General features: G+C 41.6%; 1 protein-coding gene across 4 annotated transcripts; it reads right to left on the bottom strand.

Moving 5' to 3' along the window:
- Positions 1-65,870: 65,870 nt before the first annotated feature.
- Positions 65,871-172,843, bottom strand: EP300 (E1A binding protein p300). Of its 4 annotated transcripts, none has more exons than XM_073644154.1 (31): positions 171,907-172,843; positions 151,008-151,633; positions 149,513-149,683; positions 146,695-146,980; positions 145,956-146,069; positions 145,617-145,865; positions 141,564-141,651; positions 141,066-141,200; positions 134,788-134,905; positions 132,876-133,050; positions 127,205-127,282; positions 126,420-126,523; positions 125,646-125,825; positions 124,868-125,308; positions 123,457-123,639; positions 119,905-120,055; positions 116,536-116,654; positions 104,457-104,717; positions 104,146-104,234; positions 96,094-96,204; positions 94,822-94,878; positions 88,546-88,623; positions 87,899-87,966; positions 87,669-87,819; positions 83,719-83,865; positions 80,447-80,560; positions 80,198-80,363; positions 76,879-77,043; positions 71,635-71,796; positions 71,154-71,435; positions 65,871-69,540 (listed from the first exon to the last, which is right to left on the bottom strand). In XM_073644154.1, the coding sequence occupies exons 1-31, from the start codon at positions 171,992-171,994 to the stop codon at positions 67,366-67,368; spliced, it is 7,332 nt and encodes a 2,443-aa protein (XP_073500255.1). In that variant the 5' UTR covers positions 171,995-172,843; the 3' UTR covers positions 65,871-67,365. The 4 variants fall into 4 exon arrangements, with proteins under 4 accessions (XP_073500255.1, XP_073500257.1, XP_073500256.1 ...); XM_073644156.1 differs by having other exon boundaries at positions 96,094-96,174; XM_073644155.1 differs by having other exon boundaries at positions 104,457-104,696.
- Between the last annotated feature and the right edge of the window lie 115,515 nt (positions 172,844-288,358).

The following is a 288,358-nucleotide window of genomic DNA, read 5'->3' as shown; positions in this document are numbered from 1 at the left end:
TTACTTAATTGGTAGTTGGCTCTCAAGCCTATGCAGCTTGGAGTAGGACAACATGTATAAAAAATATCATGTGATCAAAATACTCATTTGCCTAATAATTCTGCACACGGTGTAGTATGTGGCAGGGTAAGAAGGTGTTATTTAATAAGGACTAATATTTGAAACAACACACTCTCCCTACCACACCTGTATGCTGCAGGTACAGTGTTGCTGGTTGTGATGTTCTGATGGTGTAGCATTGGCTACCTTTATTTGTTCCCTCACATCTGTACTTTACTCTCATCACTCCCATTCATTCAGGGCCTCCTAGGGTCATTGAGGCAAAGCCATCGAGGAGCGGGGGCGCAATTTGCGTTCAAGAGGGTGCCAACCTCCACTGACAGGCAGGAACAGGTCAAGGGTCAGCTCAGGGCATTGCCCCTTCCCCATTTATCTGTATCTAATTGGCTGAAATTTTTTGCTGACCTGTTTTTTTATTGCCATTTTTTTGCTTTTTTGAGGGTTTTTCTTGAACATTGGGAATTTTTTAATGATATCAATAAACTGTAAATTTTAGGTGTATTTTTCTGTGAAATTTGATTTATTATACACTCTTAGTACTGGTTGATCTGTGAATTGGAACTAGAAAGGGACGTTATCCTCTGTTTTCCGGTGCGGTCCTCGTCTCACTAGGACACACGGCTCTGCGAATGGCACTGGATAGAGATACAACACGTCCTTCCTCTTCTAGCTCTTACCTTCTTCTTCCCAAGATGGCCACGATCAGCTCTTTCCAATGATGCACTTCCTCCTAGTTTGCACCTCCTTTCGGCCGGGCTCCGTCTGTCCGTTTAACATGGCACAAGTCTCTGCCAACAGAGGAGTTGTTTTTACATCTCCTCACTGAACTCAGTATCTATAAGGCTTTGTGCCCACTACCAATTATTTTGCGTAAGCGCAGCGTTTTTGCCGCCATTGACTTGCATTGAATCGCTTAATATCCGCATGACTAAATGTGCACATGCGGATATTAAGCGATTCAATGTGCGGATGGTACCCGGGTCTGGAGAAGAGGAGACTCTCTTCCAGACCCGGGTACCATAGTACCTGTAAGAAAAAAAAGATTTTAAAATAAAAAACAAACATTATACTCAACTTCCGATGGCCCCCGGTCTCCTTAGCGATGCGTCCTGGCTCCCCGGCAGCTCGCGGTGGTCTAAAAGGACTTTCCATGATGTCATTTAGTCATGTGACTGATTTATATAGTGTGACCAAGTTGTCAAGCACTTTTCCAAGTGATGCTAAAATCGCTTGGAAAGCGCTTGACAACCCGCATGCGAAATTGCATGTGCAAAACGCGTGACAAACGCTTGTCCCTGGCTGAAAAAACGCATGTAAAATCCACATGTACAATCCGCATGCGTTTTTTTCTGCCAGGGAGATGCAGAAACGCTCAGGAAAAATCCGGAGCATTTCTGCATCGTGGGCACATAGCCTAAATATATATATCCTGTACACAAGTTCCAACAAGAGTCTATAGAGGAATAACAGGGGATATAGTGGCCCCCTGTGGCCGGTGGTTAGTTCTGCAGGCAACTAGTGTTCTCAATGTCCATGCCGAGCTCTGCCATATCCATTGTTATTGAAACAGCTCAGCAGCTGTAAATCGAATGTTAGCAGCATATTCCTTATCACCTCACATCTGTAGCTTGATGAATGAGGCAGGAAGACAATGGGAGTGTTAAAGGTGCATTTACACAAAAAATGATTGTGCATCAGAATGCGATAGCCTTTCAGTGTAAACATTTTGCCGATCACTTGATAAACAAGCTAAACACTCATTTATTGAGAGAATTTATCGTTTACACAGCACAAACGATCATAATTCTCATAAGTGCATTGTCCTGTGTAAACAAAACTCAGTGCCGAGGATAACGACAGTCTATGCGCACTGAGCAATCTATTGCATTTAATTTGGTCTAGCTATGTAAACAGCTATTAAATGACCGTCAATAGGTAAAAGTTTACCAATCGGCGGTCATTTAGTGCCGTTGGTTGATCGGTGTAATCGGACCCTTACTCTACTTCAAGTAAACATGAATGTTCAGTACCAACAAGGAGGCAAAAAAGAGCTGCTCTCCACAGAGTAGAGAATTAGTGAAGGTTGTAGGACTGACTCAGGGAAGTTTAGAGAAGGAAGAATAAATTGACCTAGCAAGAATAGTGTGGATTACTGTAAATTCAGAAATTCCTGTTGCTATCACATTGCTGTTCCAAGTGTGTGCCTTTGCCTAACAGTGTGCAACATGGCAGCCTGTGTACCGCCATCTGAAGCCATTATGCTTGGGCCACTCTGTAATTGCACAGCTCTTCTGTCTAAAAATGGCTGCTGGTGGAGGAGCATGTGACCAGACCTGTCCATCAGCATTCTCCAGGTGATAAACTCCTCACATGGAAACCTGTCTTGTCTCTACCAATGAGCCACAGCATAATGATACAAATAGGAGATTTTGGTAAGTGAACCCAGGAGCAGAGAGTACAAGTATATTGGATACAGCAGTGTTTTTCTTTATACCTGTATTCTGAGGTGAAAAAAGTCAGATATTTTGTAAAACGAATATTTTCATTATAAGCAATTACAAAAGTGTAATTTTTTTCTTTTTTTGTGAGAGCCACCCCCAGGTCTCAAACCCACAAACCTCAACATCCAAGACAGGAGCTGAACATACTGAGCCACAAGCTCTAGTGATGTCGTGAGGAGAATTTTGTGTACTTGATCTGTTATAGCAGGCTCTGGCATCAGTGGAATCTGTGGAAAAGATTTTTTTTCTTCCTATAAAATTACAAAAAATTAATGAAAAACACTTAAAATATTGTCATTTTTACTGCGCTTTTTAAAAAATAATAAACATCACAAATCAGCTGATAACACAGACATATTTCGTGTCCCTGTAATCATAACGACCTGCACAACACAGCGATCAGATTTTTTATGGGAATCGGTAAATGGTGTAAAAAAAATGGCATGATTGATAATTTTTCTCTATTAAACCCATAAAAAAAATATTAAAAATGTAATAAAACATGATGCTGAGGCCTGTTCACACGTAGTGTAACTGCTGCATTTTATCTACTGCTTTTTTTCTGCTCGTTTTCTGCAGGTGTCCACCCCACATGATGCAATGAAAATCTTCTTTGACTATGGCGTGTTTGCTGCGTTTCTTTTATGCGTTTTCCGCTTATTTGATGCATTTTTAGTGCAGATATGAAGCAGAGTTGTTGACACTTTTTTAATAGTACAGAAAAGTTTAGATTCTGTGTTTAAAAATGCAGCGGCGTTTTTTTCTTCATGTGTTTTTTTCATGAAGAAGCCTATAGAGAAAAAATGCACCAAAACCTCAGTTTCAGTTCAGCAGCGTCTTTAGACCACAGATGGCCACATATTAAATCACATCCACTTTGCTTGGACATTTAGGACGTGTTCACATGTAGCATAAATGCTGCATTTTTCCTGCTGATTTTTTTGCACAGAAATTCTGCTGTGTTTAACTGTCCAAGCCAAATGGATGTGATTTCATGAGAACTGCGCCCGCTGTGCGCTGAAGGCTGCTGTTGAACTGTGCGGTTTTGGTGCTTTTTTTTCTCGTCTTCTATTTGGAGCCAAAAAAAATGCATGTAAAAAACTGCAGATACTTTATTAAGTGCAGAATCAAAGCTTTTCTGTACTATAAAAACACATTAAAACACAGCTTCATATCTGCACCAGAAACGCATCAAATAAGGGGGAGAAGGCCTAAAAAAAGATGCAGCAATAATTAGAGAAGATTGTTACTGTGTAGTTTGGTGCAGACACCTGCAAAAAACAAAAAAACATAATATTTCTGCTACGTGTGAACACAGCCTTACAGACACAAAAAAGCCAGATGTCGTATATTGAAACAACATAAAGGTGAGAAAGTTCTGGCTGCTACGACTGTGAATGAAGGACAAAAAATAATCCACAGGTCCCAACTAGAGATGAGCAGGATGCATAGATGACGTCGCTCCAGCCCTGAATGATCAAAAGCTGCTCTGGGAACACCAGAAGCAGTAGCCTAACTACCGGGGAGGCAGAGGGTGCGGTTACCCCGGGCCCACCACGGGGCGCCCACCCGGGGCTACACTACTTTTAACTAAATCGGAGTGCACAGTGCTTCAATATGGTTAAGCCACGGCTGCACCGCATGTGTCTCGCTGCCGGCGGCCTTTTCCCTGTGCTCAGCTGTATTCACGTCTCTTAGATGTGAATAAGGTTGAGCAACACTGCAGCACTGGGAGGAGGGGAGCACTGGTTATCACTGCAGCACTGGGAGGAGGGGAGCACTGGTTATCACTGCAGCACTGGGAGGAGCGGAGCACTGGTTATCACTGCAGCACTGGGAGGAGGGGAGCACTGGTTATCACTGCAGCACTGGGAGGAGGGGAGCACTGGTTATCACTGCAGCACTAGGAGGAGGGGAGCACTGGTTATCACTGCAGCACTGGGAGGAGGGGAGCACTGGTTATCACTGCAGCACTGGGAGGAGGGGAGCACTGGTTATCACTGCAGCACTAGGAGGAGGGGAGCACTGGTTATCACTGCAGCACTGGGAGGAGGGGAGCACTGGTTATCACTGCAGCACTGGGAGGAGCGGAGCACTGGTTATCACTGCAGCACTGGGAGGAGGGGAGCACTGGTTATCACTGCAGTACTAGGAGGAGGGGAGCACTGGTTATCACTGCAGCACTGGGAGGAGGGGAGCACTGGTTATCACTGCAGCACTAGGAGGAGCGGAGCACTGGTTATCACTGCAGCACTGGGAGGAGGGGAGCACTGGTTATCACTGCAGCACTAGGAGGAGGGGAGCACTGGTTATCACTGCAGCACTGGGAGGAGGGGAGCACTGGTTATCACTGCAGCACTGGGAGGAGGGGAGCACTGGTTATCACTGCAGCACTGGGAGGAGGGGAGCACTGGTTATCACTGCAGCATTGGGAGGAGGGGAGTACTGGTTATCACTGCAGCACTGGGAGGAGGGGAGTACTGGTTTTCACAGCAGCACTAGGAGGAGGGGAGCACTGGTTATTGACTCGCCCCCTGGGCCTTGTGTGGACGTGTGTGGGATACCCGGAGCCGGGTCTCTGGGGGTTGTAGAATCCGTGGCGGTGACCCGGTCCCATGGCTCAGGGTGGTCAGGCCGATGGCGGTATTTTGTGGGGGTTTTAGGTTAATTGTCCGACTACGCCACCCGTGGATTGCGGTCAGCGTGGACCGCCGCTGCAAGGCAGACCGCTGGGGCTGATGGTGTGTGCAGCTGAGGTAGTGTGACTCCCCACGGGAAGAGTGGAGCCCCAGGGCAGTGTAGTTGATGGTGAGGGTGATAGTGCATGGGAGTCCCAGCACTAGTAGTGCTGGTGCGGCGATGAAGCAGGAACGACTCAGAGTCTTTGCAGTGCAGTTCAGGGTCTTTACTGGTGATATTAAGGCAGACCCTCCCGGGAGTACTGGCTAACATAAGGGGCCTGGTCATTCTGCGAGAAAACAGGAGTTCCCCTGGCCAGGTGGAGTTGTAGGCCTCCCCGTCTATCTGCACTCTTTCTGGCTACCTTGCTGTAAGCGGGTAGAAGTAGCCTACATCCCTGAGTATACCGTGTGGTGCTCACCCGTATGGCTGGTGACTTGGGGCCTTCTGTTAGCCTCCGCTCCTGGATGGCAGTGCTGGTCCCTTCCTTGTGACTGAGCCTCCGGGCTTCTATGGCCAGAGGACCTGGAATCCCCTGCCGGCTGGTTTCTGCTGCTGGGTGGATATCAGTCCCCACAGCCTCGGACTCCGGTGTCCGGTACTTGGTTTCTTCTTCCAGGGCGAGCTCTGCTCAGCTCCAGCCCCTGTCTTCAGCTACTGCTCCTACAGAGCTCCTGCTGTAACTCTCCCTGTGTCTGGAACTGTCTCCAGGCTCTGACTGAACTCTCTAATCCCGCCCCAGACCCAGTTTATAAGGGCAGATTCCTCCCCTCCCAGGTCTGGGCAGGAAGTGTTGCATGCTTAGGGCTCCTGACCAGAGAAACCTCCCACTTGCTCTCAGACGTAATATTTCTATTACTGTGGCAACCAGACCCCTGGGGTGCCACATTCCCCCCTAGTGAATTTTAGTACTCCGGGACTAAACACATTTTTAAGAAAACACAAATACAGGGTATAAACAATAATACAACAACATATATACAAGAAGCTTTAGTCTTTAGAGGTCACGGCGTGTCCGTGACCGGGTGTCCATACCACCCAACAAGGTGAAGTCTTGGCACAGAGTAGGGGACCTGTCCAAAGCAAACCCCAAGCGTTGGCCCTGGGCGTGGCTGCAAGGCTGAAGCTAGCTACTTTGGGCCACAAGGAGGCCACGCCAGACAGGTTTTCTCTTCCGCTGCCATCTTCGCAAGAGGCACCAAGGTGCAACTATGTACAATGTAGTTCCGGTTACTCAGCGTCCATAACCTGTCAGTCCAAATAAACCTGCAGGGTAACTAGAGAAACATAATTAGTAACCAGGTAACAAAAACATAAACCTTTTTCAACATTTGCAATTTACAGATTACATTTTAGATTCTCCAGTGATTGGGCATCTGTCCTCTAGTGCTCCTGGTGGACCTACGTAACCCACTATCTGGTTCTGCACTACAGGGTGTAGAAGGTGTTACGGGTAGGTCTGGCAGCTTCCTGCGTACTCTTTGGCTTACCAGGGGCACGGCAGGCTCACTACTAGCAGAGGGTTGATTCTCCTGGGCTGCTGGTATGGATTCTTCTGCCTCCTGGGCCGGCTGCTCTTCTGACACTACCTGTTCTTCTGTAGGTCCTTGAGGGGCTCGCTGGAGAAAGGTGAGGACGGGTACCACGACTGCGTTGTTGATTTGAGTCCAGGACCGGGGAAAGTCTCCGAGTATGGTAATGATCATTTCTTCCCTTTCCTCTGCGGGTTGAGGGTTTTCTTGATCTTCTTCAGGGCTTTGCAGCTACTCGGGACACTTCTTCAGGTGGTCTCTGGAGACAATGGCTGTGGTCTCTCCTCCATCCTTACTGATGATACATACTTTTGGGTTCTCATGACTTGAGGGCAGTACGGTGTACAGGTCCTTCTCCCACTGGTCATCCAACTTGTGGAGCCCTCTCTTTCTCTTCAAGACCTGCTCTCCAGGTACCAGGGGAACAGCGGGAGCATACTGGTTATAAGCCTTCTCTTGCCTTTCTCTTGCTTGAGACAGACTTCGCTCGACGCTTTCCTGTACTTTCTGATACTGCTGCTGCCGTTCTGTATCCCAGTCTGCCTCTGGCGAGGTGTCCTCAGGTGTCAGGACTCCCATATCCAGGTCAATAGGCAGCTTACCAGGTCTTGCTCTCATTAGGTAAGCCGGGGTACAGTTGGTGGAGCCTACGGGGATGTGATTGTACAAGTCCACCAAATCAGGCAGTTTTTCAGGCCACAGACTGCGTTCCTCCAGGGGCAACGTTTTTAGCAAGTCTATCACCACCTGGTTCATTTTCTCACATAGTCCGTTGGTCTGAGGGTGATAGGGCGTTGTTCTTATCTTCCTGCAGCCATACAGATTGCAGAACTCCTGGAAGACCTCCGCTTCGAAGGCTGGTCCTTGGTCCGTCAGCACTTGCTCCGGGTACCTGTGTGGATGGCAGAAGTGCAGCTGGAAGGCCCTGGCTGCTGTTTGGGCCGTTAAGTCCTTGACAGGGACCACCACTAGAAACCGGGAGTAGTGACCTACGATGGTGAGGGCGTAGACGTACCCAGATTTGCTTGAAGCCAGTTTCACATGGTCCAGGGCTACCAGTTCCAGTGGCTGCCTGGTGATGATGGGCTGCAGGGGACTCTTCTGGCTGGCACGGTCCTTTCTTCTTAGGTTGCACGGGCCACAGTCTCTGCACCACCTCTCGATGGCTCCTCTCATGCCTACCCAGTAGAACCGTTCACGCAACAGGAACTCCAGCTTTTTCCATCCGAAGTGTCCTGCTCCGTCGTGGTACCCCTCCAGAACCATAGCCGCGTCTCGTCTTGGGACCACTACCTGCCAGGTCAGCTCATGTGTTCTAGAGTTGACCATTCTCCGGCACAGCTTCTCCTTGTAAAGAAACAGCCTGCTTTTCTCCTTCCACAGTTGCTTGGTCTCCTCCGGAGCGTCTGGGTCAAGACGGGAATCAGCCTGTGTCAGCATTTCCTTCACCAGACGGACTGCGGGATCACTGTCTTGTGTCTCTGCCCAGCTGTAGTGGGGTAAGGGGTTGAACGTAGCAGAGCGCCTGTCCCTCACACGGTGGGAATACAGGGTAATCCCATGGCGTTTGAACGCAGGGAGTTCGATTTCTTCCAGTTCTTCCGGATCTTCCCCTACGTCCGGTAGGTTTGGCATTCTCGACAGGGCATCCGCGTTGGCATTTGAGCGTCCCGCCCGATATTTGATGGTGAATTCATAGTTGGACAGGCGGGCCATCCATCTCTGCTCCAGGGCACCAAGTCTTGCAGTGTCCAGGTGTGTCAACGGGTTGTTTTCCGTGTATACGGTGAACTTGGAAGAGGCAAGGTAATGCTTTAAACGTTCGGTCACTGCCCACACCACGGCCAGGAACTCTAGCTTGAATGAGCTATAATTCTCAGGGTTTCTCTCTGTGGGCCGTAGTTTTCGGCTGGCGTAAGCAATTACCCTTTCTTTCCCCTGCTGGATCTGGGACAGTACGGCTCCTAGCCCGATGTTGCTCGCGTCCGTGTGGAGGATAAAGGGCTGGCTGTAGTCAGGGTACGCCAGGATTTCATCCCCCGTGAGGGCCATCTTCAGCAGGCGGAAGGACTCTTCTTCCAGCTTTTCCCATCTGAAGGGCGGCTTCTGGTTTTTGGCCTTCCTGGATTGGCCTATCAGGAGGTCCTGCATAGGAGCTGCCATTTTGGTGAAACCGGGAATGAATCTTCGGTAGTAGCCTACCAACCTGAGAAACTGCCGCACTTCCTTTATGCTGGAGGGTCTTGGCCAGTCTTTAATCACGGTGATCTTATCGGGGTCGGGAGCCACTCCGTCAGCACTCACCACGTGTCCCAGGTACTGCACCTTTGGTTTCAGCAGGTGACACTTGGAGGGTTTCACCTTTAGGCCGTAGCTTGCCAGGGCATCAAACACTTCTGCCAGGTGTTTCAGATGGTCCTCGTAGGTTTTGGAATAGACGATGACATTGTCCAGGTATAACAGGACCGTCTCGAAATTCCGGTGTCCCAGACAGCATTCCATCAACCGTTGGAAGGTTCCTGGTGCGTTGCAGAGCCCGAACGGCATACAGTTGAATTCGCTGAGGCCCATCGGGGTGGTGAATGCAGTCTTCTCCTTGTCCGCCTCTGCTACAGGAACCTGCCAGTACCCGCTACTAAGATCCAAAGTGGAGAAGAAGTTAGCAGATTTTAATGCAGCTAAAGATTCTTCTATCCTAGGTAACGGGTACGCATCTTTGTGTGTGATACGGTTGACCTTTCTGTAGTCTACACACATTCTCATTGTGTTGTCCTTCTTTTTCACTAGAACTAGTGGAGCTGCCCAGGGGCTACAGCTGTCCCTGATTACCCCAGCCTCCTTCATGTCCCGCAACATCCCTTTTGCATGCTGATAGTGTGCAGGGGGTACAGGTCGGTATCTTTCCTTTATGGGCGGATGGTCTCCTGTGGGGATGTGATGTTCTACCCCCTTTACTCGCCCGAAGTCTAACGGGTGTTTACTAAAGACTCTTTCGTACTCCTGAACCACCCGGTAGACTCCCTGTTTTTGGTGTGAGGGAGTGGAGTCAGTACACAAATGCAGTTGCTGACACCAGTCCTCCATTTGTTTCTTAGAGCCGTTACCTTCCTCTGGTTGAGATGGAGGCAAGGGTTCCACGGCCCTTACAGAATTTTGGTTTATGGTGAACAATTTGGCTAGCGTGGCATACCGGGGCAGGTATACTTCTCTCTCCCCGATATTTATGATGCGGACGGGCACCCTCCCATGGCGTACATCGACCACCCCCCGTGCTGTCAAAATGGTGGGCCTACTGTCTGAGTAAACGGGTTCTACCATAGCTTGGTAGTCTCTACTTCTCAGACCAATAGCTGCCCGGCACCAGATCATCATCTCACTTTTCGGGGGCATGGCAATAGGGAACAGGTAACACATTCTCACACTACCTATCTCACCACCAGATAGTTCCACTTGTTGCCGCTTCATCAGTGCCCGGATCTCTTTTTGGAGCACACGCTGCTGGCTGGAACTGGCGTTCTTGGCAACCTGCTGTAAAATGAGAATCACCTTTGCAAGACAATTTTCAATCACGTTAGTTCCCAAGGTTATTCTAGGGTGATTCTCATGACGGTCAATGTCCACAATAATCAGTCCTTGTGCCGCCAGTTCGACTTTACTGACCTTAATGGTCACCTCTTTGAACCCCACCTGCGGCACGGGCTGACCATTGCTGGCGATGATACTCAGGTCGTCATCTGGGTAGCGGGTTATGTCCGAGTCCTTCCAGTACCGCTTAAAGAGCACGTACGGGATGGTAGTCACTTCTTACCCAGTGTCCAGTAGGGCACTCATAGGAATACCATCCAGTACCACAGGCAAGACCGGACGTCCCCCTACGTATTTATCATGCCAGTTCGATGGGCCTGATGATCTTATGCCTGGGGGTTGGCCCTCTACCCCAGGTTGTGCCCGTTTAAATGACAGTACCTTGCCATGTGTCCGGGTTGATTCCAACGGCGGCAGATGGGTTGTCCGTCCTCGTTGTATCTGTCGCTGGGTCTTCCTCTGGACATTGGGATCCTCCTCTGTCGGCGCCACGGGACGTCCTCCGGTCCGGATGCCAGCTGGATCTTTCCTGGAGGGGAAACCTGTAAAAACTGCACAGTTCTGGTTAGCGCGGCTACGCTTTTGGTTAACTCTTGGACCTGATGGTGCAGGTCTGTAGCCGGGTTGTTATCCAAAGCCTGCGCACCAGCTCCTACAGACTCTGTAGACAAGGGCGCCGCCTCCTGGTGATAGGTAATAGCAGGGCGCCGGTGGGTTACAGCGCTACCCGGTGCCGGTTCTCGGAGCACCCGGATGGCCCTGTCTTTGAACTTTGCAAAGTCTAAACCAGGGTTCTGCAAGGCCATTGCACGTAACTGGGTTCGGTGGGCGTTGGACAGCAGACCCTCAATGAATTGCTTAGTTAACAATTTATCTGCCTTCCGCACACTGTCAGGGTCTGCCTGTTTAATTGCTCCCAGGGCCTCTTGCAAATTCAAAGCATAGTTTCTTATACTGTTTTGGGCCCGCTGCTTGCACCCATAGAATTTCATTTTGATCTCTGCTGAGGTACGAGTATCAAAAGTGTCCCTCAGATGGGTTAAGATTTCTTTTACAGTCTCCTTGTCCTGGACTGACCAGGACTTTACTTCACGTTGGGCAGCCCCGGTTAGCTGGCCTACCAATATGCTCACTTTTTGTCCCTCTGTCAGGGGGTACACCTTAAACAGGCTGTACAGTCTCTCTTTGAAGTCGTTTAGGGTAAGCGACTCCCCTGAGTACTGGGGCAGCCAGGTCGCTCCGGGGATATAGGGCATTGTAAATGGCATTACTGCGGCAGCGGCCGCGCTGGTGGTAGAGGGTCCCTCCGTATCCGTCATCTTCCTCCCCCCTAGTTAAGTGTGGCCTACCTTCTATTGTTTCTTCTCCGTAGGCCGCAGCTCCGCAGACGATCGTCAGGGTGGAGGACCTTGCGTCGCGCTCTGGTGACGTCAGCGTCGCTCTCTCTCCCTTCCAGGACCTTGCGCAGCGTCGGTGCGTAGGGCGGAGCTTTGGGTCTCGCGCACTTTCGCCGTCCACACCCCTCTTCTTCCCGCGCGGCGTCCCGAAGATGGCGTCCGATGGCGGGAAAACGACTGCGGATGGCGGGAAAACAGCTGCGGATGTCGGGAACCGACTGAAGATGGCGGGAGACGGCTCCGAATGGCGGGAACCGACTGAAGATGGCGGGAGACGGCTCCGGATGGCGGGAACCTTCACCACGGCAGGTATGACTGTCTTTTGAAGGCGCGCAGTAGCCGGTGGTTGCGGGCACGAAATCCTGCCAACTACGCCAAAGCTCACTCGCTCCCTGGGCCTAGTGTGGACATGTGTGGGATACCCGGAGCCGGGTCTCTGGGGGTTGTAGAATCCGTGGCGGTGACCCGGTCCCGTGGCTCAGGGTGGTCAGGCCAATGGCGGTATTTTGTGGGGGTTTTAGGTTAATTGTCCGACTACGCCACCCGTGGATTGCGGTCAGAGCGGACCGCCGCTGCAAGGCAGACCGCTGGGGCTGATGGTGTGTGCAGCTGACGTAGTGTGACTCCCCACGGGAAGAGTGGAGCCCCAGGGCAGTGTAGTTGATGGTGAGGGTGATAGTGCACGGGAGTCACTAGTAGTGCTGGTGCGGCGATGAAGCAGGAACGACTCAGAGTCTTTGCAGTGCAGTTCAGGGTCTTTACTGGAGATATTAAGGCAGACCCTCCCGGGAGTACTGGCTAACATAAGGGGCCTGGTCAGTCAGCGAGCAAACAGGAGTTCCCCTGGCCAGGTGGAGTTGTAGGCCTCCCCGTCTATCTGCACTCTTTCTGGCTACCTTGCTGTAAGCGGGTAGAAGTAGCCCACATCTCTGAGTATACCGTGTGGTGCTCACCCGTATGGCTGGTGATTTGGGGCCTTCTGTTAGCCTCCTGGATGGCAGTGCTGGTCCCTTCCTTGTGACTGAGCCTCCGGGCTTCTATGGCCAGAGGACCTGGAATCCCCTGCCGGCTGGTTTCTGCTGCTGGGTGGATATCAGTCCCCACAGCCTCGGACTCCGGTGTCCGGTACTTGGTTTCTTCTGCCAGGGCGAGCTCTGCTCAGCTCCAGCCCCTGGTCTTCAGCTACTGCTCCTACAGAGCTCCTGCTGTAACTCTCCCTGTGTCTGGAACTGTCTCCAGGCTCTGACTGAACTCTCTAATCCCGCCCCAGACCCAGTTTATAAGGGCAGATTCCTCCTCTCCCAGGTCTGGGCAGGAAGTGTTGCATGCTTAGGGATCCTGACCAGAGAAACCTCCCACTTGCTCTCAGACGTAATATTTCTATTACCGTGGCAACCAGACCCCTGGGGTGCCACATTATCACTGCAGCACTAGGAGGAGGGGAGAACTGGTTATCACTGCAGCACTGGGAGGAGGGGAGCACTGGTTATCACTGCAGCACTGGGAGAAGGGGAGTACTGATTATCACTGCAGCACTAGGAGGAAGGGAGCACTGGTTATCACTGCAGCACTGGGAGGAGGGGAGCACTAGTTATCACTGCAGCACTGGGAGGAGGGGAGCACTTGTTATCACTGCAGCACTGGGAGGAGGGGAGCACTGGTTATCACTGCAGCACTGGGAGGAGGGGAGTACTGGTTATCACTGCAGCACTAGGAGGAGGGGAGCACTGGTTATCACTGCAGCACTAGGAGGAGGGGAGCATGGGTTATCACTGCAGCACTGGGAGGAGGGGAGCACTGGTTATCACTGCAGCACTGGGAGGAGGGGAGCACTGGTTATCACTGCAGCACTGGGAGGAGGGGAGTACTGGTTATCACTGCAGCACTAGGAGGAGGGGAGCACTGGTTATCACTGCAGCACTGGGAGGAGGGGAGCACTGGTTATCACTGCAGCACTAGGAGGAGGAGAGCACTGGTTATCACTGCAGCACTGGGAGGAGGGGAGCACTGGTTATCACTGCAGCACTGGGAGGAGGGGAGCACTGGTTATCACTGCAGCACTGGGAGGAGGGGAGCACTGGTTATCACTGCAGCACTGGGAGGAGGGGAGCACTGGTTATCACTGCAGCACTGGGAGGAGGGGAGCACTGGTTATCACTGCAGCACTGGGAGGAGAGGAGCACTGGTTATCTCCCTGTCCCGATGTGCAGTGGAGTGATGAGGTCGCACACTGCGTACCTCATCACTCTGCTTTTGTCATATCATTGAGTGAGCCGCAGAGCTCGGTACTTGTGATATTATGGAGCTGTGGGGAAAATTGTGAAAGGGAATAGTGTGGGGGTGGATGGATCATATGGAAAAGTTTTGGGACAGTATGGAGAGTAGTGAGCATGAGGGACAATATGGAGGAGTGGGGGGACCATTTGGAGAAGTGGGGGACATTAAGGAGAGGTGGGGGGCCGTATGGAGAAATGGGTGATCAATATGAAGAAGCGGGGGACAGTATGGAGAGATGAGAGCGTAGGGGACAATATGGGGAACAGGATGGAGAATTAGGAGCATCTGAGGATCATATGGAGAAGTGGGAGTGTAATGGATTGTATGGAGAAGTGGGGGCACAGTTTGGAAAAGTGGGGGACAATATGGAGGAGTGGAGGACAATATGGAGGAGTGGGGGACATTATGAAGATAAATGGGAGAGTTGGTGGATCGTATGGAGAAGTCGATGTACAATATGAAGAAGTGGGGCAGGGCGACAGTATAGAGAAGTGGGAGCATATGAAACATTATGGAGAAATGGGGGTACAGGATGGAGAACTAGGAGCGTGTGGGGACCATATGGAGAAGTGGGAGTGTGAGGGGATTGTATGGAGACGTGGGGAACAGATGTAGGGATGGGAGCATGGTGGGACAGTATGGAGAGGTGAGAGCTTTGGGGACAATATAGAGAATGGAGGGCATAGTATGTAGGGATGGGACTATGGGGGGACAGTATGGAGAGGTGACAGCGTGGGGGACAATATAGAGAAGTGGGGGCACAGTATATTAAGATGGAAGCATGGGAGGACAGTATAGAGAGGTGAGAGCTTTGGGGACAATATGGAGAAGTGTGGGCACAGTATGGAGAAGTTGGGTTTATGTACTGACAGTTGATCTGGTAATGGATTCATGTACTAACCGTGGTCCTGATCGTGTACAAATGTACCAATCCATAACTGATGAGAGTTCATCATCCAGCTGAGGCAGTCACCTTTCTGCCACTGGTTCCATACTGTTGCTGTCACCATGCTGCCTAAGTGGGAGAGGCCTTATAGAGCTTATAGGGACTTTTATTGTATATGTGGGATGCTAATGTAAAAGAACAGTATCTTGTGGGCAGTATGCAAAGGAGGAAAAGTGTGGTTCTATTGCTGTATTCATCTACGGAGTGTGGTTCTGGCATTGCATTAATTTACCAATAGTGGTTCTGGTGCTGCATTCATGTACTGACGGTGGTTCTGTGTAAATTGGAGCCGTGGGCCCACCATAGTGTGTATAGGGAAGCTGTGGGGCATTATATTGTGTATAGGGGAGCTATGGGCCCATCATACTGTATATAGCTATATATTGGGGACCCAGTGGACACTATTAAATGTCTAATAGTCACTTAAGAAGCATTATTGTTATATGGGCACTCAGAGTACTTTAACCATCAAAGGGGCAAAATATGTACACTTTTCTAGGGCATTTGCACAGTGCATTAATCTTTTCAAGGGAGCAATTTTACCATCTAGAGGGCACCAATGAGACATTATTACTTTTAAGGGGCACAGTGGTGACATTATTATGTGGGGAACTAAGAAGAGCGCTGTTTTTATACCAGACAGGAGGTGCAGTAACAGGGACACTGTACCTGAGACCAGTGAATCCATCCTCTCATCTCTAGTCCAAACTGTCCCGGATACAGTGGACAGTCTCGGATTTTGGTCAATGCCATGGTCTTGGGTGTCTGCTGAATGTCCCTCACTACCAGGGCTGCCACTAGGAATTTCGGGGCCCCATACACAGCAATAGATTTAAAGTGAACCTGCATCCGAGGACGCAGGTTCACTGAACAGGCAAAATGCTGCCACTCGGGCCCAGAGAGCAGAAGAAGCGGGCCCCATGGGGCCCTTTCTGCTCACCAGGCCCCATACACCAGTAAGGGTAGTAAAGCACTGATGGCGGCCCTGCTCACTACCACCACTCCCTCTGACATCTCCTCCTGCCAGGGTAGAAAGAAATGGTAAATGGGCTTGCATTGGGGTGTGGCCAGGGGCGTGACCAAAATTTGTGCGCCACAACATCTGTCCCTCTTTCTGCTTTTCAAAAGTTGGGAGGTATGCCCTACCCATCCTGGTTCCTATTAGAGACTTTTATTCATTGAAGTTTTAGTTTGTAAAATGTTTCTGGCAGGGTAAAATCAAGAGAATTCCTCCTTCAATTAACTTTGTTTTCCAAAACCCTCAGAGGGTTTGGAAGTATTGCACATAGTAAAATATTATCACACAGCTCAGTTGGCCCAATTGAGTTCAATTACTGATATACAGTACACTAATTGCCATTTGGGGTTTCAATGGAGTCTACAGCTGTCCCTGAGTTTAATTTTAAGCTGCTTCTGTGGTCTAGCCCAGTGGTCCCCAACCTTTTTTGCACCAGGGACCGGCTTGAAGCAAGATCATTTTTCCATGGCCCAGCAAGGAGGGGGTGGGGTGGGCGGGGCTTTGGTCATATGGGGGCGGGGTAATGGAGGGATTTGGAGTTTAGTGCATACTTATCATATAGTGTAGACCAGGTCCCCGCCAGGAGCTATGCCAGGAGCCCCACATAATGTGCTGTGCCAGGAGCCGCATCACTGAGGCCCCATCACGCCCTGCAGCAGGACAGGGCAGCTGTCCTGACAGCTGCTGTTCAGCTGCATTTACTTCATCCCAGGGGCGGACACAGACTGTAGTGGGCCCCTGTGCAAGAAATTTTTGGGGGCCCCCCCCGCCCTTCATAAGGCAACAAAGTTATGTAAACATAACCCCCCCATGTGCATCTCTCACCCCCCCATGTGCAGCTCACCCCCGTGCATCTCTCATCCCCCTCCGTGCATCTCTCATCCCCCTCCGTGCATCTCTCATCCACCCCCCGTGCATCTCTCACCCCCCCGTGCATCTCTCATCCACCCCCCGTGCATCTCTCATCCCCCTCCGTGCATCTCTCATCCCCCTCCGTGCATCTCTCATCCACCCCCCGTGCATCTCTCATCCCCCCCGTGCATCTCTCACCCCCCGTGCATCTCTCATCCACCCCCCGTGCATCTCTCATCCCCCCGTGCATCTCTCACCCCCCCGTGCATCTCACATCTCTCCCCTCCCTCCCATGTGCATCTCTCATCTCTCCCCTCCCTCCCATGTGGATCTCTCATCTCTCCCCTCCCCCATGTGCATCTCTCATCTCTCCCCTCCCCCCATGTGGATCTCTCATCTCTCCCCTCCCCCATGTGCATCTCTCATCTCTCCCCTCCCCCCCATGTGGATCTCTCATCTCTCCCCTCCCCCATGTGCATCTCTCATCTCTCCCCTCCCCCCATGTGCATCTCCCATTCCCCCCACTCCTAGTTAATTGTATTTAAAAAAAAATAAAACTTGTTATACTTACCCCCATGCGATCCCTGCAGAATCCTGGCGCTCGTCCAAATCGCTGACACCAGGTTCTCCTGACTTCCGGCCATGTGACGGCGCCGTCACATGACCGGAAGTCAGGGGAATCATGAAGGTGCTGCCGCAGCAGCGCAGCGCTACGATGTCCCGGACCCGGCGCTTAGCATGCGGCCGGGGGCCCCATGAGGAGAGAGACGCACAAGAGGGGGGCTCCGAGGGGGCTCCTACCGGCCGGGCCCCATACTGGAGTCAGGGCAGTCATGCCCTGATGGCGGCCCTGCTGGAGGCTGGAGGGGCCCCCTCTCCCCGCGGACCGGCTGAAAAACCCCAACGGCCTGGTCCTGGTCCGCGGACCGGCGGTTGGGGACCTCTGGTCTAGCCTCTCATCCCTGTCTGCAGGATTTTCACTCCCGTTATTGGCCTCTTACGTACTGTGGATTTTGCTGATCAATTAGGTATAAAATCCCAGGAATTCTTTTCCTCTATTTATGATATGCCCTCTTCTGTGTGTTCATTTTCAACAAATCCATGTTTTTTTTTTTTTGTTCTCAATCAAAAGAAATCTGGAGGTCTAAATGCTAAACCCATTTTTGAGCATAAATAAATTCCTTGCTGGGTTCAAATCCCACCAAGGACAACATCTGCAAGGAGTTTGTATGATTTCCACGTATTTGTGTGGGTTTCTTCCATACGCCAAACATATACTGACAGGGAATATACTGTCCCAACGTGGGGCAGTGATGAAACTGTCTATATAAGTGAATAAAATTAATAAATACATGTTCCTTGCACCAGAATCACTATAGCAAGAACTTGGAAATGTATATGGATATCCATGGATGAATTGCTGTGCTTGCTAGATACAGATGAATCTTACATGAGATATATAGTTTATTTATAGGGGCCATACCAGCTCTTTTCTTTGTAAATGCATACTGTCAGGAACATATTAATGTCAGGAAAATATTAACAGAATATTAGCCCCTTCTCTCATGCCTTCTCCTGTAGTGTTTGTCCAGAGATGACAATTATACAGTGTCTCGCCTGCAAATTATCACCCACAGCCAAAAGGCCTTACACAAACAAATGCCAGCAAAGAGGTGTCACCAAACTTTGTTAAGATGTGAACCTCTTGTCCTTGGAAGACGCAGGGGGCAATTACTGGCAGGATTGCACTAATTTGTGTGAAACTGGGAAAGCCTGCTTCAAAGAGAGTTTAACAGAAATTTCCAGCCGCTCCGACTCCGAAACGAAATCTGAAATATTGTGAGTTCTATACGTCCGTGACGAATATTTTTAGAGGTAAAATCAGCAAGGGAATGATAGGGATATTTTTTCTGCCGCTGAAAAACGCTACCTAGAGCTGTAGCACAAAAACACCAGAATAGCAAACTGCAGCTATGTGATGTGTGGTCTCTAAATGAAGATAAAATCATAAGGTAAAAAATGTCATAGTTTGCAAGCTTTTGTGATCAACGAGTGATAAGTCATTGCAGAAGTTAGCATTTTTAATAAAAATGTATAGGCTGGAGACCGGCCCACATGATATCACCACAAGGGGCGTGTGGCCAGATCTCCCCTTAGGTGTAACAGAACCCAAGGACAGCACAGACTCACTCATTGCCAGGGTGTTATGGATCCGGGTGGTGGAACCTCTGTGCTGCGGTGCAAGGAGGGACCAGAGGGGTGTAGCTAGGTATCAACTCGGACTGACCAAGCTCGCACGGCGGCTCAATCGACTCAGTGAACCAGGGAAGGACCGAGCAGAGGGACCAGGTGCTAATCTGGACCAGTCCTTGTATGAGAGCAGGTGACTCCCACGGGCTGACCGGTACAGAAGATGAGGACGGCAGGCAGGCTGACGGGTGATCCGGGAAGACGGACTGGCAGACACCACGGGTAACTGGCAGGAGCCTCCAGTTAGGCTGGCTGGTGGGCACAGCAGGTAACTGGTACATTCTCCGGGTAGGCAGGCAAGCCTGGCCCATAGACAGACTGGCGGGTTAGGACCGTAGGCAGACCGTCGGGCTGGAGAGTGTACTTGACTGGCAGACACAGGTAGACAGGCTGGCGGACTGGACTGGTAGTCAGGCTGGCGGACTGGACTGGTAGGCTGGTGGTCTGGGCTGGTAGACAGACTAGCAGCGGGACCTGAGGGCTGAAGCAGAGTTTAGAACACAGAGCTAAAACCTTGCACGGGCACCTCCATTTTGGAGGAGGTGCCTTTTATATGAGAGGTCCTCCGGCCATTGGCCGGGGACTCCTTAGGACGGTGCGCGCTGCCCCTTTAAGAGGGAGGTAGCGCGCGCGCTGACAGCATCAGCAGGAGGGCCGGAAGACGCCGGGCCAGAAGCGCGGCGGTAAGGGGGACGGCGTCTCTGCCTGTCAGGGGGCAGAGACGCTGGTGCTACTGTACCCCCCCCCCTTTACGCCTCCTCTTTTTTAGGCCCGAAAAAAAATTTTTAAGAAGAAGCGGGGCGTGGATGTTCTCCCTGGGTTCCCAAGTTCTCTCCTCTGGGCCAAAGACCTTCCAATCCACCAGCAAAAAGTTTTTTCCTCTTACCCTCTTGGTGGCCAGAATATTCTCTACCTCATAGACGTCCTCAGCGGAGACCGGAGCTGGGGAGGTACCTGGATCGTCGGAAAAAGAATTAAGAACAACCGGTTTGAGGAGAGCTACGTGGAAGGAGTTGGGAATCCGTAAGGTGCCCGGGAGTTTTAACTTGTAGGCCACTGGATTGATTTGCTTGAGGACTTCAAATGGACCGATGAACCGTGGACCCAACTTATAGGAGGGTATTTTGAGATGAACATGTTTGGAGGAGAGCCAAACCTTGTCTCCCGGACAGAATTGAGGTGGATCCAGACGTCTCTTATCAGCATGTCTTTTCATCCGCTCGGAGATGGTGGAAAATTTGCTGACCAGAGACTCCGCGGCAGGATTGTCCACTGAAGCGGAGACGTGAAACGGAATCCGGGGGTGTTGACTGTAGACCACAAAGAACGGGGACTTGGAAGAAGATTCGCTCACATGGTTATTATAGGAGAACTCGACCCATGGTAGGAGCTCTACCCAATCGGTATGGTGAGCGTTGACGAAGTGCTGGAGGAAGCTGGTAAGGATCTGATTGATACGTTCCACTTAGCCATTGGACTGAGGATGATAAGCAGAGGAGAAATCCAGAGAGACATCCAGCAGCTTACACGTAGCTCTCCAGAAGCGCGAAGTGAACTGGACCCATCGATCAGACACAATGTGGATGGGTAGGCCGTGGAGACGAAAGATGTGATGGATGAAGTCCTTAGCCAGCACCGATGCAGACGGGAGACCAGGCAGAGGGATAAAGTGGGCCATTTTAGAAAAGCGACCACCCAAATGACAGTACAACCGGCAGAAACAGGGAGATCAGTAATAAAGTCCATAGCAACGTGTTGCCACGGGGCAGCAGGTACGGGAAGAAGCAGAAGACGGCCGGCTGGAAGACGTCTGGGAACCTTGTTGCGGTTGAGGGTAAAGTTGAAACGGGCTAAGAACAAAGACCACCGGGCCTGACGCGGATTGAGTCTTTGGGCATTTTGTAGATATGCCAGGTTTTTGTGGTCAGTGTAGATGACCACCGGGTGCAGAGCCCCCTGTAGCAGGTAATGTCACTCCTCCAGCGCCAATTTGATGGCTAGCAGTTCTCGGTCTCCTATGGAATAGTTGCGCTCGGACGAGGAGAAGAGCTTGGAGAAGACGCCGCAGGTTACCACTCTCCCGGACGGAGATTTCTGGGTGAACACCGCTCAGGGCTCCGGAAGAGGAAGCATCAACCTCCAGAAAGAACTGTTTGTTGCAATCCAGACGGTGCAGCACTGGGGCAGAAGAGAAGGCTTGTTTTAAGGAGAGCAAGGACTCCTCCGCTTCGGACGTCCATTCCTTAGGATTAGCACCATTATGGGTGAGCGCAGAGATGGGTGCAGTCCGGGAAGAGAAATGCGGGATGAAGAGGCGGTAATAGTTAGCGAAGCCCAGGAATTGCTGAATCGCCTTCAACCCCTCCGGTCGGGGCCACTTTAAAATGGCAGAGACCTTCTCGGGGTCCATCCGTAGACCAGTCTTAGAGATAATATAGCCCAGGAACGTAAGAGAGGTCTGCTCGAAGAGGCATTTCTCAAATTTTGCGTATAGGTGATTCTGCCTGAGCCTAAGCAGGACCTGACGAACATCCCTCCGGTGTGTGGGTAGATCCGGAGAGAAGACCAAGATATCATCCAGGTACACCACCTCGCATGAATATAAGAGGTCACGGAAGATGTCGTTAACTAGTTCTTGGAAGACGGCTGGAGCATTACAGAGGCCGAAGGGCATCACACGTTATTCATAGTGGCCGTCCCGGGTATTGAACGGCGTCTTCCACTCCTCTCCTTGGCTGATCCTGACCAAGTTATACGCCCCACGAAGATCGAGCTTGGAGAAGATCTTCATTCCTTTAAGGCGGTCGAACAGCTCTGAAATGAGCGGCAGGGGGTATTTATTTTTTATAGTAATCTGGTTAAGTCCCCTATAATCGATACAGGGGCGTAGTGAACCGTCATTCTTTTTTACGAAGACGAATCCAGCTCCAGCCAGGGAGGTAGATTTCTGGATGAATCCCCTAGCCAGATTTTCTTCGATGTACTCCGACATGGCCCGGGTTTCGGCCAGCGACAAGGGTAGATACACCCACGGGGTGGAGTAGCACCGGGTACCAGGTCGATAGGGCAATCATATGGCCTTTGAGGTGGCAGTGTCTCTGCCTCCTTCTTTTCGAAGACATCTGCATAGGACCAGTAAGGTGCCGGTAGACCAGGTAAATTAGCCGGGGTAGACGGAGGTCGAACCGGGCGAACCGGAACCAGGCAGGTCTTATGGCAATCCTGCCCCCAACGGAGCACCTCACCGGATCGCCAATTCAGAACGGGTTCATGTCTCTGTAGCCAGGGTAGACCTAGCAAAAGAGAGTGAGAGAGTCTGGATAGCACATGGAAGGAGATCCTCTCCGAGTGCAACATTCCCACCTGAAGGGTTACAGGCTCTGTGACGAGCAAGATGGTCACCGGAAGGAGTCTTCCATCCATGGAAGCGACTGCCAATGGTTCAGCCAGAGGTTTGGTAGGAATGTGATACTTCTCTACAAGGGACTGAGAAATGAGATTCCCAGCGGCTCCGGAATCGAGGTGGGCGGTTTCAAAGAAGCGGGTCTCTCCACAGCAAACAGAAATGGATAGAGTCAAGAACGGAGAGGATTTACTCTTGCCTAGGACGACCTCTCCGAGTGGTCCTAGACACTGGAGTTTCCCAGCTTCTCTGGGCAGAAACCAATCAGATGCTCCTTACTACCACAATAGAAACAGCTCCCCTCGGCACGGTGTATTTCTTGGCGAGACTTGACCATCTTGGTCTGGTCGATCTGCATGGGTTCGGGCGAGCGTGCCCGGGGAATTGCAGGTTGGGAGGCAGTTTTCTGGAAAACAGGGGCAAGGTGAGGAAATCTTCTCTCCCGGGTAGTCTCCTTAGCTCATTCCAGGAAACGGATGTCAATCCTGGTAGCTAGAGACACCAGGTCATCCAGGGTGGTAGGAATGTCCCGGTCGGCTAGCTCGTTCTTGATCCATCCAGAAAGACCCTCCCAGAAGGTGGACACCAGGGCCTCGTTGTTCCAGGTAAGCTCAGAAGCGAGGGTACAGAACTGTATGGCATACTGGCCCACGGTGAGACTCCCTTGGCGGAGTCGGAGCAATAAGGAGGCAGTAGAAGTCCTTCGTCCGGGCTCATCGAAGACTTTCCGGAAGGCAGTGAGGAAAGCCGCAAGATCGGACACCAGGGGATCCCCTCTCTCCCATAGAGGGTTTAGCCATGCCAATGCTTCCCCGGTGAGGTGAGACATGATGAACGCCACCTTGGCCCGGTCGGAGGGAAACTGATGTGCCAGTAGTTCAAAGTGCAATGTGCACTGGTTCAGAAAACCCCGACATAAGACGGGGTCACCACCAAAACGAGGAGGCGCAGAGAGCCGGGGTCCTGTGCTGGATGCCGTGGCACTGGTAGGCAGAGGCACTGCCAGAGCGGGTGTCGCTCGGCTCGAGGCGGATACTGGTGGGACGGGTTAGGACCGTAGCCAGACCGTTGGGCTGGAGAGTGTACTTGACTGGCGGACACAGGTAGACAGGCTGGCAGACTGGACTGGTAGACAGGCTGGCGGACTGGACTGGTAGTCAGGCTGGTGGACTAGACTGGTAGTCAGGCTGGCGGACTCGACTGGTAGTCAGGCTGGTGGACTAGACTGGTTGACAGACTAGCAGTGGGACCTGAGGGCTGAAGCAGAGTTTAGAACACAGAGCTACAACCTTGCACGGGCACCTCCATTTTGGAGGAGGTGCCTTTTATATGAGAGGTCCTCTGGCCATTGGCTGGGGACTCCTTAGGACGGCGCGCGCGGCCCCTTTAAGAGAGAGGGAGCGCGCGTGCACCCTAAGCACAGTGCTCGGGAAGCTGCGCGCGCCGGCAGCAGCAGGAGGGCCGGAAGACGCCGGGCCAGGAGCGCGGCAGTAAGGGGCACGGCGTCTCTGCCTGTCAGGGGGCAGAGAAGCCGATGCTACACAGAGGGGTATAAGGATTATAAGCAACGGGTCGCATTCGATAATGCTCAAATCAACTGGGGAGCCCCTCCTCCACATATGCTGATTCGTCCCTGTGAACTGTATAGTGTAAGTTGTCTTCTTTTATCCTGTTTATTTTATGTAACTGCTTATGTATTTTAATGTCTTCTTTGTAACATCCTTGTATATATATTTTTTTCTAAACAGTCTCCCTTTTGGATTAAATATAAAATTTAATAGTTTTGTTTCTTTTGTCCTGTAATCGCTTAAGATATACACGCTACCAAAACGCAGGCATCCGGCTAGGCCTATATTATATTTCAAACTCGGCCGGCGGTGGCAGAGAATAATAATAATTGGGCTATTGTGAAGGTGACAGTGACAGTACGGAGGGCGTAAACATGGATTCCAGGCTTTGGAACCCAGAGGTGTGACACTATACTCTCACTGGTCGCTTGCCGATATCCATGTAGGATCTGGATCGCGTGCTCGCTATTCCGGACGAAATGCTGACAGCTTGACGGCACGGTGAGATATTGCGTGATCTCCCCGGTGTCGTCCCGCTCTGTGTATGGTGATCCCTGACAAATTGGTGACAGTGGTGGGATATTACAGAACATCAGTGGCTGGATTGAGCAATCATTCCTGTCACTGAAAACTTGCACGGTTCTTACGAGAATTCTGTGCAGAGTTTTAAGAAATCAGACTCAGTGTTTTAATATTTATTATCTGGGACATTACTGTACGTACAGCGGTTGCATTTCCTCCCTTCTCTTGTTTTTCTGTCCTATCTTTTATTTGGCAATGATGGCTACACGTGGAGAGCCCTGGTATCAACAGCAGACGAAGGCCACTCTCACTGCCCTCTGTGAACTGAGACAGATTGACCCCACAGACAAAAACAGGGCCCAAATGATTGCTCAACTGTTGCAAGGTGCTGCAGAGCCCGCCCTAGAGCAGAGCTCTGAAGATGGAGCGGCCAGCCAAGGCCCGGATGGCGCTGCTGCAGGAGTCCCACCTGTGACTGCCAGCCATACCCGCAGCCAGGGCAGTGTGGACCCGCACCTGCAGATGGCCTGGGAGCAGCTCGCCGCAGACAATCGTGATGGACGACTGCAGCTGATCCTGAAATTCCAGGGGCAAGCAGAGCGACAAGCTGAGCAGCAGTGACAGTACCAGCTGGAGCTAGCCCGAATCCAGCTGCAGACATCCTCCACACAGACCCGTGAGTCCAACAGTGCCAACTGTTTTAAACCCCGTCCTGAGCATTTCCCTGTGATGGAAAAGGATAGGGACTTGGACACATTTCTGCGAGGCTTTGAAAAGGCCTGCAGGCAGTATCAGCAGCCCACGGACCAGTGGGCAAGGTACTTAACTCCAGAGCTCAGAGGAAAAGCTCTGGAGGTGTTTTCTCCTCTCACTCGAGAACAAGATGGAGACTATGAGGCCGTCGAGCAGGCCCTGATAAGAAAGTGCCAACTGACTCTGAAGGTTTACCGGAAAAAGTTCAAAGCCCTCCAACGTAGACCCCATGATAGCTACAGTGATTTGGTGGATGGGCTCAGAACCAACTTTGAGCAGTGGGTCCAAGGACTGCCCTTTACCACCTTCGAGGACCAGAAGGATCTGATGGTGAAGGACCAGTTTCTTCATCTGTGCCCTGTGGAGGTGAGACAGTTTGTGCTGGACCGGGAGCCAAAGGAAGCCGCCAAAGCAGCGCAGATCGTGGATACTTATGAGGCCAACCACACAGCAGAGGTGCGGAAGTCAGCCGCTGCCAGCTGGAAAGGCGGTAAGCCTACAACCACCCCCAGTGTCCCAGCTAGCCGGCCCTCAGCGGGTCCTGCCCCATCTTCCAGCACCCGACCTGCATCTGATACACACTGGTGCTATACCTGTTACAAGACTGGTCACATCAGCCTTGCCTGCCCGCAGAGGCAGAAGAAGAGCCCCACACCTAAGGCCCAGGGGCCTATTGCAGCAGTTCTTTTTGTGGGTGGGTCGATTGGGGGGGTCTGTGACAATTTGCAATCAGTCACCGTGGGTGATAAAGTCACTATGGGGCTCAAGGACACCGGAGCCGAACGGACCCTCATCCGCCCTGAGTTGGTGTCCACTGAATACCTTATCCCTGGAAAAACCCTGACTGTCACCAGGATTGGGGGTGTTCACCGTCCTTTGCCCATGACCCAGGTTTTCCTAGACTGGAGTGCGGGGAGGGGGTTGCGGGAAGTGGGGGTGTCAGAGAACCTGCTGACCAATGTTTTATTGGGGACTGATCTGGGACAGTTGATTGCCCAATATGTTCCTGACAACCCTCCTAGATCTGATGTGTCATATAATGCCACAAATTATGTCTGTGATGAAAATGCCAATGATATGAACACTAATATGATGCATAATGACGATATATGTTGTGGTAATGGCCTACATAGCCGCTGTCACCCGGAGTATGAGTACCCAAAATGCATGCGATGCGCTGCCTTCTGGGTCCTCATCCCATGGTGGGACAACAGAACTGGCTGTGGACCCAGAGCCAGTCCCAGACAGTTCCAGCGAGGTGGGGGCCCTAACGTCACTTCTGGCTTCCTCCAGCCAGGAGTTCCAGGCGGCTCTGTGCACAGATGCCAGCCTAGCGGTGTTAAGGGACCTCGCAGAGATGCCTATCTCCGAATCCGATAAGGAGAGGGTATTCTGGGATCAGGGGAGGTTGAGATTCCACTAGCTGGACACTTGGGGGGCTGCAAAACCAAGGCCCAGCTGTCACACCATTTCTATTGGCCCCAAATGGGGACAGACATTGCCAACTACTGCCGCACCTGTATCACGTGCCAAAGAGTGGGGAAGTCGGGGCGTGCCCCTAAGGCTCCACTGATCCCTTTGCCAGTGATAGAGGAGCCATTCCAGAGGATTGCTGTGGACATCATTAGCCCACTTGCCATCTCCAGCAGCTCTGGAAAACAGTTCATCCTTACTGTGGTAGACTATGCTACCCGGTACCCAGAGGCAGTAGCTCTGTCTTCCATTCGAGCTGATAAGGTGGCGGATGCCCTGCTGGCCATTTTTTCACATGTAGGATTTCCCAGGGAGATGCTTACGGACCAGGGGACTCAGTTTTTGTCTCAGTTAATGAAAGCTCTCTGTAAGAAAATGCTGGTACAGCACCTGGTATCAAATTCGTATCACCCACAGACCAATGGTTTGTGTGAACGATTCAATGATACCCTTAAGCAGACAGATACTTAAGGTTGAGTCCCATGGGTGCGACTCGGAGCGGTACCTCCCACACCTGCTCTTTGCTTATAGAGAGGTACCACAGGTCTCAATGGAGTTTTTCCCCTTCGAGCTCCTGTATGGCAGACGAGTCCGAGGGCCCCTTGGTCTGGTAAGAGAATCCTGGGAAGGGAAACTGAACTCACCCAAAGTGTCCGTCATAGAGTATGTCATGCGGCTCCATGACAAAATGCAGGCAATAACGCAGCTGGTGCATGAGAATATGGTTCAGGCCCAGGCCTGCCAGAAGCTGTGGTACGAACGGAACGCCCGGGAACGGGTGTACGAAGTGGGTCAGAAGGTGTGGGTCCTAGTCCCCATGATCCAGAACAAGCTTCAGGCGGCCTGGGAAGGCCCATACCCCATATGCCAGCTCCTCAATGACGTGAACTACGTGGTCACCATTGACCATGCTAGGAAGAGGCAGAAGGTCTTCCACGTCAACATAATGAAAGCTCATCATGACCGGGAGGGATGTGCCCTTCGTGTATGTAGCGTCCCCGAAGAAGGCGAGACAGAGGTCCTGGTGGACAGAGGGTCTATTGAGGACGCAGAATTCAACCCACAGCTATCCACGAACCAGAAGTCCCAGCTGCGGCAGGTGTTCCGACCTTACTTGAGCCTCTTCATGGGTGTACCCGGAGGACGCAGCTAGCTGTCCACAAGGTGGACACAGGGAGTCACCCCCAAGTCTGTCAGCCCGCTTACCGGGCCTCCCTAGAGGTGCAGAAAGACATGAAGGCGGAGATGAATGAGATGTTGGGCCTAGGGGTGATCCAAAGGTCAAAAAGTGCATGGGCCTCGCCTGTAGTCCTGATCCCGAAAAAGGACTGGACCACCCGGTTCTGCGTGGACCACAGGAGGCTAAGTGCCATCACAGCTCCCGATGCGTACCCAATGCCACACATCAATCAGCTGCTGGATCGCTTAGCCGGGGCCTGGTATTTGACAATTATGGACCTGAGTCGAAGATACTGGCAGATTCCTCTGTCTCAGGAGGCCCAGGAGAGGTCTGCCTTCATTACACCGTTCGGGCTGTATGAATCCCTCGTCATGCCCTTTGGCATGAGGAATGCACCTGCCACTTTCCGGCGATTAGTCAACCAGCTGCTGGAGGGACTGGAGGGGTTCGCGGTTGCGTACCTGGATGACATTGCTGTCTTCAGTCCCACCTGGGAGGAACACCTGGCACACCTGGAGCAGGTGCTCAGGCGGGTCCAGGGTGCTGGGTTGACTATCAAGCCTGCAAAGTGTCAGGTAGGCATGACAGATGTGCAGTACCTCGGACATCGAGTGGGTGGCGGAATTCTGAAGCCCGAGCCCAGAAGGTTGACGCTATCAACTCCTGGCCCTCCCCAAAATCCAATAAGCAGGTGATGTCCTTCTTGGGTACGGCAGGGTACTAAAGGAAGTTTGTTCCCAACTATAGTGCCCTTGCTAAACCCCTGACGGTCCTCACGAAAAAGAAGCTACCGCAGACAGTCGAATGGACAGCAGACTGTGAGCGGTCCTTCACGGCGCTGAAGGCTGCCCTGGCCAGTTCCCCAGTTCTGCAGGCCCCGGACTTCACCCGGTGGTTTGTAGTCCAAACGGACTCCAGTTCGTTGGGCCTGGGTGCTGTGCTCAGCCATGTAAACTGGCAGAGGGAAGAGCATCCGGTTATGTTCCTCAGCCGCAAGCTCTTACCCCGGGAAGTGGCATATGCCACTGTGGAGAAGGAAGATAGTGTGGGCCCTGCGGAAGTTGTAGCCCTATCTATACGGGCGCAACTTCACCATAGTGACTGACCACAACCCCCTCAGCTGGCTGCATCGGGTGTCCGGTGACAATGGTAAGCTACTGCGGTGGAGCCTGGCTCTACAGCAGTACAATTTTACCATTCAGCACAAGAAGGGTAGTGAACATGGCAACGCTGACGGGCTGTTCCATCAAGGAGAGACCGAGGAGGTAGGCTTCAAGGGTGATCTGTAAATCACCCCGTATGCCACCTCAAAGAGGGGGAGATGTCAGGGACATATTAATGTCAGGAAAATATTAACAGAATATTAGCCCCTTCTCCCATGCCCTCTCCTGTAGTGTTTGTCCAGAGATGACAATTATACAGTGTCTTCCTGCAAACTGTCACCCACAGCCAAAAGTCCTTACACAAACAAATGCCAGCCAAGAGGTGTCATCAAACTTTGTTAAGATGGGAGCCTCTTGTCCTTGGAATACACAGGGGGCAATTACTGACAGGATTGCACTAATTTGTGTGAAACTGGGAAAGCCTGCTTCAAAGAGAGTTTAACAGAAATTTCCAGCCGCGCAAACTCTGAAGCAAAATCTGAAATATTGTGAGTTACATACGTCCGGCAATAACGGGACCCATATTTTTAGAGGTAAAATCAGCGAGGGAATGATAGGGATATTTTTTCTGCTGCTGAAAAACGCTACCTAGAGCTGTAGCACAAAAACACCAGAATAGCAGACTGCAGCTATGCGATGTGTGGTCTCTAAATGAAGATAAAATCATAAGGGAAAAAATGGCGTCGTTTGCAAGCTTTTGCGATCAACGAGCGTTAAGTTATTGCAGAAGTTAGCGTTTTTAATAAAAATGTACAGGCTGGAGACCGGCCCAGATGATGTCACCAAAAGGGGCATGTGGCCAGATCTCCCCTTAGGTATAAGAGAACCCATGGACAATACAGACTCACTCATTGCCAGGGGGGTATAAGGATTATAAGCAACGGGTCGCATTTGATAACGCTCAAATCAACTGGGGAGCCCCTCCTCCACCTATGCTGATTCGTCCCTGCGAACTGTATAGTGTAAGTTGTCTTCTTTTATCCTGTTTATTTTATGTAACTGCTTATGTATTTTAATGTCTCCTTTGTACCATTCTTGTATATATTTTTCCTAAACACTGTCTCCCTTTTGGAATAAATATAAAATTTTATAGTTCTGTTTCTTTCGTCCTGTAATTGTTCCCTTCCCCGAAGCCATACACGCTACCAAAACACAGGCGTCCGGCCAGGCCTGTATTATATTTCAAACTCGGCCGGTGGTGGCAGAGAATAATAATAATTGGGCTATCGTGAAGCTGACAGTGACAGTACTGAGGGCGTAAACACGGATTCCAGGCTTTGAAACCCAGAGGTGTGATGCCATACTCTCACCGGTCGCTTGCCGATATCCACATAGCGAGTAGTCTGGACCGCGTGCTTGCGATTCTGGACGAGATACTGACAGCGTGACGGCACGGTGAGATATCGCGTTATCTCCTCGGTGTTGTCCCGATCTGTGTGTGGTGATCCCTGACACATACATTAGCTTTTGACCACATATAGAGTATCACAAGAGAAATTGCATAATAAATTATATGGTCAATTTTTTCTTAATACCCCTCGTGAAAATTACAAATCTGATGCTAATCCAAATTTCTAAATGAAAAAAAAAACACATTTTTCTTTTTTACACCAAAATACTCTAAAGTTCAGTGAATCACCTGTGGGTTTAAAATGAGCAACAGACTCCTGGTTGAATTTTAGGGGTCTAGTTTTAAAAATGGGGTCACTTGTGGAGGGTTTCTGCTGTTTTGGCATGTCATGGGCTCTGCAAATGTAACATAACGCTCTCAATCTATTCCTGCTCAAAATGTGCTCCGAAAACCACATTGTGCTATTTCATTTCCAAGCCTTGCCTAGTGCCCAAACATTCATTTTTGACCACATGTATTTCGGAAGAAATTGCGTAACAGATTATGTGGTTAATTTTCTCCTAGTACCCTTTGTGAGAATTAGAAACTTTGGGTTACAGCAAAATTGTTATGTTTTCACGTCAAAATGTTGTAAACTCTGCATTAAACACCTGTGGTTTTAGAATGCTCAACACACCCCTAGATAAATTCCTTGAAAGGTGTAGTTTCCAAAATTGGGTCACTTGTGGGGGATTTCTGTTGTTCTGAAATCTCGGGGGCTCTTTAAATGCGACTTGGCATCCACAATCTATTCCTGTCAAATTTGCACTCCAGAAATAAACTCTTGCTCTTTTTTTTCCGAGTCCTGCCATGTGTCCAAACATTAGCTTTTGACCACATATCACTGCATTTGGGAGAAATTGCGTAACAAATTTTGAAGTCCATTTTTTCCTATGACTCCTTGTGAAAATCACAAATTTGGGGCTGAAACAACATTTTATTGTAAAAACTTTTTTTCTCCAAATTATCTTTATTGTTTTTTTTATTGGGGGGGAATACAATACACACGATGGGATTAAAAACATTGGAGGGACATAGGAAATAAATGTGAATTTACAGTAGGTCAACCGAACCATTTGTACTCTACTTAAAATCTGAACATAAGTCAAGGAAACCTTTATTTTCAGGAAAAGGTAAAAAAAAAGAAAAAGAGGTATCTGGTATTAGTATTACCTTGGAAAAGTCTTAGATCTTACCGGGACTCTTAGAGGAAAAATGAGTATGGAAAACCTTTTTTTTTATTTTCACATCTAAATGATGTAAAGTTCTGTGAAGCCCCATGTGGGACCAAAATGGTCAACACTCACCTAGATGAATTCTTTGAGGGGTCTAGCTTCCACAGTGGTGTCACCTGTGAGGGTTTCCACTGTTTTGGTACCCAATGGGCTCTGCAAATGTGAAATGCCATTCACAATCTATTCCAGAGAAATTTATGCCACAAATACAAAATAGTGCTTCTTCCCTTCTGAGCCTTCCTGTGTGCTCAAACAGCAATATTTGACTACATATTGGATACTGCCACATTCAGGAACAATTGGGTAATACAATTTGCGGTCCATTTTCTCCTATTACCCCTTGTGAAAATTAAAAACTGTAATAAAAAAAAGTTAAAAAAGCAATATTTTAGAGAAAAAAATCAAATTTTTCATTTTTTCCTTCCACTTACAGAACAGAAACTTTATTTTCAGACCAATGATGGCCTTCCTCACTTGTATTGACATGTTTTTGAAAAGTATAATGAGAGGGAATGTATTAATTTTTATGGCGTGAAAAAAAAGACACAACGTACGTCGCACGCTATGTTTTGCAAATTTTTTTAAAATTTTCTTCAGCTCAAAGCTGTGGTCTAAAAAGTGGACATAGCTTAATGGAATGGGGCTGTGCTATACATGGCCCATAAACTTACTATTATTCATGGCATAACGTGCCAGTAAGTTATAGTGTATTCTATGCCAGCTGGGGTACATTTGATCTTCTGGTGTATGATCAGCAAATGATGCTCTTAATTTATTAAAGGTGTTGTTCACTACTCAAACAACAAAAAGAAAAGTTTCCCAGGGGCTTGGATCTGTAAAGAATAAAACTAATTGATACTCACCTACTGGCTCCCACCTAGATCCAGTGCATGCCGCTCCATGGTCTACACCATACATGTCAAACTCTGGCCCGTGGGCCAAATCTGGCCCGCAAGGTGATTATATTTGGCCCGCGACATCAGAACCGGCGTCCATTATTCTGTATGGAGGACTATATGGGGCCTATTATTCTGTATGGACGACTATGTTGGGCCATTATTCTGTATGGGAGGTCTATGTGGGGCCCATTATACTGTATACTGGTTGGCCCGCGACTTTGTCCAAGTTTTTCATTTTGGACTTCTGTGGGTTAGCATTTGACATCCCTGGTCTACACTGAAACAAGAAGAGGAGACATCAGCATTCAACCACCAGCAAGACCACTGCCGCCTGTGACTAAGTGCAGCGGACAGGTGAATTGAGAAGCCATCCATCAGAAAAACAGCTGATGACGTTTTGCTTAAATCAAATGACTGCTGCATCCAATCACAGGCTGCAGCAGTCCTGTTGCTAGTGGAATGTCTCCTCTTCCTGTCTCATTGCAGATCATGGAGCAGCTTGCCTTGAATTAGAGTGGGTACCAAAAGGTATCAGTTTTTTTTTATTTTACATAGCGAAGACCCTGTGAAGCTTTTCTTTTTGCCTGGACAACCCCTTTAAAGTTCAATATCTACACATCAACATTTTGATTATGTTTTATTTTAAACCCATTGTAGTGGTGTTCAGGAAGGTGCAGGGCCGGCGTCACCACCTGGCGCTCCCGGGTAACTGCCGAGGCTCTGAGCAAGCGGGAGAGCCAACTCGCATTAAGGGATACCAGCACGCTGTGGCCCCCCCCCCCTCTATGCTTTAAACTGTTTGCAATACCTACCTCCCCTTGTTCGCCAATGCTCCGGTCTCTTCCACGTCGCCTGACTCTGTGACGTCTCAGGGCGAAGGGCGCGATGATGTCACAACAGCGCGCCCTCTGCGCTGAGGATTGCAGAATCAGAAGACGCTGAGCAGGAGACCAGAGCTACGGCCAGCACGGAACAAGGAGAGGCTCAGGTGAGTATTCAATTATTATTTTTTTATGTATGGAGTATTATATGGGGCTTATCCTGCATGGAGCATTACATGGGGCCCATCCTGCATGGAGCATTATATGTGGCCTATCCTGCATGGAGCATTATATGGGTTCCATTATTCTGTATGGAGCATTATATGGGGTCCATTCTGCATAGAATATTATATGGGGTCCATTATTCTGTATGGAGCATTATATGGGGACCATTATTCTGTATGAAGCATTATATGGGGTCCATTATTCTGTATGGAGCATTATATTGGGTCCATTATTCTGCATGGCGCATTATATGGGGTCCATTATTCTGCATGGATCATTATATAGGGTCCATTATTCTGCATGGAGCATTATATGGGGTCCATTATTCTGCATAGAGCATTGTATGGGGTCCATTATTCGGTATAGAGCATTATATGGGGTCCATTATTCTGTATGGAGCACTATATGGGGCTCATTATACTGTATGGAGTAATATGTGGGGCCCATTATACTGAATGGAAAAAGATGTGAGGCCCATTATATTGAAAGGAGCAACATTTGGTACCCATTATACTGTATGGAGGACTATGTGGTGCCCATAATACCATATGGAGGACTACTCTATGCCCATAATACGGTATGAAGAACTATACTGTCCAGTCTAAAATGAAAACTTTTGAATCTCCCCCAGGACACGCACTGTGCTCTGCGAGGATTCACCGATTTCTGAGCTATTGTAGAATTTAGAATAGATATCACTCATGTAATGTAAGAAGTGAAATCTTTGGCATTGTACTATACCTATATTTCTCTGCTGTATTTGTGCATCATGAATCGTGGTATGCATTAAAGGGGCCCACTGAGACTCTTTTGTCTGGGGCCCATGAAAATCTGGAGCCGGCCCTGGGAAGATGAATTAAAGATTGTGTCACCGCGCAAATGCATATGCAAAAACATAATCATAACCATATGGCCTTAAAAGATAAACAAGAATACCTATATAGAAATGTGCAAGGCTCAAAATCAATAAAAAATATATTCTTTATTAGATAAAATAATTAAATACATAAAAATAGACATACAGAAGTCAGACATATAAAATACGAAAGGTTGGTAAATGATAACAAAACTCTCTTGGGTGAATGTGTAAGGTGCCCCAGCGAGGTAGTCGTGGGTGAGCTGTGGCCCGTGCTCGCTCTGACACCCTACAGACAAGGTGTTTCCTCCCTCTGGTGTGCTGCAGTGTATGTGTGCTTTCCACTTACTTCAGACCAGCCGGTCGTGTCTGTCTCCAGGCATTTCTCCTCTGGAATCAGGGCAGCAATAAATTCAGAGGAGACGAGGTTCATAACCATAACTGGGACTTTACTTGGGGAAGAGGAATATGTACAATATTTACAGGCAGATATAACGGAAAAGGCCCAACGGGTTGCCGTCTTTCCCACAGGTACTTGATAAAACTTCAGCCCTGGTTCCCTCTTTAAGTGAAGCATCTCTGTTGCTCTATTACCTAGCCCTAGAGAATCTTCCTCACCAATGACAGTATATCCGGATCCTAGTTCTTTCCACGTTCTAGACTTGAGTCCTAGCTTCTTCTCCAGCCTGCAGACAGAATGTGCCCCGGTCCTCAATGACTCTGTTGAGTTTCTCTGGCCGGCTTAGTGGCTTTGTAGCGCCCCGAGGGTTCGGTTGCTACAGGGGTATTGCACATCAACCAGAGGTGTGATATTCCACTCCCAGGTAAGGATGGAGTGTGGACCAGGGCTCAGTTAGCTGCATACACACACACACCCCATTTCCGGGGGACAGCTCGACGGTGCTCCCATTTATGCAGGCACAACTGACCATGTCCCTGGCTGGAGTGGGGAGAGAACCCAGTGATGTAGGAGCAGAAGGGGACGGTTTCTGGAGCATAGGAAGGAGCTCATTTTGTGCAGGTCACCTGAGCTCAGACACAGAGGCAGATAAAAGGTGGGAGCCATCTTTAGTCAGTGTTCAGAGGGTCAGTAGAGAGTAGTTCAGCCAGAGAGAGCTGACAGGGAGCTGTGGCTCAGCCTGAGCTCAGCTCCACGAGGCAGGCCTGGGGAGAAGGCCAGAGACAGAGAGGAGAAGAGGAGAAGGAGAAGGAAGGAAAGAGGAGAGACAGAGGAGTAGAAAGGCTCCAGAAACAAGAAGGCAGAAGGGACCCTAAGAGAGCAGAACGGACAGCAACCGTTGCAAGCTCGCGTTATATCGGGTGAAGGGTCAGGCCGCAGAAGGGTACCAGATTCCCAAGTTGGTGGAGGTAAATTATCCCTCAGCCAAAAACCGGAGGTCATGATCATCTATTGGTGCGACCCCCTGCTACACCCGCTAGGAAGGCACCACATAGGGTCAGGGAAACTGGCGCCAAGTTTCACCAAGAGAAGGCCCGAGGCAGCTGGACAGAAGCGTGGTCACTGGTGGGGCACGAGAGGCCAGAGAAAGGATAGAAGGGAGTCCTGTGCCATACTCCTGAACTGCCTGGGGGTTGACCGAGCCCCTCACCTGGTGGACGCAGCACGGCTTGGGCAGTCATTGCTGACAGAAGTGACTTGGATTTCAACTGTGAGTAAAAGGCCTGAACTGCACCATTGAACTCTGTGTGATTTATGCTGCGTCTGCACCATCACCCCCAGCATCCACCTACACTGCCCTGAGGCTACACTTTTCCCGTGGGGAGTTATCCTATCCCTGTGCTGCACACTAACACCAGCCTCAGCGGTCTGCCTTGCAGCGGCGGTCATCCCTGACCGCAATTCACGGGTGGCGTAGTCGGACATTCATAACTCTACAAATAGACTGCCACAGCATTTGGTCTGACCACCCTGAGCCACGGGATCCGGTTGCCACTACTACCCCCATCATCGCATAGAAGCCCAGTCTCGGGTACCCCACGGCCTAGGGGGCGAGTCAGCTTCTTGTGGAGAGAATATTCGCTCTGGTGATCCTACTGTCTGGGGTATGGGGCTCACGTCTGCCCTAGCAGCCACTACACTGAGGCTGCCCGTACTGTCACAAGTACTACTCTCACACTACTCTTTCACTTCCTGATTCTGGAACCTAACCAGAGATTTTTCTAATGTGCCCACCCTCTATGGGCTGTCATCACACAATTAACCCCTTCACTGTCCTTCATGTCTGCAATACTACTGGCAAACTTAACCTGTTATCTGTACCCGGGACAGTGGCATCTTGTGGCTGCTTCTAAACATATTTAGAAACAAAGTCTTATTCACATTCTATGCTCAACCATAGCACTGGGTACCCCTTTTACTCTACTGGGCTGGATTATCACAGCTAACCCATTAACTGGATCTAACTGCAGCCCAGAGAGATCTAACTATCGGGAACATTCTGTTTAACCCTTTTAGTGCCAGTGGGAAGCTACCTCCTTCCCCACTACTACAAATGCTACAAATAAATACAGAGTTATATTATGAGCAATCACAGTATTGAGGACGGATACTCAAAAGGTACAAGCCATAATATCCAGTGCTGTATAACTTAGCCAAACACTGTGGGGAGAAAATTAACTTTCTTCTCTCCGGCAGCATTTGATTTCAGTCATTTGGGCGGGGCGGCGCCTGTTTAGTCATTGCTCTGAGTATAAAGAGCAGCCTCTGTAACCGCGTCCCTGGCCCTGACTGACAGACGGCCCCATTGCAGAGCGAGTGTAAGCCAGAGCTGGGGGCGCAGTTACAGTGGCTGCTCTCGTACTCAGAGCAATGACTGAACCCACGCCGCCCCTGTAACAAAAACAGAACGCTGCGGGGGGAGGAATAAAGTTAATTTTCTCCCTGCAGTGTTCAGCTGCGTGGAGGTGCCGGGCAGGTTAATAACGCTATTAACCTGCAGATTAACCCAATATCTCCAGGTTAATAGCATTTTTTCTGGTGACAGATTCCCTTTAAGGTACATACAGCTAAACAGGGAATGAGTAACATCACATAAAAGTTCACGTAATGATAGGTAAAGTGTACTCCATGCCAAAGTGGCATAACTATGATTATGTGAACTTTTATGTGATATTACTCTCTCCCTGTTTATCTTCATGTACCTTAAAAGGGCCTTAGCTTATACAGAACTGGCTATTTTGCTTCTACCTTTTGAGTATCCATCCTCAATACTGGGATTGCACACAATATAACTCTGTATTGATGTGTAGTATTCACACAAAAGAGTTTTGTTATCACTTACTAACGTTTAGTATTTTACATGTCTGACTTTTGTATGTCTATTTTTATGCGTTTAATTATATTGTTATACAATAAAGAATATATAGTTTTTATTATTGACTTTGAGCCTTGCATAATTCTATAAGAATTATATTCTTGAATTTATTAGTGCATTTTGGCCCTTTATATATTGCTCCTTATATTATCCATGTGGGTGTCGTAAAAGAGAAACAGTAAAATTTTAAGGTGGCTCAAAGTTGGATGACAAAATTAATAAATGGTAATTTAGAGGTTGGAGAAAAAAATACCCCACTTAGGTATACTTAGCCAGAGTTTTAGTATAGAGTCCTCAAAATAAAAGATCTGGATTTGAAAAAGATTGAATCCACTAAACCAAAAAGCACAGTGTATTTTTGGTTATTGACTAGCATATATGTTTAAAATGTACAGTGGGTACGGAAAGTATTCAGACCCCTTTAAATTTTTCACTCTTTGTTTCATTGCAGCCATTTGGTAAATTCTAAAAAGTTCATTTTTTTCTCATTAAAGTACACTCCATCTTGACTGATAAAAACATAAATGTAGAAATTTTTGCAAATTTATTAAAAAAGAAAAACTGAAATATCACCTGGTCATAAATATTCAGACCCTTTGCCCAGTATTGAGTAGAAGCACTCTTTTGAGCTAGTACAGCCATGAGTCTTCTTGGGAATAATGCAACAAGTTTTTCACACCTGGATTTGGGGATCCTCTACCATTCTTCCTTGCAGATCCTCTCCGGTTCCGTCAGGTTGGATGGTGAACGTTGGTGGACAGCCATTTTCCGGTCTCTCCAGAGATGCTCAATTGGGTTTAGGTCAGGGGTCTGGCTGGGCCAGTCAAGAATGGTCGCAGAGCTGTTCTAAAGCCACTCCTTTGTTATTTTAGCTGTGTGCTTAGGGTCATTGTCTTGTTGGAAGGTGAACCTTCGGTCAAGTCTGAGGTCCAGAGCACTCTGGAAGAGGTTTTCATCCAGAATATCTCTGTACTTGGCCGCATTCATGTTTCCTTCAATTGCAACCAGTCGTCCTGTCCCTGCAGCTGAAAAACACCCCCATAGCATGATGCTGCCACCACCATGTTTCACTGTTGGGATTGTATTGGGCAGGTGATGAGCAGTGCCTGGTTTTCTCCACACATACCGCTTAGAATTATCACCAAAAAGTTCTATCTTCATCTCATCAGACCAGAGAATCTTATTTCTCATAGTCTGGAAGTCCTTCATGTGTTTTTGAGCAAACTCTATGCGGGCTTTCATATGTCTTGCACTGAGGAGAGGCTTCCGTCGGGCCACTCTGCCATAAAGGCCCGACTGGTGGAGTGCTGCAGTGATAGTTGACTTTGTGGAACTTTCTCCTATCTCCCTACTGCATCTCTGGAGCTCAGCCACAGTGATCTTGGGGTTTTTCTTTACCTCTCTCACCAAGGCTCTTCTCCCACGATTGCTCAATTTGGCAGAACGGCCAGGTCTAGGAAGACTTCTGGTGGTCCCAAACTTCTTCCATTTAAGGATTATGGAGGCCACTGTGCTCTTAGGAACCTTGAGTAATGCAGAAATTCTTTTGTAACCTTGGCCAGATCTGTGCCTTGCCACAATTCTGTCTCTGAGCTCCTTGGGCAGTTCCTTTGAGCTCATGATTCTCATTTGGTTTGACATGCACTGTGAGGTCTTATATAGACAGGTGTGTGCCAAGTCCTATCAGTTTAATTAAACACAGCTGGACTCCAATGAAGGTGTAGAACCATCTCAAGGAGGATCACAAGGAAATGGACAGCATGTGACTTAAATATGAGTGTCTGAGCAAAGGGTCTGAATACTTATGACCATGTGATATTTCAGTTTTTCTTTTTTAATAAATTTTCAAAAATTTCTACATTTCTGTTTTTTTCAGTCAAGATGGGGTGCAGAGTGTACTTTAATGAGAAAAAAAAATGAACTTTTTAGAATTTACCAAATGGCTGCAATGAAACAAAGAGTGAAAAATTTAAAGGGGTCTGAATACTTTCCATATCCACTGTATAAGTCTGACAGTGGCCATAGTCTAGATCAGTGTTTCCCAAACCCCATCCTCACGGCCCCCCACAGGTCATATTTTCAGGATCTCCTTAGTATTACACAGGTGATTGAAGTATCATCAAGGCATCAGGAATTCTCTCACCTGTGCAACACTAAGGAGATCCTGAAAACATGACCTGTGGGGGGCCGTGAGGATGTGGTTTGGTAAACACTGGTCTAGATGAATGCCAAGGTGTCTGTCCATCATAGGTGTCCATTGCAAAAAATGTATATACAGCTCTGGCAAAAATTAAGAGACCACTGAACAGTTTTCTATTGGAAAGCATGGAAAGACTGGTGGAAAGCATGCCAAGAAGCATGAAAGCTGTGATTAAAAATCATGGTTAGTCCACCAAATATTGATTTCTGAACTGTTCCTGAATAATTTGAGGTCTGAAAGCACTGTTTATTTTTTAGTATTTTGACGCTTTATCATTTGCTGCAAATAAATACAAAATTTTTACCTTTGAATTTCGGAGACATGTTGTCAGTAGTTTATAGACTAAAACAACAATGTACATTTTATTCAAAAATACACCTATAAAGAGAAAAATCAGAGAAACTGAAAATTTTGCAGTGGTCTCTTAATTTTTGCCAGAGCTGTATTTGCAAGTTGCTCTCTGCATAGGAAAACATAGCCTGCCGTGTAACACGTTACAAAAATGGTATGCAGGCACCAACCGGCCACATGAAAGCCAAAAGGATTCATGTCTGGGCCTATGGCTATGTTGAGGTAGTGTGGATATAAAAAGTTTACACACCCATGTTAAATTGTCAGGTTTTTGTCAAGTAAGAAAATCATACCAAAGAATCAGTTCTATACTTTTTCCACCTTTAAGGTTAATCTGTACAATTGAATTGAAAAATTAACTTTTTTTCACCCAAAAATATTTAAAAGAACTAAGATAAAACTGGATACATAAATATGCACTCAAACTAATAATTAGACTCCTACCCAAAATAACTAAATGCGGTCATAAATTCAAAGGGTACTTCAACTATTAGCATGGCATATCTAGAATCGGCACTCTTCTTTGCAGTAGCTTCAAATCTGTCAGATTGTGAGGGCATTTCCTGTATACAGTGCCCTCTTTAGGTCAACCCACAAATTATTAATTGGATTCAGGTCTGGGCACTAGCTGAGGCTTTCTAAAATTTTGATCTTCTTGCAAAGTCCTTCATATGTTGATTTGGAGGTATGTTTACAGTTATTGCGCTGAAAGGTAAAATTCATCTTCAGCTTTTTAGCAAAAGCCTGAGGACTCTGATGTAAAATTGACTGATATTTGGAACTGTTCATAATTCTCTCCACATTGACTAAAGCCCCAGTTCCAGCTGCAAAAAAAAGCCCCAAAGTATAATGCTATCTCTACCATGCTTTACTGTGGATATGAAGTTCTTTTGGTGATGCACAGTGTTGGATTTGCGCAAAACATACCTTTTGGAATTATGGCCAAAAAGTTCAACCTTGATCTCATCAGAACACAACAGATTTTCCCACGTGATTTTGGGAGAGTTCATGTAGCTTTTGGCAACACATAGCCAGACTTAGATGTTTTTGTTTATAGAAAAGGAATTCCATCTTGCCATCCTACCCTACTGATTAGATATCTGAAGAATATCTATGAAGAACTTGGCACTCAATTGATTCACAGTGAACATGTTTCGGTCTCAGTTTAGACCTTTTTCAGATATACGGATTGCCATAGAAGAATATAGAACTCAACGCTGAAACTTAACCGGATACAGTGCGTCTGGAAAGTGGGAATACTACTAAAGGCATGGCTGTAAAAAAGGTCTAAACTGATACCGAAAGGTCATATGTTCACGTTGGATTGCAAATAAATAATATTTTTTCTACATCGAGTGCCAAGTTCTTCATAGATGATATACTATGGATTGGGCTCCTACTTGTGCACCTGCTGTCAGGATTGTTGTGCTCTATTACTAGACATCTGAAGAATGTGAGAGATTGTTGTCACATGCAGTACACAACTTCATGACGACTGCCTTCAGTGTTCATGATATATCTAGTGCCTTGGGAAAAAAAATTATACCCTTCTGCTCACTGATGAGATGCCTTTGCTGTCTTGTAAGCTGTTTACAGACACTGACTTTTGCTGTAAAATGCATGTAAGAAAGTATCAGGAAAATCCTACTAGAGCAGCTAAACTTTGTATGGAGATAATCAGAATCACTGTACACTATGGCAACTGCGTACTGTCTACTATGTAACATCAGTTTAAATGTGATTGGCTAATTCTCAACACAACCACATCCCCAATTATAAGAGGGTGCGCCCACTTATGCAACCACTATTTTAGTTTTGTTAGTTTTATTCTCCGCTTCAAAATAATTTCAGTTTCTCACTGGGTTTGTAAAGATTATGGGTGACATTAAAGGGGTTGCCGGTTTTGTGATGAAAGACTTCTGAATCCTTACATGTGCACCACATGCTGTCAAGATTCTCTGGTTTTATGGATGGGTTGAGAACGGACGGTCATGTTACTGCAAGTATGGAATTTGCACACTTCCGGCCACATTCTGACTAGACATTTGTGGCCTCGCTTGATTCACTTCGAGTGAATGAGGCAGAGCATGTCCAGTCGCACGTGACCACATGTATGCAAACTGCATACTTGTGGTCATGTGACCACCTGCAACGCCAGAGAAACATAACAGCATGCGGTGCACAATGATTCAGAAGTCTGCAGTCAAATAGAATGACAGCAGACTTTCACCACAAGAAGAAAACCTGTCATGTGAAAAGACTAAATTACTTACCAGAGCACCACCTGAGAGGGGATCTGCCCATGAAGGACAGGAATCCTACAGTACAGTGTCCATTTTAGGACATGATCAGATATAAAAATCAAACATCAGAATGATATCAGTTTGAGGATAAATACCCTGTCTGACAAGTGATCCTGACAAGTTATTTTGACAAATGATTTTGTCAAGTGATTCTGGCAAGTGACTTTGACAAGTGATTCTGACAAGTGAGTCTGACAAGTGATTCTGACAAGTGACTTATACAACTGTAATAATAATAAAAAAATATTCACTGTTCACTGATGGGACTTGAACCCAAAACTCTACATCTAGAAGCCAGTGCACTAACCACTGAGCTATAAACTTTGTTAAGAAAAGCTAAGCGTTCTATTTGGTTACAGTTATATGAAAAAGTTTGGGCACCCCTATTAATCTTAAGCTTAATGTTTTATAAAAATTGGTGTTTTTGCAACAGCTATTTCAGTTTGATATATGTAATAACTGTTGGACACAGTAATGTTTCTGCCTTGAAATGAGGTTTATTGTACTAACAGAAAATGTGCAATCTGCATTCAAACAAAATTTGACATGTGCATAAGTATGGGCACCTCACCAGAAAAGTGACATTAATATTTAGTAGATCCTCCTTTTGCAAAAATAACAGCCTCTAGTCGCTTCCTGTTGCTTTTAATGAGTTCCTGGATTCTGGATGAAGGTATTTTTGACCATTCCTCTTTACAAAACAATTCCAGTTCAGTTAAGTTTGATGGTCGCCGAGCATGGACAGCCCTCTTCAAATGATCCCACAGATGTTCAATGATATTCAGGTCTGGGGACTGGGATGGCCATTCCAGAACATTGTAATTGTTCCTCTGCATGAATGCCTGAGTAGATTTGGAGCGGTGTTTTGGATCATTGTCTTGCTGAAAGATCCATCCCCTGCGGAACTTCAACTTTATCACTGATTCTTGAACATTATTGTCAAGAATCTGCTGATACTGAGTGGAATCCATGCGTCCCTCAACTTTAACAAGATTCCCGGTGCCGGCATTGGCCACACAGCCCCAAAGCATGATGGAACCTCCACCAAATTTTACTGTGGGTAGCAAGTGTTTTTCTTTGAATGCTGTGTTTTTTGCCGCCATGCATAACGCCTTTTTGTATGATCAAACAACTCAATCTTGGTTTCATCAGTCCACAGGACCTTCTTCCAAAAAGAAATTGGCTTCTCCAAATGTGCTTTTGCATACCTCAGCCGACTCTGTTTGTGGCGTGCTTGCAGAAATGGCTTCTTTCGCATCACTCTCCCATACAGCTTCTCCTTGTGCAAAGTGCGTTGTATAGTTGACCGATGCACAGTGACACCATATGCAGCAAGTTGATGCTGCAGCTCTCTGGAGGTGGTCTGAGGATTGTCCTTGACTGATCTCACCATTCTTCTTCTCTGCCTTTCTGATGTTTTTCTTGGCCTGCCACATCTGGCCTTAACAAGAACTGTCCCTGTGTTCTTCCATTTCCTTACTATGTTCCTAACAGTGGAAACTGACAGGTTAAATCTCTGAGACAGCTTTTTGTATCCTTCCCCTGAACAACTATGTTGAATAATCTTTGTTTTCAGATCATTTGACAGTTGTTTTGAGGAGCCCATGATGCCACTCTTCAGAGGAGATTCAAACAGGAGAACAACTTGCAAGTGGCCACTTTAAGTAGCTTTTCTCATGATTGCATACACCTGGCTATGAAGTTCAAAGCTCAATGAGGTTACAAAACCAAAAAAAGTGCTTTAGTAAGTCAGTAAAAAGTAGGTAGGAGTATTTAAAATAAGAAAATGATAGGGGTGCCCATACTTATGCACCTGTCAAATTTTGTTTGAATGCAGATTGCACATTTTCTGTTAGTACAATAAACCTCATTTCAAGGCAGAAACATTACTGTGTCCAACAGTTATTACATATATCAAACTGAAATAGCTGTTGCAAAAACACCAATTTTTATAAAACATTAAGCTTAAGATTAATAGGGGTGCCCAAACTTTTTCATATAACTGTATATGATTTTCAGTGCAAACCTTGTCTGAAACTGATTGGGACTTTCAGAAATACCTCATCCAAGCCAAATTCAAATGATGTGTGATTTTGATGTGCGAGTGTGATGTGTGACTTTCTTCAAACATCAGAATCACAATGACTTTTAGTCACCCTGAGTATTTTCATGGTTGACCTCATAAGACAAGAAAAGCTCCCAGTCAGTATCTCTTGACTGGATAGCTTAATGGTAAACTGAAAACTGCAATGTCTGGGTTCAAATCTCATTGGGAATGATATTTTTTTTTGTAATTATGCCTATTTAGCACACAAACTACAGGGGTGTTTTACTTTTAATATCTATATCTAACATTCTGATTGTCATCCTGATGTGTTAAGAGTTTCAGACACGCTGTCTATTTGTATGGTAAATTACATAGCCAAAGTAAATTGGAAGTTTGCAGCTAGTTCCTGGGTGGATGGAAAGAAAAATTTACAATAAAGAAATTTTATCATTAGACCCCTTTAAGAAATTATGCAAATGTACAGTCACTTGGAAATAGATATTTAGTAAATTATTGCCTCCCAATTTACTTTGGCTATGTAATTTACCATGCAAATAGAAAGCGTGTCTGAAACTCTTAACACATCAGGATGACAATCAGAATGTCAGATATTAAAAGTGAAACACCCCTGTAGTTTGTGTGCTAAATAGGCATAATTACAAAAAAAAAATAACATTCCTATTGGGATTTGAACCGAGCCATTGTAGCTTTAGAGGCTGATGCCTTACCATTGAGCTATCCATTTAATAGGTACTGAGCTTTTCTTGTCTTATGAGATCAACCATGAAAATATTCAGGGTGACTAAAAGTCATTGTGATTGTGATTCTGATTCTGATGTTTGAAGAAAGTCACATATCAGACTCACACATCAAAATCAAACATCATTTGAATTTGGCTTGGATGAGGTATTTCTGAAAGTCCCAATCAGTTTCAGACAAGGTTTGCACTGAAAATCATATAACCAAATAGAACACTTAGCTCTTCTAGATGTAGAGTTTTGGGTTCAAGTCCCATCAGCGAACAGTGAATTTTTTTTATTATTATTACAGTTGTAAAAGTCACTTGTCAGGATCACTTGTCAGAATCACTTATCAAAATCAGTTCTCAGACAGGGTATATAGCCTCAAACTGATATCATTCTGATGTTTGATTTTGATGTCTGATCATGTCCTAAAATGGACACTGTACTACAGAATAAAACGGGCGGAATGTCTCCTCCTCATTAGTTGGGTTACAGAGCATGAGTGGACCGCCATCAACAATTAAACATCAACATAAATACCATTACCAACCCCTTTTTTTTACCCTGTAATCTCTACATGCATTTCAATTAGTGTACACCCATTATCCCTGACTTTGGAAGGAGGGGAGGGGATATTAGGGTGCTGTTATGGGTTCTGGAAAATCCTATTACCAATAAGTAATTTTGTTTTTTTCCTTTCACTCATGACAGCACCACCTAAGAGATTTACAGAGGATTGAATCCCCTTTAGGGAGTGAACCCTGCTCCCAAAAGAATAAATGAGTGGTGGACGATAATTTAACCCTATAGTGCTTATAGAATGTAGAAGGAGAGGACCATGTTGCGGCCTTACAGATCTGGTAGATAGAGATACCAAAAATATTCTAATTATAACGCCATAAAGCAAAAAGCGGCACAAACATCTCCAAAAACAAGCTTTACATGTGGGCGAAGTATATTAAAAAATGTAATTTTAAATTGATAAATATATAAAATCAAATGATAACAATATATAAAATATGTGAGACAAACCACACTAAAGGCACTAGGTGGGTATAGCTGGGTAGTAATGAATCATAGGTATGTGCTTAATACCAAACTCTCATAGTATCAGTAGTAGTCAGTACATATTAATTCCTGCCCTTGTGACAAACAATGTTGTCGCATGCATAAATTTATACAATCAATTATACATTCATCAATTCAACGATAAGTCTGACCACATATTATGTATATACACCAAATAACACACAAATCAATGTAATAGATATAAGTTGAATGTAGGCAAGAGAGATATATAGCACACTTTACCTCGGTAGTTGCTCCGAGAACCCACCACACCCGATGCGCATTTCGCATTGAAATACTTTGTTCAGGGGTGGTTAGGTACTGGCCAGGTAAATATTTAAGATGTGACCAACCAATAAAATTCAAGTTAGGCAGATGTCCCGAGGTTTCCAATAATTATCCACTGCGATCGCCGCCCGTAGTTTAGGAATGATTACGCCGTTGTCATAGTTTCCATCATGTGACCGACTATCATGGGGTCTAGTCATTACGTCACTTCCTGCTTATAACCCACTGAAGTCGCCGCCCATAACCTAGGAATGATTACGCTGTCGTCATGGTTTCCAATCACGTGATACGCTATCGTGAGGCCTAAGCATTAACTCACTTCCTGGTTGGACATGAGTGAACATCGCTAGTGTGTTAAATTTAGATACCCTGTTGTCATGGTGTTCCGTCACGTGATGAAACATTGTCAAATCTAACTTGATGTCACTTCCTAGTAACCGGCTAACCACGCATGCAGCGTTACCCCGCTTCCTAGTTACATGTGAGTGAATTGTGAGGGAAGCCTCTTGTACCTTATGAGTGATCATGCTAACATCGTCATGGTATTAGATTGTGTAACCATAAATGGCTAAAATGTTAACAAAGATGAACAACACATAAAGGTATTTTTGTGAAATATATTAACCCTCAACTGGTGAGGTGGGGTTTTTGTCACGCAACTGGTGATGTGGGGTTTCCTATACCCCAGTGTTTAGAAATCTCTTATTTTTACAGAAAATGCAAAGATCACGTTTGTTTAATCGTTTTCTTATTGGTGATTGATTACAAATGAGTATAACAAATTTTTGACACCCACAAATATATGGAAGCTAGTGAGACACGTATCCTCATACCAGCATTTTTCAATGAATGGCAGCCGAACAAAAATTCCTTGGGGTGTAGCAAACCCCACCTCACCAGTTGAGGGTTAAGAGATAATCTTAACCCATGGCAAATAGCTCCCAAGGTCATAAGGTATAGCCTCTATATAATCCGTTAGATAATATGAATATGAATGGGGGGTAGCCAAGGCATGTGATTGCGCAAGTAACAAAAGATTAAAATCTGCCAGGCTACCACCCCATTCATCCAAGAAGATAACCAAAAAAACTGAAAAAGAAGAGAAAGAAATACCCCAAGAAAAGGTGAGTAAAAACAAAACAGTGACCACAATTCAGGTGATAGTGATAGAGGAAAAACAATAGATCAGTAGATAGGATGAAAACATAATTATTTATCCAATAACATTGATAAAGTATAATCAATGAGAAAATATGAGTGATAACCAGGTATGTTATAGTGAGTGATTGGAAGTTCCAGCATAAATATGGGATGCAAGTGTAGTCATACGCTGTGACAATAATGAATGAGAGCGTGACTAAACCAATTCTATAATTAGTGTAAACAAAAATAAAAATATATTATTTAAATAATAAAAGTACATATGTGTATCTCAGATTAATAAAGTGCATACGTGCCAACGATTCAATAAATGTAGAATATGAATGTACATATATAACATTAAAAATTCAAAAACATTATTAGTGTAGAAATATATAAAGTCCATAAATATATGCGCAGGTCAACTTGTTCATTTCTATGATCACTTAAAGAATATAATAAAGTAATTATTCAAGAAGTGCATTAGTGTTAGATTAAACTAGTAAACATATACCCACCCAGTTCTATAAAGATACCCGAGTCAGGATATCGCTTAACAACCACATCATAGACAGATAAGGAAATCAGATCGACAAGTAAAGAAAGTGCAATAATGTTAGAGAATGGTTAGTTTGGTTGTCTCGATCACACCCAATACTATAGAGATGATGATGGATAGTGTCCTCATCTGGTGAAGAATTTGTTGTGGCATATAAAGACAGCCGAAGTACAGACAGTTACTCATGGATAAAGGGTCATATATGAGCAACCAATATGATGAGGAGTACAAAATGGTTGCCACTGCGCTGCCGGCTAGTCCACGTGGAAACAACATACCAATGGTTCCAATAAAGGATGTTAAATCTCTTTTTATTGAATTCTTGTCTATTACAATTTAAAATCAACGCGTTTCGAAGTTTTGCCCAACTTCTTCATCAGGATAAGGTAAGACAAATCTAGATAAAAGGTGTCAGTCTTCATTTTTATACTTTCAGATACAAATGAATAATGAGCGGGGGGGGGGGACAGTTCAAAGGGAAACACACGGTTAGGCTAGACCTGAAATGACAAGCACTCTTCATCTATTGTATCCCCCCCCCCCCATTTCCTTGTAGATTGTAAGCTTGCAAACAGGGACCTCACTCCTAATGTAACTGTTTAAACTGTCTTACCTTGTATTGAATTTATTGTCTGTACATGTCCCCACTTAATTGTAAAGTTCTGCGGAATATGTTGGCGCTATATAAATAAAAATTATTATTACAAATGTCAAAGTTCAGTTATCACATTATATAAAACTAGCTATTGAAGCCGTTTAATGCCCGGGTGGCGAGCATTTTTATTGGTATATGCAACCCCATCCTGGTCCATGCTCCCCCATCCGGTATATGTTCCTAATCCTGTCTATGTTCCCCATCCTGGTCCATGCTCCCCCATCCTGGCATGTGCTCCCTCATCCCGGCCCCCCATCCTGTTATGTGCTGCCCCCTTCCTGCTCCCCCATTCTCTTTTGTGCTGCCCCCATCCTCTTTTGTGCTGCACCCATCCTGCTCCCCCATCCGGAGGCCAGAGGAGGAGTGTGGCACGTACCCATATCGCGCTGTCCGGCGCCATTTTGTTAAAGACACACTGCAAATGTGTCTTCACTAAAATGGCGCTGGATAGCACGCAATGCGCACGCCCCGGTTCCGACGCCGCACTCCTCCCCCGGTCTCCGGCCCAAACAGAGGCGCCGCGGCAACACTCCTCCCGGTCAGGTATGCACTTATGGCACCGGAGATCCCAGTATGCGTTCAGTGCCTACGCCATATACTCCTCTTACCTGTAAGGGCTGGATGCTTTCTTCTGTCTGGAGCCAGACTGTGCTGGCGCATCGCGCTTTCGCAGTCTGTAGATGCTTCGGACAGAAGGACACATCCCTAATTATATTATAGATGTCCCTCAATTCTGTTAATATCCCCCATCCTGGTATATATGCCCCCCCCCTTCCTATTGTACATGGCCCCCATCCATCCTGGTATACATGGCATCCCCTGATCTCCATCCTGGTATGAATGGCACCCTCTGATCTCCATCCTGGTATGCATGGCACCCCTGATCCCCATCCCCGTATGCATGGCACCTCTGATCCCCATCCTGGTATGCATTGCACCCCTAATCCCAAACCTGGTATGCATGACACCCCTGATCTCCATCCTCGTATGCATGGCATCCCTGATCTCCATCCTGGTATGCATGGCCCCCCTCATCCCTATCCTGGTATGTTTGGCACCCCTCCATCCTGGTATACATGACACCCCCTGATCTCCACCCCCTTCCTATTGTACGTGGCCCCCATCCCCATCCTGCTATGCATGGCATCCCTCCATCCTGGTATGCATGGCACCCTCTGATCTCCATCCTGGTATGCATGACACCCCCTGATCTCCATCCTGGTATGTATGGCACCCCTGATCCCCATCCTGGTATACATGGCACCTCTGATCCCCATCCTGGTATGCATTGCACCCCTAATCCCCATCCTGGTATGCATGACACCCCTGATTCCCATCCTGGTATGCATGGAACCCCTGATCCTCATTCTGGTATGCATGACACCCCTCCATCCTGGTATGCATGGTGCCCCTCAGCCTTATCCTGGTATGCATGGCCCCCCTCATCCCTATCCTGGTATGCATGGTCCCCTCATCCCCATCAAGCTGCACAAAAAAAAATAAACAATTCTACTCACCCTTCTTCCCTGTGCTCAAGCGCTGCGTCCCATTCTGCCGGAATAGTCCTCCGGAGGCCGGGGGAGTAGTGTGGCACTGGAGTTCGCGCATGCCCATACCGCGCTGTCTGGCGCCATTTTGTTGAAGACACACTGTCTTCGCTAAAATGGCATCCAATAGTGCGCTATGCACATGCGCTGATTCCGACGTCGTACTCCTCCCCAGGCCTCTGGCCCGAACAGAGGTGCCGCGGCAACACTCTGGGTCAGGTATGTACTTATGGCGCCAGAGATCGCGGTATGCATTCAGTGCCTACGCATACCGCGATCTCCGGTGCCATATTCTCCTCTTATCTGTAACGGCTGGATGTGTTCTTCTGTCTGGAGCCAGACTGCACAGGCGCGTTGCGCTTGCGCAGTCTATAGAGGCTTTGGACAGAAGGACACATCCCTGGTTATATTATAAATTTAGATGTTCTATACAACTCATTATTACAACCATTTCCACTTTTGCAGTTATCTCAAACGCTTTCTTTTATATCGATAATAAAATAAATTATAACCACTCAAAAAAGAGAAGCATATTTATTTAGCAAATCTTGATCCTACTATTGCGATTTCACATATTGCTAAAAAGGGATAGGACTAGCACTATCAGCCACAGGAGAAACTGATTTGTTCTCCAAAATGAACGGGGAGAAGAAAAAAGAAGAAAGAAGAAACAGCAATGCTCGGTTCACAGCTCATGAGGTCAACAGGAGCGACCAGGACATCCTATCTACAAAAAAAAGAAAAAATCGTTAACAAGTTAAAAATAATTAAGACCAGCCTAAAAACATACAGTCCAGAAAACAGTAAATGAATCAAATACAACCACCCTCTCCAATGTAGAGAAAAAATTTAAGGATTATAAGCAAGTACTTTGAGGGGATAAATAGAAGAAACCCTCCTTTCTCAAATTGGTCAAATAGGCAGGAAAGACACATAACTGTTATGATCATTGAGGCCCCGGGATGTAAGAGTGTCTAATTTGTATATCCATTTCGCCTCTTTCTGTGGTAAGAGGCGCTTCCAATTACCTCCACGGGGTTCAATGAAGACACTATCAATCCCTTTGACTTTTAATCCTGAACAGTCACAGTTATTATTATTATTATTTAATATTATAGCACCATTTATTCGATGGCGCTTTACATGTGAAAAAGGGGGTATACATAGCAAAAACAATTACAATAATCTTGAACAAAAATGCAACGGCAAACTGGTACAGAAGGGGAGAGGACCCTGCCCGCGAGGGCTCACAATCTACAACTACAGTTGTGTGCCATTTTAAAATGGCGAGGGATAGGCTTCAAATTAGAAAGATCCTGTTCTGAGGTGGCTCCTTCTATATCCAAGGCATGTTTGCGAACTCATCTCCGAAGTTCACGTGAAGTCATGCTTATGTATATAAGGCTACAAGGACACATGGTGTGATATACAACGGCTTTGGTAAGGCAGTTGATATTATGCGTAATTGTATAAACTTTACTGTTAGTTGAATCAGTAAATTCATTAGTGGTGTCAATGTTTTTACAAGCCACACATTTACCACATGTAGAGCATCCCCATGCTGGACCTTTGGACCCAAACAGATATCTTGGAGTTTCCCCCTCTGTGATAGCTGTGGACCAATTGATCCTTTAAATTTTTTGACCTTCTGAATGTGATGTGACTGTCCTGCAAATTTAGATATGGTGTTATCAAGGAGTAAGACAGACCAATATTTGATGAGGATCTTCCTCATTTCATCATTCCTTGAGTTGTAGTCCAGTATGCAACATACCTTGGACTCCTGGTTCGTATTCCTGGTCTTCTTTTCCAATCATTTAGATCTGTTGCTTTGTTGTGCTCTGGTATATTATAAAAGAAGACCAGGAATATGAACCAGGAGTCCAAGGTATGTTGCATACTGGACTACAACTCAAGGAGTGACTCACCTTGTCTTGGGGTATTTCTTTCTCTTCTTTTTCTGTTTTTTGGTTGTCTTCTTGGATGAATGGGGTGGTAGCCTGGCAGATTTTAATTTTTTGTTACTTGCGCAATCACATACCTTGCCTACTCTCCATTCATATTCATATTGTCTAACGGATTATATAGAGGCTATGCCTTATGACCTTGGGAGCTATTCGCCATGGGTTAAGATTATCTTTTCATATATTTCACCTAAATACCTTTATGTATTCTTCATCTTTGTTAACATCTTAGTGGTTTATGATGACACAATCTAATACCATGACGATGTTAGCATGATCACCCATAATGTACAAGTGGCTTCACTCTCGATTCACTCACATGTAACTAGGAAGCGGGGTAACGCTGCATGCGTGGTTAGCCGGTTACTAGGAAGTGATGTCAAGTTAGATTTGCCCATGTTTCATCACGTGACGGAACACCATGACAACAGGGTATCTAAATTTAACACACCAGAAAGTGAATTAATGCTTAGGCCTAACGATAGCGGATCACGTGATTGGAAACCATGACAGCGAAATAATTTCTAGATTATGGGCAGCGACTTCAACGAGTTATAAGCAGGACGTGACGTAATGACCAGACCCCATGATAGTCGGTCACCTGATGGAAACTATGACAACAGCATAATCATTCCTAAGCTACGGGCGGTGATCGCAGTGGATAATTATTGGAAATCTCAGGACATCTGTCTAAATAGAATTTTATTGGTTGGTCACAGTTTAAATACTTACCTGGCCAGTACCTAACCACCCCTGGACGAGGCATTTCAGTGCGAAACATGAGTCGGGTGTGGTAGGGTCCCGGAGCCACTACCGAGGTAAAGTGTGCTACAGTTGAAACCAGAAGTTTACATACACTATATAAAGAGACACAGATGAATGTTTTTCTCAATATCTGGCTTGAAATCAGAATAAACCTTTCCCGTTTTAGGTCAATTAGGTTTACCATAATTTTTAATATTTGCCAAATGCCAGAATAATGAGACAGAGAATGTTTTAAGACATTTTTATTACTTACTGCAAAGTCAAAAGTTTACATACATTTCATTAGTATTTGGTACCATTGCCCTTAAACTGAATGACTTGGGTCAAACGTTTGGGATATTGGGATATCCTTCCACTAGCTTCTCACAATAGTTGGTCAGAATTTGGGCCTATTCCTCCTGACAAAACTGGTGTAACTGATCCAGGTTTGTAGGTCACCTTGCTCGCACCTGCCTTTTCAGCTTTGCCCATAAATTTTCAAAAGGATTGAGATCAGGGCTTTGTGATGGCCACTCCAAAACATTGATTTTGTTATCCTTAAGCCACTTTGTCACCATTTTGGCGGTATGCTTTGGGTCATTGTCCATTTGGAAGACCCATTTCTGCCCAAGCTTTAACTTCCTGGCTGATGTTTGAGATGTTGCTTCAGTATTGCCACATAATCTTCTTTTCTCATGATGTCATCTATTTTGTGAAGTGCACCAGTCCCTCCTGCAGCAAAACAACCCCACAACATGATGCTGCTACCCCCCATGTTTCACAGTTGGGATGGTGTTCTTAGGCTTCCAAGCTTCTCCCTTTTTCCTCCAAATGTAACAATGGTCATTATGCCCAAAAAGTTCCATTTTACTTTCATCAGACCACAGGACATGTCTCCAAAAATTAAGGTCTTTGTTCAAGTGTGCATTTACAAACATTAATCTGGCATTTTTTTATATTTCTTTTTGAGTAATGGCTTCTTCCTGGCAGAGTGGCTTTCAGCCCATGTTGATATAGTATTCGTATCACTGTTGTTATTGACACAATCTTACCAGCTTTCGCCATCATCTTCACAAGGTCTTTTGCTTTTGTCCTTGGGTTGATATGCACATGTTGGACCAAAGCACGTTCTCTGGGACACAGAACCTGTCTCCTTCCTGAGCGGTGCGATGGCTGGACATTCCCATCTTGTTTGTACTTGCGTATAATTGTTTGTACAGATGAACAAGGCACCTTCAGGTATCTTGAAATTGTACCCAAGGATGAGCCAGACTTGTGCAAGTCCACAATTCTCTTTCTAATATCTTGGCTGATTTCTTTACACGTTCCCATGATGCTACACAAAGAAGCAGTGTGTTTCAGGTGTTCATTAAAATACAGCCATAGGTGTGTCTCTATTTAACTCAGAATCTTCCAAACACATGACATCATCATATGAGCAGTCCAGAATTGTTTAAAGGCATAGTAATCTTAGTATATGTAAACTTTTGACTTTGTAGTAAGCAATGAAAAGGTCTTAAAACATTCATTCTCTCTCATTATTCTGGCATTTGGCAAATATTAAAAATTATGACAGTCCTAATTGAACTAAAATGGGAAAGGTTTATTCTGATTTCATGTCAGATATTGAGAAAAACATGCATATGTGTCTTTTTATATAGTGTATGTAAACTTGTGGTTTCAACTGTATATATCTCTCTTGCCTACATTCAACTTATATTTATTACATTGATTTGTGTGTTATTTGGTGTACATACATAATATGTGGTCAGACTTATCGTTGAATTGATGGATGTATAATTGATTGTATGAATTTATGCATATGATTTAATATTGTTTGCCACAAGGGCAGGAATTAATATGTACTGATTACTACTGATACTATGCAAGTTTGGTATTAAGCACATTCCCATGATTCATTACTACCCGGTTATACCCACCTAGTGCCTATGGGCTGTGTGCCCACGATGCATTTTTTAAGCGTTTCCGCAGCAGCAATTCCGCTGCAGAAACGCTTAAAAAACGCTTGGTAGAAGGCCTGCCATGTTCCCTAATGATAATCCGCATGTGCTGTGCACATGCTACAGAAATTTCCGCTGCGGATTATCATTGCGGAAAAAAAACGCAGCACTACCGATTATTTTGCGGAAGCGCTGCGTTTTTGCCGCCATTGACTTGCATTGGAATGCATGGAATCCGCATCACTGGATCTGTACATGCGCATTCCATGCGTTTCAATGTGCGGATGGTACCCGGGTCTGGAAGAGAGGAGATTCTCCTCCGGACCCAGGTACCATAGAACCTGTGAAAAAAATAATAAAATAAAAAATAAATATTATACTTACCTTCTGATGGCCCCCGCTGTGCTTGTCAGCAGATCGCGATGGACTGAAGGACCTGCACTGACGTCATTTAGTCATGTGACGGCAGGTCCTTCAGTGTACCGTGAGCTGCTGGCAAGCCAGTACGGACCGAATAAAGACTCCGGGGGCCATCAGAAGGCAAGTTTATATTTATTTTTTTACCATTCTTTACGGTCACACTATATAAATCCATGCAGTTTGCATGGATTTATATAGTGTGACCAAGTTGTCAAGCACTTTCCAAGTGATGTTAAAATCGATTGGAAAGCGCTTGACAACCCGCATGCGGAAATGCCAGTGAAGAACGCTTCACATCCGCTTGTCCCTGGCAGGAAAAACGCATGTACAACCTGCATGTACAATCCGAATGCGTTTTTTCTGCCAGTGGGATGCAGAAACGCTCAGGAAAAAATCCGGAGCATTTCTGCATCATGGGCACATAGCCTTAATGCGGTTTGTCTCACATACTTTTGTAAGAGCAGGAGTTATTTTATCTATTCTGACTTGATTCTCATTTTTTGTAGGTGTAAAGGCCCCGTCACACTTAGCGACGCTACAGCGATCCCGACAATTATACGACCTGTCAGGGATCGTTGCTGCGTCGCTATGTGGTCGCTGGTGAGCTGTCAAACAGGCAGGCTCACCAGCGATCAGGGGAGCAGCGACATCGTGGAAAGAATCTTTCCACGATGTCCTGCTCCTGGTTACCAGCCTGCTGAAGCAGGAGCAGGCTGGTAAACATGATAAACAGCGGGTTACTAAGTGCACGTGTGCCCCTAGTAACCCGCTGTTTATCATGGTTACCAGCCTGATCGCTGGTCCCCCTGGTCACACACAGCGATGTGTGCTGACCAGAGGGAGGGCAAAGACCAAAAAATGGTCCAGGACATTCTGCAGCGATCAGCGACCTCACAGCAGGGGCCTGATCGCTGCAAAGTGTCACACATAGCGACATCGCTGGTGAGGTCGCCGTTGCGTCACCAAAACCTTGACTCAGCAGCGATCTCGCTATGTGAGACGGGGGGCTTAACCCCTTGCTTTCTGAAATGGAGTTTTAGCCAGTATGTGTGTTTTCAGATAAGAGGATTTTAGGAATGTCTTTGGCTAGAGACTTAAAGATAAGGAAGAAGTGAGACTAGAAAGTGAGAGACACACCTAGACTGTTCAGAAGGGTGTAGACAGAAGTAACTTTAGCCAATGAGATGTATGCTAATGCCAGCACATATTTAGAGATAAGCTGAGCCAATTATATTGTCACCATGTATGACTATTAACCTATAAAACCCTGACCACATAAGGGAATAAAGAGAGACCTGCCCTTATTCTCAATGTATCAGTGTAGCTCTTACGTGCTCATATTTGAATTTTACATTAGGAACAGGCACAAATTCTCGGAACGTCCCACATTATGTGGCGATGACAAAACCTGGCGCAATGAACAGGGACCTGCTAATTTAAAGGACAGCTTTATCTAAACATCTTGCTGGCGCTAAGACAAACTGACAAATTAGGATAGCTGCAGCAAGGTAAGAAGTTTTATTGTGACACTACCTGAATTTGTCATTCTCTCTTGGCTCTGGTCTGTGTTGGGTCAGTTTGTCAGCAAATCATTCGAACTGTTCATAGTAAGTGGGTCCATTATTGTTAGACAAAGAACCCTGATGAGACCTTGTGTACGGTGTTGAATTTCTGTGTTGTATGGGAAGTGTGGATTTGGTATTTTACTGATCATCTGCAGCTTTCCAACCAAGAGAAAATCCTGTCGGGGTCGGTAGCTGCACAGGTGGCCTCCACTGCTGACCCACCTGTGACCTACGACCTTCTCCAGAAGCTACAACAAGCTGGTGTTGAAGAATTCACCAGATGGCAAGAGAAGGGAGCCATGCAGTCACCAGAAGGACTGTGGCACGTGGGGGACAAAGTTTGCCTTCCCCGAGTTCTGTATCCCATGATAGATATTGCCGTGGGTGGCTTGAGCTACCAGTCAGAGAGCTGTGACTGACCTCATCTATCGCCATTGGTATGCTGCCGAGTTCAGTGTCAATTGAGCCAAACACGTTCAAGCCTGTCTGACCTGTGCACTCAATAACGTGAGACGCACCACAAAGACAACTATGAGACTCACACTGAGGCCCCTGTACCTGTTACCAGTGTCTTCAGAAGGACTACATTCAACTTCCCAAGATGCAAACCTAGGAGTATGTATTTGTGTGTGTTGATCTCTTCTCAGGATGTACAGAAGCGTAAAGGCTACACTGAAGAGACTAATTTCAGAAGTAGTCTGCAGATAAAGGGTGCCTGAGACCTTAGAGAGTGACAGAGGCATCCACTTTACCGGAGAAATAATGCAGGAAATAATGTCCGCCCTGGGAGTGGAAAAGGCCTTTCATACCATGTACCATCCACAGAGTAGCGGTAGAGTAGAGATTGAATGGGACCCTGAAACTGAAAATCCAGAAAGCCATGGCTGAAACGGGCAGACAATGGACAAAATGCTTCTCGATCAGGTATACTCCCAACAAAAAAAGGTAGGCCTCAACCCATGTGAGGTGGTATTTGGGTCAGCCCCTAGGCTAGGGTTGTATTTTCCACAGCAGCTCCAGATGCAACTTGGTAGGCTGTCTTCTTATGTTATTGCACTTATGAAACGCTTGTATACCATACTCACAAGTTTACTCTTTTCTAGATCCAGATTCTGTGGAAGGGAGCCACCCCCTGGAGACTGGGTGGTAACAGTCTTCCTTCAACCTTAAAAACTAAGTCCATCTAGTTCAACCCATAGCCTAACATGTTGATCCAGAGGAAGGCAAAAAAAAAAAAACCCATGTGGCAAACACTAAGCTCCACATTGGGGAAAAAAATTCCTTCCTGACTCCACATACGGCAATCAGGGCGTTGATCCAGGGAACTAGTCTGTCAAAGGAATCTAGTGTATATATAACCTGTAATATTATACTTTTCAAGAAAGACATCCAGTCCCTTCTTAAAATTTAGTAGTGAATCACTGGATTACAACATCATGCGGCAGAGAGTTCCAGTCTCACTGCTCTTACAGTAAAGAATCCACATCTGTGATGATTAAACCTTCTTTCCTGCATACGTAGAAGATGGCCCCTTGTCCCCGTCTCAGAATAAAAAGATCAGTAGAAAGGTCTTTGTACTGTCCCCTCATATATTTGTACATAGTAATAAGATCACCCCTAAGCCTTCGTTTTTCCAAACTAAATAACCCCAAGTGTAATTACCTGTCTTGGTATTGCTTTTGGTGGTCAAAAGACACATCAGGAGAGCCCTTAAGCCTCGATTTGATGGACCCTTCCAAGTTCTGCTGACAACCGAGACAGCCGTAAAGCTGAAGAGAAAGCCCAACTGGATCCACGCCTCACACTGCAGCAAGACAGCTGAGCCCAAGAAAGCCACCGAGGGATGTGGACACACACCCTGTGCCTTATCCTTGATAAATGGGGGCTCATTGAGGACCATGTCCCAAGAGAGAAAGAATGGGGAACTAGTTACCACTTTCTGGTTTAATACCTCAGACCCTGTAGTCCATTATAAATTTGACCTGTGAAACATAGTCTCCTGCCCTAGGGTGGAGTGGCAGCGTAGGGACACCTGTAGACTCACCCAAAAATATATTTGTGCTACCACCGCCAATACTGGCTATGGGTCGGATTGTAAGTTCTGGAGTATGGTGGGATGGAAGACTGGGCTTACAACCTTTCCGTAGCCTGAGAAAAGACAGCACAGGTAGAAGTCTCCTTACTAGAATGACTCTGCTACAACCAGAATATGTATCCAAACATTGTACAATAGGGTCCTGTCTTATTTGTAAGTCTGACAACTGTCTTCCCCTATACTTGACGATAGAGAACCCTTCTGTTACAGACGCAGGACTATATATGTGATGGGCATAAATATCCCGGGGGGGGCACATTGACCAATTAGGGCACTTAGCTTAATATCAGGGACCGACCTATTCTAAATAAGACAGAGCCTGCAACTTAATACTTCCAAAGACTTATTCCTGGTGCCATTCCCTATAAGCGACTACATAAACCTAATTTCTTTCTCCTGCCTAATTCAACTATTGCTGCAGAAGAATAAAATACTTCAGTGTGTTATCTGCTCCAGCAGTTGCATCGCCTTATAAACCCTAAAAACATAAAGGCCAATGGGCCCAGAAATTACACTTGTTTCCAGAGTTTAAAGGGAACCTTTCATGTCCTGTCTACTATGTAAACTGCCCCCATTGCGTTGTTTGCATCACTAACTCACTTTTTTCATTTAAATTGGTGCTAATAGGAGTATACAGCATTTTATGTACTTATATCATACCTGCTCGTTCAGTCATAGGGGTGATCCTTGCATTCAGTCAGGGCTGGTGCCGCCCACGCATTTGAATTTTGCTTCCATCTAGCGCTTTAAGCATGGAGCGCTTGCACAGTATGACCTGGCCAGCTAGCAAAGCTTGCAGCGCTGGGAGCCACGCATGCGATGTGACGAGTCGCTCCCCGAGCGTGCGCAGTGAGGCTGTGTAGTTCCCAGCTTCACTGTGTGCAGCTAGAACTACACAGCCTCACTGTGCACGTGTGTGGAGCCGCTCATCACAGTGCATGTGCGGCTCCCAGCGCTGCAAGCTTTGCTGGCTGGCCAGGTCATACCACGCAAGTACCCCATACTTACTTCAACGCAAGCCCTGAGCAGAATTCAAATGCGTGGGAGGAGCAATCCCTGACAATGCAAGGAATCACACCCTTATGACTGAAGAGACAATTTGAATATTTCCCAGAGGAGCATTGCGGCGTTAAAAGTCTCCTCACCGTGACCTGCTTAACATGTCGCTCTCCGCAAGGAATAATGTTACCCTTTAGATACTGGTTTGACGCCTCTCACCCAACCAAATCAGAACTCACACTTTGCACTGATGAGGGGCAGTACCCCGAAACACAGTGTCTGCAAAGTGAGTTTCTGGTTTATATCCCAAGTCATGTGATAAGGCTCGTTAAAGGTCACTATTGACTTTTAGGATTGATACTTTCTGTAGGTGGCACTAGAGTTCTGGTTCTCTGAAGAGACAATTTGCCTATTTTTTCCTTTGGACGATAACAGTTTGTTTACGGAGTCTAACAAAAATTTGGGCTCTTAATAGGAATGAGTCAACTTCTTCAGGTTCAGAAGCCAACCAAGAAGATTGGTTCAGGTTGTTCTGACATACTCTAATTGGGAATTGCAGTGATCGACTGTCTTATCCATGATTAACAAATCGCCAAGTATGAAGTTAGAAGGATGTTCTGTTCCCGTAGGTGAGCTGTCATTTCTGCCATCACTTTCGTAAAAAATCGCAGAGCCATCGATAACCCAAAGGGAAGAAACCTGAAGTTGAAATGCCTCATCCATGGCTAAGGCTACTCTTAGGAACTTCTGACGTTCTATATGGATTGGAACATGATCATATGTGTCCTTTAGGTCTAGGACGACCATATAACAGCATGAAAATAGTAGCTTTACGGTTGACTTTATATAGACCATCTTGAAAGGACAAATTTTCAGCAACTAGTTTAGCTTTTTCAGGTTGATAGTTCTGAAGGAGGCAGTGTTTCCTTTATTTTTACACTGTATTCCAAATTATTATGCAAATAATATTCTCAGATTTTCCCAAATTACCTATATGAATTGCAGTCATTGTAATTTTCCAGTCAAATAACTATTAGAGTACAATTGAAAGGTTTTTGTACAAACTGCCTATGATAACAGTATATTTTTTAAAAAATAAACTCAAACTGCACTCAAAATGCATGTTCCAAGTTATTATGCACAGCAGAGTTTTCAACCTTTTCATTTTAATAAAGAACAAAAAAATGGTCATTTTTGAAATTATAAGCATTAGCAGGTTATTACAAACTGAAATCAAACAGTTTTCAACTCAAAACTTTATTCTAGGTGATGTACCATTTGCACATAGGACCCCTTGTTCAAAAGGAGCTTCTGAACTCTCTCGTCCATTGAATTTGTCAGGTTTTGGATGGTTTCTGCTTCAATTGTTTTGCATGAGGACAGAATACCCTCCCAGAGCTGTTGCTTAGATGTGAACTGCCTCCCGCCATCATAGACACTCCTTTTGATGATGCTCCAGAGGTTCTCAATGGGGTTGAGGTCAGGGGAGCATGGGTGCCACACCATAAGTTTGTCCCCTTTTATGCCCATAGCAGCCAGAGATGCAGATGTGTTCTGTGCAGAATGAGATGGGGCATTATCATATTCATATAGGTAATTTGGGAAAATCTGAGAGAATATTATTTGCATAATAATTTGGAACACAGTGTAAGAAAAGGGGAGAATAGAACCCTTCCTCTACTGGAACCTCTATAAAGGACAGATTTTTTTTTTTCACCAGCTCTTGAACATCTATTTCCAGGACTAAGGCTATGTGCCCACGATGCAGAAATGCTCAGGATTTTTTCCTGAGCGTTTCTGACATCTCCCTGGCAGAAAAAACCACATGCGGATTGTACATGCATTTTTCATGCCAGGGACATGCGGAAATGAAGCGTTCTTCACTTGAATTTCTGCATGCGGGTTGACAAGCGCTTTCCAAGCGATAGTAGCATCACTTGGAAAGTGCTTGACAACTAGGTCACACTATATAAATCCATGCAAACGGCATGGATTTATATAGTGTGACCCGACAGAATGGTTAAAAATAAAAAAATAAACCTATACTTACCTTCTTGATGGCCCCCGAGTCTTGCTGCGCTCGTTCCTGGCTGCCAAAAGATCGCGGTACGCTGTACTGAAAGACCTGCAGTCACATGACTGACGTCAGCGCAGGTCCTTCAGTCCTGCGCGATCTGTCGGCAAGCACAAGGGAAGGAGTCCGGGGGCCGTCGGAAGGTGAATATAAGCTTTATTTTATTCTTTTTTTTACAGCTTTTAATGGTACCTGGGGGTGGATGAGAGTCTCCTGTCCTCCACACCCGGGTACCATCCGCACATTAGAACGTGCCAATTACGCAAGTACAGATGCAGTCTTGCGGAATTGGCGCATTCTAATGCAAGTCAATGGCGGAGAAAATGCAGCGCTTCTGCAAAATTAATGGACATGCTGCAGATTTTTGAGCGCAGCATAAACGCTGCTTTTCCGCAGCATAGGCATTGAAAGTGCGGAATTGCATTGGAGACCATGGGGGAAGGTTTACCAAGCGTTTCCGCTGTGGAAATTTCGCAGCGTAAACGCTTGAAAAACACATAGTGGGCACACAACCTGTGCCCCCACCCCACCCCCAAAGACCAGTTACCACAAAGGTCTGTGGGGGAACAGCCAAGAACTCTAGTTTCAGGGCAGATTCTACTACTTTGAGAATCCACCTGCTTAAAGAAATTATTGCCCAGGCAGGGAAGTGGGAAAACCTTCTTCCTCACCTGGGGAATGGCATCATCGGGAAGATATTTTTTAATCTCCGAGGAGGGACCCCCGACAATGAATTCTATTTCCTTCGACGGTCCTCCCATTTCCCTTGATCTCTCATAGGTCCTCTGCGACCAAGTCTCCTCGAAAGGACCAATTAGGGAGATGTTTTTTGGTACCCCCGGCTTTGTTTAAGATGTCACCCAAGACGGGCCCTAATAAATACTCTCCTTTGCATGGAATGGAACATAGTTTGAATTTTGATTGTATATCGCCAGGCCAACATTTAAGCCACAAGCAACATTAGAGAGAACTGCCGCTCTCACTGACAATCTCACAGAATCTGCTGATGCATCTGCCAAAAATGCTGCTGCTCCCTGCATTAATGGGATGTTGGCAAAGATGTTTTCCCTTGAGCCTTTATTCCTTAGCAGACTTTCCAATTGATCAAGCCAGACCATCATGGACTAAGCTGTAGATATAGCCGGTTTTAGTGCTCTTGCCAAGCATTTTTTAGGTAGACATTGCCTTATCTAACGGATCTTTAAGCACCCCCATATCTTCAAAGGGCAAGGAAGATTTCTTCAACTTGTCTACGGCTATTTTTGGTGCTTTATCCCTTAGGGTTGTTTCCTGCTCCTCAAAGGGAGGTTTTCTCTTCACATTTTCAGGACTTTTCCATTCCCTTTTAAATAAGGGCCTGTATCTTCTCTTTTACCGGAAAGGTTCTCTCTGCTCCAAACAATGTCTTGCACTGATTTAGGTGTTTTCGCCCCTTATGCGCATAGTGGACCTTACTGCGTTGACTAATCAGTCCATACTTTCCACCAGGAAACATGGGTGACCCACTTCACCCCTGAGGAAGAAGAGGAATCCGAGGGCAAACATCCTCACCAGTGATCGCTCAGATTCTTCAGAATCTGGATGATTACATTACATTGTTAACTTTTTCCTCTTCTTACGTTTGTTGCTTTTTTGAAGGGCTAAGGAGTTAACAGAATTTTTCACCTCCCTCTGAGCTCCATAGCAAAATTAGAGGTTTCTTTGCATACCGCTTTCTCTATACATGACTGGCAGAGCTTTTTCTGCCACAAGCTGCACAACTCCTCTCCGCAGTCTATATTTGAGTTTAGATATGCATTTTTTAGACTGCTTTTTTTGTTAGGAGAAACAAATACAAAGAGAATGGCCTGTTACAAAAGTGAAATTTCATAAAGATCACTTAGCAAGCAGCTGAATGTATCGGATCTGGAGGTGGAATCCGATCATGTGAGTGATCTCCCGTGGAGGCTGTGCTGCGGCTCTGATGCCTGGACCTACTGACACGTCTGGTGCTTTTCCTATTGTCAGTATGAACCCCACTGCTGCGTCGTTGTTCCTGCCGCTTTGGTCTTGAGCACTGCAGGAATGACCTGCAGCTGTATTTGCTGCTCCATGGCAAACCTGGAAGTGCTCAAGTCACCACTCTTCTAGCAGTCTTAAACCGCAATTGAGGGTCCAGCCTGGACAGAACCTTCCCCCAATTGCCGCCTCCTTCAGACCACTCCTGGGAGTGCTTCAAAACTTCTGGGTCCCATGTGACCGATGCACTTGTCACAAGGACACGCCCCGTGACGATCGCCAGACACATAGATGCTGCCTCTGTCGTGCAGCCCCCAATGGACCCGCTGCGGCTCCTCCATACCCGCACACAGGCTCAGACGACCTCTTGCTCTCCTAGGCGACCGGGCAGGAGTCTTCTTTTCTTCGTTCTGCACCAGATACGGTATGGGTTTCCCATCAAGGACAGGAAATCAACTGATGCAGGGAAGGGGTGCCGCCCTTTCATTTGGTAGATTTCCTGTCCTTGATTGGCGGATCCTTCTCAGGTGGTGCAGTCATGGGTTAAAGGAAAAATCTCCATACACCTGCAGATATGGGGTTAATCTGCAGGTTAATAGCGTTCAGAAGCCGTGCGGCTGCTGCACTGACAGCCCTGTTGCCAGGAGGAAATTAACTTCATTCCTCCCAGAAGCCTCTGGTTTTCAGTCGTGGAGACGAGACCTCAGTCACCGCTCAAGTACAGTGAGAGGCGACTAACCACATCCCGGCACTGACTGAAAGCTGGCTTTGCACTGATGCACTGCAGAGCAGGCTGTCAGTCATAGTTCAGGGCGTGGTTACAGACGCCGCTCAGTACGTTCTGAGCAGTGACTGAAGATGTGCCCTCATGACCGAAAGCTGAGGCTGCTGGTAGGAATAAAGTTCATTCTCTCTCGGCAGCAGGGCTGTCAAGTGCGGCAGCCGCACAGATTCTGAACGCTATTAACCTGCAGATTAACCTCATATGCACATCTGCTCAATCCCTAAACCAGGCAGTTTGTCTAAAATTTTCATTTAACCTCTTGAGGACCAAAGATGACCCCTTTTGTTAGGAATCTTGCATATTGGTGGGCATTAGATAAAAACAATAAGATCTAATAATAATAGCTCCTCCACAGAATACGTTACAGATCGACAGCAGAACAGATTCTTACTCAACTAAAATTACTCAGTATCTGCATCATAGTAGAAATAAGACTGCTCAGAAGTATCTGTCTCACACAGTTTATTTAACAATAAGTAATAAATGAAATGCAACAATTTGTACAGTGATTTAAATTTTGTATTTAGGAGAGCCCGGTTCATTGCATGATTTACACCATTTAACACCACGTTATCAAAATGGGGTTGGGAGAGGGAGACATGAAAAGAGTCTCTTTCCTATTTCTCCATATACAAATTTTCCAAAGGAGATAGGATTGAACAGTTGTGATCAGCATTATGGTGAACATTGGCATTCTCCGTTCTCTTACTCAGATGTTACAGTAACATGAATGGGAAAACCAAAACAAAAAGTGTTTAATAACTATTAACCTTTTCCAGAATCTACAGTCCAATAAATATAGTACATCTGGCCTGGCTGGTGCAATAATATAGTAAAATAAACAATTTTTTTTTCTTGATGCCCCTTTGAAACATGTATATATAACACCATTTAGGTTGCAAATACTTGCCTTAACAGAATATTTTTCTGGGCTTCTTTTGTAAAGGTGAAAGAAAAAAAAAAAAAGGCAAAAAGGGTGAAAATGTACATTATTCTTATGCCTTGTACCCAATCAGCTCCCAGCACAGAAAAGGGTGGGGCTACTTTAGTTATTTATATATAGATTTATTTATATATATGTATATATATATATCTCTTCTGTTTTAAAGCAACATTAAACCATCCTCTGAAAACCTCTGTTTGGAGCACAGCAGTCCCTTCTCACTAATTTTAAACCATTCGTGCCCTGTAATAGGGCAAATGACCATAAAAAACCTTTCCAACTGTGATTCATGATTCCTATAATTGGGATTCAAATATAATATAATATTTTTTCTTACATAAAATATTATAATATATGTAATAAAATCACAGCACCTGGAAAGATTATGAGCCCTGTGTTGAGTGCAATTTGTGGCCAGTGAAAGAATTGTATCAATGTGGATTAAAGACAGCTGAGACAAGGATGGCAACACAGGAAAAAGAATGGCTTTACAAAAACCGTCCAACACCAAATAAAAACAGTCAACATTTTTCATTTTCATTAATTTAAGAAAATATAAGACAAACCAAAATTCACAACATAAAAACAGATAGTCATGTTAGGTGTGTAGAAGATCAGGAGCTAGGGAATACTCTGCATCATCAACAGGAAGATATCGAGAGGCTGGCACAGCCACTGAAAATATATTCTTTGTAATAATAACAATAATATTAATATATGCCCCTCCCCACTCTCTGCAGGTCTTTTGTTTTACCCTTAGCACAGCGTCTCTGGAGAATTAAAAAAAAAAATTATGAAAAACAAATCAAAATCTGAAAATACCCACAAGCCCTTTATCCCACCCTCCCCAAATCCACAAAAAAGAAACACAGCTGTTCTTCAGTATAAAAAGTCAGTCTGAGAAGAAAATAAGTTTGTTTTTCTTTTCTGGATTTCTTACACAGTCTTAGCTGACGAAAAGAAGGATGGAAGTGTGACATCCTTTAGTCCCCAATTCTTAGTGGATGTCTAGTGTACTCTGTGAAAGGCTGGGATTAAGGTCCGAGTTGTCTGCACTCAAACCCAGGTCAGAGATTCCCCCTCCATGAAGGCCAGCCATCTGAGATAGCATAGCTGTGGGATCTGGGCTCCCATAGTGTCCTTGATCCATAGGGTTCCCTTGTCCAACACCTACCATGGCCGGATGTGGAGAACTGGTCTGGGGAGAAACATGATGAGGCGAAGGCTGGGGCTGCATGCGGGGAGATGGGCTAGAATGTGGGGGCTGGGACTGGGGGCGTGGAGATGGTACAGGCTGTGGAGAACGCACCTGGTTGCTTAATGAAGGTGGAAGTTGCTGGCCTTGGAGGTGGGGTGACTGGGCAGGGCCAGGCAACATATGTTGCTGTGGACTCATAGGATTCTGCTGTGCTGGAGAGCCAATCTGCTGGTGCAAAAGGCGCTGCTGAAAGCTCTGCAAACTATTGCCAGCATCTCCAGGGATTCCCTGGCTCATCTGTCCAATGCTACCCTGTTGCATCTGCATATGGTGCTGAAGTCGTTGTTGCTGTTGCTGCTGCTGTGTATAACTGGCCATAACTTGGTGCTGCTGAAACTGACTGTGGTTGACCATTCCAGGACCAGCTCCTTGCTGTTGCTGCTGCTGTTGTTGTTGCTGCTGCTGCATCATTTGCTGACGTCGAAGAATCATCTCTCGGAACTGTGGGGAAATTCCAGCGTGGTTCATGTTCACCTGTTGGCTCTGTGGATTCATCCCCGCTAGACCAGGTTGTGAAGGTGCGGGTTGCTGGGGTGGCTGCTGCTGAGGCGCTTGGGACATTGTAGGCCGTGGCCCTACAGACTGCATTGGATTTATGCCCTGTAGGCCTGCATTGGAGTGAACTTGAGATGGCATTCCTGTCATGTTAACAACACCTTGTGGAGGTTGGTTGCAGGCATATTTGGCTGCCCTCTGTTTGATGAAAGCAGCTAACAGCTGTGGATTAGAATGTAGGATATTCAGCACTTGCTGCTGTTGCATTGGTGAACTGGGGGACCGCAGAGTACGCAGAAGGTTTTGAAGGGCAGCAGCTTGTGGCAAGGAGCCTTGTTTAGCTTGGCTTGGTCCAGGAACCTGTCCCATACCTGCCTGTGGAGGCATATTCATTGATTGACCCTGTTGTACAGGCATAACAGGTGTTCTCTGAATGTTTGGCTGCATCGCTTGGGGTTGACCAAGGCCAGATTGTACCCATGGTGGCTGTGGCTGCTGTGGAGGCTGCTGCATGCTAGCTGGATTCATTCCAGAATCGATAAGACTTGGTCCTCGTGGACCTTGCTGTGAGTTTATTCCCATTGGCTGCATGGGTTGCATCTGGTGAGGGTTTATCATAGGCCGAGGGAAAATTTGAGTCTTTGCCATCTGCCTTTGAGTCTCGGCTGCACGCTGTATTTGCATGGCCATCTCCACAGCTGCTGGTGGAGGACCAGGCTGCTGCGCTGACCCTCCTTGGGGTGGTGTGGGGGGAGTCATTTGTCCAGCTGCCTTCCCTTGTGATATACTACTGGATGACTGAGTACGTGTTATACCGTATGGAGGGATACTGTTAGGTGGTGGTGGCTGTGATGACTGTTGGGACTGGGGTTGAGGGGTCTGTGGTGTTGGAGGTTGCTGTCCGGTGGGTGTTGTTGGGCCAGCAGAATTTGGTGATGGGAGTCCTTGTTGGGGGCCAACCACACCTGTTCTTTGCATGCTAGCCATACGCCTTCGAAGCATTTGGGCTTGCTGAAGTCTGTGCTGTAATTGCTGCTGCCGTAATTTCTGCTTGATATTGAGGCAGAAGGGCACAGGGCACTTGTTCTCTTGGCAGTGTTTAGCATGATAGCAACAGAGAGCAATGAGTTGCTTGCAAATTGGACATCCACCATTTGTCTTCCGTTTACAGCCCTTTGTGTGCTGAACCACTCTCTTCATCTTCTGGCATGATGGCAGAGAACAGTTTGCATTACGGCACTGGCAAGCGTGAACCAGAGACTGGATGCAGCGCTGTATGCTTAGTCGACGAGAGTCTCCAGGACTTTGTGTTGCAGCTGTTTGCTGGTTGTTACTTTCATCATCCAAACCAAGCCCAAGTTTCTCCATTTTGTGCTCATGGGTCTTTGTATTGAAGCAAGTAATGCACAAATCGTAATCCTAAAGAAATAAAAAAATAGATCAGTAAAAGTAAACTGGAAACATTGCAAAGAAATATGCAATTAAATGAGAGAAACGCAATAAAAGTACATTACTTTATTAAGAACCCAATTTTCAACATATTAAATTATTTTGACAAACATTAAAGAGGTGGTCCACTACATTGTATAATTGGCACGCTTGCCGCCAATGAAAGCAAAGGAGAAAGGAAAAGATCGCACTGGATACTGGGCTGTGACCTGCGGTGATAGACTGCCCAAATCCCAGTCATGCCTGGGTGAATCCGGAAGTTGACGTGACATTAGTGGATGTTAGCGGCGCCTGCAGCCGAGGTCATGTGATCGGGACTGAGCGAGCAGTGATGGCACCGCTCACAGGTATATATGGAAGCAGAACTTATTCACAAAAATACTTATTTAAATGGTTTAAATCGATGGGCGATTTATACAATGTAGTGGACCACCTCTAAGTATATTAATATGAACACAATTTATAAAGTTCTCTCTCAGCTGTATATTAAAGGGGTTTTCCAAATTTACTATACTGATAGACTCCCATCCATCAGTTGTGGGTGACTTAAACTGTGAATGGAGCTGAATAGTTGCTCAATGTGTAGTATCCATGAGATACTTCAGTAGGAGCTGGACTGAAGTAAGAGCAGTTATAGTCCCAGGGAACGACCACTACGCAAAAAATGAAGCTATGGCGTTTTGCTCTGTTCATGGTTTACATCAAGACACCTCTGGAACTGAAAACAGCTGATCCATGGGGTGGTCTGTGTTGGACCCTGTGATCAGCTGATTGCAGGTCCAAGTCCCCCAAGATGACTAAAACAAGTAGAAAAATATACAAATTTGAATCACCCCCCTTCTCTCCTATAAATAAATCCTCTCCTATATAGAAATAAAAATAATTACACAAAACGTGTGGCATTGTTGTGCCCGTACATGTTCGATGAATTGCAGTTCTTTGGAAGATGCAACTGCACATAAAATAGAAGAAGCAGCAATAAAGACGCTGCAACTATCCCAAGACGTCAGTACCAAAAAAAGCATCAGCTCGCCATGCAAAAAGAAAAAAAAAAGCCCTCACACAGCTTAAATGACATAAAAATGAAAAAGTAATAGGTCTCATAAAATGGCATCACGCAAAAAAAAAAAAAAATTATTGTAGCAAAGTGTCAATCTTTTTTTCCCACCATTTACAAAACAAAGAAGACAAAAAAAAAAAAATATATACAAATTTGGTATTGCCATGAAATCAAAATACAAACGACAGTTGCGGAATTGCATCCCCCCCTCAATTTCAAAGCACTTGGATTTTTTTTTATATCTTTGGTGCATTGAATGGTAAAATGAATGGTGTCATTTAAAACTAGAAGTCACTCTGTAAAAAAACCCCAAAACAAGACCTCTTACGGCCAAAAAATAAAAATATTGCTCTTAGGAGGAAAAAGAAAGAAAAAGAACAAAATGGATAAAGGTTGAGAAGAGGAGGTTAAATACAAAACATTTATGGCTAAATAGCAAAAAGTTTCTAAATGATGCCACTTTCACAGTGCACCTTGGTACATGCGGCTAAATTGACCTGACTACATTATAGCGGACACTTGCCTCACAAACTGTGCAGTGCCATCTTGTTTCCACATGATGCTTGCATTCATTACAGGTATACACAAACCGGTCCTGGCTTTGGGTGTGAAGCTCCACTAACATGCACATGGTTGACCATTTGGATCTTCGCAAAGATGAGAACTCTAAGTGTTTGTCCCTGGCCAGAGTTAGAAAGGCATCCCGTCCATCCATTAAGTCACAAGGGATCAAGGGATCTGGTTCCACAATCGGAGGAAGAGAGTTGGCAGCAGGACCAGCAATCAAACGGATAACAAAAAAGACCTGTATGACAAAAACAACGAAGTTGATATAAAAAAAATGAGATTACAGCTTAAAATGTAATATTTTTTTCCACTTAATAGTTCAGATTTTGACATTATTTAGTAATGCTTATATAACTTAGTTATTGTCAAATTATGGTGGTGTTCCACCTAGTATACTACAATGGACTGTAGAAGTGTGAAATTTGTGAACCACCAACCTCTTTATGTTTCTCCATAGTAGCATACAGTTTTTGAGACAAATCATTAGAAACATTAGGCATTCCAGGCTTCTTTTTACTTCCTCGGCTTAAACTGCTCTTGTTTTTGCTTGTTTTCTTATTGTTCTTTTTCTTGGCATTTTTGCTATCGCCTTTTCCAACCTTTTAAACAAAATAAATGGAAAATTGTAACATCCCTGACAAATAGCCCTTCACCCTATTGGCAAAGATTTTATATGTATAGCTGCATATATAGTGCAGTACACTACACACTATTATATATACAGCTCTGGCAAAAATTAAGAGACCACTGAACAGTTTTCTATTGGAAAGCATGGAAAGACTGGTGGAAAGCATGCCAAGAAGCATGAAAGCGGTGATTAAAAATCATGATTAGTCCACCAAATATTGATTTCTGAACTGTTCCTGAATAATTTGAGGTCTGAAAGCACTGTTTCTTTTTTAGTATTTTGACCCTTTATCATTTGCTGCAAATAAATACAACATTTTTAGCTTTGAATTTCGGAGACATGTTGTCAGTAGTTTATAGACTAAAACAACAATGTACATTTTATTCAAAAATACACCTATAAAGAGAAAAATCAGAGAAACTGAAAATTTTGCAGTGGTCTCAATTTTTGCCAGAGCTGTGTGTGTGTGCGTACGTCTATGTGCGCGTGCATATACAGTACAGACCAAAAGTTTGGACACCTTCTCATTTAAAGATTTTTCTGTATTTTCATGACTCTGAAAATTGTACAAATTGTCCAAACTTTTGGTCTGTACTATATGCGCATGTGTGTATACAAGCACACATACGAATATATATATATATATATATATATATATATATATATATACGCGCGTGTACACATACACACACAGAATCCAGACAGTTCACTTATGGAGTACATTATAAATACTTATGTTCCTATCAATTAATACCCATTGTGTGAGTCTCATGTGCGCGTGTGTATATGCAGTAAAGACCAAAAGTTTGGACACACCTTCTCATTTAAAGAAATTTCTGTATTTTCATGGCTATGAAAATTGTACATTCACACTGAAGGCATCAAAACTATGAATTAACACATGTGGAATTATATACTTAACAAAAAAGTGTGAAACAACTGAAAATATGTCTTATATTCTAGGTTCTTCAAAGTAGCCACCTTTTGCTTTGATGACTGCTTTGCACACTTTTGGCATTCTCTTAATGAGCTTCAAGAGGTAGTCACCGGAAATGGTTTTCACTTCACAGGTGTGCCCTGTCAGGTTTAATAAGTGGGATTTCTTGCCTTATAAATGGGGTTGGGACCATCAGTTGTGTTGTGCAGAAGTCTGATGGATACACAGCTGATAGTCCTACTGAATAGACTGTTAGAATTTGTATTATGGCAAGAAAAAAGCAGCTAAGTAAAGAAAAACTAGTGGCCATCATTACTTTAAGAAATGAAGGTCAGTCAGTCCGAAAAATTGGGAAAACTTTGAAAGTGTCCCCAAGTGGAGTTGCAAAAACCATCAAGCGCTACAAAGAAACTGGCTCACATGAGGACAGCCCCAGGAAAGGAAGACCAAGAGTCACCTCAGCTTCTGAGGATAAGTTTATTCGAGTCACCAGCCTCAGAAATCGCAGGTTAATAGAAGCTCAGATTAGAGACCAGGTCAATGCCACACAGAGTTCTAGCAGCAGACATCTCTTCAACAACTGTAAAGAGGAGACCTTGAGCAGCAGGCCTTCATGGTAAAATAGCTGCTAGGAAACCACTGCTAAGGAAACAAGAAGAGACTTGTTTGGGCTAAAGAACACAAGGAATGGTCATTAGACCAGTGGAAATCTGTGCTTTGGTCTGATGAGTTCAAATTTGAGCTCTTTGGTTCCAACCACCGTGTCTTTGTGCGACGCAGAAAAGGTGAACGGATGGACTCTACATGCCTGGTTCCCACCGTGAAGCATGGAGGAGGAGGTGTGATGGTGTGGGGGCGCTTTGCTGGTGACACTGTTGGGGATTTATTCAAAATTGAAGGCATACTGAACCAGCATGGCTACCACAGCATCTTGCAGCAGCATGCTATTCCATCCGGTTTGCGTTTAGTTGGACCATCATTTATTTTTCAACAGGACAATGACCCTAAACACACCTCCAGGCTGTGTAAGGGCTATTTGACCAAGAAGGAGAGTGATGGGGTGCTACGCCAGATGACCTGGCCTCCACAGTCACCAGTCCTGAACCCAATCGAGATGGTTTGGGGTGAGCTGGACTGCAGAGTGAAGGCAAAAGGGCCAACAAGTGCTAAGCATCTCTGGGAACTCCTTCAAGATTGTTGGAAGACCATTTCCGGTGACTACCTCTTGAAGCTCATCAAGAGAATGCCAAGAGTGTGCAAAGTAGTCATCAAAGCAAAAGGTGGCTACTTTGAAGAACCTAGAATATAAGACATATTTTCAGTTGTTTCACACTTTTTTGTTAAGTATATAATTCCACATGTGTTAATTCATAGTTTTGATGCCTTCAGTGTGAATGTACAATTTTCATAGTCATGAAAATACAGAAAAATCTTTAAATGAGGTGTGTCCAAACTTTTGGTCTGTACTGTATATGTGCGAGCGTGCATGTGTGTATACACATATATATATACACATACATACACATTATCAAGACAGTTCACTTATGGAGTACACTAATACATACTTATGTTCCTATCAATTAATACCCATTGTGTGAGTCATATGTGCGTGCGTGTATATAAGTGCACAAGCGCTCGTGTGTATATATATGTGCGAGCGTGCATGTGTGTATACACACACACACACACACATATACACACACAATCAAGACAGTTCACTTACGGAGTAAACTAATAAATACTTATGTTCATATCAATTAATACCCATTGTGTGAGTCATGGCATTCCTTCAATATTACTTAGTGGTGTTTATACTGTGGATAGTACAGGAGCTTGTAAAAAGATTGATTTTTGCATACATACATTTGATGTATATATGATATGCAACTTTTTTATATACTTTCTTTTAAGTGTGTGTGCGCACTCCTGTTTTATACCATATAACAAAGGATTTTTATTTTACTCTTGAGTTTTGATTCTATTTTAGAACCATTAATTCGGGTGTTTTTCTTCCTTTGGGTATATATGTATCCTTTCTGAATGGTCTGCCATTCCATGGTCTAGGCAGCTATGTGTCAATAATATCTCTTTAAAGATTGTTATGTTATCTGACAATTATACAATATTGCATTGACATATGTGCAGAGTTCAGTATGTGTCTACCATACAGTGTTTTTCAGAAAATAAGACAGGGTTTTGTATTATTTTGTATTTTTTTGCTCTGAAAGTTGCACTAGGGCTTATTTTCAGGAGTTGGCTTATATTCCATTAACAATCCCTAAAAGAAAATTAACAAAATTTAGATGAAATACAATTTATTGAAAAATACAAATATATTAATTAGCCAGTAGATGACACCACAACAAATAAATAGGGAAAGGTAAGAACATATACATTACTGTAGTAACCCTGAGTGGAGTATTCATCAAATGATAAGACCTACAATTTACAAAAGGAATTTTACCTAACACATATATGTCAAAGGAATTGATACAACATCTATTTTGGAAATTATAGGTCTCTCACTTGATGAATTATTTGCTGTTATGTGGTGCCATCTACTGACTAATATATTTATATTTTATTTTTTATTTTTCAATAAACTGTATTTTCTCTAAATTTTGTTAAAACATTGTGTTAATCCTATTATTGGTTCAGTTGCCCATATACACCAGTCCTATAGTGGTGGGTACATACTGTATTAACTATGGTTTAAATTTTGGACTTAAATTTACAATCATTATTCTTTATGTACGTGGACTGTTTGCTAATAGTGGCTTACCCCAAAAAGAATCGCACTCACCAGACCTCAAACAATTATGGTACAGTTGGCAAGTGGTTGGGCTCACACACACAAATCTGCGTCACTGTCGGGTCTCCCTGACAGCGGTTGGCTCCCCCTCGTGACCGGAATAAAAAAACACTCTCGCTCAGGAGCGGAGTGATACTGGTACCTAATCTGTGTATGAGAAATGCAGTGCAAAGCAGCAGGACCAGCGAAGGACCTGACAGTAACGCAGATCTGTATGTGACAGGCCATCCACCATCAGCATTACAGTAACGCAGATCTGTATGCGACAGGCCATCCACCATCAGCATTACAGTAACGCAGATATGTATGTGTCAGGCCATCCACCATCAGCATTTACCAACTCTTAATTGTTTGGGGTCTGGTGAGTGGCCTTCTTTTGGGGGAGTCTGCCTTATTAAAGGGAACCTGTCACCAAGTTTCTCCCACCACCTTTCAGCCGTGATATACAGCATTCAGCAAATGCTGTATATATGCCCCCAATTCGGCCTTTCAACAAAATAAAAACACCTTTTATTATACTCCCCTACGGGGCAGTCCAGGCCAATGGGTGTCGGTGGTTTTGATCCCGTGCCTTTTTTCTTCTTTCAATGCCGTCTGCAGTGTGCATGCTCCAGGTCTCGGACCTTACCCGGCACATGCGCACTGCAGTACTTTGCTCTGCCCTCGATAGGGCCGAGAAGTACTCCTGCGCATGGGTGCGATGCCAGGGAGCCTGTGTGGATGACGTAGGGACAGCATTAAGAAAAGAAGGGAGGCACCGGACCAAGACCAATAACATCATCAAACCGGACTGCCACGCAGGGGAGTATAATGAAAGGTGTTTTTCTTTTGTTGCAGGCCTGATTGGAGGCATATATACAGCATATTAGAATTCTGTATTTCAGGGCTGAAAGATGGTGGTCTTCTCTCATATGGGACAAACCTGGTGACAGGTTCCCTTTAATAAGGCAATAGCATGAATTTTCTTCATGTTACCATGTGTCCTTATTGTGCCCCCTCTTAGTGACTGAAGACTGTACAGGGAACAGCTGACAATATAAAGGTTAGATTTTTTTCCACGTCAGATCAGAATTTCTTTAGTTATAGGATCAGTGCTGCCAACAATTTTTTTGTGATACTTAAATACCATGACTAACAAAAACACAGTAAAAAAACAAGACACAAAAGTGGAGTGAACTATATTTTGAGTTTCATCTAGAATTACAAAATAAAATTATTTCCAGTAGGGCAAAGTGAAAATTATAGATTTTTTTATATAAAGCTTCCAAAAGTTGCAGCAAAAAAAACCCCAAAACTATAATCACCTCAATGCTCTCATTGCCAGTATTCTCTTCCCGTTTCCTTTCTTCCTCCTCCTGTTCTAACTCTTTAATACTTTCTTCTAGAACATTTGGCCAGAAGTCACCCTCAAAGTATGGCAATTCCTTAGCACTTGTGAGTCTGTCTTCCGTTGCCTGCTTAAAAATATCCTGTTTGAGGGAAGGAAAAAAACATTACACAAGAAAATTGAAGTTAGACCTTAGAGGTCTGGAGATTTCTAAAATCTATCATAATGGAATGAAAACTTGGTTGGGAAAATGCTGGGAACAACATAGGAAGCATATTGGGTATTTAAAAGGAAACTGACATTTTGCAACATTTCATGGTTTAGGCTGTGTGCTCACTATGCGTTTAAGCGTTTCCGCAGCAGCAATTCCGCTGCAGAAACGCTTGGTAGAAGGCCTGCCATGTTCCCCAATGATAATCCGCATGTGCTATGCACATGCTGCAGAAATTTCCGCTGCGAATTATCATTGTGCAAAAAGTCGCAGCACTACCAATTATTTTGCGCAATCGCGGCGTTTTCACCGCTATTGACTTGCATTGGAACGCATGATATCCGCATCACTACATCTGCAGATGTGGATACCATGCGTTTCAATGTGTGGATGGTACCCGGGTCTGGGGAAGAGGAGACTCTCCTCTGGACCCGGGTACCATAGTACCTGTTAAAAAAAAAAAAAAAAAAAAGAATAAAATAAAAAATATACATTATACTTACCTTCTGATGGCCCCCGGTGTGCTTGTCTCTGCTTGCCGGTAGCTCGCAGTAGACTAAAGCACCTGCGCTGACGTCATTTAGTCATGTAATGGGTCACAAGACTAAACTACGTCATGGCAGGTCCTTTTAGTCCACCGCGAGCTGCCGGCAAGCCAAGACGCATTGCTAAGGACACCGGAGGCCATCAGATGGTAAGTATATTTATTTTTTACCATTCTTTTATGATCACACTATATCCATTCCAGTTGCATGGATTTATATAGTGTGACCAAGTTGTCAAGCACTTTCCAAGTGATGCTAAAATCGCTTGGAAAGCGCTTTACAACCCGCATGCGGAAATGCATGCAAAAGCGCTTCACATCCGCATGTCCCTGGCAGGAAAAACACATGTAAAATCCGCATGCGTTTTTTTTCTGCCAGGGAGATGCAGAAACGCTCAGAAAAAATCTGGAGCATTTCCGCATCGTGGGCACATAGCCTTAAGGTGATTCCTTAAAGATTAACTAAAATGTTTTTTAATATTTGACTGAACTTTCAATTGCATGCAGATCAGATGGGGTCCAGGTACAAAGGGTCCCTCAACACCCCCTTCCTCACCCACAGGGAGATGCGCAGGCTCTGCCAACAGGGGGTACAGATTCAAAAGTATGAATGGGCTTCAAAGCCCCCTTCTCCAATCTGCTTGCAACTAAAGTGGAGTAAAATATTTAAAACATTTTTAAAAGGTTTAGGTACTCTAATCTTCTACTTTGCCCTGTTGCTCAGTAGAAGACTGTCCATGTAGGGTTATGTTGCCACAGAGCAGAGGTTCTCGCTTTCCATGCGATACAAGATATCAGAGCTCGCTTGAACCCTTCCTTTGAGTATTGGAGCTGAACAGTACACATGTTCAGTCTGATCACAGATTCTGCAGTCTGTTAAGACTACCAGCTGTGTGCTGTCTATGCTTCTAGGCCACTTGTCTTCTTTCAGCTCCTTAAAGCACATATGCTTTAAGTGGGCCAAATCTGAGCCGCAGGGTGAGTATATTTGGCCCGCAACACCAGGTGAGTCCCCCAATGTAGGGCCATTATACTGTACGGAAGGCAATGCAGGGCCCCGTTATACTGCATGGAGGACTATGGGTTCCATTCTACTGTATGGAGCCCTGTGTGAGGCCGTTATACTATACAGAGCACTGTGTGGGGCCACTATACAGTATGGAGCACTATGTGGGGCCATTCTACTGTATGGAAGGAAATGCAGGGCCCTGTTATACTGTATGGAGGACTATGTGGGGCCCATAACACTGTAAGGAGTACTTTTTGTAGCCATTATACTGTTTAGAGGGCTGTGTGGGGATTACAGTTGGAGAATCATACTGAGGTGGGGGTCACTATTCTTTGTCAGGGGAATTGAGGGAATGGGGGAAGAGGTGGTCAGTAGGGTCACCACACAACGCATGTGGAGGGTACTGTGTTTGCCACTGCCATGTCACTTATTTTTCCTTCCCTGGCCAGGAATTGTGGTATGTGCCGACCATGTTCCTAAATAATGAGAGACAGCCATTACACAGCATGGACACATTTATGAGATTATCTCAGGACAGGAACATATTTTTCTTTAACACATACAATTGGGGAACTTATTATGCTGCGTTTTTTTTTTTTTTTATTAAACTGTACGTTGTGGGACAACCCCTTTACAAGATTAAGAGTCCAAATCACTGATCACTTGTATGATTTGACAGAACATATATACTATCTTGCACTACTTTTGTTGTCCTGTTATACGCACACACACACATTAACACACATAGTTTATTTTTAAATCGAGTGTTTGTGACGCGTCTCCAGCCCCGAGCTCTTCATAAATCAAGGCAATAAGGTAGAAGATCCTGTGGCCACTGAGCTCATATCACTGACTTGATTTATGATGAGCTCAGAGGGCTAGAAAAGTGGCTGAAACACTCGCTCCTGTGATAAAACAGGATGAGTTAGGTTTTACCTTACAGAAAAAAAACAGCTGCAAGCCACTGTTAGATTTTCTGTATAATCACTTATTCCTCCTCTTGCAAGGAGCTGTGGTATGATCAGACCATGTTTCTGCATGGTCAGACAGAGCCATTACACAGTACACTGCAGAGGTTTGTAGTGATAGGGCATTGGGTTGCCATGTCATCCATTGTCTACCACAGCTGAGCTGCATGGAGCCGATGGATTGACAGCGAGAGAGCTCTCGTTCTGTCAAACTTACTAGACAAGGACATATAAGGTCTCAATGGAGCTGCTGCAAATACTGACAGCGCTAGCAGAGGGGAGTAAGCAGGGTCAGACAATGGGATCTCCGAGTTCATGACCAGGGGTGAAGATCGCCCATATTTCCACGTGGTAATGGAAAGTGTCACGTCCATTAATTAGGAGGTGAAAAGACAACGCTGTGATGGGATGTGGTTAAAGAAGATCACTTATACTGACGTCCTAGTTGCACAAGGATTGTGGTCTTCTAGGAGACAGGTAGTTCTTGGTAAAGGGATTCTGGTTACATTAGAGTTTAGCATTATGCAAGTCTACAACACACTTTTTAGAACAAGCTATACAGACCTTATAGTCATGAATAATGCGCTCTGACACAGACTTGTCCAGCATTTTCTTGTACCACTCTTGCAGGCGTTTGGGTTTTGGTATCTTTTGGTCCATGGGGTGACAGTGGAAGATGTAGTCATCTCCTTCACTGGGAGGACAGGCCCATATATGCCCTGTTGTATAACTGGCAAAAATGTTAAATCAGTCGTGGAGAAAATCCTTACTACCTGGTATAATTATACATTTACCAAACCCTATGTAACTTACCCAAGTTTCTTAACATACTCCAAGTATCCAATTAAAATTTCATGGTAGACAGCTGTTCTCAGAGACTTTGGCCGAAAAAAGTGAACACTATCAAGATAGGAAATGTATACTCTCCTAAAAGAGAAAATTAAATAGAAAAAATCTTTACAAAATTATACAAATTTGATATAGATATTAACGTATACATATATATTGGCAGCTGATGGTGACGTTCCCAGTGGATAAGAGCTAGGTTCACATCACTTGTAAAGTACTCTACATCGAGCACTATGTTGGGGATTCTGTCGGAATTTAAGGGTTTGTGCAAATGTTGCACTTTTGTCATGTTTTCCGAGCAGTTTTGTCACAAAACCTGAAGGATGGATTTCCTAGTACCAGCAATGTGAATGAGATTCCTGGAGTCTCATGCACATTTTGCTTATTTTTTGCTTGCAGAATAAATATGTGCAGCCTGTCAATTTTTTCAGTGTCTGGCTGCAGATTTCACACATACTAACGAGTGGGGGAAAACATGCAACAAAAAGCATGTAAAAAAAACAACAAAAACGTGGGTATTTTAAGCAGAGTTTTTGCCTTAAATACTTAAAGAAGTTGTCCAGTACTTTTTCAATTGCCCCAATGTATTTAGCAAGTGCCCATAAGTGTTTTCGTAATTATCTTTAGTTGTATGTATTGCCTGTGAGCGGCGCTATTGCTGACCTTTCACAGGCATCACGTGACCCCAGGCAGCAGCCGGCTTTCTTCCGCTGATGTCACGGGTTATCCCGCGCGTCACACCCAGAATCCACCGCGCACTTTCCCAATGAATGAGGAGAGGGAGAGAGCGTGGTGGATGCCGGGTGTGACGCGTGGGGTAACTCCGCAGACAGCCCATCATTCAGCCACATCCAGAACTTGTTGTGACATCAGCGGATGTCAGAGCCGGCTGCAGCCGGGGGTCACGTGGTGCCTGTGAGCGGCCAGGGATAGCGCCGCTCACAGGCAATATATACAACTAAAGGTAATTACAAAAATGCTTATGACCACATGCTAAACACATTAGGGCAATTGAAAAAAGTACTGGACAACTCCTTTAAAGGTGTGCACATACCCTAAAGGTGGCTGGTTTAGCTGTAAAGCAGACATTGCCAAATAGTTATTTTTATCACCAAGATAGATTTTTGATGGTTAGAGGTACACCGCAAGGGCCCCTTACTGATAACTCCAGGGAGGGTCAGTTTCATTGGCACCATTGTAGAGTGCATTAAAATTTTGCTTTTTCTTCATATTTTAGTGGATGTAATGTGGCAAAAAACAGCAATTCTGACATTTATATTTTTTTCAACTTTCATCATGTATTGTGTCAAACTGGAGAGCCCAGGGCCCACCAGTAACATTGATTACTGGGGCCTACTGTTCAACTTGCATGCAATATTACCTGAACCTTGTTCACAAATTTGTGTCTGCTTCTATATACTAATAAACTGAGTAGTTTGTTAAATAAATGGTGAGATGCTGCTTGTCTGTATATGTTGCATTAAGTGTACGGTGCCAAACACTACCCGCAGTGGTTGAGGGGCCCACTTTGAAATTCACCTGTTCCCCCGTAGGCCGGTCCAAGCCTGACCACGCAGAATATATTAGTAGGAGTATAAAGATAACAGATCTAGGAGCCTCCATACATCTTCGCACATAAACATAATGAAAAACAACCAAGTCCATAGATGCAGAAAGCTGGCAATTAAATTCAGAAGCAAACTCTAAATACAAAAAAGTGAGGTCAGACATTTTTTTCTCTCCATCCTACTTCCACAAGTCTTCTTTGTGCTAGTCCTAACCAGGAGTAGTATGAGTATTTGCTAAATATGATGCAAAAAGAATTAAAAGGTGTATTCCCACCTTAGAAACGTAATGCATATTTAAATGCTATAAACCCATCCTGCAAGCCAAGATGGCAACCTCCAAGTGAAGACTGAATGGAGATGAACCTTGATCAGCTTTTTTTTACTTCAGGAACATCAACCATCAGAAGCAACTTTGACTTGCAGATTGGAAGACTCACATCTACTAGGCATCCATGGCATAACCATATGAGGTGGGGAAAAATTACACTTTTCTTGCTAAATCAAAAAGCACATTAAGAAGTCCACAAACATTACTAAAGTCAATTAAAATGTTACACCTGTCATGTGAAAAACACACAACCTACAGATATGGTTTTTTTAGCACTCTGGGGCTGCACAGCAGCCACACTGAAGGCCTGGCTGACTGAGAGGAATAAAGTTTATTACATCCCGTCAGTCACTACTCAGTAGATAGTGAGCAGCAGCAGTGACCGCGCCCAGGAACTGACTGACCGCTAGCTCTGTACTGATGAACTGCAGAGCCGGCTGTCAGTCAGTGCTGCAGACGTGGCTACAGCCACCACTCACTATGTACTGAGGGATCCTGTCATGGCCTTTTAGAATGTAAACTGCTCCCAGTGCGTTATTAGTGATGTACGTTTTTTTCCATTAAAAATGGAGGTCTAATGAGCAAAAAGCACTTTACATAGTTAGATTGTACCTGCTCGTTTAGTCATAGGGGTGTGCTTTATTTCAGTCCCCGTCCACGCAATTTGAATGATGTTCCCAGGGTTGCACTGACGTCACTCAAATATGCTTTGAAAAATCCTGCACTTGCGCAGTGTCGATCAAATGTGCTTTGAAAAAGAGCCGCGCTTGCACAGCTTCACTGACTCTACGGCTGAAGCCCCTCGTCACAACGTAAGCGCGGCTCCCCAAACACAGTACAAGCACGGCCCCCAGAGTGAAAAATCCTGTGCTTGCACAACGTCTAAGCGTATTTGCATGACGTCGGCGCAACCCCACGAACATCATTCAAATTGCGTGGGCGGCAACAAGCGTGACAATGAAATAAAGCACACCCCTATGACTAAACGCGCAGGTACAATCTAACAGTATAAAGTGCTTTTTGCACACGATTAGACCTCCATTTTTAACAAAAAAAAAAAAGTGTTAGTGATGCAGATTGCATCACTAACGCCGCACTGGGGACAGTTTACAGGCTAAAAAGGACATGACAGGTTCCCTTTAAATTTTGTTTTATTTACAGTACTTGATCTGGAGAGGTTTCGAGATAAGATACAGATATATAATTGATTCTAGTCTTTATTTTCTATAATACTATTTTCATTATTCTTCTAACCTTGATGACTCCTTTAACAGGCGCAAATTCATGTTGATTGCCATCTTAAAATAACGTTCAGCCAAAAGTCAGCTATGTGTACCTACCTCTGGTTGGGTGGTGGACAGTCAGAGCCGTACTCCTGTACATGCATACCAAAGAAACACATCTCAACACCATCTACTTCTTCAAAGGCAAATAAGGCTTTCGTTCTATATGGAAAGGACTCCGCCATTTCTCCGTTATCTACAAACCTGAAACCAATATATGTTGCATGTAAGCCTTTTGTGTCAACTATTTTTAAAACACAATTGAATAGCAGATTAGTAATATAAACAGGTATAATATGAAGAGATCTGTTAAGTCCGGCAAGATGACACGTAGACGCTGAATTTCCCCCTTTTTTTATTTTCTCAGCACATCCCTCAGAGGACTCGCTGGATTTTAAATCTGGGGAATCGAGAGGCAAGTCAATACAACTTGAGCTGTCTTATCTGCTCCAGAATAAATCTGTAGTGTGGCAGAGCACTTTAGCCACTAACAGAGGCAACTGCCATTTGGGAATACCATACTATTAAGGTGTACTTGTATGCAATAGTATTTAGGTAGGTGGGATACTTCAAAGTAACATCCAAAGATGCCAAGACCCAAGGTTTCCTGGCTACCATAAGGTTCTCTCCATATTCCATCTTGGTGCCATTTTTCCAATGGCAAGTGACACGAGTCCAGCCATCCATAGAATGTAAAAAGCCTGTCCTAATGATCACTTACCCACTGTAGGTATCAGAGTTTTGGGATCCTATTAACACTTCATTGTTTGTCTCTTCTTAGGTTACTTGGTAAGTAATCAGTAATTCCAGTAAAGGCCCCGTCACACTAAGCGATGCAGCAGCGATCCCGACAACGATACGACCTGTCAGGGATCGTTGCTGCATCGCTAATACATCGCTGGTGAGCTGTCAAACAGGCAGGCTCACCAGCGATCAGGGGAGCAACGATATTGTGGAAAGAATCGTTCCACGATGTCCTGCTCCCGTTACCAGCCTGCTGCAAGCAGGAGCAGGCTGGTAACTATGGTAAACATCGGGTTACTAAGTGCGCGTGTGCCCCTAGTAACCCGCTGTTTACCATGGATACCACTCTGCTACCGTGCGCTGGAGCCTCCGCTCACAGTAGCAGAGTGGTATCTATGGTAAACAGCGGGTTACTAAGTGCGCGCGTGCCCCTAGTAACCCGATGTTTACCATGGTTACCAGCCAGATCGTTGGTCCCGCTGGTCACACACAGCGATGTGTGCTGGCCAGCGGGAGGCCAACGACCAAAAAATGGTCCAGGACACTTTGCAACGATCAGCGACCTCACAGCAGGGGCCTGATCGTTGCAAAGTGTCACACATAGCGACATCGCTGGTGAGGTCGCTGGTGAGTCACCAAAACCGTGACACAGCAGCGATCTCGCTAGCGATATCGCTTAGTGTGACGGGGCCTTAACACCCTATAAAGCCCAGAGTGTTTTGGAGATGCTCTGATGCTTACAATTGCCTGTCTTTACCATTTCTTCTAAATGGACTCGATAGAAGTGGCAAAAGGGTGTTAGTAGTGCAATTTATTTTACCTAAGCAACCAAGTTTCAGCCTGCAATCTTTATTACTTCATTCATTTTCAGACCCTGAGAAGCAGTTGGCAGCCTACTCCAAGCTTGATACTTTGCCTCTTGTGGGAGTGAAATATCAGCTGAATGTGAATCTAGTCTGCTGCTGTATCTATTAGCTGATATCTACCCTGCATCCATTTAATCTTCATGCACGTTCTTCCTTTTCAACAACCTGATTTCTCTGCCCTCCCAGAGACTGTAGATGCTTTCGAATCTTTACACAATGTGGAGCTGCCTTGCTGCTCCTATCTTTTACACTGACAGAAGAAAGAGGAGAGCAGAGAGACATCATTACCAGGAGCAGAGTGTTCTGCCAAATTTGTAACTTTGCTTTTAAAGTACTCAGCAAGATAAAGAACTTGTATACACAGCATAGAAGCAAAATCGTAGAAAACTTACATGGAAGACTTTTTGGATAAAGACTTAATTTTGCATTTAGGAAGAAGAAAAAAAAAAAGGTAATTGTCTGGTAAAAATGACCTGGCAATATGATTCTCATTAGTACGATTATGGAGATGCAAAGTTTTTTTTATTATTTTAGTTGTGGATTACAGAGGGGGACACTTAGGACAGGTGAGCATAAGGATTTTTTGTATTTTGTGCTCATTTTTACAGCTGGACACTGCAAAAGCAGAATACTACTCAACATTGTTCCCTGCTGGAGCTGATCGCAATGCCAACAAGGTACAATGATGAGGGCAGCGTTCAGCACCCGGCGCTAACTGTACCGCTGATTCACAAGCGCCGGTACGTGTCACGATGTCATGTGTGGGACGTTTTGCGGCCCGTGCAGCGAGTAAAAAACGGACATGTTAACGTATTTTTCCCACAGACACACGGTCCATGGAAACACGCTGTCTCCAGTACGTGTGGAAACTATCACCACATGTACCGGAGACACTGACGTGTGAAAGAGCCCTTAGTCAGGGACTCTGTCCTGCTCTGCCCTTATTCACATTATTAGACATATGGTAAGGTTTTAATACTAGAGGTTGGGACCGTCCCGAATAGGGTCACCATGACGTGGTGGGATGGCTTTTACATTTTTTAACAAAATTATGTTAACCACAAATACCCTATATTATTTTCAAGCATAATTGCTATTTACTTCAGGATATTTGCTAATTTCGTTTTTATCTTGGGTTTTGTCTGTGTGAACATGGGCCTACACGCTGCATGCATACTGACTTCTATTCCAGTTAATTTCTTTCGGTTTTTATCACTTAATATATAGATAACTGTGTAAAAATGTACATGAATACAATTTGATTTGCTGTATATTTGTTCAGCATAGAACAATCCAAAAAGGTTACTAATAAAAACTTCAACTCATCCCACAAAAAAACAAGCCCTCATATGGCTCTGTTGATTGACCACCAGAGCCTGGCCAGTATGTACAGTAGATACATTCCAGGGTGAGGCGCTAAATCCTGCAATATCAGTTGGCTCTCTCCAGAACATTAATTTCTATACAGCAGTTACACGGCTGCTCACTTCCCCACCCCCTTCTCAGCTCCTGATTCAGAGATGCTGTTATCAGGCCTTCAAAATCAAAATCCTCTGGACTCCACATTTTTCTTTGTTCAGAACAGATCTCCCACTTGAGCCATGGGATTGGCACTGCTATATGCAAGTATAGTGCTAACAGCGTAGATTTCAGAACAAGCACAGCTAGACCAATAATGTTTTACAGTAGCAAGCAGAAGCGACTGAATCAAAAACAGACACTCTATGAAGGCCCACCCCCCAGCAACAAGGATGTGAAAGAAGATATGGAGCAGGTGCTTCTCAATACACAAAATGAGAATAATCCTTTAACGAAAACCAAGCATGAGAGTCATGCTGACAGAAACAGACAACCTGAATCAAACACTGGCTGTATCATTTCACAGAACATAATTTGAAAACACAGACCAGGGACAGTGTGCCTCAGATGATTAGTTTAGGACGGCTTCTTCCCAATCCTAGACTGACAGGTCTCTCTCTGTATACACCTATAAGGAGAGACCTGTCAATCATGGGAAGTAGGGCAAGAAGTAGACATCAGGAGCTTGCCCTTAGCATCTTAGAGAAAAACATGCCTGGCTGCAATAACACAGCCAATGTCTGAGTCATGCCGCTGCCCATGGCTCAGGCACCATGAATCTCATGATCTCCTATTCTCTTTAATGACAGAAGGAAAATCTTATTCAGTACTGGATATAAAAAAATACCAAGTTATAGTATCCATGACTTAAAATTATTACCAACAATTACACAGACCTTCAAATATTATAACTGAATAGATCAAATATTGATAAACAATATAAAGCAGAGAGTAGATCAGTGAATTGTTTGTCTACAGCTTCCAGTTATGCCTTGAAAGCTTTAGTTCTATATAAATATATTTCAATATTGTACTTACTTTGCCTTCATCCCAGGCTTTACTTCAACTGTTTTATCTGATGCATGTACAACACGCACAGACACCTCTCCAGCCTCAGGATTTGCTTGTCTACGCAGAAATTCATTAACTCTGTTCTCCAAAAAGGTGCCCAACCTTGTAGTTGGCAGCCCTGTGAAAAAGGTTAGCAAGTGTTAAACACAATGCCAGGTTTCAGAGAGCACTATCAGAACTTTTTCTCAAACACTTACTTTTAGCAGAAAACTTGTTCTCTTTTCTGGTGCGACCAGTTTTCTTTAGACAGCCATCACACACAAATCTGCAGATGGGAATAGAAATCACAATTTTAGAAAACCAAAAATTGGTCAATCGATGCGACTACAGACTTCTGAACCCTTACAGTGTGCGCACTGCCGTTAGGATTCGCCAGTATTGCCGGCAAAAAAGGGGGAGGTGTTACGTGACTGCGCTACTATGCGATCTGCATACTTCCAACCACATCCTGACTACATGGGCTCAGCCTTAAGTCAATTCAGATGCAAATCAATTAGCGATCATAATTTTGCCCTTGGTTTTTTTTGCGGACTGTGTGTATGTATGTGTATATAGAGATATATATCTATATCAGCGTCATGGATGAAAATCACCCATACAAGTCTACAGGTCCATGAAAAACATGGACAGAATAAGAATTGCACTGGTGTACAACCAGTTTGCTGTCCGTGATTAACCACGTAATGGATAGGAAAAACTTTGAAATGTAATTTTTTTTTGTACTTACTAAATCACTGATGAAACAACAATGGTAAAAATGGACACTGCCCAAACATTGATAAAACTAGGATCCAAACCAATGACATTTTTTTAATTAAGTGAAAAATCACTGATGCATACTTACCCAGTTGGCCAAATGGTCTCATTATGCAGGACACAAATTTGGTGCATTTTTCGACCACATTCCAAGCATTCCACAAATCTAAAACAAAAAAAGAAAAATTTTTCACACTGGCTTTACTTTCGTTATGAGCTTTATTCAGGTGATAAATTTCCTGACTTTCTCACCTCTTACTTTGAGGCACATGTAAACCTCTCTTTCTAAGTTTGTAGAAAAGGGGAGAATCAGTTGTAACTGTTTTTATTGCTTTTTTTGTTGGATTCGTTCAGAATCTAGCAGAAAATACTTTTGAATACTTTGGAATTTACAGCAATTGAATGCAGATGGTAATACGGCCATGTGCATGAGCCCTTTTTTTACACCCAGTAGTGATGAAGGTTTTTATTACTATCATATGTGAACTGCAAATGAGATCTGAAGGCCCCCATACACATTAACTAGTTATTGACCAGTGAAGAAATTGAGTTTTACCCCTGTGACAATCAGGCTCATCCCGCGGGTTCTGTAAGTGCCACCGTGAGATCTGTGGCAGGAGAGGAGCGGTATTACTTAGCGATGCTCGCTCCGGCTTCAACTGCTGGGGTCAGTACTTGTGCCAATCCTGCCAGTTTAACCCTCTACATGCTGCAGTCATCTAGATTATTACTGAGGCAGTCTTTGAAGCCCATCCGACCCATGTGACAATTAGGGGTGCCGATGGGTAGCTATGGTGGCCCGGGGCCTAACAATGGCCAACATGGCTGCCAACTTTTTATGGCATGGTCTAATAAAATTGTGATCAGCTTTTTGCGGATTGACATAACACATTGCAATATTACTGCAGTGCATGATCAAGCTCACTGAAGACAATGTGTTAGTTGGACTACAGATTTAAAAAAAGAAGAAAAAGTATAAGTATATGTACGGCGCATGTCAGAAGCTGGGGTGTGGAGCAAGCCCGCCCCATACCCAGCAGGTGATGGCTGTGGATTACAGCCAGGGCCTGCCTGTAACAATCGCGGGTGTAGTGGTTAACTTGTTAAATCCCATCGGCGCGCCTGTGACGTGATCTTGGGTCACCACGACACCCGGGGGTCAGCTGATAACCCCCGTGCTTGTCATTACAGAGCTCCTTTGAGGTCTAACGAGTAACATTTCTCCTTGTGGAGAGTGAGGCTATGTGCCCACGTTGCGGACCTGAAGCATATTTTTTACGCTTCTCCCTGGCGGGAAAATCGCATGCGGATATTACATGCGGTTTTCCCGCCAGGTAGAAGCGTTTGTGAGGCGTCTTTGCATGCATTTCCGCATGCGGGTTATCAAGCACTTCTCCAAGCATCACTTGGAAAAGTGCTTGACAACTTGTTCAGAATGGTAAAAAATAAAAAAATAAAGTTTATACTCACCTTCTGATGCATTCTCTGCCCCGTCCGGAGGCTTGAGCGGCTCACGCTGTTGTGTGCAGGACCTGCGGTGACGTCATTGAGTCATGTGGTGGGTCACATGACTCAATGACGTGGCAGGTCCTTCAGACAACAGCGCGACGGAGGGAAAACATCAGAAGATAAGTATAAACTTTATTTTATTCTTTTTTTTACAGGTTCTTTGGTACCCAGGTCTGGATGAGAGTCTCCTCTCATCCAGACTTGGGTACCATCCGCACATTGATTCCGCTGCGCTTCCGCAAAATTAATGAACATGCTGCGGATTTTCCGCAGCATGGGCATTGACATTGCGGAATGCCATTGGGGACCATGGGGTGCGGATATACATGCGTTTTTCAAGCGTTTACGCTGCGGAAATTCCGCAGCATATACGCTTGAAAAACGCTACGTGGGCACACAGCCTGACAAAGCCTCTGGCATGCCAAAGTAAGGAAGCTTATTTGCCGTGCAATGCTCCTCTGGGAAATTTAATATGCAAATTGCCTCTTCAGAGAAAAAGAGGACTTAAACTCTATCGCGCCACCTATTGTAAGCAGCAATCCTACAAGTCACAATTAACCCTTTAAAGAGTTGTGCAATATGACTTAGGATAATAGCCAAATCAGAATCTCAATTTGCAAACGCGGTGTTTCGGGCTGTTGGCCCTCGTCAGTGCAAAGTATGAGAACTGATTTGGCTAGGTGAGAGGCTCTGGACTGAGGTCTAAAACTGAGGACTTGTAGAATTGCTGCTTCCAATAGGTGGCGCTATAGAATTAAAGCCCTCTTTTTCTCTTAAGAGACAATTTGAATATGGAGTTCCTATGAAACCCTGTATGGAGCCGAGCTTCAAAGGAGACTCATTTCTGCTACATGCAGCGATGCTGTGGCATCACTGCACATAGCACAAGCGATTGGATGATCGCATCTTTAAGTCCTTTAAGGGGGCTAACAGTAAAAAATAAATCCTAAAAAAAGTTGAAATCACCACCCTTTCCCCGCATTGAGAAGATATTAAGATAAAAAAATACACATGTGGTATCGCTACACTCAAATGTCCAATCTATCAAAACATAAAAACAATTAACTCAATTGGTAAACACCATAAATCACAAAAAAATTCAAGAACGACAAAATTATGATTTCTTTTGATAGCCGCAATTCCACAAAAGGCTGTGACAAGTGATCAAAAGTCAATTCTATCCCAAAATGGTTCTAACAAAAACATCATCTCGCCCTACAAAAAATAAGCCATCACACAGCTACATCGGTCGAAAAACAAATGTCACAGGTCTCTGAACATGGTGACAACCCCCCAAAACTTGCAAACTTCAGTTTTTTTCTTCACCACTAACTTCATTTAAAAAAAAAATGGAAATGTTGGGTATCCCCATAATCGTATTGATGAGAATCATGTTGCAGTCTCATTTTTAACAACAAAATGTACACAGTAAAAACAAATTCACAAAAAAAAAATATTCCCCCCCACAATTTCACCATACTTGAAGGGGATGAAAAAACAAACGGAAAATGGAAATTGGCTACGGCAAAAATAAAAAACCAAGTAAAAAAAATTAAAAATGTAATATAATGTAAAAATAAAAATCTGATCATTTGTATCGCTGTGTCCGTAATTACTCGACTTCAACAATTAACCTATTTAAGGCTGTGTGCCCACGATGCGTTTAAGCGTTTCCGCAGCAGCAAAAACGCTGCAGAAACGCTTAAAAAACGCATGGTAGAAGGCCTGCCATGTTCCCCAATGATAATCCGCATATGCTGTGCACATGCTGCGGAAATTTCCGCTGTGGATTATCTTTGCGGAAAAAAACGCAGCACTACCAATTATTTTGCGGAAGCGCTGCGTTTTCGCCGCCATTGACTTGCATTGGAACGCATGGATTACGCATCACTGAATATGTAGATGCGCATTCCACGCGTTTCAATGTGCAGATGGTACCCGGGTCTAGAGGACAGGAGACTCTCCTCCGGACCTGGGTACCATGGAACCTGTAAAAAAAGAATAAAATAAAAAATAAATGTTATATTTACCTTCTGACGGCCCCCACTGCGCTCGTCCTCCCTTGCCGGCAGATCGCGGTGGACTGAAGGACCTGCGCTGACGTCATAGTCATGTGACGGCAGGTCCTTCAGTGTAGTGTACCGCGAGCAGCGGGCAGCCAGGACGGAGCGAAGCAAGACTGCAGGGGCCATCAGAAGGTAAATATAGATTTATTTTTAACCATTCTTTGGGGTCACACTATATAAATCCATGCAGGTTTCTCTCCCCGCTGACAGGAAGGGGGGGAGCCGGGCAGCAGGTCTCTCTCCCCGCTTGAGATGTAATAACATTACAGTGAAGCTAATCAAGAGAATGGCCTATTGAGTAAAAAAGGTTTAGTGTTAATCATGCTTTTTTTTTTTTTTTTTTTTAAAGAAAAAAAATGCCTTTTTATACATAACACAATCTGTATTAAAAATAGAAATCTTGGAATTTTCACACTGGCAACAGGCTTTTTTATACTCTGACATCTTTTGTTTCAGTAAACAAACACATAGACCCGGACCATCTTTTGTATTGAGCCTGTGCAAAGGTCATAATAAAATTAAAACAAAAAAGTTGTATTAAATGTCTAAGCAGCGTATGCAAAGGTAAAGGGTCAGCTGTGACACCGCCTATTGCGATTGGTGGCTCCTGTGATATCAGCTGCATAGAGGTGTTACTTTTAGTGTTGAGTGAACGTGCTCAGACAGGGCGTTATCAGAGCAGGCTCGTTTGCTTAATGAGAGTCTTCGGCGTGCTCGAAAAATATGTTCGCGTACCCTTGGCTGCATGTCTCGTGGCTGTTAGACAGCCACAACAAATGCGGGGATTGCCTGTTTGTTAGGTAATGCATGAATATGTTGCAGCTGTCTAACAGCCACAAGACATGCAGCTGCGGTGACAAACATTTTTTGAGCACACCGAAGACACTCTGTTAGCACACTAGCAGGCTCGAATGACGCCTTATCTGAGCATGTTCGCTCAACACTAGTTACCTGTCATTGTAATTTTGACTACATTGAGAAGAAAACTGTAAACTATTCCTGAAAAGAGATGGAAGTCTTAGCATTCCCCTGTAGTAAGCTTGAAAATTGCAAGATTACAAAAGTTTATGAAAAAAAAATAAAAAATTGACAACTTTTTTTTGTAAATGAATATGAAGACCCGATTTAAACAATAGGTCATCTCCTGATTATCGTTTCCCTTTAAGAGCTATACAATTAGCCTATATACACCTAATTAAAGGGTTGTCCGATCTTAAAACTACAAGACTGCAGTTTATGTGACTGCAGCCATGTGAATCCTCACAAAGCACACTGAACTATGAGGATTTTCCGGTGCTGAAACTGGGAACTGTGGTCATGTGCCAGCAAGTGTGTGTGAAATGCATACTCCCGGCTGCATACCGACTAGATGGGCACAGCCTTGCTCGATGCAAGTGTATTGAGCGAGGCCAGAAAGAGTCTAGTCGGAATGTGTCCGCAAGTGTGCACATTAAATACGTCCCGTTGCATGACCGTCACCCCAAGAAAATCCTAACAGCTCGAGATGTGAGGATTCACAAGTCTGCAGTCACAAAGTGAGTAGTTTAAGACAAGACAACCCTTTAAAAGGCACACTAGAGCTGTGTGTTTAGTGTAAAAAAAAAAAAAAAAAAAGACAAAATTCTATCATAAGAAAGCAGAGAACCTCTCTTATTGCTTTGTCTCTACGTACACATTAGATTTACACTAATCAAATCTGTTTTCAGTGGGACTCCTAGACCACCTAATGTGTATGGGAGCTTCTGATTCTCCTGTCGAGCATAATGTTAGGAGAGTTCAGGATTAACCAAATTCAAAACCTTGAATCTGCTGTTCTCCCAGGAGACAAGTTGTTGCCCAATGGAAAACACATGAACACTTGGTTGACTGTTCAATCAACTGTCGACTTCCCTATATATATGAACGACAGAAATCCAAAGAGGCAGGTGGTTGAGTGACAGCCATCCAAGGTGTATGGGTACCATTAGAGGTTAAGAAATCTGTTTGTGTTATTTTGCAGAAATGTTCTGAATTTGTTTCACAGACCGACTTGAACGCATATTCCCTCAAAGAATTTGTATAATATTTGTATGCTCACATTCACTGCAAAATTTATTTTAATACTTTAGTGTAGCAACGTGGAAAAAAACCCCAAACTTCCAATAAAGTCTTTCAACTACATCCTTGCCGATTAAGTTAAGACAGACCTGTGTATCCCTATGGTTACAGGCTACAAACTGTGGGCACTCCTATTGCCTACCATCTGTCCTCTACATCTTGCTCTGTTTGTGGTTTGTAATTATGGGACATTGTGAATGACTGCTTGCAATGAGGCTTCATTTTGTTGTCCCTAGATAACTACATTTCCATATAGATAATGGGATTGCAGAGTTGTACATAACCCTTTAAAAGGGTTATTTTTATCTGATCTTTCATGGACAAGACAGGAATAACCAAGTCCTGTCCACTATAGGTGGGATTACAAAAACTCCCACAGAAATTTAAAAATTAATGGGAGTCACAGAAACCGTGTAGCACAGTGAGCAAAGCCATGTCCACAGATAGGCTCACTTCACAGCACTGTCTCAGTAATTCTCATCTCTGTCTATGGGAGTTACACAAACCGCATAGCACAGCTGTATTTGTAACCCTGCCTCTGGTGGTTGGGATCTAGAAGCAGTAATCTGTATATCAGCCAGAAGATGGGAATAACCCTTTCAGTATCTGACCAATACATAATAGAACAACAGTATCTTGCCCAACAGCATCGAAAACACTTATTAAAAAAGTAAATTACAGCAAATACATACAGTTCTGGATCCAGAGTGTCATTTTTCCGTTTGGAGAACTGGTCTTTGCTGATTGTTCTAAAATTAACAAAACAAAAACAGTGAAAAAAAAAAAAAAAAAAAAAAACGACCAACAAGCTAAGAATAAATATACTTTTAAATACATTTTTTATTACCATACATGAGTCAGTCCCTCTCGAGGGAGAGGGACTGACTCATGTTTACCAGGTGCCCCATCATGCTTTGCCTCCTTTGATAATCTAGATTCATTGATGTATATTCATGTGTGTAATTTTTACCAATTGTTATCGGCAAAGTTTTCCAACTCAATAGTGTTTGATATAAAGCCTGGCAATACTCCCTTAGCCTTGAGTACTTGTCCACTGCATCCAGCTACACAGATGGTTCAGTTTAGGTCTACCTACAGGCAGGCTTCAGCAGCACAGTCTCCTACCACTGACAGTATGTGATAATTGAGAGTAATCCTACCACAGAAAGGATTTTAGGACTGAACTTTTAATATGACTGCTCAAACAATGGAACTACTACTTCTAAAGTATTTGAAGAGATTTCTTTATTATATTGTCAATTAATGTACAAGATGTGTTTATGTAATTTATTTCAATGAAAAACTCAAAAATCACAGTAACAAAAAGAAATGACTGCTCTATTGGACAGTGGCTTTGTGTAAACTACAGTGATGTAGAGGTTTTTATATACAAGTAGGAGAAAGATTTGTTCCAAACAACTGACTTTTGGCCGCCAAAAGGTACCTATAGGTGGGATGTCCTAATACACATGTGGATACTTATTTGCCATCCCCTAATCAGATGGTAACAGAGAAAATCTGCATGAACATTACAGCATGCCACGGATTTCAAAATCTGCCCCTTGCTCATTTTTGTTTGGATTTTGAACAAAACCTTAAGATAAATGGGCTGTAAAGGCAGCACCAGCCAGGATACTGCCAGCTATTGTGTTTACAAAACTTTCTACTGCAAAAAAGTTGCAAATCATAGTGCACGCCACAATTTGCAACTTTTAAAGTGTTTATAAATAGTGGGTGAGTTTTGCAAAAGGGTGCAGTGCCTTAGAGAGCCCCAGAATTAGTGTAAACGTGACTGGTGTAAATTTATTGTTTTGGCAAGTGCATGGCAGGAAATAAGCCATTTATTAAAAGGTGCATGCCCACAGGGAAGAAAAAAAAAAAACCTTGACGGAAAATAAGCCTACATAGTCATATAGAAATACAAACATACAAATTCTAAATTTAAGAGAAATATCTTCACTTACGTTTGTGGTTGTGTGGGGTCGTCACCTAGAGACACACTCTCCCCTTGGATCTCGTTGAAGCATTTCTCACAGAAGTGGTACCTATCAGCAAGAAGGCCATATTTGGGTGAACTGTGCGTTCACGCAACGACCGCCGAACCACGCGAGACGGGAAGCCATCAGTCAGAGGATGTTGCAGGAGAGAGACAGGGTGTACGCAGGAGGTCACATCAGGCCAAGCCACGAGCCCAGGTATTTTTTTTTTTTATATAAAGGATTTTTGGGATTTCATTGCAATCAAAGCCACCACAGGTACAAGCAAGGGAAGGGCAAGAAATGAACATAAAACAGAGAAAAAAAAGCAGGGTTGGGGTGGGCATGACAAAAGCCAGACAAACAGACAGACAAAGCAGAAAGCCAATGCAAAGCACAGATTAGCAAAGGATTCTCTTGAAATGGGATTACAAGCAGCAAAATCATCACAGCAAATCAAAGGGAGGATTAAACAAAAACTAATAAAACAAGGTTCAGAGACAAGGGTAGAGTTTGTCATCTTGCTCCACTTAGACATATGGTTTAACTTAAAAAGTCACCAATATCGGAGATATGGATATTAAACACACATTCATTTTTATATACATACACACCACACTTCACACAAAGCAGGTAAACTAAGTATTAAACATGTCACCAATTTTCTAAATAAATATATTTCTAAAGGTGCTATTGACATGAAATTCTCACCAGATGTTGGCAACAACCCATCCAATCCACAAAGGCACAGGAATCAAATCATAGATGTCCAGAAATTAAGTTGTAATAATGAGAAATGACACGGAAAATTTATTTTAGAAGCTTACTGAAATCTATTTAATACTTTGTACAAAAGTCTTTGTTGGTGATGACCGTTTCAAGACGCCTACTGTATAGAGAAACTAGTCGCATGCATTGCTCAGGTGTGATTTTGGCCCATTCTGACAAATACTGTTCAAATCCTGTAGGATCTGTGGGCTTCTATGAACTAAGCTTTACTTGCTTCCATAAAATTTCTATTGGATTCAGGTCAGGTGATTGGCTGGACCATTCTAGCAGCTTTAACCAATTGAGAGTTTCCTTGGCTGTGTGCTTGGGATCATTATCCAAGTGGTAACGTTTCTCCTTGCGGAGAGTGACATGTTAAGCATGTCAAGGTGAGGAGACTTAAGCCGCAATGCTCCTCTGGGAAATATGCAAATGGTCTCTTCAGAGAGGAAGAGAACTAGCACTTCTGTCACCTATAGGAAGTAGCAATCCTAAAAGTCAATATTGACCCTTGTCACATGACTTAGGATAAAAGCCAGCCAAACCAGTACTCACACTTTGCACTGACAAGGGGCAGTACCCCAAAACACGGTCCGCAAATTGAGTTTCTGGTTCTGGCTTTTATCCCAAGTCATGTGACAATTAGTTTGCTAAAATTTTCAGGTATTGAGAAGGTCCATAAACGAGCAAGGGGAGGTGATTTGAGAAGAAAGGTTTGGAACCGTGAAACATTTTGGATATTTAAACTACATACATGAAGTCATAATGGCTTGAATACCCACCAGGACTTGATTCTCCAATAGTTAATGTCGCTTATATAATGTAAGATTTTCTCTATATTTTGTTTTGTTTTCTTTTTTTAAATATGAGTTTTTACGGTTTTCGATTTATCCTATGGGACTTATGCTGATTGACCTTGTTTTTCCCTCATAACACTCAGCTGAACCTCTAATGAACATGCTAGGCCTGCTGGTTTTCTGGTCAGCAGATTTATATATGTGTAGCTTTCTTCCTTACTAGCTATACCATGATTAAGGCGTCAGAAAAAAACAGACCAACTAGTTTCAGCTTATGTCTTTTGGATCTCATTTGGTGACCTACTACAGTTTTTAATGTGAACAATAAAATGTCACTTTTTATATCTTTGGCTACCGCTGGAGGATTTTCTTGTTTTTCTGCTGTTTCTTCATGTGTTCAACACTTTTTCCCGCTGCTATTTCTCATTACAGAACTTAACTTACGTACATCTATGGTTTGATTTCTATTCCCGTGTGGACTGGATGGGTTGTTACCAACATCTGGTGAGAATTTCGAGTGAAGAGCACCTTTAGAAATATGTTTACTTAGAAAACTGATGACATGTCCAATACTTCTTTCACCCGAATATAACATACAATACAATATACTATACAAACATTATATACATATATATTATACACACACACACACACACAGGTATCTGGAACTTGGAATTCAAATATGAATATACGGCTTGCGCCTCTTTTGCATATCCAGAAATAATTGTATACTGGGTATGTGAAAACAGCTTTGGTCTTCATTCCAGTGCCTGGTACTCTTCTAGGTGTTCAGGCAGTCTACGTATACCTGGACCATAACAATTCAATGGTGCAGGTTTAAAGGGAAACAGAGCACATTTTCAACCCTCCCTACCCAAACTGTTTATATGCACATGTAGCTCTTTCAAAGAAGAGACCAGCAATACCTTTACATGGCCAGTCCATTCCTCCGTTGAGAAATTAGCGTTTGAATTTATATGAAAATGAGTCTGTATAAACACCTACAATGAATGGGAAGCAGACACCATCATATCAGAAACATATCAACCCTCCCCCCCCTTGAAGAAGCTACCGTGAAACGTGCGTTGGGGCCAGTAATTCGTCCCTTCAGGTTATATATATATATATATATATATATATATATATATATATATATATATATATATATATATATATATATATATATATATATATATATATATATATATATATACACACTACTTTTTTTCCCATTGATTCTTCCATTACTAGAGCACTTTACACTTATCTACCTTTATTAGCCTTATGGGGGTCTAACTACTCTGCACTGTAGAAGGCACTTTTTGCCCAATCATGTATTTCAGTATTATGTTAAGCGTCCTGTCATTATGTTATTTTTTGTGAAAATTGATTATTAAGTTGTATTAGGGTGAACTACCTTTTGCCTAAATCTGTATTGTTACTTTGGCATGAGCCTGGAGCCAGGCCAGTGAGGAGCATACTGATCTCCCCCTGTATAGTGCTGGGCATTGCTCTACTTGTTTCCTGAGTTTTTGGACCTACTAAATTGCCTCTATATGTATATGAATTTATGGTAGGAATTAACATCTATGTTATGAAACAGAATAGGAGATCCCTATTGCGGAATGACATATGACCTGTGGATGAATCTATTCTACTAATTCTTTCCCCATATATATTTTTTAAATAAGCGTTTAAAATATTTTCAATAAAGGTTGATATGTTTCTGATATGATGGCGTCTACTTCCCATTCATTATAGGTTGTTGTTGATTATGGAAGTGCCTTAAGATCTATTTGGCTGTGCTTAGGTTGAATGTGCATATAATTAGTTAGGGGGGTAAAATGGTCCTGACAGATTCCCTTTAAGAACCAGGGTCTTTCACCCTAAACTTACAATGGAAGGTCTAATTTGTATGTGGCTTTTCATTTTAGATGCATTGTAACAAAAGACAAAAAAGGGAAAGTCTGTTTAGCTGGCCAGTTAAAAAATGGCTGCAGCCAAAGACTCATTTGTCCAATTCATCTTTCTTAAGCAGAGCATACATTTGAAAAGAGTGAGAAATAAGTTATTACTTTAGGGAGAGCTCATGGTGTAGTAGGAAAAAAAATATTCAGGTAAAAAAAAAATAAAATTGTTGTTTTTTAGGATGACAATGGATGATGTATAAAAGAAAAAAAAAACTGCGAATTGGTTTCCATTATCTATTGCATAATAAAAATTATAATGGTAAAAATACTGTGACAACGATCGCTAGTAATTTCATGAAGAACTGCGCTGCTGCAGGTTATTTATCAGTATCTTCTTTATGTGTACATAGGGATAGACTGGTCAATCGCCTACTGAAGCACTGAACAGACTAGACTAGTCCAGCTCCACCCCCAGCCAGATTGCCAAGGTATAATTTTTCTGAAAAGTTGGAGGGTTTTTAGAAAATAAATACAAGTGGCTGTAATTTTACAGCCAGGCTGGATTTCATGCTGCCCGCAGTTTGGGCAGCATTAATCACCCGACAGGTTTTCTTTATTCTCAATATTTATTTTCAACAGCACACATCTCTCCTGCCTCTTCACTTCCTTGTTGCTGGTGAGGTGGGCACTGCTACTTGTGAGGAAGCACTGGATCAGTAGCATTGTACAGATAACCATGCTTATGAACAAGCACAGGGCAAGTCAGCAATGCCTAGGGGAACTGTTCTGGAAACAGTTAATGGGAGGTCCAGACTTGATTTTGCATGATTGATAACTTTGGATCAGGAGCTGACAGGGTGGGTGTGCTGGGGGAGAGGTGAGCAGCTGTTTAAACATCCAAATGGTCATTTCATGATAATCTTGCAGTCTAGGCTTGTTGCTCATCACCTGATGAACGTGCAAAATGCTTGTTCGTTGGGTAACATGATTTTTTTTGTGCTGCAGAAATAGAAAATTAAAAAAAAAAACATCGTTCTCGGCAGCACATTGGCCTCTATAAACAGGACTGGCAATAGCAGGATATATGTACTGAATGATCTAGTTCAGATTTCAGTGTGCTTTGTTAAGCATGGTCTGCCACTGGAAACAGGCTGCTAAAAGACTGCTGATCGGTATAGATTTACTAATTGGCGGTCCTTTAATAAAGCTAGTCTCTTCACGTAGACTAACCTTATTTGCTGTATAGAAATAAATGAGCTGGAGAGAAATTGGTAAGATCCAATGAGTTAACTCATCAGCCTGGAATGTAGCCATGGTGGTTGATCTCCTTGGCAACAAGCAGTAAACAATGTGATAAACTCTTGCAGCATAACAGCAGCAAAGAGAAAAGTTAAGTCAGTTGCTACTTTGCTTGTTTTATGAGGTGTACAACGATTGGGGCAGATAAAGATTTCAAGGGGCTGACAAACTAACCATGCTGTGAGCAGTCTGATACACAGGACTGAGAACAAGCAATGAAAAATGTACATAAACACTTAACAGTTCCATGAATGATTGACAGCGGAGCAAAACGACAAACTCAGAACAAATCCATAACATGACAAATGGAACAAGTCATTACATGATGCTAGCAATGTTGAGCTGCCAAAGCAATACTTTGAAAGTATACCATTAATATGAAGAGCCACAAATTCAATCTAACCATACTCTCCAATCTAGAAACATCATGAGATAGGAGCACCTTCAATGTAAGCATGTTCCATTGCCATTGAGCATTTTCAACACAGCCCCCACCATACTGAAGTTATGAGGTCCTATTAGCCACTTCCACGTTACCAATAAAAAGGCCATGTGGGTCGCACTTAAAGAGGACATATAGGTTGGTGGCTCTTCCTAATTAGTGGTCCTGAATATTTTGGGGCATTCAGATTCTCCTAAATGTCCACTGGGCTCTTAATTCTTGCTTCCTAAAAGCCATCTAGATTGCTGTTCATTTCTAATAATTGAGCAAACAGTTTGCTTAATGTTAATAGCCATGCGGCTTCTGCAAAACTGTGTGGCTAACCAGGTTTTGCAAGCTTTAGAAAAGCTGCAAACAATTTGACAGGAATAAGGATTTAAAGGTGTTGACAAAATGCTTCTCATTAAAAATTGCTAAGGAATCGGCTATTTTGGGCCTTAAAGGGGGTTATCTGGGCATATAGTATACTACAGCAAATTAGTAGGTGTCCAACACCTGGAGCTCCAACCAATATCAGATCTTATTGGATCCAGAAATGGCTGGATGTGAACACCATCAACGGAGTAGCGCTGAGAAACTACGTTTTAAGTGTTTACATCCAGCCGCCACCAGAGCAGATAACATCTGATCAGTGGGGGTGCTGGGTATCAGATACCCATCGATCTACCATTGTCCTCCTATCCCTATCCAGGGCCGAGTGCGTGCTTGTTTTCTACAGGACAAGCTATAGTTGTCATTGGTACATATGGTACACTGGGTTGCTTACTGAAATTGTTTGATAATTGTTTTTACTCTATTTTTAGGGATACAAATAAACATTAATTCCTTCCAACATTGATTCTCAAGATCTATGTTTTCTTTATTTCTATGTATTTTCTCCTTAATCTAAAGCATTCACTGTGTGGGTTAACTTGGGCCACAAGCATTTTTATTTATTTTTTTGGGGGGGGGGGGGGGAGGGGAAGAGAGGGTGTGATTTTTTTCTTTTCACCTTACTCACAAGGGGCTTAACTATGCAATTGTTCAATCTCTAGCGGTAGATGTGGATGAAGCAGCTTTAAAACCGATTGTAATTGTAGCTGATGCAAAAGATTCAATAAGAACTTTCTATACATGTGTATAGTTAGAGGTTGTGTGTTACAAAATGTAAATGAGCCTTTAATGCATTTATTTCAGCTATTTGATTAATGGAGGTCAGAATTGAAGCCCCAAAGAGGCACTAGGAATAGCAGGGATTGCCGCTGACATTGAAGATGTGGCTCTTCACAGGACTCATCTACATTTTAGCTGAGAAAAAAGATCTAAACAAAATGCCTGCCCACACATAACAGTAAATGTTTTGTGAATTAAAAGATAGACAAACTTATGTTAAGTACCTTTATTTAGTGTATGACTAGATAGAGCATAGAAGCCAAGACATCTATTGATTACAGGCAGGGTACAAACAGAAGCAGAAATAGGGTGACGAGAAACGGCACTTCTCAAAATATATACCGTATATATATATATTTTTTACATGAATATAACTTCAAACTCCCAAGCACAGGTACTGGAATATATAGCTCCCCATCTCAAAGCTTACAACAGTGCAGTACGGTGGTGAATGTCAAAGGCCAGAACAAATCCTTTAAAGAGCATTTCCACTCAGATGAACACTGAGACCATCACTATTCCAATATATAAAAAAATTGGTAGTACATTTTCAGTATAGGTTTGAAAGCTTAATTTCCTGATTCAGGCCAATTTTAAAGAAAACCCCCACATTCAAAAGAAAAATAACTAAAGTGCAGGATTTTGCAGTAAAATCTTGTTTTCTATATCATTGTATTGAAGGGTTTTGCTATTAACCGGCAGCACGGACCACCTAAAATCTGTGTTGCGTGCTGCATTAAACGAGGCAGCATCCTACAAGCTGCAGTCTCCAGTGCGGAGTGAGCGCTGTAAGATGCTCGTTTCTGCTCTGAAGATGGCAACCTGGTATCAGGAACAAAAGACTGTCTAGTTTAGTTAAATCTGTAGCACAGACCTCAGCGGTCCATGAGAGTTCACAGCAAAATCCTCTAATAGAATTGTTTAGAAGAACAATCGTACTGCACTAAAAATAGCATATCTTTTGGAAGTGGATGTACTCCTTTACATTTGTATGCCAGATTTGTAATTTAACCCCCTTCAGCAAAAGGACATTGCGATAATGTGCTGGGAAGGGGTCCTCAGGAGCTATAATCCCTTCACAGGTGGCAGATATCAGCTATATTACATAGCCGTCACCTGCATCTAACAGCGGAGACTGGTGCAGAGTTCCGCTGGCCAAGGCTGCTCACCATTTAAATGCCGCTGTCAATCTGACTGCACCGTTTAAATAGGAAGCCTTGTCAGTATTAGCACGCACGACTCTTATGCACCCCCCAACCTCCCTGTGTCTGCGGGGGATCACAGCGTTACTATATATACATATAGATCTAATTTAATCCAATCAGTACATTTTTGGGGGGTTTTCTTGGTACATCTCACCTCCCTAAGAAACCGTACATGAAAATCAGTATCAATAAAAAACGCCCTCACCGTGCAAAAAATAAGCCCTCACTCAGCCTAATCAAGGAAAACGGAAAAAAAAAGTTACTGGTCTTGTGAAATGGAGGCTCCAGGCATATTGCATCCATATTTGAAAATGAAATGACCGCAGCTCTGAGCACTAATCAGAATACTGCACCCAGGGAAAAAAAGAGCAGAATGGATCCAGGAGTACTCGCAGATTTGACTGGAATTGCTCTTTAAGGTTTGAAATTTAATATTATAAAATGGATGCTTTTCTGGGAGCACTTACCTATTTTGATAACTGTAGTATGTGGCATCACGTGGAATTGTGCATAGTTGTTTGCCATAACAGCATAGGGTTTGTGGAGAGAATTCAAGCTGTAAGACAGTGTGAAGTGGAAATAGGTTGTTAAAAAGCACCGAACCATAAATCTCATGCTCACAGTGTACAAATATTCAAGGCTAATATTTTTAGCTAGGCATCTTTTACAATGGTTTGAAAGTAAATATAAAAGTTTGGATGTAAGGCTCTTACCCTATATACATGTAGCCATTAGAAAACAAGAAAAGAAAAAAATAAAAAGCAAACATTGTACAAACCTTTCTGCCACAACAGTATCCCAGACTCTGCATGACTGGATCAATCTCCTGCTCAAACACTTCGGCTAACTTTGAGCAGTACTTGTAAACGCGAGAAGTTTTTCGGTTATATAGCCAAGCATTGTTAAACATCAGCCAGATGTCTTCCACATACTGCCACGGTTCCTGGTACTGCCCGGTGTCTAACTTGCGTTTTATGGTTGATAGGTCCATAGGAGTCTTCACAATCTCAAAGTAATCCTGCAGGACAGAGGTATTTTTCTGAATCATAAGAAGTTATAACGCATTACTGGTCTGAGAGGATGCAAAGCAAAAATAAAAGCAAAGCACAATCCTAGCATTAAAATATGGGATTACTTACCAATGTATATTTTGTAAGTCAAAACCCAATGGTATAAGCAGAGCGGGCAAAAAAAATTTAAATACACACCCCCAATCACAAACTCCTTCCTACCTAATCACAACCCCCACCAAAGAACCACATTAATGCATATATGTTGGCTTAATATGCTTTCACTGTACTTTAAAGTTCAAATTACAGCTGTAAATAAAAAAAAATGTGGAATTTTTTTTGGGAAATCTATGGCAGGTGTCTGTGGATATATAGACAGATTCTTCCAACCAGGGAATTTAGAAGATCTCCATCACCATTTAAAATGGAACCCGTTGTGTCCAGAAATGCCATATACCTTCAGGAATAGGGTTAATCAGCATGTAAAGCATTAAAAGGGTATTCCCATATTCAAGATCCTATCCCAATATGTAGTAGGTGTAATAATAATATGAGCAAATGCCTCCAATTAGAAATGTAGTAAAGTTTTTTTGATTCGCTATGTCTTTCCTCATGTACAGGCATTGCAGGACCTTAAGTATCCATGGTTACGTCAACTGATAAAGTGACAGTTAGCTAGCTGCTAGTGATCGTAACCATGGATACCTAAGGTCCTGCAATGCCTGCACATGAGGAAAGACATGGTAAATCCAAAAAACTATACCACATTTCTAATTGGAGGTATCTGCTAATATTATTATTATTACACCTACTACATATTGGGATACGATCTTGGAGATGGGAATACCCCTTTAAATCCTGCCTGGCTGCTTTACTGGAGGAGCAGCTACAGGGAGGAGAAAATGAACTTCTATACTTTCCCTGTAGCCGCTCTCTTCCTGCGGTTACAATCAGCTGAGCAGACTGTCTATCAATGTGCTGGCGAATGAACACAGTGTGCACTATATAGTGAGCAATGATTGTCACTGCGTCCTTCACCCCTTATGGCAGGAAGAGAGCGGCTGCAGGGAGAGAATAAGAGTTCATTTTCTTCTTGTAGCCGCGGATCCAGTAAGCCACAGGCTTTAGACACCATTTACCTTCAGATTAAGCCGGAAAACAGGGTTACCCTGAAATGCAGGTAAACTGGATTTCTGATAGTGACAGGTTCCCTTCAAATATTGGAAAATTAGAAAGCTACAACCCCCTTTGCAATCACTTTTCCGTTTTGCTTCAGTGCAACTAAAATTAAATATAATGTAACTTTACCAAAATATTTAATTAATGTACATCATGCATGTCAAACTCTGGCCTGCAGGGTGATTATACTTGGCCCACGACCCCGGCATCCCCCCATTTATCCTAGCATTGCACTTTCAACTGCATTGGCAGTCCAATTGATACCAATACAATTGAACGAGATGATGGAAGAGGGAAGCATGCTCCCTCCTCCATCATGCTCACTCTGTCTGATGTCTCCGCACTAGTGATGATCGAGCAACAAGCATGCTCTAGATTTACGAGCATGATCAGGTGAGCACCAATTATCTTCAGCGTGCTCGGGCCGTTAAGTTTTCCTCGCTCCCTGAATATGATTTGCGACTGTTTGACAGCTTTAATACATGTGAGGAATGCTGGAAAAACACTACTCAGCACTGCAGGTAACGGAGAAACCAATGGTTGGCCTGAGGAAGAGGTTTGTACACTTCGAAACGCGTTGACTAAATAAACCACTTAAACTCTGATTGGCATCCCTCATCCTTTCTAAATGGCAGCGCAGAATTAACCCATTGGTTTCTCCATTACCCGCATTTTCATCCCCTTGTGGGTCTGCAGTAGCCTAAGCGTTATCAGTGGTTGTGTGCACACAACCCGACCAGGTGAGCCGTTAGGAGGACTATGTGGGCCGTTATTCTGTGTGGAGGATTACGTGGGGCCCATAATACTATATGGAGGACTGTGTGCCCTAAAACACTATAGGGTCATTACATGTTAAGTGATCCAAATCTGAATATATTTTTTACCCGATGTCTTCAGATTTTTTTTCAAAAAAACTTTAAGTGCTACTTTAGTGAATTACAAAAAAAAATTGTTTTGCATTTTTAATCTCCATTAGTTAATTTTTTATAGATTTCTAAAGTTTTGAAAGTCAGAATTTTGGGCTTGTATGTTAAATTTGTTATCATATCTCGGGTTAGAAATCAGATAAAGAGATAGGAGAAGCACCGTTTTGTTTAGAACTGTGCAGGCTTTAATTTAAAGCCACAAGATTATGTTTGTTGCGATTTTGTTTTTGAGGAGTCAAATTTAAAATTTTTGATGAGCAATTTTGAAAAAAAACAATATATAAATTTTTCAGAAAAAGGCATACGTGTTACTTGAGTTCTTGGTTACACTTGTATAAAGATTCAAATTGGGCTATCCTTGGGATCATATTTCTAAGTGTGATTTTCCAAATACAGTCTCATCCTAATCATATGTTTAATACTAAAGTAAAAGAGGCAATATTAAATATTTAAATATAAGTATCAATTTTTATTTTATTTTTTTTATTAAGACATCTCACATGTCCTTCATGTTTTTAAACATAGTAGTTACATCATCAAGCTTTAAAATAAAACAAAATGAACTAGTCTGAACAATTAATACAGGTGCTTCTCACAAATTAGAATATCAAAAAGTTAATTTTAGTTCTTCAATCCAAAAAACGTGAAACTCATTATATAGACTCATTACAAACAGAGTGATCTATTTCAAGTGTTTATTTCTGTTAATGTTGATGATTATGGCTTACAGCCAATGAAAACACAAGTCATTATCTCAGTAAATTAGAATAATTAACAAAAGACGTAGTTACTTACCGGTAACGGGATTTCTCAGAGCCCATGACGGCACCACGGAGAGAGGGGATCCGCCCTTCAAGGACAGGAAACCTACAGATAAAAAGAAGGGCGGTACCTCTCTCCCGAATCAGTTGTTTACAGAGCATGAGAGGACCTCCGGATTAACACCACAACAACGTATAACATTAGTACTACACTTGTCAGGAACACCATGTGACTACGTAAGAATAACGAAAAACTAAGTGTGCACACCCACACGTGAAGGGAGGGAATGTACGGGTGCCGTCAAGGGCTCTGAGAAATCACGTTACCGGTAAGTAACTACGTCTTTCTCCTTCCCCCATGACGGCACCACGGAGAGAATTGCAGAGAGATGTACCATTGGGGGGGGGGGGGGGGGGGAACCACTGCTTCCAGAACCCTTCTACCAAAAGTAAGGTCTGAAGAAGAGGCTAAGAATGTAGCAGTGAAGAATGTAGAAGGGGAAGACCATGTTGCCGCTCAACATATCTGATATATCGAGGCACCGGCTCTTTCCGCCCAGGAGGTTGACACCGATCTTGTCAAGTGAGCCTTCAGTTTCTCCGGGGTGACTTCCCCACATGAGTATGAGAGAGGGATGGCGTCCCTTATCCATCTTGCCAACATGCCTTTTGAAGCTTTTTTCCCCCTTTCGAGGACCCTGAAAACATACTAAGAGAACCCTATCCTTCCTACACTCTTGTGTTACCCCTAGGTACTGGATCAGGCACCTTCTGACATTAATGTTTGCAATTCTCTTTCGCTTTTGTTCTTGGGATTGGGGCAGAAAGAAGGGAGGGTAATCTCCTGAGACCTATGGAATATCGACACCACTTTTAGCAGTTAAGCTGGATCGCTTTTAAGAGTAACTATCCTCCGAGAAGGGAGGGCCTGCAGCTAGCGCCTGGATGTCACTGACTCTACATGCAGACGTGAGAGCTACTAAAAGCACTGACAAAGCCTCTGACAAAGGTTCGAACGGGGGTTTCGTTAGAGCTGAGAGGACCAAGTTTAAAATCCCAAGGGGCAATGTTCCAAAAGGGGTTGGGACGGGATCTAGCCGACGCCTTAATGAATCTCGCTATCCACCAATCCCTGGCTAGGTCAAAGTTGTATAGGGCCCCCAACGCAGCGACCTAAACTTTCAAGGTGCTTGTGGCTAGACCCTGTTCCAACCCCCTCTGTAGAAACTCTACAACCCCTGGCAAAAATTATGGAATCACCGGGCTCGGAGGATGTTCATTCAGTTGTTTAATGTTGTTGAAAAAAAGCAGATCACAGACATGGCACAAAACTAAAGTCATTTCAAATGGCAACTTTAGGGCTTTAAGAAACACAAAGAAATAAAGATAAAAAATGTGGTACTCAGTAAGGGTAATTTTTTTCAGACCAAGCCGAGGGAAAAAATTATGGAATCATTCAATTCTGAGGAAAAAATTATGGAATCATGAAAAACAAACACAAAAGAACACTCCAATACATCACTAGTATTTTGTTGCACCACCTCTGGCTGTAAAAACAGCTTGCAGTCTCAGGCATGGACTTAATGAGTGACAAACAGTACTCTTCATCAATCTGGCTCCAACTTTCCCCGATTGCCGTTGCCAGATCAGCTTTGCAGGTTGGAGCCTTGTTCATGGACCATTTTCTTCAACTTCCACCAAAGATTTTCAATTGGATTGAGATCCAGACTATTTGCAGCTCATGACATTGACCTTATGTGTCTTCTTTCAAGGAATGTTTTCACAGTTTTTGCTCTATGGCTGGATGCATTATCATCTTGAAAAATGATGTCACCATCCCCAAACATCCTTTTGATTGATGGGATAAGAAAACTGTCCAAAATATCATTGTAAACTTGGGCATTTATTGAAGATGTAATGACAGCCATCTCCCCAGTGCCTTTACCTGACATGCAGCCCCATACCATCAATGACTGTGGAAATTTGCATGTTCTCTTCATGCAGTCATCTTTATAAATCTCATTGGAACGGCACCAAACAAAAGTTCCAGCATCATCACCTTGCCCAATGCAGACTCGCGATTTATCACTGAATATGACTTTCATCCAGTCATCCACCGTTCACGATTGCTTTTCCTTAGCCCATTGTAACCTTGTTTTTTTCTGTTTAGGTGTTAAATGATGGCTTATGTTTAGTTTTTCTGTATGTAAATCCCATTTCCTTTAGGTGTTTTCTTACAGTTCGGTCACAGACATTGACTCCAGTTTCCTCCCATTCGTTCCTCATTTGTTTTGTTGTGCATTTCCTGTTTTGGAGACATATTGCTTTAAGTTTCCAGTCTTGGCGCTTTGATGTCTTCCTTGGTCTACCAGTATGTTTGCCTTTAACAACCTTCCCATGTTTGTATTTGGTCCAGATTTTAGACACAGCTGACTGTGAACAACCAACATTATGCAACATTGCGTGATGATTTACCTTCTTTTAAGAGTTTGATAATCTCCTCCTTTGTTTCAATTGACAGCTCTCGTGTTGGAGCCATGATTCATGTTAGTCCACTTGGTGCAACGGCTCTCCAAGGTGTGATCACTCCTTTTTAGATGCAGACTAACAAGCAGATCTAATTTGATGCAGGTGTTAGTTTTGGAAATGAAAATTTACAGGGTGATTCCATAATTTTTTCCTCAGAATTGAGTGATTCCATAATTATTTCCCTTTGCTTGGTCTGAAAAAAATTACCCTTACTGAGTACCACATTTTTAATCTTTATTTTAGTGTTTCTTAAAGTCCTAAAGTTGCCATTTGAAATTACTTTAGTTTTGTGCCATGTCTGTGATCTGCTTTTTTTCAACATTAAATAACTGAATGAACATCCTCCGAGCCCGGTGATGCCATAATTTTTGCCAGGGGTTGTAGAATAGCTGTTAATGGAACCCCTTCATCTAACCTGGAACCTGAAAACGAAAGGAACTTCCTCCAAGTTTTCCCATAAAGTTTGGTGGTTACAGGTTTCTTACATTGAAGAAGTGTGGTGATTAAATTGGGGAAAACCCTTTATCCCTCAACAGAGCCCTCTCAAATTCCAGGCTGTCATGTGCAAGTTTGTTACCTGAGGATGAAGTACCAGCCCCTGAGAAAGAAGGTCCGGGAGCTCCGGAAGTACCCAGGGGTCAGAGATTGACATCATTCTCAGCCAAGAAAATCATTTCCTCTTTCGCCAGAAGGGGGCTATCAAGATTACTCTTGCTTTGTTCTCCCTGATCTTTCTTAGAACAGCTGGAATCAGGGCAGTCGGAGGAAAAGCATAGGCTAGTGGGTAACTCCATGGAATCATGAAGGCGTCTAACGCTGTAGGGTCCCCTTTGGGGTCTAGCGAACAGGACGTGCCTATTTTCTTATTCTGACTGCTGGCAAATAGGTCTATAGAAGGACGTCCCCACATCTCTACAATCTGATTGAAAACTGACCGACTCACTTCCCACTCGCCCTGTCTCAGCTGGGTCCGACTCAGGAAGTCTGCTGTGCGATTTTGTATCCCTTTTATGTGGAGGGCTGATAGGGACCCCAAATTTTCCTCGGCTAAGTGAAAGATAGTCTCCATCACTTGTATCAGAGGGGGGGACCGGGTACCCCCTTGGTGATTCAGGTACGCCACTACTACCCGGTTGTCTGAAAACACCCTCACGTGGTGACCTCGAAGAGTGTGCAAAAATTCCCGAAGTGCAAATTTTACTGCCAACAGCTCTTTCATGTTTGAGAAAACTGATATGTCTTCTGACCAGACCCCAAACTAAGAGATTGTTCAAGTGAGCCCCCCAACCCCTGGGGCTTGGGTCTGTGGTCAGGATCTGAGGTGTAAGGATCACCCATGGAATGCCCTGGGATAGATGTTCTATTCTCTCCCACCACCTTAGATTAGAGAAAAGTGTAGTTTTTAACGACAACATTAGCTGCCCTTCTAAATGCCCTTTTAGAGATTTTTCTGCTTCTAGGATTTTCCACTGCAAATCCCTGGTATGTATTTGGGCCCATTGAACGGCCGGGAAGCATGCGGTCAAAGAACCTAGGAGGGACATAGCTTTCCGCAGAGTCATAGATGGGTGATCTCTTACCAGAGATATCTGGGCTATGATCTTGTGATTTTTTTTCTGTTGGGAGGAGACATTCCTGTTTTTTTTAATCCAACGTGATGCCCAGATATTCTAGTACTCTGCTTGGCTCGGTTTTGGATTTTTTTTAGATTCAAAAGCCAGCCTAAGTTTGTCAAGGAATCCATGACCTTGGCCAGCTGGTCTCTGCAATTTAGGAAGGAACTGCCTATTACCAGAAAGTCGTCCAGATAAGGGACAATCAAGATGTTTTGTTCCCTTAGATGTGCCATCACCTCTGCGATGATCTTGGTGAATACCCTTGGGGCTATGGCAAGGCCGAATGGGAGGGCTGTGTATTGATAGTGCTTGACTACCCCCCCTATGGAAATTGCCACCCTGAGGAATTTCTGTTAATCTCTGTGGATGGGGACGTGATAATAAGCGTCCTTTAGTTCCAGAACGGTCATAACACAGTTCGGAAACAGCATTTTTACTGAAGTTTTTATTGTTTCCATCTTGAAGGCCTGTAACTTCAATAGTTTGTTTCAATTTTTTCAGATTTGATTGTCCTGTAAGTCCCGTCCGTTTTTTTCCTCCGGAACAGAGGGAGTAGAAACCTTCACCTTTTTCCTGAGTTGGGACTTCCTGAAGGACTGCTTTTCTGATCAGGCCTATGATCTCCTGTTCTAAAGCTAGTTGCTCTTCGTTTGAGGATCTTTTGCGCGTTACTATAAAGTTTGGATGTGGAGTTGAGTGGAACTGGAACTTCAGACCTGATTTTCTTAGGTCCATAATCCACGAGCTGTTCGCTATTCTTTCCCAGGTCGGGAGAAATCCTGATAGCCTTCCCTCCACCCAGGGAAAACCCTCATTGGGAGGGCTTTCTGCTGTCATTAGGGGGTCTGTTGAACAGGAACCCTTTGGTTTTCCTCCTCTTATCCTCCCACTTATCCAAGTCCCTAAGGGGTTTCTGCGGATAAATCCTTTGCTCCGAAAGGACTTCCTGTAAGAGGTGTTAGATAGGATAGGGAAAAGCTTTTTATTGTCCCCGGCTTTGTCTAGATTATTGTCAAGTGTAGTCAGTCCCAAATAAAAATTCACCTTCACAGGCAATGAAGCATAACCTTGATTTTGTCTGTAGATCCCCAGGCCAACATTTAAGCCAGAGGGCTCGCCTGACTGCATTAGCAAAACCTGCGGCCCTGGCTGCCACCTGACCGAGTCAGCAGAGGCGTCTGCTAAAAAAGCAGCCGCCCCTTTCATTACCGGGATGGATTCTAATATTGTGTCTCTAGATGTTCTCTCTCCTAGGTGTGTTTCTAACTGGTCCAGCCAGACCATTAATGACCTAGCTGTACATGTAGCCACTACAGCTGGTTTCAACCCTCTCCCTGCGGCTTCCCAAGAACCCTTTAGGAAGGTGTCCGCTTTTTTGTCCATGGGGACTTTTAACACCCCCATATCTTCAAATGGGAGGGAGAATTTTTTAGATGCCTTAGCAATGGCCAAATCCAGTTTTGGTGCCTTCTCCCAAAAGGAACATGCAGGGTCAAAAGAGTAATTTCTTTTTGGGGATAAAAGACCCTTTCTTTCTGGCCTTTTCCACTCCTTTCTAAATCAGAGAGGACGTTTTTGCTCTAGCCCACTGAACATCATGTCCTGGACTGATCTTTTAGGACGGGGGTCAGTCAGCCCTACGGTGGTTCTGACTGCTTTGATGAGACTGTTTCTTCAATAGGGAAACATCTCAGCCCCCCCTATCCCTAGATGAGGATGAGGACTATGAAGAATTGGACACATCCGAATCTTCCTCGCTGTTCTCGGAACTACTTCCGGATTCAGGGGATGTTTTTTTTTTTCTGTTTTTCCCCCCCTTGAAGGGACCTAATGGTGTCTTCTACTTGCGACTTTATTAGGGATCTGAGTTCTGAGGCGAATTTCAGGGTCTCTGCGCAGATAGTCTGCTCTATACAAGAGTTGCAGTCTTTTTAACCAAGTAGTGGGTAACTCCTCTGTGCAAAGTGCACAGGTCCTATGTTTAGTTTTGCCTGCACTCTTCCTTCCCTGATGAGAGAGTAAAAAAAAGAGAGGAGACCCTAGGTACAAGGTGAACTTTCACGGAAGATCACTTACCAATTTGACAGAAGAAGGGGTACCGGGTTAGGTGGTGGAACCATCTTTGTAGATGGGGTTTCCCTCCGAGTTGATGCCGGAGTGGAGTCCCTACTGCGCTGCGATGACCTTCCAGAAAGCCCACTCCCACTGCCTCGATCATTGCGATGAGAAGGGTCCTCCTGGCGTCCAGCCTCCTTCTCCCGTTTTTTCTTTTGTTGCTGCTGTGCTGGAGACTGGGAATGCAGAGACTGCACCTCCAAAATCTCCTGGTCACTCATGGCGTAACTGAAGACCATCAGAGCTCTTCAAGAAGCAAGTCCCTGGTGTCTCTGTTCGTCTTATAAGGCCCCAGGAACAATCCTCTCTAGCTGGCCCTCAGAAAATAACTTTTTTTTAATTTTTTTATCATCATCTACTGCACGCTTCTTGGGAACGCCGCCCGCCCCCCCAGCATCCGAGGGACGCCCACGCATGCGTAGACTGGTTTTCCCAGTCATGCTTTGCGGCACCGCGTCATTGGGAGGCGCCCTGCGCACCCGGGCAGTAAAATCCGGAAGTTCAGCTCACCAACACCGCCTGGCTGCTTCCGGGTAGGGGATTTGAGCTTCTCCACCGCCGCATCTAGGAAGATCCAGGGGAGGGCCGCAGACTCCAGCAGCACCTACCTGATGATCCTCTGTGGTGTGAGGGTACTCACGCGGCGATCGGCCTCCCTCTTCCAGCTGGATCTCCCCGCACACCTTCAGGACACCGCACCAGCTGAGGCAGGGAACCCCGCTGCCTGAGTCGGGACTGGCTCCATCGACGATCCTTTCCTCAGGTGTGGCTTCCATTACAGGTACTGTAGACTCCCTGTCAAGGACAGGAAACCAACTGATGCAGGAGAGAGGTACCGCCCTGTTTATCTGTAGGTTTCCTGTCCTTGAAGGGCGAAACCCGTCTCCGTGGTGGGTGCCGTAATTGGGAGAAGGAGAAAAACTCCTGCAAAGGCTTCCTAAGCATTTAAAAAGGTCCCTTAGTCTGTTTCAGTAGGCTTCACAATCATGGGGAAGACTGCTGACTAGACAGATGTCCAGAAGGCAGTCATTGACACACTGCACAAGAATGGTAAGCCACAAAAGGTCATTGCTAAAGAAGCTGGCTGTTCAGAATGCTCTATCCAAGCATATTAATGGTAAGCTGAGTGGAAGGAAAATAAAAGTGTTTTAGACAAAGGTGCACAAGCAACCGGGATAACCGCAGCCTTGTTAAGAAAAGACCATTCAAAAATTTGGGGGAGATTCACAAGGAGTGGACTACTGCTGGAGTCATGGCTTCAAGAGCCACCACACACAGGTATCCCGGCCATAGGCTACAAGTGTCGCATTCCTTGTGTCAAGCCACTCATGACCAATAGACAACGCCAGAAGCATCTTACCTGGGCCAAGGAGAAAAAGACCTGGACTGTTGCTCATGATCCAAGGTGTTTTCAGATGAAAAGTAAATTTTGCATTTCATTTGGAAATCAAGGTCCCACAGTCTGGAGGAAGAGTGGAGAGGCCACAATCCAAGCTGCTTGAGGTCTAGTGTGAAGTTTCGACAATCAGTCATGGTTTGGGGAGCCATGTCATCTGCTGGTGTAGGTCCACTGTGTATTATCAAGACCAAAGTCAGCGCAGCCGTCTACCAGGAAATTTTAGAGCACTTCATGCTTCCCTCTGCCGACAAGCTTTTTGGAGATGGAAATTTAATTCTCCAGCAGGACGTGGCACCTGTCCACACTGCCAAAAGTACCAATACCTGGTTTAAAAACAACAGTATCACTGTGCTTGACTGGCCAGCAAACTCACCTGACCTTAACCCCATAGAGAATCTATGGGGTATTGTCAAGAGGAAGATGAGACACCAGACCCAATAGTGCAGACGAGCTGAAGGCTGCTATCAAAGTAACCTTCATGCCACGCAGCATTGATGCAGTAATTGATGCAAAAGGAGCCACGACCAAGTATTGAGTGCAATTACTGAACATACATTTCGGATTTTAAAAACATTTTTCAAGCTGTTGTTATAAAGTATTCTAATTTACTGAGATAATGACTTTTGTGTTTTCCTTGGCTGTAAGCCATAATCATCAACATTAACAGAAATAAACACTTGAAATAGATCACTCGGTTTGTAATGACTCTATATAATATACGAGTTTCACTTTTTGTATTGAAGAACTGAAATAAATTAACTTTTTGATGATATTCCAATTTTGTGAGAAGCATCTGTAAGTCTTTAAACTGAGCTTTTTTTTCAACAATTTGTCCCTTCTACTAGGTGAGATTTAATCTGGTCCACAATCTCTTACCAACAATGGCCATTTCCTTTTGTGTCAAAGAGTAGGTACGGCCTGTTATGGAGATTGGGTCCATCTGAGTTAATATCTGATTTTTTTTATTTTTAATATGACACTTTTTTTTTTTAAAATCTTGTGATACTGCTATGGCACACGTGATTCATGAATTTGGCGCATAGTCAAAAATGGGCTTTTTCCTGTCAAACTGAATTTGCGACTTTTGGTGCCCCAAAAAAATAAATAAAATCACAATATAAAATTAAAATCCACATGCGAGCACATAAAAAACTTAAAAAAGTCGCAAAAAGAACAATGAAATGTTTGTAATCAAATAAAAAGACAAAACTAGACAAAACAATCCTAGTGCAAAAGCAATGATGAATCGGGGCCCATGAGACTATCCAAAAGTAAAATCACCAATTTACAAATGAGCACAAAAACAATTTGATGAAGCTTACCGGGATTCCTAATAACTGTGGATCTACAGGTTGCCGGAATGGAAGGGATTCTGGATCTTGGCGGTATAATGCCTCTAGTGTAGGCATGAGGGCTTGCCGTAGTTCCTCAGGTTTAAAAACTTTAAATAGGGGTGAAGAAATTGAAGAAAATGTGTATTTTAATAACACGAGACATTGTTGCATAAAAACAAATAATAGCATGGCACAGAATAAACAGAAAACTACATGGCTATGACCTATGAAAAGGTGAATTAAAAGGAAACTAATAATATTACAATATTGTTATTATTCTCCTATTCCTCCCTCTCTATTCCCTTCTTTCATCTTCCCTAGGTTTAACCAATAAAGAGCAACTTTCTTTCCTTCTCATACCCCTACCCTTTCCCCTTCTAATCTTTTATAAAATCTGAATAAAATGATTGGAAAAAAAAGGAAACTGTCAGCAGTTTCATGCTTCCAGAACCACAAACTGTATGAAACTCAGACAGGCATGGGCAGGAGAGTCTGCTGGGCAGGAGAGTCTGCTGGGCAGCTCACAGGTCTCCCACTGTAGTCTTTCAGAATTAGGCAGATTTCACTGTTCTACATCTTTTCAAAAGTTGTCAGGTTCAGTTATGAAAGGAGACATTTTTCAATGATTGACCTCCTGAATTCATATCTGACAATGAAAAATTTTAGCTGTCTCTTGTTTTCTATATCCGTTTTCCTTTCACTGCTACATATTAATAAAAGTTTCAGTACTTTGAAACATTTTTGCAAATATAAAGATGCAGAATATTTTTACACCATTTTCTGATATTTAGAGGAAACTTAGCAACAATTCAAATAACTAAAACCTGTTTAAGCACTTGTGAATTATAAACAGTTACAGAAATTGCACTATAAAATTTGGTCCTCATTCAGTGAACTCTTTTTTGCTTGTCTCTTGTAGTCCTGCATAGGATTATCTCTTGTAATTGTATAGCAGTAATCTATAAGCATTGATAAATTCCATTTTCCTTGATATCTTTTCTCCATATCCACAAAATCTTGGAGAAATCTCTAATCGTGCTCAACACTCACTGATCCGTAGTTTGGTGGAAAAAGTCTAGATGCAAATGTAAGAAATGAATCTTTAAGGACATGTTCCAGCCAAGATCCTTATGTTTTGAGGAGATTTCCCACCAACCCTTCATAGTTATCTGCTCTTGAGTTTCCCAAAAACTTAGTTACCACTAATGCGAATGCTACTCATACAGCCTTTTTTCTTGCCCTGCAACAAACGAAGAAGCTCCTCATCTTTAAGAAGCTTACAAATCTGAGGTCCAATAAAGACTCCTTCCTTTATCTTTGCTTCACTCAACCTTGGAAATGTATAAATGAGATACTTGAATGCTTTTGCATTTTTTATCCATTGTCTTTACACAGTTCTTCATTAGGCCCAACTTGATAAGCAATAGTGGTAACAAAATCTTATGTGGGTCCACAAGTGCTGGATGCAGGACATTTTACTCCCTGGCTGAAGTGAGAAAGCAGAAAGCAGCAATACTTTGTGTATCCACCCTGGAGACCAAGTAAGAGGGCACCACAAATGTTAGTCATAGTTCAGGCACTTCGACAGCAGTTTCATGTTGTCATAGGTTTCTTCCATGTGGACTGCATAACCAACTGGAATTTAAGGAAGAGCATTGCCATTATGCAGCAAGACAGCTTTTAGGCTTGTGTTAGACGAATCAATGAGCCTCCATCCTCTGGATTATGACTTATCTTCAGAGCTTCCATTAAACTGTTGATGATGTTGCATACCACAAGATCGCCCTCCATGAAGTATTGGATAATATCTTTATCACGGTTGCAGAACAAAAGAAATTTGACCACCACCCACTAGGAGATTCCACTGCTGTAGCCTGGAACCCAAGAGCTCAGCTTTACTCTTGGGCAGATCCAAATCTCTAACAAAATCGTTCAGTTCACTTTGTGTTTTAAAGTGTGGTTCAGTTGATGTTGCTGACAGAAAGTCTGGGTCACGAGAGGAAGATGCTTTATGACACCAAGTGCCCTCCTTCCTACAAACTAGACTTGACTGAGAATGTTTCTGGTGCTTTTGGAACCGGCAGTAGTTCTGTATGTTGTACTGTGTGTATTGCAGATGGAATATTTGGATACTGTAAAGTCCACTTCTTCCTTGAAACTCCTTTCCTAATGGGGGGGCACCATGCAGAAATAGCAGTTGGTAGAATGACCGGTTGACTCTGTAGATCATTGGGACTGCAAAAGGTATAGACTGCCTCTTCCCATCTATTGCAGCATGTGTGTGGGGCCCAACTCTTGTCCTGATCTCCTATTCTGTAGTCAACATACAGGTTGTAGGCCTTCCTTATGGTCGTAAAGTTTCGCATTTGTGACGCAAAAGTGACTTCTCTGTAAAAAGTGGAGGAGTGTAGCAAAAACTATCCGCTTTGCTAATGAAAGAACGAGGCATATCTGAAAAAATATATAGAAACATGTCTATATGCTAAGAAACTAAACTAAGGAATCCTAAAACTGTATGCCTTACATAGACAGCATTTATAAAAGTAGGTGATGCAACCGTAATTAGAGCAGAGTTGGCGTTTTTTGATTGGTCACCCTAAGATGATAAAATACTGAAGGCTCAATAGACTAAATAGAAGATGTAATAGACTAGCTACTAACAATGCAATAATGATAATGAAATAATAGAGACAATTTTTTTATGAGCCTGCATGAAAGGTGTCATAAGTAATTACAACCTGCTCTGGATCTTGAACATTAGAGACAATCAGCAAATTTAACCATCACATTCAATTTCAGTACCACAAAATTAGTTATGTTCAACTGTTTTAGTCTCTGAATCAAATTGGTGATAAAACAGTGTTTCCAAAGCTTGAGTTTCACGATTTGCATACAGACCACAGCTTTCAGACCGGTAGCTGGTCTCCTGACCCAAACGCTACAGCCTCACTGGAATATACTGAGGTTGTGAGTTTGGGTAAGGAGTCCTGCAGTTAATCCAGAAATTGTGGTCCGTACAGGAGGCGTGAAACTCAGACATGTGAAATGAGAGATAGACTACCTGGATTCTGTACCGTCAATTTTTAGGGGGACATAGTATCTCACAGGTTCCCTTTAAGTTCAGACTTTCGTAATACATGTAGCGGCTTTGCATACTTGTAACCAGTACACACCCAAGCTCTTTTCTTGCTATTGCCCCAGGTACTATCCATTTTAATGCATATGCAACCATGCTAAGAAGATGGCATATATGCTTGGCGTTATCAATATAAAATGTTCAATGCCATGAATAGAGGACCCTGTGTACAGCAAGGTCAACTTTCTCTAATTTTTAGTGTCTTTTTTCTGAAAACCCACTTTTCTTTTTGGACTGTCCCGAAGGTGAAGATTGTGCAGCAGGGGTGCCGGGCATCTCATCCTCCTCTTTTACTTCAGGCTTTATATCTTTCTTTTCTTCCGTCTCCATTGGCTCTGGTTTGCAGTCTTCAGCAGAAATATCAGGTTTCTCCTTTTAATGATATAAATTCAGATTGCATTAAATCTTGATTTCTACAACAGGTTCAACAAATAACATTCTGGCATATATAAACTCCTAAGTAAATATAGAGAAGTAAGATATGTGAACTTAACGTTGATTTTATAGGCAAACAGTTGACCTATCATGTTATTCTTTACAAAAGAACAAGTTATGGTTGCATGCAGAGGATTCTGACTAGATTACTAGGTAAGACTTGCCTTCAGGTTTTCTGCTCTTAAAAGAATTGTACACTACTCGAACAGCCCCTTCTCAAACACCATTTTCGCCCCATGAAAAACAGCCAGTACTCCCCTCCAATGTCAACGCCGTCAGAACTCCAAATCAGAGGCTACTAATTGGCAGCTTCCCTCTCAATTGCTTTGGATGCCAGTTTCATCCGAAGAAAGCGTGAATCAATTGGCACATTAGCAACTGTTGATTGGCTGCAGGACTCAAGTGACAAACAGGCAAGCCCCAGCGTCAATGGAACGGTGCGGGCACTGGAGGAGAGTAGCTGCTGTTGCATATTACCCCATGTAAAATAGTGATTGAGAAGGGGTTGTCCGTGTAGTGGACAGCCCCTTTAAGAAAGGATTTTGGTTTATTGGTACCCTTTTCAACTTTAAAAATTCCTGTCATTTGTTTTCTCCATATTAGTCTTTTAAAGTGTTTATTCACACAATTCCATTATTTTTCACAAGCAGCAGTAAATGCATACTTATTGGTAATATACAGACCAAGGTGTAACATAAAAAATAAAATCCGCAAAGGTTCAAATAATTATCTGCCCTTATACATGGGCAGTCCTATTCTTACCCTGATAAAACTACATTTCCCAGCAGCCCTTGCTTCTTCTCAGTGCTGCAGACCCCCAACCTCCTGTGTGCTTTTGACAAGCCGCAGCTCAAATTAGCTTGATGATAACTCAAAGAGTAGTCACCTTATGCTTGTGCTCTCTTGTATTTTACCCTGCCTTTTCACTTCATCCATGTGAAAAACTGTCAACTGAACAGCCCTATTGAATTACACTGGTTAGCTTGTTGTTCAATTTTTACTTAGACAGCAAATGTCCGTATTCATGTGCTCATTTAGATGAGCCCTTAAAAAATAAATTATAATAAATGTAAAATCTGGCCACATTGTGTGCGCATTCTTCCTAAAAACTAATTCTTAGTCTATTCAGTTTTAGCAGAAAAGTATGTTTGGTGGAATAAGTAGCATTTATGGATGTCTTAAAAATTAAGAAGTTTTATTTTTAAAATTTAGTGTGCAGTTAAAGAGGACCTGTCACTTACCAAAAAAATTGAGTTAAAGGGGTTGTCTGCTTCAAGTCGGCAGTGACTGTGTGACTGCAGACTTATGAATTCCCCAAGTGCAGATACTGTGCACTAGGGGTATTCACCGGTTTCAGACCTGGGAAAGGAGGGTAGGTATGAGTTATAAATACTACCGGCCATAGGCGCCTCGCTCCATGCACTAGTACTGAGCCGAGGCCATCTAGTGACGCAGATGGCCAGTGGGCATGCCCTTTAAGTACCTTGTAAAAAAATCCATGAGCTCCCTTGATTCTGCCCTTTTAAATTTTTTGCTGTGTCTTTCCAATGGAGAGCTATTCACATGTGTCTGGGAGTTTCTTCAGAGTCTTCTCGGGGCGTGTGAACTTTCACTCCTCCCTCCAAGTTGCTGCTAATCACAGTTCAGCAGTGTCTGAGACTGCTAGACTAGCTGCTGACATGTCATTAGCACTTTCCAGTAGGGAGGGGTGAAAAAGCACGCCCTCAAAGACGACTCTGAAGAAACGCCCAGATAGGGTGCAGACAGACGTCCGTATTTCTCGTGCGAGTATCGCATTGGAATCCTAGGACTGACAGTCAGCTCTCCTGACTTGAGCGTAAGAGCAGCATAGAAATACATCATGCTCCCACGCTCAGGTCAGGAGAGGAGAGGTGCCGGACCAGTCAGTGAACTGCGATGCGATCCTTGCACGAGAAATATGTCTGTCTGCCCTCTTAGACGGAGAAGCAGACATTTTAATCACTGCGCTCAAAAAACAACAAATGTAAAAATCTCTGCAATGCAATGATGCAGCGCAAAACCAAGAAATAGCAGAATCAAGGGAGCACAGGGATTTTTACAAGGTATTTAACTCCATTTTTCTTTTAAGCAAGTGAAAGGTCTATTTTGGTCCTGAGCTGGTGTCAGTGTCTGAGCCACAAACAGATGAGCAAAAAGATTTTTACTACCCTGGCATTCGAGTTTTATTAAAAATGTGCACTGCCCTGGTCTAGCTGCTATGGAATACCAAAGTGGATGTTCAACCAAGGTAGTGCTAATCTTTTTACTCATTTCTAGGCACAAACATGAATTATTGATATTTTTATGCAACAAAAGCAAAATATTACACTTGAAAATTGCACAAAAGCACATGTGAAGGCAAAGTGCTGGTTGACCACATGTAAATGCAACATGCAAAGAATAAATATATAGGAATTGAAAGTATAGTTTACATTTTACAACTGAGGTTTTTTCTTTGTATGACGACAGTGTAAAAATAGACCCCATACCAGAGGAGCAAAATGCCCAGGAAACGTGCGTTTCAACTTCAACAGGGGGTGTGTCACATTTCCACTCGCCACCTGAAACAAGAGTTGGGGCGCCCGGCTACACACCTAACAGGGCTCCACATTATTACTATGCAAGATTCCCTCCTAAACTCTATCTGATGCATATATTAACCATTAGAGAATGTACTGCAATAGATGTGGGCATACTAATTATATACTGTTTATAGCATTGGGAGGTTTGTTGTGAATCCTCCATTGAGTTACTCTGTTTAACAAATCTGTTATATTATTAATAAAGTTGATATATTTGTGAGACAATTTGTAGCACCATTTTTCTTTTATCTGGTGATACTTAGGTGCATCTCTCTAACTCAGACAGATACTTTTTTGTTATAGGAATATTGGTTGGTACCAATATGTATACTGAGTAGTCAACTTTTTTATTGAATGCATTTGGGCACGCTGTCAACATACTGTAATCACACAGTTGGCACTTATCCACATATTTCTGAAGATGTTGGCTTTTTATAATATAGGTTGCAAATGATGTTGACCAAAACTGTGGCGACGAAGTTCAAACAAACATTCACTTTCCTAAAGTGTAGATGAAATGCTATAGGAAGCATCAACAGATTTTATGCCAGAGGCCAAACTGCACCCTGTAAGCCAGGTAATACATGGGCACCAGAGAATGATTATCTATACATGGGCATTTATGCAATCTGCCTGCTAGCAAAGCTGCATAGAAAGGAGATAAAGAGGCAAATTAGCAGCTCATTCCCTCAGTTCTCTATACTGTACCCTAGAGAGAAAAAAACTCCACTTTACCTCCACTTTTTCCTCTTTGGGCTCAGCGATAGACTCAGCTTCCGCCACCGTTTCTTCCTGTTTTACCTCCATCTTAACTTCTTGGAGCAGCTGCTCACTGGCAGGCTGTTGTGAGCTCATGTCAGGGCTGTTTGTGGATGGTGGATTGGATGTTGGTCCTTCTACAGCAGTCTGCTGTGAAAGCTGTTGAAAAGAGACATATCAGAGTATGCCAAGTCTTCCATAAGACTGGATATTCTTACTACATGCACACAGCGAGTATCCGGTCTTGTATTGCGCGACTTCCTGGCACTCCTAGATCACCGCCCCGATGCCAAATACCTTTCTGCATGCCACATGTTAGCGGTAGGTCAGGACAGATTTCTGACATTCTAGCTATTCACATCTCATTGATCACATGCTAGATCCAAGACTTTATAAAGAAAACAAGATTCACTCGCTGTACTCCGCTGAACTGCAGCCCAAAAGGTAAAACCAAGGGCTTAAACTTAAGTTGTGTCATAATGAAAAAAATGGGATTGTGGACACTTTTAGAATTGAAGAAAAATTAATGTGTTTTGGGTCTGAGTCAGCCCCTTTGTCCAGATAGAACAGACTTTGCCTCAATTCGCCAGTATGTGTTATATGGCCTGTGCTCAGGTCACAATTCCCAGTCAAAACAACAATCTCCTCATCCAAACTAACAGCCTGACAACTATAAAGATGTTAGTTCTGGTCAGAACAGCAGTAGAGCAAAAAAGGCGACCAGAGAATAGACCCTACAATACAGCGTTGGTTGTTCACCCAACAGGCGGAAAATACAACTGCAGCTTTCATTCTATAGGAAAACCACGATACAACTAAGGCATCACAACTTACTGGGGACATCATCCTGCCCCTTTTTGGTATCAGGAAGTATTTTAAAGTAATGAATGTGTGCTTTAGTTCTTTTACTGGCAATGCCGTATGTAATCTGTGAAGGAAGCCCTTATTGTGACATGACTGAGGATGGTCAGTACAGCAAAGCTGACAGCACTAAGAAGATAACGGCAAATGTGTTTGTAATGAGACAAAGTACAACTTTGCTTTACTGTGTTGGTTATAAGGCACAGCTCTGCAGTAGAGCTGACAGCAATGTGATGACAACTGCTGCTGAAAATGTGTTTGTAATAATACAAAGTTCAGTTCTGCTGTCCTGTGAATCAGGGTCTCAGCCCCTATAACTCATGCTGCCCGCAGACTACATAGCAAAACTCAGCTGACAGATTCCCTTAAAGGGTTAGGTCTAATGGAACAAGGTGTCAGTGGCAGTTTTCAAATTGCTGAACTAACCTATGAAGGTGAAAATTGGAATTATTGATCCAGCAATCATTTATTCTCACTTTGGATATTAGGATTCACTACAACAAACAGACAGTTATGTAAGACTTACCGGAGTGCTCGGATGAAGCTGTAATGGTGGTGGTGCAGATGGGGTGGAAACTGGCGTTGACAAGTTTGGTTGAGAAGGAGGCCTTGTTAATGATTGCGGTGGTGTAGGAACAGACTGGTCACCAACTGGAATGGAAGAAGCAGAAACTGGCAAGGACGGGGGTGCCTGCGGAGGAGGCGTCGGGCTCTCACTGTTCGGTAATGGCATTTGAGGCAAAGATGCTGTTGATGACATCGTAGGTTCAGAAGGTATGGATGTCTGCGGTGTCCCTAGACCGGGAGGTGTGTGATGGGGTGTTGGTGTGCGGCTTGGGGCAGGGGATGGTGAATTACGATGAATTGGGGGCTGGATATTACTTGGGCAATGAAGTGGATTCACAGATGACCCAGGAGGAGGTATGGCAGGAGAGCTCACGGGGTGAGCTATATTTGACATCTGGGCCTAAAAAAAGAAACAAAACAAAAAAAAAGGATTGCAAATAATTTCAAATATTATGCATATATAGAAGTGTACAGAGGCACACAAAGTCCCTTGGATGCTGCAATCTCTAGAAGTTGGCAGTACCTGCACTAAAGTCTTTATTGTTGTTAAATAATTTACCAAAACAAAAAAACAGAAATCTAAAAATCTTCAAGTTGATTGTAGGCACTGTAGTATGGAGTGTTGCCACATTTTATCAATTGCAATGCAAAAGGTGACATATGCAACAAAATCTGTATGCAAGACATCTTCCACTGTATATTTATGATAAAAAAAAAAAAAAAAAAAAAAAGCTTGCCTGTGCAGGTGAGCTCTGTCCAGTCGAATGTGGTACAGATAAAGTAGAATTTAAATTACTCGTATTCATCCCACCACTGTTCATCACGGGCGATGACGGCTGGAACGAACTTGCCACATACTGATTCTGTACAGGCGGAGCCAAGGCTGCAGGTTGTGGTATACGGGAAGGAAAAGCCAGCTATGGAGGAACCAAAGGGGGAGTTCTCAATTACACATTACTGAAATAGGAAACTGAACGAAATCTTGAAAGCAAGCAAATGAACTTATTAATTAGGGCAATAGGATACTTAACTGCTTGGCCACCCTCAGGGCATTCCACATATTAGTACCGTCTTCCTCCTTGCTGTATACACAGCGCTCAAAGAGCACTGTATATACAGATCAGGAAGCACAAATTGCTCTTCCTGCCCCAATGGCAGTGATCACCGGGAAGGTGCCAGAGAGGCTGAGTCTTTGGGGACGTAGATCAGCAGTTTGTTAGGCAATCCCTGCATGTGTTGCAGCTGTACACAGCCGCAAAACACGCAAACGCAGGTACGCAAACATATTATCCAAGCACTACAAGATATGAGTATCACCCGAGCATGTTCGCTCATCGCTACTCTTAAAGCCACATGTACAAAAAAGAAAGTCCAGTATCATAATTGGGGGGAGAACTCCTGAAAAGATTTACCATTGTTGAATTGGTAAAGGGGAGAATGAAATTCTTATTGAGATAGTTAGTACTTACTCCAAAAAAGTAGGCACATACAGTATGTTTGTATAAACTAACCTGATTGATGGGCGCAGAGGGTCCTTGATGTTGGGTGAGTGGTGCCTGATGTCTTTGTACCAACGACTGCAATGGCATGCCCACTGGACCAAACTGGTTCATGACTACAATCAAAATAGAGGGGTTAAGGAACTGCTCCAGAAAAATCTACTCTGGATATTAACAATGGCCTAAGAATACAATATTTTCATCTTACAATGATTTTTTCCAAGCCTTCTGTAACTTGAAACCACATTCAACATACAGGCCCCGCTGTATTGAAGTGATTGGGTCAGAAATCTGGTGCAAAACGCTTTGAAAAGTAGCAACATTTTGAGTTTTCAGTTTTGGCCAGCTCCGCCAAAGTAGGTGGAATCCACTGATCTAATTCATGACGAGCTGTGGCATACCGTATGTCATAAATTTTACGTCAGTCCCTGACAAATGGCAAGGCGTACACCACTTTTAAGACTCGCATGATTCAGTAAGATGTGTACGCCTCCTGATGAATCAAGGGCGTCTAACTCCAGCATGCTCTCTAATCAAGACCAGTGTGATCAACACTGATCGTGGTGAATGGGGCCACGATGTCACATCCACAGCTGATCTGCAGCATGCATGCCCGGGCTACTAAAGTGCATGCACTGACTGCTTGCCCATCACTGCCACTATAGTACAGTTCTCCATGTGCTGTTAAATGAGCTGCTACTTTGGACACCAAAGATCTGCATAAGGACAGTAAAACTTTAAGACTTTGAAATCTCATGTGGAATGTACAGGCAAATACATGTTCGTAAGCATTTTACCTGATTGGCTAGGCATTGGATTCACAATTTGACTTGGAACATTTGCTCGCATCATGTTTGGGTCTTGGACAGGGCCATCTAGACAAAGAATGAGGGTAGAAAGCAAATGAATGAAAAGAAAACTTACAGTAAAGTTCCACATGCATGACTGTCTCCATTTTTATAACAGTGGGAAACCAAACGCTTTATCAATGTGCAGGTGTGAGAACTTTAACCCCTGAACTGGGTGTAATCCAGTCAACCACTTCCCGACCGCCCACTGTACATTTGGTAGCGCTGCCTCCGAAACAAACCGATCTATAAATTATCACTAGTTAACTCCTTTTGCGCACATCAGAAAAAGAACAAATGAAAAATGGAGCAAAAAACGATACTTTTTCATCATACCGCCAAACAAAAAGTGTAATAAAACGCGATCAAAAAGCCAAATGAAAATAAAAATGTTACCGCTAAAAACGTCTTGTCCCGCAAAAAAAAAAAGCAGCCATACAGCTCCATCAGTGGAAAACTAAAAAAGTTATAGCTCTCGGAACAAGGAGATCCAAAACCATTTTTTTTTCTAGAAAATTTTTTATTGTTTAAAAGCGCCAAAACATAAAAAAATTATATAAATGTGGTATCGCTGTAATCGTACTGACCCGAAGAATTTTACCACACGTAGAACAGCATTAAAAAAAAAAAAAAAGTGCAGTTGGCCATAGTTTTGTGTATCCCTGAAAAGAACGACACCGCTGAACAGAGGCCAGATGGAGTCCAGAGTAACTCTGCTGCCTCATTATGTGAATGGATCCTGCAGGGGTTTCATCTGAATTATGTCACTTGGAGATTTAGATGGAAACCCCGATGTAAATGCTTAGAGTAGAGCACAGGATAAATGTGATCAAAAACGTTATGTAAAATGGACCCAATAAAAGCTTCAACTCCATTCACAAAAAAAACAATTCCCCACTCAGGTCTGTCATCTGTTAACGGAAAAATAGGGGGCTTCCACGTTACTGGTAGTACAAAGGCTGTGGAAAAGCAAAAAAATAGCTCCTCGCCCCCTAAAAGAAATTCATCAAATTCTGTGCTCCCAAATCCAAATATCCCCCTCCCTCCCGAGTCTCACAGAGTGCCTAAACCACATTTAGGCCATGTTCACACATGTTGGGTTTTTCGCTGCAGATTTTTATGCAAATTTTCAGCTGTGTTTTTCAGTACCAGCAAAGTCTATAAGAAACCAGAATTCTCTGTTCACACATCTTTTTTGTTGTTGCGTATTTTGTGCCTGGTTGAGTCTTTGGAAAATAGAGCATGTCGCTTCTTTCAGCGCTTTTCCCCCACTGGAAGTAGTGGGTAGTGAAAAAACCTTGATGTGTGTGTGTGTGAACATGGCTATCAGATTTTGCTGCATTTTTAGTGAAAATAAGCAATTACAGCAGTATGTGAAACTCTTTTTTTGTGATTTTACCATCTTATCCTGGTCACTGAGAAGTTGTTTGTATTAGGAGAGTTTAATTAAATTAGTGATGTGTACAGTGTAAACATTACCTGAGCTACATGTGAGATTGAACTATAACTGTGGCCCAGTGAGGTGTGAAATTGAACAATGCTTGTGCAACTGAATGGCCTACCCCATAGTGTTAAAGTAAATAGTGTCATACAAACTCAATGCATTTCCAGTGTCAAAACTATTCTTGAACAATTCACCTCCCCCACTATGCCAAAACCAGAATGAGATTTTTCACAGAACTTTATGTACATGCATAAATAGAGACAGAAGGACAGTGAAAAGACGCAGCAAAACCTGCGTTTTTGACGCAGCTGATTTCCTGCCAGAGTTTAGTTTTGCTGTAGATTTGTGACGCTGAAAAAACCCAACATGTGTGAACATAGCCTTAGGGTCCACATTTTTGGTATTTCTGTATCGATGAGAGCCCGCCTAATTTACGGGTCCATGGCTCACTACAGCGCATCGGTCACAATTTTCACTTCGCAACATCCACCGCTGCTTGCTTCTGGAAAACACCCATGGAGTCAATCATCACTACACCTGTAGATAAATTCCCAAAAGGGGTATAATTTCCAAAATGGGGTCACTTGAGGGGGGATTCTGCCCTTCTAGCACTTAGGGGTTCTGTATACGAAGTCCGCAAATTATTCTAAAATAATTTGTTCTCCAAGAGTCAAACAGCGCACTGTCCCTCCTGAGTCTCGCCGTATGGCTAAGCAGTACTGTACAGCCACAAATGGGATATTGCCACATTCAGCAGAAATTGTTGGGACACATTTTGGCACCATTTTAACCCATTGCCCTGTGTGAAAATGTAAAATCTGTGGCTAAAAATTTTTTTGTGGCAAAAATATTTTTTCTTCACCGCCCAATGGTAGAAATGTCTGAGTCACATGGTGTCAATATGATCACTGCACCCCTAGATGAATTCATTAAGAGGTGTAGTTTGTAAAATGGCATCACTTATGGGGAAGGGGGGGAGGGGGGGTTTGCTGTTCTGAGACCTCAGGGACTCTCCCAGTGGGTCATGTCACCTGTAAACCACAACAGTAAAGTCTGCACTGTAATATGGCATTCCTTCCCTTCTGAGTTTTGCATTGTGCTTTAAAAGTAGTTTTCAACCACTTATGGGGTATTGATGTACTCAAAAGGAATTGAGTAACATTTTCTCCTATTACCAGTTTTGAAAATTACAAGCTTGGGGTCAAAGCAACATTTTAGTGAAAAAAAATAGTAATATTTAAATTTATTCAGCCCAAGTTTGTATATCGCCTGAGGGTTAAAAGTACTCACTACTCCCCTAAATGAATTCCTTGAAATGTGCAGTTTACAAAATGTGGTCACTTGTGGGGGGTTTCTGCTGTTTTGGCATGTCAGGGGATCTTCAAATGTGACAAGGTGTCCGCAACATATCCCAGCCAAAATAGCGCTCCTTCACTTTCAAGCCCTGCACCAAAGCGGTTAGTTTTCCACCACATATGGGGTATCAGCGTACTCCGGAAAAGTTGCACAACAAATTTTGGCTTCCATTTTCTCCGGTTATCCTTGTGAAAATAAGTTTGGGGCTAAAATAATATTTTTGTGGGAAAAAAAAAAGTGTTTAATTTTTCACGGCAGAGCATTATAAAATTCTTTAAAGTCCCACACATTTAGATAAATTCCTTGAGGGGTCTAGTTTCCAAAATGGGGTTACTTGTGGGTGTTTCCACTGTTAAGGCACCTCGGGGGCCCTCCAAACGCGACATGACGTCTTCAATTCTAGCCATTTCGCATTCCAAAAACTCAAATGGTGCTCCTTCCCTTCTGAGCCCTGACGTGCGCCCAAACAGTAGTTTTCCACCACATATGGGATACCATGCACTCAGGAGAAATCACACAACACATTTATGGTGCATTTTCTCCTGTTACCCTTGTGAAAATGAAAAATTTGGGGCTAAATTAACTTTTTTTTTGGGGAAAAAGATAAAATGTTTATTTTTTCCTTCCACATTCCTTTAATTCCTGTGAAGCACCTGAAAGGTTAATAAACTTCTTGAATGTGGATTTGAGCACCTTGAGGGGTACAGTTTTTAGAATAAGGTCACTTTTTGGGTATTTTTTTTGCCATATAGGCCCCTCAAAGTCACTTCAAATGTGATGTGGTCAGTAAAAAAAAGGTTTAGAAAATTTTGCTGGAAAAAGGAGAAATTGCTGATCAACCTTTAACCCTTACAACTCCTAACAAAAAAAAAATATGTTTGAAAAATTGTGCTGATATAAAGTAGACATATGGGAAATGTTATTTATTAACTATTTTGTGTGACATAACTCTGGTTTAAGGGCATAAAAATTAAAAAAGTTAGAAAATTGCGACGTTTTCCAAATTTCCACCAAATTTCCGATATTTTCTAAAAGAATCGAGAGTTATAGCGAACAAATTTTACAACTATCATGAAGTACAATATGTGTAAAAAAAAAAAAAGCATCTCAGAATCACTGGGATATATTGAAGTGTTTCAGAGTGATTACCTCATAAATTGACACTGGTCAGAATTGAAAAAATTGGCCTGGTCACAAAGGCAAAATCAGGCTGAGCCCACTGACTGTTTGCCATGCTGTCAACATGACATCAGCGCTGCAGCCAGTGCTAGACACCGGGAGCAGGGGCGGAGACTAGACGGGGGGACCTGGGGAAGGCGAGTCCTGTGTGGACTGTTATGTTTTAACTGCAGCCAGTGCAGAATAATAATAAAACGCAGCACCAAGTATCTTAATTTTTAGGAGTAGATTCTATACAGCCGGTATGCGGTTACATTTCAGATATTAAATGATTGGATAACTCTCAGCATATACTGTGCTGCTGCTGTACTCTATTATGTAATGCAGTCACAGCAGTTTGCACCTCATTCTGTTAGGAAACGCTTGTATTCTGAAAGCAAAAGAATGGCAAGAATAAGATTGGACTAGTGATTCATAGGCCAGTGTTAAATCGATGTGCATTGGAGTAAAACTTCCAAATGTGTTAACATGTGCTCAACAGATATTAAATTCTGACATTACAATGAAAATAAGTGATACCATAAGGCTATGTGCCCACGATGCAGAAATGCTTCGGATTTTTTCCTGAGAGTTTCTGCATCTCCCTGGCAGAAAAAACGCATGGAGATTGTACATGCAGATTGTACATGCAGATTGTACATGCGTTTTCCTGCCAGGGACATGCGTTAGTGAAGCGTTCTTCACATGCATTTCCGCATGCGGGTTGTAAAGCGCTTTACAAGCGATTTTAGCATCACTTGGAAAGTGCTTGACAACTTGGTCACACTATATAAATCCATGCAACTGGAATGGATATAGTGTGACCATAAAAGAATGGTAAAAAATAAAAAAAATAAATCTATACTTACCTTCTGATGGCCCCCGGAGTATTTATTCAATCTGTCCTGGCTTGCCGGCAGCTCGTGGTACACCGAAGGACCTGCCGTCACATGACTAAATGACGTCAGCGCAGGTCCTTCAGTCCACCGCGATCTGCCGGCAAGCAAGGACAAGCACACCGGGGACCATCAGAAGGTAAATATAATATTTATTTTTTATTTTATTCTTTTTTTTTTTTTTTTTTTTTACAGGTTTTATGGTACCCGGGTCCAGAGAGTCTCCTCTCCTCCAGACCCGGGTACCATCCGCACATTGAAACTCATGGACTCATGCAGTGATGCGGAATCGATGCGTTCTAATGCAAGTCAATGGCGGCGAAAACGCAGCGCTTCCGCAAAATAATTGGTAGTGCTGCGTTTTTTTCCGCAATGATAATCCGCAGTGGAAATTTCCGTAGCATGTGCACAGCACATGCGGATTATCATTGGGGAACATGGCAGGCCTTCTACCAAGCGTTTAAGCGTTTCCGCAGCGGAGTTGCCGCTGCGGAAACGCTTAAAAGACGCATCGTGGGCACACAGCCTAATTAGGCAATTATCTGAACAAGCCTTGCAGACAACTGATGGGTCCGATAGCAGACTGTTATCACTGAGACTAGCGATTGATGTTATAAGGGGTAAAAGCCATGCTCTCCCACCTAATCTATTAGATAAATTAGCAGTAGGACAAGATCATTATGAGGGATACATGTGTCATGGGTCAGACATGGGATTGTTTTACTATTTTATGAAGAGGAAGAAAAATATCAAAACAAAGTCATACTTGTTGCCATGACTGGTTGAGCTGGGGGCATACCAGAGCCCTGATTGATTGCTGCAGGTGGCATGCCAGGAGTATTAGGCATTAGATGTTGCTTCTGTATCCTAATTCGGCGCTTTTCTTCAAGTTCTTTCTGGATCTTATAAATTTTCTCAGCCAACAAATGGTAGTACTCAGCCTTTAAAGGGGATAAAAAAGAATGGGGGTGTTAAAGTCCATGTTTGTTCTGGAAGTCAAATAATTAGAAGATACATTTTATATGGTAAACATTACAAAATATTTTTTATACATACATATTTCATAGTCACTAATTACCTTTTGGAAGACCAAAAAATTTTAGCTGCCAAACACAAATACAACTAAGGCTGTGTGCCCACGATGCATTTTTTTAAAGCGTTTCTGCAGCGGCAAAAACGCTGCAGAAACGCTTAAAAAACGCATGGTAGAAGGCCTGCCATGTTCCCCAATGATAATCCGCATATGCTGTGCACATGCTGCGGAAATTTCCGCTGCGGGTTATCATTGCGGGAAAAAACGCTTGAACTCTAAACATTGGGGGGGGGGGGGGGGAAGCACTACCAATAATTTTGCGGAAGTGCTGCGTTTTCGCCGCCATTGACTTGCATTGAAAAGCATGGATTACGCATCACTGCATATGTACATGAGGAATCCAAGCGTTTCAATGTGCGGATGGTACCCAGGTCTAGAGGAGAGGAGACTCTCTTCCAGACCCGGGTATCATAGAACCTGTAAAAAAAAGAATAAAATAAAGAATAAATAATATTATATTTACCTTGCGATGGCCCCCGCTGCGCTCGTCCTCCCTTGCCGGCAGCTCACGATGGACTGAAGGACCTGCGCTGACGGCAGGTCCTTCAATGTAGTGTACCACGAGCTGCCAACAAGCCAGGACGGAGCGAAGCAAGACTCCGGGGGCCATCGGAAGGGAAGTATAGATTTATTTTTTTTATTTTTAAACATTCTTTAAGGTCACACTATATAAATCCATGCCGTTCGCATGGATTTATATAGAGTGACCAAGTTGACAAGCACTTTCCAAGTGATACTAAAATCGCTTTGAAAGCACTGGACAACCCGCATGCGGAAATGCATGTGAAGAACGCTTCACATCCGATTGTCCCTGGCAGGATAAACGCATGTACAATCCACATGCGTTTTTTCTGCCAGGGAGATGCAGAAACGCTCAGGAAAAATCCGGAGCATTTCGGCAACATAGACATAGACATTTGAAGAGTTAGGCTGACTACATGCTATTGATTGCCGTCAGATCACTGGAGACATCTGGCAGGAAGAATGATGTAGTGTTGTAGTCAAAAGTTGAGACAAAACAATTTTTTTTTTTTTTACAAAGATTGCCGCTTCAGTTTTTATAGTGGTAGTTTGCATCAATTTTAGACTTTTAAAGAAGTTGTCCATCCATGAAATACAATTTTTCAGCTAATCTGTGCAGTATTGTAATATACCGTACCCCTATAAATTTAGGTTTTTTGTTTCTCTTTCGTTACTCCTGAATTTCAGTGAAAAAACTTATAAAATGCTGATAATTGTACTTCAGTAACCACAGAAACATTGGAATAATGGATCTAAAAACACAAGCAGCTAACTTTGTGAAAACCAAAATTTGGCCATGTATATATATATATATATATATATATGTGTGTGCACATGTGTATTCATATATCTTCATTAATGTATTATGCTGTATTTGCTATATTTATGATGGAATAGTTCGAAATTTAGATTTAGTGTAATGTGATGTGTAATGTAGCTAGGAACAGCACGGAAGAGACAAGAAGAGAAGTGTACTTTTTTTTATCTATTAACTGAAGAGTAGACACACTCATAGCTGTTTTTCTCAAAAGAGACCTTACATTTGATAATATTAAGGACATACCCTACTGTTCGCAGATTCGTACATATCACCCTCCACTTTACGAGCGTAGGCTACCAAGTTCTCCATCCGCCTATCCTTTAATGCTGCAGGGTCAGGAGTTGGAAATATGGCTTGAACTCTAAACATTGGGGGGGGGGGGGGGGGGAGCAAAAAAATATAAAATAATTACATATGCAATTAGAAAAAAAAGACTATACAAAAATAAGAAGGAAAGCAAAAGAAAGTACATTAGAAAAGTGAAAAATATTATTAAACCTTAATGACAGATTTCAATACATTAGGATCAATAAAACCCACTATAGTCATTTTAAAACAAAATTATTTTTTTCTGTTATGGACTCATGTGCTCTTCTCATTTGTACCACCTTCTCCTTATTTGTAGTCCTTATTGGGAGAGACAAAGGTGATTAGGCCTCAGACTACAGTATTTCTCGTCCATGTGCTGGTTGATTTAATCCATTGTATGCAATAGAACTGCTCACACAAACATCTTTTCAATGTATCCATGTGTCTGCTCCCTTATACTCAGTGCATGTCCCATTGAGATCTGTTTTAAACATTAGAATTGGCCATTAAAGTATGGGCAAGTTAAAAATAGTTACATACAGGGGGTTTTCGTGTCCACAAAAACTGACACGCTCGCCTCAATGTGCATTAAGAAAAATGTAAGCTCCTTCTATGCAGCCTACACTGTGCACAATTATTATGCAGTAAGTATTTTGACAAGATCATTTTTAAGCTGATTTTCCAGCATGAAGCTGTATAACCTTGAATGCTTGTGGGATGATGGAGATCAGGTGATTTGTATCAGAGTTATGAGAGAGGATGTAGCCCAAGGATACAAACACCCTTTATTACAGGTGGTAGAATTTTTAGGCAGCTTGTTTTCCTTGGGCAATATGGGCCAAAAAGAGATTTAACTGTTAAGAGGGCTGCAGCACTACTGAAATTGCTGAGATATTGGGGTATCATCACAGAATCATCAAAATTTTTCGTTTTTTTACATGTAAATATTTTTATGTCAAAAATGACAAAATTATTCTCGGAGTGATACCTTTATTGGCTAACCAGAAAAAAATAAAATAAATAAAAAAAAAAATACAGTACAGACCAAAAGTTTGGACACACCTTCTCATTCAAAGATTTTTCTGTATTTTCATGACTATGAAAATTGTACATTCACACTGAAGGCATCAAAACTATGAATTAACACATGTGGAATTATATACTTAACAAAAAAGTGTGAAACAACTGAAAATAGGTCTTATATTCTAGGTTCTTCAAAGTAGCCACCTTTTGCTTTGATGACTGCTTTGCACACTTGGCATTCTCTTGATGAGCTTCAAGAGGTAGTCACCGGAAATGGTTTTCACTTCACAGGTGTGCCCTGTCAGGTTTAATAAGTGGGATTTCTTGCCTTATAAATGGGGTTGGGACCATCAGTTGTGTTGTGCAGAAGTCTGGTGGATAAACAGCTGATAGTCCTACTGAATAGACTGTTAGAATTTGTATTATGGCAAGAAAAAAGCAGCTAAGTAAAGAAAAACGAGTGGCCATCATTACTTTAAGAAATGAAGGTCAGTCAGTCCGAAAATTTGGGAAAACTTTGAAAGTGTCCCCAAGTGCAGTTGCAAAAACCATCAAGCGCTACAAAGGAACTGGTTCACATGAGGACCGCCCCAGGAAAGGAAGACCAAGAGTCACCTCTGCTTCTGAGGATAAGTTTATCTGAGTCACCAGCCTCAAATCGCAGGTTAACAGCAGCTCAGATTAGAGACCAGGTCAATGCCACACAGAGTTCTAGCAGCAGACACATCTCTACAACAACTGTTAAGAGGAGACTTTGTGCAGCAGGCCTTCATGGTAAAATAGCTGCTAGGAAACCACTGCTAAGGACAGGCAACAAGCAGAAGAGACTTGTTTGGGCTAAAGAACAGAACGAATGGACATTAGACCAGTGGGAATCTGTGCTTTTGTCTGAGGAGTCCAAATTTGAGATCTTTGGTTCCAACCACCGTGTCTTTGTGCGACGCAGAAAAGGTGAACGGATGGACTCTACATGCCTGGTTCCCATCGTGAAGCATGGAGGAGGAGGTGTGACACTGTTGGGGATTTATACAAAATTGAAGGCATACTGAACCAGCATGGCTACCACGGCATCTTGCAGCGGCATGCTATTCCATCCAGTTTACGTTTAGTTGGACCATCATTTATTTTTCAACAGGACAATGACCCCAAACACACCTCCAGGCTGTGTAAGGGCTGTTTGACCAAGTAGGAGAGTGATGGGGTGCTACGCCAGATGACCTGGCCTCCACAGTCACCAGACCTGAACCCAATCGAGATGGTTTGGGGTGAGCTGGACCGCAGAGTGAAGGCAAAAGGGCCAACAAGCGCTAAGCATCTCTGGGAACTCCTTCAAGATTGTTGGAAGACCATTTCCAGTGACTACCTCTTGAAGCATATTTTCAGTTGTTTCACACTTTTTTGTTAAGTATATAATTCCACATGTGTTAATTCATAGTTTTGATGCCTTCAGTGTGAATGTACAATTTTCAGTCAAGAAAATACAGAAAAATCTTTAAATGAGGTGTGTCCAAACTTTTGGTCTGTACTGTATGTATACATATATATGCAAGCTTTCAGAGCACAGAGGCGCCTTTGTCAGACAAGATTACAAATGAATTCATAAGACAAAATGCCCAACATTTGAGAGATGTTACAACAAGACATTTGTTCATGAGGTGTAAGTTGTGATGCCTCCTACTGATAAGTTAGGGAGATCAAATTAGGTTTTTTGTTGCAAAATGAGAGGCCTTGGGAATGTTTAATTATCTGGAGGTGTGAATTGTGTCCATGTAGTGAGTCAAACCCAGGTGTTATATTTAGTCCTGTTGTCAGTGAATTGAACATCCTTATCAATTTGAATTCCCAAATTTTTCTCTGTTGCCCTTGAAGTGACCTTTTAGTATTAAAACTTTTAGATCTTTCATACAGTGTCCCCGGCCAGAGAAATGTTTTCCCACATGCATGTCCAGTTCATTCTTAATTGTGTGTCTGTGTAAATTCATTCTCGTTTGTAGTTTTTGCATCGTTTCTCCAATATAAACTCCTTCTGGGCACCTTGTACATTGTATCATGTACACCACATTGGAGGATGTACATGAAAAGACATCCATGATTTTGTAGTCCTGATTTGTGTTAGGTATGTAGACTGTATTTGATGGTAATATGTGGGCACAAGTTTTGCATTTTTTTTGTTTTTACATGGGAATATGCCCATCACTGATGGTAATGAGAGGACATTTCTGACAATATAACTTTGTATTGTACATCATGGTTTTGTTACAAATAGTCAACAGGTTCCCAAAAAATGTGTTGAGGGAAAAAAAAATGCACATTAACTGCCAAAGACTTGAGCTTATACGTGAAGTACCCGTGAAGCCTTTATCCTCCAGTGCCATCATATTCCAGAACTGCAACCACAAAAAGTACAAGGTGCTCAGAGACATGGCAGAGGTAAGGAAGGCTGAACCAGACCACCACTGAACAAGACACTGAAGGGCAAACGTCAAGACTGGGCCAAGAAATATCTGAAGACAGATTTTTCAAAGGTTTTATGGACTGATGAGATGAGAGCAATTCTTGATGGACCAGAAGGATGGGCCTGTGGCTGAATCAGTAATGGGCACAGACCACCACTGTTGCAGTTACAGAACAACTGCATTTTGGCACATTTCACACAAGATGTAACTGTTCAGGAATCAGGGTTGTTTGTTTTGTGTATGCCATAGACCACCACTTCCACTCAGATGCCAGCAAGGTGGAGGTGTGGTAGTGCTCTGGAAGGGGATTATTAAAGACAAGATCGTTGGATCTTTTCGGGTTGAAAATCGACAGCTCAAAATCAAACTTCCAAACCTACTGTCCGTTTTTAGAAGACACTTTCTCTAAGCAGTGGTACAAGAAAAAGTCTGGCTGCCAGTAAGGCCTTAAAAAGGGTTGCTCCACGAACAAAAGTTCGTTTTAAATCAACAGATCTTGAAATGAAAATGAACTCCACAATTGGGAGTTACAATACATTACACAGGACACAGCAGGGGCACATTTATAAGATCTCAGCACAGGAACATTTGTTTTAAACATCCAATTGTGGAAATTATTGTTATTCCCAGATCTATTGATTAAAATATAATTCGGTTTGTGGCACAACCCCTTTAACGATGAAAGAATGACACAGCCCCTTCCTCACACGACAAACCCTATTGAGAACTTGTTGGCCCTTCTTAAATGGTCGATCTACAATGAAAAAAAACCAGTCACCTCTCTGATCAGTGTCTGGGAGGCTGTGGTCGGTGCTGCCCAAAAAGATGATCAACAACAGATTAAAAGCTGAGACTCCAAGGCTGGAAGGCTTATCACTGGTATTGAGAAGGCTGCTAGATTGGTCACTGATTTTTTTTTTTTTTAAATATCAAATGTATTTTTGTACAGAGTTAAACAATTGTGATAGGGAAATAGATGTTTTTCAATTAGTTGCATAATAATTCTGCACACTAATAGTTACAGACAGCAATGTAGTAGTTTAATAGGCAATTTTCTATTTTTGATGAATAATTTTAGTACTTGTGCACAGTGTAGAACCACCCTGACCAGACTACCTCAGCTGTAAGAAAAAAGCCCCTCATCAGAATATGAAAGCGAAGGAACACTACTAATAATGAAATACAACTCAATGTAACAACAAAGATGTGTGGAAGCAGTGTCCGCCAATAAAGAAAATGAAAAAGGGGTTATATGCAAGTACAAAATTCCTCTTTTCTCATACACTTGAGGACACAAAAACCATGGGACATCCTAAAGCAGTCACTGGATGATTGCTAGGTGGATCAATGAGCCACCACCACCTGCAACACTTCTGCAGCAAAAGTGTGCACTTGGCAAAAAGTGGAACCAGGTAACAATTTTGCACACCTTAAGAGCCGAAGTCTGATATCAAACTGCTCAGGAAGCACCCACTGAACAGCGATCCAGGCAGGAGGATCTGGCATCTTCACAAAGTATACTGTAACTCAACAACAGCTAAGAGGATCCAATGTTAATATGATCACCTAGGAAGCCTGCAACCACCTGTGTCATCCATCCTATAGTCTGAAGTGACAGACCAGTTGTCCCTAGATTTTGTGGGGGCAGACTTTTCAATAGGATAAGAGGAAGAAGGAAAAAAAGGTAGAACAATGTCTTCATTAAAGGGGTATTCCAATCATATGAAGTCATCAGCTAGCCACATGGTAAGTGATAACTGAAATTGGTGGGGGTCTAACTGTGGAGACCCACATTGATCTTCAGAAAGTGGCACTTCTCTACCTGGTTTGAATGGGGAGGAAAGTGAGCGTTGTTGACCACAGCTCCATTCATTGTCTATGGGACTACTGGAGGTAGCTCAAAAAAATAAAAATAAAAATACTCTGCAATCTAAAGCAGCCGAACCCCTATTGATCCTGGATATGAAAAATTATTTAATATGGAATACTGTGAGGTGAAATGCCGATATGACTTGTGAGAGAAAGCAGCTACCAAGCGAAGTACCACCTTGTTTTTGTAAAGAATACAAAAAAGGGAAGGGGCAGACCATTTAGATACTCCTCTCAGGGTAGTCACTGCAACCAGAAGAGTCTTCTTTCTTTGAAGGTGGCTTAAGGAAATGTCCATGAGGGGCTCCACAGAGAGAAATCAAGTGGATCAAATACTAGCTCCAAAATAGGGTGGTGAAAGGTTGATTTAAGAAACAAAAGTGGGCAACCCTATTTAGGAAGGGTTTAGTAGCTATTGCCCTCTATAAAAAACAAAACAAAAAAAAAAAACATATCTATATATACATACACAGGCATGCTCTATAGTAATGGACAACCTCTAAGTATTCTAGAACCTGTATGCCCATATTAATAAGTTAGATACGCCAAGGGGGTGACAGATTTCCTTTAAATAGAAAAACCTCTATAAAATTGTACCGCACTGGAGAATCATGATTCCAAGTCCTTTTCATCATACAATGAACAGATTCATAACAAAATCCAAAATATTTTTTTCTAGGATTTCATCCTCCTGATGATATGTGCAAGAAAACGTTTGTGCTTTCTGCTCTCATATTACAACCATGCGAAACGCCAGATTTCAGTGGTTTCATTTGTGGAAGCAGAGTGTTGAATGATAAATTATCATACTATAGATAATTTTTGGCTACCTTATGTAAGATGCTCCATGCTACTAGTACTTACAGTTTGTGGACTAGATGATTCCTTAGGTCTTGTGTTATATCTTCATGCCAGGGCTTTCGTATTGCAGTGCTAGATGGTGGAGCTGCTGTAGGCATAGATCCCAAATTGGAAACATGGCCATCGCCCATCATTACACTACAAGAAGTGTGTAAATAGTTATTGACTTACTACAATTTTTCACATTAACTATAGAAAAAAGTAAAACTTAAAATGCTGTAATTACAGAATTAAACAAAAAAAATCCAGATTAAAAGCAATTTAAGCATCTTTGCATATGGAGATCTAAACGAACATGCAATTAAAAACATAACATTTTGTGGGTTAAGTGTATGCAATCCATCAAATTGTTAGTTTGGAATAAAGGTATTTATTGATCATGTTTGCTTATAGAGAGTCATCATATGTCGCAGCATTTTACAGATAAACCAAATAATTGAGTAATCTCATATGAAATATATTCAGAACCAAACACTGCAATAAACCCACATGTGACGATACCTCTGAGTGTTCATCCCTGGATGATGCATGGAGTCTGGAAGCAGACCAGAAGTCTGGACACCGCCGTTCAATCCTACAGAACTTGCATCTGCAAAAGAAATGCATACAACGGCTTATATAGTTACACTAACACAGGCATTGTCATTTAGTTACAAAATCCTGTTACCTATATGTTGTCTAGAGCTGCATGCAAATTGCTGTCTAAAACCCCCCAGTATATCCCTAACAGCATATCTAAGCCTCCATTTTCCTACATCAGATATTGTGCTTTCTGGTAATTGCAGTCTTTATAGCAATCACATCACAAGAGCACATACATATTCATACAGACAGCTGTGACCACAGCATAAAGTTGTAAATGATGTATATGGCCAAAATTTAACATGAGGATTTTACTGAAAATCTCTCACACGATTCTATTTTATTACTTCTCAGCATATTCCTACTTCCTTGCAGAGTTGCTTTATTTGTAGTTTAAAAAAAACAACGAAATAGATTGCACTGTACACTCGCAGCAGCTTTTCTACGTCAGGACATGGCCTAAATATTAAGTAGAATAAGACTACACAACTCTAGAGGTTCCTATTTGCATCACATCAATGCCCAACCTGGCCATTATCAAGTAATATAAAAAGCTTCAGTCTTAAAAAATAATCTTTATTAGAACAATTAAAGGGATTCTCAAAGCTCAGCATAAACTTCTGCAGACACTCTGGTTGCAGATTGGAGAATCCCGACAGTGTGAAGCTTGCACACTGTCAAGACCCCCCTCTATTGCCATGTGCTGTCTAACAACTTTAGCAGCTTCTCTCAATGTCCTATTGAGAGAAGTTGATGAGAAGGTAGTCGGCACGTGATTGCAAGTATGTAAATCGCATAATTGCAGTACAGTGACTGTCCACTGAAGCTGAAAACAGAGGTAAATCCTCAGGGTGTACATTGCTACTGTCACGATTTAGCAATCTCACTGCAGACGTTTCTGTTCAGCCCAGAAGACTCATTTAAATTAAGGAACATTTTAACAATCAAAGCCTTCTCTTGTTTCCAGTGCCGCCCTGGTTCTTTTCTGGCCCATGTGACTTGAAAACACTACCAGGCTAACACAGTGGTTTGTTGGTGCAACTGAAGTCGCCTTCTCAATGTAAGTCTATGGAGACTCTTTTTTGGTTCTCATACACTTACATTGGAAAAGAAGCATAGCCCCACAGTGTGCACTGGAAAAGCTGCAGAGCAGTCAGAGGGGTCCACAAGTGGTGCTGGAAACCAGGGAAGACTGCAATCAGTAAGCATTTTAATAGTGGGCTGAATTTACAAAGCGTTCGTGTAACCTCATCTGGAACAGAAAGTTCTGGCCACTTTTTCATAGAAAGGAAGCCCTGGAGATAGAAAAGGTTCAGAAAGTAGCCCAAAACTAATAAGAGGCATGGAAGATCTTTGTTATGAGCAAAGATTAAATAAATTACATTTATTTAAATCTTAAAAGCGTCTAAGGGGGGACATTATTAACTTGTATAAGCACATAAATTGTGGATATAAAAAGCATGGTCAAAAGCGGTTTCACGTAAAATCCCCTAAAAAGAAAGAGTACTCTCTCCATCCATATCCAGGGTTACTTTACTATAACTATTAATCTGTGGAACAGACTACTTCAGGAGCTGGCCACAGCAGAAAGCACTGATCTGTTCAAAAACGGCTTGGATTTTTTTTTTTTTTGTACAAAATTCTTGTTTTGAATGTTGATCCAGGAGGGAAAGCCCTGCTCTTTAGGGCAGACTGGTATGGATGTACCTATATGCCATTCCCATCAAGTTTTCTGAGCCTATAATCTTGTAAAGTTACAGAAAATTAAAGCCTTTAAATATCATGAAACATACAGGTGCATCTCACTAAATTAGAATATCATCAAAAAGTTAATTTATTTCAGTTCTTCAATACAAAAAGTGAAACTCATTATATAGAGTCATTACAAACAGTGATCTATTTCAAGTGTTTATTTCTGTTAATGTTGATTATGGCTTACAGCCAATGAAAACACAACAGTCATTATCTCAGTGTATTAAAATAATTAACAAAAAACACCTGCAAAAGCTTCCTAAGCATTTAAAAAAGTCCCTTAGTCTGTTTCAGTAGGCTCCACAATCATGGGGAAGACTGCTGACTCGACAAATGTCCAGAAGGCAGTCATGGACACACTTCACACAAGGTCCCAGAGTTCTAATTTTCATTTGGAAATCAAGGTCCCAGAGTCTGGAGGAAGAGTGGAGAGGCCACAATCCAAGCTGCTTGAGGTCTAGTGTGAAGTTTCCACAATCAGTGATGGTTTGGGAAGCCATGTCATCTGCTGGTGTAGGTCCACTGTGTTTTATAAAGACCAAAGTCAGCGCAGCCGTCTACCAGGAAATTTTAGAGCACTTCATGCTTCCCTCTGCCGACAAGCTTTTAGGAGATGGAAATTTCATTCTCCAGCAGGACTTGGCACCTGTCCACACTGCCAAAACTACCAATACCTGGTTTACAAAACACAGTATCACTGTGCTTGATTGGCCAGCAAACTTGCCTGACCTTAACCCCATAGAGAATCTATGGGGTATTGTCAAGAGGAAGATGAGAGACACCAGACCCAACAATGCAGATGAGCTGAAGGCTGCTATCAAAGCAACCTGGTCTTCCATAACACCTCAGCAGTGCCACAGGCTGATCGCCTCCATGCCACGCCGCATTGATGCAGTAATTGATGCAAAAAGGAGCCCCGACCAAGTATTGAGTGCAGTTACTGAACATACATTTCAGTAAGCAAAAATTTCGGATTTTAAAAACATTTTTCAAGTTGTTATAAAGTATTCTAATTTACTGAGATAATGACTTGCGTTTTCATTGGCTGTAAGCCATAATCATCAACATTAACAGAAATAAACACTTGAAATAGATCACTCAGTTTGTAATGACTATATAATATATGAGTTTCACTTTTTGTATTGAAGAACTGAAATAAATTAAACTTTGATAATATTCTAATTTAGTGACATGCACCTGTATGTACGTCGTGGTGAAGTACCCAAACCTCAAAGTATAATGCTGCAATGATGGCTAAGGCACTGCTTTGCCCCGCTGCAATGGTCAGAAGCAGAGTTGGCTCCACACTGAACACTTTCTCTTCTGACCCCGCCCCCATTTTTGCTTGAGCTGCCAGGCTCAGTGGGGAGTGTCTACAGGTTACATTTCCCAGCACTCCAACCCATAGTGCAGTGAAGCTCCTCCCTCTCAGGTCCTGCAGCATTCTGAGGTCCTCCGTACACTGGTAGAAAGGACCTTCATGTACTCTCCAGACATGCGTCAGTATCCATGCTTTTGTATCCCAGGGTTCTTCTCCCTCCCCACAGAGCCCACAATGAACCACCTTGTTGTCTGCAATAGGGTGGACAGAAAGTGTGTGCACATACGTATACATCTATATAGAAATATACATTCATGCAAGTATGTACGGGTGGGCATAGTGCTACCAGGAGCCCATATACCGTAGCATCTACCAAGTATGAATGCTGTCTTCCACAGAAGGCGCACACATCACCTTCCCCAGGAGCTTGATGAGAATACGCAGAGGAGTAGTATGTAGTGATTACCGACATGTAATCTGTATTTTATGGACCTGTTGTGACCTCTGTTCTGTTCATCAAGCCCTAGAGATGGTGCTGTACGAGTTCCCTGCTGGCACTCACTTAGTCCACCTTCAGGGGAGGGGCTGTGCTGTCAATCTCATTTGGGGCCAGTGCCTCCGTGCTCACATTCAGGACAGTGCTTTAAAAGCAATGCACCACATGGCCTGTTGACGTGACAACAGCAGAGGATAATAGAAGCGGTGCCAGTCACGTGACTGTCGGCGTGGAAAGGAGAGCAGAAACCAAAACATATGTCAACGGAAAAGTCGCCTTCCATGATGATTTATGCACAGTGGGAGGTAAATAGTTGAAAGGGAACAACCCCTTTAAAGACCTGTATTTAATCAATGAATATTTCTGCAATAATTTAAGAAAAAAAAAAAAAAAAAAGTCTTACTCATTGAGTTCATAGAGCGAATTCCCTGAGGTGACTGCCCCGACTGCTGACCCTTTACTTGCGTCTGGGACGGCGTTTGCATTTGGCTGCTTTGATATGGTAACCCCAGGGCAGCGTATGCCCGCTCTATGGAGCTTTGATCAATCTGGTTAGCAGAATTAAGCGACGGAGCAGGAGGCTGGCCGACATTACCACCTGTTCCCCCTGTGCCGGTAGTATTTATTGGCACCGGTGGACTACTAAGCAAAGCTGTGGAGGGAAAGGAAGATTTTTAATATAGTGTATTAAACTTGACACAAAGCCCACCCTTTCACCACTTTAATATTTCATTGCACATACATTGTTGGTTGCGTTTGTCTCCTGCATTCTTCAGAGGCAGACAAACTGGACAGTCGTGTCTCGTACAGTTCTTCCAGTGAGAAATTATTTGTCGTGAAGAGGCGCAATGTGCAACTAAAAAAAAACACAAAAAAATAAATTTAAAAACAATTATTTAAATCAAGCAACATGCAGTCAGCAGAAATAAACCTGAAAACTGGAGATCCTACAAGGCAGAGCCCATTTGGGGTGCCCAAAGTAGCTTTTTAGGCTTCACTGCATTTAGAAATGATAATGATATTTTGGATGCATTTAAACAGGTTTTCCCCCATAATTATTTATTAAATTCAGCAATGAATAAGGATTGTAATTCCGAAAAGTGTCCGTCTTAACACTCCTTGACTGGCTCTATTTTTTTTTTGTTTCTTAACGTCAAGGTTTTAATATTTTCTATTAAAAGTTACAATTTGTATGAAGTATTTCTACACTGGATTCTCCTTTTTTTCTGAATAATCATTTATTGCTCCATTCAAAGTCTACAGGACTGGAAAGACTGAATCGTTGCATGACTGTATCCCTCCACCCCACAAACACAGTGACGTGGTAGGGAGCATGTTTCACTGACATAAAACTCAATCTTCTCAACGCAGTCATGTGGTGATTAGTAACGGGGGGCTCAGGACGCCTGTTACAGTGATCAGTAGAAATGGGTCCAGCAGTTAAACCTTAAGTGCCTTAAGTTATTGAACAAAGCAGTTACCTTGGCAGGATTTTCCAGCTTGGCAATGGGTCATGTGATTCAGGACATTCTTCATGGTGCGACAATGGGGCAGATTGCATTGTCGCACCTCGCCATTGGCTTGTTCTCTTCTCTGGCACTTGTGGGCATGTAGTAAAAGAACCAGCTGCTGTTGTATCAGCTTTCGCTTCTCAGGATCTGCTGTCGGGGCTCCCGAACCAATACCCTGTGGTGCACCAGTACCCATACCTTGGGGGGATGTCTGAACAAGGTTGGCTTGTGGTACTTGATTAGATGGCTGTTGACCCTGAATAGAAAAAAAGGCATGAAATTAAAGCAACATACCCATCAATATCTGTTCCAACAACTGGATTTCTTGTACAGCAATTTTTTTTTTATTATTTGGCTCACTATGTACCCACCTTGCTTAAAGCAAATGTCGTGAATATTTATTGATTTTATGAAAAGATCCATGAAATGAAGAAAAATCTCAGCAATAAAAGATACATGTAAACAGGAGATAATCTTGCCGCTGTGTTTCATTTTGGGTTTAGGAACACTCAAAATTCTACAGCTTTGTAGAAATTGTGCAAATAACTGATTAGTGGTTTATTGTATATGGGAATCTCCAACTAGGTCAAATGTCCTCTAGCCCAGAGCTTCTGAAATGTGAGGCTGGCCGCACCAGCAGGCTCCACTAGCTGCTGGGAGACAGCTTTCATAGACGTGGTCGGTGCACAGCTTTTCTATGGCTGCAGCAATCTCAACTTTGTTATACTGCTTTCAAGATACAAAAAGGTAGATTGAAAGATACTTTTAAATGTAGCATGAAATTCCACTAGAGGGTGAAGCCTGGGCATCATATTGGTTTGTCTGGTGGTGGCAAGTAGAAAAACTTAGAGAAGTTCTGATCTAGATAGATGAAGGATTATCAGAAGAGGAGGTGGTATATGTCACAAGGACAAAGCGGTGATCAGAGTTTTTTCTCTTCATCTTCTGCCTTTAGGTTTACTGGTGTTTTTAAGTGCCAATTTTGTAAAATGGTACTGGAGCACCCAGTCTGTAAATCAGCAAATCATGTGGAGACACCAGTAGAAAAACAGCAGAGAGGATTCAGTAACCTGTACATGTGAATCTCACTAAAGCCATAGCATACCAGCATGTAAGAGGTTACATCCCACCTAGCAATTCACAGATAAGCCACAAATTCACCCTGATCCTCTAGGTAAACCATGGTTTACATTTATTTTATTAACTTATTGTTTGACAAACATCAAATACATATTTTGTAGATTTTGAAGTAAATTAAAAGAAGAATATATTCTTACCCCTTTTCTACATGCACCATGTGTATACAGGGCATGTCGAGAACAGGTCGAGAACAAATGCTTGCTGTGCTATACAGCAGGCGTCTGCTGAGAATGGAGGTACACAGAGGGGCGGGGGAATCACCCACAGGGAGGAGACAGCCCAGTGTACAGTCCGCCCCCTGTGCACGGAAACGTGGTTATAAGAAAACTTCAAATGGTGATTAAAAACACCATAAGGGATTTCTTCACCAAAGGTATCAATGTAATCTGTATTATTCATGTCTTTACTTTGCAAAATCGAGCTGACAGGTTCTTTATAAGGGCTTTATGGGACAGTCATTTGAAGTGAACCTGAGAGTCGATACATGCTGCCCAATCCACAGCAGCATGCATCAGGCACTGGCTGTATGATCTTAGCCATATACCATATTTTTCGGACCATAAGATGCACTTTTTCCCCCAAACATGGGTGGAAAATGGGGGATGCGTCTTATGGTTCGAACATAGCTTACCGGGCAGTTGCGGTGGAGCGGGATCACTGGAAGCAGGGTCCCTCCATTCCCTCCCTCAGGAACCTGGCGGCAGCAGCAGTGACATGCTGCGGTGTCAGCAGTGTTGCAGAGTGGTGTGCACTGCTTCTCTGGCAGCCATCTTCCTGAAGCAGTGATCTATAGGGAAATGGCCGCCCGAGCACGTGCAGACTGGGAACTCGGCGGCCATTTCCCTGAGGCCCTCGGCTTCAGGAAGATGGTCGCCGGGTTCCTAGTCTGCACATGCGCTGGCCCTGTACATCACAGCTTCAGGAAGATGCCCGCGGCCGCTGGAAAAGCAGCGCACGCAGCTCTGTCTGACCGCCGACAGCCAGACACCGGCTCAGCAGCATCTCACTGCTTCTGCTGCCCGAGGGAGTGAACGGAGGGACTCTGCTTCCTACGATCCCGTTCGACCACCACCGCAATCCCCCGCCTCCTCTCCTACTCAAGGGCCCGCAGCATTCCTCCACTTCTGCCGGATTCCTGTGGGACACCGTGTCACATACATATTCAGACTATAAGATGGACCCCCATCATATACATTTTTTTTTTTTCCTATTTTCCACCCCAAAATTTAAGGTACGTTTTATAGTTCAAAAAATACGGTATGTTTGAATATGAAACCCTGCAGCGTTTCAGAAAAAAAACATAACTTAAGAGCCATCAGGGACAGACGCACAGCAGACTAGTCAGACAGGTGAGTCCCCAGGTGTCTGCTTATGTGGGTTGTAAACACAAAACCACCGCCCAAAAAAAAAAAAATGAGAAAATTACAGCGGGTGTAGAAGAGTGGTTGGTTTTCATTCACGATTTGTATTTTTTCCCCCATTTCCTAGTACATTTTTCAAGTAAAATTAATGAGTGTTATTCAAAAACTATAACTCATCCTGCAGAAAAAACAAGCCCGCATACAAGAATGACAGGTCAATCTGTGGCTCAAGGAAGAAGAAAAAAATACAAAAGTTGTTTGCAGCAGGAAGGGGTTAAAACACTTACCATATTTGGCATGCCAGGCCCAGACTTTTTGTCCATTGAAAATTGGGTCAGACTGTTCTGGAGAGCCGCTTTGTTCTGCATTTGGGGAGCAAGCCCAGCAGATCCCAACTGGGGACCAGTATTCTGACCATATGATGTCCCATAGGGGTTAGGGTTGTTCATTATCCCAAGCTACAAAATAAAATTGACAAAAGTAGAATTTACAAAAAAAAAAAAGTAAATAAAAAAAGAACAGGTAAGCAGTAAAGAGAGGTTGGCGATAGGAGTTGTTTTAGGCAAAAAGACAACCTGCAGGAAACAGCTCCATCATATGATGGACACAAAAGACACCAGGATGGAGCCTACTGTACTTATTGGGGTCAGTTTGCAGTTAGGTTGATGACCTATTTAAGAAAAAAACCCTGCAGGCTACACTTTGTTCTGGTAAAAGTGATGGAGATTGGCAACAAAGGCTTTGATGTAAGTGTGAAACCTAGCCTAAAGCGGAGCAATATTTATGGCATGTATATAATATTAGGTAAATGCTTGCACAAGTATGTGACTTTATTTGGGTAGGACCTTAGGCCAAGTCAAATTAACCCTATCCTGATTTTAAAATCAATACTAAAAATTAAAAAAAAAAAAAAAAGAAATCTTATTTTGCCTACTTTTAGCAGTACATTTTCACTATGACACTCCCTTCAGATTTAGTGGGACCCAAACTTGCATCATCTTTAGAAAATTGAACTGCTATTCAAAGACACTTCACCATCAGCAACATATGCAGTGCTCCCAAAAAAAAAAAAAAAAAGATAACGGTTCTATATCCATATGTATAGAGGGGACTCACTGATTGATTTCAATCATTTCCAATTCATTACAAATTGCCAAAAATTAAGAAATTGGGGATCCGGGGTTATTGTCAAAGCTAGGGAAATCTATACTTTAAAAAAAAAAAAAAAAAGTAGTAATGAATAAAGTGCAGGATTTCAGTATAAGCGAATATTGGCAGATGACAGTATATTTTTTAGATTTAACAAAATAAAACAAAAATCATGACAATTTGTCTAAATACAACTTGATTTGAAAAAAAAAGTTCTAATGACAAATTTCCTTTAATTACTGATTTTTTCGGTGCATTTGGTTCTCAGCAGAAATCTTCTTTAAAGGGGTGCCCCGTCTTCGGCTTAAAGTCTGCACTCTGCGATACTGCCAGTGAGAGCGATACGCATATATGTTACCTGTCACATGCCGACTAGATGTGATCCGATTCTCTCAATTCACTAGTAGTGACAGAAGACAGGGACGTCCAGGCGGAATTGGCCGGAAGATTGCATACTTGCGGTCACATGCCAACCCCTCACACACACAGCCCACCCTACCAGCAACATAGAGGTCTGCAGTTGTATAGAGAGGATGCAGACTCGCTAGATGACCGAACAGTTATATTTATAGAACAAATGATAGTTGTGGAAAACTTACAAAACAATGGCATCATCTTAATACAATGACCTACCTTGTTCATAGTGGTTGGCTGTGGGCTTCTCATTCCTGACTGTCCGGACATTGGTGGACCCCCTTGCTGAAGAGTCTCTGCTAACAGGTTGGTAGAACTGCCCATGCCTTGGTTTGGGTAAGGCATCCCAGGTCGACCCCTTCCTGTACCAAGTGACCCATTCATCATTTGCCCCTGCATTATGTTTTGTCCATTTCCAGCTTGCATTATACCTGTGTTCATGCCCATTCTAGGCTGGTTTATTGGGTTATTTAGGGAAGCTATCATACCAGCTGCTGAGGAAGGGTTTAGGCCTTGACTAGGATGTCCTGAATGGCTTCCATTACCACCCATACCCAAGCTTGAGGGCGTCAGTCCGCTCTGAGTCATCGGGCCCTTCACCATGTTGTTTAAAAGTCCAATGCCAGGGCCGGCTTGCGACGTTTGCTGACCAAGGCCCATATTCATGCTTGTACTACCACCTCGCAAAAGTTCTGACAGCTGCTTATGTTTGGCAGCTGCATCAGGTACCATGTTCATGCTGGTGTGCAGCTGACCAAGCTCTCCACCATTGCTTGCACCAAATTCATGGGAGTTAATTAACTCATCGGGCAGATCTTGTTCCAGGTCAAATAAGGACCCCAAATCTAAAGGAGGGAAAAACACAAGTTATTTTCAATATTTCACAAAATTTAAAAGATAAGTAAAAACACAGCATCATCCTGGATATTATTCAGACAAGAGCACTCTAGTGATAGAAATGTATAACCAGCAGAGCAGGGTCAAATTTCAAGATACCCAGCAGCTTCACTGCCATAGGAAAGGCTGCCAGCGGGTTACTAGTAGAGGGGGAATCCAATGGAACGATATCCAGGGTATAGGTAATAAATCTGTACCAGGAGGTACAGTCTAGAAGTAGTGCGATGTCACTCCAGTTAGTCTCAATGAGGCTGACAAAACTTTACTCACAATATCTCCATATGCAAGATGAATTTTTAATGTATGTCATGTATCAAATAGATATACTGTTCCTATAATTAAATATATCAGAAAAATACAGCAGATATTGCCATAATAATAGGGCCAATGAATATTAATATGACAAAAAGGACTGCGAGGCTATAGGTCAACATTTCTGGCTTGGTAGTGATCAAAAAAAATTCAGAATATATCCCATAAAATGATCACATTTCCAAGAAATCATTGAGATCATGGAAAACGTTTGTTAGTGCCAGTCACTTTCCACTTCAGCAGATTCTGACAGATTTCACAAATTAACCATCTTTCAACCACCAAGCAAATCCTGCGTGTGCACACTGCCCCTCCGCTCCCCGCATACGCGCACTGACTCTGGGCGTACAGCCCCAGCTTCATATCAGATGTGCGCATGCTCCGGAGCCACAGAGAGTCAGTCGCTACATGACGTGTGAGCGCGCACGCTATGAGCGCCACTATGTCCCCTCTACTCTGCGCTCCGCAGCAGGCGCACATCTGATATGAAGCTGGGGCTGTAGCGCACCTGTCAGCAGGATTGTGCTCAGTAAACTACATACACTGTCGGTTGGGTGCCATTACACTGATTAAAATGATACCTGGGTGGATGAAATCCGTCCTGTGGTTCTTGTTTAATCTTTACTTACAGCTTGGCAATAATGATATGCTCGTGCTCTGGGGCGGTCTGTGGGGGGACGCTCTATCTGGTGCTCTGCTTACATATTCATCTGTATGTTCTTATGACAGCTCACTGTGCCTTCAGTGACCTGCCTCCTATTTTACATAATGCATCTACTAGTGAGGGGCTAGGTAAAATAGGAGGCAGGTCAGTAAAGGAAGTGACCCGGCATAAGAGCATATAGCTGAATATGTAAGCAGAGCACCAGACAGAGCGCTCCCCACAGGCCGCCCCAAAGCACGAGCATATCATTATCTCCAAACTGAAAAAAGATTACACAAGAACCACAGGATGGATTTTATCAACCAAGGTATCATTTTAATCAGTGTAATGTCACCCACCTGACAGTGTATGTAGTTTACCGAGCACAATCCTGCTGACAGGGGCGCTTTAACATGGCTGTGGAGTCGGTAAGACAAACAGAGACCGACTCTTCAACTGCCCTGACTCCCGACAAACTCAGACTCCACAGAACGGCCTCACTACTGAGCATGTACATAAAGTGCAGCACAGATTAATCTCAACTAAAAGCAGAGATGCTTAGATCAAGAACAGACATTTATATGACATTTCATAAATTTTCCCAAATTCTTATGAAAAGATTTACAGCACATTCTGCACTGTACTAATGAATCAATTTAGTATATATTTTAGGAGTCAGACCATTTTATACCGACTCCAACTCAACCGCGCTGTAAACACACCCAGAGTGCGGATGGCCAGTGCGCACACGCGGGATTTCCGCGACGTCTGGCCAGTCACGGCAATCAATCGCAATGCTGTGGGTGTGCATAATTTGAACAGGACACTCACTGACTGATCCGTGACCAAAACTATAAAAAGTTCCACCCCCAAGACTGAAACAAAGGTATGTGAGGCAATCTCCTAATGAGAAGTGTTTTTTTTTAAATCTAATACTGGGAGCTTTTCATTAAGAAATCCATGTTAGTAATGCATATTGCATCATTAACCGCATACTGGGGCAAGTTTAAAGGCTAAAAAGCAATGTGACAGGCTCCCTTTAAACAGTTTTAAGACACATTGCTGCCTTGTCATGTCTGAAAGGTGTGCCACTCCATTAAATTACTGACAAGCTGAATAATGCACTGCACAACATAGGTACTGCAGAGTGTTCTCTACAAGAACAAAGGATCACAAGTCCCTTTGTGGGACTAAAATATTTATCCCACACGGTGAATAATATGAAAAATACAAATAAATTTAACATAAGAACTATGCAAGAATTGACATTTTGCTCATTCTGCCTCACAAACAATAAAAAAGAATTAACCACAAAACTGTACCAATAAAAACTACAGCTTACACAAGATATCAAATCCTCAGTGCTATACACTCCACTTTTTTTTGTTATTTTTTTGTGCAAAAGTAACAAAAACATTATAAAATGGGCTTGAACTGCTTTTTTTTGTTCATCCCTATTACAAAAAAAGGGAAAAAAGTGATCAAGTAGCCACACATACCTAAAAAGTGGTTCCAGTGAAAACTATGTCTTGTCATGCAAAAAATAAGTCCTCAAACCACCCATTTGAAGGAAAAATGCTTAAAACTTAGGCTGTGTGCCCACTATGCGTTTTTCCAAACGTTTTTGCCGTGGAATTTCCGCAGCGAAATCACTTAAAAAAAAAAAACCGCTTTGTAATACGTGCCCAATGGTTCCCAATGATAATCCGCATGCGCTATGCAAATGCTGCGGAAACTTCCGCTGCGGATTATCGTTGCGGAAAAATACGCAGCATGTCCATTAAATTTGCGGACACGCAGTGTAATTGCCGCCATTGACTTGCATTGAAACGCATATTATCCGTGTCAGCACATTTGCACATGAAGGTATTATGCGATTCAATGTGCGGATGGTACCCGGGTTTGAAAAAGAGGACTCTCCTCCAGACTCTGGTACCATAGAACCTGTATAAAAAAAGAATTTAAAATAAAAAATAAAGATCATACTTGCCTTCCGATGGCCCCCGCTGTTTTCTCCGCTACGTCCGGTCTCTTGTACGGCTCGCGATGGTCTAAAAGGACCTGCGGTGACGTCATTTAGTCATGTGACCTGTCACATGACGTCATGAAAGGTCCTTTCACACAAACCGTGAGCTGTACAAGAGACCAGACGTAGCGGAGAAAACACCCTGGGGCCATTGGAAGGTAAGTATAATCTTTATTTTTACCATTTTTATTCTTTTTTTTAACTATTAACTTGGTCACACTATATAAATCCATGCAAGTTGCATGGATTTATATAGTGTGAACAAGTTGTCAAGCACTTTTTCAAGTGATGCTAAAATCGCTTGGAAAAGCGCTTGATAACCCGCATGCAGAAATGCATGCAAAAACGCTTGACAAACGCTTCTACCTGGCGGGAAAAACGCATGTAAAATCCGCATGCGTTTTTCCAACCAGGGAGATGCAGAAAAAATCTGCAGTATTTCTGCATCGTGGGCACATAGCCTTAACAGCACAAAATCAGCACAAATTTTTTTCCCTTGTTTTTATAGTATAAACTTGTAACTGCCACAATCCAGCTGCCCCACTGAATAAAAGGTAACACTATATTTGTGCAACAAATCAAAAGCTTGACATTTTATATGTAAAAAACATCAGAAGTTTTTTTTTTATATTCCCATAGAGTTAATAAAAAGTTTGATATTAAATTGTATGTACAATGATACAAAATCTGATCTTTTACATTTTATTAATTTAGTTTTAAAAGTAGCGAAAGAGGCAGTTCTAATTTAAGATTTTTTTTGATTATTTTCTAGTCTCTTTGGGGGATTTGAACCTGCGATTGTCTTATTGATATTGCAATATATAGAACAAGCCAAGTATCTCAATACTTTACTAAATCATGGTCCCATACAAGTCCCGACAAGGCAGGCAAGGGGGCATTCACCCTGTGCCACAATCACAGCATTCAAAGGGGTTATGCCATGAACAAAAGTTAATTTTATTCAATAGATCTTGGAATAATAAATTTCACAATTGAATCTTCCTGTGCTGAGATAATGTAATAAATGTGACCCTGCTGTGTAATGGCTGTGTATGTCCGTACAGGAACAAGGTCTGATCATACCACAGCTCCTGGACGGAATGGGAAGGGGGGGTGGTGTTTGGGAGTATACAGACATTACAGCAGGGGAGAGCAGCCGATTTTTGTGAGTAAAACATTTCCCTGCCTGTTTTCAAACAATATCTTACCTCAAAAGAAAGAATCAGCTGCGATCCCCTGCTGTAATGTCGGTATACTCTTGCTTCCTCCCCTGCCTAGGTGCCGTAGTATGATCAGACCATGTTTCTGCACAGTCAGACACAGCCATTACACAGAGGCACATTTATAAGTTCTCGGGACAGGAACATTTTTTTTTTTTAAAACAAATTGTGAAAATTATTTTTATTCCAAGATCCGTTGATTAAAATATACAGTGGGGGAAAATAAGTATTTGATACACTGCCGAAGTTTTCCCACCTACAAAGAATGGAGAGATCTGTAATTTTTATCATAGGTACACTACACCTGTGAGGCAGAATCTAAAAAAAAAAATCCAGAAAAAAAAAAAAAATCACACTGCATGATTTTTAAATAATTAAATTGCATTTTATTGCATAAAATAAGTATTTGATCACCTACCAACCAGCAAGAATTCTGGCTCTCACAGACCTGTTCATTTTTCTTTAAAAAGCCCTCCTACTCTGCACTCATTACCTGTATTAATTGTACTTGTTTGAACTCGTTACTTGTATAAAAGACACCTGTCCACACAATCACACTCCAACCTCTCCACCATGGCCAAGACCAAAGAGCTGTCTAAGGACACCAGGGACAAGATTGTAGACCTGCACAAGGCTGAGATGGGCTATATGACAATAGGCAAACAGCTTGGTGAGAAGGCAACAACTGTTGGCACAATTATTAGAAAATGGAAAAACACAATTTGACTGTCAATCTTCCTCGGTCTGGAGCTCCAGGCAAGAGCTCGCCTCGTGGGGCAAGGATGATCCTGAGAAAGGTCAGGAATCAACCCAGAACTACACAGGAGGACCTGGTCAATGACCTGAAGAGAGCTGGGACCACAGTCTCAAATATTACTGTAACACACTACGCCATCATGGATTAAAATCCTGCAGGGCACGCAAGGTTCCCCCTGCTCACACCAGCACATATCCAGGCCCGTTTGACGTTTGCCAATAACTATCTGGATGCTCCAGAGATGGCATGGGAGAAGGTCATGTGGTCAGATGAGACTATAATAGATCTTTTTAATATCAATTCTACTCGCCGTGTTTGAAGGAAGAAGAAGGATGAGTACAACCCCAAGAAAACACTCTTAACCGTGAAGCATCATACTTTGGGGTGCTTTTGTGCAAAGGGGAAAAGACAATTGCACTGTATTGAAGGGAGGATGGATGGGGTCATGTATCGTAAGATTTTGGCCAACAACCACCTTCCCTCAGTAAGAGCATTGAAAGAGGGGTGTGACTTAAGCCCCCGTCTCACATAGCGAGATCGCTGCTGAGTCACGGTTTTGGTGACGCAACGGCGACCTCACCAGCGATGTCGTTATGTGTGACACTTTGCAGCGATCAGGCCCCTGCTGTGAGGTCGCTGATCGCTGCAAAGTGTCCTGGACTATTTTTTGGTCCTTGCCCTCCCGCTGGTCAGTACACATTGCTGTGCGTGACCAGCGATCAGGCTGGTAACCATGATAAACAGCGGGTTACTAGTGGCACACACGCACTTAGTAACCCACTGTTTATCATGGTTACCACTGTGCTACGGTGAGCGGTAACCTCCCGCTCACCGTAGCAGAGTGGTAACCATGATAAACAGCGGGTTACTAAGTGCGCGTGTGCCCCTAGTAACCCGCTGTTTATCATGTTACCAGCCTGCTCCTGCTTCAGCAGCAGGCTGGTAACCAGGAGCAGGACATCGTGGAAAGATTCTTTCCACGATGTCGCTGCTCCCCTGATCGCTGGTGAGAATGCCTGTTTGACAGCTCACCAGCGATATCGGCCAGGTCACATCATTGTAGGGATCGCTGGTGCGTCATTATGCGAGACTGTACCTTTAGTCTGCCAGCATGACAATGACCCGAAACACACAGCCAAGGCAACTAAGGAGTGGCTCCATAAGAAGCATTTTAAAGGTCTTTGCGTGGCCTAGCCAGTCCCCAGACCTGAACCCAATAGAAAAATCTTTGGAAGAAGCTGAAACTCAATGTTGCCCAATGACAGCCCCGAAACCTGAAAGATCTGGAGAAGATCTGTATGGAGGAGTGGGGCAAAATCCCAGCTGCAGTGTGTGCAAACTTGGTCAAGAACTACAGGAAACGTCTGACCTCTAATCGCAAACAAAGGCTTCTGTACCAAATACTAAGTTCTGCTTTTCTATTGTATCAAATAATTTGCATTTTATTGCATGAAATATTTAAAAAAAATCATAGAAAATGATTTTCTGGATTTTTTAAATTAATATTCTGCCTCCCACTGCTTAAGTGTACCTACGAGAAAAATTACAGGCATCTCCATTCTTTGTAGGTGGGAAAACTTGAAAAATCGACAGTGTATCAAATATTTATTTTCCCCCACTGTACTTTTGTTTATGGCACAACACCTTTAAAGGGAATCTGTCACCAGGTTTTTGACACCTAATAGAGCAGCATAATGTAGAAGCCAATAGCCTGATTCCAGCAATGTGTCACTTACTGGGCTGTTTGTTGAAGTTTTGATAAAATCACAGTAGTATTAGCAGATCATCATCACTAGAAAGCTAGTAAACCTGCTGTCATGTAGTCCTCCACAATAATGAGCTCTGTATAACCACACACACACACACCACTTCGTGGCAGTTTTCTGCCTATGCACAGTGGCAGCTTTTCTGTACAATCAGTGGTGTGGGCGGGTTTATACAGCGCTCAGCATTCAGAGAACTGAGATCTGCAGCAGATAAAACCGTGGTCTGAACATTTTTGCCTATATAATTAAAAATAAATAAATAAAAAAATACATATGTAAAATATGGTAGCAAGAAACAGACAGTGATTTCAAACAGGTATGTGTTTTACTGTGACACGCTGTGGCATTTCAGAGAAAACATGCACATAAAACCTGGCCAGGGATAGCGGGTCTAAAAGAGCTGATCAAGTGATTTCACTAGTGATGATCGAGTATGTTTCATTAACCCTTTCTGCGTGCTCGGGATGTCTTGTTAGACAGCTATGACACATGCAGAGATCGACTGACGGACAGTCAATCTCTGCATGCGTCACAGCTGTCTAACACTTGCAGCTGCGGCGACAATAAAAGAAATCCGAGCATGCTGAAATACTCGACAAGCACCCGAGCGTGCTCGCCGGAAAGGGTTAATAAAACACTATCACTAGATTTCACCCCTTGAATGACAGGTTCACACACACACACACACACGTGTCACTGCTTCCGCATCATTTACTGAAACTTCCAGTCAGAGAATATCCGGAGAATGAGTTTAGGAAGACCGTTCACTGTTCTGTGTATGGACTTACTTTAAATGTAATATTTGCCTTATTTTCAATCTTCCTTCTTTCTTATTTTGGGTTGCCAAATCAAAGGCTGTGCCAGTTTTCCAAAGTTGCTACAATATCAATTGATTGGCTCATTAATGAAAATTTATGTTGAGCTACCACTGCATACCGTGAAAACATTATCAAAATAGTCCCAGAGCAGAGTTTGGCTGTGTCCAGCACTTGCACAGATTTTATATAGAGCAGCACTGAATTATACACCTTACTGCTGCATTCAAAAGGGGCTTGGTATCATGTGTGGTGGGTAAAATGTACACCTTAAGACCCTTCATTCTGCCAATTTTTACTTTTAGGCTATGTTCACACGTTTGGTTTTACAGTGTTTTTTGCTGCAGATTTTTATGCAAATTTTCAGCTGCGTTTCACAGTACCAGAGCAAAGTCTATGAGAAACCAGAGTTCTCTGTTCACACACCATGTTTTTTTTGTTGTTGCGTATTTTGCGCCTTGGTTGGGTTTTTGGAAAATAGAGCATGCCATTTTTTTTCACAGAACTTTATGTACATGCATAAATAGAGACAAAAGGACATTGAAAAAAACGCATCAAAAAACGGAGCAAAACCTGCGTTTCTGACGCAGCTGATTTCCTGTCTGAGATTAGGTTTTGCTGCAGATTTGTGACGCTGAAAAACCCAACATGTGTGAACACAGCCTTATATTTGCATTTTTTCCTCAGCTTTCAAGAAGCATAATTTTTATTTATTATTATAGACACAGCCATGTGAGGACTTGTTCTTTTGCAAAAAGAGCTGTAGTTTTGAATGACACCATTCATTTTACTATATGAAGCACTAAAAAAAACGGTACGATTCCAAATAGGATGAAATGGTGAAGAAAAATTCCAATTTCACCATTGTTTTTATAATGGTCATTGGTAAAAACGACCTCTCAAATGATTCTTCAAGGCAGTGTGAGTATAGCGATCACCGACTTGCAAAGTTTATTAAGAGGAGAGAAAAAAAAAAGAGTTTGTACAAAACTTATTGTTGGTCTCATCTTTTTCTGAAATCCGTAACATTATTCCATACATTTAGCTGTGCGTGGGCTTGTTCTTTGTAAAGAGCAGACACGTCCTTTTTTTTTTTTGTTAGGGAGGTGTGGGACCAAAAAATATCCCTCAATTCTGGTGTTTGGATTTTTTTTTCTCTTTATGGCATCTGCCATATGGATTGACTAATTGTATGTTTTGATAATCTGGACTTTTATGGATGTGGCAGTACCAAATATGCCTATATTTTTAATGGGGGACAAGAGGCTAGGTTATTTTTTAAAACTTTAATTTTCTACCTTTTTTAATCCCCTTACAAGACTTGAAGCTGTGATAGTATAAGTGATTAAACTATTATATACCATAGTATAGTACTATATAGTTAAAGTTGCAGTCTCCCATGATGCTCAGACTTGCTGATCTTCACAGAAGTACCGAGATACCAGCCATTGGGGCACACAGCATGTCCCTGGCTGCCATTTAAGTCTGTGCATTTATAGTCATTTTTTTTTAATTACTGTTAAGTGCAGGCTGTCTATCCAGTTAATTCTGTCTCAGTAGCTAAAATAAACTGCAGGCAGATTCATCAGGTAGTCATCTGGAATAGCTTTCCAACAGTTGTGAAGCTGAGCTTTGTTGGCCTCTGACTTCATTCTACATCCACCTCATCTCAAATCATGTCAATTAGAATGAGATCGGGTGATTGTGAAAGCCACACAAATGACCACCCTACTAGGTGCAAAGCAAACGGGATGGCATGTCATTACAGAATGCTGTGGTAGCCATGCTGGGTTAGTGTGCCTTGAATTTGGAATAAATCAATTAATGTGTCACTGGCAAAGCACCCCATATCACACCTCCCACCCAATGCTTCACTTTGGGTCGCACACATGTAAAAACCATCTCACATTCGGACTCAGACCATAGCACAGATTTCCACTAATCTAATGTCCAGTCCTTGGCCCAAAGAAGAAGTCTCTTCCTCAGTAGCGGCTTTTATGTGACAATTTTTCGCAGTCTCTTTGGGACAGTTGATGTTGATGATGTCTGTGCATCATTAATGAGGGCTGTTATCTGAAGTACTGTCAAATTGGGAGTTTGAGGCTAGTAACCAAGATGAACTTATCCTCTGCAGCAGGTTGGCTTTCCTGTCCTGGAGCAGTCCTCATGAGAGCCAGTTTCATCATAGCGATTGACGGTTTTCATGACTGCACTTGAAGATACCTTCAAGGTTCTAGCAGTTTTCTGGATTGACTAATCTTCATGTCCTAAAATAATGATGGGCTGGCGTCTCTAGGTAGTTATGCAAGTGGCTCTTGCCACATACTCGCTTAGAACAGCTGTGGAATAGGGCTCAGCACTTTATGGAAAGGCGTACCAACAACGCCTCTGCAAAACACAACTGATGGTCGAAAACACATTCTGAAGGCAAATGATCTCATGAATAAGCTCTTGAGAAGGCATACCCATCGGTTCATTGCAAGCCATTCCACCTGATGAAGCTGCTTGAGACAATGTCGAGGAGGTATAAAGCGGTCATCAGAAAAAAAAGGGTACTTTGAGCAGCCTAAAGTTTCAATTTGATCAAACAATGTACTGGAATAATGAGAAAAAATCCAAGTGCAGGGAAATCACAATTCAGTCATTGCTTCAGTAATGACCTGAAAACATGATTTTTCAGGTGTGTAAAAAAAAAAAAAAAAAAAAGTGGAATTTTGTAATAAAAAATAGCCACAAACCAAATTATTTTGTAACACCCGTAACGTTAACATTTATCCGTTGATGGACCTACGCAAGGGCTCTGTTAGAGAGGCAAGCTGACATATTAATACAGTTTTGGTCGCTGCTTACTGCATGTTTTGGTTAGGTTGCAGCAACTGAAAAAAAAATGCATTTCAATTTCCATAGTCTTTTTCAATAAGTGTCCTTAAAGGGAATTTGTCAGCAGGTTTTGCCATTTAATCTGAGAGCAGGAACGGTGTAGGAACACATACATTCTTGTAATCAGGGTATCACTTATTAGACAGTGCTGTAGATTCAATACAATCAGTAATCAGATCATTAGGCCACTAAAGTGTGACCTAGCAGGCCAGTCAGGCTAATCTGTGTATAAGGCCGCCCCCACCACTGATTGGCATCTTGCTGAAAATGCACAGTGCTGGGGGCAGGGTTATACACAGGGCAGTTTTCTGACCTCTGCTACATCTACTGAAGAGAAAACAGGGATCCCATCAAAACAGCATAAAGCACCCCAGCAAGTGACATCGCTGGAATCAGGCTCTCTGCCCCTATATCATGCGGCTCTCAGATTATATAGCAAAAAAACTGTTGATCAATTCCCAAAAGGGGCATTATTTGAATATGTGTATTTACTTAAATCATTTTTTTGGCCTCTGCAGCCGGTATGTTGCACTGTACAATGCTGGGCACACAATGAGATAACTATGAATCTGTCAGTGGAATTTGTAACATATTTCTCTGCTGAGTTTTCCAGTATTGATTTATAACACTATCAACTTTTATGTGGTCACAAATCCACTTAAAAGACATTGATAAAGGAGTTGTATATGACTACTTTTATATTAAAACCAGGCCCAGGGTGGTGTAAAAATAAAAAAAACCTTATCCGAAGTCACATGACTGCTGCAGCCAATCAGTGACCAATTGTCTGTTTCAGACTTGACACTCTGAGCCAGCTCTCTTTTCCAGCTACAACGGTCACGAGACATTCCCTGCTGGAGAAGGAGCAAAGACGACTGGTGTTGCACAAAAGCAGCAGTGCAAAAGGTCCCATAGGTGATTTTTATACCACCATGACCAAATTTTAATATAAATATTAGTAGTGGATAATCCCTTTTAATAATTTTGCAGCTACAGAAACACATAGGGGCCAATTTGTCAAAGCTTTAAATGGCACAATTCTGGCTTAAAAGTTTTAACAAGTTAAAAATGTTAGGTGCATTATAGAGTTGCACCTAATTTTTGCGTCTTTTGGCGGGTTTCTTCAGCTCTGATAAAATGGGGGAAGTTGGGGCAGCACGCCTCAGCTCATCGAATACATGACTAGCTGTGGCGTTCCCTACGCCAGAAATCTCACTGTAGCCCCCTGACTGCAGTGAGATCTCTGGCGTAGTGCACCGGGGCGCATGTCACTCATCAGACGCTCCAGATTCATGAAATGGCGTGCACGTCTGCATTAATCAGGAGCATCTGACTGAAAAAAAAAAAAAAAAAAAAAAAAAAACCAATACTACACGAGATTAAGAAAAAAAAATCCTCCCCACCACAAACATCCATATCCTTTCAAACAAATTTTCTGTGCTTATTTAGACTGCACACTCCAGCTGGCAGGACCTTAGGACTCAGGTCATGTGATCCTGACGACATCACAGGTCCTTCTGTACTTCTATGTTGCTGCCTGCTTATGATCGGCCAGCGTCATATAGGAAGCAGAAGTACACGCCCTCAGTGAAAACCCATGTACTAATATCCACTTGGACTTAAAATTTAACGTGTTAGATACCAAATATTTGATTGCTAACATCTCTGCAAGGGAAAAGGTCTTCAAATATGAGTTGAGCCCGATTTTATCTAAAATGGTTGGAACTTGAAGGACATTCATCTCTCTTCAACCTATGTAAGGGTGGGTCTACACTACCCAACCAACAGTATACAAATGACAGCTGTGCAGCACACATTTGGCTATAGGTAGCTTAATAGCAGACTGCACTTAAAGGGAATCTGTCAGCAGGTTTAGCTACCCCATCTGAGAGCATCAGAATGTAGGAAAAAGACCCTGATTCCAGAGATATGTCACTTCCACTGTTATTATTAATCAAATCAATTTTTTTTCTAATTCAACATTTTGTTGTTTTCAAAAGAGAATCGCACAAAGTAAATCAAACCTCAGGCGGTGGAAAGCACTATAAAACCGATTACTTAACATAATTGGAAACTAAGAGACAATGAAGTATCAATAATAAAATAACAATCTCCTTGACAGTACATAAGCAAATCTAAGGAATAGAGAAAAAGCGGAAGAAGCGTGTTTCATGCGGAACAGATATCCCTAGTCTCCTTTCCTCCAGGTATACACTTCGCACGTTACCCTAAGTACCAGTGGTGAGTGCCACTATCTACAATCATCTCTTTTCCAGAGAAAAAAAAAAGAAGGGGGTAAAATAGAGGGGGAAAAAGCATGGGAGTTTAGCAATCGAAGACCAAGGGGAGTCTTCTGTTTAGTAAACAACCTGCGATAGGCTGTGTGCCCACAACGCGTTTTTTAAGCATTTCCGCAGCGGCAAAAACGCAGCAGAAACGCTTAAAAAACGCATGGTAGAAGGCCTGCCATGTTCCCCAATGATAATCCGCATGTGCTGCGCACATGCTGCGGAAATTTCCGCTGCGGATTATCATTCCGGAAAAAAACGCAGCACTACCAATTATTTTGCGGAACTGCTGTTTTCACCGCCATTGACTTGCATTAGAACGCATGCATTCCGCTTCACTAGATAAGGACATGCGGAACGCACGCGTTCAATGTGCAGATGGTACCCAGGTCTAGAGGAGAGGAGACTCTCCTCCGGATCCGGGTATCATAGAAACTGTAAAAAAAAAAAAAAAAGAATAAAATAAAAAATAAAGATTATATTTACCTTCTGATGGCCCCCGGTCTCCTTGTCTGTGCTTGCCGGCAGCTAGCTATGGACTGAAGGACCTGCGCTGACGTCATAGTCATGTGACGGGTCACGCGACGCTGACGTCGGCAGGTCCTTCAGTGTACCACTGCCGGCAGCCGGGACGGAGGGAAACAAGACTGCGGGGGCCATCGGAAGGCAAGTATAGATTTATTTTTTTACCATTCTTTCGGTCACACTATATAAATCCATGTCGGCTGCATGGATTTATGTAGTGTGACCAAGTTGTCAAGCACTTTTCCAAGTGATGCTAAAAATCGCTTGGAAAGCGCTTGTTAAACCGCATGCGGAAATGCAAGTGAAGACCGCTTCACATCCGCATGTCCCTGGCAGGAAAACGCATGTACAATCCGCATAACTTTTGCAGAAACGCTTAAGAAAAAATCCTGAGCATTTCTGCATCGTGGGCACATAGCCTTACGCTGTAAAATCAGTTTTCTCTACTGCTGAAGATCTTTGCTGTTCTCTGTGAATGCTGAGCTCTGTATGACTCCACCAAAACCACTGACTGGCAGCTTTCTGCCTAGGCACAGTGCTAACAAAAATCTGCCAATCCATGGTGGGGGACGGGGTTATACAGAACTCATGAATATGCTTGACTATCTGACAACAGGTTTACTAACACTCTCGTGATAACTTTTGAAAATATTTAGAACAATGTCAGGTTCAGTTATGAAATCAGCAATTTCTCAATGATTTTGACCTCCTGAATTCAAATCAGACAATGAAAACTTTTAGTTCTCGTTTCTATGATATCAGTTTTCCTTTAACTGCTACATATAATTAATGCACAAAAGTTTCAGTGCTTTGAAACATTTTTGTAAATATAAAGATGCAGAATATTGTTACGCCAATTTCCTAATATTTAGAGGAAACTTCGCAACAATTTAAATAACCAAAACCTGTCTAAACACTATTATGGATTAACAGTTCCAGAAATTGGACTATAAAATTTGGTCCTCATTGAGTGACAACTCTTTTTTGCTTGTCTCTTGTACTCCTGCATTAGGTCACCTCTTACAATTGTCCAACAGTAATCTGCAAGCTACGGCCTTTCACCCACCCCTTCTGGCCAGTATTTCAGCCCCACCTCCATGTGAGCCTCTTCATCCCATGCTAGGTCATGTAAGGTATCCCTTAACATTTCAGCGCAGACGCGCCACCCACAAGCGCTGCTCGGCCCCTGTGGCGTCAAGAGCCGGGTGTGTTGCCAGGGTAATGAAGCATGCCCCCCCCCCCCATCATCATGCCCAGCGCGACACGGGGGAGGAGCAACATGACGAGTAGCGTGCAGATTCACTGACAGTTCGGACTTAATCATTTAAATAGCACCCGCCTCTTATCATTGACCACTCCTCCGGCCTAAACCAGCAGGTGAAACACGTGTCGAGGCCACTGCACTGTCCCTCATGTGCTCCTACAACCTCTGATATGTCACAAGGTAATTTGTCTTATATTGATTTGGGTAATAGTTTTTGATCTATCACAGGATTTGATCTCTCACACTATGATGACATACATGTGTTAAATGTATTTACCTTTTATACATTTGTGACTTATTAGATCAGATACCTCATAGTCCACTTTTGTTTCTCCACTTTATATCCCGTGTGGACACTATTGTGGTTTCCATTCATCTATTACATGCACGGCCACTGTTTTTTACATATTATCGCATCTTCAAGAGACATGTTATTAACTACACCTTTACAAGGGTGCTGACGTCTGGTTCTAGGATCAGGTTTCCACCATGAGGGATTTTTGTTGTCAACTCTCCATCTTGTCCCATACCAATTTTAGTTGTTCCTCTCACCTTATTGCATGCTATTATCGTGTGTATATTAATATGGTTTAATAAAAATATATGTTTTTCTAAACTGACCCCCTTAGTGTTCACGGTTCTCTATTATTCCTAACAGGCAATACAATTATTATATTTTGCAATATTATATTACAACTTACTCTGCTCAGGTTACATTTTAATAGTGACCCACTTTTATTGGTTCTGTAGTAATCTGCAAGCATTGATGTATTCCATTTTCCTTGATAACTTTTCTCTATTGGTAAAATCTCTTACCGTGCTCATCACTCACTGCTCCGCAATTTGGTGGAAAAAGTCTAGATGCGAATGTAAAGCTACGATGCGTTTTTTTCCTGCAGGCAAAACATGCTCTCTTGGCAGTAAAGCTGCTGCGTTTTTCATGCCGATACAGGATACTGCCTGTTCCTGAGTTTTCTGCACCAAAACCTGATACCTGGGTTTTTGCTGCTTGTTTGCACTTACTCATTGCTTTCTATGAAGTAGTGACATAATGCAATTTTCAAAAACACATCAGTAATCCAATTCAGTTAGGAGAAAAAAAGTGTGCATGAGATTTCTGAAATATCATAGCTTTTGCTGGTAGAGTAAAATGAAGATTTTAACTGGCATAAAAAAAATGCAGCAAAAATGCAATGTGTGAACATAGCCTAAGATATGCATCTTTAAAGGGAATCAGTCAGCAGGTTTTAGCTACTTATCCAAGAGCAGCATAATGTAGGCAAAAGAGAAGCTGAATCCAACGATGTGTCACTTAGATCCATTTTGCCACAATCAGAGCTTTTACATTTAGCAATACAGCAGAGCCCAGTAAGCTGCCCCCGCCCTCACCAGGCTCTTTACGTACAAAGTCCATAGACAGTGAGGTGCTTATTTGCCACTAGTCAATCTTAGTGATAAATCCTCAGTTAGTAAAGCACTTTGACAAGTAACATCCCTGAAATCTGTATCTCAGCCACTATCTCATGGTGTCTGCAGATTACATAGCAAAAACCTGCTGACAGATTCCCGCCAAGATCCTTATGTTTTGAGGAGATTTCCCACCAACCCTTTATACTTATCTGCTCTTGAGTTTCCCAAAAACTTAGTTACCACTATTGTGAATGCTACTCATGCAGCCTTTTTTCTTACCCCGCAACAAACGAAGAAGCTCCTCATCTTGAAGAAGCTTACAAATCTGAGGTCCAATAAAGACTCCTTCCTTTATCTTTGCTTCACTCAACCTTGGAAATGTATAAATGAGATACTTGAATGCTTTTGCATTTTTTATCCATTGTCTTTACACAGTTCTTCATTAGGCCCAACTTGATAAGCAATAGTGGTAACAAAATCTTATGTGGGTCCACAAGTGCTGGATGCAGGACATTTTACTCCCTGGTTGAAGTGAATGTCGAGAGGCCAGTCTCTTATTGTAGTGATATTCTCTTGCAGGACTAGCCCACTCACACAGAAAGCAGAAGTAATCTCCTACTGATCAAACAGTGATTGTATGAAAACTACACTGAGCAGCCCAGTAAGTGACATCACTGAAATCAGGGTTAGATGGCAAAAACCTGGTGACAGATTCCTTTTAATATGCGCACAGAAGATCAATACTAGATTGCTCAGTGCATATAGTTCTCGGCAGCACAGATCCTTTTTACACAGAACGATGTGCGGCTGAGAACAGAGATCTTTTAAAGGGAACCTGTCACCGTGAAAAAGCAGCCCAATCTGCAGACACCATGTTATAGTCATACCTTTGAATGCACTCGTATACAAAGAAAGCTGTCAGTCATCCCCAAACCTACCATCTTCCTACTACTAATTGCCAACAATGAGTTTTGACGTTGTGCAAGAAACAGCATTTTACAGTTTCACCTAAGTGAATAAGGTGAATTTTTTTAACGCAGCGTAAACTGAGCTATGGTGTTTTTGAAAATTGGAACATGGCAATTTCTTTTATGCTAAATATGCACTTTGTTAGCAGATTTTCCCTATAGACTTGAGGAAATGAAATGAGGAAAAATGAGTTTTATCAAAGCTTAGTAACAAAAGAAAACAGTTTTATATAAAATACGATATACCAAAAGTAGACAAAAACAGCAATAGAAAAAAGTAGATAAAAACGCATGTAAAAAAAAGAAAAAAAAGACACTAATCATCGATGTCTAATGAAAGAAAACCCTCAAGTAACCTAATAGGTGCAGAAATGCTTAAGAAAATCTATAACCTCAAAAACTCACAAAGACTCATCGTGGGAACGTAGCCTTATACACTGCACAAAAGTTGTGTAGTAGATGAGAAAAGTGATTTTGGTACCACCATCGCTTATGTGGGTCCACAAGTGCTGGATGCAGAACATTTTACTCCCTGGCTGAAGTGAACGTAGAGAGGCCAGTCTCTTATTGTAGTGATATTCTCTTGCAGGACTAGCCCACTCACACAGAAAGCAGAAGCAATCTCCTACTGATAAAACAGTGATTGTAAGCTGCCCAGTCACATATCAAATTTTAATAAAGTGCAATGAAAAAAATCACTAATTTGCTGGAAAAGGTATGGAAAAAAATGGTATGCATAATTCATAACAGTCTGAACTATAAAATTACACACAAAAAGCGGGAGCTGCGGCTGACTGCTCACGGATTACTTATTCGTCTGAAGGTGGAGACAGTGACGCCAGCGCACATTGGGCGCAGAGCTCACGTGACGCAACAAACTCAAGTTGAATTGTGTGGATTTGGGAAAAATGTTGCTGCTACTGTACTGTGGCGTATCAGGGGTATGCTCACATAGGGTAAAGAACTTTAATAATGTGTTGCTCACAATACAGCCAATGAAATAGGACTGAAAAAAGTTACAATTGTTAAAAGTACTGCCTTATTTGCTAGTCTAAGGTAATAGAATTTTCTTTAGATTAATCTTGATAGAAGTTGTTCACTACTTGGACAACTTCTTGTCATACCCCACGCTTGGTAAAACAAAAACAAAAAGCCTATACTCACCTTCCATGTCAGCACCATTCCCGGGGCTACCGTGAGGCTGTTGTGATACGTGACCCCGGCGCCCAATCAGCCATACGAATTGAACGTGAAGAGGAAGTCGGATCAACTGCAGCCTGGACTTCCTCTTCATGTTCAACTCGTATGAAGACGGGGACAGTGACGCCAGCGCTGATTGGGCACTGGCATCGCAACAGCACGAGAGCCCCGGGACCACGAGTGCTGACACCTCTGGAACAACGCCAGCACGGGAGGGGAGTATAGGCTTTTTTACTTGAACGGAACCAAACATTTAGATCAAGAAAGGGCTGTCCTAGTAGTGGAAAACGATTTTAATGGTGATACAACAAACTCACTCCTAATGAAACATTTTCCAACAAAAAGAAGCCTTTACAATGGGCTCACTAAACAGGTGACACTAGTCTTTACTTACAAGTGCATGCTACTATAGTATAGAAAGATTAGTGAACATTAAAATATATTTAATCCTTGGTTTTTAGTGTAAGAAATGTAAATGCACAAAGCAGCAGATATCCTGTACGCACAGTCAGATGCCATTAGACCTGGTAGCAGGTAACATGGACCACCGCCTTGTATACATGATTCTGTGCATCACAGACCTAATGCTCACTATGTAACAAAAAGACAGTACTTGAAGAGCTAGGTTCACTTGTCAGCAGGCGTGCGTGCTGCCCATCAATGCTGGAATCAATGTCTGGGCTTGTATGATCTACAACACCTTGCTGGAGTGACAATAAAGTGACTTTCCCACCACACAACAGCGCACGCCCCCAGGCCATTGGCACAGCCATAGTTAACAGAGGGTTCCTGTGGCAGACCCCTGCTTCACTGAGCTATTGTAACAATTCATGGATGAGACACTGCTGGACCATTCAGGGTACTGCACACGGTCAGTAAACGCTGCAGATTGGACGCAGAACACTTGCGCCACGCGCAATCTGCAGCGGCCAGATGTTAGAGCATAGTGGATGGGATTTCAAGAAATCCTCTGCCCACTATGCGTCTCCGTGCTCCTGCGGCTCATCCGTGGAGACGGACGTGCAGTGCGTCTTCACAGACCGCAGCATGTGAATTTCTCTTGCGGAGACTGTAGTCTCTGCAAGAGAAATTCTATCAGTGCAATGTATAGGATGCGGAGAATCCACATGTGTTCAACGAACACATGCGGATTCACCTTCGTGCAGCGCTTTGGAAGAACAAGTAAGCTGCGTTCAAAGCGCTGCCAAAAAGGATGGTGTGCACATACCTGTATCCTGTGAAAGTCCAACCATGATAGAGGTGCTGACAGGAACAAACAGTCGGCTTCTTTATTCACCAAAGAGGTGAAAAGTGATGTGCGATTATGGTCTGACTGTCCCTAGTTCTGTACCTGCCACCATCAATAACATGGCAATTACTCTAAAGCCTCATTATTCTTCAAGCACTCTGGCCCAAGAGAAATCCTTCAGGACATCACCATGGACGCTAATGCCAGAGCCAAACCTCTATTATAACTTACGGTGTCAATAAAATAGATCTGCAGCAAATCACCTGGGGGAAAGAATCACCCCGGTCCCCTACAGAAAGGACTGTAGCTGTGGAGTCGGTAAGCCAACCCTCCGACTCCACAGTGCTGCCTCATTACTGAGCGTGTACATAAAGTACAGCACAGATTCATCGCAACTAAAAGCAGAGATATCGAGATCAGGAATAGAACAGACATTTATAGGACATTTCATAACTTTCCCAAATTATTCTGAAAACATTTACAGCACATCCTGCATTGTACTAATGAACTAACTTATATATTTTAGGAGTCTGAGTCAGTCCATTTTATACCAACTGCACCAAAATGAACACCGAATCCGAAGCCCTGAAACTATTAACCTGAAATACACTGACATCACAATACAATTTACCCCAGATACATGGACGGTGACCCATACATACACAAACATGACTGCAGGCACCCTATAAAATGTTACCCCCAGCACTTTATAAATGTGTCACCCCGGGAACCTTACAGGCTACACGGACGGCACCCCTGGGTCGCCCCACAGGCTACGCGGACGGCACCCCTGGGTCACGTTAACACTGCAGGTGAAGCCCTGCCATGATCTAACAGCAGTCACCATTGCCCTCGGGGGAGGAGCGAGCACAAGCAGTGGAGATGACAGGCCGCTTACCTGGACCGTCGCTGGAAGACAGGGCAGGGGAGGAGATCTTGGGCTTCTTGGCTGACGGTGGCCCTGGATCCACCAGGTTCTCGGCCATGGCTGCGGTGTCCGCTCTCGCCCCGGCTCCGCTGCTCGCCTGCTCTCCCCAGTGACAATGAATGTGGACAGGACTCGCTATCGCCACTACTGCTGCGGACGGCACCGCGGCCTACAGGCTGCAGACACCGCGCAGGACGGCCGGCGCAGCCCCGCACGGAGCTCCTGATGCTGAGAGCAGCCGCTCCTGGGGCCTGTGCACAGACGTCATCCTACACAAAGACGCTCCCAGGCTCCGGGGCCGATCACAGGCTGCACAAAGGGGACGGGGCTGGGGGCGGACGGGCTTACGGCCACAGGCAGGCGCACACCCGGGTGTCGGGCCCGTGGGAGGGCGGCATAGCTGCTCCACTGCTCACCGCGGGGACGGCCGCTTACATGGCCGGACTCCGACTCGGGAACTAGTGCAATCAGGCGTGCGCCCCGCGGTCAGGCCCCGCTCGCTCTGCTCCGGTCAGCGCGCTCCTCGGCCCCTCCCCGCTCTCCGCCGCCCCTCAGGCTCCAGCCGAGGCGGATACCTGGGGCGCAGCTGCTATCTGGTGGAACTAGGCGGACCAAACGGCTGGATGCCGCCGCGGCTCTCTAGGGATCTAAGGGATAGCGGAACCCCGGCTCGCCATGGACTGGGGGCAGGGCGGAGCTCGTAAGCACACACGGCGGCTCCGGAGCGGATGACTAGGCCAGGCCCGGTATCACTCCGTCTTCCCGGGGCTCCTGGAGTCTTCTGCTCTCATCCAATTCTCCGTCCCTCACACACAAACAAAATGGCGGCTGTTGTTTCTTCACTCCGCTCGGGGAAGCTTCGGCAGCAGCGGCCGGAAACGACGCAACACGATAGTAAGGAAGAGACACGCCTCTGCTAGGTGGAGCCACGCCTGGTGGGAGGGGCTTCATACAGCGACAGCTCATTGGTTGCCTTACACAATGAAGCCCCAGAACTCAAAGCGCTCGGAGGGGCACGTGACCATGACGGGAAGTTTTCATTGGTCAGCTCACTGCGGAGCCTCGCTTCTGTCAGAGCCAGCTCCGTGTTTCTTAAAGGAGAGGTGGAAGCGACGGCCCTTTCCACCCCCCTCTCTCCCCCTTCTCTCTTTCCTCCTTCCGCCATATGATTCGGCTGAAAATAATGATTTGGTGAATTAATGTGGAAATGTGAAAGCCATGAACAGTTGTAGTGGTCCCTCCTCACCGGGAGCGATACACACCGTGCTGTATCTGCGGGAGCGGGGGCTGCAAACAGCGGCAGGGGAATCATGGAGGGTGGGGAAGCAATGCCCGGCCCGAGGGACTGTGCACCCGGGGTCATGAGATAATGGCGGCTCTCCTGTCCTATCACCGGATCACCGGGGCTTCTCTCCATAACGTGATGGTGCTGGGAGGCAGAGGAGTAATGGGGTCTGGGGCATCACATATAATGGGGTCCGGGGCATCACCGATATAATGGTGTCTGGGACATCACAGATATAATGGGGTCCGAGGCATCACCGATATAATGGTGTCTGGGACATCACAGATATAATGGGGTCCGGGGCATCACAGATATAATGGGGACTGGGGCATCACATATAATGGGGTCCGGGGCATCACACATGTAATGGGGGCTGGGACATCACAGATATGATGGGGTCCGAGGCATCACAGATATAATGGGGACTGGGACATCACACATGTAATGGGGGCCGGGGCATCACACATATAATGGGGTCCGGGGCATCACACATATAATGGGGGCCAGGCCATCACACATGTAATGGTGGCCGGGGGATCACAGATATAATGGGGTACGGGGCATCACACGTATAATGGGGTCCGGAGCATCATAGATATAATGGGGTTCGGGCATCACAGATATAATGGGGTCTGGGACATCACACTTATAATGGGGACCGGAGCTTCTGTCCATAACATGATGGTGCTGGGAGCCTGAGGAGTAAAGGGGTCCGGTGCATCACAGATATAATGAAGTCCGTGGTATCACTGATATAATAGGGTCCGGGACATCACAGATATAATGAGGTATAAGGCATCACAGCTATAATGGGGTCCGGGGCATCACAGATATAATGGGGTACGGGGCATCACACGTATAAAGGGGTCCGTGGCATCACAGATATAATGGGGTCTGGGGCATCACAGATATAATGGGGTATAGGGCATCACAGATATAATGGGGACCGGGACATCACAGATATAACGGGGTCTGGGGCATCACAGATATAATGGGGTCTGGGGCATCACAGATATAATGGGGACCGGGGCATCACAGATATAATGGGGTCCGGGGCATAACATATAATGGGGTATAGGGCATCACAGATATAATGGGGACCAGGACATCACAGATATAATGGGGTCCGGGGCATCACAGATATCATGTGGTCCGGGGCATCACATATATAATGGGGTCCGGGACATCACAGAAATAATGGGGTCCGGGACATCACACATATAATGGGGACCGGGACATCACTGATATAATGGGTTCCGGGGCATCACAGATATAATGGGGTATAGGGCATCACAGATATAAGATATAATGGGGTCCGGGACATCACAGATATAATAGGTTTCGGGGCATCACTGATATAATGGGGTCCGGGGCATTACAGATATAATGGGGACCGGAGCATCACAGATATAATGGGGTCCGAGGCATCACATAAATAATGGGGTCCGGGGCATCACAGATATAATGGGGTCTGGGACATCACAGATATAATGGGGTTCAGGGCATCACACATATAATGGGGACCAGGGCATCAGAGAAATAATTGGGTCCGGGGCATCACAGATATAATGGGGTCCGGGGCATCACAGATATAATAGGGTGCGGGGCATCACAGATATAATGGGGTTTGGGGCATCACAGATATAATGGGGTCTGGGGCATCACAGATATAATGGGGTCTGTGGCATCACAGATATAATGGGGACCTGGGAATCACAGATATAATGGGGTCCGGTTCATCACTGATATAATGGGGTCCGGGGCATCACAGATATAATGGGGTCCGGAGCATCACAGATATAATGGGGTCCGGGGCATCACAGATATAATGAGATCCGGGGCATCACAGTTATAATGGGGTCTGGGGAATCACAGATATAATGCGGTCCGGGTAATCACACATATAATGGGGACCGGGGCTTCTGTCCATAACATGATGGTGCTGGGAGTCTGAGGAGTAATGGGGTCCGCAGCATCACAGATATAATGAAGTCCGGGGGCATCACTGATAAAATGGGGTCTGGAACATGACAGATATAATGGGGTATATGGCATCAAAGATATAATGGGGTCCGGGGCATCACACATATAATGGGGTCGGGCATCACACATATAATGGGGACCGGGACATCACAGAACTAATGGGGTCCGGGGCATCACACATATAATGGGGTTAGGCGCATCACAGATATAATAGGGTCCGGGACATCACAGACATAATGGGGTCTGGGGCATCACAGACATAATGGGGTCCAGGGCATCACAGATATAATGGGGACCAGGGCATCACAGATGTAATGGGGTCCAAAGCATCACAGATATAATGGGGTCCGGGGCATCACAGATATAATGGGGTCTGGGACATCACACATATAATAGGGACCGGAGCTTCTATCCATAGCATGCTGGTGCTGGGAGCCTGAGGAGTAAAGGGGTCCGGGGCATCACAGATATAATGAAGTCCGTGGCATCACTGATATAATGGGGTCTGGGACATCACAGATATAATGAGGTATAAGGCGTCACAGATATAATGGGGTCCGGGGCTTCACAGATATAATGGGGTATGGGGCATCACACATATAATGGGGTCCGGAGCATCACAGATATAATGGGGTCTGAGGCATCACACGTATAAAGGGGTCCATGGCATCAATGATATAATGGGGTCCAGGGCATCACAGATATAATGGGGTATAGGGCATCACAGATATAATGGGGACCGGGACATCACAGATATAATGGGGTCCGGGGCATCACAGATATAATGGGGTCTCTGGCATCACAGATATAATGGGGTCCTGGACATCTCAGATATAATGGGGTCCGGGGCATCACAGATATAATGGGGACCGGGGCATCACAGATATAATGGGGTCCGGGACATCACAGATATAATGGGGTCCGGGGCATAACATATAATGGGGTATAGGGCATCACAGATATAATGGGGACCAGGATATCACAGATATAATGGGGTCTGGGGCATCACAGATATAATGGGGTCCTTGACATCTCAGATATAATGGGTTCCGGGGCATCACAGATATAATGGGGTATAGGGCATCACAGATATAAGATATAATGGGGTCCGGGACATCACTGATAAAATAGGTTTCGGGGCATCACTGATATAATGGGGTCTGGGGCATTACAGATATAATGGGGACCGGAGCATCACAGATACAGTGGTGGCCAAAAGTATTGGCACCCCTGCAATTCTGTCAGATAATACTCAGTTTCTTCCTGAAAATGATTGCAATCACAAATTCTTTGGTATTATTATCTTCATTTAATTTGCTTGCAAGGAAAAAACACAAAAGAGAATGAAGCAAAAATCAAGTCATTGGTCATTTCACACAAAACTCCAAAAATGGGCCAGACAAAAGTATTGGCACCCTCAGCCTAATACTTGGTTGCACAACCTTTAGCCAAAATAACTTGCGAACAACCGCTTCCGGTAACCATCAATGAGTTTCTTACAATGCTCTGCTGGAATTGTAGACCATTCTTCTTTGGCAAACTGCTCCAGGTCCCTGATATTTAAAGGGTGCCTGCCTTCTCCAAACTGCCATTTTGAGATCTCTCCACAGGTGTTCTATGGGATTCAGGTCTGGACTCATTGCTGGCCACCTTAGAAGTCTCCAGTGCTTTCTCTCAAACCATTTTATAGTGCTTTTGGAAGTGTGTTTTGGGTCATTGTCCTGCTGGAAGACCAATGACCTCTGAGGGAGACCCAGCTTTCTCACACTGGGTCCTACATTATGCTGCAAAATTTGTTGGTAGTCTTCAGACTTCATACTGCCATGCACACGGTCAAGCAGTTCAGTGCCAGAGGCAGCAAAGCAACCCCAAAACATCAGGGAACCTCCGCCATGTTTGAATGTAGGGACCGTGTTCTTTTCTTTGAATGCCTCTTTTTTTTCCCTGTACACTCTATGTTGATGCTTTTTCCCAAAAAGCTCTACTTTTGTCTCATCTGACCAGAGAACATTCTTCCAAAACGTTTTAGGCTTTCTCAGGTAAGTTTTGGCAAACTCCAGCCTGGCTTTTTTATGTCTCGGGGTAAGAAGTGGGGTCTTCCTGGGTATCCTACCATACAGTCCCTTTTCATTTAGACGCTGACAGATAGTACGGGTTGACACTGTTGTACCCTCTGACTGCAGGGCAGCTTGAACTTGTTTGGATGTTAGTCGAGGTTCTTTATCCACCATCCGCACAATCTTGCGTTGAAATCTCTCGTCAATTTTTCTTTTCCATTCTCATCTAGGGAGGTTAGCCACAGTGCCATGGGCTTTAAACTTCTTGATGACAATGCGCATGGAAGACACAGGAACATTCAGGTCTGTGGAGATGGACTTGTAGCCTTGAGATTGCTCATGCTTCCTCACAATTTGGTTTCTCAAGTCCTCAGACAGTTCTTTGGTCTTCTTTCTTTTCTTCATGCTCAATGTGGTACACACAAGGACACAGGACAGAGGTTGAGTCAACTTTAATCCATGTTAACTGGCTGCAAGTGTGATTTAGTTATTGCCAACACCTGTTAGGTGCCACAGGTAAGTTACAGGTGCTGTTAATTACACGAATTAAAGAAGCATCACATGATTTTTCAAACAGTGCCAATACTTTTGTCCACCCCCTTTTTTAGGTTTGGTGTGGAATTATATCCAATTTGGCTTTAGGACAATTCTTTTTGTGTTTTTTCATTGAAAACAAATTAAATGAAGATAATAATACCAAAGAATTTGTGATTGCAATCATTTTCAGGAAGAAACTGAGTATTATCTGACAGAATTGCAGGGGTGCCAATACTTTTGGCCACCACTGTATAATGGGGTCCACGGCATCACATAAATAATGGGGTCCGGGGCATCACAGATATAATGGGATCTGGGACATCACAGATATAATGGGGTTCGGGGCATCACACATATAATGGGGACCAGGGCATCACAGAAATAATTGGGTCCGGGGCATCACAGATATAATGGGGTCCGGGGCATCACAGATATAATAGGGTCTGGGGCATCACAGATATAATGGGGTCCGGGGCATCACAGATATAATGGGGTCTGGGGCATCACAGATAAAATGGGGTCCGTGGCATCACAGATATAATGGGGACCTGGGAATCACAGATATAATTGGGTCCGGGACATCACACATATAATGGGGATCGGGGCTTCTGTCCATAACATGATGGTGTTGGGAGCCTGAGGAGTAATGGGGTCCGGGGCATCAAAGATATAATGAGGTCCGGAGCATCACAGGTATAATAGGGATCGGGGCATCACACATTTAATGGAGTCCGGGACATCACAGACATAATGGGGTCGGGGGCATCACAGATATAATGGGGTCCAAGGCATCATAGATATAATGGGGTCCGGGGCATCACAGATATAATGGGGTCTGGGGCATGACAGATATAATGGGAACCAGGGCATCACACATATATCGGGGTCCAGGACATCACAGATATAATGGGGTCCGGGGCATCACACATATAATGGTGTCCGGGCATCACAGATATAATGGTGTCTGGGACATCACAGATATAATGGGGTCCGGGGCATCACAGATATAATGGGGTCCGGAGCATCACAGACATAATAGGGTTCGGGGCATCACAAATATAATGGGGTCCAGGGCATCACAGATATAATGGGGCCTGGGGCATCACAGGTATAATGGGGTTTTGGGGCATCACAGATATAATGGGGACCTGGGAATCACAGATATAATGGGGTCCGGTTCATCACTGATATAATGGGGTCCGGGGCATCACAGATATAATAAAGTCCGGGACATCACAGATATAATGGGGTATAAGGCATCACAGATGTAATTGTATCCGGGGCATCACAGATATAATCGGGTCCCGGACACCACAGATATAATGGGGAATGGGGCATCACAGATATAATGAGGTTTGGGGCATCACATAAATAATGGGGTCCAGGACATCACTGATATAATGGTGTCCGGGACATCACAGATGTAATTGGGTCCGGGGCATCACAGATATAATGGGGTTCGGGTCATGACAGTAATAATGGGGTCTGATGCATCACAGATATAATGGGGACTGTGATGTTCATCACATATAATGGGGACCGGGGCATCACAGATATAATGGAGACCGGGGCATCACAGATATAATGGGGTGGTTTGGGGCATCACAAATATAATGGGCTCTGGGACATCACACATATAATGGCGACCAGGGCATTGCAGATATAATGGGGTCAGGGACATCACAGATATAATGGGGTCCGGGGCATCACACATATAATGGGGTCCGGGACATCACAGATATAATGGGGTCTGGGGCATCACAGATATAATAGGATCCGGGCCATCACAGATATAATGGGGTCTGGGCCATCACAGATATAATGGGGTCTGGGGCATCACAGTTATAATGGGCTTCGGGGCATCACAGATATAATGGTGCCCGGGGCATCACAGATATAATGGGGTATAGGCCATCACAGATATAGTGGGGTCCGGAACATCGCAGATATAATGGAGACCGGGGCATCACAGATATAATGGGGTCCGGGGCATCACACATATAATGGAGTCCGGGCCATCACAGATATAATGGGGTCCAGTGCATCACAGATATAATGGGGACCGGGACATCACACATATAATGGAGTCCGGGGCATCACAGATATAATGGGGTCCGGGCATCACAGAAATAATGGGGACCAGGGCATCACAGATATAATGGGGTCCAGAGCATCACAGATATAATGGGGTCGGGGCATCACAGATATAATGGGGTCTGGGACATCACAGATATATTGGGATATAGTGCATCACAGATATAATGGGGTCTGGGGCATCACAGATATAATCAGTTGATTATGACATCACCGAATGACATAATCAGATGATTATGACATCATCGAATGACATCATCAGTTGATTATGGCATCATCAGTTTATCATGACATCATCGAATGACATCATAAGTTGATTATGACATCATCAAATGACATCATCAGTTGATTATGACATCATTGAATGAGATCAGTTGATTATGACATAATCGAATGACATCATCAGTTGATTATAACATAATAGAATGTCATCATCAGTTGATGATGACATCATTGAATGACATAATCAGTTGATTATGACATCGTCAGTTGATTATGACATCATCGAATGACATCAGCTGATTATGACATCATCGAATGACATCATCAGTTGATTATGAAATCATCAGTTGATTATGACATCATCGAATGACATCATCAGTTGATTATGACATCATCGAATGACATCATCAGAAGATTATGACATCATCGAATGACATTATCAGTTGATTATGACATCATTGAATGACATGATCAGATGAATATGACATCATCAAATTACATCTACAGTTGAATATGTCATCATCAGTTGATTATGACATCATCAAATGACATCATCAGTAGATTATGACATCATCAAATGAAATCATCAGTTGATTATGACATCATCGGTTGATTATGACATCATCAGTTGATTGTGACATCATTGAATTACATCATCAGTTGATTATGACATCATCGAATGACATCATCCGTTGACTATGACATCATCAGTTGATTATGACATCATTTGTTGATTTTGTCATCGAATTATATCATCAGTTGATTATGACATCATCAGTTGATTATTACATCATTGAATGACATCATCAATTCAATTTGACATCATCGAATGGCATCATCAGCTGATTATGACATCATAAGGCTGATTGTGACATCTTCCGTTGATTATGACATCATCGCATGACATCTTCAGTTGCTTATGACATCATCGGTTGATTATGACATCATCAAATGACATCAGTTGATTATGACATCATTAAATGACATGATCAGTTGAATATGACATCATCGAATGACATCATCAGCTGACTATGACATCATCAAATGACATCATCAGCTGATTATGACATCATCAGTTGATTATGACATCATCGTATGACATCATCAGTTGATTAGGACATCATCAAATGACATCATCAGTTGATTAGGATATCATCAGTTGATTATGACATCATAGGTTGATTATGACATCATCGAATGACATCATCAGTTGGTTATTACATCATAGGTTGATTATGACATCATCGAATGACATCATCAGTTAATTATGACATCATCGAATGAAATCAGCTTTTTATGACATCATCAGTTGATTAAGACATTATCGAATGACATCATCAGATAATTATGACATCATCAGTTGATTATGACATCATCGAGTGACAACATCAGTAGATTATGACAATATCAGTTGATTATGACATCATCAGTTGATTATGACTTCATCAGTTGATTATGACATCATCTAATGACATCATCAGTTGATTATAACATTATCAAATGACATCAGTTTTTTATGACATCGTCAGTTGATTAAGACATCATCGAATGACATCATCATTTGAATTTGACATCGTCACTTGATTATGACATCATCGAATGACATCATCAGTTGATTAGAAAATCATCGAATGACATCATCAGTTGATTAGAACATCATCGGTTGATTAAGATATCATCGAATGACATCATCATTTGATTATGACATCGTCAGTTGATTATGACATCAAATGACATCAGTAGATTATGACATCATCGAATGACATCATCAGTTGATTATGATATCATTGGTTGATTATGACATCATCAAATGACAACATCAGCTGATTATGACATCATTGAATGACATGATCAGTTAAATATGACATCATCGAATGACATCATCAACTGATTATGACATCATCAGTTGATTATGACTTCATCAGTTGATTATGATATCATCGAATGAGATCATCAGTTGATTATGACATCATTAGTTGTTTATGACAACATCGAATGACATCATCAGTTGATTGTGACATCATAGAATGACATCAACTTTTTTATGACATCAGCTGATTAAGACATCATCGAATGACATCATTAGTTGATTATGACATCATCAGTAGATTATGACAATATCAGTTGATTATGACATCATCAGTTGATTATGACTTCATTAGTTGATTATGACATCATCTAATGACATCATCAGTTGATTATGAAATCATTGAATTAAAACATCAGTCGATTATGGAATCATCGAATGACATTATCAGTTTTTTATGACATCAGTTGATTAAGACATCATCGAATGACATCATCATTTGATTATGAAATCGTCAGTTGATTATGACATCATTGAATTACATCATCAATTGATTAATACATCGAATGACATCATTAGTTGATTATGACATCATCAGTTGATTATGACATCATCGAATGACATCATTTGTTGATTATGACATCATCAGTTGATTATGACATCATTGGTTGATTAAGACATCGTCGAATTACATCATCAGTTGATTATTACATCATTGGTTGATTATGACATCATCGAATGATATCATCAGTTGATTATGACATCATCAGTTAATTATTACATCATTAAATGATATCATCAGTTGAATATGACATCATCGAATGACACCATCATCCACTGATTATTACATCATAAGGCTGATTATGACATCTTCAGTTGATTATGACATCATCAAATGACATAATCAGTTTATTATGACATCATCGGTTAATTATGACATCATGAAATAACATCATCAGTTGATTATGACATCATTAAATGACATGATCAGTTGAATATGACATCATCGAATGACATCATCAGCTGATTATGACATCATCGAATGACATCATCAGTTGATTATGACATCATCAGTTGATTATGACATCATCGAATGACATCATCAGTTGATTAGGACATGATTGAATGACATCATCAGTTGATTAGAACATCATCGGTTGATTAAGATATCATCGAATGACATCATCATTTGATTATGACATCGTCAGTTGATTATGACATCATCGAATGACATCATCAGTAGATTATGACATCATCGAATGACATCATCAGTTGATTATGATATCATTGGTTGATTATGACATCATCGAATGACAACATCAGTTGATTATGACATCATTGAATGACATGATCAGTTAAATATGACATCATCGAATGACATCATCAACTGATTATGACATCATCGAATGACATCATCAGTTGATTATGACTTAATCAGTTGATTATGATATCATCGAAATGAGATCATCAGTTGATTATGATATCATTAGTTGTTTATGACAACATCGAATGACATCATCAGTTGATTGTGACATCATAGAATGACATCGACTTTTTATGACATCATGAGCTGATTAATACATCATCGAATGACATCATTAGTTGGTTATGACATCATCAGTAGATTATGACAATATCAGTTGATTATGACATCATCAGTTGATTATGACTTCATTAGTTGATTATGACATCATCTAATGACATCATCAGTTGATTATGAAATCATTGAATTAAAACGTCAGTCGATTATGGAATCATCGAATGACATTATCAGTTTTTTATGACATCAGTTGATTAAGACATCATCGAATGACATCATCATTTGATTATGAAATCGTCAGTTGATTATGACATCATCGAATTACATCATCAGTTGATTAATACATCGAATGACATCATTAGTTGATTATGACATCATCGAATGACATCATTTGTTGATTATGACATCATCAGTTGATTATGACATCATTGGTTGATTAAGACATCGTCGAATTACATCATCAGTTGATTATTACATCATTGGTTGATTATGACATCATCGAATGATATCATCAGTTGATTATGACATCATCAGTTAATTATTACATCATTAAATGATATCATCATTTGAATATGACATCATCGAATGACACCATCATCCGCTGATTATTACATCATAAGGCTGGTTATGACATCTTCAGTTGATTATGACATCATCAAATGACATAATCAGTTTATTATGACATCATCGGTTAATTAAGACATCATGAAATAACATCATCAGTTGATTATGACATCATTAAATGACATGATCAGTTGAATATGACATCATCGAATGACATCATCAGCTGATTATGACATCATCGAATGACATCGTCAGTTGATTATGACATCATCAGTTGATTATGACATCATCGAATGACATCATCAGTTGATTAGGACATGATTGAATGACATCATCAGTTGATTAGGACATCATCAGTTGATTATTAGATCACTGAATGACATCATCAGTTGATTATGACATCGGCGAATGACATCATCAGTTCCTTATGACATCATCGGTTGATTATGACAATATCAGTTGATTATGACATCATCGAATGACATCATTTGTTGATTATGACATCATCAGTTGATTATGACATCATTGGTTGATTAAGACATCGTCGAATTACATCATCAGTTGATTATTACATCATTGGTTGATTATGACATCATCGAATGATATCATCAGTTGATTATGACATCATCAGTTAATTATTACATCATTAAATGATATCATCATTTGAATATGACATCATCGAATGACACCATCATCCGCTGATTATTACATCATAAGGCTGATTATGACATCTTCAGTTGATTATGACATCATCAAATGACATAATCAGTTTATTATGACATCATCGGTTAATTATGACATCATGAAATAACATCATCAGTTGATTATGACATCATTAAATGACATGATCAGTTGAATATGACATCATCGAATGACATCATCAGCTGATTATGACATCATCGAATGACATCATCAGTTGATTATGACATCATCAGTTGATTATGACATCATCGAATGACATCATCAGTTGATTAGGACATGATTGAATGACATCATCAGTTGATTAGGACATCATCAGTTGATTATTAGATCACTGAATGACATCATCAGTTGATTATGACATCGGCGAATGACATCATCAGTTCCTTATGACATCATCGGTTGATTATGACAATATCAGTTGATTATGACATCATCAGTTGATTATGACTTCATCAGTTGATTATGACATCATCTAATGACATAATCAGTTGATTATAGCATCATCGAATGACATCAGTTTTTTATGACATTGTCAGTTGATTAAGACATAATCGAATGACATCGTCACTCGATTATGACATCATCGAATGACATCAGTTGATTAAGACATCATCGAATGACATCATCAGTTGATTATGACATCGTCAGTTGATTATGACATGATCGAATGACATCATCAGTAGATTATGACATCATCAAAAGACATCATCAGTTGATTATGACATTATTGAATGACCTGATCAGTTGAATATGACGTCATCGAATGACATCATCAGCTGATGATGACATCATCGAATGACATCATCAGATGATTATGACATCATCGAATGACATCATCAGTTGATTATGACATCAATAGTTGAGTATGACATCATCGGTTGATTATGACATCATCGAATGACATCATCAGTTGATTTTGAAATCATCGGATTACATCAGTTGATTATGGCATCATCAGTTGTTTATGACAACATCGAGTGTCATCACCAGTTGATTATGACATCATCGAATGACATCATCAGTTGACTATGACATCATCAGTTGATTATGACATCATTTGTTGATTTTGTCATCGAATTATATCATCAGTTGATTATGACATCATCAGTTGATTATTACATCATTGAATGACATCATCAATTCAATTTGACATCATCGAATGGCATCATCAGCTGATTATGACATCATAAGGCTGATTGTGACATCTTCCGTTGATTATGACATCATCGCATGACATCTTCAGTTGCTTATGACATCATCGGTTGATTATGACATCATCAAATGACATCAGTTGATTATGACATCATTAAATGACATGATCAGTTGAATATGACATCATCGAGTGACATCATCAGCTGACTATGACATCATCAAATGACATCATCAGCTGATTATGACATCATCAGTTGATTATGACATCATCGTATGACATCATCAGTTGATTAGAACATCATCAAATGACATCATCAGTTGATTAGGACATCATCAGTTGATTATGACATCATAGGTTGATTATGACATCATCGAATGACATCATCAGTTGATTATTACATCATAGGTTGATTATGACATCATCAAATGACATCATCAGTTAATTATGACATCATCAAATGAAATCAGCTTTTTATGACATCATCAGTTGATTAAGACATTATCGAATGACATCATTAGATAATTATGACATCATCAGTTGATTATGACATCATCGAGTGACAACATCAGTAGATTATGACAATATCAGTTGATTATGACATCATCAGTTGATTATGACTTCATCAGTTGATTATGACATCATCTAATGACATCATCAGTTGATTATAACATTATCAAATGACATTATCAGTTTTTTATGACATCGTCAGTTGATTAAGACATCATCGAATGACATCATCATTTGAATTTGACATCGTCACTTGATTATGACATCATCGAATGACATCATCAGTTGATTAGAAAATCATCGAATGACATCAGTTGCTAAGAACATCATCGGTTGATTAAGATATCATCGAATGACATCATCATTTGATTATGACATCGTCAGTTGATTATGACATCATCGAATGACATCATCAGTAGATTATGACATCATCAGTTGATTATGATATCATTGGTTGATAATGACATCATCAAATGACAACATCAGCTGATTATGACATCATTGAATGACATGATCAGTTAAATATGACATCATCGAATGACATCATCAACTGATTATGACATCATCAGTTGATTATGACTTCATCAGTTGATTATGATATCATCGAATGAGATCATCAGTTGATTATGACATCATTAGTTGTTTATGACATCATCGAATGACATCATCAGTTGATTGTGACATCATAGAATGACATCAACTTTTTTATGACATCAGCTGATTAAGACATCATCGAATGACATCATTAGTTGATTATGACATCATCAGTAGATTATGACAATATCAGTTGATTATGACATCATCAGTTGATTATGACTTCATTAGTTGATTATGACATCATCTAATGACATCATCAGTTGATTATGAAATCATTGAATTAAAACATCAGTCGATTATGGAATCATCGAATGACATTATCAGTTTTTTATGACATCAGTTGATTAAGACATCATCGAATGACATCATCATTTGATTATGAAATCGTCAGTTGATTATGACATCATTGAATTACATCATCAATTGGTTAATACATCGAATGACATCATTAGTTGATTATGACATCATCAGTTGATTATGACATCATCGAATGACATCATTTGTTGATTATGACATCATCAGTTGATTATGACATCATTGGTTGATTAAGACATCGTCGAATTACATCATCAGTTGATTATTACATCATTGGTTGATTATGACATCATCGAATGATATCATCAGTTGATTATGACATCATCAGTTAATTATTACATCATTAAATGATATCATCAGTTGAATATGACATCATCGAATGACACCATCATCCACTGATTATTGCATCATAAGGCTGATTATGACATCTTCAGTTGATTATGACATCATCAAATGACATAATCAGTTTATTATGACATCATCGGTTAATTATGACATCATGAAATAACATCATTAGTTGATTATGACATCATTAAATGACATGATCAGTTGAATATGACATCATCGAATGACATCATCAGCTGATTATGACATCATCGAATGACATCATCAGTTGATTATGACATCATCAGTTGATTATGACATCATCGAATGACATCATCAGTTGATTAGGACATGATTGAATGACATCATCAGTTGATTAGAACATCATCGGTTGATTAAGATATCATCGAATGACATCATCATTTGATTATGACATCGTCAGTTGATTATGACATCATCGAATGACATCATCAGTAGATTATGACATCATCGAATGACATCATCAGTTGATTATGATATCATTGGTTGATTATGACATCATCGAATGACAACATCAGTTGATTATGACATCATTGAATGACATGATCAGTTAAATATGACATCATCGAATGACATCATCAACTGATTATGACATCATCGAATGACATCATCAGTTGATTATGACTTAATCAGTTGATTATGATATCATCGAAATGAGATCATCAGTTGATTATGATATCATTAGTTGTTTATGAAAACATCGAATGACATCATCAGTTGATTGTGACATCATAGAATGACATCGACTTTTTATGACATCATCAGCTGATTAAGACATCATCGAATGACATCATTAGTTGGTTATGACATCATCAGTAGATTATGACAATATCAGTTCATTATGACATCATCAGTTGATTATGACTTCATTAGTTGATTATGACATCATCTAATGACATCATCAGTTGATTATGAAATCATTGAATTAAAACGTCAGTCGATTATGGAATCATCGAATGACATTATCAGTTTTTTATGACATCAGTTGATTAAGACATCATCGAATGACATCATCATTTGATTATGAAATCGTCAGTTGATTATGACATCATCGAATTACATCATCAGTTGATTAATACATCGAATGACATCATTAGTTGATTATGACATCATCGAATGACATCATTTGTTGATTATGACATCATCAGTTGATTATGACATCATTGGTTGATTAAGACATCGTCGAATTACATCATCAGTTGATTATTACATCATTGGTTGATTATGACATCATCGAATGATATCATCAGTTGATTATGACATCATCAGTTAATTATTACATCATTAAATGATATTATCATTTGAATATGACATCATCGAATGACACCATCATCCGCTGATTATTACATCATAAGGCTGATTATGATATCTTCAGTTGATTATGACATCATCAAATGACATAATCAGTTTATTATGACATCATCGGTTAATTAAGACATCATGAAATAACATCATCAGTTGATTATGACATCATTAAATGACATGATCAGTTGAATATGACATCATCGAATGACAACATCAGCTGATTATTACATCACCAGTTGATTAGGACTAGTGTTGAGCCACCCCCGTAGTGTTCGAGTTCGGTTCGGTTCGTCGAACACCCGTGTGTTCGCCGAACTGTTCGTCGAACACCTTCGAACACCGTTAAAACCAATGGCAGGCAAACAAAAACACATAGAAACACATAGAAAACACATTCAAAGGTGTCCAAAAGCTGACAAACTGCTCAGAAGACACAACTAACACATGGAAAAGTGACAAGTACATATAGTCATGCGAAAATAAAAGAGGTGGAGGAGTAAAAGGAGGGGGAGACACAGATATAGGCATGTCATGCCCTTCTAAAATCCAAAAAGTGAGAAGCCGACACGGCCAGTCCGCTCCTGCCCGTGCCACCTCCGTGTCGCCGGGTTTGTGCCAGAGCCGCGGTGAACCCTGACGGCCAGCCCCCCTCTCCCAATACTGGTGCCTGTCCGCTGGTGGGTCGAGCGAGCCCCCCTGTGGTGGAGGCAGCTCTAAGCTTTTTAATTTAAATTGTCTCTCTAATTTGAATGAATACACTTTAAATCCATTTACAAGGATCTATTGGAGGGCAAGTCTCATGCCAGCAGCCGCGGTAATTCCAGCTCCAGTAGCGTCCACTAAAGCTGCTGCAGTTAAAAAGCTTTTATAAGGATCGAGCTCGGCTGTCCACCGCAAGGCATCCTACTGCCAGTCCCAGCCCCTATGCCTTGGGGTGCCTCCTGATGCTCTTCACTAAGTATCCCATGGTCCCGAAGCATTTCCTTTGAAAAAATTAAGTGTCTAAACTACAGGTGGTGCAGCTTGCTTAACAGCCGGGATAATCCGCTGACTAGCAGACACTGCTACTAGGCACAAAGTATTTCCTGGGCTAGATGCAGTTAAAAATTTGTAATTAGATACTCTCGTTGGATGCTGAGAAAGCATTCCATAGAGTCTCCTGGCACGCCATATATGATTCTCTTAAAAAGCTTGGGGTAGGGGTCTAGGGGACCCTTTTATAGCCAAAATCACGGCCCTGTATCGCAATACGTCACCTAGGCTGAAGATAAATGGAACTGTAGCACCCTGAGGGCTCGGTTGCTACAGACGTATTGCACCTCACCCAGAGATGTGATATCTCACTCTCAGGTAAGGATGGAGTGTGGATCAGGACCCGACACCTGCATGCATTACACCACATTGCCGTGGGGCAGGGCGACCAATATGCCCCTGAGATGGGCACGACAGTCCCTGTCCCTGGCTGGAGTGGGGGGAGGGAACACTGAGGAAGGGGAACCCTGTAGTGCAGGAGCAGGGAGGAAGCAGTTCCTGGGTGCATTGAGAAGGGAGTATAAAAGGTGGGCACCATCTTAGTTCAGTGCAGAGAAGTCTGAGCAGAAGTGGCAGGGAGCAGGGGCTCTGCATGAGCTCTGCTCCGGAGGCGGGCCTAGTAACAGAGGCCCAGGCCTGGAAGAGGGAGAAGGAAGGAAGAGGAGCGGAGAAGGCTCCAGGAACGAGGAATGAAGGGATCCCAGGGGTGCGGACGGGCGAGTCGCCACCGCACGCCCGAATCCACCTGCGTGGAGGGGTCAGGCCAAAGGGGGAGACCGGTCCCCGAACTAGTGGAGGCAGGAAACGACCCTCAGCTAGAAACCGGAGGCTCTGACATTTTATGTGGCGCAGCCCCTCGCTACACCCGCTAGGAAGGCACCACATAGGGTCAGGGAAACTGGCGCCAAGTTTACCAAGAGGAGGCCCGAGGCAGCCGGACAGAAGTGTTGGTAAGAAAGGCCAGACAAAGGACACACAAAGGGGGTCCTGTGAAGTGCTCCAAAGTTATCTGGGAGTTGTCTGAGCCCCTCACCTGGTGAGCACAGTACGACGTGGGCAGCCGTTACCTGCAGACGTGGTCTGAATAATAAGAACTGTGAGTAAAGGCCCTGAACTGCATCACTGACTCCGTGTCGTTACTGCTGCTGCCCTGCACCATCACCCCCATCCTCCGCATACACTGCCCTGAGGCTATACTCCTCCGTTGGGGAGTTATGCTACGCTCTGCTGCACCCACAACACCAGCCTCAGCGGTCTGCCCTGTAGCGGCGGTTCACTCTGACCGCAATCCACGGGTGGCGTAGTCGGACATTTAAACATCAAAACCACATAAATAGTTCCGCCACTGGTTTGACCGCCCTGAGCCACGGAACCGGGTCGCCGCCACGAAGACTACAACCACCAGCATCCACCAAAAAGGGTCCGGCTCCGGGTGTCCCAAGGCCCAGGGGGTGCGTCAGAACATTTTCATCACCTTTCACAATCACCAATGGGACAAGGCAGTGATGTCCTCTGTCCCCTCTCTTATACATCCTAGTGACGGAGCACCTGCTCTCATCAATTCGCCATAACCCCAATATTAGGTGGATTGAGGTGGGAGGCACCGAGTACAAGTGCTCTCTATTTGCTGATGATGTCCTAGTATATATCACTCAATCACATATATCCATCCATGCTGTTATGGCTGAAATAGATCACTTTGTTACATGGTAAAATTTTAAAATCAATGCAGCGAAGTCTGAGGCCCTCGATGTCTCCCTCCCCAAATCCATATAGGATTCCATCCAGTCCAACTTTCCCTTTGCCTGGCCCTCACAGGGTATCAAATACTTAGGAATTCCTATTCATAGAGACCTCTCCCATCTATGTTATCTTAATTTTGGGCCCTTTATTGAACAACTCCATACAGACCACGGTTGGCAAGTTAGAACTGTAAGATTCACTACGTGAACCACTGGTGTTTTGTGGAAAAGCACATGTACACTGCGTTCCAAATTATTATGCAAAAAGTGTTTAGGAGTGATAAGGGAAGAATTTGTTTGTTTGTCAGTTAAACTCATTGATGGTGTTGTGTGTCAGGGCTCTTTATATCACTGTAAGCAATTGCAGACACCTGTGCTAATTAGTTTGGCAGGTGTGTCCAATGAAAGGCAAGACTACTTAAGAAGGCTCTCTCACATTATTAAGCAGCCTACATTTTCTGCCAAAATGGGAAAGAAAAAGGATGTGTCGGCTGCTGAGAAGCAACAAATTGTGGAGTGTTTAGGTCAAGGCATGACTACAATCAACATTGTGCGATGATCAGGATGAAGTGTCTTGGCAATCAAGAAGTATGTAGCTGATTCACAGTACACACGTGTGCGTGCTGATAAGGGCAAATTGAGGACTCTTTCCTACAGGCAATTACGTCAGGTTGAAAGAGCAGCGGCAAAAAAGCCTTGTCATAGCAGCAGACAAGTTTTTGAAGCTGCTTGTGCCTCCAACGTCCCCCGAACAACAAGATGCAGGGTCCTTCAGAGGTTTGCAGCTGTGCATGCGCCATCCTGTCGACCTCCTCTATCCACTTCACACAAGCAGAAACGGCTCCAGTGGGCCAAACATTACATGAAGACTGATTTCAAAACTGTTTTGTTCACGGATGAGTGCCGTGCAGCGCTCGATGGTCCAGATGGATGGAGTGGAGGATGGCTGGTTGATGGACACCCCACGCAAACACGGCTACAGCGCCAACAAGGAGGAGGTGGAGTAATGTTTTGGGCTGGAATCATGGGGAGAGAGATTGTCGGCCCCTTTAGGATCCCTGAAGGCGCTAAAGATGAACTCCATAATGTATGTGGATTTTCTCAAACAGCACTTCCTGCCATGGTTCAAGAAGAAGAACCGTGTATTTCACAGCAAGATCATTTTTCTGCATGATAATGCGCCATCTCATGCTGCACATAAAACATCTGCATCTCTGGCTGATATGGGCATAAAAGGGGACAAACTTATGGTGTGACCCCCATGCTCCCCTGACCTCTACCCCATTCAGAACCTTTGGAGCATCATTAAAAGGAGTGTCTATGATGGCGGGAGGCAGTTCACATCTAAGCAACAGCTCTGGGAGGGTATTCTGTCCTCATGCAAAACAATTGAAGCAGAAACCATCCAAAACCTGACAAATTCAATGGACGAGAGAGTTCAGAAGCTCCTTTCGAACAAGGGGTCCTATGTGAAAATGTAACATCACCTAGAATAAAGTTTTGAGTTGAAAACTGTTTGATTTCAGTTTCTAACAACCTGCTAATGCTTATAATTTCAAAAATGACCATTTTTTTGGTCTTTATTAAAATGAAAAGGTTGATTGAAAAGTTTGGGAGATCTAAGAGTGTGGCAACCCAGTAGTCATGATTACTTCGAATTCTGACAATATGAGGGTCATGCTGCAGGTAGTGCAGCAAGAAGGCACTTATGTGCCTTGCGCATCTCGGAGCCCCAAAATTATTTTCCGGGCTAGATGCAGCTAAAAATTATTTTTAATTTTAAATCTGGTGAAGCTTTAGTATAGATGGCCTAATAGGATCAGTGCTGCACACTGCTACAAAGCCCAAATTATTTTCCAGTCAAGATACAGATAAACATGATTAGTAATTTGAAAGCTTAAAACGGTTGGTAGGGTGATTTTAACCAATCATCAAGCTTTTACTCTCCCCAGGATGACACAGGGGTAGAAAAGTCGTTTCGGATCCATGATTTGTTCATCTTTATGAACGTAAGTCTGTCTACATTATCAGTGGAGAGCCGCGTGCGCTTATCTGTCAGCACACCACCAGCAGCGCTGAACACACGTTCAGACAGAACGCTGGCTGCGGGGCATGACAAGATCTCCAAGGCGTAAGTGGCTAGCTCCGGCCATTTATCCAGATTGGAAGCCCAAAAAGAGCAAGGGTCCAGTGACACAGTCGTGGCTTCAATGTTTACTTGGAGATACTCCTGTACCATCGTCTCTAGGCGTTGACTATGTGTCAGACTTCTTGTCTCCTGTGGCCTTGCAAAGGATGGGCTAAAAAAGTGGTGAAATGATTCCGCAAAATTGATGTTACCAGCAGATACTGTGGTTCTGTTACGGTTTGAGTGCTGAACACTTGACGGTCCCACGGTTGGCAAGTTGGAACTGTGAGATTCACTACGTGCACCACTGGTATTTTGTGGAAAAGCACATGTAAGATTCTGCAACAGTCTCTGCTGATACTCCTGCATGCGTGCATCCCTTTCTATGGCAGGAATAATTTCTGCAAATTTACTTTTGTACCGGGGATCTAACAGTGTGGCAACCCAGTAGTCAGGATTATTTCTAATTCTCACAATTCGAGGGTCATGTTGCAGGTAGTGCAGCAAGAAGGCACTCATGTGTGTTGCGCATCCAGGAGCACCAAGTCCCTGTTGTGTTGGTGGCGAGGTAACAATCATGCTTCCTTCCTCTGTCCTCTCCCCCCAACCTCGCACAACAGAAATGTGATCAAGGTCTCCCTCATCTGATGAGTCTTCCATCAGTTCGTCCTCCACTTCTTCCTGGGCTCCTGCACCTTCCTCACTAGTTTGGCTGCTACCATGCGCCCTGGTAAAACCATCTCCCCCACCCTCACATGCCTGCCGCCTTGGTGCTGCCGACCGTCTGGACCTTGCAGATGTTAGCCTTTCCGCATACAACTCCTCCTCCTCTACTTCCTCCACCTCCTCTTGTGCCACCACCTGACTTGAATTCTGTTTAACATGTGCTCCAGCATGTAAATCACCGGAATAGTCATGCTGATAATGGCATCGTCAGCACTAAACATCTTCGTCGCCATTTCAAAACTGTGCAGAAGGGTGCATAGGTCCCTGATCTGAGACCACTCCTCCAGCGTGATTTGCCCCACCTCTGAATCTCGTTGGCCCAGGCTATACGTCAGAACGTATTGCACCAGGGCTTGTCGGTGCTGCCACAGTCGCTGCAACATGTGCAGAGTTGAATTCCACCGGGTAGGCACATCGCATTTTAGCCGGTGAAGTGGCAGGCCCAACGACTTCTGTAGAGATGTAAGTCGCTGAGCTGCGGGATGCGAACGGCGGAAGTGAGCACACAGCGACCGTGCCCTCTGCAGAAGGCCATCTAGTCTGGGATAGTGGGCTAAAAATTGCTGGACAACCAGGTTCAACACGTGAGCCATACAAGGCACGTGTGTGACATTGCCCCGGCGAAGGGCCGCACCCAGGTTTGCAGCATTGTCGCCCATGGCCTTCCCTGGTTTCAGGTCCAGTGGAGACAACCATTCATGAAATTGGTTCTCCAGAGCTGACCACAACTCCTCAGCTGTGTGACTCACATTTCCCAGACATTTCAATGTAAAAACCGCCTGATGACGTTGAGCCCTACTGCCAGCATAGTAAGGAGGTGTGGAGGATCCCTTCTGCGCAGTTAGAAAGCTTGTGGCATGACCAGACAGGCTTTGGGTGCAGGTGGAAGACCGAGAGGAGGTTGAGGAGGCAGAAGCAGTGGAGGAACTTTGACATAAAGAGGATTGACGCACAACTCGTGGGGACGGCAAGACTTGGACAGCAGCCCCTTGTCCTGCTGTCACCATAGTTACCCAGTGCCCAGTCAGCGACATGTAACGCCCCTGTCCATGCCTACTCGTCCAAGTGTCTGTGGTGAAATGCACCCTGTCACACACAGAGTTTCTCAAAGAAGCGGTGATGTTATGTGCGACATGCTGGTGGAGCGCAGGCACACCTTTCTTTGAGAAGTAGTGCTGACTGGGCATCTGGTACTGGGGCACTGCGACGGACATAAGGTCTCGAAAATCCTCTGTGTCCACCAGGCGGAAAGGCAGCATTTCTGTAGCCAAGAGCTTGCAGATGGTGAAATTCAACCTCTTAGCTTTCTCATGGCTAGGAGGAAATGGTCTTTTACTTGTCCACATCTGAGGGACCGAGGGCTGGCTATTGTGCTTAGACGGGGTTGATAAGGGTGTCCCCGGCAAACTGCCGGTCTGTGAGGAAGATGCAGGCGGACATGTTAGGTTGCCTTGATCCAAAGGTGGTGCTATCGATGTCGGACAGCGCTCAACACCAGCTGGTGTTACCACCTCCAAAGAAAATGATGACCTGCCAATCACGCTGGCTGTTGCGGGTAAAGAGGTGGCAGGTCTGCGCCCCAAAACAGGTGTGACTGCTGTCCCCCCAGTCACAGAGGATGAAGAGGCCGCGGATGCACAAGATATGGCAGACGGTGGTTGGCCCGGCCGGCTAGGCCGCATTGTAGCACAGTGAGCTTCCCACTGCAACTTATGCTTCATGTCCATGTGCCGGTTCATGCATGAAGTACTCAAACTATGTATTTTTTGGCCTCTACTTAGCTTTTGCTGACAAATGTTACAGATAACACGAGTTGGGTTATCTTTATCGATCTGAAAAAATGCCCAGGCTATTCAAGGCTTAGCACCCATGGGACCTGAAGAGCCACCACGACTTGTGGTGAGAGGCAGAGTTGTGTTTGAGGATGCAGTTGTTGACGTGCTTCCAGTACTACGTCTCTGTTCAGGAAGGCGCAACCTGACCTCGTCGTCACTAGCATCTTCCTCCACCTCCTCTGCTGACCTCATCTCTTGGCTGACTGTGGGTTGACAGTAAGTGGGATCTCCGACCTCATCATCATCACCCTGTGCATTATCACACCCGTCGTCCTCAGAGCCAACCTGTTCCTGCCCTGACAAAAAACTAAAGTTGTCGCTCCAATCAGGTATTTGAGTCTTATCATCGTCTTCCTCATTGTCTCCACCAACAGGAGTTACAGTTTGGGAATGAGGGTCTACATTATGGTCAGAACCTTCTGCGTCTGGTCCTGGATCCGACTCATAAAGATTCTGGGCATCAGTGCAGATCATTTCCTCGTCTGGATTCACAGAAGCGCTGGAGTCGACCTCTGATTCCCAGGCTATAGTATGAGTAAACAGCTCTGCAGACTCAACCATCTGTTCTACCTCATACTCAGACGGGCAGCTGGAGATTTGGGAGCTGTGAGGAAGCAAGTGCGATTTGGGTGACACCTTTGAGGACTGGAGTATTTGTGATGTTGAAGTTGATGTGGAGAGAGCCCACTTAAAGGAGCACTTGATATCCGTTGAAGCACCTGCTGTTTTTGTGCCTCATCTGGAATTTGTAGCGATTGGCGTGGCCGTAAGAAAGGGATCTTATCACATTGTCCGCTAAAAGAAGTAGACATTTTAGTTTGGCTGGAAGATGGTCTTTCTTCTGCAGATGTTACTGTTGCTTTAACACCTACCCCACGGACACAACCTTTTTTCCCCTTCCCAACACGCCTATTCCCCTTTCCACCAGCAGCAGGCCTTTTTCCACTCATTTTGGTGGTTAACTAATTCACAACTCTGGAGTTGTTTGCACAAAAAAACAATGGATGGTAACCGAGCAGAGCTGAGTGGCCAAACTGTGGTATTAGGCCAAAACTATTGGCTGGGTTAGATGCAGAAAAAAATTATTTTGAATTTGCAACCTGATGGAGGTCAGTATAGATGGATTAATAGAACAAGACCCACACACAGCTAGAAGCCCAATATTTTTTCAGAGGTAGATGCAGGAAAAAAATATATTCAGTTTGCAACCTGATGGAGGTCAGTATAGATGGACTAATACAACAAGTCCCACACACAACTAGAAGCCCAAATATTTTTTCAGAGGTACTGTAGATGCAGATAAAAATTAGTTTTAATTTGCAACCTGATGGAGGTCAGTATAGATGGACTAATAGAGAAAGTCCGACACACTACTAGAAGGCCAAATATTTTTTCAGAGGTAGATGCAGAAAAAAATATATTCAGTTTGCAACCTGATGGAGGTCAGTATAGATGGACTAATAGAGAAAGTCCGACACACTACTAGAAGGCCAAATATTTTTTCAGAGCTAGATGCAGAAAAAAATTATATTCAGTTTGCAACCTGATGGAGGTCAGTATAGATGGATTAATAGAACAAGACCCACACACAGCTAGAAGCCCAATATTTTTTCAGAGGTAGATGCAGAAAAAAATATATTCAGTTTGCAACCTGATGGAGGTCAGTATAGATGGACTAATACAACAAGTCCCACACACAGCTAGAAGCCCAAATATTTTTTCAGAGGTACTGTAGATGCAGATAAAAATTATTTTTAATTTGCAACCTGATGGAGGTCAGTATAGATGGACTAATAGAGAAAGTCCGACACACTACTAGAAGGCCAAATATTTTTTCAGAGCTAGATGCAGAAAAAAATTATATTCAGTTTGCAACCTGATGGAGGTCAGTATAGATGGACTAATAGAGAAAGTCCGACACACTACTAGAAGGCCAAATATTTTTTCAGAGCTAGATGCAGAAAAAAATTATATTCAGTTTTCAACCTGATGGAGGTCAGTATAGATGGATTAATAGAACAAGACCCACACACAGCTAGAAGCCCAATATTTTTTCAGAGGTAGATGCAGAAAAAAATATATTCAGTTTGCAACCTGATGGAGGTCAGTATAGATGGACTAATACAACAAGTCCCACACACAGCTAGAAGCCCAATATTTTTTCAGAGGTAGATGCAGAAAAAAATATATTCAGTTTGCAACCTGATGGAGGTCAGTATAGATGGACTAATACAACAAGTCCCACACACAGCTAGAAGCCCAAATATTTTTTCAGAGGTACTGTAGATGCAGATAAAAATTAGTTTTAATTTGCAACCTGATGGAGGTCAGTATAGATGGACTAATAGAGAAAGTCCGACACACTACTAGAAGGCCAAATATTTTTTCAGAGCTAGATGCAGAAAAAAATTATATTCAGTTTGCAACCTGATGGAGGTCAGTATAGATGGATTAATAGAACAAGACCCACACACAGCTAGAAGCCCAATATTTTTTCAGAGGTAGATGCAGAAAAAAATATATTCAGTTTGCAACCTGATGGAGGTCAGTATAGATGGACTAATACAACAAGTCCCACACACAGCTAGAAGCCCAATATTTTTTCAGAGGTAGATGCAGAAAAAAATATATTCAGTTTGCAACCTGATGGAGGTCAGTATAGATGGACTAATACAACAAGTCCCACACACAGCTAGAAGCCCAAATATTTTTTCAGAGGTACTGTAGATGCAGATAAAAATTATTTTTAATTTGCAACCTGATGGAGGTCAGTATAGATGGACTAATAGAGAAAGTCCGACACACTACTAGAAGGCCAAATATTTTTTCAGAGCTAGATGCAGAAAAAAATTATATTCAGTTTGCAACCTGATGGAGGTCAGTATAGATGGACTAATAGAGAAAGTCCGACACACTACTAGAAGGCCAAATATTTTTTCAGAGCTAGATGCAGAAAAAAATTATATTCAGTTTGCAACCTGATGGAGGTCAGTATAGATGGATTAATAGAACAAGACCCACACACAGCTAGAAGCCCAATATTTTTTCAGAGGTAGATGCAGGAAAAAAATATATTCAGTTTGCAAAGCTAGAAGCCCAAATATTTTTTCAGAGGTACTGTAGATGCAGATAAAAATTAGTTTTAATTTGCAACCTGATGGAGGTCAGTATAGATGGACTAATAGAATGATGCTATGCCCAAAAGATTTTACTTCACTAGGTGCAGTAAAAAAATTGGTATTCTATACACAGGTGTTATATCTTGCAACACAGATAGGCTACTCCACTGACTAACACACTCTGCAATAGGCCAAAAAGGATTAGCTTTGCTAGATTCAGCCAAATGCTGTGAAAAAAACTTGCACAGCACTGGCACAGACCTGCCTGGCAAAAACTGATAGGAACTGATGTAACCTAGTCCTGAAAAGGACTCCAATTACAATTAGTCTTTACTCCCACAACCTATCTATTTAAGAGCACAGACCTCCCTGATAAAAGTCGTAGGAAATGCTGTAACCTAGTCCTTAAAAGGACTGCAATCACAACTATTCCCTACTCCCAAGCTATCTGTATATTTGTGCGAAAATTGGCTTGAAATTAACAAGGTATAGCGCACACAGCAACAGCGGTGCCGTCTAACACGCAGCTGCAGCAGTGAGAAAATGGTGGCGACGGGTAAAATGGCTTGGTCTTATAGGGCAAGGACATGTGACATACACTGCCAATGACACATGCCCTTGCTTGTGTGAAAAAAGCACTTCGCTCCGTGTGTGCGCTGCTGATAGGCTGACAGATTGCACCTCCCCACTGCAAATGCGGGAAAGAGAAAAAAAAATGGAGATCTTCATTGTTCCTGCAGAGATCCATCCCCTGCCCCTCCCCCCACCACGCTGTACACTCAAACTGCGTATTAACATTAATTTTCATCATTACTGAGAAAAAATCCAGTTATGATTTTGGTGCACGAACAGTTATCGAACATAACCTCGAACAGCCGAATTTTTCTCAAATTGTTCGTGTTCGCCGAACGGCTCGAACACCGCCCAAAACAGCTCGAATTTGAGATTGGCGAACAGTTCGAGTAGAACAACGCTCATCTCTAATCATCAGTTGAATATGACATCATCGAATGACATCAGCAGTCGATTAGTACATGATCGAATTACATCATCAGTTGATTAGAACATCATCAAATGACATCATCAGTTGATAAGGACATCATCAGTTGATTATGACATCATAGGTTGATTATGACATCATCGAATGACATCATCAGTTGATTATTACATCATAGGTTGTTTATGACATCATCAGTTAATTATGACATCATCGAATGAAATCAGCTTTTTATGACATCATCAGTTGATTAAGACATTATCGAATGACATCATCAGATAATTATGACATCATCAGTTGATTATGACATCATCAAGTGACATCATCAGTAGATTATGACAATATCAGTTGATTATAGCATCATCAGTTGATTATGACTTCATCAGTTGATTATGACATCATCTAATGACATCATCAGTTGATTATAACATCATCGAATGACATTATCAGTTTTTTATGACATCGTCAGTTGATTACATCATCGAATGACATCATCATTTGAATTTGACATCGTCACTTGATTATGACATCATCGAATGACATCATCAGTTGATTAGAACATCATCAAATCACATCATCAGTTGATTATGACATCATCGATTGACATCACCAGTTGATTATAAGATCATCAGTCGATTATGACATCATCGAATGACCATCAGTTGATTATGAATTCATCAGTTGATTATATCATCGAAACAGATCACCAGTTGATTATGACATCATTAGTTGTTTATGACAATATCGAATGACATCATTAGTTGTTTATGACAATATCGAATGACATCATCAGTTGATTGTAACATCATAGAATGACATCAACTTTTTATGACATCATCAGTTGATTAAGACATCATCGAATGACATCATCAGTTGATTATGACATCATCGAATGACATCATCAGTTGATTATGACATCAGTTGATTACGACATGATCGAATGACATCAGATGATTAGAACATCATCAGTTGATTATGACATCATTGAATGACATCATCAGTTGATTATGATATCATCGAATGACATCATCAGTTGATCATGACATCAGAGAATGACGTCACCAGTCGATTAAGACATCATTACTGATATGATCAGTTGAATATGACATCATCGAATGACATCATCAGCTGATTATGACATCATCGAATGACATCATTAGTTGATTATGACATCATCGGTTGATTATGACATCATCGAATGACAGCATCAGTTGATTATGACATCATCAGTAGATTATGACAATATCAGTGAAGTATGACATCATCGATTGATTATGACATCATCTAATGACATCATCAGTTGATTATGACACCATCAGTAGATTATGACAATATCAGTTCATTTTGACATCATCAGTTGATTATGACTTCATCAGCTGATTATGACATCATCTAATGACATCAACAGTTGATTATAACATCATCGAATGACATCAGTTTTTTATGACATCGTCAGTTGATTAAGACATAATCGAATGACATCGTCACTCGATTATGACAACATCGAATGACATCATCAGTTGATTAGGACATCGTCAGTTGATTATGACATGATCGAATGACATCATCTATAGATTATGACATCATCGAATTACATCATCAGTTGATTATGACATCATCGGTTGATTGTGACAACATCGAATGACAACATCAGTTGAATATGACATCGAATGACATCATCAGCTGATTATGACATCATTGAATGACATAATCAGTTGATTATAACATCATCAGTTGATTATGACATCATCGCATGACATCATCAGTTGATTATGACATCATCGGTTGATTATGACATCATCAGTTGATTTTGACATCATTGAATGACATTATTTGATTATGGTATCATCATTTTTTGACAACATTGAATGTCATCATCAGTTGATTGTGACATCATCGAATTACAGCATCAGTTTTTTATGACATCAGAAGTTGATTGTGACATCATCGAGAGACATCATCAGTAGATTATGACAATATCAGTTGAAAATGACATCAGTTGATTATGACTTCATCAGTTGATTATGACATCATCTAATGACTTCATCAGTTGATTATGACATCATCTAATGACATCATCAGTTGATTATGACATCATCCAATGACATTGTCAGTTTTTAATGACATCGTCACTTGATTAAGACATCACCGAATGACATCATCATTTGATTATGACATCGTCAGTTGATTATGACATCATCGAATGACATCATCAGTAGATTATGACATCATCGAATGACATCATCAGTTGATTATGACATCATTGGTTGATTATGACATCATCGATTGACAACATCAGTTGATTATGACATCATTGAATGACATGATCAGTTGAATATGACATCATCGAATTACGTCATCAGCTGATAATGACATCGCGAATGACATCATCAGTTGATCATGACATCATCGAATGACATAATCAGTTGATTATAAGATCATCAGTCAATTATGACATCATCGAATGACATCATCAGTTAATTATCACTTCATCAGTTGATTATTATATCATCGAATGAGATCATCAGTTGATTATGACATCATTAGTTGTTTATGACAACATCGAATGTCATCATCAGTTGATTGTGACATCATAGAATGACATCAACTTTTTTATGACATCATCAGTTGATTAAGACATCATCGAATGACATCATTAGTTGATTATAACATCATCAGTTGTTTATGACAAGATCAAATGTCATCATCATTTATTACGTCATCAGTTGATTATGACATCTTCATTCGATAATGAGATTATCGAATGACATCATCAGTAGATTATGACAATATCAGTTGATTATGACATCATCAGTTGATTATGACTTCATCAGTTGATTATGACATCATCTAATGACATCATCAGTTGATTATGACATCATTGAATTAAAACGTCAGTCGATTATGGAATCATCGAATGACATTATCAGTTTTTTATGACATCATCAGTTGATTAAGACATCATCGATTGACATCACCAGTTGATTATAAGATCATCAGTCGATTATGACATCATCGAATGACTTCATCAGTTGATTATGACTTCATCAGTTGATTATATCATCGAAACAGATCATCAGTTGATTATGACATCATTAGTTGTTTATGACAATATCGAATTACATCATTAGTTGTTTATGACAATATCGAATGACATCATCAGTTGATTGTAACATCATAGAATGACATCAACTTTTTATGACATCATCAGTTGATTAAGACATCATCGAATGACATCATCAGTTGATTATGACATCATCGAATGACATCATCAGTTGATTATGACATCAGTTGATTACGACATGATCGAATGACATCAGATGATTAGAACATCATCAGTTGATTATGACATCATTGAATGACATCATCAGTTGATTATGATATCATCAAATGACATCATCAGTTGATCATGACATCATAGAATGGCGTCACCAGTCGATTAAGACATCATTACTGATATGATCAGTTGAATATGACATCATCGAATGACATCATCAGCTGATTATGACATCATCGAATGACATCATTAGTTGATTATGACATCATCGGTTGATTATGACATCATCGAATGACAGCATCAGTTGATTATGACATCATCAGTAGATTATGACAATATCAGTGAAGTATGACATCATCGGTTGATTATGACATCATCTAATGACATCATCAGTTGATTATGACATCATCAGTAGATTATGACAATATCAGTTCATTTTGACATCATCAGTTGATTATGACTTCATCAGTTGATTATGACATCATCTAATGACATCAACAGTTGATTATAACATCATCGAATGACATCAGTTTTTTATGACATCGTCAGTTGATTAAGACATAATCGAATGACATCGTCACTCGATTATGACAACATCGAATGACATCATCAGTTGATTAGGACATCGTCAGTTGATTATGACATGATCGAATGACATCATCTATAGATTATGACATCATCGAATTACATCATCAGTTGATTATGACATCATCGGTTGATTGTGACAACATCGAATGACAACATCAGTTGAATATGACATCGAATGACATCATCAGCTGATTATGACATCATTGAATGACATCATCAGTTGATTATAACATCATCAGTTGATTATGACATCATCGCATGACATCATCAGTTGATTATGACATCATCGGTTGATTATGACATCATCAGTTGATTTTGACATCATTGAATGACATTATTTGATTATGGTATCATCATTTTTTGACAACATTGAATGTCATCATCAGTTGATTGTGACATCATCGAATTACAGCATCAGTTTTTTATGACATCAGAAGTTGATTGTGACATCATCGAGAGACATCATCAGTAGATTATGACAATATCAGTTGAAAATGACATCAGTTGATTATGACTTCATCAGTTGATTATGACATCATCTAATGACTTCATCAGTTGATTATGACATCATCCAATGACATTGTCAGTTTTTAATGACATCGTCACTTGATTAAGACATCACCGAATGACATCATCATTTGATTATGACATCGTCAGTTGATTATGACATCATCGAATGACATCATCAGTAGATTATGACATCATCGAATGACATCATCAGTTGATTATGACATCATTGGTTGATTATGACATCATCGAATGAAAACATCAGTTGATTATGACATCATTGAATGACATGATCAGTTGAATATGACATCATCGAATTACGTCATCAGCTGATAATGACATCATCGAATGACATCATCAGTTGATCATGACATCATCGAATGACATAATCAGTTGATTATAAGATCATCAGTCAATTATGACATCATCGAATGACATCATCAGTTAATTATCACTTCATCAGTTGATTATTATATCATCGAATGAGATCATCAGTTGATTATGACATCATTAGTTGTTTATGACAACATCGAATGTCATCATCAGTTGATTGTGACATCATAGAATGACATCAACTTTTTTATGACATCATCAGTTGATTAAGACATCATCGAATGACATCATTAGTTGATTATAACATCATCAGTTGTTTATGACAAAATCAAATGTCATCATCATTTATTACGTCATCAGTTGATTATGACATCTTCATTCGATAATGAGATTATCGAATGACATCATCAGTAGATTATGACAATATCAGTTGATTATGACATCATCAGTTGATTATGACTTCATCAGTTGATTATGACATCATCTAATGACATCATCAGTTGATTATGACATCATTGAATTAAAACGTCAGTCGATTATGGAATCATCGAATGACATTATCAGTTTTTTATGACATCATCAGTTGATTAAGACATCATCGAATGACATCATCATTTGATTATGAAATCGTCAGTTGATTATGACATCATCAAATTACATCATTTGTTGATTATGACATCATCAGTTGATTTTGACATCATTGGTTAATTAAGACATCGTGGAATTACATCATCAGTTGATTATGACATCATTGGTTCATTATGACATCATCGAATGATATCATCAGTTGATTATGACATCATCAGTTAATTATTACATCATTAAATGACATCATCAGTTGAATATGACATGATCGAATGACATCATCATCTGCTGATTATGTCATAATAAGGCTGATTATGACATCTTCAGTCGATAATGAGATTATCAAATGACATCATCAGTAGATTATGACAATATCAGTTTATTATGACATCATCAGTTGATTATGACTTCATCAGTTGATTATGACATCATCTAATGACATCATCAGTTGATTATGACATCATTGAATTAAAACGTCAGTCGATTATGGAATCATCTAATGACTATCAATTTTTTATGACATCATCAGTTGATTAAGACATCATCGAATGACATCATCATTTGATTATGAAATCGTCAGTTGATTATGACATCATCAAATTACATCATTTGTTGATTATGACATCGTCAGTTGATTATGACTTAATCGAATGACATCATCAGTAGATTATGACACCATCGAATGACATCATCAGTTGATTATGACATCATTGAATGACATGATCAGTTGAATATGACATCATCGAATGACATCATCAGCTGATTATGACATCATCGAATGACATCATGAGTTGATTATGACATCATCGAATGACATCATCAGTTGATTATGACATCATCAGTTGAATATGACATCATCGGTTGATTATGACATCATCGAATGACATCATCAGTTGATTTTGAAATCATCGAATTACATCAGTTGATTATGGCATCATGAGTTGTTTATGACAACATTGAATGTCAACACCAGTTGATTGTGACATCATCGAATTACATCATCAGTTTTTTATGACATCATCAGTTGATTATGACATCATCGAGTGACATCATCAGTAGATAATGACAATATCAGTTGATAATGACATAATCAGTTGGTTATGACTTCATCAGTTGATTATGACATCATCTAATGACATCATCAGTTGATTATGACATCACCCAATGACATTGTCAGTTTTTTATGACATCTTCAGTTGATTAAAACATCATCGAATGACATCATCATTTGATTATGACATCATCAGTTGATTAAAACATCGAATGACATCATCAGTTGATTAGGACATCATCGAATGGCATCATCAGTGGATTATGAAATCATCAGTTGATTATGACATCATCGAATGACATCAGTAGATTATGACATCATCTAATGACACTATCAGTTGATTATGACATCATTGAATGAGATGATCAGTTGAATATGACATCAGTTGATTATGACATTATCAGTTGATTATGACATCATCAAATTACATCATCAGTAGTTTATGACATCATCAAATTACATCATCAGTTTATTATGACATTATCAGTTGATTATGACATCATTGAATGACATCATCAGCTGATTTTGACATCATTGAATGACATAATCAGTTGATTATGACATCATAGAATGACATCATCAGTTGATTATGACATCATTAAATGATATGACCAGTTGAATGTGACATCAACAAATGACATCATCAGTTGATTATGACATCGTCGGTTGATTATGACATCATCGAATGACATCATCAGTTGATTACAACATGATCGAATTACATCAGTTGATTAGGACATCATCAGTTGATTATGACATTGAGTGACATCATCAGCTGATTATGACATCATCGAATGACAGCATCAGTTGATCATGACATCATCGATTGATTATGACATCATCAAATGACATCATCAGTTGATTATGACATCATCAGTAGATTATGACAATATCAGTTCATTATGTCATCATCAGTTGATTATGACTTCATCAGTTGATTATGACATGATCAAATGACATCAACAGTTGATTATAACATCATCGAATGACATCAGTTTTTTATGACATCGTCAGTTGATTATGACATGATCGAATGACATCATCAGTAGATTATGACATCATCGAATGACATCATCAGTTGATTATAACATCATCGGGTGATTATGACAACATCGAATGACAACATCCGTTGATTATGACATCATTGAATGACATGATCAGTTGAATATGACATCGAATGACATCATCAGCTGATTATGACATCACTGAATGACATCATCAGTTCATTATGACATCATCAGTTGAATAGAACATCATCGCATGACATCATCAGTTGATTATGACATCTTCGGTTGATTATGACATCATCAGTTGATTTTGACATCATTGAATGACATTAGTTGATTATGGTATCATCAGTTTATGACAACATTGAATGTCATCATCAGTTGATTGTGACATCATCGAATTAGATCATCAGTTTTTTATGACATCATAAGTTGATTATGACATCATCAGTAGATTATGACAATATCAGTTGATAATGACATCAGTTGGTTATGACTTCATCAGTTGATTATGACATCTAATGGCATCATCAGTTGATTATGACATCATCCAATGACATCATCAGTTGATTATCAAATCATCAGTTGATTATGATATCATCGAATAACACCATCAGAAAATTATGACATAATCGAATGACATTATCAGTTGATTATGACATCATTGAATGACATGATCAGTTGAATATGACATCGTCAAATGACATCATCAGTAGATTATGACATCATCAAGTGACATCATCAGTTGATTATGACTTCATCAGTTGATTATGACATCATCGAATGACATCATCAGTTGATTATGTCATCATAGAATGACATCATCAGTTGATTATGACATCATTAAATGATATGATCAGTTGATTATTACATCATCGAATGACAACATCAGCTGATTATTACATCATCGAATGACATCATCAGTTGATTATGACATCATCAGAATATTATGACAATATCAGTTGATTATGACATCTTCAGTTAATTATGACATCATCGAATGACATCATCAGTTGATTAGGACATGATCAAATGACATCATCAGTTGATTAGGACATCATCAGTTGATTATGACATCATTGAATGACATCATCAGTTGATTATGACATCAACAGTTGATTATGACATCATCAAATGACATTATCAGTTGATTCTGACATCATAAAATGACAAGATCAATTGAATATGACATCATCGAATGACATCATCAGCTGATTATGACATCATCAAATGACATCATCAAATGACATCAACAGTTGTTTATGACATCATCGAATGACATCATCAGTTGATGATGTCATCACAGAATGACATCATCAGTTGATTATGACATCATTAAATGATATGATCAGTTGATTATGACATCATCGAATGACAACATCAGCTGATTATTACATCATCGAATGACGTCATCACTTGATTATGACATCATCGGTTGATTATGACATCATCGAATGACATCATCAGTTGATTATGACATCATCAGTAGATTGTGACAATATCAGTTGATTATGACATCATCAGTTAATTATGACATCATCGAATGCCATCATCAGTTGATTAGGACATGATCGAATGACATCATCAGATGATTAGGACATCATCAGTTGATTATGACATCATCGAATGACATCATCAGTTGATTATGACATCATCAGTTGATTATGACATCAACGGTTGATTATGACATCATGAAATGACATTATCAGATGATTCTGACATCATTAAATGACAAGATCAGTTGAATATGACATCATCGAATGACATCATCAGCTGATTATGACATCATCAAATGACATCATCAAATGACATCATCAGTTGATTATGACATCATCGAATGACATCATCAGTTGATTAGAACATCATCGAATGACATCATCAGTTGATTAGGACATCATCAGTTGATTATGACATCATCGAATGATATCATCAGTTGATTATGACATCATAGGTTGATTATGACATCATCGAATGACATAATCAGTTGATTATGACATCTTCGAATGACATCATCAGTTGATTATGACATCATCAGAATATTATGACAATATCAGTTGATTATGACATCTTCAGTTAATTATGACATCATCGAATGACATCATCAGTTGATTAGGACATGATCAAATGACATCATCAGTTGATTAGGACATCATCAGTTGATTATGACATCATTGAATGACATCATCAGTTGATTATGACATCAACAGTTGATTATGACATCATCAAATGACATTATCAGTTGATTCTGACATCATAAAATGACAAGATCAATTGAATATGACATCATCGAATGACATCATCAGCTGATTATGACATCATCAAATGACATCATCAAATGACATCAACAGTTGTTTATGACATCATCGAATGACATGATCAGTTGATTATGTCATCACAGAATGACATCATCAGTTGATTATGACATCATTAAATGATATGATCAGTTGATTATGACATCATCGAATGACAACATCAGCTGATTATTACATCATCGAATGACGTCATCACTTGATTATGACATCATCGGTTGATTATGACATCATCGAATGACATCATCAGTTGATTATGACATCATCAGTAGATTGTGACAATATCAGTTGATTATGACATCATCAGTTAATTATGACATCATCGAATGCCATCATCAGTTGATTAGGACATGATCGAATGACATCATCAGATGATTAGGACATCATCAGTTGATTATGACATCATCGAATGACATCATCAGTTGATTATGACATCATCAGTTGATTATGACATCAACGGTTGATTATGACATCATCAAATGACATTATCAGATGATTCTGACATCATTAAATGACAAGATCAGTTGAATATGACATCATCGAATGACATCATCAGCTGATTATGACATCATCAAATGACATCATCAAATGACATCATCAGTTGATTATGACATCATCGAATGACATCATCAGTTGATTAGAACATCATCGAATGACATCATCAGTTGATTAGGACATCATCAGTTGATTATGACATCATCGAATGATATCATCAGTTGATTATGACATCATAGGTTGATTATGACATCATCGAATGACATAATCAGTTGATTATGACATCTTCGAATGACATCATCAGTTGATTATGACATTATCGAATGACATCATCAGATAATTATGACATCATCAGTTGATTATGACATCATCGAGTGTCATCACCAGTAGATTATGACAATATCAGTTGATTATGACATCATCAGTTGATTATGAATTCATCAGTTGATTATGACATCATCTAATGACATCATCAGTTGATTATAACATCATCGAATGACATTATCAGTTTTTTATGACATCGCCAGATGAATAAGACATCATCGAATGACATCATAATTTGAATTTGACATTGTCACTTGATTATGACATCATCGAATGACATCATCAGTTGATTAGGACATCATCGAATGACATCAGTTGATTATGACATCATCGGTTGATGAAGACATCATCGAATGACATCATCATTTGATTATGTCATCATTGAATTACATCATCAGTAGATAACGACATCATCAAATGACATCATCAGTTGATTATGACATCATTGGTTGATTATGACATCATCGAATGAAAACATCAGTTGATTATGACATCATTGAATGACATGATCAGTTGAATATGACATCATCTAATGACATCATCAGCTGATAATGACATCACCGAATGACATCATCAGTTGATTATGACATCATCGAATAACATCATCAGTTGATTATAATATCATCAGTCGATTGTGACATCATCGAATGACATCATCAGTTGATTATGACTTCATCAGTTGATTATATCATCGAAGGAGATCATCAGCTGATTATGACATCATCAAATGACATCATCAGCTGAGTATGACATAATCGAATGACATCATCAGTAGATTATGACATCATCGAATTACATCATCAGTTGATTATGACATCATCGGTTGATTGTGACAACATCGAATGACAACATCTGTTGAATATGACATCGAATTACATCATCAGCTGATTATGACATCATTGAATGACATCATCAGTTGATTATGACATCATCAGTTGATTATGACATCATCGCATGACATCATCAGTTGATTATGACATCATCGGTTGATTATGACATCATCAGTTGATTTTGACATCATTGAATGACATTATTTGATTATGGTATCATCATTTTTTGACAACATTGAATGTCATCATCAGTTGATTGTAACATCATCGAATTACAGCATCAGTTTTTTATGACATCATAAGTTGATTGTGACATCATCGAGTGACATCATCAGTAGATTATGACAATATCAGTTGATAATGACATCAGTTGATTATGACTTCATCAGTTGATTATGACATCATCTAATGACTTCATCAGTTGATTATGACATCATCTAATGACATCATCAGTTGATTATGACATCATCCAGTGACATTGTCAGTTTTTAATGACATCGTCACTTGATTAAGACATCATCGAATGACATCATCATTTGATTATGACATCGTCAGTTGATTAAGACATCATCGAATGACATCATCAGTTGATTAGGACATCATCGAATGACATCATCAGTTGATTATGAAATCATCAGTTGATTATGACATCATCGAATGACACCATCAGTAAATTATGACATCATCGAATGACATTATCAGTTGATTATGACATCCTTGAATGACATAGTCAGTTGAATATGACATCATCAAATGACATTATCAGTTGATTATGATATCATCAGTTGAACATGACATCATCAAATGACATCATCAGTAGATTATGACATCATCAAATGACATCATCCGTTGATTATGACTTCATCAGTTGATTATGCCATCATCGAATTACATCATCAGCTGATTATTACATCATTGAATGACATCATCAGTTGATTATGTCATCATAGAATGACATCATCAGTTGATTATGACATCATTAAATGATATGATCAGTTGAATATGACATCATCGAAAGACAACATCAACTGATTATGACATCATCGAATGACGTCATCAGTTTATTATGACATCATCGTTTGATTATGACATCATCATCAGTTGATTATGCCATCATCAGTAGATTATGACAATATCAGTTGATTATGACATCATCAGTTAATTATGACATCTTCGAATGACATCATCAGTCGATTAGGATATGATCGAATGACATCATCGGTTGATTAGGACATCATCAGTTGATTATGACATCATCGAATGACATCATCAGTTGATTATGACATCATCAGTTGATTATGACATCAACGGTTGATTATGATATCATCAAATAACATTATCAGTTGATTATGACATCATTAAATGACATGATCAGTTGAATATGACATCATCGAATGACATCATCAGCTGATTATAACATCATCAAATGACATCATCAGTTGATTATGACATAATCAAATGACATCATCAGTTGATTATGACATCATTGAATGACATCATCAGTTGATTATGACATTATCGAATGACATCATCAGATTTTTATGACATCATCAGTTGATTAAGACATTATTGAATGACATCATTAGATAATTATGACATCATCAGTTGATTATGACATCATCGAGTGACATCATCAGTAGATTATGACAATATCAGTTGATGATGACATCATCAGTTGATTGTGACTTCATCAGTTGATTATGACATCATCTAATGACATCATCAGTCGATTATAACATCATCGAAAGACATTATCAGTGTTTTGTGACATCGCCAGATGATTAAGACATCATTGAATGACATCATCATTTGAATTTGACATTGTCACTTGATTATGACATCATCGAATGACATCATCAGTTGATTAGGACATCATCGAATGACATCAGTTGATTATGACATCATCGGTTGATTAAGACATCATCGAATGACATCATCATTTGATTATGACATCGTCAGTTGATTATGACATCATCGAATGACATCATCAGTAGATAATGACATCATCGAATGACATCATCAGTTGATTATGACATTATTGGTTGATTATGACATCATCGAATGACAACATCAGTTGATTATGACATCATTGAATGACATGATCAGTTGAATATGACATCATCGAATGACATCATCAGCTGATAATGACATTATCGAATGACATCATCAGTTGATTATGACAAAATTGAATGACATCATCAGTTGATTATGAGATCATCAGTCGATTGTGACATCATCGAATGACATCATCAGTTGATTATGACTTCATCAGTTGATTTTATCATCGAATGAGATCATCAGCTGATTATGACATCATCGAATGACATCATCAGTTGATTATGACATCATCGAATGACATCACCAGTTGATTATAAGATCATCAGTCGATTATGACATCATCGAATCACTTCATCAGTTGATTAGGACTTCTTCAGTTGATTATATCATCGAAAGAGATCATCAGTTGATTATGACATCATTAGTTGTTTATGACAATATCGAATGACATCATTTGTTGTTTATGACAATATCGAATGACATCATCAGTTGATTGTTACATCATAGAATGACATCAACTATTTATGACATCATCAGTTGATTAAGACATCATCGCATGACATCATCAGTTGATTATGACATTATCAGTTGTTTATGACAAGATCGATTGTCATCATCAGTTGATTGTGACACATCCAATTACATGATCAGTTTTTTATGACATCATCAGTTGATTAAGACATTAACGACTTACATCATCAGTTGATTATTCGGTCATCAGTTAATTATGACATCATCAGTCGATAATGAGATTATCGAATGACATCATCAGTAGATTATGACAATATCTGTTGATTATGACATCATCAGTTGATTATGACATCATCTAATGACATCAACAGTTGATTATGACATCATTGAATTAAAACGTCAGTTGATTATGAAATCATCGAATGTCATTATCAGTTTTTTATGACATCATCAGTTGATTAAGACATCATCGAATAACATCATCATTTGATTATGAAATCGTCAGTTGATTATGACATCATCGAATGACATCTTCAGTTGATTAGGACATCATCGAATGACATCATTAGTTGATTATGACATCATCAGTTGATTATGACATCATCAAATGACATCATCCGTTGATTATGACATCATCAGTCGATTATGACATCATCCGTTGATTATGACATCATCGAATGATATCATCAGTTGATTATGACATCATCAGTTAATTATTACATCATTAAATGACATCATCAGTTGAATATGACATCATCGATTGACATCATCTTCCACTGATTATGACATCATAAGGCTGATTATGACATCTTCAGTTGATTATAACATCATCAAGTGACATCATCAGTTGATTATGACATCGGTTAATTATGACATCATCAAATAACATCATCAGTTGATAATGACAAATTAAATGACATGATCAGTTGAATATGACATCATCGAATGACATCATCAGCAGATTATGACATCATCGAGTGACATCATCAGTTGATCATGACATCATAGAATGACGTCACCAGTCGATTAAGACATCATTACTGATATGATCAGTTGAATATGACATCATCGAATGACATCATCAGCTGATTATGACATCATCGAATGACATCATTAGTTGATTATGACATCATCGGTTGATTATGACAGCATCAAATGACAGCATCAGTTGATTATGACATCATCAGTAGATTATGACAATATCAGTTAAGTATGACATCATCGGTTGATTATGACTTCATCAGTTGATTATGACATAATCTAATGACATCAACAGTTGATTATAACATCATCGAATGACATCAGTTTTTTATGACATCGTCAGTTGATTAAGACATAATCGAATAACATCGTCACTCGATTATGACATCATCGAATGACATCATCAGTTGATTAGGACATCGTCAGCTGATTATGATATGATCGAATGACATCATCAGTAGATTATGACATCATCAAATTACATCATCAGTTGATTATGACATCATCGGTTGATTGTGACAACATCGAATGACAACATCTGTTGATTATGACATCGAATGACATCATCAGCTGATTATGACATCATTGAATGACATCATCAGTTGATTATGACATCATCAGTTGATTATGATATCATCGCATGACATCATCAGTTGATTATGACATCATCGGTTGATTATGACATCATCAGTTGATTTTGACATCATTGAATGACATTATTTGACTATGGTATCATCATTTTTTTGACAATATTGAATGTCATCATCAGTTGATTGTGACAACATCGAATTACAGCATCAGTTTTTTATGACATCATAAGTTGATTGTGACATCATCGAGTGACATCATCAGTAGATTATGACAATATCAGTTGATAATGACATCAGTTGATTATGACTTCATCAGTCGATTATGACATCATCTAATGACTTCATCAGTTGATTATGACATCATCTAATGACATCATCAGTTGATTATGACATCATCCAATGACATTGTCAGTTTTTTATGACATCGTCACTTGATTAAGACATCATCGAATGACATCATCATTTGATTATGACATCGTCAGTTGATTAAGACATCATCGAATGACATCATCAGTTGATTAGGACATCATCGAATGACATCATCAGTTGATTATGAAATCATCAGTTGATTATGACATCATCGAATGACACCATCAGTAAATTATGACATCATCAAATGACATTATCAGTTGATTATGACATCCTTGAAGGACATAGTCAGTTGAATTTGACATCATCAAATGACATTATCAGTTGATTATGACATCATCAGTTGAATATGACATCATCAAATGACATCATCAGTAGATTATGACATCATCAAATGACATCATCAGTTGATTATGACTTCATCAGTTGATTATGACATCATCGAATGACATCATCAGCTGATTATTACATCATTGAATGACATCATCAGTTGATGATGTCATAGAATGACATCATCAGTTGATTATGACATCATTAAATGATATGATCAGTTGAATATGACATCATCAAATGACAACATCAACTGATTATGACATCATCGAATGACATCATCAGTTTATTATGACATCATCGTTTGATTATGACATCTCGAATGACATCATCAGTTGATTATGCCATCATCACTAGATTATGACAATATCAGTTGATTATGACATCATCAGCTAATTATGACATCTTCGAATGATATCATCAGTTGATTATGACATCATAGGTTGATTATGACATCATCGAATGACATAATCAGTTGATTATGACATCTTCGAATGACATCATCAGTTGATTAGGACATCATCAGTTGATTATGACATCATCGAATGATATCATCAGTTGATTATGACATCATAGGTTGATTATGACATCATCGAATGACATAATCAGTTGATTATGACATCTTCGAATGACATCATCAGTTGATTATGACATTATCGAATGACATCATCAGATAATTATGACATCATCAGTTGATTATGACATCATCGAGTGTCATCACCAGTAGATTATGACAATATCAGTTGATTATGACATCATCAGTTGATTATGAATTCATCAGTTGATTATGACATCATCTAATGACATCATCAGTTGATTATAACATCATCGAATGACATTATCAGTTTTTTATGACATCGCCAGATGAATAAGACATCATCGAATGACATCATAATTTGAATTTGACATTGTCACTTGATTATGACATCATCGAATGACATCATCAGTTGATTAGGACATCATCGAATGACATCAGTTGATTATGACATCATCGGTTGATGAAGACATCATCGAATGACATCATCATTTGATTATGACATCGTCAGTTGATTATGTCATCATTGAATTACATCATCAGTTGATAACGACATCATCAAATGACATCATCAGTTGATTATGACATCATTGGTTGATTATGACATCATCGAATGAAAACATCAGTTGATTATGACATCATTGAATGACATGATCAGTTGAATATGACATCATCTAATGACATCATCAGCTGATAATGACATCACCGAATGACATCATCAGTTGATTATGACATCATCGAATAACATCATCAGTTGATTATAATATCATCAGTCGATTGTGACATCATCGAATGACATCATCAGTTGATTATGACTTCATCAGTTGATTATATCATCGAAGGAGATCATCAGCTGATTATGACATCATCAAATGACATCATCAGCTGACTATGACATAATCGAATGACATCATCAGTAGATTATGACATCATCGAATTACATCATCAGTTGATTATGACATCATCGGTTGATTGTGACAACATCGAATGACAACATCTGTTGAATATGACATCGAATGACATCATCAGCTGATTATGACATCATTGAATGACATCATCAGTTGATTATGACATCATCAGTTGATTATGACATCATCGCATGACATCATCAGTTGATTATGACATCATCGGTTGATTATGACATCATCAGTTGATTTTGACATCATTGAATGACATTATTTGATTATGGTATCATCATTTTTTGACAACATTGAATGTCATCATCAGTTGATTGTGACATCATCGAATTACAGCATCAGTTTTTTATGACATCATAAGTTGATTGTGACATCATCGAGTGACATCATCAGTAGATTATGACAATATCAGTTGATAATGACATCAGTTGATTATGACTTCATCAGTTGATTATGACATCATCTAATGACTTCATCAGTTGATTATGACATCATCTAATGACATCATCAGTTGATTATGACATCATCCAGTGACATTGTCAGTTTTTAATGACATCGTCACTTGATTAAGACATCATCGAATGACATCATCATTTGATTATGACATCGTCAGTTGATTAAGACATCATCGAATGACATCATCAGTTGATTAGGACATCATCGAATGACATCATCAGTTGATTATGAAATCATCAGTTGATTATGACATCATCGAATGACACCATCAGTAAATTATGACATCATCGAATGACATTATCAGTTGATTATGACATCCTTGAATGACATAGTCAGTTGAATATGACATCATCAAATGACATTATCAGTTGATTATGATATCATCAGTTGAACATGACATCATCAAATGACATCATCAGTAGATTATGACATCATCAAATGACATCATCCGTTGATTATGACTTCATCAGTTGATTATGCCATCATCGAATTACATCATCAGCTGATTATTACATCATTGAATGACATCATCAGTTGATTATGTCATCATAGAATGACATCATCAGTTGATTATGACATCATTAAATGATATGATCAGTTGAATATGACATCATCGAAAGACAACATCAACTGATTATGACATCATCGAATGACGTCATCAGTTTATTATGACATCATCGTTTGATTATGACATCATCATCAGTTGATTATGCCATCATCAGTAGATTATGACAATATCAGTTGATTATGACATCATCAGTTAATTATGACATCTTCGAATGACATCATCAGTCGATTAGGATATGATCGAATGACATCATCGGTTGATTAGGACATCATCAGTTGATTATGACATCATCGAATGACATCATCAGTTGATTATGACATCATCAGTTGATTATGACATCAACGGTTGATTATGATATCATCAAATAACATTATCAGTTGATTATGACATCATTAAATGACATGATCAGTTGAATATGACATCATCGAATGACATCATCAGCTGATTATAACATCATCAAATGACATCATCAGTTGATTATGACATAATCAAATGACATCATCAGTTGATTATGACATCATTGAATGACATCATCAGTTGATTATGACATTATCGAATGACATCATCAGATTTTTATGACATCATCAGTTGATTAAGACATTATTGAATGACATCATTAGATAATTATGACATCATCAGTTGATTATGACATCATCGAGTGACATCATCAGTAGATTATGACAATATCAGTTGATTATGACATCATCAGTTGATTGTGACATCATTAGATAATTATGACATCGTCAGTTGATTAAGACATCATCGAATGACATCATCAGTTGATTAGGACATCATCGAATGACATCATCAGTTGATTATGAAATCATCAGTTGATTATGACATCATCGAATGACACCATCAGTAAATTATGACATCATCGAATGACATTATCAGTTGATTATGACATCCTTGAATGACATAGTCAGTTGAATATGACATCATCAAATGACATTATCAGTTGATTATGATATCATCAGTTGAATATGACATCATCAAATGACATCATCAGTAGATTATGACATCATCAAATGACATCATCCGTTGACTATGACTTCATCAGTTGATTATGCCATCATCGAATGACATCATCAGCTGATTATTACATCATTGAATGACATCATCAGTTCATTATGTCATCATAGAATTACATCATCAGTTGATTATGACATCATTAAATGATATGATCAGTTGAATATGACATCATCGAAAGACAACATCAACTGATTATGACATCATCGAATGACGTCATCAGTTTATTATGACATCATCGTTTGATTATGACATCATCATCAGTTGATTATGCCATCATCAGTAGATTATGACAATATCAGTTGATTATGACATCATCAGTTAATTATGACATCTTCGAATGACATCATCAGTCGATTAGGACATGATCGAATGACATCATCAGTTGATTAGGACATCATCAGTTGATTATGACATCATCGAATGACATCATCAGTTGATTATGACATCATCAGTTGATTATGACATCAACGGTTGATTATGATATCATTAAATAACATTATCAGTTGATTATGACATCATTAAATGACATGATCAGTTGAATATGACATCATCGAATGACATCATCAGCTGATTATAACATCATCAAATGACATCATCAGTTGATTATGACATCATCAAATGACATCATCAGTTGATTATGACATAATCAAATGACATCATCAGTTGATTATGACATCATTGAATGACATCATCAGTTGATTATGACATTATCGAATGACATCATCAGATTTTTATGACATCATCAGTTGATTAAGACATTATTGAATGACATCATTAGATAATTATGACATCATCAGTTGATTATGACATCATCGAGTGACATCATCAGTAGATTATGACAATATCAGTTGATTATGACATCATCAGTTGATTGTGACATCATTAGATAATTATGACATCGTCAGTTGATTAAGACATCATCGAATGACATCATCAGTTGATTAGGACATCATCGAATGACATCATCAGTTGATTATGAAATCATCAGTTGATTATGACATCATCGAATGACACCATCAGTAAATTATGACATCATCGAATGACATTATCAGTTGATTATGACATCCTTGAATGACATAGTCAGTTGAATATGACATCATCAAATGACATTATCAGTTGATTATGATATCATCAGTTGAATATGACATCATCAAATGACATCATCAGTAGATTATGACATCATCAAATGACATCATCCGTTGACTATGACTTCATCAGTTGATTATGCCATCATCGAATGACATCATCAGCTGATTATTACATCATTGAATGACATCATCAGTTCATTATGTCATCATAGAATGACATCATCAGTTGATTATGACATCATTAAATGATATGATCAGTTGAATATGACATCATCGAAAGACAACATCAATTGATTATGACATCATCGAATGACGTCATCAGTTTATTATGACATCATCGTTTGATTATGACATCATCATCAGTTGATTATGCCATCATCAGTAGATTATGACAATATCAGTTGATTATGACATCATCAGTTAATTATGACATCTTCGAATGACATCATCAGTCGATTAGGACATGATCGAATGACATCATCAGTTGATTAGGACATCATCAGTTGATTATGACATCATCGAATGACATCATCAGTTGATTATGACATCATCAGTTGATTATGACATCAACGGTTGATTATGATATCATTAAATAACATTATCAGTTGATTATGACATCATTAAATGACATGATCAGTTGAATATGACATCATCGAATGACATCATCAGCTGATTATAACATCATCAAATGACATCATCAGTTGATTATGACACCATCAAATGACATCATCAGTTGATTATGACATCATCGAATGACATCATCAGTTGATTATGACATTATCGAATGACATCATCAGATTTTTATGACATCATCAGTTGATTAAGACATTATCGAATGACATCATTAGATAATTATGACATCATCAGTTGATTATGACATCATCGAGTGACATCATCAGTAGATTATGACAATATCAGTTGATGATGACATCATCAGTTGATTGTGACTTCATCAGTTGATTATGACATCATCTAATGACATCATCAGTCGATTATAACATCATCGAAAGACATTATCAGTGTTTTGTGACATCGCCAGATGATTAAGACATCATTGAATGACATCATCATTTGAATTTGACATTGTCACTTGATTATGACATCATCGAATGACATCATCAGTTGATTAGGACATCATCGAATGACATCAGTTGATTATGACATCATCGGTTGATTAAGACATCATCGAATGACATCATCATTTGATTATGACATCGTCAGTTGATTATGACATCATCGAATGACATCATCAGTAGATAATGACATCATCGAATGACATCATCAGTTGATTATGACATTATTGGTTGATTATGACATCATCGAATGACAACATCAGTTGATTATGACATCATTGAATGACATGATCAGTTGAATATGACATCATCGAATGACATCATCAGCTGATAATGACATTATCGAATGACATCATCAGTTGATTATGACAAAATTGAATGACATCATCAGTTGATTATGAGATCATCAGTCGATTGTGACATCATCGAATGACATCATCAGTTGATTATGACTTCATCAGTTGATTTTATCATCGAATGAGATCATCAGCTGATTATGACATCATCGAATGACATCATCAGTTGATTATGACATCATCGAATGACATCACCAGTTGATTATAAGATCATCAGTCGATTATGACATCATCGAATCACTTCATCAGTTGATTAGGACTTCTTCAGTTGATTATATCATCGAAAGAGATCATCAGTTGATTATGACATCATTAGTTGTTTATGACAATATCGAATGACATCATTTGTTGTTTATGACAATATCGAATGACATCATCAGTTGATTGTTACATCATAGAATGACATCAACTATTTATGACATCATCAGTTGATTAAGACATCATCGCATGACATCATCAGTTGATTATGACATTATCAGTTGTTTATGACAAGATCGATTGTCATCATCAGTTGATTGTGACACATCCAATTACATGATCAGTTTTTTATGACATCATCAGTTGATTAAGACATTAACGACTTACATCATCAGTTGATTATTCGGTCATCAGTTAATTATGACATCATCAGTCGATAATGAGATTATCGAATGACATCATCAGTAGATTATGACAATATCTGTTGATTATGACATCATCAGTTGATTATGACATCATCTAATGACATCAACAGTTGATTATGACATCATTGAATTAAAACGTCAGTTGATTATGAAATCATCGAATGTCATTATCAGTTTTTTATGACATCATCAGTTGATTAAGACATCATCGAATAACATCATCATTTGATTATGAAATCGTCAGTTGATTATGACATCATCGAATGACATCTTCAGTTGATTAGGACATCATCGAATGACATCATTAGTTGATTATGACATCATCAGTTGATTATGACATCATCAAATGACATCATCCGTTGATTATGACATCATCAGTCGATTATGACATCATCCGTTGATTATGACATCATCGAATGATATCATCAGTTGATTATGACATCATCAGTTAATTATTACATCATTAAATGACATCATCAGTTGAATATGACATCATCGATTGACATCATCTTCCACTGATTATGACATCATAAGGCTGATTATGACATCTTCAGTTGATTATAACATCATCAAGTGACATCATCAGTTGATTATGACATCGGTTAATTATGACATCATCAAATAACATCATCAGTTGATAATGACAAATTAAATGACATGATCAGTTGAATATGACATCATCGAATGACATCATCAGCAGATTATGACATCATCGAGTGACATCATCAGTTGATCATGACATCATAGAATGACGTCACCAGTCGATTAAGACATCATTACTGATATGATCAGTTGAATATGACATCATCGAATGACATCATCAGCTGATTATGACATCATCGAATGACATCATTAGTTGATTATGACATCATCGGTTGATTATGACAGCATCAAATGACAGCATCAGTTGATTATGACATCATCAGTAGATTATGACAATATCAGTTAAGTATGACATCATCGGTTGATTATGACTTCATCAGTTGATTATGACATAATCTAATGACATCAACAGTTGATTATAACATCATCGAATGACATCAGTTTTTTATGACATCGTCAGTTGATTAAGACATAATCGAATGACATCGTCACTCGATTATGACATCATCGAATGACATCATCAGTTGATTAGGACATCGTCAGCTGATTATGATATGATCGAATGACATCATCAGTAGATTATGACATCATCAAATTACATCATCAGTTGATTATGACATCATCGGTTGATTGTGACAACATCGAATGACAACATCTGTTGATTATGACATCGAATGACATCATCAGCTGATTATGACATCATTGAATGACATCATCAGTTGATTATGACATCATCAGTTGATTATGATATCATCGCATGACATCATCAGTTGATTATGACATCATCGGTTGATTATGACATCATCAGTTGATTTTGACATCATTGAATGACATTATTTGACTATGGTATCATCATTTTTTTGACAATATTGAATGTCATCATCAGTTGATTGTGACAACATCGAATTACAGCATCAGTTTTTTATGACATCATAAGTTGATTGTGACATCATCGAGTGACATCATCAGTAGATTATGACAATATCAGTTGATAATGACATCAGTTGATTATGACTTCATCAGTCGATTATGACATCATCTAATGACTTCATCAGTTGATTATGACATCATCTAATGACATCATCAGTTGATTATGACATCATCCAATGACATTGTCAGTTTTTTATGACATCGTCACTTGATTAAGACATCATCGAATGACATCATCATTTGATTATGACATCGTCAGTTGATTAAGACATCATCGAATGACATCATCAGTTGATTAGGACATCATCGAATGACATCATCAGTTGATTATGAAATCATCAGTTGATTATGACATCATCGAATGACACCATCAGTAAATTATGACATCATCAAATGACATTATCAGTTGATTATGACATCCTTGAAGGACATAGTCAGTTGAATTTGACATCATCAAATGACATTATCAGTTGATTATGACATCATCAGTTGAATATGACATCATCAAATGACATCATCAGTAGATTATGACATCATCAAATGACATCATCAGTTGATTATGACTTCATCAGTTGATTATGACATCATCGAATGACATCATCAGCTGATTATTACATCATTGAATGACATCATCAGTTGATGATGTCATAGAATGACATCATCAGTTGATTATGACATCATTAAATGATATGATCAGTTGAATATGACATCATCAAATGACAACATCAACTGATTATGACATCATCGAATGACATCATCAGTTTATTATGACATCATCGTTTGATTATGACATCTCGAATGACATCATCAGTTGATTATGCCATCATCACTAGATTATGACAATATCAGTTGATTATGACATCATCAGCTAATTATGACATCTTCGAATGATATCATCAGTTGATTATGACATCATAGGTTGATTATGACATCATCGAATGACATAATCAGTTGATTATGACATCTTCGAATGACATCATCAGTTGATTAGGACATCATCAGTTGATTATGACATCATCGAATGATATCATCAGTTGATTATGACATCATAGGTTGATTATGACATCATCGAATGACATAATCAGTTGATTATGACATCTTCGAATGACATCATCAGTTGATTATGACATTATCGAATGACATCATCAGATAATTATGACATCATCAGTTGATTATGACATCATCGAGTGTCATCACCAGTAGATTATGACAATATCAGTTGATTATGACATCATCAGTTGATTATGAATTCATCAGTTGATTATGACATCATCTAATGACATCATCAGTTGATTATAACATCATCGAATGACATTATCAGTTTTTTATGACATCGCCAGATGAATAAGACATCATCGAATGACATCATAATTTGAATTTGACATTGTCACTTGATTATGACATCATCGAATGACATCATCAGTTGATTAGGACATCATCGAATGACATCAGTTGATTATGACATCATCGGTTGATGAAGACATCATCGAATGACATCATCATTTGATTATGACATCGTCAGTTGATTATGTCATCATTGAATTACATCATCAGTTGATAACGACATCATCAAATGACATCATCAGTTGATTATGACATCATTGGTTGATTATGACATCATCGAATGAAAACATCAGTTGATTATGACATCATTGAATGACATGATCAGTTGAATATGACATCATCTAATGACATCATCAGCTGATAATGACATCACCGAATGACATCATCAGTTGATTATGACATCATCGAATAACATCATCAGTTGATTATAATATCATCAGTCGATTGTGACATCATCGAATGACATCATCAGTTGATTATGACTTCATCAGTTGATTATATCATCGAAGGAGATCATCAGCTGATTATGACATCATCAAATGACATCATCAGCTGACTATGACATAATCGAATGACATCATCAGTAGATTATGACATCATCGAATTACATCATCAGTTGATTATGACATCATCGGTTGATTGTGACAACATCGAATGACAACATCTGTTGAATATGACATCGAATGACATCATCAGCTGATTATGACATCATTGAATGACATCATCAGTTGATTATGACATCATCAGTTGATTATGACATCATCGCATGACATCATCAGTTGATTATGACATCATCGGTTGATTATGACATCATCAGTTGATTTTGACATCATTGAATGACATTATTTGATTATGGTATCATCATTTTTTGACAACATTGAATGTCATCATCAGTTGATTGTGACATCATCGAATTACAGCATCAGTTTTTTATGACATCATAAGTTGATTGTGACATCATCGAGTGACATCATCAGTAGATTATGACAATATCAGTTGATAATGACATTAGTTGATTATGACTTCATCAGTTGATTATGACATCATCTAATGACTTCATCAGTTGATTATGACATCATCTAATGACATCATCAGTTGATTATGACATCATCCAGTGACATTGTCAGTTTTTAATGACATCGTCACTTGATTAAGACATCATCGAATGACATCATCATTTGATTATGACATCGTCAGTTGATTAAGACATCATCGAATGACATCATCAGTTGATTAGGACATCATCGAATGACATCATCAGTTGATTATGAAATCATCAGTTGATTATGACATCATCGAATGACACCATCAGTAAATTATGACATCATCGAATGACATTATCAGTTGATTATGACATCCTTGAATGACATAGTCAGTTGAATATGACATCATCAAATGACATTATCAGTTGATTATGATATCATCAGTTGAACATGACATCATCAAATGACATCATCAGTAGATTATGACATCATCAAATGACATCATCCGTTGATTATGACTTCATCAGTTGATTATGCCATCATCGAATTACATCATCAGCTGATTATTACATCATTGAATGACATCATCAGTTGATTATGTCATCATAGAATGACATCATCAGTTGATTATGACATCATTAAATGATATGATCAGTTGAATATGACATCATCGAAAGACAACATCAACTGATTATGACATCATCGAATGACGTCATCAGTTTATTATGACATCATCGTTTGATTATGACATCATCATCAGTTGATTATGCCATCATCAGTAGATTATGACAATATCAGTTGATTATGACATCATCAGTTAATTATGACATCTTCGAATGACATCATCAGTCGATTAGGATATGATCGAATGACATCATCGGTTGATTAGGACATCATCAGTTGATTATGACATCATCGAATGACATCATCAGTTGATTATGACATCATCAGTTGATTATGACATCAACGGTTGATTATGATATCATCAAATAACATTATCAGTTGATTATGACATCATTAAATGACATGATCAGTTGAATATGACATCATCGAATGACATCATCAGCTGATTATAACATCATCAAATGACATCATCAGTTGATTATGACATAATCAAATGACATCATCAGTTGATTATGACATCATTGAATGACATCATCAGTTGATTATGACATTATCGAATGACATCATCAGATTTTTATGACATCATCAGTTGATTAAGACATTATTGAATGACATCATTAGATAATTATGACATCATCAGTTGATTATGACATCATCGAGTGACATCATCAGTAGATTATGACAATATCAGTTGATTATGACATCATCAGTTGATTGTGACATCATTAGATAATTATGACATCGTCAGTTGATTAAGACATCATCGAATGACATCATCAGTTGATTAGGACATCATCGAATGACATCATCAGTTGATTATGAAATCATCAGTTGATTATGACATCATCGAATGACACCATCAGTAAATTATGACATCATCGAATGACATTATCAGTTGATTATGACATCCTTGAATGACATAGTCAGTTGAATATGACATCATCAAATGACATTATCAGTTGATTATGATATCATCAGTTGAATATGACATCATCAAATGACATCATCAGTAGATTATGACATCATCAAATGACATCATCCGTTGACTATGACTTCATCAGTTGATTATGCCATCATCGAATGACATCATCAGCTGATTATTACATCATTGAATGACATCATCAGTTCATTATGTCATCATAGAATGACATCATCAGTTGATTATGACATCATTAAATGATATGATCAGTTGAATATGACATCATCGAAAGACAACATCAACTGATTATGACATCATCGAATGACGTCATCAGTTTATTATGACATCATCGTTTGATTATGACATCATCATCAGTTGATTATGCCATCATCAGTAGATTATGACAATATCAGTTGATTATGACATCATCAGTTAATTATGACATCTTCGAATGACATCATCAGTCGATTAGGACATGATCGAATGACATCATCAGTTGATTAGGACATCATCAGTTGATTATGACATCATCGAATGACATCATCAGTTGATTATGACATCATCAGTTGATTATGACATCAACGGTTGATTATGATATCATTAAATAACATTATCAGTTGATTATGACATCATTAAATGACATGATCAGTTGAATATGACATCATCGAATGACATCATCAGCTGATTATAACATCATCAAATGACATCATCAGTTGATTATGACATCATCAAATGACATCATCAGTTGATTATGACATCATCGAATGACATCATCAGTTGATTATGACATTATCGAATGACATCATCAGATTTTTATGACATCATCAGTTGATTAAGACATTATCGAATGACATCATTAGATAATTATGACATCATCAGTTGATTATGACATCATCGAGTGACATCATCAGTAGATTATGACAATATCAGTTGATGATGACATCATCAGTTGATTGTGACTTCATCAGTTGATTATGACATCATCTAATGACATCATCAGTCGATTATAACATCATCGAAAGACATTATCAGTGTTTTGTGACATCGCCAGATGATTAAGACATCATTGAATGACATCATCATTTGAATTTGACATTGTCACTTGATTATGACATCATCGAATGACATCATCAGTTGATTAGGACATCATCGAATGACATCAGTTGATTATGACATCATCGGTTGATTAAGACATCATCGAATGACATCATCATTTGATTATGACATCATCAGTTGATTATGACATCATCGAATGACATCATCAGTAGATAATGACATCATCGAATGACATCATCAGTTGATTATGACATTATTGGTTGATTATGACATCATCGAATGACAACATCAGTTGATTATGACATCATTGAATGACATGATCAGTTGAATATGACATCATCGAATGACATCATCAGCTGATAATGACATTATCGAATGACATCATCAGTTGATTATGACAAAATTGAATGACATCATCAGTTGATTATGAGATCATCAGTCGATTGTGACATCATCGAATGACATCATCAGTTGATTATGACTTCATCAGTTGATTTTATCATCGAATGAGATCATCAGCTGATTATGACATCATCGAATGACATCATCAGTTGATTATGACATCATCGAATGACATCACCAGTTGATTATAAGATCATCAGTCGATTATGACATCATCGAATCACTTCATCAGTTGATTAGGACTTCTTCAGTTGATTATATCATCGAAAGAGATCATCAGTTGATTATGACATCATTAGTTGTTTATGACAATATCGAATGACATCATTTGTTGTTTATGACAATATCGAATGACATCATCAGTTGATTGTTACATCATAGAATGACATCAACTATTTATGACATCATCAGTTGATTAAGACATCATCGCATGACATCATCAGTTGATTATGACATTATCAGTTGTTTATGACAAGATCGATTGTCATCATCAGTTGATTGTGACACATCCAATTACATGATCAGTTTTTTATGACATCATCAGTTGATTAAGACATTAACGACTTACATCATCAGTTGATTATTCGGTCATCAGTTAATTATGACATCATCAGTCGATAATGAGATTATCGAATGACATCATCAGTAGATTATGACAATATCTGTTGATTATGACATCATCAGTTGATTATGACATCATCTAATGACATCAACAGTTGATTATGACATCATTGAATTAAAACGTCAGTTGATTATGAAATCATCGAATGTCATTATCAGTTTTTTATGACATCATCAGTTGATTAAGACATCATCGAATAACATCATCATTTGATTATGAAATCGTCAGTTGATTATGACATCATCGAATGACATCTTCAGTTGATTAGGACATCATCGAATGACATCATTAGTTGATTATGACATCATCAGTTGATTATGACATCATCAAATGACATCATCCGTTGATTATGACATCATCAGTCGATTATGACATCATCCGTTGATTATGACATCATCGAATGATATCATCAGTTGATTATGACATCATCAGTTAATTATTACATCATTAAATGACATCATCAGTTGAATATGACATCATCGATTGACATCATCTTCCACTGATTATGACATCATAAGGCTGATTATGACATCTTCAGTTGATTATAACATCATCAAGTGACATCATCAGTTGATTATGACATCGGTTAATTATGACATCATCAAATAACATCATCAGTTGATAATGACAAATTAAATTACATGATCAGTTGAATATGACATCATCGAATGACATCATCAGCAGATTATGACATCATCGAGTGACATCATCAGTTGATCATGACATCATAGAATGACGTCACCAGTCGATTAAGACATCATTACTGATATGATCAGTTGAATATGACATCATCGAATTACATCATCAGCTGATTATGACATCATCGAATGACATCATTAGTTGATTATGACATCATCGGTTGATTATGACAGCATCAAATGACAGCATCAGTTGATTATGACATCATCAGTAGATTATGACAATATCAGTTAAGTATGACATCATCGGTTGATTATGACTTCATCAGTTGATTATGACATAATCTAATGACATCAACAGTTGATTATAACATCATCGAATGACATCAGTTTTTTATGACATCGTCAGTTGATTAAGACATAATCGAATGACATCGTCACTCGATTATGACATCATCGAATGACATCATCAGTTGATTAGGACATCGTCAGCTGATTATGATATGATCGAATGACATCATCAGTAGATTATGACATCATCAAATTACATCATCAGTTGATTATGACATCATCGGTTGATTGTGACAACATCGAATGACAACATCTGTTGATTATGACATCGAATGACATCATCAGCTGATTATGACATCATTGAATGACATCATCAGTTGATTATGACATCATCAGTTGATTATGATATCATCGCATGACATCATCAGTTGATTATGACATCATCGGTTGATTATGACATCATCAGTTGATTTTGACATCATTGAATGACATTATTTGACTATGGTATCATCATTTTTTTGACAATATTGAATGTCATCATCAGTTGATTGTGACAACATCGAATTACAGCATCAGTTTTTTATGACATCATAAGTTGATTGTGACATCATCGAGTGACATCATCAGTAGATTATGACAATATCAGTTGATAATGACATCAGTTGATTATGACTTCATCAGTCGATTATGACATCATCTAATGACTTCATCAGTTGATTATGACATCATCTAATGACATCATCAGTTGATTATGACATCATCCAATGACATTGTCAGTTTTTTATGACATCGTCACTTGATTAAGACATCATCGAATGACATCATCATTTGATTATGACATCGTCAGTTGATTAAGACATCATCGAATGACATCATCAGTTGATTAGGACATCATCGAATGACATCATCAGTTGATTATGAAATCATCAGTTGATTATGACATCATCGAATGACACCATCAGTAAATTATGACATCATCGAATGACATTATCAGTTGATTATGACATCCTTGAAGGACATAGTCAGTTGAATTTGACATAATCAAATGACATTATCAGTTGATTATGACATCATCAGTTGAATATGACATCATCAAATGACATCATCAGTAGATTATGACATCATCAAATGACATCATCAGTTGATTATGACTTCATCAGTTGATTATGACATCATCGAATGACATCATCAGCTGATTATTACATCATTGAATGACATCATCAGTTGATGATGTCATAGAATGACATCATCAGTTGATTATGACATCATTAAATGATATGATCAGTTGAATATGACATCATCAAATGACAACATCAACTGATTATGACATCATCGAATGACATCATCAGTTTATTATGACATCATCGTTTGATTATGACATCTCGAATGACATCATCAGTTGATTATGCCATCATCACTAGATTATGACAATATCAGTTGATTATGACATCATCAGCTAATTATGACATCTTCGAATGACATCATCAGTTGATTAGGACATCATCGAATGACATCATCAGTTGATTAGGACATCCTCAGTTGATTATGACATCATCGAATGACATCATCAGTTGATTATGACATCAACGGTTGATTATGATATCATCAAATAACATTATCAGTTGATTATGACATCATTAAATGACATGATCAGTTGAATATGACATCATCAAATGACATCATCAGCTGATTATGACATCATCAAATAACATCATCAGTTGATTATGACATCATCAAATGACATCATCAGTTGATTATGACATCATCGAATGACATCATCAGTTGATTATGACATTATCGAATGACATCATCAGATTTTTATGACATCATCAGTTGATTAAGACATTATCGAATGACATCATTAGATAATTATGACATCATCAGTTGATTATGACATCATCAGTAGATTATGACAATATCAGTTGATTATGACATCATCAGTTGATTATGACTTCATCAGTTGATTATGACATCATCTAATGACATCATCAGTTGATTATAACATCATCGAATGACATTATCAGTTTTTTGTGACATCGCCAGATGAATAAGACATCATTGAATGACATCATCATTTGAATTTGACATTGTCACTTGAATATGACATCATCGAATGACATCATCAGTTGATTAGGACATCATCGAATTACATCATCATTTGATTATGACATCGTCAGTTGATTATGACATCATCGAATGACATCATCAGTAGATAATGACATCATCGAATGACATCATCAGTTGATTATGACATCATTGGTTGATTATGACATCATCGAATGACAACATCAGTTGATTATGACATCATTGAATGACATGATCAGTTGAATAAGACGTCATCGAATGACATCATCAGCTGATAATGACATCATCGAATGACATCATCAGTGGATTATGACATCATCGAATGACATCATCAGTTGATTATGACATCATCGAATGACATCATCAATTGATTATGAGATCATCAGTCGATTGTGACATCATCGAATGACATCATCAGTTGATTATGACTTCATCAGTTGATTTTATCATCGAATGAGATCATCAGCTGATTATGACATCATCGAATGACATCATCAGTTGATTATGACATCATCGAATGACATCACCAGTTGATTATAAGATCATCAGTCGATTATGAAATCATCGAATGACTTCATCAGTTGATTATGACTTCTTCAGTTGATTATATAGTCGAAACAGATCATCAGTTGATTATGACATCATTAGTTGTTTATGACAATATCGAATGACATCATTAGTTGTTTATGACAATATCGAATGACATCATCAGTTGATTGCTACATCATAGAATGACATCAACTATTTATGACATCATCAGTTGATTAAGACATCATCGAATGACATCATCAGTAGATTATGACAATATCAGTTGATTATGACAACATCAGTTAATTATGACATCTTCGAATGACGTCATCAGTTGATTAGGACATGATCGAATGACATCATCAGTTGATTAGGACATCATCAGTTGATTATGACATCATCGAATGACATCATCAGTTGATTATGACATCATCAGTTGATTATGACATCAACGGTTGATTATGATATCATCAAATAACATTATCAGGTCATTATGCCATCATTAAATGACATGATCAGTTGAATATGACATCATCAAATGACATCATCAGCTGATTATGACATCATGAAATGACATCATCAGTTGATTATGACATCATCAAATGACATCATCAGTTGATTATGACATCATCGAATGACATCATCAGTTGATCATGACATTATCGAATGACTTCATCAGATTTTTATGACATCATCAGTTGATTAAGACATTATCGAATGACATCATTAGATAATTACGACATCATCAGTTGATTATGACATCATCGAGTGACATCATCAGTAGATTATGACAATATCAGTTGATAATGACATCACCAGTTGATTATGACTTCATCAGTTGATTATGACATCATCTAATGACATCATCAGTTGATTATAACATCATCGAATGACATTATCAGTTTTTTGTGACATCGCCAGATGAATAAGACATCATTGAATGACATCATCATTTGAATTTGACATTGTCACTTGATTATGACATCATCGAATGACATCATCAGTTGATTAGGACATCATCGAATGACATCATCATTTGATTATGACATCGTCAGTTCATTATGACACCATCGAATGACATCATCAGTAGAAATGTTATCATCGAATGACATCATCAGTTGATTATGACATTATTGGTTGATTATGACATCATCGAATGACAACATCAGTTGATTATGACATCATTGAATGACATGATCAGCTGAATAAGACATCATCGAATGACATCATCAGCTGATAATGACATCATCGAATGACATCATCAGTTGATTATGACATAATCGGATGACATCATCAGTTGATTATGAGATCATCAGTCAATTGTGACATCATCAAATGACATCATCAGTTGATTATGACTTCATCAGTTGATTTTATCATTGAATGAGATCATCAGCTGATTATGACATCATCGAAATAACATCACCAGTTGATTATAAGATCATCAGTCGATTATGACATCATCAAATGACTTCATCAGTTGATTATGACTTCTTCAGTTGATTATATCATCGAAAGAGATCATCAGTTGATTATGACATCATTAGTTGTTTATGATAATATCGAATGACATCATTAGTTGTTTATGACAATATCGAATGACATCATCAGTTGATTGTTACATCATAGAATGACATCAACTATTTATGACATCATCAGTTGATTAAGACATCATCACATGACATCATCAGCTGATTATGACATTATCAGTTGTTTATGACAAGATCGATTGTCATCATCAGTTGATTGTGACACATCCAATTACATCATCAGTTTTTTATGACATCATCAGTTGATTAAGACATTATCGACTTACATCATCAGTTGATTATTAGGTCATCAGTTGATTATGACATCATCAGTCGATAATGAGATTATCGAATGACATCATCAGTAGATTATGACAATATCAGTTGATTATGACATCATCAGTTGATTATGACTTCATCAGTTGATTATGACATCATCTAATGACATCAACAGTTGATTATGACATCATTGAATTAAAACATTAGTTGATTATGAAATCATCGAATGTCATTATCAGTTTTTTATGACATCATCAGTTGATTAAGACATCATCGAATAACATCATCATTTGATTATGAAATCGTCAGTTGATTATGACATCATCAAATTACATCTTCAGTTGATTAGGACATCATCGAATGACATCATTAGTTGACTATGACATCATCAGTTGATTATGACATCATCAAATGACATCATCCGTTGATTATGACATCATCAGTCGATTATGACATCATCCCTTGATTATGACATCATCGAATGATATCATCAGTTGATTATGACATCATCAGTTAATTACTACATCATTAAATGACATCATCAGTTGAATATGACATCATCGAATGACATCATCATCCACTGATTATGACATCATAAGGCTGATTATGACATATTCAGTTGATTATAACATCATCAAGTGACATCATCAGTTAATTATGACATCGGTTAATTATGACATCATCAAATAACATCATCAGTTGATAATGACAAATTAAATTACATGATCAGTTGAATATGACATCATCGAATGACATCATCAGCAGATTATGACATCATCGAATGACATCATCAGTTGATCATGACATCATAGAATGACGTCACCAGTTGATTAAGACATCATTACTGATATGATCAGTTGAATATGACATCATCAAATTACATCATCAGCTGCTTATGACATCACCGAATGACATCATTAGTTGATTATGACATCATCGGTTGATTATGACATCATCGAATGACAGCATCAGTTGATTATGACATCATCAGTAGATTATGTCAATATCAGTTAAGTATGACATCATCGGTTGATTATGACATCATCTAATGACATCATCAGTTGATTATGACATCATCAGTAGATTATGACAATATCAGTTCATTTTGACATCATCAGTTGATTATGACTTCATCAGTTGATTATGACATCATCTAATGACATCAACAGTTGATTATAACATCATCGAATGACATCAGTTTTTTATGACATCGTCAGTTGATTAAGACATAATCGAATGACATCGTCACATGATTATGACATCATCGAATGACATCATCAGTTGATTAGGACATCGTCAGTTGATTATGACATGATCGAATGACATCATCAGTAGATTATGACATCATCGAATTACATCATCAGTTGATTATGACATCATCGGTTGATTGTGACAACATCAAACGACAACATCTGTTGAATATGACATCGAATGACATCATCAGCTGATTATGACATCATTGAATGACATCATCAGCTGATTATGACATCATCAAATGACATCATCAGTAGATTATGACATCATCAAATGACATCATCAGTTGATTATGACTTCATCAGTTGATTATGACATCATCGAATGACATCATCAGTTGATTATGTCATCATAGAATGACATCATCAGTTGATTATGACATCATTAAATGATATGATCAGTTGATTATGACATCATCGAATGACAACATCAGCTGATTATTACATCATCGAATGACATCATCAGTTGATTATGACATCATCAGAAGATTATGACAATATCAGTTGATTATGACATCATCAGTTAATTATGACATCATCGAATGACATCATCAGTTGATTAGGACATGATCAAATGACATCATCAGTTGATTAGGACATCATCAGTTGATTATGACATCACTGAATGACATCATCAGTTGGTTATGACATCATCAGTTGATTATGACATCAACGGTTGATTATGACATCATCAAATGACATTATCAGTTGATTCTGACATCATAAAATGACAAGATCAGTTGAATATGACATCATCGAATGACATCATCAGCTGATTATGATATCATCAAATGACATCATCAAATGACATCAACAGTTGATTATGACATCATCGAATGACATCATCAGTTGATTAGAACATCATCAAATGACATCATCAGTTGATTATGACTTCATAAGTTGAATATGACATCATCAGTTGATTATGACTTCATCAGTTGAATATGACATCATCAAATGACATCATCAGTAGATTATGATATCATCAAATGACATCATCAGTTGATTATGACTTCATCAGTTGATTATGACATCATCGAATGACATCACCAGTTGATCATGACATCATCGAATGACATAATCAGCTGATTATAAGATCATCAGTCAATTATGACATCATCGAATGACATCATCAGTTAATTATCACTTCATCAGTTGATTATGATATCATCGAATGAGATCATCAGTTGATTATGACATCATTAGTTGTTTATGACAACATCGAATGTCATCGTCAGTTGATTGTGACATCATAGAATGACATCAACTTTTTTATGACATCATCAGTTGATTAAGACATCATCGAATGACATCATTAGTTGATTATAACATCATCAGTTGTTTATGACAAGATCAAATGTCATCATCAGTTGATTATTACGTCATCAGTTGATTATGACATCTTCAGTCGATAATGAGATTATCGATTGACATCATCAGTAGATTATGACAATATCAGTTGATTATGACATCATCAGTTGATTATGACTTCATCAGTTGATTATGACATCATCTAATGACATCATCAGTTGATTATGACATCATTGAATTAAAACGTCAGTCGATCATGGAATCATCGAATGACATTATCAGTTTTTTATGACATCATCAGTTGATTAAGACATCATCGAATGACATCATCATTTGATTATGAAATCGTCAGTTGATTATGACATCATCAAATTACATCATTTGTTGATTATGACATCATCAGTTGATTATGACATCATTGGTTAATTAAGACATCGTCGAATTACATCATCAGTTGATTATGACATCATTGGTTCATTATGACATCATCAAATGATATAATCAGTTGATTATGACATCATCAGTTAATTATTACATCATTAAATGACATCAGTTGAATATGACATCATCAAATGACATCATCATCCGCTGATTATGACATCATAAGGCTGATTATGACATCTTCAGTCGATAATGAGATTATCGAATGACATCATCAGTAGATTATGACAATATCAGTTGATTATGACATCATCAGTTGATTATGACTTCATCAGTTGATTATGACATCATCAGTTGATTATGACATCATTGAATTAAAACGTCAGTCGATTATGGAATCATCTAATGACATTATCAGTTTCTTATGACATCATCAGTTGATTAAGACATCATCGAATGACATCATCATTTGATTATGAAATCGTCTTTTGATTATGACATCATCGAGTTACATCATTTGTTGATTATGACATCGTCAGTTGATTATGAAATGATCGAATGACATCATCAGTAGATTATGACATCATTGAATGACATGATCAGTTGAATATGACATCATCGAATGACATCATCAGCTGATTATGACATCATCGAATGACATCATCAGTTGATTATGACATCATCGAATGACATCATCAGTTGATTATGACATCATCAGTTGAATATGACATCATCGGTTGATTATGACATCATCGAATGACATCATCAGTTGATTTTGAAATCATCGAATTACATCAGTTGATTATGGCATCATGAGTTGTTTATGACAACATTGAATGTCATCACCAGTTGATTGTGACGTCATCGAATTACATCATCAGTTTTTTATGACATCATCAGTTGATTATGACATCATCGAGTGACATCATCAGTAGATGATGACAATATCAGTTGATAACGACATCATCAGTTGGTTATGACTTCATCAGCTGATTATGACATCATCTAATGACATCATCAGTTGATTATGACATCATCCAATGACATTGTCAGTTTTTTATGACATCTTCAGTTGATTAAGACATCATCGAATGACATCATCATTTGATTATGACATCATCGAATGGCATCATCAGTTGATTATGAAATCATCAGTTGATTATGACATCATCGAATGACATCAGTAGATTATGACATCATCGAATGACACTATCAGTTGATTATGACATCATTGAATGAGATGATCAGTTGATTATGACATTATCAGCTGATTATGACATCATCAAATTACATCATCAGTAGTTTATGACATCATCAAATGACATCATCAGTTTATTATGACATCATCAGTTGATTATGACATCATTGAATGACATCATCAGCTGATTATGACATCATTGAATGACATCATCAGTTGATTATGACATCATAGAATGACATCATCAGTTGATTATGACATCATTAAATGATATGACCAGTTGAATGTGACATTAACATATGACATCATCAGTTGATTATGACATCGTCGGTTGATTATGACATCATCGAATGACATCATCAGTTGATTACGACATGATCGAATTACATCAGTTGATTAGGACATCATCAGTTGATTATGACATTGAATGACATCATCAGTTGATTATGACATCATCGAATGACATCATCAGTTGATCATGACATCATCGATTGATTATGACATCATCGAATGACATCATCAGTTGATTATGACATCATCAGTAGATTATGACAATATCAGTTCATTATGACATCATCAGTTGATTATGACTTCATTAGTTGATTATGACATGATCAAATGACATCAACAGTTGATTATAACATCATCGAATGACATCAGTTTTTATGACATCGTCAGTTGATTAAGACATAATCGAATGACATCGTCCCTCGATTATGACATCATCGAATGACATCATCAGTTGATTAGGACATCGTCAGTTGATTATGACATGATCGAATGACATCATCAGTAGATTATGACATAATCGAATTACATCATCAGTTGATTATGACATCATCGGTTGATTATGACAACATCGAATGACAACATCAGTTGATTATGACATCATTGAATGACATGATCAGTTGAATATGACATCGAATGACATCATCAGCTGATTATGACATCACTGAATGACATCATCAGTTGATTATGACATCATCAGTTGATTAGAACATCATCGCATGACATCATCAGTTGATTATGACATCTTCGGTTGATTATGACATCATCAGTTGATTTTGACATCATTGAATGACATTAGTTGATTATGGTATCATCAGTTTATGACAACATTGAATGTCATCATCAGTTGATTGTGACATCATCGAAATACATCATCAGTTTTTTATGACATCATAAGTTGATTATGACATCATCAGTAGATAATGACAATATCAGTTGATAATGACATCAGTTGGTTATGACTTCATCAGTTGATTATGACATCTAATGACATCATCAGTTGATTATGACATCATCCAATGACATCATCAGTTGATTATCAAATCATCAGTTGTTTAGGACATCATCAGTTGATTATGACATTGAATGACATCATCAGTTGATTATGACATCATCGAATGACATCATCAAATACTTAGGAATTCCTATTCATAGAGACCTCTCCCATCTATGTTATCTTAATTTTGGGCCCTTTATTGAACAATTCCATACAGACCACGGTTGGCAAGTTAGAACTGTAAGATTCACTACGTGAACCACTGGTGTTTTGTGGAAAAGCACATGTACACCGCGTTCCAAATTATTATGCAAAAAGTGTTTAGGAGTGATAAGGGAAGAATTTGTTTGTTTGTCAGTTAAACTCATTGATGGTGATGTGTGTCAGGGCTCTTTATATCACTGTAAGCAATTGCAGACACCTGTGCTAATTAGTTTGGCAGGTGTGTCCAATGAAAGGCAAGACTACTTAAGAAGGCTTTCTCACATTATTAAGCAGCCTACATTTTCTGCCAAAATGGGAAAGAAAAAGGATGTGTCGGCTGCTGAGAAGCAACAAATTGTGGAGTGTTTAGGTCAAGGCATGACTACAATCAACATTGTGCGATGATCAGGATGAAGTGTCTTGGCAATCAAGAAGTATGTAGCTGATTCACAGTACACACGTGTGCGTGCTGATAAGGGCAAATTGAGGACTCTTTCCTACAGGCAATTACGTCAGGTTGAAACAGCAGCGGCAAAAAAGCCTTGTCATAGCAGGAGACAAGTTTTTGAAGCTGCTTGTGCCTCCAACGTCCCCCGAACAACAAGATGCAGGGTCCTTCAGAGGTTTGCAGCTGTGCATATGCCATCCTGTCGACCTCCTCTATCCACTTCACACAAGCAGAAACGGCTCCAGTGGGCCAAACATTACATGAAGACTGATTTCAAAACTGTTTTGTTCACGGATGAGTGCCGTGCAGCGCTCGATGGTCCAGATGAATGGAGTGGAGGATGGCTGGTTGATGGACACCCCACGCAAACACGGCTACAGCGCCAACAAGGAGGAGGTGGAGTAATGTTTTGGGCTGGAATCATGGGGAGAGAGATTGTCGGCCCCTTTAGGATCCCTGAAGGCGCTAAAGATGAACTCCATAATGTATGTGGATTTTCTCAAACAGCACTTCCTGCCATGGTTCAAGAAGAAGAACCGTGTATTTCACAGCAAGATCATTTTTCTGCATGATAATGCACCATCTCATGCTGCACATAAAACATCTGCATCTCTGGCTGATATGGGCATAAAAGGGGACAAACTTATGGTGTGACCCCCATGCTCCCCTGACCTCTACCCCATTCAGAACCTTTGGAGCATCATTAAAAGGAGTGTCTATGATGGCGGGAGGCAGTTCACATCTAAGCAACAGCTCTGGGAGGGTATTCTGTCCTCATGCAAAACAATTGAAGCAGAAACCATCCAAAACCTGACAAATTCAATGGACGAGAGAGTTCAGAAGCTCCTTTCGAACAAGGGGTCCTATGTGAAAATGTAACATCACCTAGAATAAAGTTTTGAGTTGAAAACTGTTTGATTTCAGTTTCTAACAACCTGCTAATGCTTATAATTTCAAAAATGACCATTTTTTTGGTCTTTATTAAAATGAAAAGGTTGATCGAAAAGTTTGGGGGATCTAAGAGTGTGGCAACCCAGTAGTCATGATTACTTCGAATTCTGACAATATGAGGGTCATGCTGCAGGTAGTGCAGCAAGAAGGCACTTATGTGTCTTGCGCATCTCGGAGCCCCAAAATTATTTTCCGGGCTAGATGCAGCTAAAAATTATTTTTAATTTTAAATCTGGTGAAGCTTATTATAGATGGCCTAATAGGATCAGTGCTGCACACTGCTACAAAGCCCAAATTATTTTCCAGTCAAGATACAGATAAACATGATTAGTAATTTGAAAGCTTAAAACGGTTGGTAGGGTGATTTTAACCAATCATCAAGCTTTTACTCTCCCCAGGATGACACAGGGGTAGAAAAGTCGTTTCGGATCCATGATTTGTTCATCTTTATGAACGTGAGTCTGTCTACATTATCAGTGGAGAGCCGCGTGCGCTTATCTGTCAGCACACCACCAGCAGCGCTGAACACACGTTCAGACAGAACGCTGGCTGCGGGGCATGACAAGATCTCCAAGGCGTAAGTGGCTAGCTCCGGCCATTTATCCAGATTGGAAGCCCAAAAAGAGCAAGGGTCCAGTGACACAGTCGTGGCTTCAATGTTTACTTGGAGATACTCCTGTACCATCGTCTCTAGGCGTTGACTATGTGTCAGACTTCTTGTCTCCTGTGGCCTTGCAAAGGATGGGCTAAAAAAGTGGTGAAATGATTCCGCAAAATTGATGTTACCAGCAGATACTGTGGTTCTGTTACGGTTTGAGTGCTGAACACTTGACGGTCCCACGGTTGGCAAGTTGGAACTGTGAGATTCACTACGTGCACCACTGGTATTTTGTGGAAAAGCACATGTAAGATTCTGCAACAGTCTCTGCTGATACTCCTGCATGCGTGCATCCCTTTCTATGGCAGGAATAATTTCTGCAAATTTACTTTTGTACCGGGGATCTAACAGTGTGGCAACCCAGTAGTCAGGATTATTTCTAATTCTCACAATTCGAGGGTCATGTTGCAGGTAGTGCAGCAAGAAGGCACTCATGTGTGTTGCGCATCCAGGAGCACCAAGTCCCTGTTGTGTTGGTGGCGAGGTAGCAATCATGCTTCCTTCCTCTGTCCTCTCCCCCCAACCTCGCACAACAGAAATGTGATCAAGGTCTCCCTCATCTGATGAGTCTTCCATCAGTTCGTCCTCCACTTCTTCCTGGGCTCCTGCACCTTCCTCACTAGTTTGGCTGCTACCATGCGCCCTGGTAAAATCATCTCCCCCACCCTCACATGCCTGCCGCCTTGGTGCTGCCGACCGTCTGGACCTTGCAGATGTTAGCCCTTCCGCATACAACTCCTCCTCCTCTACTTCCTCCACCTCCTCTTGTGCCACCACCTGACTCCGAATTCTGTTTAACATGTGCTCCAGCATGTAAATCACCGGAATAGTCATGCTGATAATGGCATCGTCAGCACTAAACATCTTCGTCGCCATTTCAAAACTGTGCAGAAGGGTGCATAGGTCCCTGATCTGAGACCACTCCTCCAGCGTGATTTGCCCCACCTCTGAATCTCGTTGGCCCAGGCTATACGTCAGAACGTATTGCACCAGGGCTTGTCGGTGCTGCCACAGTCGCTGCAACATGTGCAGAGTTGAATTCCACCGGGTAGGCACATCGCATTTTAGCCGGTGAAGTGGCAGGCCCAACGACTTCTGTAGAGATGTAAGTCGCTGAGCTGCGGGATGCGAACGGCGGAAGTGAGCACACAGCGACCGTGCCCTCTGCAGAAGGCCATCTAGTCTGGGATAGTGGGCTAAAAATTGCTGGACAACCAGGTTCAACACGTGAGCCATACAAGGCACGTGTGTGACATTGCCCCGGCGAAGGGCCGCACCCAGGTTTGCAGCATTGTCGCACACGGCCTTCCCTGGTTTCAGGTCCAGTGGAGACAACCATTCATGAAATTGGTTCTCCAGAGCTGACCACAACTCCTCAGCTGTGTGACTCACATTTCCCAGACATTTCAATGTAAAAACCGCCTGATGACGTTGAGCCCTACTGCCAGCATAGTAAGGAGGTGTGCAGGATCCCTTCTGCGCAGTTAGAAAGCTTGAGGCATGACCAGACAGGCTTTGGGTGCAGGTGGAAGACCGAGAGGAGGTTGAGGAGGCAGAAGCAGTGGAGGAAAAATGACATAAAGAGGATTGACGCACAACTCGTGGGGACGGCAAGACTTGGACAGCAGCCCCTTGTCCTGCTGTCACCATAGTTACCCAGTGCCCAGTCAGCGACATGTAACGCCCCTGTCCATGCCTACTCGTCCAAGTGTCTGTGGTGAAATGCACCCTGTCACACACAGAGTTTCTCAAAGAAGCGGTGATGTTGTGTGCGACATGCTGGTGGAGCGCAGGCACACCTTTCTTTGAGAAGTAGTGCCGACTGGGCATCTGGTACTGGGGCACTGCGACGGACATAAGGTCTCGAAAATCCTCTGTGTCCACCAGGCGGAAAGGCAGCATTTCTGTAGCCAAGAGCTTGCAGATGGTGAAATTCAACCTCTTAGCTTTCTCATGGCTAGGAGGAAATGGTCTTTTACTTGTCCACATCTGAGGGACCGAGGGCTGGCTACTGTGCTTAGACGGGGTTGATAAGGGTGTCCCCGGCAAACTGCCGGTCTGTGAGGAAGATGCAGGCGGACATGTTAGGTTGCCTTGATCCAAAGGTGGTGCTATCGATGTCGGACAGCGCTCAAGACCAGCTAGTGTTACCACCTCCAAAGAAAATGATGACCTGCCAATCACGCTGGCTGTTGCGGGTAAAGAGGTGGCAGGTCTGCGCCCCAAAACAGGTGTGACTGCTGTCCCCCCAGTCACAGAGGATGAAGAGGCCGCGGATGCACAAGATATGGCAGACGGTGGTTGGCCCGGCCGGCTAGACCGCATTGTAGCACACTGAGCTTCCCACTGCAACTTATGCTTCATGTCCATGTGCCGGTTCATGCATGAAGTACTCAAACTATGTATTTTTTGGCCTCTACTTAGCTTTTGCTGACAAATGTTACAGATAACACGAGTTGGGTCATCTTTATCGATCTGAAAAAATGCCCAGGCTATGCAAGGCTTAGCACCCATGCGACCTGAAGAGCCACCACGACTTGTGGTGAGAGGCAGAGTTGTGTTTGAGGATGCAGTTGTTGACGTGCTTCCAGTACTACGTCTCTGTCCAGGAAGGCGCAACCTGACCTCGTCGTCACTAGCATCTTCCTCCACCTCCTCTGCTGACCTCATCTCTTGGCTGACTGTGGGTTGACAGTAAGTGGGATCTCCGACCTCATCATCATCACCCTGTGCGTTATCACACCCGTCGTCCTCAGAGCCAACCTGTTCCTGCCCTGACAAAAAACTAAAGTTGTCGCTCCAATCAGGTATTTGAGTCTTATCATCGTCTTCCTCATTGTCTCCACCAACAGGAGTTACAGTTTGGGAATGAGGGTCTACATTATGGTCAGAACCTTCTGCGTCTGGTCCTGGATCCGACTCATAAAGATTCTGGGCATCAGTGCAGATCATTTCCTCGTCTGGATTCACAGAAGCGCTGGAGTCGACCTCTGATTCCCAGGCTATAGTATGAGTAAACAGCTCTGCAGACTCAACCATCTGTTCTACCTCATACTCAGACGGGCAGCTGGAGATTTGGGAGCTGTGAGGAAGCAAGTGCGATTTGGGTGACACCTTTGAGGACTGGAGTATTTGTGATGTTGAAGTTGATGTGGAGGAGAGCCCACTTAAAGGAGCACTTGATATCCGTTGAAGCACCTGCTGTTTTTGTGCCTCATCTGGAATTTGTAGCGATTGGCGTGGCCGTAAGAAAGGGATCTTATCACATTGTCCGCTAAAAGAAGTAGACATTTTAGTTTGGCTGGAAGATGGTCTTTCTTCTGCACCTACCCCACGGACACAACCTTTTTTCCCCTTCCCAACACGCCTATTCCCCTTTCCACCAGCAGCAGGCCTTTTTCCACTCATTTTGGTGGTTAACTAATTCACAACTCTGGAGTTGTTTGCACAAAAAAACAATGGATGGTAACCGAGCAGAGCTGAGTGGCCAAACTGTGGTATTAGGCCAAAACTATTGGCTGGGTTAGATGCAGAAAAAAATTATTTTTAATTTGCAACCTGATGGAGGTCAGTATAGATGGACTAATAGACCAAGTCCCACACACCGCTAGAAGCCCAAATATTTTTTCAGAGCTAGATGCAGAAATTTTTTTTATTCAATTTGCAACCTGATGGAGGTCAGTATAGATGGACTAATAGACCAAGTCCCACACACTGCTAGAAGCCCAAATTTTTTTTTGCATCTACCTCTGAAAAAATATTGGGCGTCTAGCTGTGTGTGGGTCTTGTTCTATTAATCCATCTATACTGACCTCCATCAGGTTGCAAACTGAATATATTTTTTTCTGCATCTACCTCTGAAAAAATATTGGGCTTCTAGCTGTGTGTGGGTCTTGTTCTATTAATCCATCCATACTGACCTCCATCAGGTTGCAAACTGAATATATTTTTTTCTGCATCTACCTCTGAAAAAATATTGGGCTTCTAGCTGTGTGTGGGTCTTGTTCTATTAATCCATCTATACTGACCTCCATCAGGTTGCAAACTGAATATATTTTTTTCTGCATCTACCTCTGAAAAAATATTTGGCCTTCTAGTAGTGTGTCGGACTTTCTCTATTAGTCCATCTATACTGACCTCCATCAGGTTGCAAACTGAATATATTTTTTTCTGCATCTACCTCTGAAAAAATATTGGGCTTCTAGCTGTGTGTGGGTCTTGTTCTATTAATCCATCTATACTGACCTCCATCAGGTTGCAAACTGAATATATTTTTTTCTGCATCTACCTCTGAAAAAATATTTGGCCTTCTAGTAGTGTGTCGGACTTTCTCTATTAGTCCATCTATACTGACCTCCATCAGGTTGCAAATTAAAACTAATTTTTATCTGCATCTACAGTACCTCTGAAAAAATATTTGGGCTTCTAGCAGTGTGTGGGACTTGTTCTATTAGTCCATCTATACTGACCTCCATCAGGTTGCAAACTGAATATATTTTTTTCTGCATCTAGCTCTGAAAAAATATTGGGCTTCTAGCTGTGTGTGGGACTTGTTGTATTAGTCTATCTATACTGACCTCCATCAGGTTGCAAATTGAATATAATTTTTATCTGCATCTACAGTTCCTCTGAAAAAATATTTGGGCTTCTAGTAGTGTGTCGGACTTTCTCTATTAGTCCATCTATACTGACCTCCATCAGGTTGCAAACTGAATATAATTTTTTTCTGCATCTAGCTCTGAAAAAATATTTGGCCTTCTAGTAGTGTGTCGGACTTTCTCTATTAGTCCATCTATACTGACCTCCATCAGGTTGCAAATTAAAAATAATTTTTATCTGCATCTACAGTACCTCTGAAAAAATATTTGGGCTTCTAGTAGTGTGTCGGACTTTCTCTATTAGTCCATCTATACTGACCTCCATCAGGTTGCAAATTAAAACTAATTTTTATCTGCATCTACAGTACCTCTGAAAAAATATTTGGGCTTCTAGCTGTGTGTGGGACTTGTTGTATTAGTCCATCTATACTGACCTCCATCAGGTTGCAAATTCAAAATAATTTTTTTCTGCATCTAACCCAGCCAATAGTTTTGGCCTAATACCACAGTTTGGCCACTCAGCTCTGCTCGGTTACCATCCATTGTTTTTTTGTGCAAACAACTCCAGAGTTGTGAATTAGTTAACCACCAAAATGAGTGGAAAAAGGCCTGCTGCTGGTGGAAAGGGGAATAGGCATGTTGGGAAGGGGAAAAAAGGTTGTGTCCGTGGGGTAGGTGTTAAAGCAACAGTAACATCTGCAGAAGAAAGACCATCTTCCAGCCAAACTAAAATGTCTACTTCTTTTAGCGGACAATGTGATAAGATCCCTTTCTTACGGCCACGCCAATCGCTACAAATTCCAGATGAGGCACAAAAACAGCAGGTGCTTCAACGGATATCAAGTGCTCCTTTAAGTGGGCTCTCCTCCACATCAACTTCAACATCACAAATACTCCAGTCCTCAAAGGTGTCACCCAAATCGCTCTTGCTTCCTCACAGCTCCCAAATATCCAGCTGCCCGTCTGAGTATGAGGTAGAACAGATGGTTGAGTCTGCAGAGCTGTTTACTCATACTATAGCCTGGGAATCAGAGGTCGACTCCAGCGCTTCTGTGAATCCAGACGAGGAAATGATCTGCACTGATGCCCAGAATCTTTATGAGTCGGATCCAGGACCAGACGCAGAAGGTTCTGACCATAATGTAGACCCTCATTCCCAAACTGTAACTCCTGTTGGTGGAGACAATGAGGAAGACGATGATAAGACTCAAATACCTGATTGGAGCGACAACTTTAGTTTTTTGTCAGGGCAGGAACAGGTTGGCTCTGAGGACGACGGGTGTGATAACGCACAGGGTGATGATGATGAGGTCGGAGATCCCACTTACTGTCAACCCACAGTCAGCCAAGAGATGAGGTCAGCAGAGGAGGTGGAGGAAGATGCTAGTGACGACGAGGTCAGGTTGCGCCTTCCTGGACAGAGACGTAGTACTGGAAGCACGTCAACAACTGCATCCTCAAACACAACTCTGCCTCTCACCACAAGTCGTGGTGGCTCTTCAGGTCGCATGGGTGCTAAGCCTTGCATGGCCTGGGCATTTTTTCAGATCGATAAAGATGACCCAACTCGTGTTATCTGTAACATTTGTCAGCAAAAGCTAAGTAGAGGCCAAAAAATACATAGTTTGAGTACTTCATGCATGAACCGGCACATGGACATGAAGCATAAGTTGCAGTGGGAAGCTCAGTGTGCTACAATGCGGCCTAGCTGGCCGGGCCAACCACCGTCTGCCATATCTTGTGCATCCGCGGCCTCTTCATCCTCTGTGACTGGGGGGACAGCAGTCACACCTGTTTTGGGGCGCAGACCTGCCACCTCTTTACCCGCAACAGCCAGCGTGATTGGCAGGTCATCATTTTCTTTGGAGGTGGTAACACCAGCTGGTGTTGAGCGCTGTCCGACATCGATAGCACCACCTTTGGATGAACTCAACCTAACATGTCCGCCTGCATCTTCCTCACAGACCGGCAGTTTGCCGGGGACACCCTTATCAACCCCGTCTAAGCACAATAGCCAGCCCTCGGTCCCTCAGATGTGGACAAGTAAAAGACCATTTCCTCCTAGCCATGAGAAAGCTAAGAGGTTGAATTTCACCATCTGCAAGCTCTTGGCTACAGAAATGCTGCCTTTCCGCCTGGTGGACACAGAGGATTTTCGAGACCTTATGTCCGTCGCAGTGCCCCAGTACCAGATGCCCAGTCGGCACTACTTCTCAAAGAAAGGTGTGCCTGCGCTCCACCAGCATGTCGCACACAACATCACCGCTTCTTTGAGAAACTCTGTGTGTGACAGGGTGCATTTCACCACAGACACTTGGACGAGTAGGCATGGACAGGGGCGTTACATGTCGCTGACTGGGCACTGGGTAACTATGGTGACAGCAGGACAAGGGGCTGCTGTCCAAGTCTTGCCGTCCCCACGAGTTGTGCGTCAATCCTCTTTATGTCATTTTTCCTCCACTGCTTCTGCCTCCTCAACCTCCTCTCGGTCTTCCACCTGCACCCAAAGCCTGTCTGGTCATGCCACAAGCTTTCTAACTGCGCAGAAGGGATCCTGCACACCTCCTTACTATGCTGGCAGTAGGGCTCAACGTCATCAGGCGGTTTTTACATTGAAATGTCTGGGAAATGTGAGTCACACAGCTGAGGAGTTGTGGTCAGCTCTGGAGAACCAATTTCATGAATGGTTGTCTCCACTGGACCTGAAACCAGGGAAGGCCGTGTGCGACAATGCTGCAAACCTGGGTGCGGCCCTTCGCCGGGGCAATGTCACACACGTGCCTTGTATGGCTCACGTGTTGAACCTCGTTGTCCAGCAATTTTTAGCCCACTATCCCAGACTAGATGGCCTTCTGCAGAGGGCACGGTCGCTGTGTGCTCACTTCCGCCGTTCGCATCCCGCAGCTCAGCGACTTACATCTCTACAGAAGTCGTTGGGCCTGCCACTTCACCGGCTAAAATGCGATGTGCCTACCCGGTGGAATTCAACTCTGCACATGTTGCAGCGACTGTGGCAGCACCGACAAGCCCTGGTGCAATACGTTCTGACGTATAGCCTGGGCCAACGAGATTCAGAGGTGGGGCAAATCACGCTGGAGGAGTGGTCTCAGATCAGGGACCTATGCACCCTTCTGCACAGTTTTGAAATGGCGACGAAGATGTTTAGTGCTGACGATGCCATTATCAGCATGACTATTCCGGTGATTTACATGCTGGAGCACATGTTAAACAGAATTCGGAGTCAGGTGGTGGCACAAGAGGAGGTGGAGGAAGTAGAGGAGGAGGAGTTATATGCGGAAGGGCTAACATCTGCAAGGTCCAGAAGGTCGGCAGCACCAAGGCGGCAGGCATGTGAGGGTGGGGGAGATGGTTTTACCAGGGCGCATGGTAGCAGCCAAACTAGTGAGGAAGGTGCAGGAGCCCAGGAAGAAGTGGAGGACGAACTGATGGAAGACTCATCAGATGAGGGAGACCTTGATCACATTTCTGTTGTGCGAGGTTGGGGGGAGAGGACAGAGGAAGGAAGCATGATTGTTACCTCGCCACCAACACAACAGGGACTTGGTGCTCCTGGATGCGCAACACACATGAGTGCCTTCTTGCTGCACTACCTGCAACATGACCCTCGAATTGTGAGAATTAGAAATAATCCTGACTACTGGGTTGCCACACTGTTAGATCCCCGGTACAAAAGTAAATTTGCAGAAATTATTCCTGCCATAGAAAGGGATGCACGCATGCAGGAGTATCAGCAGAGACTGTTGCAGAATCTTACATGTGCTTTTCCACAAAATACCAGTGGTGCACGTAGTGAATCTCACAGTTCCAACTTGCCAACCGTGGGACCGTCAAGTGTTCAGCACTCAAACCGTAACAGAACCACAGTATCTGCTGGTAACATCAATTTTGCGGAATCATTTCACCACTTTTATAGCCCATCCTTTGCAAGGCCACAGGAGACAAGAAGTCTGACACATAGTCAACGCCTAGAGACGATGGTACAGGAGTATCTCCAAGTAAACATTGAAGCCACGACTGTGTCACTGGACCCTTGCTCTTTTTGGGCTTCCAATCTGGATAAATGGCCGGAGCTAGCCACTTACGCCTTGGAGATCTTGTCATGCCCCGCAGCCAGCGTTCTGTCTGAACGTGTGTTCAGCGCTGCTGGTGGTGTGCTGACAGATAAGCGCACGCGGCTCTCCACTGATAATGTAGACAGACTCACGTTCATAAAGATGAACAAATCATGGATCCGAAACGACTTTTCTACCCCTGTGTCATCCTGGGGAGAGTAAAAGCTTGATGATTGGTTAAAATCACCCTACCAACCGTTTTAAGCTTTCAAATTACTAATCATGTTTATCTGTATCTTGACTGGAAAATAATTTGGGCTTTGTAGCAGTGTGCAGCACTGATCCTATTAGGACATCTATACTAAAGCTTCACCAGATTTAAAATTAAAAATAATTTTTAGCTGCATCTAGCCCGGAAAATAATTTTGGGGCTCCGAGATGCGCAAGACACATAAGTGCCTTCTTGCTGCACTACCTGCAGCATGACCCTCATATTGTCAGAATTCGAAGTAATCATGACTACTGGGTTGCCACACTCTTAGATCCCCCAAACTTTTCGATCAACCTTTTCATTTTAATAAAGACCAAAAAAATGGTCATTTTTGAAATTCTAAGCATTAGCAGGTTGTTAGAAACTGAAATCAAACAGTTTTCAACTCAAAACTTTATTCTAGGTGATGTTACATTTTCACATAGGACCCCTTGTTCGAAAGGAGCTTCTGAACTCTCTCGTCCATTGAATTTGTCAGGTTTTGGATGGTTTCTGCTTCAGTTGTTTTGCATGAGGACAGAATACCCTCCCAGAGCTGTTGCTTAGATGTGAACTGCCTCCCGCCATCATAGACACTCCTTTTAATGATGCTCCAAAGGTTCTGAATGGGGTAGAGGTCAGGGGAGCATGGGGGTCACACCATAAGTTTGTCCCCTTTTATGCCCATATCAGCCAGAGATGCAGATGTTTTATGTGCAGCATGAGATGGTGCATTATCATGCAGAAAAATGATCTTGCTGTGAAATACACGGTTCTTCTTCTTGAACCATGGCAGGAAGTGCTGTTTGAGAAAATCCACATACATTATGGAATTCATCTTTAGCGCCTTCAGGGATCCTAAAGGGGCCGACAATCTCTCTCCCCATGATTCCAGCCCAAAACATTACTCCACCTCCTCCTTGTTGGCGCTGTAGCCGTGTTTGCGTGGGGTGTCCATCAACCAGCCATCCTCCACTCCATCCATCTGGACCATCGAGCGCTGCACGGCACTCATCCGTGAACAAAACAGTTTTGAAATCAGTCTTCATGTAATGTTTGGCCCACTGGAGCCGTTTCTGCTTGTGTGAAGTGGATAGAGGAGGTCGACAGGATGGCGTATGCACAGCTGCAAACCTCTGAAGGACCCTGCATCTTGTTGTTCGGGGGACGTTGGAGGCACAAGCAGCTTCAAAAACTTGTCTGCTGCTATGACAAGGCTTTTTTGCCGCTGCTCTTTCAACCTGACGTAATTGCCTGTAGGAAAGAGTCCTCAATTTGCCCTTATCAGCACGCACACGTGTGTACTGTGAATCAGCTACATACTTCTTGATTGCCAAGACACTTCATCCTGATCATCGCACAATGTTGATTGTAGTCATGCCTTGACCTAAACACTCCACAATTTGTTGCTTCTCAGCAGCCGACACATCCTTTTTCTTTCCCATTTTGGCAGAAAATGTAGGCTGCTTAATAATGTGAGAGAGCCTTCTTAAGTAGTCTTGCCTTTCATTGGACACACCTGCCAAACTAATTAGCACAGGTGTCTGCAATTGCTTACAGTGATATAAAGAGCCCTGACACACATCACCATCAATGAGTTTAACTGACAAACAAACAAATTCTTCCCTTATCACTCCTAAACACTTTTTGCATAATAATTTGGAACGCGGTGTACATGTGCTTTTCCACAAAACACCAGCGGTTCACGTAGTGAATCTTACAGTTCTAACTTGCCAACCGTGGTCTGTATGGAATTGTTCAATAAAGGGCCCAAAATTAAGATAACATAGATGGGAGAGGTCTCTATGAATAGGAATTCCTAAGTATTTGATACCCTGTGAGGGCCAGGCAAAGGGAAAGTTGGACTGGATGGAATCCTATATGGATTTGGGGAGGGAGACATCGAGGGCCTCAGACTTCGCTGCATTGATTTTAAAATTTTACCATGTAACAAAGTGATCTATTTCAGCCATAACAGCATGGATGGATATATGTGATTGAGTGATATATACTAGGACATCATCAGCAAATAGAGAGCACTTGTACTCGGTGCCTCCCACCTCAATCCACCTAATATTGGGGTTATGGCGAACTGATGAGAGCAGGTGCTCCGTCACTAGGATGTATAAGAGAGGGGACAGAGGACATCCCTGCCTTGTCCCATTGGTGATTGTGAAAGGTGATGAAAATGTTCTGACGCACCCCCTGGGCCTTGGGACACCCGGAGCCGGACCCTTTTTGGTGGATGCTGGTGGTTGTAGTCTTCGTGGCGGCGACCCGGTTCCGTGGCTCAGGGCGGTCAAACCAGTGGCGGAACTATTTATGTGGTTTTGATGTTTAAATGTCCGACTACGCCACCCGTGGATTGCGGTCAGAGTGAACCGCCGCTACAGGGCAGACCGCTGAGGCTGGTGTTGTGGGTGCAGCAGAGCGTAGCATAACTCCCCACGGGAGGAGTATAGCCTCAGGGCAGTGTGTGCGGAGGATGGGGGTGATGGTGCAGGGCAGCAGCAGTAACGACACGGAGTCAGTGATGCAGTCCAGGGCCTTTACTCACAGTTCTTATTATCCAGACCACGTCTGCAGGTAACGGCTGCCCACGTCGTACTGTGCTCACCAGGTGAGGGGCTCAGACAACTCCCAGATAACTTTGGAGCACTTCACAGGACCCCCTTTGTGTGTCCTTTGTCTGGCCTTTCTTACCAACACTTCTGTCCGGCTGCCTCGGGCCTCCTCTTGGTAAACTTGGCGCCAGTTTCTCTGACCCTATGTGGTGCCTTCCTAGCGGGTGTAGCGAGGGGCTGCGCCACATAAAATGTCAGAGCCTCCGGTTTCTAGCTGAGGGTCGTTTCCTGCCTCCACTAGTTCGGGGACCGGTCTCCCCCTTTGGCCTGACCCCTCCACGCAGGTGGATTCGGGCGTGCGGTGGCGACTCGCCCGTCCGCACCCCTGGGATCCCTTCATTCCTCGTTCCTGGAGCCTTCTCCGCTCCTCTTCCTTCCTTCTCCCTCTTCCAGGCCTGGGCCTCTGTTACTAGGCCCGCCTCCGGAGCAGAGCTCATGCAGAGCCCCTGCTCCCTGCCACTTCTGCTCAGACTTCTCTGCACTGAACTAAGATGGTGCCCACCTTTTATACTCCCTTCTCAATGCACCCAGGAACTGCTTCCTCCCTGCTCCTGCACTACAGGGTTCCCCTTCCTCAGTGTTCCCTCCCCCCACTCCAGCCAGGGACAGGGACTGTCGTGCCCATCTCAGGGGCATATTGGTCGCCCTGCCCCACGGCAATGTGGTGTAATGCATGCAGGTGTCGGGTCCTGATCCACACTCCATCCTTACCTGAGAGTGAGATATCACACCTCTGGGTGAGGTGCAATACGTCTGTAGCAACCGAGCCCTCAGGGTGCTACAGTTCCATTTATCTTCAGCCTAGGTGACGTATTGCGATACAGGGCCGTGATTTTGGCTATAAAAGGGTCCCCTAGACCCCTACCCCAAGCTTTTTAAGAGAATCATATATGGCGTGCCAGGAGACTCTATGGAATGCTTTCTCAGCATCCAACGAGAGTATCTAATTACAAATTTTTAACTGCATCTAGCCCAGGAAATACTTTGTGCCTAGTAGCAGTGTCTGCTAGTCAGCGGATTATCCCGGCTGTTAAGCAAGCTACACCACCTGTAGTTTAGACACTTAATTTTTTCAAAGGAAATGCTTCGGGACCATGGGATACTCAGTGAAGAGCATCAGGAGGCACCCCAAGGCATAGGGGCTGGGACTGGCAGTAGGATGCCTTGCGGTGGACAGCCGAGCTCGATCCTTATAAAAGCTTTTTAACTGCAGCAGCTTTAGTGGACGCTACTGGAGCTGGAATTACGCGGCTGCTGGCATGAGACTTGCCCTCCAATAGATCCTTGTAAATTGATTTAAAGTGTATTCATTCAAATTAGAGAGACAATTTAAATTAAAAAGCTTAGAGCTGCCTCCACCACAGGGGGGCTCGCTCGACCCACCAGCGGACAGGCACCAGTATTGGGAGAGGGGGGCTGGCCATCAGGGTTCACCGCGGCTCTGGCACAAACCCGGCGACACGGAGGTGGCACGGGCAGGAGCGGACTGGCCGTGTCGGCTTCTCACTTTTTGGATTTTAGAAGGGCATGACATGCCTATATCTGTGTCTCCCCCTCCTTTTACTCCTCCACCTCTTTTATTTTCGCATGACTATATGTACTTGTCACTTTTCCATGTGTTAGTTGTGTCTTCTGAGCAGTTTGTCAGCTTTTGGACACCTTTGAAGGTGTTTTCTGTGTGTTTCTATGTGTTTTTGTTTGCCTGCCATTGGTTTTAACGGTGTTCGAAGGTGTTCGACGAACAGTTCGACGAACAGTTCGGCGAACATACGGGTGTTCGACGAACCGAACCGAACTCGAACACTACGGGGGTGGCTCAACACTAATTATGACATCATCTAATGACATCATCAGTTGATTATAACATCATCGAATGACATCAGTTTTTTATGACATCGTCACTCGATTATGACATCATCGAATTACATCATCAGTTGAATATGAAATCATAAGTTGATTAAAACTTCATCGAATGACATCATAATTTGATTATGACATCGTAAGTTGGTTATGACATGATCGAATGACATCATGAGTTGGTTATGACATGATCGAATGACATCATCAGTAGATTATGACATCATCGAATGACAATATCAGTTGATTATGACACCATCGGTTGATTATGACATCATCGAATGACAACATCAGTTGATTATGACATCATCGAATGATATCATCAGTTGATTATGACATCGTCAGTTGATTATGAGATCATCGAATTACATCCTCAGCTTTTTATGACATCATGAGTTGATTAAGACATTATCGAATGACATCATCAGTTGATTATAACATCATCAAATGACGTTATCAGTTTTTTATTACATCGTCCATTGATTAAGACATCATCATTTGATTATGACATCATCAGTTGATTATGACATCATCGAATGACATCATCAGTTGATTAGGACATAATCGAATGACATCATCAGTTGATTATAACATCATCAAATGACATTATCAGTTTTTTATTACATCGTCCGTTGATTAAGACATCATCATTTGATTATGACATCATCAGTTGATTATGACATCATCGAATTACATCATCAGTTGATTAGGACATAATCGAATGACATCATCAGTTGATTGTGACATCATCATTTGAGTATGACATCATCGAATGACATCATCAATTGATTATGACATCATCAGTTGAATATGACATCATCGAATGACATCACCTGTAGGTGATGACATTATCGAATGACATCGTCAGTTGAATATGACATCATCGGTTGATTATGACATCATCGAATGACATTATCTCTTGATTATTACATCATTGAATGACATGATCAGTTGAATATGACATAATCGAATGACATCATCAGCTGATTATGACATCATCGAATGACATCATCAGTTGATTAGGACATCATCGAATGACATCATCAGTTAATTAGGACATCATCGAATGACATCATCAGTTGATTTTGACATCATCAGTTGATTATGACATCATCGAATGACATCATCAGTTGATTATGACATCATCAGTTGATTATGACATCAACTAATGACATCATCAGTTGATCATGACATCATCGAATGACATCAATTGATTATGACATCAGTTTTTTATTACATCATCGAATGACATCATCAGTTGACTAGGACACGATTGAATGACATCATCAGTTGATTACGATATCATCAGTTGATTATGACATCATCGAATGACATCAGGTGACTATAACATCATCTAATAACATCATCAGTTGATTATGACATCATCTGTTGATTATGACATCATCGAATGACATCATCAGTTGATTATGACATCATCAGTAGATTATGACAATATCAGTTGATTATGACATCAACAGTTGATTATGACTTCATCAGTTGATTATGACATCATCTAATGACATCATCAGTTGATTATAACATCATCGAATGACATCAGTTTTTTATGACATTGTCAGTTGATTAAGATATAATCGAATGACATCGTCACTCGATTATGACATCATCGAGTGACATCATCAGTTGAATATGAAATCATCAGTTGATTAAAACTTCATCGAATGACATCATAATTTGATTATGACATCGTCAGTTGGTTGTGACATGATCGAATGACATCATCAGTAGATTATGACATCATCGAATGACATCATCAGTTGATTATGACATCATCGTTTGATTATGACATCATCGAATGACAGCATCAGTTGGTTATGACATCATTGAATGACATGATCAGTTGAATATGACATCGAATGACATCATCAGCTGATTATGACATCATCGAATGACATCATCAGTTGATTATGACATCATCAGTTGATTATGACATCATTGCATGACATCATCAGTCCATTATGACATCATCAGTTGATTTTAACATCATTGTATGACATCAGTTGATATGGCATCATCAGTTGTTTATGACAACATTGAATGTCATCATCAGTTGATTGTGACATCTTCGAATTACATAATCAGTTTTTTATGACATCATCAGTCGATTATGACATCGAGTGACATCATCTGATCAGTAGATTATGACAATATCAGTTTCTAATGACATCAACAGTTGATGTCCAGGAAGGCGCAACCTGACCTCGTCGTCACTAGCATCTTCCTCCACCTCCTCTGCTGACCTCATCTCTTGGCTGACTGTGGGTTGACAGTAAGTGGGATCTCCAACCTCATCATCATCACCCTGTGTGTTATCACACCCGTCGTCCTCAGAGCCAACCTGTTCCTGCCCTGACAAAAAACTAAAGTTGTCGCTCCAATCAGGTATTTGAGTCTTATCATCGTCTTCCTCATTGTCTCCACCAACAGGAGTTACAGTTTGGGAATGAGGGTCTACATTATGGTCAGAACCTTCTGCGTCTGGTCCTGGATCCGACTCATAAAGATTCTGGGCATCAGTGCAGATCATTTCCTCGTCTGGATTCACAGAAGCGCTGGAGTCGACCTCTGATTCCCAGGCTATAGTATGAGTAAACAGCTCTGCAGACTCAACCATCTGTTCTACCTCATACTCAGACGGGCAGCTGGAGATTTGGGAGCTGTGAGGAAGCAAGTGCGATTTGGGTGACACCTTTGAGGACTGGAGTATTTGTGATGTTGAAGTTGATGTGGAGGAGAGCCCACTTAAAGGAGCACTTGATATCCGTTGAAGCACTTGCTGTTTTTGTGCCTCATCTGGAATTTGTAGCGATTGGCGTGGCCGTAAGAAAGGGATCTTATCACATTGTCCGCTAAAAGAAGTAGACATTTTAGTTTGGCTGGAAGATGGTCTTTCTTCTGCAGATGTTACTGTTGCTTTAACACCTACCCCACGGACACAACCTTTTTTCCCCTTCCCAACACGCCTATTCCCCTTTCCACCAGCAGCAGGCCTTTTTCCACTCATTTTGGTGGTTAACTAATTCACAACTCTGGAGTTGTTTGCACAAAAAAACAATGGATGGTAACCGAGCAGAGCTGAGTGGCCAAACTGTGGTATTAGGCCAAAACTATTGGCTGGGTTAGATGCAGAAAAAAATTATATTCAATTTGCAACCTGATGGAGGTCAGTATAGATGGACTAATACAACAAGTCCCACACACAGCTAGAAGCCCAATATTTTTTCAGAGGTAGATGCAGAAAAAAATATATTCAGTTTGCAACCTGATGGAGGTCAGTATAGATGGACTAATACAACAAATCCCACACACAGCTAGAAGCCCAATATTTTTTCAGAGGTAGATGCAGAAAAAAATATATTCAGTTTGCAACCTGATGGAGGTCAGTATAGGTGGACTAATAGAACAAGTCCCACACACTGCTAGAAGGCCAAATATTTTTTCAGAGCTAGATGCAGAAAAAAATTATATTCAGTTTGCAACCTGATGGAGGTCAGTATAGATGGATTAATAGAACAAGACCCACACACAGCTAGAAGCCCAATATTTTTTCAGAGCTAGATGCAGAAAAAAATTATATTCAGTTTGCAACCTGATGGAGGTCAGTATAGATGGATTAATAGAACAAGACCCACACACAGCTAGAAGCCCAATATTTTTTCAGAGCTAGATGCAGAAAAAAATTATATTCAGTTTGCAACCTGATAGAGGTCAGTATAGATGGATTAATAGAACAAGACCCACACACAGCTAGAAGCCCAATATTTTTTCAGAGGTAGATGCAGAAAAAAATATATTCAGTTTGCAACCTGATGGAGGTCAGTATAGATGGACTAATACAACAAGTCCCACACACAGCTAGAAGCCCAATATTTTTTCAGAGGTAGATGCAGAAAAAAATATATTCAGTTTGCAACCTGATGGAGGTCAGTATAGATGGACTAATACAACAAGTCCCACACACAGCTAGAAGCCCAATATTTTTTCAGAGGTAGATGCAGAAAAAAATATATTCAGTTTGCAACCTGATGGAGGTCAGTATAGATGGACTAATACAACAAGTCCCACACACAGCTAGAAGCCCAAATATTTTTTCAGAGGTACTGTAGATGCAGATAAAAATTATTTTTAATTTGCAACCTGATGGAGGTCAGTATAGATGGACTAATAGAGAAAGTCCGACACACTACTAGAAGGCCAAATATTTTTTCAGAGCTAGATGCAGAAAAAAATTATATTCAGTTTGCAACCTGATGGAGGTCAGTATAGATGGATTAATAGAACAAGACCCACACACAGCTAGAAGCCCAATATTTTTTCAGAGGTAGATGCAGAAAAAAATATATTCAGTTTGCAACCTGATGGAGGTCAGTATAGATGGACTAATACAACAAGTCCCACACACAGCTAGAAGCCCAATATTTTTTCAGAGGTAGATGCAGAAAAAAATATATTCAGTTTGCAACCTGATGGAGGTCAGTATAGGTGGACTAATAGAACAAGTCCCACACACTGCTAGAAGGCCAAATATATTTTCAGAGCTAGATGCAGAAAAAAATTATATTCAGTTTGCAACCTGATGGAGGTCAGTATAGATGGATTAATAGAACAAGACCCACACACAGCTAGAAGCCCAATATTTTTTCAGAGGTAGATGCAGAAAAAAATTATATTCAGTTTGCAACCTGATGGAGGTCTGTATAGATGGATTAATAGAACAAGACCCACACACAGCTAGAAGCCCAATATTTTTTCAGAGCTAGATGCAGAAAAAAATTATATTCAGTTTGCAACCTGATGGAGGTCAGTATAGAAGGATTAATAGAACAAGACCCACACACAGCTAGAAGCCCAATATTTTTTCAGAGCTAGATGCAGAAAAAAATTAGATTCAGTTTGCAACCTGATGGAGGTCAGTATAGATGGACTAATAGAATGATGCTATGCCCAAAAGATTTTACTTCACTAGGTGCAGTAAAAAAATTGGTATTCTATACACAGGTGGTATATCTTGCAACACAGATAGGCTACTCCACTGACTAACACACTCTGCAATAGGCCAAAAAGGATTAGCTTTGCTAGATTCAGCCAAATGCTGTGAAAAAAACTTGCACAGCACTGGCACAGACCTGCCTGGCAAAAACTGATAGGAACTGATGTAACCTAGTCCTGAAAAGGACTCCAATTACAATTAGTCTTTACTCCCACAACCTATCTATTTAAGAGCACAGACCTGCCTGATAAAAGTCGTAGGAAATGCTGTAACCTAGTCCTTAAAAGGACTGCAATCACAACTATTCCCTACTCCCAAGCTATCTGTATATTTGTGCGAAAATTGGCTTGAAATTAACAAGGTATAGCGCACACAGCAACAGCGGTGCCGTCTAACACGCAGCTGCAGCAGTGAGAAAATGGTGGCGACGGGGAAAATGGCTTGGTCTTATAGGGCAAGGACATGTGACATACACTGCCAATGACACATGCCCTTGCTTGTGTGAAAAAAAGCACTTCGCTCCGTGTGTGCGCTGCTGATAGGCTGACAGATTGCACCTCCCCACTGTAAATGCGGGAAAGAGAAAAAAAAATGGAGATCTTCATTGTTCCTGCAGAGATCCATCCCCTGCCCCTCCCCCCACCCCGCTGTACACTCAAACTGCGTATTAACATTAATTTTCATCATTACTGAGAAAAAATCCAGTTATGATTTTGGTGCACGAACAGTTATCGAACATAACCTCGAACAGCCGAATTTTTCTCAAATTGTTCGTGTTCGCCGAACGGCTCGAACACCGCCCAAAACAGCTCGAATTTGAGATTGGCGAACAGTTCGAGTAGAACAACGCTCATCTCTAATTATGACATCATCATTTGATTATGACATCATCGAATGACATCATCAGTTGATTAGGACATGATCGAATGACATCATCAGTTGATTAGGACATCATCAGTTGATTATGACATCATCGAATGACATCATCAGTTGATTATGACATCATCAGTTGATTATGACAATATCAATTGATTATGACATCATCAGTTGATTATGACTTCATCCGTTGATTATGACATCAACTAATGACATCATCAGTTGATTATAACATCATCGAATGGCATCAATTTTTTACTACATCGTCAGTTGATTAAGCCATAATCGAATGACATCGTCACTCGATTATGACATCATCGAATGACATCATCAGTTGATTAGGACATTATCGAATTACATCATCAGTTGATTATGAATTAATCAGTTGATTAAGACATCATCGAATTACATCATCATTTGATTATAACATTGTCAGTTGACTATGACATGATCGAATGACATTATCAGTAGATTATGACATCATCGAATGAGATCATCAGTTGATTATGACATCATTGGTTGATTATGACATCATCGAATGACAACATCAGTTGATTATGACATCATTGAATGACATGATCAGTTGAATATGACATCGAATGACATCATCAGCTGATTATGACCTCATCGAATGATATCATCAGTTAATTATGACATCATCAGTTGATTATGACATCATCACATGACATAATCAGTTGATTATGACATCATCGGTTGATTATGACATCATTGAGTGACATCATCAGTAGATTATGACATCATCGAATTACATCGTCAGTTGATTATGACATCATCGGTTGATTAGGACATCATCGAATGAGATCATCAGTTGATTGTGACATCATCAGTTGATTATGACATCATCGAATGACATCATCAGTCTATTATGACATCATCGGTTGATTAGGACATCATCAAATGAGATCATCAGTTGATTGTGACATCATCAGTTGATTGTGACATCATCAGTTGATTATGACATCGTCAGTTGATTATGACATCATCGGTTGATTAGGACATCATCGAATGAGATCATCAGTTGATTGTGACATCATCAGTTGATTATGACATCATCGAATGACATCATCAGTTGATTATGACATCATCAGTTGATCATGACTAGTGTTGAGCCACCTGCGTAGTGTTCGGGTTCGGTTCGGTTCGTCGAACACCGGGATGTTCGTGGAACTGTTCGTCGAACACCTTAGAACACCGTCGAACACCATCGAACACCGTTAAAACCAGGCAAACAAAAACACATAGAAACACATAGAAAACACCTGTCCAAAAGCTGACAAACTGCTCAGAAGACACTCTCTTTAAAAAAGCCGGCAGCGGCATACACCGCTACCCGACAATTTAGAACAGAAAGAATAAAGCATCACACATAGATTAGATAGATAGAAACATGTCAGTCACATATATAAGAAGTACAGTGACAGTGTTGCTTACTGTACTTGTCATTTAGTGTTAAAGCATTTATTTAAAAAAATAATAGTGTTTTTATGCACCGTCTCTTTAAAAAAGCCAGCTGGCAATTCAGCATCGGTACCCGACAATTTATAACAGAAAGAATAGAGCATCACACATAGATTAGATAGATAGAAACATGTCAGTCACATATATAAGAAGTACAGTGATAGTGTTGATTACTGTACTTGTCATTTAGTGTTAAAATAAAGGATTTATTAAAAAAAAATTGGCGTGGGGTTCCCCGTAATTTTAGTCTCTAGCGGAGCTTAAGCAGACGGCTGGGGCAGATGTTTGAAGCCTGGGAAGGGGGTAATACCCACGGAGCTTCCCATGCTACTAATATCAGCCCCCAGCTGAATACCTAGCCTTTACTAGCTATTAAACTGGGGGACCCCAAAAAAAATGACGTGGGGTCCCCCCTATTTTAATAGCTAGCAAAGGCTAGGCAGACAACTGGGGGCTGATATTAATAGCCCAGGAAGGGTGCCATGAATATTGGCCCCCTCCCAGGCTAGAAACACCAGCCGTCAGCCGCCCCAGAAATGGCGCATCCATAGGATGCGCCAATTCTCGCACTTAGCCTCGCTCTTCCCACTGCCCTGTAGCGGTGGCAGTGGGGTAATAGGGCTGGGGTTGATGTCAGCTTATAATGCCAGTTGACATCAAGCCCAGGTTAGTAATGGAGAGGCGTCTATAAGACACCCCCATTACTAACCCCATAGTCAAAGTTAAAAAAAAACACAAACACCCAGAATAAAGTCCTTTAATTGAAATAAACACACAATTCTTTATTGTTCTAAATTAAACCATACTTACCATCACGCCCATTCCAGCTGAAGCCAATGTCTTCTGCAATAAAAGTAAAATAATAAAGCAACATCATCCTTACCTTTCCATGGCTCCCACGACAGCTTCAGCTCTGCTACATTCACATATCAGGCTGGATCACAGCCGAAAGCTGCCATCCAGCTTGCCATGCCGCAGACACTGAGAAGCGCAGGCATGCTTGCGCTCCTCAGTGTCTGGCTGTGACGGCATAAAGATGAGCCGAGGTCAAGTCCAATGAACTCGCTCACCTCATGCACGTCACTGAGAGCATGGGAAAATTCTCCTGCTCTTGCAGTCAGCGTGAGAGAATTCTCCTGCTGAAGCGCTGAGCGCAGGAGAATTTTCCCACACTGTCAGTGACGTGCATGAGGTGAGCTCATGTCCAATGAACTCAGCTCACCTCATGCACGTCACTGACAGCGTGGGAGAATTCTCCTGCGCTCAGCGCTTGAGCAGGAGAATTCTCCCACGCTGGGATGGCATTGAGATGACAGGCTGGATCGCAGCTGAGCGCTGCCATCTAGCTTGTCAACCTTCAGAGACACTGCAGAGTGCAAATATGCCTGTGCTCTGCATTGTCTATGAAGGATGGCATGCTGGATGGCAGCGCTCAGCTGCCATCCAGCCTGTCATCTCAATGCCATCCCAGCGTGGGAGAATTCTCCTGCTCAAGCGCTGAGTGTAGGAGAATTTTCCCACGCTGTCAGTGACATGCATGAGGTGAGCTGAGTTCATTGGACATTACCTCGGCTCATCTGGATGCCGTCACAGCGAGACACTGAGGAGCGCAAGCATGCCTGCGCTTCTCAGTGTCTGTGGAGTGGCAAGCTGGATGGCAGCTTTCGGCCTGTCATGTCAATGTAGCAGAGCTGAAGCTGTCGTGGGAACCATGGAAAGGTAAGGATGAGGTTGCTTTATTATTTTACTTTTATTGCAGGAGATCGTTGGCTTCAGCTGGAATGGGCGTGATGGTAAGTATGGTTTAATTTAGAACATTAAAAAATTGTGTGTTTATTTCAATTAAAGGACTTTATTCTGGGTGTTGTGTTTTTTTAAATACTTTACAAGAAATTCATGGCGGTCATGTCTAATATTGGCGTGGTTATGACATCATCAGTTGTTTATGACAAGATTGAATGTCATCATCACTTGATTGTGACATACATCAAATTACATCATCAGGTTTTTATGACATCATCAGTTGATTAAGACTTTATCGAATTACATCATCAGTTGATTATTACGTCATCAGTTGATTATGACATCATCGAATGACATCATCAGTTGATTAGCACATCGTTGAATGACATCATCAGTTGATTAGGACATCATCAGTTGATTATTACATCATCGAATAACATCATCAGTTGATTATGACATCATCGAATGACATCATCAGTTGATTATGACATCATCAGTTGATTATGACAATATCAATTGATTATGACATCATCAGTTGATTATGACTTCATCAGTTGATTATGACATCATCGAATGACATCATCATTTGATTATGACATCGTCAGTTGATTAAGACATCATCGAATGACAACATCAGTTGATTATGACATCATCAGCTGTTCATGACAAGATCGAATGTCATCATCAGTTGATTGTGACATACATCGAATTACATCATCATTTTTTTATGACATCATCAGTTGATTAAGACATTATTGAATTACTTCATCAGTCGATTATTACGTCATCAGTTGATTATGACATCATCAGTAGATTATGACATCATCGAATGACATCAGTTGATTATGACATCATCAGTTGATTATGACGTCATCGAATGACATCATCTTTTGATTAGGACAACATCGAATGACATCATCAATTGATTAGGACATCATCAGTTGATTATGACATCATCGAATTACATCATCAGTTGATTATGACATCATCGGTTGATTATGACATCATCGAATGTCATCATCAGTTGATTGTGACATCATCGAATTACATCATCAGTTTTTTATGACATTATCAGTTGATTAAGACATTATCGAATGACATCATCAGTTAATTATGACACCATCAGTTGATTATGACATCATCGAGTGACATTATCAGTATATTATGACAATATCAGTTGATTATGACATCATCAGTTGATTATGACTTCATCGGTTGATTATAACATCATCGAATGACATCAGTTTTTTATGACATCGTCAGTTGATTAAGATATCATCGAATGACATCATCATTTAATTATGACATCGTCACTTGATTATGACATCATCAAATTACATCATCAGTTGATTAGGACATCATCGAATGATATCATCAGTTGATTATGACATCATCAGTTCATTATGACATCATCGAATGACATCATCAGTAGATTATGACATCAACGAATTACATCATCAGTTGAATATGAAATCATCGGTTGATTATGACATCATCAATTGACAACATCAGTTGATTATGACATCATTAAATGACAGGATCAGTTGAATATGACATCATTGAATGACATTATCAGCTGATTATGACATCATCGAATGACATCATCAGTTCATTATGACATCATCGAATGACATCATCAGTTCATTATGACATCATCAGTCGATTATGACATCATTGAATGACATCATCAGTTGATTATGACTTCATCAATTGATTATGACATCATCGAATGACATCATCAGTTGATTATGACATCATCAGTTGTTTATGACAACGAATGACATGATCAGTTGATTGTGACGTCATCGAATTACATCAACTTTTTTATGACATCATCAGATGATTAAGACATCATCGAATGACATCATCAGTTGATTATGACATCATCAGCTGTTCATGACAAGATCGAATGTCATCATCAGTTGATTGTGACATACATCGAATTACATCATCATTTTTTATGACATCATCAGTTGATTAAGACATTATTGAATTACTTCATCAGTTGATTATTACGTCATCAGTTGATTATGACATCATCAGTAGATTATAACATCATCGAATGACATCAGTTGATTATGACATCATCAGTTGATTATGACGTAATCGAATGACATCATCTTTTGATTAGGACAACATCGAATGACATCATCAATTGATTAGGACATCATCAGATGATTATGACATCATCGAATTACATCATCAGTTGATTATGACATCATCGGTTGATTATGACATCATCGAATGTCATCATCAGTTGATTGTGACATCATCGAATTACATCATCAGTTTTTTATGACATTATCAGTTGATTAAGACATTATCGAATGACATCATCAGTTAATTATGACACCATCAGTTGATTATGACATCATCGAGTGACATTATCAGTATATTATGACAATATCAGTTGATTATGACATCATCAGTTGATTATGACTTCATCGGTTGATTATAACATCATCGAATGACATCAGTTTTTTATGACATCGTCAGTTGATTAAGATATCATCGAATGACATCATCATTTAATTATGACATCGTCACTTGATTATGACATCATCAAATTACATCATCAGTTGATTAGGACATCATCGAATGATATCATCAGTTGATTATGACATCATCAGTTCATTATGACATCATCGAATGACATCATCAGTAGATTATGACATCAACGAATTACATCATCAGTTGAATATGAAATCATCGGTTGATTATGACATCATCAATTGACAACATCAGTTGATTATGACATCATTAAATGACAGGATCAGTTGAATATGACATCATTGAATGACATTATCAGCTGATTATGACATCATCGAATGACATCATCAGTTCATTATGACATCATCGAATGACATCATCAGTTCATTATGACATCATCAGTCGATTATGACATCATTGAATGACATCATCAGTTGATTATGACTTCATCAATTGATTATGACATCATCGAATGACATCATCAGTTGATTATGACATCATCAGTTGTTTATGACAACGAATGACATGATCAGTTGATTGTGACGTCATCGAATTACATCAACTTTTTTATGACATCATCAGATGATTAAGACATCATCGAATGACATCATCAGTTGATTATGACATCATCAGCTGTTCATGACAAGATCGAATGTCATCATCAGTTGATTGTGACATACATCGAATTACATCATCATTTTTTATGACATCATCAGTTGATTAAGACATTATTGAATTACTTCATCAGTTGATTATTACGTCATCAGTTGATTATGACATCATCAGTATATTGTGACATCATCGAATGACATCAGTTGATTATGACATCATCAGTTGATTATGACGTCATCGAATGACATCATCAGTTGATTAGGACAACATCGAATGACATCATCAATTGATTAGGACATCATCAGTTGATTATGACATCATCGAATGACATCATCAGTTGATTATGACATCATCGGTTGATTATGACATCATCGAATGACATCCTCAGGTGATTATGACATCATCAGTTGTTTATGACAACATCGAATGTCATCATCAGTTGATTGTGACATCATCAAATTACATCATCCGCTTTTTATGACATCATCAGTTGATTAACACATTATCGAATGACATCATCATTTTTTTATGACATCATCAGTTGATTAAGACATTATTGAATTACATCATCAGTAGTGATGATTGAATGCGCTCGCCACTACTCGCTACTCGCCCGAGCATTATGGTGCTCGACAAGTTCGGCGCTCGGCGAGTATTTCCGGGTTGCTTTGGCGGGAACTCAGGTCCCCTCCCTGCATGTTTGGCGCTCTTTAGAGAGCCAATGAACATGCAGGGATTGCCTGCCATGCACTGTAATGCCGTAGCCATGTTGGTTTTGGGCATTACAGTGATTGGCAGGCCGCACAGCGTCATCAGGTTTATATAAGACCTGGCGCCGCCATGGTCGTCACAGTTACTCCGGATCAGACAGTGTAGGGAGAGCTGCTGCTGTGTCAGGGAGAGATTTAATTGTGTATTAGGTAGTGTAGGGATAAAAACCGTACATTATACATATCCATCTTAACAAACAGTCCTTTTGAGGACTAACTAATCCATCTGCAGAGATATCAGGCAGGCAATGTATATAGGCAGACAGGGTACATAACAGACTGCAGTGCACATAGGACAAGAGGCTCCATTCCAGTTCTGCCTTCTGCTGCTGTTATATTTCTAGAAATAGGCCCAGGTCTCAGGGGCCAGGAATAATTTTTTTTGCTACTTAATCCTCATAATTTGCTTAAAAAGCAATCCAGAGAACACCGTTTTTCTGCACCATTTGCTTGTTGGCACTGCAGAATACAGCCAGGTCCTTTCCATATTACAGGGCTAAAAATCGAGCTACTTAAAACTGTGTTTTCTCCGTCACACGGATCACATACATGTTTTCAGAAAATGCTGCCATTTCTGGCCTCCATTAAAAAAAAATTTCAGTGTGTCAGCAAAGTTTTTGACATTGGTTTGCTGTTTAAAACAGTTACATACAGCCCAGGTATTTAAAACTGTGTTTTCTCCGTCACACGGATTACATATACGTTTTCACAAAATACTGCCATTTCTGGCCTCCATTAAAAAAAATGTTCAGTGTGTCAGTGAAGCAATTGACACCAGATTGCTGTTCAAAATAGTTACCTACAGGCCAGGTATTTAAAACTGTGTTTTCTCCGTCACACGGCTCACATATACATTGTCAGAAAATACTGACATTTCTGGCCTCCATTAAAAATTTCTTTCATTGTGTCAGCAAAGTTTTTGACACTGGTTTGCTGTTCAAAACAGTTACCTACAGGCCAGGTATGTAAAACTGTGTTTTCTCCGTCACACGGATCACATATACGTTTTCGGAAAATACTGCCATTTCTGGCCTCCATTAAAAAAAAATTTCAGTGTGTCAGTGAAGCAATTCACAGCAGTTTGCTGTTCAAACTACTTACCTACAGGCCAGGTATTCAAAACTGTGTTTTTTCCGTCACACGGCTCACATATACGTTGTAAGAAAATACTGCCATTTCTGGCCTCCATTAAAAATTTCCTTTAGTGTGTCAGTGAAGCAATTCACAGCAGTTTGCTGTTCAAACTACTTACCTACAGGCCAGGTATTTAAAACTCTGTTTTCTCCGTCACACGGATTACATGTAAGTTCGCTCCAAATTCAGTCATTTGTAGTGAGCGTGGAAGATACTGTCCTCCATTTAAAATGGGCAAGGCACGTGGCAAGGGACGGGGAACTGGATGTGATGGTAATGGTGCATGCAGAGACCGAGGACAAAGTCGTGGGCAAGCTGAAATTGTGCCACAACAAACACCCACATCTTCTCGCCTGACCTTCCTGTCCCAATTTCTAGGGGACCGCAGCACACCACTATTGAACCCAGAGCAGTGTCAAAAGGTTGTTGGCTGGATAGCGGATAATGCTTCCAGTCACTTAGCCACCACCACCACCACCCTGTCTTCTACACGGTCAAGTCTCAGTAGCCATGAGTCTGGACCGCATATTCCTCACCCTGATCCTCCTTCCTCAGACCATGCCGAGTACCCAGAGACAACTGATCCCACACTTGGACACTCTGAAGAGCTGTTCACTTTTCCATTTATAGATTCCGGCCTCTCGTGCGGTCCACTTGAAGCGGGGCAAGAGGAGATCGCGTGTAGCGATGCCCAAATATTTGAGCAGCCACGGTCACACAAAGGCGACAGTGGGAAAGTGTCACAAGAGGTGGACGATGATGAGACACAATTGCCAGAAAGTCAGGAGGAGGACCAGGATGCGGAAGTGGAAGACGAGGTGGTGGACGATATAGTAACTGACCCAACCTGGCAGGAGGACATGCAGAGCAAGGACAGCAGCACACAGGGGGAGGGAGGCAGAGCACCCCAACAGGCAGGAAGAAGCAGTGTGGTGGCCGCAGACAGAAGGCAGGCAACCATTCCCCGTAACACCAACACGAATGAAGTTGCCAGTACAACTGCTAGGTCTTCCCGAGGCTGGTTGTTTTTTAAAGACTCTGCCGATAACCCCAAAAAGGCCATTTGCACCACTTGCCAGGCCATCATCAGCAGGGGTGGCAAAACGACCAGCCTGACCACCACCAGCATGATCAGGCACATGGCAGCAAAGCACCCGACTTTGTGGGCCGAACCTCAGGGTCCAGGAACAGTGTCTGCGGGTGGCACCATTGCTTCTTCCGTTGTTGTGGATGCAAGCCAATCTCCTGTCCATGGTGCATGTGAAGATGCCTCCTGCCCTGCACCTGTCGTTGCACACTCTCAAGTAGCAGCATCAGGAAGCACGTCCATGTCCTTGTCCCAGCGCAGCGTTTAGTTGTCCATACCCCAGTCCTTGGAACGCAAGCGTCAATATGCAGCCAACGCCCCACAGGCCACACTACTAAATTCTCACGTTTCACGACTGCTTGCGCTCGAAATGTTGCCTTTTAGGCTCGTGGAGATGGAAGCATTCCGCAACCTGATGGTGGCGGCCATCCCTTGGTACTCGGTCCCCAGCTACCACTATTTCTCCCGGTGTGCCGTCCCCGCATTACACAAGCACGTGTCCCAAAACATTAGCCGTGCTCTCAACAATGCAGTTACCGGTAAAGTCCACCTAACCATGGACACGTGGACAAGTCCTTGTGGGCAGGGACGGTACATCTCGTTGACGACACACTGGGTTAACATAGTGGAAGCCGGGACCCAGTCGGACCTTGGGACGGAACACGTCCTCCCGAAGCCAAGGATTGTGGGCCCTAGGTCAATCAGGGTTGCCCCCACGGTATAGAGCTCCTGCACCTCCTCCTCCTCTTCCTCTTCAGCCTCCATCCACGAAATGACCACATCAGTCACAAGTTGGAAGCACTGCAGCACTGCCTCGGCCAAGCGGCAACAGGCTGTGCTGAAGCTAATATGCTTAGGTGAAAAACCGCACAATGCTGAAGAGTTGTGGACAGCTCTGAAAGAGCAGGGAGATCTGTGGCTCACACCGCTGAACCTACAGCCAGGCATGGTCGTGTGTGACAATGGCCGGAACCTGGTGGCGGCTCTGAGGCGAGCTCACACATGTACCATGCCTGGCCCATATGCTTAACCTCATGGTTCAGCGGTTTCTCAAATCCTACCCGGAGCTGCCGGATCTGCTTGTTAAAGTATGCCGCCTGTGTGCCCATTTTGGAAAGTCAGCTACAGCTTCCGCCGCCTTTGAAGTGTGCCAGCAGCATTTGCAGCTTCCGGCTCACAGACTGGTGTGTGATGTCCCCACATGTTGGAACTCTACACTGCAGATGTTGGGAAGGATTTGTGAGCAGAAGAGGGCAGTTGCTGAGTACCAGCATCAACAAAGCCGTCGGTATTCAGTTCAGACTCCACACATAAGACCTCAGGAGTGGACATGGATGTCAGACATATGTACCATCCTCCAAAACTTTGAGGACTCCACCAGAATGGTGAGCGGCGATGATGCCATAATTAGCGTCACCATCCCGCTTCTCTGTCTTCTGAAACGCTCTCTGCTCACAATCAAAGAGGATGCATTGCAGGCGGAGCACGATGAGATGGAGAAAGGAACCATACAGGGTGATTACACACAGCCAAGCCTCATCTCATCCCAATGTGGGTTGGGTGACAATGAGGAATAAGAGGAGGAGGAGGAAGCACAGGAGCTAGTTTCATGCACTATAGACGGTACTACCTGCACAGATGTCATACCGTCTGTTCAGCGTGGATGGCCAGAAGACAGAGAGGAGGAGGAGAGCATGGTCAGTCATCCTCTTGGTGAGGACACGGAAGTCTTGCCTGTTAGTAGTCTGGCACGGATGGCTGAGTTTTTGTTACGCTGCCTTTCCCATGACCCTCGCGTTCTCAAAATTTTGGGTGACAGAGATTACTGGTTGGTGACACTTCTAGACCCACTTTACAAGGAGAACTTTTTATCTCTTATTCCTGAGGCGGACAGATCTACAAAAATGGGGCTGTAGCAGAAGGCCCTTGTTGCGGAACTAATAATAAAAATAAACCAATCTGAAAACGCTGGCTGTATAGCAGACCCTCTCCTTTCTAATGGGAACATGTCGTACCTTGTTACTGTGGCCCTGCTCCGTGTGTCTTTAAATTTTTAGTGGGGTTTTTCATAAAATTAGTCAGCCGTTGGACTCACTGCATACCCTATAACTGTATAGCAGACCCTCTCTTTTCTAATGGGAACATGTCGTACCTTGTTACGGTGGACCTGCTCTGTTTGTCTTTAAATTCTTAGTGGGGTTTTACCTAAAATTGGTCAGCCGTTAAACTCACTGTATAGCAGACTTTCTCCTTTCTAATGGAAACATGTCGTACCTTGTTACTGTGGCCCTGCTCCATGTGTCTTTAAATTCTTAGTGGAGTTTTTCCTAAAATTAGTCAGCTGTTGGACTCACTGCATACCATATAACTGTATAGCAGACCCTCTCCTTTCTAATGGGAACATGTCGTACCTTGTTACTGTGGCCCTGCTCTGTGTGTCTTTAAATTCTTAGTGGGTTTTTTCCCAAATTTTGCCAGCCCTTGCAGTCATAGCATGGGCATTACCACTATAGAGACCCGCTCCTTTATAATGGGAACATTTTTTTTACTGAGACCCTCCTCTGTGTCTCTTCAAAGGGGTATTGGGTTGCGTCCAAATTTTTGGCAGCCCTTGCAGTCACTGGATATGTGATAACAGTATAGGAGACCCACTTGTTAATAATGGGAACAACAAAGCATAGCCGACTGCTGGCCTTTTAAGAATAGTAAGGGCCATCTGATGTCCCTATAAAAATAGGCTTTATGACTTTCAGAGTCCCTCCATCATAAATAAAACAGGAAGTGTCTGATGATGTGTCACACACCACATTCCCAGCTAAGGTTGTAAAATGTTAAAATGACATTTCCCTGTGAATGCATTTGTCTTAAAAAAAACCTTAAAAAAAACAAAATAAAAGGATATTTCTTTAGTATAAAAAACAGCGTCACAAATTTAGCAACAATGTAATCACATTGTTCAGCTCATGCACCTCCTCTTCCATCTCCGAAATGACCACATCAGTCACAAGCTGACAGCACTGCAGCACTGCCTTGGCCAAGCGGCAACAGGCTGTGCTGAAGATAACATGCTTAATGCTTAATTGACAAACCGCCCAGCGCTGCAGAGTTGTTGAAAGCTGTAACACAGCAGCCTGATCTGTGGCTCTCACCGCTGAACATACAGCCAGGCATGGTCATGTGTGACAATGGGCGGAACCTGGTGACGGAGAAATGACAGCCGGGGTAGATATGGTTTCCCTCTATGCCAGTCCTTTCACCGAGGTAAAGAAAATGGCTGTGGTGAAATATAACTCCCACTGAGAAGTTGTTTCAAATTGAAAAACATTGTGCCCACCAGAGGATTTGATTCTGAGGGCTAACCTTTCTCCCCCGCCCAACAGCCCCATAGCAGCGGCAAAGTTAGCGCTATCATGAGCTCTCCTGAGGTAGAAGCCAAGGCACACCAGAGAACTCTGGTGGGACCGTCCAACCCTGCCGAGAAGCAGTCCTGGCTAAGAAAAGTGTGTGGAAAGGTTCCCGGACACTCTATGGCTGCTTTTTTACTGAGGTGGAAACCCACACAAACACAGGGAGAACATACAAAGTCCATGCAGATGTTGTCCTTGCTGGGATTTGAACTCAGGATCCCAGCGCTGCAAGTCTTCAGTGCTAACCACTGATCCAATGTGCTGCCGTTCACCCTCTAATATCTAACAGGCTGGAGAAACTTGCACATACTGCCACTCTATCTTCAGCTCCTTTGTGAGAAAATGTATTTGGGCAGCCACTCAGTCTACCAAATAAAATTCCCAAGAAGGAAATTGGGGATGGCTTCGCTACTGGTAGTGAGGGCAGTGCTAATACCATGGCGTTGTGCCATAGTTTGCTGGAAATATTCCAGGCTGGTAGGAGGCAAGCAAATTCCCACAAAAAAGTACCAGCAGTAATGTTCAGGGACCCGCGCTTGTAGAAGACGGAGACAACACCGGGAGAAATAGTGATGGCTGGGGACCAAGTATGGACGCGAGGCATGAGGCATGTGGTTGTGAAAAGCTTCCGCCTCCACGAGCCTAAAAGGCCACATTTCAAGCGCAAGCAGCTTTACAGGACTTCCTGTGAGAAATGACATGCAGGCTAGATAGGGTTTCCCTCTATGCCAGTCCTTTCACCGAGCTAAATACAACTGTCAGCAAAAAAAGTTGTGGACTGCCTCTGTACCGTCCCTGGCCACATTCACCTGTCCACGTGTTTGTGGTTAGGCGGTCCTTCCCAGTAAGTGCACTGGGGAGGGCACGGGTAATGTTATGGGACCCGTGCTTGTGGAAGGCGGAGGCGATACCAGGAAATATAGTAGCGGCTGGGGACCGAGGTTGTGAAAAGCTTCTGCCTCCACGAGCTTAAAAGGCCATATTTCAAGTGCAAAAAGCTGCCCAGAAATCTGGCAGTTTAGTGTGGTTGGGTGGGTGGCTGGGTGCATACTTGCACTTGCATTCCAAGTAACAGAAAACTAAGCAGATGGTGGCCTCTATCATCATCATGGCCTCACCTCGGCACTATGAACTCTCCTGAAGGAGAAGCCAGGGCCCGCCGGAGGAGTGTCCGGTTCTCTGGTGGGCCCGTCCAACCCTGCCGAAAAGCAGCCCTGGCTAAGAAAAGTGTGGGGGAAGGTTCCCGGACACTCTATGGCTGCTTTTTTAATGTGGATCGGCCATGCTTATGCATGTTATTTCTCAAACCGCATTACAGATCAGGCCATTGTCCAACTCTGTATTCAAGAAATTAAATGCGCAAAGAAAGATGTGTGTGTGTGTCAAAGCACCACCGACAAGGGCGAGTTCATGTTAGACGGACTGCCATTGCTTCTGCAACAAGCTGCATTACAGGACTTCCTGTGAGAAATGACATGCAGGCTAGATAGGGTTTCCTTCTATGCCAGTCCTTTCACCAAGCTAAATACAACTGTCAGCAAAAAAAGTTGTGGACTGGCTCCGTACCGTCCTTGGCCACATTCACCTGTCCACGTGTTTGTGGTTAGGTGGTCCTTACCAGTAAGTGCACTGGGGAGGGCACGGGTAAGGTTGTGGGAGGCGGAGGCGATACCGGGAAATATAGCGGCGGCTGGGGACCGAGTATGGACACCCGGCCGCCGCCGGCATGAGGTTGTGAAAAGCCTCCGCCTCCACGAGCTTAATAGGTCACATTTTAAGTGCAAGCAGCTGTCAAAAATGTGGCAGTATAGTATTGCAGCCTGTGGGTGGGTGGGTGGCTGGCTGCCTGCATACTTGCGCTTGCATTCCAAGGAATGGGGTAGGGACAACTGAACGCTGCAGTGGGACAAGCACGTGGACGGTTATTGTTGCAAGTCTGCAATGACAGGTGCATGGCGGGAGGATCTTCGCATGCGCCAAGGATCACTTATGATGGGCACACTTTTAGGCAGTGACCTGGAAGTCAGAGATGCTTCTAGAGGTCTTCACCATGCTGTTCCCATGTCTTTTCAGCACTGTATGCATGTGTCTGATGATGTGTCACACACCACATGGCCAGATAAGGTTGTAAAATGTTAAAATTACATTTCCTGGTGAATGCATTTATCTTGGTTGAAAGCAATGCAAAAGTGCAAAAACGCATCAAAAACGCAACGTATGAACATAGCCCAAGGTGGGGAGGAGTATTTTTGGTTATGGTTGTTTATTTTGCCTTCTATACAAATCATTACCCTGGAAAGGATGTTCCTTAACATATTTCCCAGGAAAATCCATTTTGGTTTCGTTTTTGTATGTTTTATTGTGAGTCCGTAAAAGTGGCGTAATACTCTGACAACGTTGTTAACAGCAGTGACCTGGAAGTCAGAAATGCTTCCAGGCGTCTTCCCTATGCTGTTCCCATGTCATTTCAGCACTGTTCCCGGAGATTTCGCCAAAATTTAGGCCCTCTGCAGACCGCCGGGGGGAGCTGCCTGAAAAATGCTCGAGTTTCCCATAGACTTACATTGGGCTCGTTGCTCAGGTCGTCATCAACATATTGCCTTGAGGCAACTAGAACCCCCAAACTAAAGCCCCATAAAACGTAACTTTTAATCAATTATTTATTCCTTATATGAATAGTAATTTAATATTAAAATTGCTTTCTTAGGCACAGGTATTGCAGGATTTTGTAGCTCTATAGTAGGCATATACACCACATGGTTATCCCACCTATTCTATCAGGTTGAGCACCCGAGTATTCCAATTTCCTCGAACCGAGCAAGGAGTAACCGAGCATTTTAGTGCTCGCTCATCACTAGTCCTAATCAATTGATGATGTCATTCGATGATGTCATAATCAACTGATTATGTCATTCGATGATGTCATAATCAACTGATGATGCCCTAATTAACTGATGATGTCATTCGATGATGTCCTAATCAACTGATGATGTCATTTGATGTTGTCATAAACAACTGATGATGTCATAAGCAACTGATGATGTCATTCGATGATGTCATAATCAGCTGATAATGTCATTCGATTATCTCATATTCAATTGATCATGTCATTTAATGATATCATAATCAACTGATGATGTCATTTGATGATGTCATAATCAACCGATGATGTCCTAATCAACTGAAGATGTCATTCGATGATGTCATAATCAACTGACGATGTAATAATCAAATGATGATGTCATTCGATGATGTCTTAATCAACTGACGATCTCATAAAAAACTGATGTCATTCGATGATGTCATAATCAACTGATGATGTCATTAGATTATGTCATAATCGACTGAAGAAGCCATAATCAACTGATGATGTCATAATCAACTGATATTGTCATAATCTACTGATGTCACTAGATGATGTCATAATCAAGTGATGATGTCATAATCAACTGATGATGTAATTTGATGATGTCACAATCAACTGATGATGACATTCGATGATGTCATAATCAACCGATGATGTTATAATCTAAAGATGATGTCATTCGATGATGTCACAATCAACTGATGAAGTCATAATCAACCGATGATGTCATAATCAACTGATGATGTCATTTTATGTTGCTAAAATCTACTGATGATGTTATTCGATTATATGATAATCAACTGATGATGTCATTCGATGATGTCTTAATCAACTGATGATGTCATAAAAAGTTGATGTCATACGATGACGTCACAATCAACTGATGATGTCATTCGATGTTGTCATAAACAACTGATGATGTCATAATCAACTGATGAAGTCATGAACAACTGATGATGTCCTTCGATGATGTCATAATCGACTGATGAAGTCATAAATAACTGATGATGTCATTCGATGATGTCATAATCGACGGATGATGTCATAATCAACTGATGACGTCATTCAATGATGTAATAACCAACTGATGATGTCATTCGATGATGTCATAATCAGCTGATGATGTCATTCAATGATGTCATAATCAACCGATGATGTTATAATAAACTGATGATGTCATTCGATGATGTAATAATCTACTGTTGATGTCACTCGATGATGTAATAATCAACTGATGATGTCATAATCAACTGATATTGTCATAATCAACTGATGATGTCGCTCAATGATGTCATAATCAACTGATGATGTCAAAATTAACTGATGATGGCATTCGATAAAGTCTTAATCAACTGATGATGTCATAAAAACTGATGATGTAATTCGATGATGTCATAATCAACTGATGATGACATTCGATGTTGTCATAAACAACTGATGATACCATAATCAACTGATGATGTCATTCGATGATGTCATAATCAACTGACGATGTCATAATTAACTGATGACGTCATTCGATGATGTCTTAATCAACTAATGATGACATAAAAAACTGATACTGTCATTCGATGATGTCAAAATCAACTGACGATTTAATTCAATGATGTGATAATCAACTGATGACGTCATTAGATGATGTAATAATCAACTGATGTAATTTGATGATTTCATAATCAACTGGTGATGTCATTAGATGATATCATAATCAACTGATGAAGACATAATCAACTGATGATGTCATAATCAACTGATATTGTCATAATCTACAGATAATATCACTCGATGATGTCATAATCAATTGATGATGTCATTCGATAATGTCTTAATCAACTGATGATATCATAAAAAAACTGATGATGTAATTTGATGTCACAATCAACTGATGATGACAATCGATGATGTCAGAATGAACCGATGATGTCATAATCAACTGATGATGTCATTTGATGATGTCAAAATCTACTGATGATGTCATTCGATGATGTCACAATCAACTGATGATATCTTTAAAAAATTATGATGTAATTTGATGATGTCACAATCAACTGATGATGACATTCGATGATGTCATAATGAACCGATGATGTCATAATCAACTGATGATGTCATTCGATGATGTCACAATCAACTGATGATGTCAAAATCAACTGATGATGTCTTTCGATGATGTCATAATCAACTGATGATGTCATTTGATGATGTCCTAATCGACTGATGATTTCATAATCAACTGATGATGTCATTCGATGATGTCAAAATCAACTGATGATGTCATTTGATGATGTCACAATCAACTGATGATGATTAGATGTTGTAATAAACAACTGATGATGTCATAATCAACTGATGATGTCATTAGATGATGTCCTAATCAACTGATGATGTCATTCGATGATGTCATAATCAAGTGGTGATGTTCTAATCAACTGATGATGTCATTCGATCATGTCCTAATCAACTGATGATGTAATTCGATGACTTCAAAATCAACTGATGATGTCATAATCAACTGATGTCATTCGATAATGTCATAATCTACTGATGATGTCATAATCAACTGATGTCATTCGATAATGTCTTAATCAACTGATGAAGTCATAAAATTAGTTGATGTTATTTGATGATGTCACAATCAACTGATGATGTCATTCGATGTCATAAACAACTGATGATGTCATAATCAACTGATGATGTCATTCGATGATGTTATAATCAACTAATGAAGTCATAATTAACTGATGATGTCATTCGATGATGTCATAATAAGCTGATGATGTCATTCGATGATGTCATAATCAACTGATGATGTAATTTGATGATGTCACAATCAACTGATGATGACATTCGATGATGTCATAATCAACCGATGATGTTATAATCTAAAGATGATGTCATTCGATGATGTCACAATCAACTGATGAAGTCATAATCAACCGATGATGTCATAATCAACTGATGATGTCATTTTATGTTGCTAAAATCTACTGATGATGTTATTCGATTATATCATAATCAACTGATGATGTCATTCGATGATGTCTTAATCAACTGATGATGTCATAAAAAGTTGATGTCATACGATGACGTCACAATCAACTGATGATGTCATTCGATGTTGTCATAAACAACTGATGATGTCATAATCAACTGATGAAGTCATGAACAACTGATGATGTCCTTCGATGATGTCATAATAGACTGATGAAGTCATAAATAACTGATTATGTCATTCGATGATGTCATAATCGACGGATGATGTCATAATCAACTGATGACGTCATTCAATGATGTAATAACCAACTGATGATGTCATTCGATGATGTCATAATCAGCTGATGATGTCATTCAATGATGTCATAATCAACCGATGATGTTATAATAAACTGATGATGTCATTCGATGATGTCATAATCTACTGTTGATGTCACTCGATGATGTAATAATCAACTGATGATGTCATAATCAACTGATATTGTCATAATCAACTGATGATGTCGCTCAATGATGTCATAATCAACTGATGATGTCAAAATTAACTGATGATGGCATTCGATAAAGTCTTAATCAACTGATGATGTCATAAAAACTGATGATGTAATTCGATGATGTCATAATCAACTGATGATGACATTCGATGTTGTCATAAACAACTGATGATACCATAATCAACTGATGATGTCATTCGATGATGTCATAATCAACTGACGATGTCATAATTAACTGATGATGTCATTCGATGATGTCTTAATCAACTAATGATGACATAAAAAACTGATACTGTCATTCGATGATGTCAAAATCAACTGACGATTTAATTCAATGATGTCATAATCAACTGATGACATCATTAGATGATGTAATAATCAACTGATGATGTAATTTGATGATTTCATAATCAACTGGTGATGTCATTAGCTGATATCATAATCAACTGATGAAGACATAATCAACTGATGATGTCATAATCAACTGATATTGTCATAATCTACAGATAATATCACTCGATGATGTCATAATCAATTGATGATGTCATTCGATAATGTCTTAATCAACTGATGATATCATAAAAAACTGATGATGTAATTTGATGTCACAATCAACTGATGATGACAATCGATGATGTCAGAATGAACCGATGATGTCATAATCAACTGATGATGTCATTTCATGATGTCAAAATCTACTGATGATGTCATTCGATGATGTCACAATCAACTGATGATATCTTTAAAAAATGATGATGTAATTTGATGATGTCACAATCAACTGATGATGACATTCGATGATGTCATAATGAACCGATGATGTCATAATCAACTGATGATGTCATTCGATGATGTCACAATCAACTGATGATGTCAAAATCAACTGATGATGTCTTTCGATGATGTCATAATCAACTGATGATGTCATTTGATGATGTCATAATCGACTGATGATTTCATAATCAACTGATGATGTCATTCGATGATGTCAAAATCAACTGATGATGTCATTTGATGATGTCACAATCAACTGATGATGATTAGATGTTGTATTAAACAACTGATGATGTCATAATCAACTGATGATGTCATTAGATGATGTCCTAATCAACTGATGATGTCATTTCATGATGTCATAATCAAGTGGTGATGTTCTAATGAACTGATGATGTCATTCAATCATGTCCTAATCAACTGATGATGTAATTCGATGACTTCTAAATCAACTGATGATGTCCTAATCAACTGATGTCATTCGATAATGTCATAATCTACTGATGATGTCATAATCAACTGATGATGTCATTCGATAATGTCTTAATCAACTGATAAAGTCATAAAATTAGTTGATGTTATTTGATGATGTCACAATCAACTGATGATGTCATTCGATGTCATAAACAACTGATGATGTCATAATCAACTGATGATGTCATTCGATGATGTTATAATCAACTAATGAAGTCATAATCAACTGATGATGTCATTCGATGATGTCATAATAAGCTGATGATGTCATTCGATGATGTTATATTCAACTGATCATGTGATTCAATGAGGTCATAATCAACTGATGTCATTCGATGATGACATAATCAACAGAAGATGTCATTCGATGATGTCATAATCAACTGATGATGTCCTAATTAGAGATGAGCGTTCTTCTACTCGAACTGTTCGCCAATCTCAAATTCGAGCTGTTTTGGGCGGTGTTCGAGCCGTTCGGCGAACACGAACAATTTGAGAAAAATTCGGCTGTTCGAGGTTATGTTCAATAACTGTTCGTGCACCAAAATCATAACTGGATTTTTTCTCAGTAATGATGAAAATTAATGTTAATACGCAGTTTGAGTGTACAGCGGGGTGGGGGGAGGGGCAGGGGATGGATCTCTGCAGGAACAATGAAGATCTCCATTTTTTTTTCTCTTTCCCGCATTTACAGTGGGGAGGTGCAATCTGTCAGCCTATCAGCAGCGCACACACGGAGCGAAGTGCTTTTTTTCACACAAGCAAGGGCATGTGTCATTGGCAGTGTATGTCACATGTCCTTGCCCTATAAGACCAAGCCATTTTCCCCGTCGCCACCATTTTCTCACTGCTGCAGCTGCGTGTTAGACGGCACCGCTGTTGCTGTGTGCGCTATACCTTGTTAATTTCAAGCCAATTTTCGCACAAATATACAGATAGCTTGGGAGTAGGGAATAGTTGTGATTGCAGTCCTTTTAAGGACTAGGTTACAGCATTTCCTACGACTTTTATCAGGCAGGTCTGTGCTCTTAAATAGATAGGTTGTGGGAGTAAAGACTAATTGTAATTGGAGTCCTTTTCAGGACTAGGTTACATCAGTTCCTATCAGTTTTTGCCAGGCAGGTCTGTGCCAGTGCTGTGCAAGTTTTTTTCACAGCATTTGGCTGAATCTAGCAAAGCTAATCCTTTTTGGCCTATTGCAGAGTGTGTTAGTCAGTGGAGTAGCCTATCTGTGTTACAAGATATACCACCTGTGTATAGAATACCAATTTTTTTACTGCACCTAGTGAAGTAAAATCTTTTGGGCATAGCATCATTCTATTAGTCCATCTATACTGACCTCCATCAGGTTGCAAACTGAATCTAATTTTTTTCTGCATCTAGCTCTGAAAAAATATTTGGCTTCTAGCTGTGTGTGGGTCTTGTTCTATTAATCCATCTATACTGACCTCCATCAGGTTGCAAACTGAATATAATTTTTTTCTGCATCTAGCTCTGAAAAAATATTTGGCCTTCTAGTAGTGTGTCGGACTTTCTCTATTAGTCCATCTATACTGACCTCCATCAGGTTGCAAATTAAAAATAATTTTTATCTGCATCTACAGTACCTCTGAAAAAATATTTGGGCTTCTAGCTGTGTGTGGGACTTGTTGTATTAGTCCATCTATACTGACCTCCATCAGGTTGCAAACTGAATATATTTTTTTCTGCATCTACCTCTGAAAAAATATTGGGCTTCTAGCTGTGTGTGGGACTTGTTGTATTAGTCCATCTATACTGACCTCCATCAGGTTGCAAACTGAATATATTTTTTTCTGCATCTACCTCTGAAAAAATATTGGGCTTCTAGCTGTGTGTGGGTCTTGTTCTATTAATCCATCTATACAGACCTCCATCAGGTTGCAAACTGAATATAATTTTTTTCTGCATCTAGCTCTGAAAAAATATTTGGCCTTCTAGCAGTGTGTGGGACTTGTTCTATTAGTCCACCTATACTGACCTCCATCAGGTTGCAAATTCAAAATAATTTTTTGTATGCATCTAGCTCTGAAAAAATATTTGGCCTTCTAGTAGTGTGTCAGACTTTCTCTATTAGTCCATCTATACTGACCTCCATCAGGTTGCAAATTAAAAATAATTTTTATCTGCATCTACAGTACCTCTGAAAAAATATTTGGGCTTCTAGCTGTGTGTGGGACTTGTTGTATTAGTCCATCTATACTGACCTCCATCAGGTTGCAAACTGAATATATTTTTTTCTGCATCTACCTCTGAAAAAATATTGGGCTTCTAGCTGTGTGTGGGACTTGTTGTATTAGTCCATCTATACTGACCTCCATCAGGTTGCAAACTGAATATATTTTTTTCTGCATCTACCTCTGAAAAAATATTGGGTTTCTAGCTGTGTGTGGGTCTTGTTCTATTAATCCATCTATACAGACCTCCATCAGGTTGCAAACTGAATATAATTTTTTTCTGCATCTAGCTCTGAAAAAATATTGCGCTTCTAGCTGTGTGTGGGTCTTGTTCTATTAATCCATCTATACAGACCTCCATCAGGTTGCAAACTGAATATAATTTTTTTCTGCATCTAGCTCTGAAAAAATATTTGGCCTTCTAGCAGTGTGTGGGACTTGTTCTATTAGTCCATCTATACTGACCTCCATCAGGTTGCAAATTCAAAATAATTTTTTGTATGCATCTAGCTCTGAAAAAATATTTGGCCTTCTAGCAGTGTGTGGGACTTTCTCTGTTAGTCCATCTATACTGACCTCCATCAGGTTGCAAACTGAATATAATTTTTTTCTGCATCTAGCTCTGAAAAAATATTTGGCCTTCTAGTAGTGTGTCGGACTTTCTCTATTAGTCCATCTATACTGACCTCCATCAGGTTGCAAATTAAAAATAATTTTTATCTGCATCTACAGTACCTCTGAAAAAATATTTGGGCTTCTAGCTGTGTGTGGGACTTGTTGTATTAGTCCATCTATACTGACCTCCATCAGGTTGCAAACTGAATATATTTTTTTCTGCATCTACCTCTGAAAAAATATTGGGTTTCTAGCTGTGTGTGGGACTTGTTGTATTAGTCCATCTATACTGACCTCCATCAGGTTGCAAACTGAATATATTTTTTTCTGCATCTACCTCTGAAAAAATATTGGGCTTCTAGCTGTGTGTGGGTCTTGTTCTATTAATCCATCTATACAGACCTCCATCAGGTTGCAAACTGAATATAATTTTTTTCTGCATCTAGCTCTGAAAAAATATTGGGCTTCTAGCTGTGTGTGGGTCTTGTTCTATTAATCCATCTATACAGACCTCCATCAGGTTGCAAACTGAATATAATTTTTTTCTGCATCTAGCTCTGAAAAAATATTTGGCCTTCTAGCAGTGTGTGGGACTTGTTCTATTAGTCCACCTATACTGACCTCCATCAGGTTGCAAATTCAAAATAATTTTTTGTATGCATCTAGCTCTGAAAAAATATTTGGCCTTCTAGCAGTGTGTGGGACTTTCTCTGTTAGTCCATCTATACTGACCTCCATCAGGTTGCAAACTGAATCTAATTTTTTTCTGCATCTAGCTCTGAAAAAATATTTGGCCTTCTAGCAGTGTGTCGGACTTTCTCTATTAGTCCATCTATACTGACCTCAATCAGGTTGCAAATTAAAAATAATTTTTATCTGCATCTACAGTACCTCTGAAAAAATATTTGGGCTTCTAGCTGTGTGTGGGACTTGTTGTATTAGTCCATCTATACTGACCTCCATCAGGTTGCAAACTGAATATATTTTTTTCTGCATCTACCTCTGAAAAAATATTGGGCTTCTAGCTGTGTGTGGGACTTGTTGTATTAGTCCATCTATACTGACCTCCATCAGGTTGCAAACTGAATATATTTTTTTCTGCATCTACCTCTGAAAAAATATTGGGCTTCTAGCTGTGTGTGGGACTTGTTGTATTAGTCCATCTATACTGACCTCCATCAGGTTGCAAATTGAATATAATTTTTTTCTGCATCTAACCCAGCCAATAGTTTTGGCCTAATACCACAGTTTGGCCACTCAGCTCTGCTCGGTTACCATCCATTGTTTTTTTGTGCAAACAACTCCAGAGTTGTGAATTAGTTAACCACCAAAATGAGTGGAAAAAGGCCTGCTGCTGGTGGAAAGGGGAATAGGCGTGTTGGGAAGGGGAAAAAAGGTTGTGTCCGTGGGGTAGGTGTTAAAGCAACAGTAACATCTGCAGAAGAAAGACCATCTTCCAGCCAAACTAAAATGTCTACTTCTTTTAGCGGACAATGTGATAAGATCCCTTTCTTACGGCCACGCCAATCGCTACAAATTCCAGATGAGGCACAAAAACAGCAGGTGCTTCAACGGATATCAAGTGCTCCTTTAAGTGGGCTCTCCTCCACATCAACTTCAACATCACAAATCAAATACTCCAGTCCTCAAAGGTGTCACCCAAATCGCACTTGCTTCCTCACAGCTCCCAAATCTCCAGCTGCCCGTCTGAGTATGAGGTAGAACAGATGGTTGAGTCTGCAGAGCTGTTTACTCATACTATAGCCTGGGAATCAGAGGTCGACTCCAGCGCTTCTGTGAATCCAGACGAGGAAATGATCTGCACTGATGCCCAGAATCTTTATGAGTCGGATCCAGGACCAGACGCAGAAGGTTCTGACCATAATGTAGACCCTCATTCCCAAACTGTAACTCCTGTTGGTGGAGACAATGAGGAAGACGATGATAAGACTCAAATACCTGATTGGAGCGACAACTTTAGTTTTTTGTCAGGGCAGGAACAGGTTGGCTCTGAGGACGACGGGTGTGATAACACACAGGGTGATGATGATGAGGTTGGAGATCCCACTTACTGTCAACCCACAGTCAGCCAAGAGATGAGGTCAGCAGAGGAGGTG

The sequence above is a fragment of the Phyllobates terribilis genome, unplaced genomic scaffold (genome assembly GCF_046119375.1).
Source record: "Phyllobates terribilis strain yellow unplaced genomic scaffold, ASM4611937v1 Scaffold_8__6_contigs__length_399053987, whole genome shotgun sequence".
Taxonomy (NCBI): Eukaryota; Metazoa; Chordata; class Amphibia; order Anura; family Dendrobatidae; genus Phyllobates; species Phyllobates terribilis.
The sequence above is the reverse complement of the archived record's forward strand: the minus strand, read 5'-3'. Positions and strand labels throughout refer to the sequence as shown.

Excerpts from the sequence above, each read along its gene's own strand:
- EP300 (XM_073644154.1), bottom strand. The coding sequence starts at position 171,994 with ATGGCCGAGAACCTGGTGGATCCAGGGCCACCGTCAGCCAAGAAGCCC. Across the intron at positions 134,906-141,065 it reads AATCATCTAGTCCACAAACT|AGTTCAAGCCATATTTCCAA; the intron begins GTAAGTACTAGT and ends CCCAATGTTTAG. Across the intron at positions 120,056-123,456 it reads CCAAAGAGGAAAAAGTGGAG|GAGAAACCTGATATTTCTGC; the intron begins GTAAAGTGGAGT and ends TATCATTAAAAG.